Source organism: Aedes albopictus, chromosome 3 (genome assembly GCF_035046485.1).
Source record: "Aedes albopictus strain Foshan chromosome 3, AalbF5, whole genome shotgun sequence".
Lineage (NCBI taxonomy): Eukaryota > Metazoa > Arthropoda > Insecta > Diptera > Culicidae > Aedes > Aedes albopictus.
The window spans coordinates 97162847-97439297 of NC_085138.1; the positions used below are offsets into that span (position 1 = coordinate 97162847).

The following is a 276451-nucleotide window of genomic DNA, read 5'->3' on the forward strand; positions in this document are numbered from 1 at the left end:
TGCATTTTTTGAATTTTTTTATTGCTATTTCAATATTTTTTTATTGTGAATTTTCTAAGTTATTATGGAAAAATCGGATTTATTAATGGAATATTCGAAGTTTTTTTGGTGGGAAAAATGGCTTTTTTTATTGCAACAGTTGATTTGTTCATTGCATTTTTGACGTTTTTAATTGCTCAAAAATCAATTATTTATGGAAACTTTTGACTTATTTATGCATTTTTTTTATTTGTTTATGGAACTTTTGTTATTTATTACTGCTTACACCACTGTTTCTTCACTGGGACTTTTCGAGTTATTTATGGCAAATTTTGTATTTATTATGGAACGTTTAATTGTCTGCCATTTGCGATTCCGTCTGCTGTGGTGACCTCTAGCTGTGACGATTAGGAGGGCTTTTTTTGAAAAGGGGGCGTCCATAAATGACGTAGCTTTTTTTAAGCGATTTTTAATACCCCTCCCCTCCTGTAGCATTTCATCACAAATTCGGATACCCCTCCCCCCTATAAATGACGTAGCTTGTTGAACACTCCCCCCTCGGCTCAACAAATTTTGAATTAAAAAAACGCAAAGAAAATCGAAACTTTGTTTTGATATCAATTCAGATCACCGACATCAAAGATGTCGGAGATTATCACCAAAGCTAATGACTCCATAAACCGCCCATCGTCCTGCTTGATGCCAAAGAACAGGAAGTTGAAGCTCCCAATATAGTTAATCTGTATTGCAATCTGTAAACTGTAATCTTTTAAGAATATCTAATTGGTTTCATTTGAATAAAATGCACCATGATATTGGGTCCCTCAGTGGTGCAGGACTTTCTTCTAAAATTCTTTCAGCATGTCATTCTAAAGTTCCTCAAGGAGCATCTATTGGGATTCCCATTTTTGAGAATTCCTTCCGTTTTAATTTCTCCAACACTTCCTTCAGATATCCCTCTAAGAATTCTGTCCTGTTGGAAAAATTCCTAACAAAGCTGCTAGAGCAACTCCTTAAGAAATTGTTGTAGGATTTCTTCGAGGAAGTCCTGTAGAAACCATATAAGGAACTCCTCGAATAATTTCATAATGCCAAAAATTAATTTTTTTCCTTTGCAGCCTTAGCGGTGTGCAGTATCTTATAGCAAGCAGCACACTATTGGTCGTGAGAAGCATTTGACCGATATTGATTTTTTTCTGCGTACGTTTCAAACCATTTTCTCAGATACAGTTTTTGCGTCCGATAGCTGCATGTATTATGAAAGGGAACCAGCATTTATGTCCATTATTTTTTTATTTACATTACCGTGATTGCAAAGAGAAATCATGCACTATATTTTTTCTTCGAATAAATAATTTATGCAAGTAAAATTTTTATTAATTACGAAATACTTTTTTCAACAGGCTTAGTAGAAAGCTACGTAGTATATCATAAACCCTTACCCCCCTATCGTCACAAAATCACAAACACCCCCCTCCACCCCAAAAAGCTACGTCATTTATGGACAACCTCAAAGAGGTTCTACGTTTGGACATGTTTTTGAAGGCGTCAAAATCGACGTCGATCAGCCGCTCTTAACATGGGGATCAGACGCTATAGTGAGCCACTCCTCCTAGAGACCAAATGCTCAGACTTGCAGAAGCAAACCTCAACCTCCTGTTTCCCTTTCAGTCTACGACCAAAGTTCCCACCAGGGTTGGTTACCCGATCTTTCCTAGGGCTGCTTGCAGCCCGGCCGGTGCTACGCGGAGGTTGGTAGGAGGAGGTTGCGAATGGTTTGCTAGATACAGATCTTTTGATCAATTTATCCGAAAATTGTTTGCTGAAATAGGGTAGCGAACTACTTGGGCAGCGGCCGGTATTTTGGGCACTCTTCGCTATATAACTTAGTCAAATCCAAACCAATTGACTTGAAATTTTGTAAACGGCTAGATATTATACGTATCTCATCGCGTTCCAAAAAATGTGTCAATTGGTTCGGAATTGGCTGAGTTATAGCAGAAAAGTGCCCAAAATAGGACCCCGATATGGTTCCACTTTTATTATTATTATCTTAATTAACGAGATTTTCAGCCCAGGGCTGGTTCATCTCGGCGATAGTTCCACTTCCCTATTGTGTAATTCTCAAGCTATTCATTTAATAAGTACTGTCCTATCCTCAGTTCGCATCGTACTCTTGTGCTGTGCGGACGTAAGCTCTCTCTGCTGCAGGAAGTTTTACTACCTAAAGCAATTCAACAATACTTATTAGCAGGGTTCGTAATTTTCGTTTCAGTGATACGAAATATGGCCATTTTCACGGCGGCAGGAGAGCTTATTTTCACTATTTTGCTTGAGGAACACTCTTCCCCTCCAGCACTTCTTTCGAGAGTAGCGATTCATGATAACTGAAAATCGCTTCAACCTGCAGATAATTTCTTTTCGTTCTGTTAAATTTTCTCTCATCCAATTTTCACGAAAATCTTTTCAAAGCAGATTAACAAAAATTGTGCCCGCGACGGGATTCGAACCTGGAACATTACTAAAAACATACGCGACACGCGCACTCTATCCACACCACCACGCCAACCACACAGAGAGTGTAGAAAATATAATGCATAAAACCAATCATCGTCGGCGTCATATGAGTCAAGAAAAGACAACATAATCGGCCGACAAAGGGCAAACGCAATTCTCGCACCTTTGGGAGTGAGTGAAAAAATGTTTTCGCTCTGCTCTTTGTGCGGGAGATTTCTCAAGCCAGATTTTCGCTGAAAATTGGCGTGAGGGAGAATTCTATTTTCGTGAGAATGAGCGAAAATTCCGACCGCTGCTTATTAGTACTACCCACCCACAATAGCACTTTTCAGCGCTAAATTTATACCTACTGATTCCTTTTCGATCCTTGCCTGGACCCGTGCCTTCGATTATTCGTTGGTCCCGTTTACGGAAGTAAAATTCCGTGAAACGGTGGTACCGTAAAACGGATTATCTTTGATAATGCGGGTAACTTTGATAGTGCGGCAGGCATTGTATAGTTTAACTTATAACTATGATTCCTTCAACCAGTTGAGAAAAAGGCAAACGTAAGCCAATTCTATACATATGAAAGTTCATCTTAGACGTATTTCCATTAAAATCTAGTTTATATACAACTTTTTAGACAAAAAATAAGAATTGTTGATATTTTAGCCATTTGTCAACACCTTCAAACAATCTGCTATACGACTTCGTTACAACTATTTTTTCAATGAATGGACTCTTATTCTCGATAGATTCATCATAGTAGATTCCAAATATGGTCTTGAATCTCTTAACGAAGTGTATTTTTAAGAAATGGAAGCAATTTTGTAAATTGGGATATAAATTTCCATACATTGATAAACGCCTAAAAGTATGCATTGCTCTAGTAATTTCATGTAGATAAACCTGTGTTGTTCAAAATTTGTTATTAAAACATTAAAAAACTACCCAAAAAAAGAAAACTCACCATGAATAGCATGTTATCATATGTTGATGTACCGTTAAGCATATATTATTACAAAGATAATGATTTTTGATAGCTAAATTCACTGTGTTTTCCGCTTAGTACTCCACGAACTCATTTTTATATGTAGAATTTAGTGAAAATCAATGTTTTGATCTTCAAAATCTATCTGATATATTCCACACGGCTACTCTCATCATGTTCATACTCCTAAGATTTCAATCTGCAATTATTTTTTAAGCTTTGATGTGTTTTCAGGGCATTATCAAAGTTACCCCAAAATGAAAATCTGATTCTCGCTCATATGAAAAACTAAAAGTTAACCAAAGTATTTCAGGTTATCAAATCTTTCAATTGAAATTGATAACTGATACCCCAGTACTTGTTTTAAAAATATAAAAGTGGGGGAAATACTGTTACATGGAAAATAATTGAGAAAATTCGCTGAAAAACTATCAAAGTTACCCCGTTTTACGGTAATCATACTTGGACACCGATTAGGGAAAAAACCTCCTGGAAGGTCGCATCATCGAACAAAAGGAAGGGTGAATCCTTGAATTCACCACTTCCTTCCAAAAAAGTCGGTTTCAAAACTGTCGCTAAACGCGGCAAAGTTAGAAGGAAAGGAGAACTTTCAGCTTCTCCGCTTCCTTCTACTAAAACAATTGTTTCAGATGAAAATTTCGTTGAATTGAGTAATCCTTATGAAACGCTGAACAATTTTTCGGAACAGGAAATTGAGGATGCCTCTAGCCCAGGTACTTCAATTTCTGATAAAAAACAACGGGTGCCGCCAATCGTGGTCAGCATCTGTGAATTTGCTGGTTTTAGGCAGGAGATCTTGAACTCCATAAGGGGAATCGAGGTTTCCTTCCAAATTGCCAGGAAAGGAGACTGCCGCGTATTGCCAGAAACCTTGCAAGATCGGGATCTTCTTCTCAAGTACCTTACTGAGAAGAAGCATATTTTTTCACATACGATGATAGGTCTGCACGCTTGTTCAAAGTCGTATTAAAGGGTCTCTCAAGTGATGATAAATCGCCTGATGAGATCAAAAGTGAACTCAACTTATTGCTTGGATTCACTCCAGTCCAAGTAATAAAAATGAAAAAGAGAACCCGCTCTGAGAATCCTCGGCAGGGTATTTCTCGAGAATTTTATTTAGTTCACTTCAACAAAAGTGATTTAAATAACTTGAAATATTTGGAAAAGGCGAAGAAAATATTTCTTGTCCAAGTGACATGGGAACATTTTCGTAAGCCTGGAGGAAATTTCCAGAACCCAACTCAGTGCCAGGGTTGGGGGCACGGAACGAAACATTGCCACATGGATGCTAAATGCATGATTTGTGGAGGTACTTCTCACGCTAAGGACGACTTTCCGGTAAGGGAAGATACCAGAGACTTTAAATGTACGAATTACGGTGGCAACCATAAGTCAAACTTTTTGCCCTATCCACAAAAAAGTTGTTGAATCACGTGCTCGGCAGATGAATGGGAACGTTAGTCGTACCCGAAACTCTGCAGGTAGAATTTCTAACAACACAAATTCTTCCATCAACGATCGGTTGAATAATTTTCATACCGCTCGTACCTATTCGCCGGAGGTAGTTAACCACCAAACAAACCTTCGAGCGAATAATCTACCCTCCAGCAGTGGAGTGAGTAATATTTCTAACTTTGTTCAAACGAATCGAGCTACCTATGCCCATGTGGCTGCGGGTAAGCAAAATTCAAATAATATCTATCACCAAACATCAAATTCGAAAAATGCACGTGATTCAGGCATGTCTACTTCCGATTTTGACTTTTTATCTGAACAATTGCAACAAATGATTGATGCAATGTTCAAAACTCAAACCATGGCTGAAGCAGTCCAGGTTGGAGTTAAATTTACAAATAAAATAGTAATTGGATTACGTTTTGGTAATGGATCCAAATAAATTTTTGAACATTTTAAATTGGAATGCTCGTTCTTTAAATGGCAAAGAAGATGAGCTATTCCATTTTTTAACAGTTAATAATGTGCATATTGCAGTTATTACTGAAACTTATTTATAACCTGGGTCTTCAATCAAACGAAACCCAAACTATTTTATTCATAGAAATGATCGCCTGGATGGAGCATGTGGTGGAGTTGCTATCATCATTCACAGGCGCGTCAAGCACCAAATTTTTTCATCATTTGAAACCAAAGTTTTTGAAACTTTGGGTGTTTCTGTTGAAACAAACTTTGGTAAACATACTTTCATTGCGGCCTACTTGCCTTTTCAATGCACTGGCCAGCAAATAGATTTTCTTAAATCTGATTTGCGAAAATTAACTCGCAACAGGACCAAATTTTTCATAATTGGTGATTTTAATGCGAAACACCGTTCGTGGAATAATCTTCAGTCCAATTCAAACGGCAGGATTTTATTGAATGAGTGCTCTTCAGGATATTTTTCTATTCAATATCCCGATAGCCCCACTTGTTTTTCTTCTGCTAGAAATCCCTCAACAATTGATTTGATCTTAACTGACTCAAGTTAGCATTGTAGCCAATTGGTTACTCATGCTGACTTTGATTCTGACCATCCTGTAACATTTCAAATTTCCCATGAAGCGATTTTTAATCCCATCAGCTCTACTTTCAATTATCACAGAGCTGACTGGGATACACATAAAACATACATCGATAGCCATTTAGATGTTAATATTTCATTGGAAACACTATTGATTGGATATTGACAATGCCCTCGAAACTTTGACTAGTACTATAGTCGAAGCTAGAAGCGCATCAATACCAAAGTGTGAAGTAAAATTCGACTCAGTTATTATTGACGATGATCTGAAACTTCTGATCCGTCTTAAAAAACGCGAGAAGACAATTCCAACGAACTCGAGATCCTGCTTTGAAAGTAATCTGGCAGGATCTTCAGAAGGAAATTAAAAAACGTTTCACCGAATTGAGAAACAAAAATTTTGCAAATAAAGTTTCTCAATTAAACCCCGGCTCTAAGCCGTTTTGGAAATTGACAAAATTTTTGAAAAAGCCTCAGAAGCTTTTTCCTGCGCTGAAAGAGGATAACAAAATATTATTGACTAATTCTGAAAAAGCACAAAAACTTGCCAAACAGTTTGAAAGTGCGCATAATTTCAGTATAGGTCTCACTAGTCCAATAGAACATCAGGTTACCCGCGAATTCGAAAACATTCTCAATCATGAGAACATTTTCGACAATTTATTGGGCACTGATTTGGACGAAGTGAGATCTATTATAAAGAAGTTTAAGAATATGAAAGCTCCGGGTGATGACGGAATTTTCTATATTCTCATCAAAAAACTTCCAGAAAGTTGCTTATCATTTTTAGTTAATATATTTAACAAATGTTTTCAGTTAGCATATTTTCCTGAAAAATGGAAAAATGCTAAAGTTGTTCCAATTTTGAAGCCTGACAAAAATCCTGCCGAAGCTTCTAGTTATCGTCCAATTAGCTTACTATCATCTATCAGTAAACTTTTTGAAAAGAGTAAGAATGGTGATTCATATTGATGAAAATTCTATTTTTGCCAATGAGCAGTTCGGATTCCGCCATGGACATTCGACTACTCATCAACTTTTACGGGTAACGAATTTCATTCGTTCCAATAAATCTGAAGGTTACTCCACTGGCGATGCACTTCTTGACATAGAAAAAGCATTCGATAGTGTTTGGCACGAAGGCTTGATCGTAAAATTGAAACATTCTAATTTTCCACTACAGTAAGGACCCGATTTTGTCAGCCCCTGGTAGCATTTTGGGCTGACAAAATCGGGTACCTGACAAAATCGGGACATTTTTTAAAATCATTTTTTTATTCATGAAAAATAATTCTGAGCACGTCAGAGACGGAGATAGGTGTGGTGTGGAGGGTCTGCTTTGGGTTCGTTCAAGTATTACGTTAAACGCCAATGAGGGGGGGGGGGGTCCAGCACTGTGTTACGCTTCATACAAAATTTTAAAATTTCTCTTTCAAAAATAGTTACGCGGTGGAAGGATAGCGGATAGGGTCTAAAATTGCCAAATTTTGCGTTACGTAATATTTGAACGAACCTTTTGTGGTAAAAAAATCGAAAGGGTGTTAAGAGCACAGAAAAAAATGGTATTTGGCAAAGTTAACATTCAGTGCTTTTTTACAGCAGAACTATTAAATCTTTAAAATCTTTTCCTTCTTGTCATAGCATCCCTACTGGAACACAGCCTTCTCCTAGCTTATAGCAATTGTGGTCTACAGAAGACGGTTGTTACTGGTTCTTCTTCTTCTTCTTCTTGGCGTAACGTCCTCATTAGGACAAAGCCTGCTTCTCAGCTTAGTGTTCTATGAGCACTTCCACAGTTATTAACTGAGAGCTTCCTCTGCCAATGACCATTTTGCATGTGTATATCGTGTGGCAGGCACGAAGATACTCTATGCCCAAGGAAGTCAAGGAAATTTCCTTTACGAAAAGATCCTGGACCGACCGGGAATCGAACCCATCACCCTCAGCATGGTCATGCTGAATACCCGTGCGTTTACCGCCTCGGCTTTATGGGTTGTTACTGGTTAGCGCAGTTTAAATCATAACATCTAACTTTAGCTGTCAACGAATGAAAATGAATCAACATCTGATTGACACGTGTAGACACTCATACTATCCGAATGGATCACTAAAATAACTAAAACGGTCTCTATGAAAAGAACAGATAGGGCCACCGTAGCCTTGTGTGTTTGACGTAACTTAACTGCTGTCACTTGGGTTACAGTCCATATACGGTGGCGCTTTTGTTTTGATGCGGTGAGTAGCGAAAAAGTTGGCTACAATAATCCATTGGCTACGTTTTCGCTGCCTTTCTACTTTATTTCCAGAGCCTTATTTCTAAAGAATCTCTTGAGAAATCTTTGAAGAAATGTTCGAGGAAATTTTTAGAGAATCTACCCGAGGATATACGGAACGTACACGCAGAACTCGATGTACACAGAGCAACGAGTAACTTTCACGCAGCGACCGAAAAGACAAAAGAATAGTCACGCAGATTTGTGTAACACCGGATCAGCACATTTTTTGTGTTGATCCAGTCGTACACAGATATGAGTGAAAAATCCTTTATCTTTTTGCTCGCTGCGTGAAAGTTACTCGTGCGCTGTGTTGTTTCATTTAAGGGTGTAACCCTCAAGACATTCCCGAAGGGATCCCATAAGTAGGTTTTGCAAAAACCTTTAGCTCCGGATAAAACCCTTAAGTAATTTCTTAAAGAATCGTTACTGCAATCTCCGTAGAAATCTCTAGAGGCATTTCTTTAGCATTTTCTGAAAAGTCATTGAAAGAATCCCTATTGTAATCTTTGAAGAAATCTCCTTGAGAAATCCATGGAATAATTCCTGGAAAAAATGTACTGGGGAAGTATCTGGAAAAGTTTAAGGAGAAACCATAGCAGAAATGAATTGTTAAATTCTAGCATGAATTCCAGAAGAGTTTCCTACAAAATTTTCCAAAGGAATTTCAGAAGCTATACCAAGGGATTTTCGTAAAGAAATACCAAGAGGTAACCCTGGAAAAATCTGAAGCGGGACCCCCGGGAAATCCATAGAAGATGCCCAATTGAGAAATCTAACAGAGGAATCATAGTGAAATCTCTAGAGGAATTCTTGTATGAGTAATTACTGAAGGCATTAATAGAGGAACATGTTACGAAATTCTTAGAAGGATCCCTGAAGAAATCCTAAGAGGGATTCTTGAAAAAATCACTAGGAAAATCGCTAGATTTATTCATCAGTAGGTTGGCTCCAGGGGCACGTTCTCTTCCATTTGGGAAATTTGAGCCATCCGTAGATTTATTCATGGACTAAAGTACGCAGTAATTCATATAGGATTTATTACAGAAGTATCTACAGAATTCTCTGAATACATCACTACAGGAGTTCCTGTAGAAATTACTGGTAAAGTCCTACAGGAATACCAGCAAGAATTTCTGAAGGAATCTCAACAGGAGTTCGTCAACCTGGGGGTATCATAGGAAGAATGCACGATTAAATTTAGGGAAATATCTGAAAAGGTTCTTATAGAAATTTCCAGAAAATTTCTTGGAGGAACTCCAGCAGAAGTTCCAGGCAGGGATGGAAACACTCAATTGCAAAGAGTTACACTCACTTGCTATTTTCTCAGCTCAGAAGCGTGAAATCAAAAAACGATGTATGGGCAACTTTTGCCTTGTGGTTTTATCTAAAAGTTTGCCCATTAGAGCAGGGGTCGAACACGCATACCAAAGTCGTAACAGAGTTGTGAAAGCGACTCTCCACGAGGTGAGTGTAATTTACATTCACCTTGTGGAGAGTTGCCTTCGCAGCTCTGTCACGACTTTGGTATGCGTGTGCGACCCCTACTCTATTCGGCAAACTTTTGGATAAAACCACAAGGAAAAAGTCGTCCATACATTGTTTTTTGATTGCGCGCTTCTGAGCTGAGAAAATAGCAAGTGAGTGTAACTCTTTGCAAGTGAGTGTTCCCATCCTTGGTTCCAGGACTATCCAAACAGATATGTATGGAGAAATGCCAGCAGGATGTCTTGAAAGAATCGCTAGGGAAATCCCTGGATAAATCCACGGAGCAATTGTAGGAGGAATTATTGGAGAAATCCTTGGAGAAACCCCAGGATAGATCGCTGTAGGAGTTCATGTAGAAAATTTTTGAGAAAACTGTCAGAATATCAGCAAAACTTTTGGAGGAACCCTAGCAGGAGTTCCAGAACAAGTCTCAAGAAAAGCTTCTGGAAAATCACAGGAGGAATGGCTGAGAAAATCTTAAAGAGATACACTTTAATGAATCGTTATAAAATTCCCGGAAGAATTCCTTCAAAAATTTCCGGCGGAATTCTTTGTGAAATACCAGCAAAAATTCTCACAAGAAACTACGCAAAAGTTCTTGAAGGAATCGCAGCAAGAATTTTTGGGGGAATCCCATCTCGAATTCCTTAAGGGTTTCTAATGAATACAATTCCCACAGCAATTTTTTAAGCAATCCAAGCAGGAAATCTACAATACAAATCTCATAATAAATCTAGACCAACATGTAGGATAGAGCGGAACAGCCATTATATATCTCAACTTCTTCCACCCCGTCTAGGCGTATTACAATTTATTTATACAAACTTATCCCGTTATCAGATAGAAAGGAGTCTGCTCTGTCTGTTACTGGTCAGAAGGAAGGGAGCAGCAAAAATTCGAAATGGTTGTTGCGCCCTTTTCAAATGTTAGGCTATCTGGATCAATCCAAACAAGTAAACCTAGAGGAATCCCAGAGATACCGGAAAGAAGTAAATGGATTGAGTTGTAATCACAACAACAGGCAGCGTTTATTGTTTGCTCTGCTCTAGAGAAAATTAAGAAGAATAGTCTTTAAGCGCATTAGTGGTAAGTGCAAGATGTGTATAAGGAAGGTGTTAGCGTATAAGCAGTAAAAGGATGCGGGGAGTGCGGCACACTGCGGGGGGATGGAGGTGATAGCCGGCCAGTCTGTTTATGTTGCAGAACGCTACAGAAGCGTTGCTACGCCGCATCGGCAACAACATTCTCAACACGGATAACCAATGTTGACATATTTCCATGGCACTCATAAAATGAGTAATATTCCCCCAGGTTCAAAATTTGCTCGTGCCCCCGCATTTTTGTTAATTATGAATACAATGGTGATTTCTTAACCAAAAGTGATTGCTTTGCCGAAAATATTGCAAAATATTTGCTTAAGTGAGTGTACGAGCTAATTTGCAATCCGTGTAAGTAGGAAACACTCTATGAGTGTCAGGGAGTTTGTTCAATTTTAGTGCTGAGAAAATTTAGCGTGAATAGTTTCTGTGGGGTTGCTACGTTGCTAGAGCTGAAAGTTTTTGTTTGTCATCTCACTAGTGAAAAAAATCAAACACAAACTTGCCAGCTGTCGTTAGGTTTTCCAATATGGCGGATGGTGCAATCTGACATATTGGATTACCTTCCTTTTACTTACCTTGGGTAAGTGCACGTGCAATCAGCAAAACCATGCTGAGGGTGACGAGTTTGATTGCCGGTTAGCTCAGAATCCATTTCATAATCGACATTTCCTTAACTACCTTGTATATCTTCATGACTACCACACGATTTATGTACAAATGCAAAATAAACATTGGCTGTGGGGGATCTCAGTTAAAAATTGTAAAAGTTCTCATAAAATACTAAGCTGAGGAGCAGGCTGTGTCCCAGTTGGAACGTTACGCCAAGAAGAGAGAGAGCTGGAATCTTTTAGCAATTTAAAACAATATTGGTTTAAAACATTGGCGAGGGTTGGATCCTAAAATTGCCTCAATGTGTTAGTTTGCAAAAAAAAAGTTTGGCCTTTTTCAAAAGTTACTCGAGTTTTGTTCATTGCGTAATTTTTCTGTGACGCCTAAAGACATCAACTGCATTAATAATGATTATAAAATGGAAATTCTGAATGAAATACAAATTAATTTTTTACTTCAAAAAAGGCTGAAAAACCGGGTCAAAAAGCTGACAAAATCGGGGGTAGACAAAATCGGGGGTAGACAAAATCGGGGGCTGACAAAATCGGGTCCTCACTGTATATATTATTAAAATTATTCAAAACTATTTATCAGATCGAACACTTCAGGTAAACTATCAAAATTCCAAGTCAGTTAGATTACCTGTAAGAGCTGGTGTTCCACAAAGCAGCATACTGGGACCAATCTTATACAATATTTTTACCTCCGACTTACCTGATTTGCCACAGGGATGTCAAAAATCGTCATTTGCAGATGACACAGGTATCTCAGCCAAGGGGCGAAGTTTGCGTGTCATTTGTAGTAGATTGCAAAAAAGTTTAGATATTTTTTCTTCTTATTTGCAAAAATGGAAGATTTCTCCAAATGCTTCAAAAACTCAACTTATCATATTCCCACATAAGCCAAGAGCTCTATATTTGAAACCCTCAAGTAGACATGTTGTCACTATGAGAGGAACTCCAATAAATTGGTCGGACGAAGTTAAGAATCTAGGGCTCTTACTAGATAAAAACTTAACTTTTAAAAACCACATAGAAAGTATTCAAACTAAGTGCAATAAATACATTAAGTGTTTATATCCACTTATTAATAGAAAATCAAAACTTTGTCGTAAAAACAAATTTTTGATTTATAAACAAATTTTCAGACCGGCCATGTTGTACGCTGTCCCAATATGGTCAAGCTGTTGCAATACCAGAAAGAAGCAACTTCAGAGGATTCAAAATAACACTTTAAAAATGATTCTGAAGTTGCCTCCCTGGTATAGCACTAATGAGTTGCATCAAATTTCTAATATTGAAACATTGGAATAGATGTCAACTAAAATCATAGCAAACTTTCGTCAAAAATCGTTGCAGTCTTCTATTGCTACGATTAGTTCTTTGTATAATAAGTTTAAGTTAGGTTAGGGTTAGGATAAATTTAAAAAAAATGTACTTCTGACACGCAGGTGAAAAATAAAGCCTGCAAAAAATCTTAACTGCTACAGCAAATGGAATGTAATATGTTATTAATTAGTATTGATAATAGCTTAAATTTATTTTACCAAATTAGGATGATAGTGTCTTATAATACACAGAACACCTAGATTAAGTTGAAGAATGTAAAAATTGATTGAGATACCAATAAATATTATAAAAAAAAAGTTCTGTCCTATATTAGGGACGTTGGCGAATGTGGGTCAATATTTCCCCCAACCAAACGTAACGTTCCCATTAAATAAGAATACTGATTTTTTTTAAACATTGAAGTCAAACCACAGACAAACAGACGTAACTCTTAGAGAAACTTCATCAACATTTTTTGCCCGGTGTCTTTTTCATGAGCACACTGCCACCTGTTGGTATAACCACGCGAGACACTGTCGGCCATGATGAATCTCGATTTGACGTTTATTTAACACGCACACTACTACACAAATCGCCTGTAATTTTCGTTTGCATCATTCAGCAACGTGTACACTTGCAAACGTCAAAGCGATCGAACACTAGCGCCTCTGGTGGAACGATCGCGCAAATCAAATGAAATTCGAATTGATCGTTAAATGCATGTGTCAAGCCGTTTTGAAGAGTGTTGCGTCTGTTTGTCTGTGGTCAAACTTTGAAATTTATAAATGCCGCGAAATCATTGAAAGAATCTAAATCTAGTGCTAAAGAATCCTTAGTTCACGCAATCATCTCATTGAATTTAATTTCGTTCATCCCTACTTTCTTTCGCTTGACTCACTCCGAAAAACATTCTCCGAGAACATCCCCCGTTTCTCTCGTGGAAAACCCGAACAAGCACGTGTTTCTGTTTTCCTCCGGCGGTTTCTCCGAAGAACCGACAATAACAATGATGCCGTCCGTACGCCCCTGACCTTCGATTGGAAAACGATTTAACCGTCGTCGTCGCGTACCGTCCCGCATGTCTCTCCGAATTTTCAGACCCACTGGGATCGGTTGCCGCAACATTTTTTCCCCAGTAGGCGGTTAGATACCGGGTGGCGGTATTCTGTAATTCCATCCCTGACCATGGATCTGCTCTTCGAAGTGCGAATCGCGCGCCGCCGCCCGTATCGATGGAAAGCGTGACTGGTGCTAACGGTCCCCTGCTGAGTAGTCACCGTGCGTGTAGCATTTGGAGCTGCTGCGATTCAGTCGGTTGCTGACGCTGGTGGAAAACGGTTTAGCTTTTCGCATTTTCCCGCGAGTTGATACCACAGTTAGTAGTATAAGAAGTATCTTGGCGCGTTGATCCGCCTTGAGTAGAATTACGGATTCCTAGGTGCGATTAGTGGTCGTTCAATCGGTGGTCGGTTGTGGCGCGTTCTGATGAGCTGTTGCCGGGTGCGTTTTGGTGGTGGTTTGTCTGGTGAAGGCGAGAGATAATGTTTCACCGTTGGAGTTAAGTGCAATCGTTGGTTCCACCACGCCATCGAGGCCAGGCGAAGAATATTGCTCCCCCCCAAAAGATTGTGTTTATCTTGCAATAAGGAAGAGATCACGCGGAGTGCGCGGGTTATATTCGGGAAAGTTTGTGGTGTTGAGCTGCCAGACCGGGATGTCGAACAGCGGAAGGCAATGTTTCGGGCGGGCCAGTAGTGTGGTGAATTAGATTTGGCGCGGAAATTGTTGAGGATTGGTGCGTTTCTGGTGCGTTGACTGGAGGTTAACTCGCAACAGGATCCGACCGCGACCGCCCGGTCCAGAGCAGTAAATTATTCGTTTATTTGCGTCGAGAACAAGCTTGCCGTCTTGTTGGAAAAAGGGATTGTGGCAAAAGTTTATAATTTAATCTCCAAGCTGGAAATTGGATTCCGACAGTGAGGAAGAGCGGGAGGCAATGCGATTGAGTTGAGTGTTGTGGAATTGTGATAGGTAAAACTCGAAATGGTTTTCCCACCTCAATTTGTGCAAATTTGAGTTTTATACGGATCGCCAGTGAGTTCGGATTAGGAAGTTTGCTGGAATAAGTGATTGTAAAGGTGAGTTATAATTCGTATTTATCTTGTCAAATTTGTTATACAAGAAATGATCAATCTGTTCACATTTCATGTAAAAAGTTTTTTTTTAATATTTTTTTTTTAAATTTGTGTTTGCTTTTTGTCATTCTGCCATTGAAGAAGAACATTTTTAAAACACCAAAAATACATTTAGAGCAGAGTTTTGCAAATTTACTGATAGAAAATATTGTTTATTTTTTTTAGTTTCTGATAAGTTTTACGAGACTGACTAGTAGTGAAAACTGATATCTAAATTATATATTGTAGGGATATAGCGCCCAAACATTGACATAAATGTCGCGAAAAGTGAGATGAAACTGTACACTGAGGCAAACAAACTTAGGAAGAACCCCTTATGATTTGGCGACACTACGATTACTGTTGAAAGCCATAAATTTCACTTATGATAAAGAGGGAAAAATTCAATATCCAGTCGCTTAACAAAATCATAAGTTTTCGCTTATGAATATCATCGGATAAAAACTATGATTATCGTGTATTTTCTCTTATTGAATTCAACTACTAATTCTTATGGAAATCGTTATTGTTATGAATTTCATGGCGCAAGTAAAATAATATTCGTATTCCAATTTTATTGATTATGGATGGATTAATTCTACTCTAAATCATGGCATGACATTGTATCATGGAATTACCCAGTTAGTAAAATTATCGATTTTTCTTGATCGATAATTTGAAACAAAAGGACAAGGAGCGCGTTCGACTCTTCTTTCATTTAAGTTTGCATAAGTGGCCAACATTCTGTGGCAACAAAATGACCGTCAAATTTGCTTCTTGTCACTTTTAATCAATCGTTAAGATCGATTAAGAACGACCGATCATGTTTCTTACGTAATCCCAGATTTGTTGTTGATTTAGGCGGAGAATTCTTGAAATTAGGAAATGAAGGCAATTTGACTTTCTATGTCCTCCAGTTTCGAAAACAGATCTTTGAGTAATGTGTGTTTGTCCAAGCAGCAGCTAATTGTAATCCATACCCTTACTGCAATGACTTTCATAGTTTTCAATTATGATTTTTTCACAACCATGACCCTTATGGCAATCATAAGTTGTAGGTATGAAACGCAAGCCCAACAGCTATAAAATAAATAAACGAGTGATGAAACAGAAAAATCATCCATTCATAAATTACAACTTATGAAAATCCTAAGTATTTTTGCCTCAGTGTATGGATATGGTCAAAATATTGCTCCGTTATTCAATGAAAATGAAAAACTAAAAACTGAAGAAATGCATTCAGTTTCATCCCAAGAGTGACCATTGACACAGAAAAAAAAATAGCAGTAAAAAACGTGACCCAAACAAACATTTTTGCTGTACAACAGTGGAACAAATCACTTTCACGCAAACTGTTGTTCAGCTAGTTCTGTTTCATGGAACCTTTCGTAAATATATTTTTTGGCTGACACAAAATTGACATACTGGAATCGGTCCGGTAGAGGCCGCAGTATTGTGTATACAAATCTAAACTGTTCCCTAAAGATGTTGTAGTAGAATTTTTGGTGGAGTGAGTTTGAAATATTTTTGGCTCTGTTTCCGAATTCATTTTTGTTTAAAATTTTGATACCGTCGATGGGGGTGACAATATTGGGCGCGACCAAGGACGGAGAGCGGCAGCCACAAACCGAGTATTGTGGCGTACTATTGTTGAATATGTCTTGTCTTAAATGTGATGTTGAACAAATAAATGTATGTACCGTACCCCTTTGCTTCTAACTTTTTGAAGATTTTTTGACTCTTTATCTGAACTCACTTATATTTAAGTTTAAAAAAAACTTGTTTTTGACATAACACATATTAAATATTTCCATCGAGTTTAAAACATGTGCGGTAAATGCGAGTCAAATTTGACCTTTCGACCCGTGAGGGGTGCGGATGTTCGAAGCTAATGTAAGTCATAATAACAATTCGGTAACATAAATACTTGAAACAAGTCAAAATGTGATGCAGCGCGTAAAATATTCGTAAAAATTCTATCTGAATTTTACTCAAATTAGAGTTGAATTTAGCATACTGAAAATAAGCTATAAATAACTTTCCATAGCTTTTGAAGTGAACGATTCTTATTCTAACAGGCTTCGAAAAACCTTGATATCCAAAAGTAACGACTTGATTTGAGTCTTTCGCTACTCGAACGTTCGCCCCACCTTACTTTAAGAATTTGATGAAAACCCTAGAAAAAATATGAAAAGAATGTCTTAAAGTGTTCTAGGGTAAGTGTACGAATTATGGCTATAGTACCAATTATTCGCCATAGTTGATTTTTACTCTTTAACGATGTAAATCTTTAAAGTGTGAAAATGAACTATGAATGAAGTGGAAAGCGTTTCAGAATCCCTCATCAATATACAAAATGCTTATAACACAATTTTTTCTAGATGCACCGAAACTGTGTCAAAAACATCAAATTACAAAACAGAAACTGCCCTTGGATGTCGTTTGACCTCTTCATATTGATTAAAATAAAAATAAATAAATATTTGAAGAGATTGAAACGTAATCCTTATGATCTCAATTTTAAACAGATGCTGGATTATGTTAGTAAAAAAGTGAAGCATGCCAAATATACCTGTAAAAAACAATATTTTGAAAATTTACTTAACACAACAAGTCACTCCAAAATGTGGAACAACATAAATAAAATATTTGGTCGATCTAAAGGAAAGCAAACAATTACGGTTAAAAATACTGACGGAGTTTCAGCAACAACGACTGAAGAGTCGTGTAATATTTCAAATACGTATTTTGCAACAGTAGGTAAAAACTTAGCGAAGAACATCCCCGAAACCGGAGATTCGAACCCTTGCGAGAAAATAACAACTGTAATTAACTCAATTTATCTACCTACAAATCCCAATGAGGTATTTCTGATAATCAAAGACTTAGATGCCAACAAAAGTTCTGAGGCCGACAATATTCCACCATCGCTAGCAATTGTTTGCAATTCTCACGGATTCTATCGGAAATGTTCAATACAATGGTTTCAACTGGCGTATATCCAGATTGCTTGAAACTGGCAAAGGTTATTCCAATTTTCAAATCAGGTGATGCAGATTGTGCATGTAATTATCGTCCAATTTCCATGTTATTAATATTCAACAAAATTTTTGAAAAACTTCTTGTTAACAGATTATCCTCATTTTTTGAAACAAATGTTCTGTATCCACTTCAATACGGCTTTAGAAAAGGATGCAGCACCACTACAGCTGTTGTGGAGTTAGTCGACTTTGTTACTAAACAAATTGAAGCCAAACATGTTGTTGGAGGTCTGTTCATAGATTTAAAGAAAGCTTTCGATACATTGGACCATAAAATTCTTTTAAAAAAGCTAGACTGCTAATGGAATTCGGGGTCTTCCGAACAGACTAATAGAAAGTTATTTGACAGGCCGAAAACAATTTGTTGCGATTGATGATGCAATACACGGTGTTCAATTAGTTCGGATACACCATATAACTTGAATTCATTTCCCATCTGTAATTCTGATTTTCAAAGTAAATGTATTTATTGAAAGGTCATATAACACTGATCAAATGCAGCATATGGTTTTTCTACTTTTTTTTATAAGCTTTAGATGTATCTAAAGTTTGTTCGTTCCGGCACGCTGGAATAATTTTCGAAAAGTTGCTCATGCTACAGAAGTCTAAAACGTTGACTTTTGAATTTACATCTCACTATACTAAATTAAAATAACTAAATTATTAGACAAAAGTTTTACACTGCTGATTCAGTGATGATATGGCGATAAATTTGCAAGTTTAGTCAAAATGTGCTTAAATCTACGAAAAAGGCATAAATACATTATATAAAGCCAATTTTGGTTGAAATTTGCCAAAATAGAGATGTAATCAAGTTTTGGAAAAGATAATTATGGGTTAAACTGAGATATAACGCAGCCTTGCTTTTTTACAAAACAAAAATAATTAAAACAGGTAAAGCGACAATTTTAGCAATTTTAACGATCAAGATAAAATGACTCCGTACTTCACCCAATCTGAATCTTTTGATTATTTTATATGGTCATAGGGCCCATATAGCCGAGGCGGTAAACGCACGGGTATTCAGCATGACCATGCTGAGGGTGACGGGTTCGATTCCCGGTCGGTACAGGATCTTTTCGTAAAGGAAATTTCCTTGACTTCCTTGGGCATAGAGTATCTTCGTGCCTGCCACACGATGTACGCATGCAAAATGGTCATTGGCAGAGGAAGCTCTCAGTTAATAACTGTGGAAGTGCTCATAGAACACTAAGCTGAGAAGCAGGTTTTGTCCCAATGAGGACGTTACGCCAAGAAGAGAGAAAGAGATATGGTCATAGTTGCTACCACTAATGCTGAGGACAACAACCTAATTTGATTTAACTTAACACCGTTACTCAATAAAAACTAGATGAAATACCAATGAAAGACGTGCGTGCCGGCCGAAGGAAACTTGAGACACATTTGCAATTATTGAAAAAGGATATAGGACAGTTTATTTCAAAACATATACTGTATTTGATCAGTATTATGTGAGCTTTCAATTAAAACATTCACTTGGCAAATCTGAATTACAGATGGGAAATAAATTCATGTTTATTGTGTATCCGAACTTATTGAACACCGTGTAAGTGAAACACTTGGAATTAACATTGGAGTGCCCCAAGGAAGCAACATAGGTTCACAGCTTTTTCTCATTTATATAAATAATATTGGCAAGCTTAAACTTAAGGGTATTCCCAGACATTACGCTGATGACTCAGCCATATTTCATGAAGTTGAACATGATCTTCGTGTCCTTTTTAATTATTTTTGTACGAATCTCCTCTCACTTAACCTTTCAAAAACAAAATTCATGCTATTTCATTCTTCAAGAAAAAAAAACATCACCAATAAATAGTCCTAAACTGCATCAAACTGTTTTCGAATTAGTTCATGAGTATAAATATTTGGGAATTGTTTTAGACTCAACATTATCATGGGTCAATCACATAGTGAACATTGAGAATAAAGTTTCAGTTCTCTGTGGTGTTATAAGGAAAGTTAAGGCATTTGTGTCGCAGGCTGCACTTCTAAAGTATTATTATGCTTGCATTCACTCTATGATGCAATATCTTAATATAGTTTGGGGGAATGCATGTAAATCCAAACTAGCTAGACTTCAAGTGTTGCAAAACCGTTGCTTAAAACATATTTTCAGTCTTCCTTGATTGTACCCCACAGTTAGATTGTATGAAAATCGAAATCATTCTATCCTTCCAATTCGCGGTCTGTGTGAGCTTCAAACTTGTATATTCGTTCATGATATTATAAATAATGAAAATGTACACAATAATTTACCTATTACATGAAATAAGAACGTACATAATACACGGCAAGCATATCATTTGATTTGCACTCGGGCAAAAACTAATCTTGGCTAAAAAAGAACGACGTTCATAGGACCACAAAAGTACAATTTATTGCCAAATGAATTAAAACTTATTAATAACAGAAACATCTTCAAAATTAAACTAAAACTGCACCTTAAAAGAAAAAGTAATGAATTCATTTAATATGATCAAATCTCCATAAACTTCCTTTTAACATTCTTTTTAGTATTATATCTTGTTTTGTCTCGTCTAAGTCCCTTCAAAGGATTTTAATTCCACTGGGACTTTTGTTGCTGCTCCTTCTACTATACCTTAAGTGTTATGTTATGAAAGTATGAATTGTTTGTGTGTATTAACATTATAAGGTGTCCACTGAGGTGTCGACTGAGCTTTTTGGTGTAGGGGTAGTTGGTGGGCAAAAAAAAAAATCAACGAGAAAAATTTTTGAACAACAGATTACGTTCACAAAAGATGGTTTCGCTCATTTAAACTCGACGTTTTGCACTAATTATGATAGAAATAAATTATTTTCCTTAAAATTTCGGCTTCTTTGCACGTTTTTTGCCATAGTGTACCAGTTATGGCTAATCCCATAAGGAATGCATGCGTATAGTGCGAAAAGGAACCGAAGTTAAATATGTATCCATAACTGGTACAGGGTTCCTATCATTGGCACACGCTGTAATAAATAGGTGTAAAATATTTTTCATCTTTTCAAAAACATTTTTTTTTAAATTTTGTTTAAAAGTGGTTTCTGCAGAAACGAAAAACATTTTCCACCAGGAAAAACATTCAAGAGATTCCTTGATCCTTCCTCTACATGCGTATGATAACTGATTTGAGAAAAAAATTCAAGGTCTTTTACGTTTAGTGGCCCTGCTGTTTGTGAATTTGGACTTGCTAATTTAGGACTTGATGACGGTATGGTGGCACCCCTCCAGGAGGTCGTTCTGGGATTTCTCAGGAATTCCATCCAAGATTCCTTCAAGAAGTCCTGCTGTTTTTCTAGAAAAATATGCTGGGGCTTCTCTAAAAGTTTCTTGTGTTACTTCCAAGGTGTTTTTGATGAGATTCTTCCGGGGGTTTATTTAGAATTCCTTCAAAAGTTACATCTAGCATTCTTCCAGCAGTTTCTGCTGAGATTCCTAAAGAGATTCCGTCTGAGATTCCTGCAAAAGCTCTTGCCAGGATTCTTCCAGGAAGTACTTCCGAGATTTTTGCAGAGATTTTTTCTGGGATTTCTTGAGAAATACCATCTGAGACTACTTCTGGAGTAACAGAATTCCTTCCAAGTTCCTTCCGAAATTTCTCGAAAAAATAATTCCGAGATTCCTCCAGCAATTCCTTTTAGGATTATTCCAGAAATTTTTCTTGATATTCCTCCAGGAATTTCTTGCGTGGTTTCTCCACAAGTTTATTGTAGAAGCCCTCAAGGATTTCATTCTGTGGGGGTTTTGGTGTCCCTCCAGAAATTCCCTCTAGAATCCGTTCTGAAATTCTCAGAAGGTTCCCAATTAGCACCTGCAACATCATCCAAAATGTGACATTCTATGCTTTGGCCCAGATGAGTTATTCTAAAAACACACGCAACTTCCATCTTGTCAGTTGAGTTGCATTTATGTAAACTCCGAATTTCTTAAAGTTGCGGCTTTGTTTCATAGGAATCACAAATTACCTCGTGTTTGACATTGATTCATGGAGGCGGAGCTTACATATTCCGCACAAGGGACAATATGGTCAGCGTGCATTTAGTGTGCAAATATGAAACATCTTACTCTGGTTTGTTTGTTCAATTTAGGTTTCAAATGTGTTGCGGAAAACTTGCGCAATTATGTGCTGGTGTTGCACTGGTGTTGCTGTTACTAGTTTGGTCGTGTTGCTTGGGTTCTTCCAGGAACACCTTTCAGGATTACTTCAAAGATTTCTATTGGGACTTCCGTGATTTCTCAAGGAAGGGGGGGGGGAGATTTCTTAAAAATTTCCGAGAATCCTGCTGGAATTCCATACTAGACTCTCCTAATAGTTTCTTTTGGAATGTTTTGTGAAGTTCAGAAGTATTACTGAAAAATATAACTGAGAATTCCACCAATTTAACCAGGGATTTTTCCGGAGTTTTTCCAGGAGTTCTCTCGGGGATTGCTTCAGGAACTCCTTTCAAAGTTTTTTACAGAAACTTTCTCCAAAATTCCGTCTGGGATTCCTTCCAGTAATTTCATGCGAGGTTCCTCCCGGAGTTCCTTCTGAGATTCTTTCAGAAAGAATCCTGAGATCCTTCTAGGAATCCTACAAGAACTTCTTCCAATATTCCTCCTCTCAATATTTCTCCCTGGGAATTTTTCAGTAACTACTTCTGGGATTGCTTCAAGAATTCCAGGAATTCTTTCTGGGCCTCGGTCAGGAATTGCATCTGAATTTCTTTAGGAACTTCTTCGTGGATTGCTTGGAGAACTTCTTCCGGGATTCCTTTGGGAACTCTTGCCGGGATTGTTCTGGGAAGTCCTTCTGAAATTCTTTCAGAAACTGCTACTGGAATTTTTTCAAGAACTTTTCCAGGATTCATCTAGGAATTCATTCTTTTTTGGTTTCCTCCAAGAGTTCCGTTTGGTATTCTTGTATTTTTATAGTCTGGAATTCATTCAGATGTTTCTAATGAACATCCTTCAAGAGTTTATTAGGGAGTGTTTTGAGAAATTTCTCCTGCAGTTTTTACTTATTACACTCATCAAGAAGTTTCTACATGATTTCTCAAGGAAATACTCCAGCAAATTTAGTATGGTACCTTTTAGGAATCTCAAAAAAGATTCTGAAGGAATCCTAAATAAGCCTTCGGAAGAATCTCAGCAAAAACTCCCTAAGAATTTCACCAGAAAATTCTGAAGAAGCCCAGGAACAAATTTGAATAGAAACCTTGTCTTGGAGCTTTTCCTGGATGGATGCCACCGCGATTTATTATTATTAATCAGCGCACTTTCCCATGCACGCGAACCTTATATGGTCGAGATTCTGCTGAACCGAACCACAGACCATTTAAAAAAAATGAGTTTCTTAACCATTGGGTTAAGCCTGCCATGTACAAATCTAGTAATTTTAACTGCTTTTCGTGGACTAAATTCGCAATTTCTGTCGGCCAGAGAAAATTAAATTGCATCCAACCAGACCGAATTAAATCACAAGGAAAATAAAATTTTCCATAAAAAAAAAATGAAAATATGTCAACAATAATTATAAAATCTAAAAACGTTTTGCCTTTCGCGTACCCCAAAGTGTACTGAAAGGCTATATGTTCACTCAAAAAACGAATTTTTGATAGAAGGCTCGGAGGGTCAAGTCACATATACCAATCAACTCAGTTCGACGAATTAAGATGATGTCTGTATGTGTGTATGCATATGCAAACGCGAATAACAAAATGATAACAAGTTCTGTTACCTGGTTATCATTCGTTTGATAATTGAGTTTGTTATTATTTAGTTTGAATTAAGATCCAATATAACAAAAATGATAACTCAGATTTACTTTTGAATACGAAAATGATAAGAAGTTTAGTTATCATTTAGTTCAAATTGTGTTATATAATATTTTGTTCAACATCAAATTCAGTTATCAACATGATAAAATACAGCTGATTGAGAACTGGTTTTGTTATCAATAAGACAACACTCAGTGCTATTTTACCGACAAAAATAGTAAAAATCTACTTTACCGACATCGTCACCTATTGAAAAAAGTTTCTTATAATTTACATCCAATGTTTTCAACTATTGCGCCCAGGTGGGTCTTAAACCCTGATCGCGTAATTGTCGGTTGCAACCAACGGGACTCATTGAGAGTGAAAGTAATAAAAGGCTACACTTTCTATTACAGTCGCATTGAAGGTGGAAAGTGGAATCTATTCTAAGAATCGAGCTCCATCAGGCTCTTAGTTTTTAAAAAAGCTTTGAAACATGCGTTTGAAAACACATAACATATTTTGTTATCATTTAGTATTTTTAAGTTATCACGATAGACCGAAACTATCGATAACTAAATTTGTTATCATCTGGTTATAATCAATTGAAAAAGTTGAAAACATAAATAACAAAATGATGACACCGATAATACAGTTTATTATCAAAGTGATATCACTTTGTTATCCGCTTTTGCTCGGGATGTGTGTGTGTGTGTATGTACAGTATGATCCATAAAAAATGCGAAAGTTTTGAAAACATTGTTCACCTGCTGCCAATCTATAAACCATGCATTTATCTATCGAATTATATAGTCGATACACTAATTTAACAATGACATAGAAACATTTCTAGAGTATTTAATATTAAACATTAAAAAAAAGTTGAATATAAGGATCTCAAAAACGTCCACGCGTCAGAGACAGTTTTTAAAGGCTGTTATTTTCGTAAAATTCATCTCAGTCACATTCAATTAAATTTTATTTCAAGAACAGCACTTCCATAGCTAGACCTTTTAATTCCGCCATATTTGCTTATTAGGAAAATTACAAGTGGTAGTCGGAATACGTGTATCTGTCAAAGGATAATCAAATAGGGTGGAACTAAAAAAAGTCGATACAAGAAAAAATCTGTCTGGATTGTTTCAGCAACACCCATGAACTGGGCCAGTTCATATTTCCACACTTGCCAATTTGCAAACACTCTTCAAATACCTAACTGACAGGTTATTGAAAGTCGTGCATTACAATCAAATCGGTTTATTCTACTGGTGCCAAGTGTTCGCGTGTGGTGCACTATGCAGATGAGTGGGTGGTTTGCACATTTGACTTTGCTATGCGTGTTGTTTTGTTTGTACCGTGGGTAGGAGGAAAATTGGTACAATTTTGAAATCGAAGCTAATAATTGTTGAAACTGTTAACGTTTCTTTATCGTCATTTACGATATACTGATGGATGAAATAATGGATTCTATAACATTTACCCGAAAACCATTTACCCGAAAGACATTTACCCGAAAACCATTTACCCGAATGTAACATATACCCGAATGCCAAATACCCGAATGCGACATTTACCCGAATGCGACATTTGCCCGAATGCGACACTTACCCGAATGCGACACTTACCCGAATAGTTTATTACTATGCACAAATTATGATTTTGAGAATAAAGTTCACTTATTTTGTTCTATTTAAAAACTGCATGTATTATTTTGTATTGTGGATCAGAAAAGCATTTTGATATTCCTCAAGAACCCATTTTATCAAATTTTCCCTGAAATGATCCGCGATAGGAATTCACAGGGCATATGCTTGAATAAAACTCATAACTGCAGCTTACATTTGTTATGTTAACGCTGTTAGCGTTCACTCTAGATATTTACCCTTCTTTGATTCATATGCTGTTCTTTTGATAAGAAAAGAACAGTTTATGATTTAAAGAAGGGGAAATCTCTGTTTGTAGCCCAAGGTGTCATTAGTTCGAAACGATTAGAAACAGCCCTCGGAAAATCAACATATCATTAGAAAATAATATTTGACAGAAAAGTTTGCAGATTATTCACCAAACAGAACATCCCATTATTAAAAGAAGGAAAAAAATCTTAGATGTAGACTTGGAATCCATCACTCAATCATGTAAGAGTGTAATTCAAAAGAACATCATATAATCGAAATAAGGACAAAACTTATATGCATCCCAACTAACAATAATGGTAGCTGAATAACAGCTTATTCAATCAAAATTTAAAAAATTAAGCTTATGATTGACTTATTCTTCTATTGTACAGCAACTATGTTTGTTCTGCAGTTAGTAGTTCGAACGCCAACAAAATATGCAGCAGTGCAACTCGAAAGAATAGCCTTTGAAGAGAAGAAGGAAAAATCTCCGAAGGATAGGTAATAGCTTGGCCACCAAACAACACCCCAAGCAACACACATGTTATATAAAAGTTACGACAGCGCAAGTTTTGGTTGTATAGAAGTTTATTTTACGTTATTTCAACACAATGTTAGAATTACGTCAAATAAACTTCTATACAACCAAAACTTGCGCTGCCGTAACTCTATTATAACATGTGTGTTGCTTGGGACAGTGATACTATGTCTGTTAAAGAAACTCTACCCCCTTACCCCGAATGCCATCATAACCTCGAATAGGACATTATTCCAAAAGCCATTTCCCCGAATGGGTCATCACCCCAATAGATATGTATAATAGTTCCCTAAAGGATATAGATAGAAAGATGGATTCACGGGTCTCCTATGGAGTTAGTAGTTCGTCCGCAACAAACTAAATAACATTTCAACTCCAACTCGCAAAAGTAGCCTCTTATGGAAAGAATGAATACATTATATGGAGAAATTACCAGTTTAGCCAGTACCAGCCGACCAACTCATCAACAGTTTACGGGTGGACAATGTAAATTCGAAAGAACAGCCTATTTTAAAAAGAAGGCAAATCTTAGAAGAAGTGGATAATACTTGCGGTATGGCTGCCAGTTTGTGATCGTGTATATAAGTAGCTAATTTTGCATTTTTTGGGCGACCTCCTGATTGATTCGGATTGACGTTCGGGCTAATTGGATGGAGCCGTAAAAGAACAGAATATCAACAAAAATCCTTTGATCAAAATAGCATTGTGACAGCCAGTTAGTCCTGTATGAGGGTGCTTGATGATCACTCAGATTATTAGGTCTAACCAAAGCCTGCTATATGATACCGGGCCATAACATATTTGTTATTGACAAATCATATGGGGATCAAGTACACATTTTTTTATTTTTCGGGTAAGTGTCGCATTCGGGTAAATGTCGTATTCGGGTACATGTCGCATTCGGGTAAATGTCGCATTCGGGTATTTGTCGCATTCGGGTAACTGACGTTCGGGTAAATGTCATTCGGGTAAATGTCTTTCGGGTAAATGGTTTTCGGGTAAATGTTATAGAACCGAAATAATGTCATAAGTTCTACGTATTTCATTGGGATTGGGATACAATATAAAAAAATCTCTTAGCACGGTTTGATTGGCTATCAAACGCTGGCTTTCCTTGTTCGAATCATGCCCAAACCACTCGATATTCAAGAGAGTCAATGTATATCTATAGAAATTGGAATTCCTCTTTGAAGCAAAACCTAAACCCACAAGCAATAATGCCGCTTCTATAAACAGGATTTCTTGAATGGACTAATCACTGATTGAAACCCTCATTTTCTCATACCTCCCTCCTTCGCGCTTGTCCACCGCACCTATATATGCTTGCTAGCCGAGATGATCCTCACTCGCGAGCGGTTTTCCTTTTGCACCACAGAGAGATCAGCGAGCTCGTTAGAGAGCTCTAGCTACATACCTATCTAGACGTTAACACATGTATGATAGAATGTTTTTCCACGCGAGTGTTTTCCCTTGTGCCATTTACTGTCGAGTGCGGCTAGTAGTGGCGAACAGCGCCAGCCAGCAGTGCCAGCGGTGGCAATTGAAGTTGTGGAGAGGATGCACGAGAAAAATAAACCACTCGTCATTGCGGGTTTGGGGGTGTGTGTGTGTGTGTGCGTGTGCTACACTTCATATGTGACCATGAATAGAACAAACCGAACAAATTGTTTTTGAATGATAACGGACCAAGTGATGAACGATGAGTTATGCATTGAGTGAAAAATTTATGTCAGAGTGTGATCACGTGCCGGTGTGCTCCCAGCTTACTTCCTTCGACTTGCTGAGTTGTCTGGCGGTGCACAGTGGTTGACACAATTTCGATTTTGGGTTGTCGGTCGGACGTCAGTTATACAAAATAAGGACTTCTAGGAGGATTCCTAGAAATTATCAATCCAATCTTGATGACAAATTTCAAGCGTCTTCTAGAAACTCAGGATAAATCTAACATGGAGAGATAACAGAGATAAAAGAAAGAAGGAAAAAGAGACAAAGGAAAAGGGATAGAAGAAGAAGAAGAAGAAGATTAGGAAGAAGAAGAAGAAGATTAGGAAGAAGAAGAAGACAATGAAGAAAAATAAAAGAGAGAATAAAAAAACGGAAAAAGAAGAAAAAGTTTTTTTTAACTTTTTAAATATATTAATTCTCTAATACACAACAACAACGGGGTATGGTTTGAGCATTTTTGTATTTTTTCTTGCCTGGGCAATCCAAACTTTTATATTTTTAGCTGAAATTTAGGACTGTTTTATATATCTCAAAATGGTTTTTGGTGTTTTTTAAAACTAACATTTTTTTAAATCATTAAAATATTGATGTTTTGGTCACCTTTCAGATGTCATTATTCCTTTTGTATTTATTCGCAACAATTAACGTATTTTAAATTTTTCCTCAATTCCTCAATCATTCTATTAAAGTAAAAGAGTTTAAGGGAGTTAAATACACACTTAAATAATGTTCCTAAAAGTTACACCGAAAATAAAATTCTTCGTGAAAAAAATAAAAATAAAAATATTTTAACATATATCACAAAATTTCAAAATGTTTTCATCTTAAAAAATCGGTATACCAAAATTCATCCAGACTTCCACAGATAAGATGAAGTTATGCTCTACATTCACATAAACTCGCACCACCGAGCGCAGAATCGGTAATATTGTGTCGATATTTTTAGAGACGTACGAGCTGGTGGATTGATTTTTACGGTGTTGTTAAACATTGCTTCCGACGCGTCGAACGCGACCAGAGTCAGCCAGTGACGGCCTTCATTTTTCACGATCCATCGAACTGACGAAAATGGTAATGGACTTGGAATTTGTGTGTGTTTTTTTTAAATTTTTCGCGATGCCATCGCAACGCAATGCAATGGGCATCTCGTTTCGTTTCTTTTGATTGCGGAAACAAACTGAACAAACTATGCGGTTTGCGGTCGCTTGCGATGGGGTTGTGTTTACTTTGCGGTCGGATGCACGAAATGTATTGTTGGTTTCGATGGAAATTCTGTACGGTCATTATGTGCTGAAGCGTGCAAATATTTACATTTTTGTGTGCACTTTGCCATCAAAGCAGCTTTGGTGGAGGCGCATGGTTGATCGTGTTGGTTGTAGTCACGGAACACGAAAAATTAGGCATTTTATGTGTCTCTGACAGATTTCGGGCTGCTGAATCCGAATTCGGGCTCAGATTTGCTCCAGCACGTCACAATTTTGAGCTATACCTCAATTTATTGGGCAAAATATGCGAGTTTGGGCTTTTTTTATGGCAAGCCATTAAACATGGAAATATTTTATTAAGCAATCAAAGGGTAAATGGGTCAATTAACATCTAAATTATCGACTCATGCAAAATACTTTGTTCTGCAAAATCGAATTTGATGTGAATTTAGCGGCCCAAAATCTTTCGGAGACACAAAAGTTTGCTCTTGAAACAGACTAATAGTTAATTCAGTAACACATTTTGAAAACAACGTATAATCAATGGTGTAGTATTGATTATACGTCGTTTTCAAAATTTGTTACTGAATTTTTGTTTCGTTGTGTAGTTTTTTTTTTAATTTCAATTGAATGCATCAACACATAACCAGTCTTCTAACCTGACTTATGGGCGTATTAAAAAAACCTAATTTTCTTCTTAGATTGAGATTGTGTCTTCGAAAATGTTTGAGGATATTTGAAGGACTTTTGAAAATACGCTGAGAGTAATATTCATCGCCAATCTATGTTAGATGTCAGATAATTTAAACTTTCCACAAACCTTATCTTCTCATTTTTTTTATTTGTCTGTAGAAAGCTGCAGTTTCATGCCTCAAAAGTTTCGGAGTAGCCCAGGTTGGTCAAATGCGTCTAACTATTTTTTTTTTCGAATTTTTATTTTTCATCAATTTTCGCAAATGAAAACATTTTTTGAGATTGTTTATACCAAAAATAGAATCTAAGTACAGGTTTCAATGCAAAAACTACGCATGATTTTTTTTCGAACATCCAACCATACTTTAGTTACACAGAGCTAAAAAAATCCCGATTCTTGCGTTGAACTGAAAATGGTTCATTGTAACAATATAGGCTTTTATGAACGGTAAGACGGTGTAAGACTTCGATTATAGAGGTTGATATGTAGAATAATTTGAAATTTCAGTTCATTTTCTGCGTGGAAGAGCTATCGAAAGCATCAAATAATCCTATACTACTGAGAATACTTGGAAGATTTTTTGACTAATACTGATGATTAGAAGAATTTTGGTAAAAGTCTTGAACGAGTTCTGGATACTTCAGGAAGATCTTTGATAAACTCAAATATACATTCAGTGAGGATTCTTGGAAGAATTCTAGGAAAAGTTTTAGCAAAACTTCCAAGAACGATTAATTCAGCCAATCCATAGAAAAATGATGTAGTGCAACTCCGATTGTCGTGAAACTTGGTGGGTTCGTAGTTCTTCGATTTTGTTTTCCTCCCCTGTTGGGGAAATTAAGCCCCTGCGTCCAATAAGCTGAACTTTTGTGGCATCTTCAAAAATAATCAGACCCGTATTTTTTAATTTCGTTATTGGGGTGTCCAATTTTCAGATAGGGTGGTCCTGAAAATAAAGGTTTTTTAAAACTAAATTTAAAAAAAAACATAACTTTTGAACCAGTTGATCGATTTAAAATATACTTAAAAATACGTTGAAGGGGTCAAATTCTGTTTTGGTTTGAAAAATATGCATTTTTTAAGTTTTTTTTTAAGTTTTTATGGTCTCGGGACGAGACCAAAGGAGTATCCTGGTTTTATATTTTTATCAAAATGTTCATGAAATTTGGCGTAACATATAAAAAAAAATCAAAGATGAATGTTTTTTAGTTTTTCAGATATGATTTTTTGAAAATAAAAGGCCAAATATTCCCATACACATTTTTTTTAATTTGATTATATTTTGCATCCTTATAAAACAATGGATACCAAAAACATCAAGAATCACTCAAAAAGCAATACAAGCTAAAAATCACCAGGAATCCCTAAATAAAGCCTTTGGAGAAATTTTGGTGAATACCTCGTGAAATCTAGCCAAATTCGTAAATAATGTTTCCCATGAATTCCTGAAAGATTTCTTCAAAGATACTCCTGAAGGAATTATACACGCAGAAAAATGAGGCTTGTTTAAAACAATAAAACGCATGGTTGATTTGAAAACTGAGCATTTACTTATTCCAAAGTTATATTTATTTGTTCTTACTCAGAGTTTATCGATCGAGACAAACAAATCTCATCACTTCATATTTCGTTAAAAACTTCATTTGTTTTAACAAAATGCGGACCACAAACATGGCCCGGAAGCATTCACACATCTTTAAAATTCTTACTCCACAACGCCACAACGAGGAAAGTGTAGCAAGTCCATCACCCCAACTTCCAAGTGCAGTTTTGGCCGTGATGGATAACGCGCAGGTACTCAAGACAGCATACACAAAAAGTTGGTCGGTTTCGCCTTTTCGCCTTTTTTTTAATTCGATCTCCTTTCCATCCGCTTGCCGAGTGTCTAAGAATAGATTTCCGAGCTGCCGCTGCAGCTGCCGTCACCAACACAATTACATTCAGGCTTTGTTAGTGGCAAAAATACAGTCGTTTAAAACAATCCGTTATTTTATATTAAAACTACCAAACTTTTTGTTCTAACAAACTGTCAGAAAATTCGGCAAATGAAAATATTTGTATTATCAAACAATGGAACAGTTCAGTTTAAACTAGAAATCAGTTTGTCGCTATAGTAAACTGATTGATTGATTCACAACGAGCTTTGCAATTTTTTCAATCCATTTTAAGGTTTTTGAATTTTAAACCTCCAGAAAAATCTTGAGAGAATCGCGCTACAATATTCGTTGGTCAGTCGGTTTTCTCGATAGGGCGATGGAAGTGCGAGTGAAAAATCCGGGTTCAGAATCGCGCTACAATATTCGTTGGTCAATCGGTTTCCACGGTAGGGCGATGGAAGTGCGAGTGAAAAATCCGGGTTCAGAATCGCGCTACAATATTCGTTGGTCAGTCGGTTTTTTCGGTAGAGCCATGCAAGCGATAGTGTGGAATGCGGAATCAGATTAGCTTGAGAATTTTCGAATGGCTGACAATTTTCAGGTAAGAGTGATGGAAGTGCGAGTGAAAAATCCGGGATCAGAATCGCGCTACAATATTCGTTGGTCAATCGGTTTCCACGGTAGGGCGATGGAAGTGCGAGTGAAAAATCCGGGTTCAGAATCGCGCTACAATATTCGTTGGTCAGTCGGTTTTCTCGATAGGGCGATGGAAGTGCGAGTGAAAAATCCGGGTTCAGAATCGCGCTACAATATTCGTTGGTCAGTCGGTTCCCACGGTAGGGCGATGGAAACGCGAGCACGAAATCCGGGATCAGTGGTCATCGTGATCAAATAAATCATAATCGTGATGAAGACCGCGACGTGTATTTCCATATAACTAGTGGATCATATCACCTAACAGAGGTGGCTCCTAGATCCACACCTTACCCTACCCTACTAACCACCATTCCTTCCCGTGACAACTGTGGGGATGCTGTGGATTCCACGGTTTCTAGTAGCAACGGTTGTCGAACTAACATTCCTTCCCTTTCCTGATGACCGTAAGGACGTGGCCAGCGCCGTTATTGACTTTAAATAGCTGAACTCTCGAATTGTGCACATTGAGAATGGTTAGCTAGTCCCAAGCTTTCACATTCATTGGCTCTCTGTGCAACTTCGATTGTTCTGGTCAATCACGGAGTAGCAACTACGATGTGTACGGTTATCTTTGCTTTTGCTTTGCTTTGCTTTAAACCTCCAGAAAAATCTTGAGTAATTCACGTTGAACACGAACCTGGACTTAAGCATTCATGGGAGAAATAAACAGGTTTGGGGAAGGTTGGAATTAAAATACTCGAGTGTTGACATGTTGATTAAGCTTCAAAATATCGTTCACAAAACCCCAAAATCAGCGCAACCACGCTCATTATGTGCCTGATCAGCGCGGATTTGATGCCATTCATTATCAAAGTCAAATACCAGCCAAATACGGGAGAGTTGCAACCAAGAAGCTTCAATAAGTCTGGCTAAACTTCTAAATTGTCGACCAGTGTAATTTTTTGATATTTTTATCCCAATTCGCTATGAACTCACGCGACTCGACGCTGGAAACGATGCGACATTACCTGCCAAACCCGTCGCCAACCAGCACAAATATGCAAATTTTAATTATGGTTGAGCATAGTTCAAATGCGGCTGGAACCAAATTCATATTAACAACAGCTGCTTCCACGCATCGCATCGTCACAACCAAAGCAAATGAGCGTGTCCAAGGGGAACGACCAGCCAGACCGGCGGCAGCCAGCCGCCAATAACGCCGCAGCCGCCGGTGTGCAATCCAAATGAATGAATATTTATCGCTTTCAATCCGTGCGGTGATAGTCAGTCCTTGGGCAGTCCTGCGGCAGCGGGAGCACTTGTTGCTTCGCCGGAATTCGGTTTCTCGGGATGGTGATGTACGTGCTGGGAAATTGATTGGCATTTTTGGCACTGGCGCCGTAATAACGCCGCTTCATGGATGCAATAGTGGATGGGATTTATTATCGGATATAAATTTGATTTGCATGGATTTGTTTTCTTTCTTGAATCACAGCTGGTAAAATTGGTTCTACGTGGACAGCATTTATATGAGCACATCCACGGTTAGTTATTCACTGAGAGCAAGCATAACACTCATCTTTTATGCGTTTGAATGTAGGGTAGTGGGCGTATTTTGGCCCGGGGCATGTATTTCGGTTCACCATGGTTTTTTTTTTATTACATTTATCATATAATCTCTACAAAATCTTAGCAAATGATTATTGGAAGTTCCAATAACCATTTGCCAAGATTAAATAGAGATTACTTATATGATAAGTTCAATAAAAATCCCAGGATGGGCCAAAATACATGCCCCGGGCCAAAATACGTCCACTACCCTATGAAGAGGATAGATTCATTTATGGAATTTGACATACTTTAGTTAATATGTTTTAGGAAATTTCGGATTGCAGTCAAACAAATTGCGTTGATTACCGATCATCACCGACGTTTCGGTCCGATTATTGGGCCATCTTCAGGGCCTAAATGTTTATTAAAATTGGTACAAACTAATATTAGACATACAAATTCACATCACACAAACTCACTCGATACATAATTTTGATTGATTTTGGAATCGTCGGATTGAAAAGGGTCATGTCGCCTGGTACACTTTTGGGTCATTCGTTTCGGTTGGGTTTGGAGGTTCCCTAGCTGGTGCACAGTTAATATGTTAATATGTGTTTAATTTATGTAGGCTGATGTAATTATTGTTCTCCTTTTGTTTCCAAGACCTTTTGGAATTTTATCAAAACTTCATCAAATTTTTTTTTAATTTTCAACGGAAATTCTTCTGAAACAGACGTGTGCATCGAGGCACATTTCACCGGAGGCAGCGTATATAATAATTTAAGACAGCGGCAGCGGCGACGCCGCACAATGGTCGGAAAAAGAAGAAGTTCGGCCAAAACTCTTTTTATGTGTTTAATCGAAGTTATAGGTTGTCTAGATATGTTATATAGTATTTTTAGTATTTAAAAAGGGGTATTCAAAAATTACGTAACTTCAATAATTTCAAAAACGGTAAAAATCAGTAAACCCCACATTTTTTGCGTTTTTCGTTGAAAAATCAATTTGAATTTAATTAAATGATCATCTTTCGATCAAATCCAATCAAGTTTGTTCAAACCGTGTGAAAAATGTGGGAAGATAAATTTTATTTCAGTCAAAAATGGAAAAATAACGTAAAATATATTAAAAAACATGATATTTTTAAGTAGCTCTAATTTGAAAAACAGCAAATTTCTGCAAAAAGTTTAAACGTTTTTATGCAGCCCTAAGCATGATGTTTAAGATGTACTATTCGAAATTGCGGCGACACGTGACGACACGAACCGTTTTTCAACTTAAAAATTACCAAAATCCCTAAGGTACAATATATGAAAATTTAAAATGTTTTGTGACATGTTAATTTTGCACCATACGTGCATTCAAACAGTCCAATAACAAGTTTTCATATGCTGGATAACATAAAACATATATTCCATTCTCAAAATATTATTATTTTACTTTTTCCGAATAATTCATTTTTCAATTTTATGACTTAGGCCACTTTGGCAGTGAAAATGTCATTGAAAAACAAAAGCTGGTATGCTTTTAATTAAGAATCATAAAACTACAATACATTATCTTTGTTATAAGGTGAAAAAAAGTTTAAAAATATCAATTCCGTTTTTTGAGAGTTTTGGCCGCCCCTTTGTATGGAGCCCGACCAATGTGCGCCGTACACCCTTTTAGGCGGCGGCGTAATCAGCGTGATTTCTTTTTTTATTCTATTCTCCTGAATTGCTACCGCTAGTCTTTTGAAAACGTGAACACGCGATAATTCAGGCCAAACATTTCAATAGGTCCTATCTGCATTTGAGAGGCTCTCTTTGTTCACTTTATTTTTCAATTACTGCAATGTAATGGTACACTTTTCAACAACTTTTGCAGTACAAATCAAAAGACGATTGTTTTGACCATCGTTCAATGCAAGGAGACAATCATAATACAAATAAACAGCTGAGATATTAACGAAAGAGAGGGAAACCAAAGAGGGCCGCTTTACTGCAGATAGGACCTGTACGGCCTGAATTTGTTATCTGTACCCAAAGAACAAATTTTGCCTTTTTTGTACGTAAGGAAATCTCCAAGAAATTTATAAAAGTTTCTGGAAGATAGAATTTCGCAAAGTCGTATGCCTGTTCTATGGATATTTCCAAAACTCATTATAGACAAGTGCATGGTAACATTAAAGCTGGGAACTTAAGGCTTCGAAATTCCAGCGTTCCATATACAGGTACGCCCCCAAGAAAATTACTTCTATATTGAATCTTATGCAAACTATTTTCCATATCTCCTTCCTTATTCTTTCCCGTCCTTTCCCATCAGGTAAGTGATGAGATAGGTTGTCAAGTGCGATGACACAAATCTCCCACTGGTAGGAGAACGTGCCACTAGAGCCGGAGTTCTGATACCTGATACCTAAACTATTTGGATGGTTTTTCCTAATCCGGACGATATTCTTAAGTAATTAAGTAAAATATCAATTCGAAGACCAGCAAATATATGGACTAAGGTGGCCCACACTTATATGAAAAACAAAAATTTCGAAAAATGCCAAGTCTTACCTCCTCAATCAGTTGTTTTGAACTCCAGAGATTCCATCTGAATGGGTCTCCAGTTAGCCTAATGGTTAAGGCTATGGATCGCCAATCCGGAGACGGTGGGTTCGATTCCCGTTCCGGTCGGGAAAATTTTCTCGACTCCCTGGGCATAGTGTATCATTGTGCTTGCCTCACAATATACAAATTCATGCAGTGGCAGGCAAAGGAAGCCCTTCAATTAATAACTGTGGAAATGCTCAAAGAACACTAAGTTGAAGCGAGGCAGGCCAAGTCCCAGTGGGGACGTAGAGCCAGAAAGAAGAAGAAGAAGAAGAAGAAGAAGAAGATTCCATCTGAAATTTATCCAAAAACTAGGGGTGGGTAATGTCTGAGACATAACCGCAATGTTGACGTAGGACAAAGGCGGGAATGAGGTTCCGACTTTTATATATTTAAATGTGCCCTTTCATTTCGCGCCCTTAATGCTAGAGCTAGGTAACTCGTTTTGGAAAGTGCGGATAAAAATGGCTGGTAAAACTCATCCTGGTATAAAACAAACTCTTTGTTGGTCTAAAATGTTGAATTAATATGTGTTTTCGGATTTTCAATTGACAAACTTGTGTTTATTGTGGTATACGTTCAGATATAAACAAATTTCTTGCGATTTCGCAAAACCAGTTACCTAGTTCTAGCATTAAGGGGACGATTTGAAGTCTTAAATCAGCTGATTTTTTCGGTTCATTGTTGTCCGACCTTCGTAAATAAATGCATAACGGACCTATCACATAAAAGGCCTATACAATGTATGCTGGCAAAATTCAAATCGGCGGAGTGATGTGTTGATTAAAGTTGTTATGTGATCCATTTCACTGAACGCATTCATAAGATGTTAATTAGTTTAACCTTCCGTGACTCGCGCGGCCATCACTTGAGGGTTGAGCATTATTTCATTTTGAAGATAAATGTTCAACCGTTGTTTGAAAGAATTTCGTCGAAAGGATAAAATGATTATAATATAGAAAGGCGTTAAGCCATAGCTTCCCAAACATCATATTGCGATCGCAACAATCATTAAAATAACTAAAATTGCCGCTATGAAATGAACAGATAGCGCCACCGTAGCCATGTCTATTTGACACAACTCAATTGCTGTTAACGAAATTTTAGATAATTTCGATTGGAATTTCGTGAAATATTCTAGATTTGGCAATAATTTGAATAATTTTCACTGATCCTGAAAAAAACTTTTAAATAACAGAAGATTTCGGCAAGATAATTGAAAATTATCCACACTGAATGCTGGAAGCCATTGAAAACGGTCACCGCTTACTGCCGTGAATGAGATTCCTGGTTCTATCAGCTAAATAGCCGAGAGTCGTCGCAGGATAGGTGCGCAGCTGCGGAGGTGACATCCACTCCATTTGTGTGACTGAACCAATGAAAATGACGGAAGAAAACAGTGGTCACTGCTTTTATTCCCCAAGATTAGCAGATTAGGCTCCTCCCATTTGGCTGGCTTTCCAGGTTATTTCATTTGCATGACCCGCCCCGAATGCTCCAGATGCATCCATCAACTAATCAACCGAGAAATGATAAAATTGCCATTGAACGGATAGAGTAACCAAAATATTGGATAATTTCGATCAGTTTAATTCCAAAAATGTTTAAACCTAATTTTAGTCCGGATAGAATAATGCGTTGTTAAATTCTGGGTGGAACCATTAGGCCATTAGTGACCGGCTACATCATTATTGCTGGGCCACCAAGTATTCAATCTTTCACTTTTTAATTGCACCACACTTTTCTCGTTCAATGGAATTAAATTAGCTGATTCACAAACTCTTAAGAAATAATTTACAGTGGTCCTGAACAAGCCCGTTTGATTAATTGACGACTTTAGAAACGAAATGGCATGAATTCACCATGTCACGCAATGCGTGTTGGTTTTCTCCGTGCTGAATGATAAACGCCACCGAAAACTGGACCGCCGCTTGCTGCCGTGGATTAGAATAATGACCAGTTTCACTATTGCTGGCAACGATGCTCTGTCTTTTGCTTTTTGGTTGCACTACATCTCGATCGATGTGGGAATTATCCAATTAACTCTTGAGGAATCATTTTCGATGGTCCTGAAAAGGACCGGTTTGAATAATGGACGATTTTGATGCATTCACCATGCCACGCAATGCGTGTTGGTTTTCCTTGCTGAGTGCGGAGAATACTGGACGCCGTCGAAAATTTGCCCACTGCTCCGCTGCCACGGATGCGATTCCAGGCGCCTTCATCAGCACGATAGCCGAGAGTAGTCGCTGGATTGTTGTGCTGCTGCCTTGCTGGAGGTGACATCCACCTCCAACCTCATTGACTGATCCAACGAAAATGACGAAAGAAAACAGAGAACACTGCTTTTATACCCCTAGATTAGCAGATGAAGCTCCTCCCATTTGGCTGCATTGCAGTTTATTCCGTTTGCATGACCCGCCCCGCATGCTCCAGACGCTTCAAACGATTAATCAACCAAGAAATGAGAAAATTTTCATCCACCTCCACCCTCCTTGATTGATCCAACGAAAATGACGTAAGAAAACAGAGGGCACAGCTTTTATACCTGTAGATTAGCAGATGAAGCTCCTCCCATTTGGCTGGCTTCCAGTTTATTTCGTTTGCATGCCCCGCCTACATGCACCCAGACGCTTCAAACGATTAATCAACCCAGAAACGAGTAAATTTTCATCGAAAAGAGCCCCAAGCATTCATTCTTTCACTTTTTGGTTGCATCACGGTTTTCCTGACCGATGGAATGAATCCTGTTTAAGGAATCTGGACGATTTAAGAAAGAAAACTACATTATTTCACCATTTCACGCAATGTGTGTTGGATTTCTCCGCTCTGAATGCCGGATACCGTCGAAAATTGCCCCATCGCTTGCTACCGTGGATAAGATTTAGTAACCGGCTCACTGTTGCTTAGGCACGAGTATTCAATCTGTACTATTTGGTTCCACTACATCTTTACTATTTGGTTTCTCGATCGATTGATGAAAATTATCCGCTCATGAGTTATCATTTTCGGTGGTTCTGATAAGGATCGTTTGGTTATGAATTCACCATGCCAAGCAATGCGTGTTGGTTTTCTCCGCGCTTAATGCTGGGCCACCGAAAACTGACCTGCTGCTTACTGCCGTGGATAAAATTAGTAGTCGATTTCACTCTTGCTGACAAACGGAGCTGTCTTCCACTTTTCGGTTACAACACTGTTCTCGATCGATGGAGGTATAATTATTCTTAACTCTTTTGGAAAGACTTTCTGTGGTCCTGAAAAGGACCGTTGGAATAATGGACAATTTTGATGATTTCACCATGCCACGCAATGCGTGTTGGTTTTCTCCGCGCTCAATGCTAGGTGCCTCCGAAAACTGGTCTGCCGCTTGCTGCTGTGTTCAGTGGATGAGATTCCTGGTACTAACAGCCGAGATTCGACGCAGTTGATGTGCAGCTGCCAGCTGTGGAAGTGACATTCACCTCCATCCTCCTTGATTGATCCAACGAAACTGACGAAAGAAAACAGAGGACAAAGCTTTTATACCCCTAGATTAGCAGATGAAGCTCCTCCCATTTGGCTGGCTCTCCAGTTTATTTCGTTTGCATGCCCCGCCTGCACGCACTCAGACGCACCAAAAGATTAATCAACCCAGAAATGAGTAAATTTTCTTTGAACGGATGAAGTTACCAAAATATTAATTCGAAAAATGTTAGAATTAAACAATGTTTCACTCAAAATGGTCTTAATAGGAAAATGCGTTGCTAAATTCCAGGTGGAATCATTAGTGACCGGCTTCGTAACTGTTGCTGAGCCATGAAGCATTCAATCTTTCACTTTTTGGTTGCACCACATTTTTCTCGATCGATGGAGGAAAATTATCCGAATCATAACTCTTATGGAAATAGTTTCGAAAATCCTGAAAAGGACCGGGACGTATGATGGGCAAATAATTTGCATTATTTCACTCCGCCACGCAATGCTTGTGGGATTTATCTGCGCTGAATGCTAGACGCCGTCGCGAATAGGCCCGCCGCTTGCTGCCGTAGCTGAGATTTATGACCGGCTTCACCGTAGCTGAACAACCACCAAGCATTCAATTTATCACTATTTGCTTTCACTTTCACTGGAGGAAATTTATCTAATTAACTCTCTAGGAATCATTTTCGATGGTCCTGAAAAGAACCGTTTGAATAATGGACGATTTTAGGAAGGAAATGAAATGAATTCACCATGCCACGCGCAGTATTCTCCGCGCTGAATGCTGGATGCCGTCGAAAACTGGCCCGCCGCTTGTTGCCCTGGATGCGATTCCTGGTGCTATCGATAGTCGAGCGTCGTCGCTGGGTTGATGTGCCGCTGCTCAGCTGGAGGTGACATTCACCTTTGTTGGTTGTTCCAACGAAATCAACGAACTGCGAACTGCTCTCTCCTCGACGGTGGTCGAAATGGAACTGACAATCAGCTCTCGCATGATCGCATTACTTCCTGCGTCGTAGCTCCACCGCACGATGTGCACCAATCAGAGAGCGTTGGTAGACTGAACGAGAAAATTTGTCCGCTACCCATATTTATAGATTTCAGCGATTTCAATGTCTGACTTTAAAACAACTTTTCAACTATTTATCAATGATTTTTAGGTTCACCAAATATTACAAATTGAACGCGGGAGTTTCATCTCTCGAATAACGGGATTTGTTTATCATTTCGTTCAGTGGGAAAGATACAGTGAGCGTTTAAAATCTTTCACTCAAACGTAACGCTCTTGGGTTCATAAATTTTGAAATGACACCGGGTATAGAAAACAGAGACGTAGTCCTACGTCAAAATATTTCAAAGAATACTGGAATTATTGTGGAACCATTTTTATGATTTTAGCAATCATTTCTCCAAAGATGCTTCCAGGAATTACTTTGAAATTTCTTTCATGATATTTTTATATTTTTTCAGGAATTCCTTTAGAAATTTCTACAGCCTTCCTACAATATACTCATACCGGCGTTTCTCCAGTTTTTTCCCTGCCATTCTTGAAAAAAAAAAAACAACTCTTGCAGAATATCTATAACAGATTGTAGCAAATCCTTCAGAAGTTTTATCAAACATTACTCCAGTTATTTTTCAGTTATATCTCAAAAGAATCTTGCTGGAAATTTTCCAGAAGTTCATCTAAATATTCATCCCGAAATATCCCCAGTGATTCAGGCAATTCAGATTTTTTTGCAGGAATGCTTTCTGAAGGTTTTTGAGCCCCCGATTCTCAAGAAGTTCCTAGACGACCCTTCAGCGGTTTTTTTTTACTAGTTCCTCAACTATTCCTCCAGGGACTGCACTATAAACTTCTCTTGGGATTCATTGAGACCTTTGACCAGGTATTTTCCAGAAATTTTGCCCTCGGGAGCCCTTGAAGAACTCTTCTAAGATTTTTTTGGGATTCTTTCAAAAATCTCTTCCGGATTTATTTATGTGCACTTCTCCAGGGATATCTCATCAAATTCTACATTGAATTACTGCAGAGCGCTCTCCAGATTTCTGGGCATTCCTTTGGAGATTCTGTCGATAATTAAAATTATTTTAGAAATATATTTTAAAGATTCTTTCAAGAATTTCCTCCCAGATTTGTTTCCAATTTCTGCTGGATTTCCTCCAAAAATTTTCCTAGCGATTATTTAAGAAAATGTTTCAGGGATTTCTTTCCGCTTGTCTTTTTATACATTTTGCAAGAAAGTCTTTTAAGAACTACTCCAGAAGTATCCCCAGCAGAGCATTCACCAAAACATTCGCTTCACTTCAATCAATTATTTTGGTATTCAGATATTATTCAGATTCATCCAGAAAATTTTCCGAGATTTACTTCAGAAATTCCTCAAGAAAGCCCTATAGAAATCTCATTCGGGTTTTTTCTTCGGAATCTCCTCCAGGATTTTTTTTTATTATTTCATTCAAAAGTTTCTCATAAATTACTTCTGAGAATTCCTCCAGAGTTATTTTAAGAGGTTCCTCCAGGTATTCCCTAGGGGTTCCTCCAGAAATTCTTACAAAGATTACTTCAGATTTTTTTCTCATAAAATTCTTCAAGGAATTCCCCCAGGGCCTTATTTCAAGGAGGTTCTTCTTCATAGATTACTTCGGAAATTGCTTCAGAGATCACTAATCTCTTTATGAAATTTCCATATTTTTTCCTTGGAATCTCCAGTTGTTCCTTTAGAAATTCCTTCAGGGAATCCTTGAAAAAATTCCCTAGAGGTGCCAGTTTTTTTTGTGAAATTTCAAAATAATACGTCTGTAAAACACGTGAAGTTATATCTAAATGAATTCCTGGGGAAGTATCCGAAAGAATTGAAAGAGACATTTCAAAATATTCCTGAAGGAGCCCTTAGAAGAATTTCCAAAATAATCACTGAAGATTTTTTAAATAATCTCTAGTTTAAATTGTGAAAAAAATAATTGAAATTTTTTTGATGAAATCCCTTGCCGATATTCATGGAAAAAAACCTTACACTATTGAAGGAGTCTTTGGAAATATTTCCGGAAAGAATTTCTGAAGAAGTTTCAGAAAGAATCCGTGGAGGAACTTTGGAAAGAATTCTTGAAAGATTTTTTGATTAAATTTACTGTCAAATTTCTGTACAAATCTCTGGAATCTATGAAAATCCCAGGAGACCTGAAGAACTCCAGGGAAATTCTCGAAGAAATCCTAGAAGGTGTTGCTGAGGAAATTCCTTGAGAAATTAATTCAAGAATTCCTTTAGGAATTCACAAGAAATTTGCAGAGGAATTTCTTGGAGCAATACCTTATCAAAACTCATGGATTTTCTAAAAGAATACTAGGAGAGAGTCGTGACAGTTTAAGGAAATCCTAGTAGAGAAAAACTCTAAAGCTTCTGTAGAGTATTATAGAAAAATATCATAAGAAACAACATCTCCAAAGACATTTCTGCAGCAATTTCTAGGGAAGATTTCAAGAGAAATTTCTAAAGGCATCTTTGGAAGAAATCATAGAAGAATTTCAAAGAAAATATATAGAGGAATATCCGGAGGAACATCCGGAGCAACTCCTAAAAAAATATCTGTATGAATTTCTGCAGGAATCTTTGGAGGAATACCTGCTTTAGCCATGATTGAAAAAACCTTGACTGAATTTTTGAAGGAACTAATTTGAGAGTTTCTTAAACAATCCTTACTTTATGAAGGGATTTCTGGATAAATTCTGAAGGAGGAATTTCTGGAGAAATATTTCCAAGAAATCTGTGAAAGAATTTCTGAAGGAAACTTGGGAGATATATCTAAACGAATCGTTGGTGAATTATTTTAACGCAGCCCTGATAAATACTTCTGTAAGAATAATTGAAAGATTTTCTGAGGAAATCCGTGAAGAAATTTAGGTAAGAATTCTAAACTCTTGGTTTTGAAAAAACGCTGTAAGAATGTCTGGAATCCATGGATGGTTTTCGGAAAGTATGCCCCAGAGAAATTTCAGAAATATCCATGGAGGAATTTCTTAAGTAAAGAAGGTTTTCAAGAAAAAAAAATGAAACTCTGGAAGGTCCTCTAGAAGAAGAAATTTCTGAAGATATTCATGGCAAAGTTTCTGAAGGAATCCATGCAAAATTATCTATAAGAAATCTAAAGAAGAATTCCTGAAAAAAATCTCGGTATTATATTGAATATTCAGTAGGATCGAGAATCTAGTTACCCGTCGTCGGATAGGTGATTCCAAGTATCAACTATTAAACTAACTGGAGTCGAACCGGAAAGCTACCGAGGGAATTGTAAGGAATTCACCAAGAATACAAGAATACAATCAATCCTCCAAGAATGTCAAACGTTTATTGTCATAAAAATCTTCCAAAGCGAGGCCCTTCAAAGTATTGAAGATAAGAAATGATGCTGATGATGAAATCATAAACAAATTTGTTGGGGAAATCAAACCACTGCGTCCAATAAGCAGAACTTTTGTGGCATGCCCCGTTTTGATATTCGCATCTAGCTAGCTAATTATCATGTGTCAAGTAATCAGCTACGTCGTCTCCCAGTCAGATGCAATGGAAATATTAAACCCCAATACCTTCGCAGGTTCTGCAGACCAGATCTCACTGGGTTGCAAGCAATCACTATTTAGAAATCTTTGCCTGCACGCGTACATATATCACTCTTAATCTGGCGAATATTTTTCAAGTGATACCTGTTCGGGCAGTGTCCAGTTACTAGGCCAGTGTATGTACATAGAGCTCGCTTGTTGAGCTCTAAGAGCTTTTTGGTTTTATAAGTACTTGGTGTTATACACTCCCGTTCAAAAGTTTGGGGTCACCCCCTCAAAAACATGTCATTTTTTAGGCCCATATCTCCGCCAATTTGCGTCCGATTTCAAAACCCTAGGTTTCATTCAAAAGATAATAAGTCAAAGAAACTTTGAACATGATTTAAAAGAAACTTTTTCAAAAAATTTTGTATGTAAACTTAACCCAAAGTTGCCAAATTTTCTAAAAAATGAATATAATCTTACGGCAGTGTCGCTGGAAGTTGGGTCGACCAAATTTTAAGATGAGAGCGGTAATATGACCCATTTTTTATTAGCTTTCAACTGCTTTTTACAGAACTTAGCTAAAAAATCGAGAAAAAAAAGTTTTTAAGTAAATTAATCCTTGATGTCATCGACCAAAAGTTTGGGGTCACCCCTCAAAATGCTGTATCGGCCAAAAGTTTGGGGTCACTATCATAAAACATGGAAAAGTGATTTGTTGATATCTTTGTCATCTTTCATTAAATTTTAATTCGTCTTGGCTTATTTGAAACAACATGAATGATACTTGCTGCATAGAAATTGAATCACACATATTTGTTGAAATTTACATACTAAAACTTAACGTAAAGTTGCCTCATTTTTTGAAGCGTGGTAAAATGTGCTAACTTTACATAACATTTTTATATACAAAAATCGTTAAATACGTTAAGTTGAAGACATCAAACGTAAATTAACCATCTAGCAGTTGCAGTTGCAAAAAAATTTGTTGTACGCAAAATTCACAAAAAAAAAAACGCAAAAAGGGTTAAATAAAAAATAACGCCTGAAATTTTTCAAAAACTGTTCCATCCAATATAATGTTACTAAGGAATAAAGGACGGACCGGTATTTTCTCACACACACAAAAAAGACTGGAATTATCACTAAGACTGGTACCCGATAGGTACCTCTTAGAAAAAAAAATACTAGATATGCCAATGTAGCAGATGCATGTAAATTTCAAGTAAATATGCCTTAAACCTGTAAAAAAAGTCGCCTGATTGGTTGATATTTGAGCAACTGCTCAGCGTTTAAGATGGTGGCTCCAAAGAGGAACGATGTCATCGATCATCATATTCTACATTGTGGGCTATTGCAATGATCGGTTCGTTACCAATTTACAGCAAAACGTGAAACGAGTTAAATAGTTTTTTTTTATTATTCTCTATCTAAAGATACTGGAAGTAAACCAATGAGGCAACCAGACAGATGATATTTAACAGTTGATTTTTTCAAAATTTAGGTTTTAAATATAAGGTACAACTAATGGATAAATATACCAAAAATCATCGCAATGTATCTGTAGATTTTCAGAAATATTCTACAAAATATTAACAAAAACACTATTTTCCATTATGATCGGCTGCATAGTCTCTCAGATTGCAATAAAATACTATACTTTATTTGCTATGCTCGCCGAGCTGGTATGGCCGTTCCTGGAAACAATAGACTCAACCATTCGCTCATTTTCCATTACAAAAGAGCAACTCCAGAATGAACGTTTCCCAGTTTCGGATTTTCGGAATGAGGAGTCACATGTACTTGAAAAACATGTTTTGTATTTGTCCGTTTACATGTGCAAATGTATACGCGGAAATGATAGATTGATTAAAGTCGTACGTGGAACGATGATGACTGAACGGATATTGAACGGCTTGTGTGCTCTAACGAGTCCGTCTGTCTGTCTGTCTGCCGGGCTTGTCGTACCCTTTTCTCAACCAGTGCCTAATATATTTTTATATTCCTTCGTATGCAAACCGGATTTCGGTCCTAATTCCATGTCAAACGTTTGTTGGGTAGAAATTTGATCTCGTCAGTCTTCCATCCATCAGACATTCAGCCGGCATTCCGAGCATCTCTTGCTCGGGGGAATAGACTTACAGAGCTGCTCAAATCCCCAGGGGTGATGGAAATCGAGAAAGCTCTGCCTGCTTTCATATGTAACTTGTCTGTCTCTATAAATTCACATTATACCAGTTCTGTGGAAATGGGATGGAAAGGAGTGAAGCAAGAGGGTGATAAGCTCTAAAAGACAAAATGGTCCGAAACCAGAACCGGGTAGGTTATACTATTTTGGGTTCTCGTGCAGCAATCGGTCTTCTCTCTGAGGAAATGGATTCGATCCTATTTTACTGAAGCTTTCATCGAAACTTGCAAATAAGGTATTCTTTTTCTAAAAAATACATGTTGACGTGAGACGAAACTAATCCGCATTTCAAATGAGACTGGAAAACAAGTTTAACTTTTAGAAAACGTAGAGCCGTATGAAAATTTCAATCCTTGTTTTCAATTGAAAACTTCTAGAAATTCCTCTGAATCAACAATTGAATGCAATTCAATTTCAGCAGATATTTCGTTGCTCAAGATAGAGATACAAGACGACGTCAAGCGATTTCCGCTTCTTGACGACACAAGCATCCTCCGGCTCAGACACAGGAGACAAACGATTTCCCGCAATTTCTGGGTATGGTGTGTCGTCAGTCCTCTTACCTGCCATACCTGTCGGCAATTGTTTCCGGATGAAACGAGCTCGAATGTTGAGACAGGAAACAGGAGTAAAGTAGGGCAAGGTGAAGGATTGATTGTAGACAGGGAATGAACTTGCTCGAACAGCTCCTATCAAACAACTCTCCATGTGCCTCTGAAAACCTCTATAAGTGTCGTCTGTTTGACTGGAGGGCGCATTAATAGCGGTTTTCAAAAGGTTGCGATGCAATTTTTGATTTTATTGGCAGTTTGATGGAATTGGCTAGAACAGAATAAAACTTCAGAAACTATATGATCTTAAGCTATTTTTTAACCGATTTTCCATTTGGGCATTAATTGGTATCGTGTTGGTCATTGCAATAGCCCGCATCATAGAATGTAGCAATCGGTGGCATCTTTCCTCTCTGGAGCCACCATCATGAATGCCTACGTATTTCTCGATGTCTACTATAGCAAGCTTCATCTTAGATTCTGAATACTCATGAAGCAATTCTAAAACCAAAATGGATTATTTAAGACGAAACTGGAAGCATTTCCTCATTTTTTTGGTTATTGATTTTTTAATTAACATCGAAGCAATATTTTCAAAAATGGTTTTCGTACACATGCAGAGCATGGATTATGATTATGGATTATGAATTGGGAAATGCTTCCAGTTTCTCCTTAATAATTAACTTTCGTTGGCTTTTTCGGTGGATGTAATACTACTCAAACTAGCAAGGCGTAAATAACAATAATAATAATAATAATAATAATAATAATAATAATAATAATAATAATAATAATAATAATAATAATAATAATAATAATAATAATAAATAATAAAAGAAAAGTGTGTGACGAGAGAAATTGAAAGAAAGTTTTAATTAACACAGAGAACAACAAGATCACATATATCACCGGATTTTTACGCGAACACAAGGTTGCAAGGTTGTCAAGGTATGCAACGTATCCTACCTCCCATATCCTTCCTGCTTTGGCTATCTGAGCAGGGTTCACCGTAGAGCAGCTTCTTTGGGAGCCCGTAGGCCCGACTTCCATTGGTAATGAAAATAGATCCCGTTACCCAGAAAATCCTACCTTCACTAGGAATCGGCCGGTCTTCGAGCAACCTTGAGGACGAACGCATAACCAACCCCGCTGGGAGCTTTCTTCTTCCTCAGAAATTAAATCTTTTATACATCAATCATCCCAAGGGCCAATATCGATTCAAAAACTTGAATTTCACCGAATCGCAGCTGTTGTACTGTAAAAACTTTAACAAAATTGGCTTCTTTTTATCTGAGGGATAAAATCAGCCCTTAATCCAACTAAGTATCAAACGAAGACAGCCAGCGGCCCGACAAGTGATAAGACGGGAGGCCGTCTCTGCCTCGACACCGACAAAGGATTCCAATGAAAAAGCAATCAATTTAGCGACATCTTTTCACCGACTGACTGGCATCGTCGTTCGTTTCACTTTTTTGTATTTGTTTTTCTAAGGCACCGCGCGTCGTCCTGGCACGTGGCTGTGGGGGTTGAGGATGAAACCTAGGTAAGACAAACATCTTTGGCGAAGTAATTTCCCATGGAGTTGAAAGCGTTAGATGTAAGTAATGGTTAAGTTCGATGGAGAACCGTTATTTTATTTACATTCGTTTACCCTAAACAGATGGATCTTTAACGGTGGAACAACAAGATGATTGAAAAACTGTGTATACAGTATTGAAGACGTACTTTTTTAAGAGGTATATTATGCTCAGCTCAAAGTCGACAAAATGGTCACTTACACCCCTTAGATTCTGGGCCCCTCATTTTTAATATTAGTTTTGTCCACGCCATCACAACGCACAGTGGACCAGGGCCCAGATTTACGAGGAAATTGGAAATCAAACTTTTTTTTTTGCAAGAATATCTATGTACATTCTTCGGAAAGGTTGTAGATGTATCGATTTTGAGCAAGTTTGCTGAAGACAGTTTTTATGTAGCTTTAAAATTAATCGAACTAGAGATATTTTTCTGAACAAGCTTAGGGTGGTTCACAAAAAAAAAACGGTTTTCTGGCTGTAACTTTTTCATTTTCAATTTCTCATCAAAGCCGCCCAAGAATCACCCAAAGAGTATTTGAAAACGCGTTTCGTGCGCGGAGACGACCGTTATCTCTTTTGGTTCAATAGTTCTGAGCGTTTTTCTTCAAAAATCAAAGTTTATTCAAAAGGCGATATTACGGGTTAGAGCAAAGATAAACAATATCTTTTTCCAGCATTCAAAAGAAGAAACATTGTTATAAAACATATCCAAAAATTAGAGTAGTGTTTTTTCCGTAACTCAAAAATAGTTGAATAGTGCCTATTTTTTTCTAAAAGAAATCGTCAATATCTATTGAACGGAATGGCGTAGCAACATTCTCCGCGCACGAGCGTTTTTAAAGTTCTTAAAGTGTTTCTTTGATGACCTTGATGAGAAATTTTAAACAAAAAATATAGAGCACCACCCTATGCAAACTATGGGAAAATGCTCCAAATTTGGTAAAAACAATATTTTTTGCATTTCTTTTTTATTTCAAAATTCTCATCAAAGTCGTCAAAGAACCACTTTTAGAGCTTTTAAAAACGCACATTTTTGTTTCACAGAATTTTGCTACGTCATTCCGTTCAAACGATATTGACGATTTTCCAGAAAAAAATGCCACTTTTCAACTATTTTTTCTTGAGTTACAGAAAAAACACTACTCTAATTTTTGGATATGTTTTATAACAATATTTCTTCTTTTGAATGCTGGAAAAATACATTGCCCCAACAAAGAGATAACGATCTTCTCCGCGCTTGAAACGACGCGGTTTCAAATGCTCTATAGATGATTCTTGGGTGGCTTTGATGAGAAACTGAAACTGAAAAAGTTACAGCCAGATCGGTCAATTTCAAAGCTACATTGAAACTGTCTTCAACAAACTTGCTTAAAATCGATACATCTACAACTTTGCCGAAGAATGTACATAGATAATCTGGCAAATAAAAAATATTGGTTTCCAATTTCTGCGAAAATGTGTTCATGTACATTAGAAATCGGTTCTTATTATTAGGAACAACTTTGTAGAACACCATATTTGTCTAAAAAATCATTTGAAAGCGCTGAGTGCATCGTAAATCTGGGTCCTGGACCACTGTCCAATGCAGCGAAGTAATCTTTCTCTGTGAAATACGATGTTTTGTTTGCATAAATGCCACGCACACATTTGCTTGCATCCGCTCTTGGACGAAGAAACCTAAATTGTTTACATTCGATCGACGAGAAAGAGTAATTCATTGTATTAATTGAGCAGCTTCTGCTGCATTCTGCAGCAGTTAAATGCAACTTTGGAGTGTCACAGAGCTTTTGTGGGGTGTGACTTAAACGTCAGTTCGATAAGTGAATCTGACGATGTGAAAATTGAACAGTGATGGACAACGTTTCTGCCAGCTGCTGCTTTGGTGCGGTTTGCTTCGTCATACGCAACAGGCTGCATCCATTTATTGCATAACGCTAAAATAAACATATTTTTTGTCGGCGATCATTATATGAAAGGTAAAAAGCTATAAAGAATACTAACTCAAACATTATCCACGCCTATTAATAAAAGCTGTGACGCATAAATGACATGCAATTTCTATTTAAATACCAACCTGTTTGGTACCTATCTCCTAATTTTTAATTAAATCGATCCCTTGTCTCACGCAATGAAAGACCCCAGTTCGGTGAAAAACATCTCACTTCGGCAGTGGCGCTTCTCTTTATTAGGTAGAAACAGCATAGTCACACGGTCCCGACCCGACGCAATGTGCTGCCCCTGCCAGCGATAGCATTTGTCCACGTCTTGATTATCAAATGTTCCCACCATGGCAAGAGACCGTAGTGTAATGTTGATGAGGGAATGGGGGAGCCATCTCACACTTGCCCTCTCCCCATTCGACCAGGAAAACCATGACAACATCGGTGGCACCATCTTTTGGAAATGGTCCAGCTCTGCGAGCTCTGCTCATTGTGTCCTCCTGCCCTGGGTCTAGAGTTGCTTCTGCTTGTAAACGCTTTCCCCCCCTCCCCAGCAATGCCCCCCAGTTTTGTGTGTGTCGAAAAGCCAAAAGACGATGTTTTGTTTCCGCCCGGGCGAGCCCGGCTCTGATCCGTGAAAACATCAACCAATTCCTTTGAATGGAAGCTATGGTCTCACAGCACAGCAGAAAGCAAAACCAAAAGTGGAAAAGTGGTCTTGGTGGAACCAAGAGGGTGGCTTTTGAACAGAATAACGGATGCGAGCTAAAGGTACCTTGACGGTATGGGGTTTCAATCGTTCTATCGTCCTGCTGATGTCTGATTTGTTTTTCAGAAGGAACGGATATCGGTTCGTTTATGGGCTAACCAATAGCACGACCAGAGTGAATCGAATGAAGTAGGACAAACATCTAAGGGACAAAGCAATCAAGATAGATCGCAAAGTCACCAATATCACGTTCAATGAAGGACTTGGATCTTTGAATACCGACGAAGAAGATTGCGTTTGGGGATGACATGTTGTATTGCCATCGGCTTAGACCAGCAGCATGGGATTTTAGGCCGGTTTCCTTCTGAAACCGAGCCGAGAGGTACTGGGGCCAAAAAATAAGGGTCTTATAAGCCTTTTGGAATCCCCTTTTTTAGGGTCTCTGTGAACTTTCTGGAAATCCCCTTAGCCTCACCTCAAATGCCTTAGAGCAAGGCCTGTTCTCGCAAACTAGATTTCCTCATTGAAGCCCAAACTTAATTAATGTACAAATATCCATCTTTTTATTCCTTTTTTATTTATGCTCATTTTTAATATATACACTCCTAGCCATGTGCATAAACAGAGGTTCCAGTGTAATTATCGCCTTATTTAAACGGCTGATATAGAAGAGTATGCTTGAGTGCCACGACCCAAGCAACACACATGTTATAATAGAGTTACGACAGCGCAAGTTTTGGTTGTATAGAAGTTTATTTTACGAAATTCTAACATTGTGTTGAAATAACGTAAAATAAACTTCTATACAACCAAAACTTGCGCTGTCGTAACTTTTATATAATATGTGTGTGTTCAGGACCGGGTATATTATGTAGAATCCAACTATTTGCTAGACCGACTACTGTCAATTTGTATAATTGCCACAAACACATATAACCCGAGTCAGCTGTCATTCTAACTGGATTTAAATACCCAATCAAGAAATACAGTCAGTCTGAGTCAGAAGCTCGAAGAGAGAAGAAGTTTGAATAAACCCTACAGTCGATCCTCAAATAGAGTACAGTGTAGTTTCATGATTAATAAAAAGTAGTGAAGTTAAGTAATTTTGTGTGGTTCCTGATCACCGAATCTTGTCACAAAGTGGCCCTGACACCTGCCGAAGTGCCTTTGAGTTCCTGCATGCAGTTTTTGGTGCGTCGATGACTGGTTGGCCGTTGGATGGTGAGTCGTCCCAGTGAAGTAGGGTCCTCCTGAAGCCACATCCTGCCACTCCCGAGCCATTGCCTCAACATAAAACTGGTGCCGTGACCAGGATTGTGGCAATTCCGTCCGTGAAGACGTCCCCGACCGTTTTCGCATTCCGTCCGCGGGACCACGCTGCCCGCTTGATTCGCCATCTTCGACGCCACGTACTGAACAAAAGCGATTGTTCCGTCCGTATTGTGGAACCTTCTCGACGCCATAGTAGCCATCCGGCTATTGAATATACCGCCATCATCGCCAAGCCTGAATAGGGACAAAGAGGACCTATTTTGATCCCTAGTGACGCCATCCACCATCGTAATACCAGCCGGCCTTGTGCCTCGGATTCCTGGATCTGTTCCTGCTTTTTTGAAATTTCAAGGCCTGTTGAGCTCAGGCAGAAGGTAATTGCCTGTCCAACATTATCCCCCGCTATTTGCTGGTGCTTTTTAGATTTTTTTTGCTTCGCATGTGCATGCCGATTCGGTGCTGATCTTCATCAACGGTGAAAGTGGACGTTGGCCATCGCCTAGCTAGGCCATCGCACCGAGCTACGAAGAATTCCGTGCCTGTGTCTCCTAATCCTACGAACTCATACCGTGTGTGGCCATCTAGTGTGCTTCCCTCGAATCCAACGCCAGCGTGTACAGCAGTGAAGCTTGTGACTGACTGTGTATGCCGAATCCTTCCTGTGAGTTTCCCGAAGTGTCGACCTTACGCTCTGGTGGACAGCCCGACGACCACGCCGTGGTCCGTAGTGCCAACCGACGGCCTATTTCTACGTTGCATGCTGTGTTCCTGCGGATTGAAATTGTACAAGGCATATTGACTGCCTTGGTCAGGTGAGCACCTTTCCAAGTGTTTTATTTCCTGTGCGCCAGTGCTTCCTGGTCTTTTTGTTCGTCAGGTTCTTCGTCCCACGTCAAACCATCCGCAGCATGCCCGACGAACGCCGAAAGCAGATTTTGGCCTCCCGTCGCACTACCCTGCTTGCCTCGCTAGGACGTGCTGAGCAGTTTATGGCGCAGTACCAGGAGGACCGGGACAAGCTCGAGGTCGAATTGCGGTTGGAGAATTTGGACGTGATTTGGCAGGGGTTGGAGGACGTGCAGGCTGAGTTGGAGGAAATGGAGGAAGGTAACGAAGGCATGGTGAGGAATCTGTCCTATCGCTCTAACTTTGAACCGTTGCTCTTTAAAATAAAAGCTTTCCTACGCTCTAAACTTCCTGCTCCTATTAATGTGAATGGAAATCTTCCTCCACCCACTACCACCGGGGCTCCTTCCACTCTAAAGGGTCTGAAACTGCCTACTATCTCGTTGCCTGAATTCTCGGGGGACTACAAAGACTGGCTAGCCTTTCACGACACGTTTCTGGCACTAATACACACAAACACGGATGTGGCGGACATCCAAAAATTCCATTATCTAAGGGCTGCTATCAAAGGTGAAGCAGCTCAACTAATTGAGTCAATTGGGATTAGCGCGGCAAATTATCCATTGGCTTGGGACGCTCTCGTCAGCCGTTACGCAAATGAGTACCTCCTACGAAAACGCCACCTCCAAGCACTGTTGGACTGTCCGAAGATGAAGAGAGAGTCTGCATCCGCCTTGCATGCCATAGTTGATGACTTCGAGCGGCATGTGAAAATATTAGGTCAGCTGGGCGAACCTGTGGATAGCTGGAGTACCATGCTGGAGCACATCCTTTGTACGCGATTGCATGATGATACCCTGAAGGCCTGGGAGGATTATGCGTCCACTCTGAATGCTGTTACGTACAAACACCTCGTTGAATTCCTCCATCGTCGTATGCGAGTCCTCGAATCGATCTCGGTTAATCAGCACCATCAGTCCGCCACTCCACAGCCACAAGCTTCGTTTCCCAGAAAGCCATTTCCGATCAAGGTTTCTTCCCACGCAGCCGTTGAAGGTTCGTCGATGAAATGCTACGCCTGTGATCAACGCCATCCTCTGATAAAGTGCTACAAGTTCGAGAAGTTTCCGATTGCCGAAAAGATGAGTCTCCTCAATTCCAAACGACTTTGTCTCAACTGCTTCCGCAACGACCATCTCGCTCGGAATTGTGCTTCTAAGTACAGTTGCAAGGTTTGTCAAAAGCGTCACCACTCCCTGATCCACGCTGCCTACTCTGAGAGTTCCAATCGTCCCAATGTTGAACCATCGTCGTCAGGTGCTTCCAAGTCTTCCGTGCAAACCAACGTAGCCACTTCGGGTCCAGCTGAACTGCTGTCAGCGTCCACGTTGTCCAAGCCAGAAGAGAGCGTATGCAGTATCCCAATGCAAGGTTGTGGTAGAAACGTCTTCATGTTGACAGTGATTCTCAAGGTCGTCGACTGCTATGGTCAAGAGCATTTGGCACGTGCTCTATTGGATTGTGCATCCCAGCCGAACATAATCTCCGAGAACATGGCGCAGATCCTACGATTGCAACGCAGCAAAGTGAACGTTTTGATTCATGGAGTTGGAGAAAAGCCTCAGCACGCTCGCAATGCTGTCCGAACGCAGATTCGCTCACGAAAGGAAGATTTCGCTCTCGACGTTGATTTCCTGGTCCTAAAAAGCGTCATCCCTAAACTTCCTGCCCACGACGTGCCCATCGAAGATTGGAACCTGCCCCAAGACTTGTTCTATGCTGATCCAAACTTCAACCTGAGCTCCGGTATCGACATGATCATCGGGAACGAACATTTCTTCTCATGCTTCAAGTCTGCCGCCAGAATTCACTTGTCCGATTCCCTACCACTACTGGTAGACAGCGCCTTCGGTTGGATAGTCTCTGGTGCCGTCAATACCCCCAAGAACCGCCAAGAAGCATCCGCTTGCTCCATCACCACCATGTCCTTGGTATCGCTCGAAGAAAGTTTGGAGCGTTTCTGGGAGGTAGAGGAACTTCCGACCAGATCTGCTTATTCGATGGACGAGAAGAGATGCGAAGACCTCTATGCGTCAACAGTCAGTCGGAACCCTGAAGGACGATACATAGTACGACTACCACGGAAACAGAATTTTGATGAGCTTATTGGAGAATCGAGAGCTGCAGCACTGCGTCGTTTCGAGCTCCTCGAGCGCCGACTGGACCGAGATTCCCAGTTGAAAGAGGAGTACCATAAGTTCATGCGAGAATATTTGGAGTTAGGCCATATGCGATTGGTGTCCGACGAGGAGGTTGAAGGATCAAACCAATGTTTCCTTCCGCATCACCCAGTGCTAAAGGAGGCCAGCACGACAACAAAGGTCCGCGTCGTCTTTGATGCCTCCGCCAAGACGTCCTCCGGTCACTCGCTGAACGAAGCATTACTCGTAGGGCCGGTAGTGCAGGACGATATTCACGCCATTTGCCTTCGCTTCCGAACCTTCCCAGTAGCCGTGGTGAGTGATGTAGCGAAAATGTACCGCCAAGTTTTGCACCATCCAGACGACACACCGTTCCAACAAATCCTGTTTCGCTTCCATGATGCTGACCCAGTCCAAACCTACCGCCTTCTGACTGTAACGTACGGCATGGCACCCTCTTCCTTCCTAGCAACACGTACATTAGTTCAACTGGCCGACGATGAAGGAGATGCGTACCCCCTGGGAGGACCAGCAGTCAAAAAAGGATTTTACGTTGACGACTTTATTGGTGGTGCACAGTCGATTCCTGAAGCCATCCAGTTGAGGACCGAATTAGGAGACCTGATGGCGAAGGGCGGATTCTGTCTGAGGAAGTGGACCTCCAACAAGCTTGAAGTTCTACAGGGACTGGAGCCTGACCAAATCGGGACTCAATCCACAATACAATTCGGCAAGGATGAAACGATCAAGGCTTTGGGGATTAATTGGGAACCCGAGGCGGACATCTTCCGAGTTGAAACCGCATTACGACCTAGCCATGGACCGATCACGAAGAGAACCATTCTGTCCGGCATATCCCAGCTGTTCGATCCCCTGGGTATAGTATCACCCGTTGTCATCCGTGCAAAAATGTTGATGCAGCTCCTATGGTTGCAACCTTGTGGCTGGGACGATGCCGTTTCGGAATCGATTGCCGACAAATGGAACAGCTACGCCAAGCAATTACCGAAGCTGTCTGATTTCCACGTACCACGCTACGCTCTCCTCCCGAACGCTACAATCCAGCTCCACACCTTCTCTGATGCGTCTGAAGCGGCATACGGTGCATGCACGTACGCCCGATCCGTGGATTCCCAGGGCAACGTAGCCGTCCACCTACTAGCGTCAAAATCACGTGTCGCTCCACTGAAGCGTATTAGCCTTCCGCGGCTCGAACTATGTGCCGCCGACCTTGCAACGAAACTGCATACCAAAATCAGCGAGGCACTCCAGATCGACGTTTCCGCTTCCTATTTTTGGAGTGACTCCACCGTTACGCTCCAATGGATTCGCGCTCCTCCCAACAATTGGAAGACGTTTGTGGCCAACCGCGTTTCCGCCATCCAATCAGCTACCCACGGAGCACACTGGAACCATGTAGCTGGAAAGCAGAACCCCGCCGACCACGTATCTCGAGGTATGGAAATCGACGAGTTCATCCAATGCGAAGAATGGAAGCATGGACCAAAATGGCTTTCACTACCAGAAAAGCAATGGCCATGTGAACAAGTACCAGAATACCCAGATGATGGAAAGGAACGTAGAAAGGTCGTCGTGGCAGTAACCAGAAGCGAAGCGCTCGTCAACCCATACTTCGCTTCATTCTCCTCGCATTCCACAATGGTTCGCATTACCGCATACTGCCTACGATTTGTCCGCTACTGTCGTGAAAAACGCCGTACACTTCCCTCCTGTGTTCCGCTTCCCAACAACGCACTTTCACAAGAGGAACTCGCCGCTAGCCAGTCGATACTCATCAAGTTGACCCAGGCCGATGGTTTCAAAGAAGAGTTGAAGCACCTACGCAGTGACAATGCAGTTTCCAAAAAGTCGCCGATCCGCCGTCTAAGCCCCATACTAGACCCTGAAGGCATAATTAGAGTGGGAGGGAGATTAAATTTGTTAGAGCAACCCTACATTACCAAGCACCCTGTCCTCCTACCAAATCCTCACCCCTACACACGCCTTCTCGCCAAGCAATACCATCTTCAACTAATCCATGGTGGCGGCCGCCTTACACTAGCCGCTATGCGCGAAAAATTCTGGCCTATTCGAGGACGAAGGCTAATCCAGGGCGTAATACATGCCTGCTTCCGCTGCAACCGAGCGAGTCCCGTTCCAGCAACACAGCAGCTTGGCCAGCTTCCAATCCACCGCATTCGACCGAGCCGTCCGTTCAGCATCACCGGCGTCGACTTCGCTGGACCTGTTTATCTTCGGGCAATCCACAAGAGAGCACAACCAACGAAGGCCTACATCTGCATCTTTGTGTGCTTCAGCACGAAGGCTGTCCACATCGAACTGGTTGGGGACCTATCGACACCCGCGTTCCTGGCAGCGTTCCGGAGATTCGTGTCCCGCAGAGGTCGACCATCCGATGTCTATTCCGACAACGGAAAAAATTTTGAAGGCGCAAAAAATGAGCTGGAGGAAATCCATCGTCTGCTGCAGGAAAACACCGACAACATCCACACCTTTTGCGCCAACGAATCCATCAATTGGCACCTGTGTCCACCAAAGGCGCCTCACTTCGGTGGATTATGGGAGGCAGCCGTTAAGGTTGCCAAAACACATCTGTATCGCCAGCTGGGGAACTCTCGTCTGACATTCGAGGAGATGACGACGCTGCTGACCCAAATCGAAGCAGCAATGAACAGCCGACCACTGGTGCCCCTTTCCGAGGATCCGAACGACCTGGCGTGTCTAACTCCTGCACACTTTCTAATTGGATCAACGATGCACGCAGTCCCCGAGCCGGATCTCACGAAAGTTTCCCTCAGCATGCTCGACCGTCTCCAAGCAACACAACGAGCGTATCAGCAATTCTGGCACCATTGGCGAAGCGAGTATTTGCAAGAACTGCAGCTGTGCAACAAAATCAACAAGCCGAACGACGCTTTTCTTCCCGGCCGACTCGTAATCCTCGTCGATGAACAGCAGCATCCGGTGAAGTGGCCACTTGCTCGCATCGTCAATATTCATCCCGGCAACGATCAGCTTACGCGGGTGGTGACCTTGAAAACTTCCCGTGGTATTATCAAGCGGCCGATCACAAAAATTTGTCTGCTTCCTTCCCGCGACGATGATGATTGCGTTCCTGGAGTCAGCGAAGAATGAAATGATGCCAGAGCCGACTACGATGACAGCGTCGCCGACATCAACCGACCGAGGAGAAACGTCAACATAAAAGAGAAATTGAATGACAATTCGTTCTATTTAGTTAAGGCACATCTACACTTTGTTTACCTTTTCTTTCTCTTTAGTTATATTTTTATTGATAGCAAGTAGAATTCGTATGCAATATTCCCAGCACGGAGGAAGTTAGGCGTTCGACACTGTTAGGCATTTGTTAGATATGTTGCTCATCGAAAATTTCTGAGAGCATAAATCATAACCCCGAAATTATGCTCAGTGTTCGATTCTTTCGCGCATTGTTGACAGTTGCCTGAACGGCAGTTAAAAAATAACATTGTTGATTGTGGCAGCGTTCGTCGGTCGGGAAAATGATAAAAATTGCGCGTTTCAATTAGTTAAAACCGTAACAACCTGGTAAGAACCATTTCAGTCGTTCCGTCGTCCGACCCGTCAGCTCCTCGCCGCTGCTACTGGCCAATAAGTCCGGTTCGTTCTCGTCGTACCGTTGCCGGAACCAGTCATCTCCAAAACAGTGTCCGATTCCGTTAAGTTTGCCCTCATCGTGTCGGTGAGTCATTTTAATTATAATTTGATTTATTTTTCATTTAATTTTTATTTAATTTTAAATAAATTTTAATCAAATTTTAATAAAATTTTAATTAAATTTTCATTAAATTTTATTAAAATTTTAACAAAATTTTAATAAAATTTTAATAAAACTTTAATAAAATTTAAATAAAATTTTAATAAAATATTAATTAAACTTCAATTAAATTTTAATTAAATTTTCAATTTATTTTTTTAAATTTGAATAAAATTTTAATAAAACTTTAATAAAATTACAATTAAATTGTAATAAAATTTAAATAAAATTTTAATAAAACTTTAAAAAAAATTCTAATAAAATTTTTATAAAATTTAAAAAAAAAATTTTAATAAAATTTAAAAAAATTTAATTTACTTTTAATTTAATTTTAATAAAATTTTAATAAATTTAATTTTAATTAAATTTTAATTAAATTTAAACAAAAATTTAATAAAATTTGAAAAAAATTTTGATTTAATTTTAATTTAATTTTAATCCAATTTCAATAAAATTTTAACTAATTTTAAATTAAATTTTAATTAAATTTTAATTAAATTTTAATTTAATTTTAATTAAATTTTAATTTAATTTTAATTAAATTTTAATTAAACGTTGATTAAATTTTAATTTAATTTTAATTAAATTTTAATTAAATTTTAATTAAATTTCAATTTAATTTTAATTCAATTTTGTTTTATTTAATTTTAATTTAATGTTAATTTAATTTTAATTTCATTTTAATTTTATTTTAATTTTAATTTAATTTTAATTTAATTTTAATTTAATTTTAATTTAATTTTAATTTAATTTTAATTTAATTTTAATTTAATTTTAATTTAATTTTAATTTAATTTTAATTTAATTTTAATTTAATTTTAATTTAATTTTAATTTAATTTTAATTTAATTTTAATTTAATTTTAATTTAATTTTAATTTAATTTTAATTTAATTTTAATTTAATTTTAATTTAATTTTAATTTAATTTTAATTTAATTTTAATTTAATTTTAATTTAATTTTAATTTAATTTTAATTTAATTTTAATTTTAATTTAATTTTAATTTAATTTTAATTTAATTTTAATTTAATTTTAATTTAATTTTAATTTAATTTTAATTTAATTTTAATTTAATTTTAATTTAATTTTAATTTAATTTTAATTTAATTTTAATTTAATTTTAATTTAATTTTAATTTAATTTTAATTTAATTTTAATTTAATTTTAATTTAATTTTAATTTAATTTTAATTTAATTTTAATTTAATTTTAATTTAATTTTAATTTAATTTTAATTCAATCTTAATTTAATTTTAATTTAATTTTAATTTAATTTTAATTTAATTTTAATTTAATTTTAATTTAATTTTAATTTAATTTTAATTTAATTTTAATTTAATTTTAATTTAATTTTAATTTAATTTTAATTTAATTTTAATTTAATTTTAATTTAATTTTAATTTAATTTTAATTTAATTTTAATTTAATTTTAATTTAATTTTAATTTAATTTTAATTTAATTTTAATTTAATTTTATTTTAATTTTAATTTAATTTTAATTTAATTTTAATTTAATTTTAATTTAATTTTAATTTAATTTTAATTTAATTTTAATTTAATTTTAATTTAATTTTAATTTAATTTTAATTTAATTTTAATTCAATTTTAATTTAATTTTAATTTAATTTTAATTCAATTTTAATTTAATTTTAATTTAATTTTAATTTAATTTTAATTTAATTTTAATTTAATTTTAATTTAATTTTAATTTAATTTTAATTTAATTTTAATTTAATTTTAATTTAATTTTAATTTAATTTTAATTTAATTTTAATTTAATTTTAATTTAATTTTAATTTAATTTGAATTTAATTTGAATTTAATTTGAATTTAATTTTAATTTAATTTTAATTTAATTTTAATTCAATTTTAATTTAATTTTAATTTAATTTTAATTTAATTTTAATTTAATTTTAATTTAATTTTAATTTAATTTTAATTTAATTTTAATTTAATTTTTATTGTATTTTAATTGAATTTTAATTTAGTTTTAATATAAATTTAATTTAATTTAATTTTTATTTAATTCAAATTTAAATTCAAGTTGAAATTAAAGTTAAAATTGAAATTAAAATTAAAGTTAAAATTAAAATTGAAATTGAACAGGCTCCGAGTTTTTTTTATTGAATTTGTTTCGTCCAGCTTTCATTCGAGGCAAGAGTACGGTTGTAGTAGTGAACGGCGACAAAAGTTCACTACTACAATCATACTTCTTGCTCGGATGACAGCTGGAATGAAAATAAGCAGCATAAAATTTATGCCTAACATTTGTCTAACAGCCCATAGTAAAACATGTCTAACGTTAGTCTAATGTTAGACTAACAAACATGTTTCGAATTTGCAACATGTCTAACAAAGTGTGTCATATCTGTCTAATTTTAGACTAACATTAGCCAAAAGTGAGACAAAAAGTTAGCCTAACATGCTGGCCAGTTAGTCTCACATTAGGCTAATGTTAGGCTAACCCTCCGTACTGGGATTGTATTGAATAATTGAAATTTAGTATTTCAAGGTGGGGGCGATGTTCAGGACCGGGTATATTATGTAGAATCCAACTATTTGCTAGACCGACTACTGTCAATTTGTATAATTGCCACAAACACATATAACCCGAGTCAGCTGTCATTCTAACTGGATTTAAATACCCAATCAAGAAATACAGTCAGTCTGAGTCAGAAGCTCGAAGAGAGAAGAAGTTTGAATAAACCCTACAGTCGATCCTCAAATAGAGTACAGTGTAGTTTCATGATTAATAAAAAGTAGTGAAGTTAAGTAATTTTGTGTGGTTCCTGATCACCGAATCTTGTCACAAAGTGGCCCTGACACCTGCCGAAGTGCCTTTGAGTTCCTGCATGCAGTTTTTGGTGCGTCGATGACTGGTTGGCCGTTGGATGGTGAGTCGTCCCAGTGAAGTAGGGTCCTCCTGAAGCCACATCCTGCCACTCCCGAGCCATTGCCTCAACAGTGTGTTAATTGGGGATATTGCGTCCATTTATTTACAAAATTATAAATATTTTCAAACAAAAAAAAAGTTTGAAAGATTTGTGTCACTGAAGACATGGAAACTGTCACATTATTAAAATTAAAGTTAAGAAATCATTGTTATGAAACAAGCCTTGCTGGCAAACCAATAATAAATATCAAGATCCCACCATAGTTTCAAGATTCGGGAGGATGTTTGTTTTGAAAATTTTTGCATTGGAGCGGATCTGGTGTGATGGTTAAAGCACGTGGCTAGCACGCCGAGGAGCTGGGATCCTTCGGAAGGGAAGTAAAGCGTGGGTCCCGAGATCAACCAACCTAGGGCTAAAAATCTCGTTAATACGGGAAAAAATTGGAATTGTTACTTTGTGATCGGGATTTCATAAAATAGATTATATTTCAAGGGTTTAAGCAGCGTTTCTGGGCTTTTCGGGCGGTTCGGGGGCGTTATAGGGGTGTTCCTGGGGTTTCATGAGCATTCCAGCGATTTCAAGGGTTTTCAGGGAGCGCTTCTCAACATTACCGAAAAGATTTGTTGGTTACTATTCAAATTAACCCTCTAATACCCAAATTTTTGATTTTGATCTAGACATCATTTTTCGTCACCTTAAATCGATTTAAACATGTTTTGGATGATGATTCTTTTTAATTCTCGATTTCATGAATTTCGATTTTTGTTTATTCTAATTTTTATTTTTTAAGATCCCACACTTTTATATTTTTCCTGGAAGCCTATTTGGGGTACGGATTTTTTGAGACGGAAACATTTTGAGATTTTATTATTTTGCTGAAATATTTTTATTTTTATTTTTATTTTCATGGGAAATTTTGTGTTCCGTGTAAATAAAAGGAAAATAATTTTAGAGTGTATTCGACTCCCTTAAACTATTAAACTAGGATAGAACGTTTTGAGAAAAATTAAAAAATATGTTAATTGTAACGAATCAATACAAAATAGACAATCACTTCTGAAAGGTGACTAAAACGTCAATTTTTCAATGATTTAAAAAAATGTAAATACGTTTTAAAATACACCAAAAACCAAAAACTATACCCCGTCTAAAGGCGGGGTTGTGTATTAGAGGGTTGAATTGATGAATTTTCGCAACACTGGTTACAGGGAGTTTCAGAGCATTTTAGGGGCCATCAAATAGTTTTAGAAGGGTCAAGGAATCTCCAAAGAGTTTTGAGCGCTTCCAGAAAAGTTACAGCCAGTGGGTTTCAGGGGCATTCCATAGATGTCATGGACGGTCGTTCTACGCATAATTGTCCCAAGTTGTATGGAAATCACTATCTACATGAGACAATTATGCGTAGAACGACAAAAGGAGTCTCCGATACTTGCAGGAGCGTTCTAAGGGATTTCTGAGGCGTCCCCTCAATGCAATGGAAATCCCCTCAGAGTCCTCTTAAAATTCCCTGAAAGCCTTGATGCGCCTCTGATACATATCTGCACACTCACCGGAAGCTCATTGGAACCCCCGAAAACCACCTTAAAAACTTAAAAATGAAAATCCATCATATTTGTAATGGATACACTAAAATCAAAACTACCAGTGTAAACAACAGTTCAACAATTAGCAAGAATCTGTGAAGATTAGGATGTAACTAGCTTTAGGAAGTGTTCAACAATTGGGTCCCAACTTCTGTTACAAATATTTTATTTTTTTTTCTTGAAAATGGAATTATTGGAAATTTAAATTCAATGGAGAGTGTAAAAAATGACTGGATATAGATGATCACTGAAGGGGTTGAACATTCAGCACTTCATTTATGTTGGTTGTTTTTCAGTGTGTGTGGAAGTGTGCCGAACGTACTGGAGCTGGGCAGCATGTGCCCAGTGGGATATTTTCTTTGAATGGTTTTGCGCTGAATCATACCCTGTCAATTTTCGGGGAATGTTATCAACCTGATCGGTGTTTATCGGCAAAATTCCACCCAGAAAACTTGTCTAGAATCTATAGAAAAGGCTTTTGCAATCGTAAATAAGTTGGCAGGTTGATTCCATAACGTAAAGTTGGTTTTATTGTAGTGCCGAATTGTGCCGGGCTCTATGTACCGAGTGACTAACCCCTTGTGATCATTGGATATTTTCCTACTACTGTGGAATTATACACGGAAAATCAAATGAAATAGGAAACCATGTAGAATTGACGAATTACCCAAGTGCTATGCCGGATTAAGGAGGGGGGGGCAGGGCCCCGGCCCCCAACATTTCTGGAGCTACCCACTAAATTTCATTTCACAAAAAAAATGTGAAGCGAGATAAAAATGTTGTGTAAAAAACTCCCCTAGAGACTTTTGTCAAGAGAACTTCAGATTACTGTTTACTGTCAAGATGTATGTGATATATGTCGTGATTCCTTTGGGAAAACTGCAAGTATTTGTCCAGCTACTTATGAAATAAAAAAAAACGTTTTATCATTTATGGGCTTTGTGCAATTGACCAAAAAAAATTACCGAAAATCTTGAAGAAAGTCTTCGTCTGAATTCTAGACGTAAAAAACGAGGTAAATTTTTTTTCTAGAGGTAAAATTCCATAATCCAATAAATTGCAGAGTCAAAAAATACCTTCCAAACTAGTTTGTTTTTTTTTCTGTCTAAAGATTTAAAAACAATTTAAAATTTTAAGTTTTTCCGAAATTTAGAAATATTTTTGGAACTCATGAGTTTGATTTTACTTAGACAGATTACGACTTACTCAAATCGGAGGATACCAAAACTTTTTTTTGTATTTTTATTATTGTGTATTTTAACTTATGATAATTCTACACTAATACCAAAACTGTTGAAATTTTTTTTGAGGAAACCTAGCTTGTGTTTAGAGCAGAGCAGATTATTTTGATGAGTTTCAGTCCGAATTTTTGGAGTTGAGAGATTGAAATGCGAATGAATCCATGGCGATCTCCTGGCGATAAAATTCATAGATTCCTTTACCAAATTTCAGAAGAAAGTTGGAAGGGAAATTTCCATAGAAATTGTCCGGGATTTTCGCTAACAATTAGTTTAAGTAGTTTAATAGAAAGGTAAATCAGAAATTACAATATGAATTCCGCTAACATATTTGTAAGAATGATTCTTGTTTTTTGATTTTTTCCACGTTATATGGGCAAACATGTTTCCTCTATACATATTAAAGTCCCCCACAATAATATGCCCCTGGGCCCCCACATTTGTAAATGCGGCTCTGCCCAAGTGACATAAAAGTGCTTTTTTAATGCCTATCATAATCCATTATAAAACGCTTAAACATTAAAGAAAATACTTTCGGCCTTTCATAACCAACCATCTTTATTCTTGTACATTTCGGTCACGATACGAAGCCGAAGCGAGATGCATTGTGTTTCCGGAAGAACTAAACACACTTTCCTTGAGTAATACACACCATCAGCAGCTCCATTTCCCTACATTTAAATCCTTTCATGCGGCATTTTACTTCCGGGTCTATTGCTTCCGCTTGAAACATTTCAAGCTCTGCCGGGTCACATGCTGCCTGATTACACTAGTTTACAGCATTTTTGAACTCGGCAAACTGATGATCGTTCGAATCATGCCCTGAGTTTGAAAACGCGAAGGAAAAAAATTACAGTAGAGCGGAAATTTTTTCGACTTTCCATACAAGGTTGATGATTTAAAATCGATTTTTGTTCTATTTTTAAGCAAAGTCGCTCACTTCATGCATCACATTCTCCGTAACCAATGCTCCGATTGAGATGAATTTTTTACTGTAACTCGCCCACATATGATATGTCAAATAAACGTTGAGAAAGAATTTTTAAACTCTTTTTTTCTTATAGAAAAAAATATATTTCTTAATATATTCTTGGAAATTTAGTTAAATTTTAAGGAGATCGTCCCCAAAACTCGCCAATATCTTGAATTTCATCAATCTGACGCAAAACCTGCATTCAGATGATCGAATGGTATTATATTCAGCTTTGAATTTATGGAAAAAGATTTAAAATTGGTTGAACAAAACGCAAGATATTTGAATTTTATTAAATTCCATATTTTAAAAAGTTGTAAAACTCGATATTGAGTTAAAACTCAGAAACTGTTCTACTTAAAATTTTTTGAAGCACGGTTTCGAAATCAGCACTTAATTATGCTTCAAAAATTTTGGTCGTTGACAGAAGTTCACGACTTTCGTTTTATTTTGTAAACTAGTGTTACCGTTCACGCTCTTTTTTCGTCAAAACCTCGCTGAGCTTCTAGTTGAACCTATTGTTCCATCGAATCCGTTCCACATACCCGACGGTGCCCTTGGCTGCCCACCCGAACAAAGGCGTATAACAAAATAATAACAAGTTCTGTTACCTGGTTATCATTCGATTGATAATTGAGTTTGTTATCATTTAGGTTGAATTCAGAGCCAACATAACAGAAATTATAATTCAAATTCACTCTTCGAATACCAAAATGATAAGAATTTGGGTTATCATTGAATTCAACTTGATAACTAATTGTGTTATACAATATGTTGTTCAACGTTACATTTAGTATCAACATAAAAAAGTTTATTGATAACAGGTTTTGTTAACAATTATTTATCATTCAAAGCTATTTTATCAACCAAAATAGTAAAAATCTACTTTACCGACATCGTCAGCATTTGAAAAAAATTTCTTATGATTTACAATCCATGTTTCAACTATTGCGCCCAGTGGGTCTCGAACCCTGATCGAGTGATTGCCTGTCGCAGCCGATAGCCCCAATACCAACGGGACTCAGTGAGAGGTAGAGTGGTTGAAGGCTACGCTTTCGTACTGCAGTCGCATTGAAGGTGGAAAAAGCGGAATCTATTTTAAGATACAAGGCCCATCAGACTCTCAGTTTTTGGGATAGCTTTTAAATATGTGTTGAGAACTGATAACACATTTTGTTATAATTTAGTATTTTTATGTTATCGCGACAAACCAAAATTATCTATACCTAAATTTATTATCATCTGGTTATCATCAATTGGAAAAGATGATAACAAAAATAACAAAAGAATAACACCGATAACACAGTTTATTATCAAAATCATATCACCTTGTTATCCGCCTTTGCTCGTGTATCGTTTATGACTGCATTTATTATACTTTAGCAATTCTCTAGGGACAACATGGATTTGACTTCTAGCCGGCAACGCTGCAATACTTAGCGGGATGAAATACAACAACTTTTTTCACAAAAATGAACTGCAAAAAAATGCAAAAAAATATGAAAGTTAAACAGCACGTAAATTGAAGATCAACTGAAATTTGCGGCAGAAAAATGTAAATCACCATCATTTAACGTCAGCCGAGCAGCCCGCTGCTGGTCAGACGGCTTGTTTACAGATTTTAAAGCATATTCGCTTTAAATTTACATGCATCTGCTATAAATCATGCCAGCCACTCTCCGTCATCAGCTAAACGAACGGCTGCTCGCAGCTGTGGCGGTTTCCCCGTTGCCTCTCTCAGTACTCTCTGCAGCAGCCGGAGCATGTCGGGAATGCGTTCATTATGGTAGAAGCAGTTTAGCTTTGACTGTCTGCTATTCAACAAGCTGAGATAGCCGAGAGAGCTCGGGCGTGCTACTCACACCCCAGGGATCCGAGTTCAATTCTCGCTCGGAGCTCAATTTTTCTTTATATTTTCTAATAGATATTTGCAATGTAATTCTAAGATCGCACAAAAAATTCCATCATATATGACGGGGTCGTTTTGTTACATTCGATCCGTCATAATTTTACAGGTTTTTTTTCGAACTGTGCACCTATAATAGGTTAGCAAGCAGACAATTTTCGATGCACTCTATGAAAAGTTACAGCTTGTTGAACATTTTTGGAAGAGAAAAAAAAAGTTGCCTATCCCAAACATTTTGGCCATCCCCTGTATCTCAAAAAGCTTTCTGTTCAAAAGTACTTTAACACATGATATGATTTGCATTGTGAAGGATTTGGCCGACTTTTCGAAAAAACACCTACGATCAAATCATGTTTTTGCCATCTTATGTACCATAGTGTCATGTAGAAGGTGTGCCGGGAATTGAATGCAGCCTGTGCCCGAAATAGACGTGGACTAGACGGAAATTGAATTCAAGGGACAATTCAATCTGATTGTTTCAAGAAAATTATAGTTTATTTTCACAATATTTGTTTACGTAAAATGAAAACAAATCTTTTAATTAGTAATTAATACCAAATTGGCTACGAGACATTAGGCGAGGCGCAAAAATAAACTCAATCATTATTGGGTTTCTAATTAATGTTTAGACTACTGAATTATCATTTTATAGCAACATTTAACTCTAATCAAACTTATTTTGTTTACCTGTTGTGTATCCGGCACCCTTGTCATGAACCCAACCGAACTTGTTTACGCTAGCCGCTGCGAAATTCGACCGTGATAATAATGAATTTGGGCCGAGTCTAAATGGGTGCAAATGTCGCAATATCGATCGGTACTTATTTAGACGGGAATGAGATAAAAACTTTAATCTTTGATTTGAATTTTTAGTGTTCGTTTTGCAATACACTTTCCTCCAGCAATAATGAAAATCCGCTGTCCAACAATCAACCCTGAACCAAAGCATTCCAGACATATCTTACAATTGCAATCTACCACATTCCGCACAACTTTTCAACCGTTTGCAAGTGACACAAACTTATGCGCCTTCGGACTCCGCCCAGTCGTAGTCAGTTATCGCCTTGCATTGGGCCAGCAGTAGTAGTAGATAGTTAGTTGTTGCGGTTTTAATTAGAACAGAGTTTCGAAGGCTTGTGTTCCTGGGGCGGCGGACGACGAAAAGTGACGACGACATGGTATACCAACTGTCGCCATTCCCACCGAATTCCAACAGTAGGCAGGTCGACGGAAAGTTCCATCCGGTTCGGTGGCAAATCTTAATTGAGAATCTTTTTGGAAAAAGGGTTCTTTTCGGCGGTCGTTTCCGAGGGTTCGCGTATGGCTGGCATGGCACGCCATAGGACAGACTGTATTCTCGTGCGGTAAAGATAGCAGACTTCCGTGTCAGTAAATGTGAGACCACGTGTCGGTGGGGATGTAATTTTCGGGGAAATTAGGCCACTTTTTGCAGCAAGGTCAGTCACAATGTAGGTATATCAATATCAACAGCTGAAGCTTAGCTGGGTTGGTGAAAACAGAACTGGCACATATTTTCGAAGTTTATCTTGTCTTTGATTGAATCTGAAAAAAAAAAACTTCTCTAATTTTGGTTTTCAGATTTGAGATTTCAGTTAGTGCATGTGGAAGATAGTTGCCTAAGAAATTGTATTCAAGCAGCTACTTCGCAAGGTTCTAGACAAGTACTATTTTTACAATGTCGTTCATGATGGTTACATGATCCGGGTTTTAGTCATTTGAAGTGAGTTTTTTTCCAGGCTTAAGATGGATATATCCCACAAAACGGCTTCACTACAACCCACAGTTGTAAAGCACGAGATAACAAATTGTGTACTTTATTTTAGCTGGGGAATATTTCATCATCACATTCATCGTTGCGCTACGAACGAACGTGGTGCACTTGGCATTCCCCTTGTGTGCATAGCTGCCTCTGCCTTGTTGGAAAATGGAAAGCTTAAGCAGAGCAGAGTGTTGCAATAAGCTCAGGCTTGTGCTTCGTGGTAAAAGAATTTCCTTTGTGCACGCAGAGGTTGCTTGGAATGCGGCGTGCTGAATGGCTGGCTGGGTCGCTCGTCGTGTGCGAAAGCTAAGCTGCTCGTAGGAAGAGTTACTTACCCGCAATACACCGCAGTTACGGACCTACATACAACAATTGATGGAATGAATGTGGTTTTCTAGCTGTATCCTTTACTAACATCCGGAACCGAGCGAACAGAGATCTGCAGCGTTTAACTTTGAGATTAGAAGAACTCGAAGCTAGACGCGAACCGTGATCCAGTGGTGAAGAAGTTCTTTTTGATGAAAATTTTATGCGAATGGCCCCGAATGTGGAGTTGTGGCTTGTGTTTTGAAAGAGAACTTTGAAATATTTGGCATCTATTATGCTATGTGGGTCTCATAGCAACGAGCCTGGGAAACAATACACACCAACATTTGCCTTCTATCCTTAATCTTGTACATTTTATCTTCTCTCTTACTAAAGCATTTTCTGCTCATCTTCATTTTTCATTTCTTCTTATTTTTTTTCTTCATGACGATTTTGGTGATGTAGTGACTACCGCTTCTGATTAATATGCAGAAGGTCCTTGGTTCAATCCCTGGCTCGTCTCTTTCCTCCTACCGTCTACCCCCGTTGGTTTGAACGACTCCTCATGCAAACCAACGGGGTTCATTTTTAATTTGAATTTTTAGTCACCCTGTGGGCGTCGAAAAACATACTGCTGGCAACCTGATTTGCTGTTTTGTTTTGATTCTACGTTCCGTTTCACCCCGTTCCATGAGCAGCATGACGTTTGACCCATATTTAGTTTGAAAGATGTGCTGATTAGTGAGGGTCAGATTATAAAGTGCTCAGATTAGATGCGGACAAACCAACGCACAGTGGGAAAAATCGACCCAAAAAACGGATCTTTTAACGCCGCTGGTTTCGGTACGTGAAGTTGACCATTTCTGACGTTAAAAATTATGGGAAATCGATTGGTGCTAAATTCATTCACCGCACGGCACGGAAAGTGGTCCATTTTGCCCTTTTTTATACAAAAAGAGAATCAAAATGTACTTTCAAGCAACTAATACGACTGTAAATCGAATAAAATAGCTGCAGGTGTAATTAGAGGTCAATAGAAATCATAAACATACCTGAAAGATCCTTTTAAAAGCTTATTTTGCCCCATATGTCCCAACAACTTGTGGACAGTGAATCAAAATTCAACCGTCGCGCAACAATAACGACAATGTCGCAACCTGAATTTGTTGCGACATTCTACCCAATGCGACATAGGCTTGTCCCAACTTGAAAGGAATTTGATAAAGATCATGCAGCACGAGTTTAGAGATTTTTATGCCTTGCATTGTGATTTTCGAGCGGTAACTTCGAGTCGGTAAACATTGCAACGCTGCTGAAGATCATCAAAATGTTTCGATTTTGAGTTCGCAATAATTGATTATTCACGAGTTGAAAAGCACGCAACAAATTCAGCTTCCGTTTTGTCTGCAACAAAAATTTTCGGGATGGCGGGATACTCGTTACCAGTTCTGGAACACTACCGGTTCTCCCAAATATGGCCTGTGACTTTTTGCTGGCTAATTGTTCATTGGGCTATAGGAAAAGCCTCGATTTGATGTATCGCATGCATAGGTTCGGACTTTTGTAATTGACCACTTACGACGGCACACCCAAAATCGGTTCCCGGAATGGTCTGAGACTGTTTTCTTGCTAACCATCCGTCAGGTAACCTCATAAATCATTTGATATATCACATGTATTGGTTTTCGTGTACATTTGACCATTGGTAGACAATTAAACGTTCCGTAATAAATACAAAATTTCCCATAAATAATTCGAAAAGTCCCAGTGAAGAAAAGGGGTGTAAGCAGTAATAAATAACAAAAGTTCCATAAACAAATAAAAAAATGCATAAATAAATCTGTTCGCGCACATAAGAGCGTCTGTACTGATCTGTCGGTATTTGATTATTCACTGGAGTTCCGGAAATGATAATCACTGGATAGTACGCGGTCTGTCTGAATGCTTGGTTTTATTGGTCGGAATAATCGGGTCTGATTTACACGGAACTATGTTGGACTGTCTGATTTACTACACGAGTACTTAACTTAACACAGTAACTTGTATTTCGAGGACGGAACTATTACAACGGACGCGGGACTTGTAACACGATACGATATGGACGGATACTTCGATACAAAAACTATATTGATACTCTAATACTATTGGATTGATACTTGATACTTATGAGTTGATACTTGATACTAGATTCATACTAGAACATGGCAGTGGTTAAATACTGTTTGGCTGACTATTGAACCCTTTGGTGCATTGTACTGTGTGATGAATGCGCTTATGTACATGATCTATTATTACTGATGGTTACAATTGCTACATTGTTGCATTTTACTGAGGGTACAGACAAACTTTTCTAATGCGGATCAAAACCTAATTTCAAGCCTAAACAAAATCAAAAGTTTCCATAAATAATTGATTTTTGAGCAATTAAAAACGTCAAAAATGCAATGAATAAATCAACTGTTGCAATAAAAAAAAGCTATCTTTCCCACCAAATAACTTCGAATTTTCCATAAATAAATACAATAAATTTGAAAATTCACAATGAAAAAATATCGAAAAAGCAATAAAAATTTCAAAAAAATGCAATAAAAAAAATGACGAAATTATCCATGAAAAACAAATGTAGGAAAGTATGAGACAGGGAAATTCTGAATCGCACTTATATGACTGAAACGACTGAAAAGCTTGCGTAACTATGATTGCAATTTACCGAGCAATTGCTTGCTGTCCGAACTCGCTATCGCTCGTCGGACCTAAAAAAGGGATAACATCTATGTTTGCATTATACCGGGCAAATTATTGGATCTGTGGTTTGCCTAGAACTGAATCGATGCAGTTGCGGTGCATCGGATATCGGAAACTTCGGCGGCCTTCTGCCGCCTCAGTTCCTCCATCCTCTATGCGGCTTCGTCGCATGGACTACTTAATTTTTTGGCTCAAAATGCATTTACGTTTATTGCTCGTTTTTTGACATTTATTGATAATTTATTTTTTTGTTTATTGTACCTTTTGAATTATTTATTGCTTTTTCGATATTTTTGCCTTTCTCGTACACCAAGGTGTACCGAAAGGCTATATGTTCACTCCAAAAATGTAATTTTGATAGAACCCCCGGAGGGCCAAGTCTTATATACCAATCGACTCAGCTCGACGAGTTAAGATGATTACTGTGTGTATGTATGTGTGTGTATGTATGTGTGTGCGTGTGTATGTGTGTATGTGTACAAAAATGTCACCTCACTTTTGGATAGTAAATATCATCCGATTTCAACGCTTTTGTTTTCAATTGACGCGGAATATTGTCCCATTGTTTCCTATTGAAAATGGTTTGAATCGGTCCACCCGTTCCGGAGTTATGGCCATTTAGGTGTTCCGGACCGGTACCCCAGGAAGGGGCCAGATATGAAATTGCAACAAACCCATGCATGCAACCCATCTAACCACGGCATTTTCGATTATCTGACGAACGGTAAGCAGGAAAATAGTCGCAGATTATATCTGAACCGGTAGTGTTCCGGAACCGGTTCTGGGTGTCCCGCCGGAAGTGACCAAATATAAAAGTGAACCAAACCCATGCATGCGACACATGAAATCGCAGCTTTTTCTATAACCTGATGAACGATAAATAGGAAAATAGTGTAGACTATATCTGTACCGGTCACGCAACCGGAGATTGGCAGATTCTAATACAATGCGGTTTGAAACATATACAAATATTGTATTAAGGCTTTGCACATACAAAAAATGGTAGGTGGCAGTATACCAAAAATTGTATTGGCTTCCTAGAATCTGGAAAAGGAAAATTACGCATGTGTGCGTGTGCTCTGTCGCATTGGTTTCTCTTTATTTGTTCTATTTTTAGACTGGTCATGGCAGCAGCGGCGGCATCAATTACCAAAACATGTTAAAAAAAGAAATACGGGCGGCGGTGGAAATCGAACCAAGACACAATAATGGTATTTCACAGTACCCTGCGCTCTAACCAGCACGGCTACAACTGCACATGAATAGACGAGAGGCTGAAAACCATCATTAACAACACAAACATGGCTTGGTGATGGAAGTGATACAGCCACCACACTGCACAATGGGCCCAGAGCCGTATTTACGAAGACAAAACTGTTTTAGTTTTTAGACACATATTGTGTTTTAGAAAGTTTCTTTTTAATTGTTGATCCTATTCCCCGTTATTGCTATGTCAAAAATCTGATTAAACTGATTAAAAATCTGCTTTCTAATAATTTTATTTACAATTCCATGAAGGATGGTGATGGATCGTTTAATTGGAAATTCCACCAATAAGCAGCGCCAGAGATCAAGCAAATTTTAAATTTCATATATCTCAGGTCTCTCACCACTTAGAAACATAGTGTCTTCGGCAATGTTATTCAGTTAGTCAAGAGCTTACAGTTAATGGCCCACTTGTTTCGAAATTTCGTCACTAAGTGGTACTAGTTACACATTTGCAAAATCATTCAAATGATTGATTTTTTTTCGTGAAGTAATCAACAAGCTGTAAATTTTGTTTTCTTTGAACTTGTCTAAGTCAAGTCAAAGGTTTTTCAAAGAGCTATGTATTAGTCATAATTGTGCGACATTTCATTTCATTCGGTTCACTTAATCCAGAGATATAGCAATTTTACGAAGAACACTCAAATATGAAACATTTTACAAGAGTTGCTCCAACTTCATGTAAAGTTATCCAATCGAGTCCAAATTTGTATCGTTTATAGCTAACTAGTTGTGCAACTAGCAGGTAAAATTTGAGAATATTTGGTTTACCTTAGAAAATATTACAGCTTGCTGAATATATTCAAACTATTAAATAAAAGTTGCATGCTTCAATTAATTTGCAACTTGCGCCGCCTACTGGCAGAACCTTGAACCAATCAGCTAATCAACTGAGAAGCCTTAACCAAGCTAACAACACCGAAGACATCAACTTTCTAAGTGATCAGAGTCCTGAGATATATGGAACATAAGATTTGAATGCTCACTAGCGCCGCCTTGTGGTGGAATTTTGAAACAAACGGTCCATAATTTGTTAGTTCTTGACCAGCCAAATAATATTGCCGAAGACACCAACTCTCCAAGTAATTAGGATCATGAGATATTTGGTATAAACATTTCATCAGTGTTACGTCTGTTTGTCTCTGGCATGACAGATATCACAGACAGCAAGACGTAGCACTTGCAAAATTTCCATACCGTATATCTTAGCACCATGATCGCTTAAATATTCGGTGTATTTGGCAAAGTTGTTAGGTCAGCCAAGGTCTTACTTTTGATTGGCCGTATGATTCAAAATTCCACCACTAGGTAGCGCTGACGATAAATCAATTTTTATATTCCATATATCTCAGGACTCTGATCACTTAGAAAGTTGGTTTCTTCGGCAATGTTGTTTGGTTTATTAAGGCCTTTCAGTTGATTGTCTGATTGGTTGAAGATTCTGCCAGTAGACGGCGCTAGTTGAAAATTAGTAGAAGCATGCAACTTTTACTTATTATCTCGAAAATATTCGGCAAGCTGTAAGTTTTTATAAAGTGTAGCGAAAATTCTCAAATTTTATCTGCCAGTTGCACAACTAATTAGCTATGAATGATACAAATTTGAGCTCGATTGCATAGTTTTACATGAAGTTAGAGCGACTCTAGTAAAATGTTTCATATTTGAGTGCTCTTCGTTAAACTGATATATCTCATGATTAAGTGAACCGAATGAAATGAAATTTTGCACATTTATGACTAATATATAGCTCATTGAAAAAACATTGACTTGACTTAAATACGTTCAAAGAAAACAAAATTACAGCTTTTTGATTACTTTACGAAAAAAAATCGTTCATTTGCATAATTTTGGAAATGTGTAACTAGCGCTTCCTAGTGGCGAAATTTCGAAACAAGTGGACTATTAACTGTAAGTCCTTGACCTACCAAACAACATTGTCGAAGACACCTACTTTGTAAGTGACCAGAGTTCTGAAATATATGAAATTTAAAATTTGTTTGATCTCTAGCGCGGACTAGTGGTATATACAAAAGCATGCCAAGTTTGATAAATTGCCTGAAATTTTTTTAGCAAGTTGTTACCTTTTATGAAGTACACCAAAACTATTCAAATTTTAATTACTTGTTCCTCAACGAGTTAGATATAATTGGTACAAATTTGGTCTTGATTGATTAACTCTACACGAAATTAGAGCCCGTCTAGTAGAATACCTATTATTTGACTTCCGTTTATCAAATTACTGTACCTTAGGATTAAGCGAACCGAATTAAATTTTATTTTGAAAGTTTATGATTAATGTATTGGTCTTCATGTACAGTTGGACTCGACTAAAGTATGTCTAAAGGGAAAAGAAGTTGTAACTTATTGAAAACTTTTCAAAAAGTTCTAATCATTTGAATGTTTTTTTTTTTGCAAATTTGCTACAACTTTTTAGAACATTTTGAAATTGTATAGAGAATAATTAATCAGCAGGTTTTTGGATTAGCCACACTCGAGTGACCGTACTCATTTCACAATAATGCAAAAAAAAATGACAGAACTTGGCAGACACATTTTTGTTTTCGAAAATACGACTCTAAACCCATTGTGCAATGAAAAGCCCGCATCCAGCAGTGTGCTGTTTACTAGTGAAAAATTCCTAGTAGACAATAGGACACGAAGCTCAGCAGCGAAGCGAAAGTTATTTTTAGAAACAACCCGGTTCAACTTCTCGGGTATGAATAGCGGTGTTTGTGTGTAGTGGTATGGAACCTGTGAAACCGTGTAGCGCATCTTAGTACAACGAATAGATTATGATTAAACACATTTTCTGTACGTTTTTAATACATTAATGGGTAGAAAAGGCATATCTCAATTTTTGGTAGGTGTTTTTCGTGTAGTGTTGCAGAACCGGTTCCGGGTGTCTCACCGGAAATGGCCAAATATAAAAGTTAAACAAACCCATGCATGCGACACATCAAATCGCCGCTTTTTTATAATCTGAGGAACGGTAAGCAGGAAAATAGTCTCAGATCATATCTGAACCGGTAGCATCCCGGAACCGGTTCCTGGTGTCCCGCCGGAAGTGGTCTAATTCATACATGCGACACTTCAAATCATGGCCTTTTCGATAACTTGTACGATCAGCAAGAAAATAAGCTATGCCCACATTAGAAACTACTGATAGTGTTCCGGAATCGATTTGAGGTATCTCGCTGAAAGTAGCCGAATGTAAAAGAGAATTAAAAAAATATTCGCGACACATCAAATGGCTTTAGGGTATCCTGTTGAACGGTTACCAAGACAAAATATCTCAGATCATGCTTGGGAAAACTAGTAGTGTCCCGGAATCGGTTCCCGGTGTCCCTCTGGATGTGGTCAAATGTAGAAGGGAACCCAACTCCATGCATGCGCTTCATCAAACCGCGGTTTTTTCGATAAGCTGATGAAAGGTTTTCAAGAAAACCAACTCAGATTACGTTAGAGACCACCGATAGTATTCCACAACCGGTTTCAGGTGTCCCGCCGGAATTGGTCAAATGTAAAAATGAACCATGTAAATTTTCCGGAACCGGTTAAGAGTGTCCCACTGGAAGTGGACATACATAAAAGTGAATCAAACCCATGCATGCGGTACATCAAATCGCTTTTTTGTCAGTAACCTGATGCATGGATGATAAGAAAATAGGCACAGTCCACAGAAGTTACTACCGGTACCCAGCCAGCAATTTGGTTGCTATATCGAAATTGCAACTGAAATAGTCACACATATATAGCACCAAAGAAATCGTATTCAATGCACGAAACAGGCATATACATACTAAAGTGGAGGCCATATCGAAACATATATACGATTACTGCGATTCCATCCAACATAATTTACGATTTCTCGAAAAATTTCTACGATTTCGCCGATTTTATCCGTCTAAATATACGATTATGCACGATCTTATTACGATTGCGAGTACCAATATACGACTCAAGATTTTCAAATAAAAAAATACAATTGGTGTTCAGTGGGAATCGAACTTAGGTCCTTTGATTGAGAGCTGCGCGTCATCTCTATTGGCTATATTGCAAAGTTGAAAATAGAGAGTTCAAAGTGAATGGCATGAAACGAATAAAAATTAGCATGACACGGTGCGAGACTTGTGGCGGGAGCGTTATTGTTGTGCATTGTGTGGCACCAAAAGTGGTGCCGTGCAAGAGGCCCGGAATTCACATCGTTGTTCGAATCTATACATCACTTATTGTAAGTCATCTGCTAGTATGAAATTATTGCTACCATGGTTGAAATGTGTCAGCAACAACCAAAATACAAATTTGTGATGAATACCTTTTTTTCTTTTTCTCCATCATACAAATATGTAAACAAAACCATTCACGATTTTCGAGATTAAGATTCGACTATTACAAGTGCAGTAACAATCCTATGCGACTGTAAAAATGAATATACGATTTCTACGATTTCATTCACTTCGTATACGACGCAAGTGTGACGCAAACGATCAATATACAGCATTGTTATAGTTGTATACGATTTCACCGATTTTCATCATACCTTTAGGTAGCAAGCTCGATTTAGCAGATTCATATACGATGTGAAGCGACGGTTTCCACGATTCAAAGAAATCATATATATGATTCTAGCGAGTTTGCAGCTTGACACTAAGAATGTACGTTTTTTTCACGATTCTATCCGATTTTGTGCGATCCTACCGATAGTATCTCGCACCTTTTATGATCGGAGACGACTATATGAAACAAAATCGCAATTGAAATTTAATTTGTCATGAAATGCGATTTTGCGCAACCTTTGTCAACAAATATACATATTATTATACAATTCTGATTCAATATATGAAAATATACGATTTTTTCCACGCAATGATTTACGATATGTGGTTGGCTGGGTAGTGTTTTTAGTTCCGGGTAACCTGATTAACAGTTTTCATAAACTCAGATCACATTTGAATATACCGGTAGTGTTACGGAATCATTTCCGGGGGTCTCGTAAGCAATACAAAATATACTCAGATTACATAAGAGGCTACCGGTGGTGTTGCAGAAGCAGCGTTGGGTGTTTTAGCGAAATTACGAAAGTGAACTAAATGAATGCAAGCGATAGATATGTGTAAGAGAACCAAAAACCTAAAAAAACTAAAGCGATCTCATAAAATCACACCATTTTAGATTCCTGAGACGTAAATTTACAGTAGGATGGATCAACGTTGTATAAAAAAATGAAAATTTAAGCGCATCAGCCCGGAACATTCTTTTAAATCTTTATTTGCGTCTAAAATTACTACGCAAAATTTGGATGCGGCTGGAGGGCGAGCTCTGTAATGTGGTTGATATTTGAATGTGATATAGCATTGGCAATTCAAATTACTACATTACAAATTCTACATGAATTTTGCAACCAATGATAATAAAATATAGCATAAAATGTGCAGATAAAACTTTGTCAAAGTGTTCTGTGGAAAAAGTTTAATCCTGGCTAGTAATTGTCATCTTGGTATGAATCAGCCTCCAGTGAAGGTGGTCAAGCAGTCAACTGAAAGGACTGATACTTTCAGCTCTGCCCATACGTTGAATATAACGTCGGAATAAGTGTCCCAATTCGATGATGACCTTGATAAAATTCTTGATTTTCTAAATAACGTATTCTCATGATTCAGAAATTCGTAGGTGGTACAGTCCCAGATCGCTGTTATGAGCATTTCCCCCTTCTCGTCCATTACCAAAGCACAGAGATTTGGGGCTGATCACTGACTCTAAGGCAAGATTGATTGCGTCGACGGAAAGATCATGAGTACATATTCGACGAGAAAGGCACTATCACCACTAGGTGGATAAATCTGGGTTTTTTATAGTGAATTTTCTAATTTATTATGAAAAAATCGAATTTATTTATGGAAAATTCAAAGTTTTTTGGTGGGAAAATTTGCTTTTTTTTATTGCGAACAGTTGAATTATTCATTGCATTTTTGACGTTTTCAATTGCTCAAAAATCAATTATTTATGGAAACTTGTGTTATTTATTACTGCTTACACCCCTGATGCTTCACTGGGACTTTTAGAATTATTCATGAACAATGATCACTTTCTTATGAGTTATAAACGACTCTTTGACCATTTCCGGCGGGACATTCGGAATCGGTTCCGTTACACATTGATATGGTCTGAGACTAATTTGTTGCCAACAGTTCATCATGTTACTTAAAATTAGATCCCTAATGTTGTCTTAACCCACTTCCTTGATTAATGGTCACCAGGTTGTTGAAGAAGCCGTGATTTGATGTGTCGCATTCATGGGTTTAGTTCACTTCTACATGTGGTCACTTCCGGAGGGACACAACGAACCGGTTCCAGAACACTACCGGTTCAGATATAGTCTGAGACTATTTTCTTGCCAATTATTAATTATATTATCAAAAAAGCCGTGCTTCAATGTGTCGCATGCATGGGTTTGATTAACTATTCTATTTCGATAACTTCTGGCGGGACATCCGGACCGATTCCGGAGCACTACCGGTTCAGATATGGTCTGAGACTATTTTCTTGCTAACCGTTCATCAAGTTATCAAGCCACAGTTTGATGTGTCGTATGGAGGGGTTTGGTGCATTTTCATGTCTGGTCCCTTCCAGGCGTACCGGTCCGGAACACATAAATGGCCATAACTCCGGAACGGCTGGACCGATCCGAACCATTTTCAATAACTGTTGAAAAAACGATTTTATTGTTAAAAAAAAAAATACTTTTACTAATGAAATTGAATTCATGAGTTGTGCATAGGGGTGGGTTAAATCAATTGAAACACAGTTTAATTCTTCATGTTACTCAATGTTAATCCCATAGCTCAACAAATCACCCCCATCATCGCTGGTACCCCGCCGGGTACGAGTCAAATAACTATCATCCGCAAGAAATACAAGTATCATTTCCATCCTCGTTATCAACAGAGGATGCTCTCGGGAAGGATTACATCGCCGCCAACATAAAAAATGACAAAGACATTCCTCTCTTATTGTTCCGGATGGGGGCAAGCGGGAGGCACTGAGCAATCTATGTGTGACTCTGATCTGATGTAATCGGTCCGCAGAATCATAACCAGGCACCCAGAATGGACCTCTCATTTCTCAGCTTCAGGCCGGGTGCAAAGAAACTTTTGTCTTTTGTAACAATGCGGGTAGCGTTAGAAATGCTTGAAACGTGGTTGTGAACGCTACTTTATAGAAACAATGGAATGTTTCATTTTGATACTAGATACTAGCTGTTTGAGTACAATCGGAAAGTTGTAACTTTCACCCGATGAACCAAAGGCCTCGATTTTACTGTCGATTAGTCCTAATGGACCAACTGCCCTTGTCCGTCGATGGCAACGACGTGGGGATAATAAAATTAACTTGATGAGAAAAATAATTTTATGGGGACGCATGGTAACTGAAGTACCTATTCTGAACCAGCCAGAAGTGGGAGGATTCGTTTAATGAAAATTTATCTCGTATGCCTCGTTCGCATCGTATGGCTCAATAAATACAACGTTGCCCACATTACTGGAAATGCGTGAAAATCCCAGATTATCCACATTATTTCACTGAACACTGGCAGTAGACACAAGCAGATTTTTACTATCAACATGAGTGCGAGCCGGTATGACGATGATGGGGGTTGTGCTTTTAGTAGTATCGGATTTCCCATTTCTACCCCATCGCCTTGCTACAATAACGGAACGGTTCCCCCACCAAGCCGACATTGGCTCAGCGCAGTACCTTCTTCACACATATCGAGCCAGTCAGTAGGAGAGGAACTCGAAGCGATAAAGCAATAAAAATTGAATGGGTTTGAGATGGGCGCTTCAAAACGGTAGTAAAAATCGACAACGACGATGGTTGAACGAGCACTTCCGGACTTGCTTCCTGTCGATTGTCAAGTGGACTTACGCGCAGGCCAGACCCCACATATGATATCATCATAAGCTGACCTTTGTTTTCTCGATATAGGGCGATTGAGGGCTCGATAAACATACGTGGTAATATCCGCTCATGTTGTCAGACTGAAGACAGTTTATGTGTTTTGTCGATTACAAAGTATAGTTTATACCCTTTTGCGATGGGAGTCAATAAATAATAATAATGGCAGGATGCTTGTCGTCCTAAGTAATGCATATAAAAAGCGTATAGAAGAAACATCTTTGAATCTCAGTCCACCATTGCATCAGAACTTGAAGTACGACAAATCTACAAAAGTAAACTTCTAACAAGAGTGTACCTTTTGTTTTGGTCTTGCTCAATAAGGCTGACACAAATTTCGATTTTCTCTTATGTCACCCCCCTCGGATTTTTTTTTTGTCGGAATTCGGGTGGACACAAATAAATTATTTAAGAAATTAAAAAAAAATAATGTGAAATTAGAGTTGTCGAGAAAAATTCCTCACAAATCCGATGAGTTTGACGATTTTGCCTAATTGTTTGGGTAATTTTTCATCAAATTAATTTATTATTTATCATCCCCCCCTTGATGAGTCAACGAGCAAAGTAACAAAAGAAGAGAATGAGATTTGTTCTGGCCTAAAAAGCTTCATACAAAAAAGGTACCCACAAATTTTCACCATGAATATATCAGACCACGATCTTTTCAATGCAATAAAGCGATTGAAAATTCATTTGCTCCTTTTTGAAATAGGGTATTGGTTCCCTTATTAAGCATGTGGCTCCCATTTTCATCCCACGAAAAACAAAGGATTGAAGCGCTGTTTGTTTTGTTTCTAATTTTTGTATTTTTTGTTAGAAGTGAGCACCCATGAAAACAAAAAGAACGGAGTCAATCGGTGCCGTAATCGCTTGTTTTCGAATAGGATGAAAATGGGAGCATGAGATTACTGATGGCACACATACCACAAAAAATGGCACACAAAAAAAGTAAGGCTGATACAAATTTAATATTGACTTTTTGTCTCTCCCCCCCCCCCTTTAAAAATGTTTTGCTGGATTTTGCATTTTGTGGGGGCAGATAAAAAATATTTATGAAAATATCGGGCTTTAGTGAAAATTCTTTAACAAATCCAATGAGTTTTTAATATTTTTCGAATTACATGCTTTATTATTTTTATCCCCACCTCGATCAGCCAAAGAGTGGTCGAATAAAAAGTGAAATAAATATTCTGCCCGTTTATTTGTTTATCATGCATGCTCACTCGTGAAAACGGTAGAAGTTAATGCAATGAAATTATAAAGACATATTTGTTCAATTTGTGTGATACTCACTGTATGGCCGGTGGCTGACGATGATTTACGTGTCTATTCAATTATTATTGATTCTGAAGAGCTCGGTAAGCTTAAGGTAATATTATTATCTATTCGGCCTTAATGTAAGTTTTTTTTTTTTCAAAATTTGCTTCAATTGCTGTTGGCATTGTTCCCAATAATATTTAGGCAAACGGTTGTGCTGGTGACCAAACTGCACTTTTTGAAATATTTGCCTTCTTTTAAAAACAGGTTGTTCTTTCCAGTTTGCACTGTCCAACCGTGTACTGTTGCAGTGTTATTTGACGACCAAACTGTTGATATTCAGGGGGTGGCCAAAATGTTTAGGATAGGCAACTTTTTTTCTCCCACAAAAAAACAACATGCTGTAACTTCCCAAGCAACCAAAAGTTCGGATAAAATAGCATGTTTGGGCTTAATCAGCTATTCGAAGGTATATGAATAGCATTCTATTCAGCTCACTTTTTAAGTAATTAACCGAACTTCAGTTCACAAAAAGTACACTTGTGTCGCTGAAAGGAACGCTATTCAGCTTAAAAATAAACTTCGAAAAAATGAAAAAAAAAATGTTTAGTCCTCAAAAGTAATTTATTATTAAGAACCATTAGTTCATGTGGAATCCAAATTGACTAATACCTTGAAATAATGTTTGATGTTTTTTACTTACTGAGATTTGAACTCGGGATCTCCTCGTTGAAAGTCGGTGCCTAACCACTACTCCATGTATGTGTTGTTACGCACTGTGGGATTTTACTCAATGTGCTGATATCATATAGTAGAGCTCAATCAGGTTCGCGTGTGAACTTTCCCTGAACTTGGAATAGTTTTTGAAGTCGAAAGTTCGAAAGAAGTTCACGTGGAACTTCTTGTGAACTTACGCAGTTTGACATTTTCAGTTTGTTGTGGTTCGCAGTGCAAAGCAATAAATTAAGGCCAGTGTATCGGCTTCAAGAAAAAATTATAAGTTTTCAGCTTGGTTTTCAGTGAATACGATTGCGTCGATTACCGGTGCGCTGGAGTGACAAGTGAGACGGGTGTGAAAACATCCAGCAAAGCTGGAAAATTTTTGTGCGCAGCCGAAAAACCCCCGGCGGCATCCTGGGGGGAACAGTTTTCCGCTGCGGGAGCAGCCTTTGATCCACACAATACGGATCCTTTGCGTTGATTACAAGTAAGTACGTTCAAATATTATAGTGGAACAAAGTGTACTTGTGGAATTAACACAAGCTGTGGCTGCTGGGCTCGATTTCCGAGTGATTTAATTGAATGAGAAATTCTCCCCGGCCCCGCTGTCGCCGAAGTTCAAGTGAAGTTCACTTTTGGTACGGTTAATATTTATCCGAACTTTCAGTAGTAAGTTCAAAACAAGTTCGAAACAAGTTCGGAACGGATGATTTCAAGTTGTTGGAATATGTTCAAATGAACTATATTTGAATTTTAAAGGCACGCAAAAGTTCAACATGAGTTCGGTTAATATTTGATTGAACTCTGTTTTAAAGTTCAACATAAGTTCTTTTTGAACCTTTTTTCGACTTTAATGTCGTTTTGAAGAGAAGTCAAAAGCTTGTACATGTACTTCCAAGTTCATAAACAATACAAGAGTAACTTTTTGGAGAATGAAGTTCAACGAAACCTGGAATTGAACCGAACTTGAACTTCTGAGTTCGTTCTTCAAGTGGAATCCGAACTTTTGGTTGCTTGGGTTATCATAGAGTGCATCAAATAATCTCAAATTTTGACTGTTTGTCAACCTATTAAATGTGCATCATTGGTACAAATTTGGGCTCGATTGAATAATTTTTCGCGAAGTTAGAACCGTTCGGGTAAAACACTATTTTTTAGGCAACTCATTTTTGAGCTGTCATATCTCGGAAACCAGTGAACCGAATTGAATGAATTTTTTAACGTTTATCAACAATATATTAATACTTAATACAACGTTATAAAATGTAATAGTTTCTCACGGGTAATTAAGTTATACCGGGTTGAAATTTTTACCCGTATAGAGGAAAATAAGTCAAATTTACAATACCACACAAAAATTACTAAATGTGTTCTTCCTTTAATCTCAATAGGCTCCAATATATCTAATTAGAGATAACTTGAGAACAGAAGTGGAAAATCTTTGTACATCAACACTAAAATTTATTGACATTGACTTAAAAAAATCACTCTTTTTCGAGAAAAATCCAAAAAGTGTCAATCCATGATAACTTTTTTCAACGTTAAAAAAGTATTAATGTTTTAATAGTATTTGAAGCATTTGTATATTGTTAGTGTACGTTCAAAATTTCATTCAATTCGGTTCACTGGTTTCCGAGATATGACAGCTCAAAAATGAGTTGTCTAATAAATAGTGTTTTACCCGAACGGTTCTAACTTTGCGAAAAATTTGTACCAATGATGCACATATAACAGGTTGATAAACAGTCAAAATTGACTGTTGAAAAGTTATAGCATGTTATAGCATGTTGAACTTTTTTGTGAGAGAAAAAAGTTGCCTATCCCAAACATTTTGGCCATCCCCTGTATCTATAGAAATTGTTCCTTCTTTTCACCAGAATTTGTTCTTTTAAGTTGAGTTTTTCAGTATTCACTGGCGACCAAACTAGCACCTTGATCTAATATTTTTCTTTTTTTAATATACTGTTTTTACTTCTTACTGTATATGAGATTTTTTCTTCTTCAATGTATAAGCTGTTCTTTCTAGTTACATCGTTACCGAATGGCGATCAATCTATTAATTCCATCTGGTGTCAAAATGGGTTGTACTTTCGACTTATATTGTTACATAGTTTTTTGGTAGCCATGTGATTTATAAGGACTTGTACATTTCTGTATAGAGGCTGTTCATAAACTACGTAGAGTTTTATGCGGAAGTGGGTCTATCCAAAGTCTACCCTGAATACAAATTTCCAAATTATTTTATGGACAAAAGTCTACAAGCGGGAGGGGGAGAGATCTGAGTTGACCAAAATTTGGTCTACGTGGTTTATGGTCCCATAGGAGATGTGCCCTTCTTTAATTTATAGGCTGTTATTTCTAGCTCAATATCCTTCAGAGGTTCCCAAACTTTTTGCTTTCGCGGCGCCTTTTGAAATTTTCGAAAATGTCGCGGCGCACCAACATTTTTTATAGAGAATTTTCATTACAATTTTAGAACAACTTTTAGTTCAAAAAATCAAATGCAAAACTATGAAGATTTTTCAGTAACATTTTTCTGAAGATCCAAATAAAATTTTGTTTCTCAATATGTTTGTTTTTCCAAAAAAATGCTTAAGGATTTCATAAATATTTGTTAAATTTCAAATGTCATATATTTTCGCACAAATTAAACAAATGTGACAGAAACTGCAAGCTGTTGATTTCCAATAAGGCCGGAACAAATCTCATTTTCTTCTTTTGTCACTTTGCTCATTGACTCGTCAAGGGGGGGGGATGATAAATAATAAATGTATTTGATGAAAAATTACCCAAACAATTAGGCAAAATCGTCAAACTCATCGGATTTTTTCAAAATGCCGGATTCCGACAAAAAATTTCCGAGGGGGGGGGGGGGGGGGTGACATAAGAGAAAATCGAAATTTGTGTCAGCCTTATTCAACCAAAACAGTAAAACTTTACAAACTTTGACAATTTACGGTGAATTGAAATGATGTCACACAATTTTATGAAAATCTTAGATTTTAGGAATTACAAAACATTGAAAGATGTTCAGGAATGTAATGTTAAAATATTCAGCCAACTTTGATACAAACATAGAATGTTCAGGACCATCAGGCTGATGGTTAATCATTTATTTCCATGTGTTTGAGCATTTTGTCTCGAGAGAAGCTTGAAGGGCATCTTCCACATGAAGTATGAATGACTATTTTGGAGCAACCATTGTAAAAGTTGATAAACTTTATAAAGAGTACATGTGCCGCACAAAATATATAAAAAATGTCTTAATCACGCGTTCTTCGAAGAACTTCGGAACGAATCTTAATGAGATCAAGCGTTACAAAGCTTTCCATCAAAATCTCAAAAATAATGAATTTTGAGATGTAACCTACTTGCAAAAAAACGACAATTTGCAGAAGTATTCTTTGATAGTGCCGTTAGTACAAAAATGTCGTCCCAAAAGCAGGAACATAAACATAAAAGCGGGAACATAAAGAACTGAAGAGAACTTTAATCAGATTTTTGTTATATTTAATTTTAATTTCAAGCTGTTGGTAGAATCAAAAACTCAACTTAAGTACCGTGAGGTCACCATTCACCGCTCGTTTCATACCATTTGAATATAAATTGTATGAATCGAGCGGTGAATGGCGACTTCACGGTATTATAAATCCAAGAAACTATTTTAGAATCTTTACGAAAGTTTCTCAAAACTCCGAAAATTGAAAGATTTGGTAAAAATCAAAATTTTTTAAGAGGATACCACAAAGTTCCATAGTATATTCGAAGTTTGGGATAAATTTTGGAAAAATGCCGTGAAGCAATATGTACTCCCAAGTTTTATTAAAAAATCTTTTTGTTTTGGCAAAGCCTGCGGCGCATCTGCAAAATGTTCACGGCGCACCACGGCGCCGCGGCGCACAGTTTGAGAAGTACAGAACTACATTTTTCCTCTCTTTAAGAATGTGTTGTTTCGACTTAAAAATGTTGAGATTTATTGAGTCTGCAAAAAAATTGCTATTAAGATTTTTCGGAAAATGTATTCCAGAGAATGGATTTCCGGAAAACAATTTTCTGGGAAATTCGTAATTCCACATGTCTTCCGGGAAATGTCATAGGTTTTGAAAAAAATGAGTGTTTTATCGCCTGTCTCCGGGATAGTCCTGATTTTTTATTTCATTTATTTATTGAAAGTGCGTAAAAAATGAGGAAGTGATAAAAAGGAAACCAATCTTTACCTGTATCCTTTATGAAAAACTTATTGAAACCATCATCAGAATAATCTTCCAAAAACATGCTTTCCGGATAAAGCCGTTCAGGGTAGTGGCGTTCGGGATAATGGCTCATTCGGGGTAATGGCTTTCAGGGTAGTGGCGTTCTGGGTATTGGCGTTCGGAGTAATGGGGTAAAACCGGTTAAATAAACATCAATCATATTTCCCCATACCTAACCTATGGCTCGTAGAAAAATCAAAGACTCCCCCTTCCCCTGAAATGCTTTGTCATTTATGAGCGCCCCCTAATAATTCTGGATGTGTTTGTGAATTGGCCAGTTTCTTCAGTAATTATACCAGGAATTCATTCAGGAATTTGTACAGTTAAAATTCACAAACTCAAGGACCCATTCAGGAATTTCCCTGGAATATTTTGGCGAAGATTCTTTCAAGAATTTCTTCCGAAAATTCAGTAGAACTGTGGAAGTGTTTTGTCCCAGTTGAGACGTTACGCCAAGATGAAGAAGAAGAAGAAGAAGAAGAAGAAGAAGAAGAAGAAGAAGAAGAGAAGAAGAATAAGAAGAAGAAGAAGAAGAAGAAGAAGAAGAAGAAGAAGAAGAAGAAGAAGAAGAAGAAGAAGAAGAAGAAGAAGAAGAAGAAGAAGAAGAAGAAGAAGAAGAAGAAGAAGAAGAAGAAGAAGAAGAAGAAGAAGAAGAAGAAGAAGAAGAAGAAGAAGAAGAAGAATGTTTTTAAAGTTCTCTCCAAGAATGTTTGAGTAGCCATAATAAGTCCATCATTTTGCGGGCATTTCAGACCTCGTTTGCCACTCTGTCACATTTTCTTGTATACTCCTTACATGGAGTGTAATACTTTTACTGACATCCTCCACCTTAAACGATGGTCGTCATATTTGAATGACCCTCAACAAAGATAGCGTTGGCATCAACAATAATATGCTTCCATATTTTTCCTAATCTCCTTGGAAACACATGGCTGATAGCTAAATCTGCAGGAAAACCCGGATGTTGCCAATTTTCAGAATCGAATATTTTGAAATTCTAAACTTTTGACTTTTGAAAAGCCTTCGACTTTCAGAGAAAATGTTCTGATACAACTGCTCAAAATTAGCGATCAAATAATTAAGTCACTATTAACTTTTACAGCTTATGCTTACGTAAGAACTTCACGACACACACGAGACACGACATGAGACAAGACATAACACTTATTGTTCTTACAATTGTCAAGAAAAGAATAAAATTACCTTTACGTCAACCGATTTCGGGCGTGATCTCGCCCATCTACAGGACAATGTCCGACTGACTGCGTTGATTTTCGTATGTTGTTTGTACACGTCCAAAAAGTCTCTGAAATAATTATGTATTTTACTAGAATCGCTGAAACATCATGTAGATTAGCCCAATCTTGACTAATAATGGACAACTAGTTGGTCAACTATTAGTGAAAATTTGAGAATTTTTGATGTGCGTTACGAAAAGTTACAGTCAATTAAATATATTTTAAAAAGTTTGCATGTCCCAATTATTTTGTTTATCCCCTGTATATCATTCTAAATTACAAAATATTTTGTAATATTTCTGTTTTTGAACCTAATAACACGTGTTTGTATGACTAAATCAATACTGTAGATATTTCAGCCAATCAAGTTACAGTGCTAGCAGGTTAGGTTATCAAAAATATGAGTAATTCTTTCTTTCAGGAATGTAGGTAAATAATTCATTTCTTCAGAAGTGATTTGAAAAACTTTTTTTTGAACTCCCACGAACATTAAAAAAAAATCTGTTCATAAATGTACTAGAACTGCTCTTAAATAAGTTTGCTTTTGAGACAAAACAAATGTTGCGCTATGTAATCATTTTTGGGTTCTCAACTGCTGAGTCTTTCCAAAGCAAAATTCAATTATTATTCGTCAATGAAAATTCAACGATTTCATCAATAATGCTCGATTTTTACCTGATACAGAATCAAGATTTTTATTTCAAAAACAGTTTTTATTTTTAAAATAATAAATAAATAATAATAAACGCTACTAGAGATAAAGTTTTTATCAAATGTTTTGAAGATTCCTTGAATGATAGTAATTTAATTCCCGTTGAAAAATTCTCCACTGAGATATTGTCTTTATTGACAACTTCATCCGCCTGGATACTCTTGAGAAAAACTAAATTCAGCGATCTTATGATGTTTTTGAATAAAGCAATTAGTACCAACACAGGCATCCATAATGATTACACTAGTTTACAGCATTTTTGAACTCGGTAAGCTGATGATCATATTTGGTGTAGAATCATGCCCTGAGTTTGAAAACGCGAAGGAAAAAAATTACTGTAGAGCGGAATTTTTTTCGACTTTCCATACAAGGTTGATGATTTGAAATCGACCTTTGTTCTATATTTAAGCAAAGTCGCTCACTTCAAACATCTCATTCTCCGTAATCGATGCTAAGATTTAGCTGACTTTTTTACTGTAACCCACCTATGATATGTTAAATAAACAATGAGAAAGAATTTTTAAAATGTTTTTTCTTATTGAAAAAAATACATTTGTCCAAATATTTTTGGAAATTTTGCTTAATTTTAAGGAGGTTGTCCCTAACACTCGCCAATATCTTGAATTTCATCAATCTGACCCAAAAAATGCATTCAGATGATCGAATGGTATCATATTCAGCTCCTAATTTATGGAAAAAAGATTTAAAATTGGTTGAACAAAACGCAAGATATTTGAATTTTAGTTAATCCCATATTTTCAAAAGTTGTAAAACTCAATATTGAGTTAAAACTCAAAAACTTTTCTACTTAAACTTTTTTGAAGCACTGTTTCGAAATCAGTACTAAATTGTGCTTCAAAAATTTTGGTCGTTGACAGAAGTTCACAACTTTCGTTTTATTTTGTAAACTAGTGTTATTGGCAACAACAATACTGATTCATTTTTACCGTTTGTACAAAGTACCGTACAAAGTTTGTCTGACACTTTTATTGGTGAGATTTTTAACCCGGGGCTAATTCATCTCGGGACCCACACTATTAGTTCCTTCCGAAAGAAGAACTAACACTAAGTTTATCGGGAGTGGAATTCGATCCAAGGTCTTCGGGGTGATAGTCACGAGTCTTATCCATCACGCCAGGTCTGCGCAGCATTGTCTGACAGTGTGTATGTGCTATATTATGAAATCGAATTATTTAATTAGATATAATAAATTAAATGTTGGAAAGAATTTTATCCTCGACTGCACAAGTTTCTTCTACCCGGTGCAATTAACTACGAAACACATCCTAATTGTTGTCATTTTCCCGAAAGCATCCGAGCTCACATCAATTAAACTACACACGTCCGGAAGCTGCTTTCGAAGAAAGCAGTCCGGGTGCCTGCCCCAATGCCAATAATCTGCAAACAGATGGTCGTAAAATTTTAACGACCAGAAGCCGGCAACAGGGCAGCGTCTAGTAGAGGACTCTATCACCCACATACGCTTCTTGTTCAATTCAAACAGAAACAGATATGTCCCTCCCCACCTTGCATTCCGTTGCGTTCCTTGGCTGACTAACTTCAGTCGGTTCCACGAACGAGCAGGCAACGTGCACCAAGAGCTAAGTTGCGGAAAACAGCTGGCCATCCGGTTTGAACCATCGATGCAGTAGTGGTCGAAATTGATAAATGTTTTTTTTTTACAAAAACAGTTCTTCATAAGATTTTGTCAAAACTCATTGATTGTTTATGACTTAATTTCCCGCAAGGAAAACATAGTCTAATAAATTACCGATTTATAGATAGTCTTTTGGACGCCACTGTACTTGATGCAATGACGGCACCCAAGACTGACGATGACGAGGGATGCGTTCGATAATGTAGCCGTATCCGGTGCCGCCACTTGCAATTCAATATGTTGACCTTGAGAGATGGCCAAGCGCTAGCTAGTCATCGTCCACTACTAAGCATGAGGTAATTGTGCTGCGAGCATAAGGCGGACTTTATTGAATGGGACAGGAAATGGCTCCGTTTGGTTGTTGCTCCTTCTATCGATAGACATTCTACTATGACGATGGGACCCATAATAAGTGATGGCCGGTTACCCTTCTCGCCAGGGGTAATTTCCGTCCCAATGGCGCCTCCAAGGAATCATGATCCAAAGATGATGAATGTCGCATCCGCATTGCAATGCGTGGGGGGATAACCAAAACTTGAAGACATGTTAATCTTATTGATTGTTCCGATACGAATGAAACAGGGTCGGCACAATAAACGCAGAATTGAGAAGATAATGATTTTTTTATATGATACACAATTTTCTGATAATAGTTATTATTGGAAAATGGGGAGAGAGCCGAAGAACGAACTACTTCGCTTGACGGTTGAAACGAAAAAGAAAGATTTTATTCACTGCATAGTACAATTCAAAAAGTCATGGCCTACTGCTATTAACATGTTGGGTTAGGGATATGCTCGATATGTCGCACTCTAACACTCCTCCTCGACCTTAGGCGGCAATAGCCCTAACTTTCCTGCTAACATTTTAATTCTACATTGTTGCAGCGGTTTTGTCAAGATATCTGCAAGCATGTTTTCAGTCGGACAATATTCTAAACTAATCTGTTTCTTCTCTTGCAGGTCCCTAACATAAAAGTATTTAGTGTCGATATGTTTGGATCGTTTTTCAATTCTATCACTACAAACTAACTTTATACAACTTTGGTTGTCTTCGTAGGTTGGTACTGGTGCCGATACATCCTCGCCGAAATCCGTTAGCAGCTTCTTCATCCAAGTGAGCTCCTGGCAAGCCTCTGCCAACGCCACGAACTCCGCTTCTGTGGAGGATAGCGCAACGCAGGTTTGCTTCCTGGATGCCCAACTTATGATACCGCCTCCGAGACGAATCAGGAAACCGGTGTTGGATTTCCGGTCACGGTGGTTGCCGGCCCAGTCAGCATCCGCAAACAGCTCCAAACCCGAGTTCGACGACCCAAGGTGCAACTTATGGTCGCATGTAGCCTTCAGGTACCTGAGAACTCTTTTGGCCTCCTGCCAATCCAACTGCGTGGGGCAGCTCGACTTCTGTGCCAGAATCGATGTGCTGACCGCTATGTCCGGACGTGAATGGACAGCCACGTACAACAGACCTCCAATCAGGCTGAGATACTGCGCGTTGCTCGGCAGCCGATTCTCCTCCTCCTTCTGCTGTAGGTAGGCTGGATCCAACGGTATCTTCGACGGTTTGGCATCCTTCAGACCGTGTCTCTCTACAAGCTTCGTGATGTAGCTGCGCTGGTTTAGCTTGAATCCGCCGGAATCTCGCTCGACTTCAATGCCAAGGAACTGTTTCACGTCCCCCAGATTGGCAACCTCGAACTTCTTCCGCAGCTCTCCGAAAATCGTGGCGAATTCTTCCTCGCTCCGAGTGGCAATCAGCATGTCGTCGACGTAGAGCAGGATATACGAGACCGATTTGCCTTTTCGCCGGACGTACAGACATGGATCCGCTTCTGAAGGCTTGAACCCCATTTCCCGGAGCACCTCGTCGATCCGCAGGTTCCATACACGAGCGGATTGCTTCAGCCCGTATATGCTTCTCCGCAACCGGCAAACTGTGTTGGGGTCTCCCGTGGAGTATCCTTCCGGCTGCTTCATGTAGATGGGCTCGTCCAGCTTTCCATGAAGGTACGCAGTCTTGACATCCACATGTTTCACCAGCATTCGGCGCCGGCTTGCGATGGTCAAGAGCGAACGAAATGTGGCCTGTTTGGCGACAGGAGCGAAAACCTCGTCAAAGTCGACGCCAAACTTCTGCGAGAATCCCTGGGCCACCAGCCTGGCCTTGTGACGGACGACGTTCCCCATGGTATCCTGCTTCGTCTTGAACAGCCACTTGCAACCTATGGCTTTGCGGTTCGGTGGCAACTCGACCAGTTCCCAGGTACCGTTCTCGATGTGCGATTGATACTCATCGTCCATCGCAGCTCTCCACAGGTCGCCTTGTTGACCATTTAACGCCTCGGATGGGGTACGTGGATCGTTGGTCTTCGTCCGGTTTGTGACGACGAATCCCTGCTGCAAGCGGCTTGCTTGAGCTTCAGGACCATCATCGTGCTCGGCGGTTGCCGTGCTGTCGTCAGGTTCGCCTGTAAGGAAGCGCTCCCTGCCGCTTCGCCTCAACGCCGGTGACTCGGGCGGATTTGAAGATGTGCGCGAAGGGAGCGCAGGAGTTGTCACAGTGTCATCTGGAATAGGACCCACGGTATCGCTGTATTCGCTGTCGGAATCGTCTTCGTCAAATGGTGTTGCCGTTGCTTGCTCGGTGCTACCTTGCACGGTAGGTTCCCTTTCGCAGGCAGCCGGTTCCCACGGGAATTCGCCTTCCAGGTCCAGTCGAATCGTTTTCCGTGCTTCTGTTGCCTTGACATTGCTAGCGGCCTGTGCCGCTCCTCCTTCACGGATGAAACTTACATCTCGTCGCTTGATTACTTGCTTCACTTTCGGGTCCCACAGGCGGTACGCTTTGGTGTCTTCATCGAACCCAGTGAGACTACATTCGTGCGCCTTTGCATCCCACTTCTTACGCTTCTGCTTCGGTATGTGGGCCATCACCGACGACCCAAAAACACGGACGTGTGCTAGACTCGGCTTCTTACCGCTCCACATTTCCTCCGGTGTCTTATCGTGCCCCTTCGTCGGAGAACGATTCACTAGGTACACAGCTGTTGCTGCCGCTTCTGCCCAAAAACTTTTCGGAAGGTTTGCTTCAAAGAGCATACACCGCGCACGCTCCACGATGGTGCGGTTTACACGCTCCGCCAGTCCGTTTTGCTCGGGCGTGTAGTCGACCGAGGTTTGGTGGCGGACTCCCAATCGCTTCAGATGGTCGCCCAAAAGCTTGTTGGTAAACTCTTTCCCGTTGTCTGTTCGTAGCACTTTTAATTTCTTACCAGTCTGTCTTTCAGCTGAGCGCCGGAAATCTTCGAAGGCCTTGAACACGCTTTCCGCCGACTTCTCGGCTAGGAAGTACACGCTGATTCTCCGCGACTTGTCATCGATGAAGGTGAGATAATACCGGCTACCACCCAACGAGTCCGTCTCCATGGGTCCACAGATGTCGGAGTGTACCAGTTCCAAAAGCTCCGTCGCTCTTGAACCGACATTGCTGAAAGGCAAACGAGAAAGCTTACCTAACGCGCAAATCCTGCAGTTCTCATCCTTCTTGGCTACGTCGCTGAATTCGAGGCCCGACACCAGGCCGCCCCTCAGGCGCTGCAGACTGTTAAAATTGATGTGACCCATCCTTCTGTGCCACAGATCGGCGGTGACCACCGGCGCGCATGCCAGTGCTTTTGTAGGCGGGAGTTGGTCCAGCTTGAATAGACCATTCGTTCTACTTCCGGTAGCAATGATGTGTCCCTCTGGATTTTTCACTGTGACACCGGCGGTGGTGAACGTGACGGTGTGCCCTCGTTGCACGATTTGATTCACGGATAGCAGGTTTGCCGACAGCTCCGGAATCACATGGACTTCGTGCACCTCGATCGGAGGGTCTTCTGGACAGCATTCAGGTCTCAGCTTCATGCTTCCCTTCGCAACAACTTCCATCGAACCTCGGTTGGCAGCGACCACCGTACCACCATGCCGCCGGACGTTTTCCAGCGAACTTTCCGTTTTTGAGAAATGGTTCGATGCACCGGAGTCGAAATACCAGTTGCCATCATCTTCGGAAATTGCAGAAAGGACTGTGCACCACGCATTACCATTCCTGGGCTCCTTCTGGGGACATTCTCGGGCGATGTGGCCGTACTTCTGGCACCGTCGGCACTTGGGTCCCTTACCTTGAGGCGCTGGGTCGGCTTGCTTCGGTTTTCGGCCGTGGTGTTTGTTGCTTGAAAACGCAGCACCCGCCGCTGACGACGACGACGACGACGACACACGAACTTCCTGCAGCAACTTCGTTTTGACGATGTCACCGGTAATTGCTGTTCCGGAATTCTCCAGTGCCATTATCATCGGCCGATACTCTTCTGGCAGGCCCGCCAGTAGGAGAGTGCCGATCCATTCCTCGCTGATGTCGAACCCGATGCCACGCAACTGGTGGGCGGTTGCTACGATCGTGTTGACGTACGTTTCCATGGACCCGTTGGTTGCTAGGGACGCCGTAATTAATTTTCGCAGCAAACCAACTTTTCGCGTGAGTCCCGTGTCTTCAAACGCCGATTCCAGCTTGGACCACGCTTCCTTGGCTGTTTTCGCTTCACGCACGTGGACGTAGTTGACTGGGTCAAGCAGCAGAATAATTTTCCCCCGCGCTCTTCTGTCCTTCAACGGGTCGACGGCAGGATCCGTTCCGTCCGCATTCGGTGTCGGCTTGACTGCTTCCCACAGGTCTTCCAGTTCGAGAAATGTCTGGACCGCAAACTTCCACGTGGGCCAATTTTCTCGCCCCACTAGACGCTCGATTGACGGCAGACTCGTTGAACTGTGCACTCCATGGTGCATCCGCTGAGCAGCAGCACCATCACCAACCTGCTGGGAATTTCCTGGCGCGTTCATCATTCGGACAAATTTCGCGATTTACTTTTCGAGAAAAAAAAAAATGGCTAAAACTCTGGCCCATAACCTATTGGAAAATGGGGAGAGAGCCGAAGAACGAACTACTTCGCTTGACGGTTGAAACGAAAAAGAAAGATTTTATTCACTGCATAGTACAATTCAAAAAGTCATGGCCTACTGCTATTAACATGTTGGGTTAGGGATATGCTCGATATGTCGCACTCTAACAGTTATTTATGTGATGAGTTGCAAAAAGTTGATTTTTTCAGCACGAGTCGTACATTTATCCAACGAGGCTTGCCGAATTGGATAAATACGAAGAGTGATGAAAAAATCGAGTTTTGCAACGAGTTCCGTACAAATTTTTTTGCAATTGCGTTGCTTTTTCCCCTACTTTTCACTCGCGGTAACAACCATATAAAGGCCTACTTTTCTTCACTAAAACAAAAGTGCCGAAAAGTACTACTTTTCGGCACTCTTTTGAGAACTGAAAAGTATAACTTTTCGGCACTTTTGCTTACCGTCACTTTTTATTAACTGTCACATTTTACGTAAGTGCAGCTGCTGCTTCTATATCCACTGAGCACTCATATCCAAATCAGGAATATTAAAATTCTGACTCGGGCTGCAGATCAGGTGTAGAAGCATTACCCGAAACTACCTTTCTCTTGCCCATACTGACTTTTTGATGACGGCGGGAGAATGAAAATCTATGACACCTACTACGCCATAGCCTACCTGATCAAACGTAAAAGCGCTGCCGTACATGAATGCTTCCACGTGTTGTCTCCTGATTCCATGTTTGTGTAGCTAGGAAGATTATCCTGAATGGGTGTTTTTCGCAATTGCAAAAAACTTTGTATGCAACTCGTTGCAAAACTCGATTTTTTCAGCACTCATCGTATTTATCAAACTCGGCAAGCCTCGTTGGATAAATGTACGACTCGTACTGAAAAAATCATCATTTTGCAACTTGTTGCATACATAACTATTATGCAATGATTTTTTCATAATGCAACTCATTTGAGTTGAACATTATACAACTATTTTTCATCATGCAACTTATTTCAATTGCATAATGAGTCAGTTTGGAAAAATGACCATTATGATACCAAAACGAGTTAGATAAAATAGAAATTATGATACTGAATTGCATAAAATATAAAACAGGGTAATCTTTTGGTCCCAGGGCCATAAACATATGGAGAAGCAAATATATTTATATAGTTACGGCATGAACCATCCACCTCAAACATCGAGCGCCCCGTCAGCAAGATCGTTCCGAGCTGCTTCGACGTGGCACGCAACGTCATCAATTTTGAGCCTCTACCGCCGGAAACGCATAGTCAGCAGTTAAGAGTAACAAAACCAATTCGCGGACTGTGTCCGCTGTTCAGTTTCATATTATCAAGTGTCGCGCCGGTTCGTTACCGTTGGTGTCCCATCAGTATACAATATAATTAATTACTTAATCAAAATACAAGAAGAATCAGTGAATAATTCATTAAGAATCTTTGAATTTAAAGTTAATAAGTTTTATCTTTTTTAAAACCCCGAACCGCCCGTCCGACACAAGCTTATATATTTAATGCACCTCAGCACAAATTGGCCCTTTGAACGTATTTTTCCTAAAAACTACAATTAAAATCAGTCAACTTATTTGAAATTATGTTTTTTGAAAATTTTCAATTGTATTGCATTTTTGGGTGTCTCTCACAAAAAAATTCAACATGCTATAACTTTTCATAGAGTGCATCAAAAAATCTCAAATTTTGACTGTTTGTCAAGCTATTATATGTGCATCATTGGTTCAAATTTGGGCTCGATTGATCAATGTTTCGCAAAGTTAGAATCGTTCGGGTAAAACACTATTTTTTAGACAACTCATTTTTGAGCTGTCATATCTCGGAAACCAGTGAATCGAATTGAATGGAAATTTGAACGAACACTAACAATATGTGAGTGCTTCACAAACTATTAAAACATATGTGCTTTTTAAACGTTGAAAAAAGTTATCATGGATTGACACTTTTTGGATTTTTCTCGAAAAAATGTAATTTTTTTACATCAATGTCAATAAATTTAAGTGTTGATATCCAAAGATTTTCCGCTTCTGTTCTCAAATTTTCTCCAATCAGATATATTAGAGCCTATTTAGGTTGAAGGAAGAACACATTTAGTAATTTTTGTGGGGTATTGTAAATTTGACTTATTTTCCTCAATATGGGTAAAAATTTCAACCCGGTGTTACTTAATTCGCCGTGAAAAAAATAGTACATTTTATTACGTCGTATTAAGTACCAATATATCGTTGATAAACGTTTAAAAAATCATTCAATTCGGTTCACTGGTTTCCGAGATATGACAGTTCAAAAATTAGTTGTCTAAAAATTTTACCCGAACGATTCTAACTTCTAACCCACGAAAAATTAATCAATCGAGCCCAAATTTGTACCAATGATGCACATATAACAGGTTGACAAACAGTCAAAATTTGAGATTTTTTGATGCACTCTATGAAAAGTTACAGCATGTTGAATTTTTTTGTGAGAGAAAAAAGTTGCCTATCCCAAACATTTTGGCCATCCCCTGTAGTTTCATGAGGATTCAAAATATAATAATATTTAAAGTAGTGTCAAGTATGGGGAAATATACTGGGAAAGTTAAAATAATTGGGACAGGAAAATTTGCACTATTCAAAAAAAAAAATGATCAACTGGCTGTAACTTTTTGAAAAGGGCAACAAATAATCTCAAATTTTCACTGTAAGTTCATCAACTAGTTGTGTGTTAGTGTCAGTATCTACAATCCGAATGCAATGAAATTTTGACCATTGATTACTAATATAATGAACATTGAAAACGTTTCACTTAATTTGAAATTATGAATAAGAAAAAGCTATAGCGATTTTATTTATTCTTTGTTTTTTTTTAGTGAATTTCGAAAAGTTACGGTTAGTTGAACATTTTTTGAAAGGTGAAAATTTTACGCCAATCATTTTGACTATCCCTTGCATTTAAAAATGAATTTCTGTCTGCTAGTCTGACCCTTGTAGACCCAGAAACTACTGAACCAATCGGCGTAATTTTTTTGCCTCTTTTACTGTATTTATATTGATTTTGAAGTCATCAATGGTACACGGTAAAAATTCCGCACGCTCGATGTAAGGGAAAAACCACTTAACTATTCAATGTCCTAATCAACAGATCAAAAATGCTTTTCCTTTGAGATCGCAATGCTGTCAGTGTTGATTTGAGGACCAAAACAATAGAAATACACTAGAACGCCAATGGCGCTGTACTCAGGTTTCCTATTTAATTATTTTAATAACTTTAGTTGCTATAATTGATTATTTTTATTTGCCCATCTTGTAGGGGACCTTTTGTTTTGGTAAACAAAATTTATTTGACACTTATAGTACCGCTACTGACGCTGTAAGGGCAAGGCAAACTAGATGTTAGACACACGAACAGTCACGACATTGGATTTCTGTGGCTGGTTATTCTAATACCAAAACAAACCCACCGGAGAAATCAACTGAAAATCCCTTCGATTTGCACTACTGTAAAAAGCAATACGATCCAAAGTGAAAAGCTGTTGATTTGGTGATGACTGTTTTGGGCATGAAAGTAAATATAGGTGACAGGTGGTAGAAAGCAGAGATGGCATGCTCCTCAGTGCGAAATGTGAGAAGAGAAAACATACACTCTACACACGACTTTCAACGAGAGCGAGGGTGAACTACGCAACTTTTTTCACACACAAACCAGCCGCTCACTCTCTGGCATCCATCAGCGGCACACTCAAAATGAGTGCTCAAACAAATGATAGAACAAGCATGTTTTTCAGTTTCTGCGTGCACATTTTGTGCGCACAGAAAATGTGCACACAAAAATTCGTTGAGTGCGCACTCAGTCGTGCTTCCAGTGCAATACTGTGTGTACCACAGGGAGTATGAAAGTACTATTACGCCGCCTAGTAGCAAATGCATTTGCTTGTCTAAGATATCACATAAATCACAGACAAATAGATGTTACACTAACGAAATTTCAATCTCATATATCTCATGATCCTGATTACTTAGAGAGTTGGTGTCTTCGACAAAGTTGTTTGGCTGGTCAAGGACTAACCGATTATAAAACTTAAGATTCAAAATTCCACCGCTAGGCGGTGCTAGTGAGTTAACATATTTTATTTTTCATATATATCAGGAAAATTTGCAAAAAATTGCAACTAGCGCCGTCTAGCTGCAGAAACTTGAACCAAACGGTAATTTTTCTGAAAGCCCATGATCTACCAAACAATATTGCCGAAGACACCATCTTTCTACAAAATCAGGATGCTGAGATATGCGAGATTTAAAATTTGTTTGCTCTCTAGCGCCGCCTAGCGGTGGAATTTTGAATCTCAAGTCTTATTATCGGTTAGTCCTTGACCAGCCAAACAACTTTGCCGAAGACACTAATTCTCTAAGTAATCAGGATCATGAGATATATGAGATTGAAATTTCGTTAGTGTCACATATCTATTTGTCTGTGATTTATGTGATATCTTAGACAAGCAGATGCAACACTGACCAAATTTTCATCCCATATATCTCAGGATCCTGATTACTTGGAGAGTTGGTTTCTTCGGCAAAGTAGTTCAGCTGGTCAAGGGCTTTCAGAATATGGGCCGTATGATTCGTGATTTCACCGCTAGGCGGCGCAAGAGAGCGTACAAATTTTACATTTCACATATCTCAGCATTCTGATTCTTTAGAAAGATGGTGTCTTCGGCAAAATTGTTTGGTTGATCAAGGGCTTTCAGAATAATTACCGTTTGGTTCAAGTTTCTGCAGCTAGGCGGCGCTAGTTGCATTTTTTTTGCAAATTTTCCTGATATATATGAAAAACAAAATTTGCTAACTCACTAGCACCGCCTAGCGGTGGAATTTTGAATCTTAAGTTTTATTATCGATTAGTCCTTGACCAGCCAAACAACTTTGCCGAAGACACCAACTCTCTAAGTAATCAGGATCATAAGATATATGAGATTGAAATTTCGTTGCAATTTTTTGCAAATTTTCCTGATATATTTGAAAAACAAAATTTGTTAGCTCACTAGCACAGCCTTTTGATGGAATTTGGAACCAAAATATCCATCAACTGTAAGTTCTTGACCAGCTTAAGACGTCTGCTTGTCTCTGATATCACAGGATTTGATGCCCCTTAGCGGGTTTTGGACTTACTGGCATGCTTTCGGTTCACGAAATGCTCAAACAAAACTGAACCCTTTGAACACTGCGTGTGCACTGAGTTCTGTTTTTTCTGCGTGCGCGCAGAAATTGCGCACTGGGATTATGACCTGCGGGCACTCATTGCTCTCACGCAGCACTCTAATCACCCGCACAAAAACTCTGCGTGAGAGAAATTATGTACATTTTATTGTGCGTTTTTTCTCTCGCTCTTTTGTAAGAAAAATGAAACTGAGAAGTTCAGTGAAAGATGAGCGAAAATGGGCACAGTTTCTGCGTGACATGCCATCCCTGGTAGAAAGTGCTTCGCTTCGATTCACATCTCTCTAACAGATGTGAAGTAGCGTAGTGGTAAAACAGCTGATCGTGACTCTGAAGGACCTGGTATCGAATCTGGCTGCGCCTGAACACTTTTTTTTAAATTTTAGTTTTGAAATCAAAACATTGTCAAACGAATTGATGTGATGTTCCATTAAAATTGAAGAGGCATTGGATGTTCTTTGACGAATGATATGTAATTGATAACAAACTGATTGTACAGTAGTGCGAATTCATGTGTCAATCAGTTCATATCACAGTGCAGATTTTTTACCGTGTATCTTGAATAGACCACGAACTTGGCAGCACCGACAAAATCAATATTTTCTATTTTCTTGTCGTGACTAGATTCGAGAACCTTTCCTTTTTATTTTATAATTAACCTCATCGTACCTAGCCTGTAAATTTCCACATCTTCCTAATTTGAATAGGTTTTTTCGTACAGCTTCGTTTATTTCGCGGTATTTTTTCTCCGGATAATAAACATAGTCCATCTTCGTCCATTGATTCGGAGTCACATTTATCCCAGCTATGCTCTCGTTAAAGCGCGTTCGGTGTTGACCTTTTTGATACTTGATTCTTTTGGCAATTCCTTAGTTTTTGTCGTTTTCGAACTTCTTGCGCCCTGCTCTACCGATGATTACTCTCTTGTCAAAGGTTAGACGACAGGACGTGCAAATGCGTAAATTTGTTTTCAATGTAGATATTGGAGCATAACCAGTCGCTTTCAGTTTTTCTATGGTGCTGTAGGGCAGATTTCGTTACTCTTTTGAACACTTTTTTCCTACAAACGGCCTACAACAGTTGAGCAAGCGACTACTCATATTAATATTAATTAAAAAAAGATTAAAAGATTAGATTAAAAAAAACCAAATCACTTTTAAGTGACTAGTTTGGAGTCGTTTGCTTGACTGAAGAAAAAATTTACAATAAAATCTTTAATGCCTAACCATAGTGGTAGTATTTTTTTGCTCTTTCGTGAGCATTGTCATGGTATGTACCTATCATGCATTCGTTCTGTTGAAGTTATTCGCTCCCTTCCGATCGTAAAGTTTATTCTCTGAGGGCCGATTTCTTCACCCGGGCTTAAATTTTAAACCAGGCTTAGCGAAATTTTAAGCCGGGCTTAACTTTTTTTCGATTTCTTCACCTCGGCTTAACCACTAAATCCGGTTTACTAAAGCTACGGTTTACGTTAAGTGTGGCTTATTTTAAGCGGTGCTCTGAGGTGGCTTAGCAGCGCTAAGCCAGGCTTAGGCCGCAAATTGCAGAGTTTGGGTTTCTTCACCTGCTTCATGGATACATTTTTGAACAGCAGAAATTATATTTATTAAAACATGTACACTTAGGAACGATGCAATTGTAAAACGTTTGGATACGGATGAAGGCGTAGATAAAGAAAATGATTATCTACAGCCGGCGCGTCGTCAATGTAAAATATTCGACATCGATTTTTGGAACAATCAAGTTTTTACATTAAATTGAAAGTCTTCAAAAAGGCACCGTGTTGAAGGTTTTGGAAATTTTTCATCCTGATTTGGAAGTCGGAAGTACATTAGCATTGAAGTTTCTATTTATTTCGTCCGGTCCTTCCATAATATCAGGTCACAATAAACATATTTTTGCCTCTTATGGTTCAAGAGATATTATTTTTTTAACAAACAAATCCTAAGACAATCAAAAAAAAAATCTTCTAATAACTTGTTATACACTGATTTCTTACAAAAACTTAGTTCAAAGCACGTTTAGCCCATCGAATATTCAACATTTTGACTCATTATAAATATAAAAAGTATTATTCGTGTTGTACTTCTAAATCTTACTTTGAATACTAATAAGGTGACGTTGGATATTTTCGGCAGGTTTGTTCTCTTCGTCGTGTGGGTTTTTGTCGGCCAAATACCTGAAACATGGCCATATCATTCAGCTTATTTTGGAAGGATTTGAGGCCAGCTTTGAGTTCAATAGGTTTCATAAAACCTTATTATTATTATTATTATTGACTCTTTATTATGGGGATTTTCAGCCCGAGGCTGGTTCATCCCCGATCTTCATAAAACCTCCCATGACGAGAACAAAACTGTCAAAAATTCCTCTATCTAAAAATGACGCAGGTGGATTTTAAATATCCTTTTGCAACTCAGCACTATGAACTTTGATTTATATCACAACGGACTAGTTTTTGGTACTATACATTTGCAATTCAATGATTCATGCAACTGATTTCGGCTGTAGCTGATCAAAATTTAGTGTCTAGCATGATGAACATGTCCGTTCCCACCGATCCACCGCAAAGCACGATGGTACTGATGGAGATGATCATATTCTAGTGATTCGTTTTTCATTGCAAAAAAGTTTTGCTGCTCGTTGCAATACTTGATCTTTTGATCCCATTTTTGCATGATTAATATTAATTACCTTTTTCGAAGATATTCGATGACATTTAATCTAGATAGGACGAAATTACATTTTCTGCAATGTGGCACTCCAACTTTGTACAATGAAAGGCAAATTCGAACACCAAATGTTGTGGAACGATCATGTGGAGTTGGTACTAAATCGAAGATCTTCGATACTAGCGTTGGGTAAAATTTCAACAGTCTAGGTTATCATTGTTAATTTCTTTCTGCATCCGAAAACATTGCCGAGCGATTCTGCTTTTCCTGCTAATTTTTTTGTTGTTGTTACTCCATACTATATATAACGGGCATTTCAAAATATCGGCGGCTTAAAATGACGTTTCCATTGGAAAGTCACTGGAATGATATGGGAAACTTTGTTAAGCTTGGCTTAGCGTAAGCCGTCGCCTTCATTTGCTAAGCCGGTGTGAAGAAATGCAAATATTTAAACCTGGCTTAAGAATTTGGCTTAACTTTAAGTGTGGTTTAAGATAAACCAGGCTTACGTCGTTAAGTCGGATAGGTGAAGAAATCGGCCCTGAGTGTCGATTTCTTCATCTATCCGGCTTAACGACGTAAGCGTGGTTTATCTTAAACCACACTTAAAGTTAAGCCAAATTCTAAAGCCAGGTTTAAATATTTGCATTTCTTCAAGTTTGTTTGTTAAAAAAATAATATCTCTTGAACCATAAGAGGCAAAAATATGTTTTTTGTGACCTGAAATTATGGAAGGACCGGACGAAATAAATAGAAACTTCAACGCTAATGTACTTTCGACTTCCAAATCAGGATGAAAAATTTCCAAAACCATAAACACGGTGCCTTTTTGAAGACTTTCAATTTAATGTAAAAACTTGATTGCTCCAAAAATCGATGTCGAATATTTTATATTGACGATGCGCCGGCTGTAGATAATCATTTTCTTTATCATCGCCTTCATCCGTATCCAAACGTTTAACAATTTCATCGTTCATAAGTGTACATGTTTTAATAAAAATAATTTCCGCTGTTCAAAAATGTATCCATGAAGCAGGTGAAGAAACCTAAACTCTGCAATTTTCCGCCTAGGCCTGGCGTAGCACTGCTAAGCCACCTCAGAGCACCGCTTAAAGTAAGCCACACATAACGTAAACCGTAGCTTTAGTAAACCGGGTTTAGTGGTTGAGCCGAGGTGAAGAAATCGAAAAAAAGTTAAGCTCGGCTTAAAATTTTGCTAAGCCTGGTTTAAAATTTAAGCCCAGATGAAGAAATCGGCCCTGAGAGGTATTTTTTTTTGCAGGTAAACTAGACGTATACGTGTATGCAAAACTTTCACTTTGAAGCTTTTGTCTTGAAAATAAGATATCTTATTTGTTTCTTACTATCAACAGGTTTTCAACACTATTAAGAGAATTTTTCGCCAGTCACGTACAATAAAAATTATGGCACTATCAATACTTTTAATCACAACACTGGGTCGCGTCGAAGTTTCCAATAGACGCTATACCTACTAATTATGAATAATTAAATTAGAATATCATGAAAACAACTTGTTTAATTCATGCGGGAGCCCTCATAATAAAATCAACTTCTAACTGCAATTCTCGAAATAATTTACACTCCTGGTGTAATGGTTAAAGCATGTGACTATCACGCCGAGGACTTGAGATCGAATCCCACCGCCGACAAACTCGCAAAATGTGAGTTCTTCCTTCGGAAGGCAAGTAAAGCGTGGGTCTCGTGATGAACTATAGCCTAGGGCTAAAAATCTCATTAATACAGAAAAAAATAATTTACACGAAAAAATTTTTTTTTTACTTAACGTAAAAATTGTGAAATGTTTGAAATGTCATAACTTTTTTGTTTATTAGTTTACCAATACCAAATTTTTATGGTAGATAGCTAATATAATGGACTGATTTAAAAAATACGTTGGAAATGTATGGAGAAAACGTGCCTTAATTTACAAAACGGCAGATAAATTTTGAAAGAAGAAAAAGACATCTCAAATTTTTTGATATGTTATGTATAAATGTCTCAGCTTTCAATTGATGCAAAGATTTTGGAAATCAGTGGTTGCCTTCATGGTGAAAAAAATGTTTTGGTATAAAAATCCAAGATGGCGGCCAAAATCAATATGGCCGATCCAATTTTTTATTATTGTAAATAGTAGCTCTTTATTTCCTCTTTTCAACAACAATTCGTTTTGAGGTGGTTTTTGGAGAAACTTTCGAGTTATATCGGTTTAAGTGAGTCACCATTTGACCAAAATCGTGGGGTCTACAAAAATTGTTGTGGCTCAAACTAACGGGGGGTCCATCAATTTGATTAACCAAATGCATTTTTCTCACTTTTTTAGTGAGGGCTTTCAGAAAATCGGCACCTTAATCATTTTTGCAGACAAGATGTAAATGGTGTGCCGGTCTCAGCGAGAATTACCCATAATTCAAAATTCATATGCAATTTTTTTTTTACGTTTTCTACAATGTTGGACCACAATGACTGTACTCTTTTATATTTTTTAACGAAAGTGTATTTATTTTTACATTAAATTTAACAAAATAGAACTGTTCTTTAAATCGTTTTTGAGCTGCATTTTTTTTAAATTTATAGTTTTGTGCTTGTATGAGTGTTGAATGACCATGCGTCTCCATCGCGTTGAAAATGCCGTTAATTTTTATTTTATTCGTATATGTACAGCCATCCCGAGCAAAGTCTGATAGCAAATTGAAAACTAATTTTGATGTTGTGATATTGCAAATTTTGATAACTCAGGTTGTTGTCGTTTTGGTCGTTTTAACGGTTAAAACATCAAAAATGAGAGCATAAAAATGTTCCTGTGACAGCAAATTGAAAACCATTCCTACTATCGATGATAGCAAATTGATAACTGTTTTTGTTATCAGCGCAAAAAAAAAAAATGAAAAATCGTTAAATGTAGAGTTTTTTGTTTGATATCAAATCCTAAATGCAATAAAACAATTGCACTAATGATATATGCCTAGAATTACTTTATATAGTTTACTAAAGAATTTAAAAACTATTGTAACACTAAATATTTACATTAATTTAAAATGACAGCAAACCGAAAGCAAAATTTGAAATCAAATAAAGTAAAGATAAAATGATATCAAAATGTGATATCAATTTGTTGCTGAATACAAATCATGTTTTCGATTTGCTGTAATTTTGTTGTTGGACTTTGCTCGGGATTGGCTACTGGTTGAACTCCAGTTAGTAAATAAATACCAGCGAATTCACCTGCTGCTGAGTGATAATCCTTTAAAAAATGCTTCGGGCATTCCTTCAGAAGTTCCTTCTTATTTCTTCCATAAACTCCTTCTGCTTGTCCTTCGGTAATTTCTTCTCAGATTCCTCCTAGAGTTCTTTCTAAGATTCATTCAGGAGCACCTTCTGGAATTTCTCCAGGAGTGCCTTCAGAGATTGATCCGAGAGTTCTTTCTAAGATTTCTCCCCAGGTTCCTTCGAGAGACTCCCAGGGGGTCCTGCTCAAATAACCCTTGCAGTTTCTTCCTGGATTCGTCAAAAAGTTCCTTAGGATTTCCTTTTTTGAGAGTTCCTCCAGCAGTTAATTCTGGTAGTGCTTCAAAAGTTTCTTCTGTAATTTTTCAAGAAGTTGTCTCTAAGATTCCTCAAGGAGTTTCTTAGAGTCTTTCTCGGATTCTTTAACCCGTTTCGGTCCTAGTTGGGAATTTAATTTCAAAAAATCACTGTGACTTCATTTTCCAACCAATTTTTACCAAATTTTGAACGAAGATCGCGCTACATCTCTAGTTGTATGGAAAAATATTAAAATTATATTTTGGTCCTTGGGGTCTGAGTTATTGAAAGGGTTATATGGGTCAAATCGGGTCAAAAATGGACCAACTTCCTTTTAACCCATGATTACTTGTAAAAAACACATGCAATATGATTGCAAACATGTTCAATTATCTTTTTATTATTACAGACGCATAGTTTGAGTAAATTGGGGTTGTCTGGTTTTGGTTCCGGATGTTCCGGGGCGCGTTTGGGGTGCGTTAGGAGGACACTTTTCACACGTTCCCTACACCTGACGTTTTTGCTCGCATAATTCTAAAAACAGGCTTGTCATGATTCATTCTTCATAATTTTGTATACTAAGTATGTTGAAGGAATATTCAAAGATTTTTTTTTGACATATTGGCCGCCATCCCGGATGTTCCGGGAACCTGGAACCACCCGGGGAAGTGGCCATTTTTCAAACAGTTATGAAACATGGCTTGCGACATATAAATCTTCATGATTTTGCAAAATAAGTATGGTAGAGGAGAATTTAGACGTTTTTGGGCATATTGGCCACAATTCCGGATGTTCCGGGAACCTGGAACCACCCGGGGAAGTGGCCATTTTCCAAACAGTTATGAAACATGGTTTGCGACATATCAATCTTCATGATGTTGCAAAACAAGTATGTTAGGGGGTCATTCAAATATGACGTCCATCGTTTAGGGGGGAGGGGGGGTCTGAAAAAGTGTGACACTCCATGTATAAGGTATACAAAATAGCGAGACAGAGGGGGGAGGGGGGGTCTGAAATTCCCGAAAAATTATGGACGTCATATTTGAATCGGCCCTAGAGGAGAATTCAGAGGTTTTTGGACATAAGGACTGTTCATTAAAGAAAGTGGACATCTGTTTACCAATAGTTTAGAGTTAAAACTAAACAAAAAAATGTGAATTTTTGCGCTGTGTGTAAAAACATTGTTCACTTCGGCAATACACTCAAAGAAAACGGAAAAAGTAAGAAATTTCGAGCGATAGGTCGTATTAGCTTTGCGACTAGCAGATAAATTCTGCACAAATGGTGTTCCAAAAAGTTGTCGTTTCGAGAATTGGCTTACTAATAAACTTCCGGGACCGCAATTTTTTAACGCTAAGCAGGGGACAGTTGTGCCGGATGATGTAGGGTACATCAGAACTGAAAAATTTGGGAAAAAGTTTTAGTGTGGCAATTCAGTTGTTCATGTGGCTTAAAGAGTTCTTCGTATTTCACAACGGGAACAATCAACGGTGAAATTAACAGAAAGGAATGCATCAAAAAACGACTTCTACTTAAAGCCTGTATCCGCAATAATCGGGACACAAAAGTACGGCAGTAACTCTGTACTGAGTCAATGAAAATTGGCCAAAAATTAACTGAGAACTCTTTGATGTATGTATATTATTTGTGCAAAATTTCATAAAAATCGATGCACTACTTTTAACTGTGGATGAGAAACAAACAGACGATGTTTTTAAGATTTTGTACAATCATCACCAATTTTCATTCGCATACTAGATGGTTCTTTTCCGCTACAATTCAAAGTTCTGTGAGGATAATTATGAAACTTTGTGAGCAGTTATGATACTTATAGAGACACTTTCTTGCAAAATTTCATCAACTTTTATCAATTGGATTGAAAGTTACTGGTGTTGATAGGGGATAGTGTTAGTGAAAATATTTCATGTTTTTTATGTGCGATGTTTGCCCATTCATAACTTTTGAATATCTCTGTCAATTTTCATGAAATTTTCACAGAAGGTAGTTGATTATGTGTTATTATGCCTGCAAAATTTTGATGATTATTGGTGTAGTACTTTCAACAATACAATCGAAACAATAAGGGGTGCTTACTAATTGTTGTCTGAGGGGCTAAAATCACGGTCAGCCCCAATATATGTTTCGACTATAAAATTGTTGATAGCGCATCGATTTTTTTGAAATTTTGCCTATGTAAGTAAAGTAGATTGAGAGGTTTGTGTTCAAAATTTCAGTAATTTTCTTTATCAAATTCAAAAGTTACAGCACTGACAAGCTAAACCAGGGACTGTACAAAATTCAATTGCTCGCGTTCTACTGTTTCATTGCTACAACAAAAGGTACTTCACTGATTCACATGAAATTTTGCAGGTGAAATGAACACATCTTAAGATATTATCAGGCAAAATTTGAGCAATTTCAATGTATCTATTGCAGAGTTACAGCCATATTTCTGTGTCCCGATTATTGCGGATACAGGCTTTATCTACCGAAAACATACGGATCCTCTTTTGTTTTAGGTGGATCTGGCATCCGCTTATTACGCTTCTTCTACACTAGAGATGCTCAATACGGAAAATGTCGATTTTGTCGAAAAATAGAAAAACCCACAAAACTTCTCTGAACAGCATCCTGTGGAAAGATACTGGACAATAATTTAGCGGCATCTTAAGGGCTTGTTCACAAATGTCATAACGCTGGAGGGGGTGGGTGGGTATCCTTCATGGTGTTACAGCCCGAACAAATAAAATTTTCCCCCATATAAATAGTGTTACGAAGGGGTGGGTGGGTGTCAGGAAAGGCCAATTTTGGCGTTATGAAATTTGTGAATGAACCCTAAGAAAGATGGAAGAGAAGCAAGCTCTGTTGATTGGCTCAAAAAAATTTGGCCTGCGGCACAACGAAAAGTTACGGAGAAAGTTGTGCAGAATCTAATGGAAGGTGTCAAGAGGAAAGTCCGAGCGTTCTTCCGAAAAGCGAAGAAAATGTTCAAACTCAAATTTAGGCCACATGTATGTTGATTGTCATTTATAAAAAATAAACTTATGAATTTGTTCGAAAATACATATTTTCTATTGAAAAACAGGTGTCCACTTTCTTTAATGAACAGTCCTTATTAGCCACAATTCCGGATGTTCCGGGAACCTGCAACCACCCGGGAAGTGGCCATTTTCCAAATTGTTATGAAACATGGATTGCGACATATCAATATTCATGATTTTGCAAATTATGTAGGTTAGAGGAGAATTCAGATGGCTGTGGACATATTGGATAATACTCCGTATGATCTGGGAACTTGCAGCCATCCAAGGAAGTGGCCATTTTCCCGGAACGTCCAGGTATGGTTGCCAATATGTCCAAAAACCTCTGAACTCCACTCTTACATACTTGTTTGGCAAAATCATGAAGATTGATATGTCGCAAGCCAAACACTTAGAAAAAATGACGGATTACAGTAAAATTTTACCGTAATCTCAACAGCTGAACGTACGGTAAAAAGTTCGGTCATTTTTCAAATCATTTTTGTGAATCTCAAGAAAATGCATCTGTAAAAATTACCGGAACGTTCGGTACTTTTTACAAATTTACCAGAAAAATCGTAGAACGTTCGGTATGTTTGTTTAGCAATGAACTGTCAGCATCACAGAACGTACGGTAAATTTTACAAATGATCCATTAATATTATCGACCTTCGGTAGTTTTTTACAACTTTACGGCGATTTAATGCGAGCACAAAAAACCTCTATTTTCATGAAAATGTCGATCATGGGATTGAATACACGAGCTTCTGATCAGGAACCACACTTGCTACCACTGTACAAGAGTCTTGCATGGAAATGATGCGTAAATTCTAAAAGAACTGATGCGCAAAGCTGCCGGCGATGATGTCAAACGCATTTTACAGTAGTACGGTAAAAAAGTTCCATCACCGGTCTGTTTGGTAAAATATTCACAGATCTCCTGTAAATTTGTCTGATTTCACCGGTTCTTCGGTGATTTCTTGGAATTCACCGATTTTCTCCTGTAATTTCATCGATTTCGCCGTAATACTGTAGTTTGCTTGTTTACTGAGCAGTTTCGGTGATTTTTTTCACCGAATACTGTAATTTATTCTAAGTTTGCATGCTTCATAATTGTTATGGAAATGATCACATATGTCCAAAAATCTTCGAATTCAACTCTAACATACTTGTTTTGCAAAATCACGAAGACTGATATGTCGCAAGCCATGTTGCATAACTGTTTGGGGAAATGGCCACTTCCCTGGGTGGTTCCAGATTCCCGGAACATCCAAGTGGTGGCCAATATGTCCGAAAACCTCTGAATTCTCCTCTAACATATTTGTTTTGCAAAATCATGAAGATTGATATGTCGCAAGCCTTGTTTCATAACTGTTTGGGAAATGGCCACTTCCCCGATTAGTTCCAGGTTCCCGGAACATTCGGGATGGTGGCCAAGATGTCCAAAGACCTTTGAATTCTACTCTAACATACTTGTTTGGCAAAATCATGAAGATTGATATGTTGCAAGCCATGTTTCATAACTGTTTGGAAAATGGCCACTTCCCCGGGTGGTTCCAGGTTCTCGGAACATACGGAATTGTGGCCAATATGTCCAAAAACCTCTAAATCCTCCTCTAACATACTTTTGCAAAATCATGAAGATTGATATGTCGCATGCCTTGTTTCATAATTGTTTGGAAAATGGCCACTTCCCCGGGTGGTTCCAGGTTCCCGGAACATCCGGAATTGTGGCCAATGTGCCCAAAACGTCTAAATTCTCCTCTACCATACTTGTTTTGCAAAATCATGGAAATTGATATGTCGCAAGCCATGTTTCATAACTGTTTGGAAAATGGCCACTTCCCCGGGTGGTTCCAGGTTCCCGGAACATCCGGAATTGTGGCCAATATGTCCAAAAACGTCTAAATTCTCCTCTAACATATTTGTTTTGCAAAATCATGAAGATTGATATGTCGCAAGCCATGTTTCATAACTGTTTGGAAAATGGCCACGTCCCCGGGTGGTCCCAGGTTCCCGGAACATCCGGAATTGTGGCCAATATGTCCAAAAACTTCTGAATTCTACTCTAGCCATGACTCTAGCACACTTGCTTTGCAAAATCATGAAGATTAATATGTCGCAATCCATGTTTCATAACAATTTGGAAAATGGCCACTTCCCGGGTGGTTGCAGGTTCTCGGAACATCCGCAATTGTGGCCAATATGTCCAAAAACCTCTGAATTCTTCTCTAACATAATTGTTTTGCAAAATCATGAAGAATGATATGTCGCAAGCCATGTTTCATAACAATTTGGAAAATGGTCACTTCCTCGGGTGGTTCCAGGTTCCCGGAACATCCGGAATTGTGGCCAATATGTCCAAAAACTTCTGAATTCTACTCTAGCCATGACTCTTGCACACTTGCTTTGCAAAATCATGAAGATTGATATGTCGCAATCCATGTTTCATAACAATTTGGAAAATGGCCACTTCCCGGGTGGTTGCAGGTTCCCGGAACATCCGCAATTGTGGCCAATATGTCCAAAAACCTCTGAATTCTCCTCTAACATAATTGTTTTGCAAAATCATGAAGATTGATATGTCGCAAGCCATGTTTCATAACTGTTTGGAAAATGGCCACTTCCCCGGGTGCTCCCAGGTTCCCGGAACATCCGGAATTGTGGCCAATATGTCCAAAAACTTCTGAATTCTACTCTAGCCATGACTCTAGCACACTTGCTTTGCAAAATTATGAAGATTGATATGTCGCAATCCATGTTTCATAACAATTTGGAAAATGGCCACTTCCCGGGTGGTTGCAGGTTCCCGGAACATCCGCAATTGTGGCCAATATGTCCAAAAACGTCTAAATTCTCCTCTAACATAATTGTTTTGCAAAATCATGAAGATTGATATGTCGCAAGCCATGTTTCATAACTGTTTGGAAAATGGCCACTTCCCCGGGTGCTCCCAGGTTCCCGGAACATCCGGAATTGTGGCCAATATGTCCAAAAACTTCTGAATTCTACTCTAGCCATGACTCTAGCACACTTGCTTTGCAAAATTATGAAGATTGATATGTCGCAATCCATGTTTCATAACAATTTGGAAAATGGCCACTTCCCGGGTGGTTGCAGGTTCCCGGAACATCCGCAATTGTGGCCAATATGTCCAAAAACCTCTGAATTCTCCTCTAACATAATTGTTTTGCAAAATCATGAAGATTGATATGTCGCAAGCCATGTTTCATAACAATTTGGAAAATGGCCACTTCCCCGGGTGGTTCCAGGTTCCCGGAACATCCGGGATGGCGGCCAATATGTCAAAAAAAACCTTTGAATATTCCTTCAACATACTTAGTATACAAAATTATGAAGAATGAATCATGACAAGCCTGTTTTTAGAATTATGCGAGCAAAAACGTCAGGTGTAGGGAACGTGTGAAAAGTGTCCTCCTAACGCACCCCAAACGCGCCCCGGAACATCCGGAACCAAAACCAGACAACCCCAATTTACTCAAACTATGCGTCTGTAATAATAAAAAGATAATTGAACATGTTTGCAATCATATTGCATGTGTTTTTTACAAGTAATCATGGGTTAAAAGGAAGTTGGACCATTTTTGACCCGATTTGACCCATATAACCCTTTCAATAACTCAGACCCCAAGGACCAAAATACCATTTTAATATTTTTCCATACAACTAGAGATGTAGCGCGATCTTCGTTCAAAATTTGGTAAAAATCGGTTGGAAAATGAAGTCACAGTGATTTTTTGAAATTAAATTCCCAACTAGGACCGAAACGGGTTAAGAAGCTACTTCGAGGATTTCCTCAGGAGTTCTTTTACGAATACTCCTTCTCTCCTTGAGTGTCTTCTGGGATTCCTCCAAGATTTTCCGTAATTGCCCAGAAGTTGCTTCAAGGATTCATTCTGGGAATTTCAATCGTGATATTGGTATACATACCGTCAAGGCGCCATTCACCGTGGGGGCTCCATTCACCGTGTGCCTTCGAATATTTTTCCATTATTTCCATATTATGATTGAATGATATGACAATTTCCCTTCCATTTCACCAATACAATATTGTATTGGTGAAATTGAAGGGAAATTGTCATCTCATTCAATCATAATATGGGAATAATGAAAAAATATTCGGCAAAAGTATAAAGGCACACGGTGAATGGCGCCTTGACGGTATATTGATTTACGTGCGGGGTAGGCTGAACGAGGCAACAATGCCAACGAAGCATCGCAATATCCTATTAGACCGTTACAAATATTTATTTCACTTTTTGTCCCACTACTCTTTGGCTGGTTGAGGAGGGGATAAAAATAATAAAGCATTTAATCTGAAAAAATATTAAAAACTCATCGGATTTGTTAAAGAATTTTTGTCAAAACCCGATATTTTGATAAATATTTTTTTATCTGTCCCCTCAAAATGCCAAATCCAGCCAACATTTTTTGAATTGAAATTGTATCCGTCATATATTAGGATCTAATAGTAAAAAAATATATACTTTTGCTCGTTTAGATCGCAACAGGCTGTATAACGCATTATAGCCAAAATGCCCGACTGGTCGAAACTGATGCTTGTACCCTCGATGATTTTTTTGCCCGAAATGACCTGAAAGCAGGCTGAGATCTCATCGTGCTCTCTTACTCTAGAGCAGTATGAATCTGCATTAAACTTAGGGAAAAGTTTGCAAGTTAAAATATTACATTCAACACAAAAATTAAACTTTCAATACAACCACACCTAACCAACAGAAAAGAAAGTTTTATGGATGAAACCATCCACAACAATTTAATACGTACTTAAATTAGTGAAAAAGTTATATAAATGGAACCCTTAACATATAACTTACTATATACAGACTCTTCTGTCCTTTAGAAGACCTTTGAAGTTGGTTCAGCTAGACCTACTGCAATACATCAGGAACATAACGAAACTGTACCTAGGCTACAATATTGAAAAATATGGCATTATAAGCAGAACTTCTTGATGGTCTTCTAAGGAAAGTTCTGCCGCTTACAAACGAAAACTCATATGGGGATTTTTTTTATTATCATACAAATTGGTATAAAGGTTCTCAGAATGTATTAATTTTTTTTTTCATAAGTAGGGTTCATATATATATGAACAAAAACTAAATTGAAAAAAAAAAACATGGTCGCCTAATTTTCCGGAAAACTCCAGTAGAAAACAAACATTTTTCACAGACCACCTACTTTGAAAAGTCATAACTCAAGAACGAAGCATCGTAGACGCAATTAAAAAAAAATACAAAATAAAAATTGTTTTCCACAAAATTTTCCACTGTTGAGGAAAATTGGTTGGAAAAGTCGGAAAACTATTTTCGAAATCCGGAAAAAATCCTAAAAAAATATTTTTGAAAGGAAATTTTATAAGCTATATTCTGTAAAATTTTTAAGATATAGTTTTTCTCTGTTCTTGAGCTATGACCAATTTTGTGGAAATTGTCCATATGAGCCGTGGAACAGTGGAAAATTTTGTGGAAAACGATTTTCATTTTGTATTTTTTTAATTGCTGATAAAATTTGCTTACGATTTCACGAAAAAAAAAACATTGTGATTTTTTTTAAACAAACGGCTCATATAGCACATCTGGACAATTTCCACAAAATTGGTCATAACTCAGGAACGGAACTATTATCCGGACTTGGATAATAGTTTTTCCGACTATTCCAACCGATTTTCCTCAATAGTGATAAATATTGTGGAAAACAATTTTTATTTTGTATTTTTTTAAATTGCTGAGAAAATTTGCTTATGATTTCACAAAAAAATGTGTCTACGCTTCGTTCTTGAGTTATGATTTTTCAAAGTAGGTGGTGCCTATGAAAAATGTTTGTTTTCCACTGAAGTTTTCCGGAAAATTTGGCAACCCTGATTTATTTCAATTGCGTTTCTGTTCATTTACGTATATGTACCCTACTTATGAAAAACAATTCATTAAATTCTGAGAACCTTCGTACCAATTTGTACGATAATTAAAAAAACAATACTTGGCATTAGTTGTTGATATATGAAGACAGGTTCGATGATTGATTACGATGTGCTGGGTATACTCTTAGGAGTATTTCTTGGCTTTTCATTTCGATTGTGAGATCGAAAACACTTCATGTTCTCTTATTCCAACGCTTCAATTCGATTCCATTTCATTTTCTAGGAAATCGAATGACGTTGGAAAGATTGAAAAATCTGTATGACGATAAAACGACCAAAAATTCGTATCCTTGAAAAAGATCCGATACGGACCGAAGCGTCGGAGAAAGAGAAAATTAAATATGTTTTTTCTCTCAGAATCAGACTTGAAAGCCAAGAAATACTTCAAAGAATATTAAGAGGGGGTATGTCTTAAAATTCATTGTTCATGCATCCATGCTGCAAACTTGTGCCCATATTTTCTTGAACATCTTATATTTACAACTAGCAGTCCCGGCAAACGTCGTATTGCCTGATATCCGGTTCCATGAAGAAATGCCCCTTAAAAGTGAATTTCTGATTTTCCTGTTTTTATTGCTTTATGCTTTCCCGTTTTTCCTGTTTATGCTTGTTTGATATGCTATACGAAGTTTTACTTTTGCTTGATATTTTATTTGATTTTCTTGTTTTCTTCTTCTTCTTCTTCTTCTTCTTCTTCTTCTTCCTTTTCTTCTTCTTCTTATTTATGGCTCTGCGTTCCCACTGGAACTTGGTACTCTTATTATTAGTTATTTGTTGAAGGGCTTTATTTGTCTGCCATTGCATGAATTTGTATATTGTGAGGCAAGTACAACGTTACACTATGCCCAGGGAGACGAGAAAATTTTCCCTGACCGGAACGGGAATCGAACCCGCCGTCTCCTGATTGGCGATCCATAGCCTTAACCACTAGGCTAACGGTAGACTCCCTATCTTTTTTGCTAGGTTTCTTAAAAAAATGGATCTTTAAAATATTTTACAGTATCTATTTCAACGGTAGTCTTGATTACAAATTTGGAAAAATAGTATTGAACGAGCTCACCACGCTACTCGGCAACAGCTTGGTCAAATACATCAATTATATTCTAGATGGGAAAATGTCAGGAAAAAATCATCGCAAAAATGTCATGACATTTTTCAGTTTCACCACTTCTTGTGCAAATTTCCGTTTGTTGTAATATGTCGGCAGTGAAATTAGTTGATAATCAAATAACATTTTCCAATCCGTCTTATATTCGAGCTTTTTTTTTCAACATCTTGATTCGACCCTTATTATACGGAACAACATAGTACCGAAGAGTCGCCCTAGGGTCGCAGAATTTCATTTTGAGCGAAACATGCGACGAGACAGCGAAGACGACGACGACGTCGTCGAGTAGGTATTTGTTTAGCCATTTCTTTTCATTAATTTTCCACAGGATTTGGCTAACAAAGACGCGTCGTCGGATGCTGCTAGGTACGGCACAGAAAACAGTGCTGACGACTACCGTAGGTGTACCAATGATCCGAAACGATAAATTTTCCGAGCGAATTTGGGAAGTTGGACTTGCGACTTTGATTGCGTGTAGCTTGGATTTCAAGCACTCCAAAGGGATTAGGTAACATGATTGTCCTTTGGCGAGTGGCGGCAACAGAAATAAACCAATTTTGCTTACCGGGGGTTTAGCATTCCAGTATAATTTTATTAGATGGAAGCAGTGTCTCTACTAATAAAATGGTGCCCTGTTGGCTATCTGTTTTCGTTCGTTTTGGGTTCTTAATGAATGTTCATTTGGAGCCGGCAGCCGGCAGCTTTGACGCCGCAGTGTCTAGCCGTCTTCGCCGTTAGACTAATTTATTGAGGCATTCTTTGCCAACTTTTCTTAACTAGATTGTTTAGTTATTAAGAAATATGAACTGATAGCATACTTTAACTTTAAAAGGTATTCAGGTATCTTAAAATGAATAACTATTTTGCTCTAACTTATCAAATTCATATGCTCGATGCCAAATTCAAATACTGTTGAAGCAAGAAAAAACTTCATTCATTTTTTTTACAAGAACTCAAATCCAAAAACATAGAAGGTAGAAGAAATAATAAAGCACATAAGAAATAAGGTGCAAAATAAAAGTTGGTAGAGAGAAAAGGCGATGCAAGCTAGAATACCCTATATGTGCAAAATTTCTAACCTTATAATTACATCACTTGAATTTATGTTTTCCCTTCCCGCTGCTGGTCGTGCTAAACGACCCTTCCAAAATATTATCCCCTCGAGTGGGAGTAAATCGAATAAATAAATCCTTCACGGTGGTAAATGAACAGCCCAAAAAGCTCCACTTATTCACCGGTATCTAGCATTTATCTTCATGAGTGCTCTTGGCGGCGAGTGCGATACCATCAGGACTGGAATCCTTAAGCGACAGCACCCGTCCTAACCTAACCCATCCTGACTGACAAGATGAAAATGAATGTCAACCACTTGTTGCTATAATATAAGAAGGTGCTAACAACACAGGAGGTGAATTGCAGTATTTTACAGAGGAAAAACGAGGACGAGAAACGGGTTCAACAGATTGGACGGTGTTAATGCGGCTCGTTTAACTTTGGCTGCACAGAGAATAGGCACATTCAGTTATACAGAAAAAAACGATAATTTGATACAATTCTTCCCCACCTAGCGTTATATTGGTAAAGTGTCTTTAATAAATATTAATAATAATAATAGCGTTATATAGTATATTTTGAATACCTTTAAAATTATGGACATAAAACAGATATTCTATGGAATGTCTGAATAATAATAAAATTCATGAACTCCTCTGAAGCTTCCTGAAGATCAATCTAGAAACATAGAACTTCAATACTTAGAACTCTTTCATAAGTCCTTCATGGATTCCTAATTTGGGTCTTTAGAAAATTCTTCAAGGATTTCTTTCGGAAAATTTTCGTTTGATTCCGTCAGAAAGTTCTCCAGGGATTCTTTTATAAAATCATCCATGCATTGCTACAGAGTTCAATGAGAACTTGCTCCGTGGACTTTTTTCGAAAATCTCTCGTGAGATTCTTTCAGAAAAATTTTCTAACGATTTTTTTCAGGAAATCAAAAGTTCTGAATTCATTCTTTAGAAAGGATTTCTTTAGAACATCAGTAAAAACCATCCATGGATATCTTCAGAAATTATTCCATGGAATGCAGTAAAATCCTCTAGATATATCTTAAGAGTTTCCTTATGCTATTTCTTGAAAAAAAAAATGATATTTTTAAGAAATTCTACCTTGGAAGACGGTATCACTTAAAATTCCCTTCAGAAAATTTGTCCCGGATTTCTTTTGAAACGTCTCCATGAATGGCTTGTGACACTCATCTTGTTTTTTTTAGAATTCAGAGAATCCTCCTGAAGTTTCGCCAATATTTCTAGAAAAGTTTCCTCAGAAGATCATCCAGGGATTCGTTCAGAAAACCGTACGAGAATTTGATGAGGAGATCATGAAGTGATCTGAAAATCTGTTCTGAGTTCAGCGTTTCTCAAGAAATTGTACCAAGGATGTCCTTAGAAAATACTTATGCCACAAACCCTTTCAGAAATTTTTCCAAAGTTTCCATAAAAATTTTAGTAATTTTCCTGGATATTCTTCATGAGAATTTGAACAATGAGTTTTGACAAACTCATTGTTAAAAATCTCATGAAGAATGTTTGACTCCTATAGGACAAAATTTATGGATTTCTTCCAAAAATCACTCCAAGGATTCGGTCTTGTCATCTACCAAGGTTTGGTTCAGAGACTTCTCCAGAGGTTTCTTTAGAAATACTTCCAAGAATTTTTAAGATATTTTTCCAGTGTCTTCTTTGATTCAAATTTCTCAGGAAAATTCCCATTACATTTTTCTGGAAGTCAAGGGTTTCCTCAAAAGGTCTTCCAGGTATTCTAAATTTTCCAGTAGATAATGGTTCAGGAATTTCTCCAAAGATTCTCTCAGCAAGTTCTGTAGAAATCATTCCAAAATGAATGTCTTGGCATTTTCAAGGAATATTTTGAAGAAGTTCTTCTATGAATACTTGCAGATGGTTGCCCAGGTTTTCCTGGTATTCTATCAAAGCTTTCTTCGAAAATTCATTTCTATTGTGTTTCTGCAGAATTTCCTTCAAAAATTTCTCTAGGTGGAACTTTGATGATTTTTGTCTACTAATCTCTTTAGAAATTGTTTTAGAAATTTCTCTTAAAATCCTCTAGGCATGTCTCCACAAGTTCAAAAAATCCTCAGAAATTTATTGAAGAATTCTTCAAGAATTCCACAAATACCATTTGTTTGCGATTTCCGATACCCGAGCTAGAATTTCTGGAAAAATTCCTGAAGAAATCTCCAGAAGAATCCCTGTAGAAATTTCAGGAAGCATTTTTGAATGAATGTTTGTGGAAATATCTTATGAAATCCCAGGGTAGTTCTCGAAAAAGCCCCAGTAGAAGTTTCTGTGGACATTCCTGGAGAAACTTCACGAGAAACCGTTGGCGAAATTTTAAAAAATGTCCTCAAGAATTCGTTTAGGATGATTTGGCTGGGCTGAGCTCCTTCTAAAACTCCGCCAGGGATTACTTTTGAAATTTTTCTGGTGATTTATTTAAAGAAGTCTTCGGAAATTTCACTAGAGTATCCTTAATAAAATCTTTCAAAGAATATCTTCCAGAGAGTCCTTCAGAAACTCATACAGCTATTTCTTCAAGAAGTCAACCAAATATTTGTTCAGAAATTGCTCAAGAAATTCTAACGAAAACCCCCGCAGGAATATGCCCCCAAATTTCTCCAGAGAATCAATTCAGGAAATGCTGCAGAAATTCCTCCAGATATTCCTGCACGAGTTGATACAAAAAGTATTATCACAGAATTTTGTTCAAAATTTTCTCTTAAAATTTATCCACGAATTTTTGAAGGATTTTTTTTCAAAAATATTGTCAATGAATTTCTACAGTAATTCTTTAGAAAAGTGTGTTTTTTAGTGATCTTTACTGAAACTTATCAAGGCATTTCTGCATAACAGAAACTTTTCCAAGAATTTCTGCAGGAACTTCTTTTGGGGTACATACACAGATATTGTTCCAGGAATAGCTCCAGGAAATCTTCTAAAAAATTTATCAAAGATTGTTGACGAAAGGTCAACAAGAAGGCGTAAAAGGAAACGTTTCCAAGATTTCAATCGGTTTATTGGAACAGGATTAAAATCTTCCTGTAAACGGTAATGTAAAGTTTGCTTAGCTACATATATCATTTTAGATTATAATTTGAAACTTACGTTTAGTATTCCTTATATTTTTTTACTCCTTCTTTGTATCCTACTTGTCGGGATTCTTTCCCTAACGCGATATGTATTCTCTGTAAGTTAGAATTTTTCGTTTGGTAGTTTTTGTTTTGTTTTATCTTTTTCTGTTAAAACCAAACCTGTTATGAGAGGAAGAATTTAAAGAGTATATCCTCAGTTCTCTGATTGCGCCGATCCGCAAAAAACTACATAGGAGAAAGTTGCAAATCAGTATGTGATATGTTGATGAGCTGGTTTGCCTTACCCACCAATTTACAATCAGTCTGATAAATTATTTGTTCCTATGGATCATTAGGCACAACGTGCAATTTGAGAAACTAAAGCTGGTTCACCTTAAAAGGCAATATGGGATTAGTCAACAGATATTCATGTTATAACTCCTTCCGTCATACCACTAGGATTATGAAAGTCTAAGTTTCAACAATTGGCAAACTCTGCTAATTTAGAATACAATAGAAAAACTTGAAAGAGAAACTAATCACTATAAAATGTTTGCTTTAGATTAATTTTGCAATTCATGCTGTGCGGTAGTGAGATGACGTTGAGGCGATGACGGAACAATCCGTCCTTAAGCAGATGACAGATCAATCCGTCCGAGAGCTGGATGCCATACGATTGACGTCTTTGCCTTATCGTTTGTTCGTTGTATCGTCTATACCGCTCTACACCGACGCGCCGACCGAGGGGTCGTAACACTCCCCCCCGGGTACGCCAGGTTCCTGGCTTACTAGCTGATCGCGTCGGACATCAAGAACCGCAAGTTTAGTTGCTGGACGTTCGTATATGCCCGTTTTGGTTTGCACGGTTGCTGAACGTACCTGCCCGTCCTTGCTTGTGTTGACCGATATAACTCGCCCTTTCGGCCAACAGTTGCGTGGTAGTTCCGGGTCGACAACTATCACTATATTGTCCACCTCGATCGGTTTTACTTTGCTGAACCACTTCGTTCGTCTGGTTATTTCCGGCAGATAGTCGCGCAACCACCTTTTCCAAAAAATGTTCGCTTCGATTTGCGACATACAGCATGATCGTCGTAGAACCGCTGCACTGTCATCAAATAGTGACAACGGCTTGAGGCCATTCGATGACCCCAACAGGAAATGGTTAGGAGTGAGGACTGGTGCCTCCGAATCTTCTACTGGAACGTATGTCAGAGGATGTGAATTGACGACGTTTTCTACCTCTGCTAACATATTACGGAGAACTTCATCCGTAGGGTTTCTTCCAGGCTGCATTGCGCGTAAGTTTTTTTCACCGTTTGTATCAGCCGCTCCCAGGCTCCGCCCATGTGTGGTGATGCTGGAGGAAGGAAAGTCCATTCTGTATCGGAGCTAACAATTTCTGCAATAACTTTATCTTGCTCCATCTCTTTAAGCGCAGCCCTGAGATCTTCGTTTGCCGCAGCCAATTCTTTGTTCGCCGCCGTAAAGTTTGTTCCACGGTCACTATGTATTCTAATTGGTACACCACGCCGTGCCATGAAATTCCGTAATGCCATCACGCAAGAACTGGCACTCAGCGAGTGCGCGATTTCAATATGTATTGCCCGTACCGTCAGACATGTTATTAGCACACCCCATCGCTTTTCTGTTCGCCGACCCACCACCACAGTCAAAGGCCCAAAGTAGTCCACGCCCACGAAAGAAAACGGTCTAGTGAAAGCAGCCAGTCTCGCTGACGGAAGATCGCCCATAATTGGAGGTCGTGGAACAGCCGAGTTGATTTTGCACCTCTGACATTCCGTCCTGACTCGTTGAAATAGTCGCCTAATCTTCGGGATTTTGAAAATTTGTCGCAGTTCGTTGATAACGGTAGTATGATTCTGGTGATGGAAACGCTCATGATAGTCCTTCACAATCAACCATGTTATGTGATGATCTTTAGGAAGAATTATCGGATGTTTTGCATCAGCTGACGCATAGTCGCATGCACTGACTCTTCCCTGCATTCTCATTAACTTTTGTGCGTCGATGAACGGATTAAAGCAGCGAATTGGGCTTGTTTTTGGCAGTGTAATGCGGCCCTCACTTATTGCAGAAATTTCATCCGGAAATGCTTCTGATTGAGCTAATCGGTAGAGATAGTTTGCGCCTTGTTGGAGCTCGTATGATGCAAGGGGTCCGATTTTCCGATGCTCCTTGTTCGCGTTACAACGGAAGTTGTGCATAGATCTTAGCACCGTAGCTGCCGTTCGTTGGAGGCGTGTCCAGGAAGAAAAATCTTGAACCTTGATTAAATCTTTAGGTTGATCGCGATGGTGGAAAACTTGTGCTCGAAGTTCTTCCTGTGTACTGTCCTGTATGAAAGGGTTTAAAGGCCATTTGTTGCTAGTTTCCCACAAGAAACTAGGCCCCTTGAACCATCTGCTGCTTGGTGACAAATCCGGTAGGCTGTTCCATTTAGTAGCGTCATCAGCGACGTTTTCTTTCGATCCTTTGTGTCCCCATTCTGCCATAGTAGTTGACTCTAGGATTTCACTTACGCGAAACGCCACAAACTGTGAATAGCGACGATGGTCCGACTGTATCCAACACAATACGTCCCGTGAATCACTCCAAAAGAAGCGCTGGTGGATTTTGAATGATAAGGCCTTAGTGATTGTATCTGCTAATCTGACTCCAATAACTGCGGCTTGCAGTTCCAATCTCGGAATGGAGACAAACTTGAGAGGAGCTACCCTAGTTTTAGCCCCAACAATGGCACATTCCACAGTGCCACCTTGTTCAAATCGTAGATAAACTACTGCGGCGTATCCAGAGAGGCTCGCATCGACGAAGGTATGCAACTGAATGTTAGTTTGCAAATTTAACTCCGTGCTTATACGGTAGCACCGAGGTATGCGGATATTTGGCACTTTTGGCAAGATTTCCAACCATTTATTCCACTTATCATGAAGGTTTTCCGGTATAACATCATCCCATCCTATTCCAGATCTCCACACTTCTTGGAATAACACCTTCAAGTATATGAGAACGTTGGATATTAGGCCGAGAGGGTCAAATACTGCCATTAAGGTCCTCAGAATCTCCCGCTTAGTTGGCTTACGAAGTCCCTCAAGCAACGTTGGGTCATGTTTCGACGACAGTTTGTAGGTGAATGTATCCGTAGCTGTGCACCACCACATTCCCAATACCTTCTCCGTACCGAGTTCAGCTCCGATGTTCAGGTTCTTTTCGTGCGACGTTTCGTTCGCCATGGCTTCCACTACTGCGGATGAGTTGGAAATCCAATTCCGCATGTCAAACCCGGCTTGAGCGTGGACATATTCGACATCCTTGGCGAGCTGGATGGCTTCCTCTTCTGTTTCCACGCTTACAAGCATGTCATCGACATAATGCTGTTTTGATATTGCTTCTGCTGCTGCTGGAAACTGATCCTCGTACTTACTAGCGTTGAGATTTTTCACATATTGTGCGCAGCTAGGTGAGCAGCTTGTACCGAAGGGCATGACCTGCGTCACGTACGTACTTGGATCACCAGATGAATCATCACACCACAGTATTCTAAGACAGTGCTGATCTTTCTTGGTCATGAGCATCTGTAAGTACATCTCACGCACATCACCACTGAGACCAATCCGAAATTCGCGAAAACGATAGAGTACGTAATCCAGAGGTGTAAGTAAGTCCGGCCCTTTGAGTAAAACAGAATTTAGTGACACCCCATTAGTTTTGGCAGCTGCGTCCCAAACTACCCTAACTTTCCCAGGCTTGTTAGCATTGAACACTGGGAATAAGGGAAGGTACCAGATACGCTCTTGTCTTGCTTTCAGCTCTTCGCTAGTCAATTTTCGAATATAACCTTTTTGCTTGTAGTCTTCGATTTTTGCTCGTAGAATGGCAGCTAATTCAGGTTCTCTTTTCATCCTGCCTTCCAAACAACGAAAACGCTGCAGCGCTGTCGGTTTGCTGTTCGGTAAACGCAAATCGTTGAATTTCCACAGCAGGCTAACTTCGTACCGTCCGCTTTCTGTTTGCGTTATCGATTGTAGTATTTCACGAGCTCTTTGGTCATCGCGCGATTCTAGAAGCTTCTCCGGTTTGTAGATCCCAAGTGCATCCAACCGGAAGTATTCACGAACGGCTTGTTGTATTGTTTCATCGGCTTCTTTGCTACAAGGACATATTTGAATACTGTGATGGCCTACAAATACATCATTTCCGGCGACACCACCGTAGACACTCCATCCAAGACGGGTTTTTGTTGCGATTGGTTCTTGGAACTTCCCTTCCCGTCCTTTGAGCTGGTAGATAAGGTTAGCGTTATCACTTCCGATCAAAATCCGAGGCTGGACGTCATGATATGACTCCAACGGTATTCCTCGCAAATGAGGGTACTGGTTCTTCAACTTCTGTGAATCTACGGTTTGGTGAAACAGATTCAGGCTAGCAATTGTATGAGCCACGGCAGAATATGTCCGTGATGCCTTTCCCGTTCCTGACATCTCAACATCCAATATTATCGATCCATCTTCCCTTCGACTATTGTTTCCAGTCCATTTTAAGCATAATGGTTCGGGTTTTCCATCTAGATTCAGCTCCTTTGCTAACGAAGCGTCGATCAAGGTAAGTGACGATCCGTCGTCTAGAAACGCATAGGTTCTGATCGATTTGTTCTTGCCGTGAAGCAGGATCGGAAGAACTCGAAACAATACGGTGGGTTTACGTTGTCGATGTACATTACATTCGCCTTCTGACAAATTCGGAAGAACTGCAATGGACTCTTCTTCTTTGGGCTTTGCCGCGTTCGCTCCATCACGCTCATAGTTGTGTAGCAGTTGATGGTGTTTGTAAGTGCATCCATTCTTCCCACACGTCTGCTGCAGTCTGCACGAACCTTTGTGTTTCCGTAGACATTTCCTGCAATGACCAAATTCTTTTACGACAGCCCACTTTGAGTTGTATCCAAGTTCGATGAATCGTTGACATTTATCTAATGACAGGCAACTACTTTTGCATACCACACATGTGGTAATTTGTGGATCCTTCCGCTCAAATCTCAACGGTTCTGAAGGTTCTGACTGTTTTTCTAACGAGCTTTCGGTTATCTCCTCGCTGTGGGTGTGCAGATGTCCGGGGTTACGATTTCCTTGCACTGCTTTTGGAACACTGCTCGGCAGGTTTGCTATAGGACAGACTGTTTCAGCTAAATCGTTCAACCAGTCCGCAAGTTCCTGTATGTTTACACGGGGCAAATTACGGCGATGTTTAGCCCATTCCACTTTGAACGCACACGGAAGCTTGTTCACTAGCTCATTTACCAGTGCTACGTTGTAGGAATATTCATCCAGTTGGCATGCCTCGATAGTAGCCCACAAATTTTGTACTGCTAAAGAAAACTCTACCAGAGTATCCAACTTCTCGGCTTTAGGCGGTGGCGTTGAATGAATTTTGGCGATCAGGTTTTGCACGATAACCTCCGGGTTACCATACAACATTTTGAGCGTTGACATTATTCCGGATATGTTGGACGGATGCATCAGTCTGCATTTAACAGCTTCAAGTGCTTTTCCTTTCAAACATTTCTGCAACCTAATTAGATTTTCCTCCTGCGTGTATCCGCACATCCTGGTCGTAGTAGTGAATGTAGATAGAAATAACGGCCATTCCTCTGGGATTCCATTGAATATCGGAAGATCGCGAGAAACGGCTTGCCGGGCGGCAATTTGGTTGCGGTTTAGGAAGGGCCCGTCCTCTCCCTCGAAACTCATCAGTCTAGGAGTTGAGTTCTGAGGCTGTGCATGATCGATGTTCGTTTGTACACTCTGGAGACCAGCAGCTCGTTCCCCGTTGTTTTGGATTTCCATCTGACGAAGTCTTGACGTCACGTTCTGAACGGAACTATGAAAACCAGAGTTGTTAGACCGAACTACATCGTGATTATCCGTTGCTTGAAGCTCGACGATGCTGTTGAACGGCGTTACGTATGGTCGTTGCTTGATCGGGTCCAGTTTGGGAATGACGTAGATTCTGCAGCCCTGAGATCCCAGCCGAATCCTTTCCTTGTAGCCAGTTAGATACTCTAGCTGCTGGCATATCTTCTTCAATATCGGTCACAGAGGCTTCATCGTTTATGATCTCCGTCATCAATTCGTGTCGTTTACGTAGATATTCGCGCTTGCTTGCTTCTTCTGTTTCTTGCTGTTTCCTATCCTCTTCCAGAATTTGCAACTTCAACTTCAACTGTCTTTGTTTGGCGGACCTTTGTGAACTTGTTCCGGAGTACTGGCTGTGGTTGTCCTCAGAGTCTTGATGTTGATTTCTCTGAGGCTGCTTCACGTACGCTGACGTCGGGATGTTCATGGTTCGTCCTTCGTGCAGAGTCCTGTTGAGCATGGCGTCGCTGGAACCGGTTGGAACTGTGCTGAATACAGATGGAATCACCTGGCTGAATCTTGATGGCACTGTGTTACACTGCTCGAAATTCTTTCCACTCGCGAATGAAACGTGCATATTTGACTGATGACTTGACGGAACTGGACATATCTCATATTGATATTGGGTGGGCTGATACGACGGCAATGAATAATAAGGCGGTATAAACGAGTTTGGTGGTATAAGCGAATGGGGTGGCATGAGCGAGTTTGGTGGCAAATATATATTTTGCGGCAAAGGCGGAAATAGTGAACCTGGTGACACAACTAGCGTGGACGGAACCGACACGTTCGGCACCGGATTTGGCTGTGTGTCTGACGATGCGGTAGTTGCGTGCACCAGCGGACTGATTGTGCTAGTACTTACGAACGTTTCTGATGTTGGAGCAACGATCGGCTGTTTTGGCCTGGCTCCATGCTTTCCTGTACAGGCGGCACATTGCCAGTCGTGGGCTCCTGTTTCAATAACTCCAACACACTCCTCGTGAAACTCGCAATCACATTTGATGCACCGGATCATTTGTGTGTTACTCGGTTGGGCACATACCTTGCAGTTTTTCGTGTGGACGATGGAACCACCAACAGATGCGGCCTGCGTTACTCGGGCCGCAGCGGCACTCCTGGTCTTGATCGGTGTCCGATTGATCATCGCTCTAGGGCTGATAAACGAAGATTTTAAATTGTTGACGAAAGGTCAACAAGAAGGCGTAAAAGGAAACGTTTCCAAGATTTCAATCGGTTTATTGGAACAGGATTAAAATCTTCCTGTAAACGGTAATGTAAAGTTTGCTTAGCTACATATATCATTTTAGATTATAATTTGAAACTTACGTTTAGTATTCCTTATATTTTTTTACTCCTTCTTTGTATCCTACTTGTCGGGATTCTTTCCCTAACGCGATATGTATTCTCTGTAAGTTAGAATTTTTCGTTTGGTAGTTTTTGTTTTGTTTTATCTTTTTCTGTTAAAACCAAACCTGTTATGAGAGGAAGAATTTAAAGAGTATATCCTCAGTTCTCTGATTGCGCCGATCCGCAAAAAACTACATAGGAGAAAGTTGCAAATCAGTATGTGATATGTTGATGAGCTGGTTTGCCTTACCCACCAATTTACAATCAGTCTGATAAATTATTTGTTCCTATGGATCATTAGGCACAACGTGCAATTTGAGAAACTAAAGCTGGTTCACCTTAAAAGGCAATATGGGATTAGTCAACAGATATTCATGTTATAACTCCTTCCGTCATACCACTAGGATTATGAAAGTCTAAGTTTCAACAATTGGCAAACTCTGCTAATTTAGAATACAATAGAAAAACTTGAAAGAGAAACTAATCACTATAAAATGTTTGCTTTAGATTAATTTTGCAATTCATGCTGTGCGGTAGTGAGATGACGTTGAGGCGATGACGGAACAATCCGTCCTTAAGCAGATGACAGATCAATCCGTCCGAGAGCTGGATGCCATACGATTGACGTCTTTGCCTTATCGTTTGTTCGTTGTATCGTCTATACCGCTCTACACCGACGCGCCGACCGAGGGGTCGTAACAAAGATTTTTTTCAAAAATTTCTCAATAAACCTTTCTAGGTCTTTCGCCAACGGTTTCTCGTGAAGTTTCTCCAGGAAAATCCACAGAGATTTCTACTGAGACTTTTTCAAGAACTACCCTGGGATTTCATAAGATTTTTTTTCCGAATTTCTCCGAAGATCTTTCTTGAGAAATCGACTTTTGATCTTATATTTTGAGATTATGGCTTTCAGTCTTTGAAGAAAAACTCAAAAATGGATTGTTGAGTTTCATGAAAACTTAACAATCCGTTTTTGAGTTTTTCTTCCAAGACTGAAAGCCATAACCTCAAAACATTTCTCCAAAAATTCATTCAAAAATGCTTTCTGAAATTTCTACAGGGATTCTTCTCGAGATTTCCTCAAAAATTTTCATAGAAATTCTTGCTCGGTTTCCTTCTAAAGTTCCAGGATTCTATCCGAAGTTTTTCCACAAAATTGCAAAAAATGCTGGAAGAATACTTGAGAGAATCCCTGGTGATACCTTTGGAGTTCCCCAGAAGTAATTCTTAAAAATTTCCTGGAAGAATTTTCCAAAGTTATCTCTGCAGGAATGAAGGCCTGAGATAATGCCTGAAAATACCATCTTATTCCTTAGAAAAAAATCATAAGAAACTTCTGAAGGAATTCTTGAAGTAATTGGAAGAAAACATTGTTGAAGATATATCGCAAACAAATGGTATTTATGGAATTCGTGAAGAAATTCTTCAATACATTTCTGAGGATTTGAAAAATAGTGGAGATGTCTCTGGAGGATTTTTTATAGCAATTTTAAATACAATTTCTAAAGAGATTAATTCATAAAAATCTCCGAAGTACCACCAGAAGAAATTTCTAATGGAAACAAAATGAAGAAGCACTGAACAAATTTCTGAAAAAAAATGAATTTTTGAAGGAATCTTTGAAAAAATACCTGAATAAACTGGGGAACTCGCAGCAAGTATTTGTGAGAGAATTTCTTCAATTCGTCAAGACATACATTTTGGAATCATTTCTACAAGAATTGCTGAAAGAATCTTTGGACAGCTTTCTGAACCCTCACCTCACTGGAACATATTTCTGCAAGAATCCCTATTATTATTATTTCTTTATTATAGAGATTTTCAGCCCTAGGCTGGTTCATCTCTTGCAAGAATCTCTGCAGAAAAGTCTGAAGAATCACAATAAGCAATCCTCGCTGGAAGAATACCTGGACGAACTTCTGGAGAAACCCTTGACTTCCGAAAGAATCTAATGAAAATTTTCCAGTGGAATTTCCTAATAAGTGCCTGAAAGAATCCCTGAGTATATGAAGTAACCTCTGAAGAAACTCCAACAATAATTGTTTAATTTGTATCTTGGAAAATTAGAATTTCTAAAGAAAAACCATAGAGGAATTGCATATTTTGAAGAAAAGAAATTTATTGAAATTCCTGGAGACTATGGCGGAGAAATTTATAGAACAATTCCAGGAGAAATCCCAAAGAATAATTCGTGGAGGAAATTCTGATAAAATTCCTAGAGGAATACTTTTAGAAATGTTTGAAGGATACATGCACAAATTTCTGTAGCTATCCTTGCAGGAATATCTTAAAGAATTGGTAAAGGAATCTCAGGAAAAATTTCCTGAGAATACCGTGAACTTATTTCAAGATGAATCTTTTGAGAAATTTCTTGATGAACTTGTGAAAAAAAAACCAAAGGAAATTTTCTAGAAGAATTCTTTAAAGAATTGAACAATCCCTGGAGAAATGTCCTTCAGGAATTCCTGCAGAAATTCCTACAAAGGTTGTCTTTGAAGTAGCTCCGGCGAATCCGTCGTTTTCCCATACAAACTTCAAGCGTTTTGAGCGCCCCCTTGGGCTCAACCGATTTTGCTCAAATTTTGAACGTAGCTTCTGGGAGTCCAAAACAACTGATTGAGGAAGTAAGACTTGGCATTTTTAGAAGTTTTTGTTTTCCATATAAGTTTGGACCACCCTAATGTAGAATAAATTCTTAAAAAAAATCCTGGAAAGATTCCTGGACAAAAATCTCTGAGACAATTTCTTAAAAAATCTGAGAATGCATTTCTGGAATAATACTAGGGGAAATACTTGAAGGAATGCCCTGAGATATGTCTGAAGGAATTCCGAAAAGAATTATATAAGAAACTTCTGCAGGAATTTTGGAAATTATTCAATGGAAAAACTCCTGGTGGAGTTTCATAGGTTATTTATGAAGTGATTTTCGTAGAATTCTTGGAGATATCTCAGGAAAAATGCTTATTGAGAGGAAATCGAATTGAATTGGTTGATAATCAAAGACCTAGAACAGGTTTTCAAGGAATTATTGAGGAAATTACCGATAAAATGTTTTTTTTTTTTGAAGAAATCCCATAAAGAATAACTGAAAGAATAACTGAATAAATAACCCTGAAAGATCAACGGCTAAATGTTTGCAAAAATTTCTGAAGAATGGTGTGAACAAATCGTTGAGTGAGTAACTTTTTGAGAAATCCCTGGAGAAACTTCTACAAGTATGTTGAGGAATTTCTGAAGGAATGGTTTATGGAGGACTTTTAGAATAAATGCCTGAGCAATGTATTTCCGAGTCAGTCAATCCGTGGTTTCTCTTGAGTACCGTTTTATATTCCAAAGGATCGAGTCCTGTATATTTCTCGCATTGTAACGATAAGAAAAGACCTGTCAATGCATATATTGTTCAAGGAAAAACTCAAAAACATTTAACGAACCATTTTAGTACCCTTCTATCCAAGGATGGGAACACTCACTTGCAAAGAGTTACACTCACTTGCTATTTACTCGGCTCAGAAGCGTGTAATCAAGAAACGATGTTTAGACGACTTCTGCCTTGTGGTTTTGTCTAAAACTTTGCCGAATAGAGTAGGGGTCGCACACACATACCGAAGTCGTGAGGGAGCTGCAAAGGCAACTCTCCACGAGTTGAATGTAAATTACACTCACCTCGTGGAGAGTCGCTTTCACAGCTCTGTCACGCCTTTGGGACTCGTGTGCGACCTCTACTCTATTCGACAAAATTTTAAACAAAACCACAAGGCAGAAGTCGTCCATACATCGTTTCTTGATTGCACGCTTCTGAGCTGAGAAAATAGCAAGTGAGTGTAATTCTTTGAAAGTGAGTGTTCCCATCCCTGCTTCTATCCATTATTCATGGATTTGCCCGGAAAGCACTTCTAGCCACGATGGTGATGATGAAAAAGAAAATGAATGCTTTGAAATGAAACCCTTTCTGTAAAATCTTTCTTCCCACACACACACATGTGCTCTGAATAATCAAAAGAACTCCTATGCGTTCCGTAAATAGACAAATCGATTTCGCTTGAAGCACCGAAGAGTTCCGTGAAATCTGTCGCTCCAGAAGAAAAAACCAAACGCTTTTTTCCATTCATGAGAACCAACCACCTTAACGAACCACAAGGTTCAAGAATCCATAAACTGTATGTATATCAATGTTGCGAGTTCCAACCGACGGTCGTCGATGGTAGAGATTTTTGCCATCAACCACCCCCCATTCACACCTACACAAGCTGGGTTGGTACAGACTACGCACACAACACAACCCCTTACGGCCCTCTGGCAACAAGTGTCGGTTGGTCGGTTGGTGGGGCTTTGATTTTTGGGTGCTTTTCGGTTCCAGTTGAACAGGCAAATTTGATGAAGTTTTAACGTACCGCCGCCACGCCGTAGCAACCACAGATTCATCGTTCACGGCTCGTGTGTGGGTGGAAGGGTGGTTCAGAAGTGTACATTTAATATTCTAGGTAGGTACGTTGGACGTAAAAGTACGCTTGAAGGGAAAAGTTAAACATTCGTTCCTAACTTTTGACAACCGTGGGAGTGGGGTTTCCACTGATTTGCATCATTTCCCATTATACGGTCAATTTTAGGTGTGTGGGCTGATGAGGTCTAAATTGTGGCATTTATTGGGTTCATCAGTTTAAGTACATATCATGAAGGTGCAGACTACTTCCACCGTTGCTAATGTTTATATGGAACCGATCAAATTGATTGAATCAATAGAAAACCAAATCAATGGACTACCCGCTTTGCGCGCAGCCACAGTTGATCAGCAGGCGAAATGCATCTAAACTTGAATTACTTGAAATACAAAGCTTTTCCCGAAAAAAATATTTAGTAGGCTTAATAGTGGTCACCATTGTGCACAACCACTACCAAATATTTTTTCGAATAATGTGTTCCACTTTGAAGAATTTGCCTTTAGATGGTATTCGCTATACAATATTTTTGCGATTTACTTTTAGCGATTTTTCGCGTATAGAAGCTAGCGCCACATTGGTCGATGCGGAGAGTAGGAAAACAGCCGATGTAGTTAATTCATTGTATTCACGTATCCCCAGATCAAAGCGTGATTTTTTTTCAGGGCCAGGATCGCAATCTAGTAGATCAAAAACGCTCTTCAAAAAGGTCCTTCGAAAAAGTTGTTTGTTGTTCCACGGTCTACTGTTTTCGGGCTATTATAAATGTTATTGATCTTTTTATGTAGTGGAGTATACACTCCCGTTCAAAAGTTTGGGGTCACCCTCTCAAAAACATGTCATTTTTTTAGGCCCATATCTCCGCCAATTTGCGTCCGATTTCAAAACCCTAGGTTTCATTCAAAAGATAATAAGTCAAAGAAACTTTGAAAATGATTTAAAATAAACTTTTTCAAAAAATTTTGTATGTATACTGAACCCAAAGTTGCCAAATTTTCTAAAAAATGAATATAAACTTACGGCAGTGTCGCTGGAAGTTGGGTCGACCAAATTTTAAGATAAGAGCGGTAATATGACCCATTTTCTATTAGCTTTCAACTGCTTTTTACAGAACTCAGCTAAAAAATCTAGAAAAAAAGTTATTAAGTAAATTAATCCTTGATGTCATCGACCAAAAGTTTGGGGTCACTTTCGTAAAACATGGAAAAGTGATTTGGTGATATTTTCGTCATCTATAGTTCAATTTTAATTATTTTTGGCTCATTTCAAAGATAATTAACTAAATTTACGTTTGATGTCTTCAACTTAACGTATTTCACGATTTTTGTATATAAAAATGTTATGTAAAGTTAGCACATTTTACCACGCTTCAAAAAATGAGGCAACTTTACGTTAAGTTTTAGTATGTAAATTTCAACAAATATGTGTGGTTCAATGTCTATGCCGTAACTATCATTCATTTTGTTTCAAATAAGCCAAGAAGAATTAAAATTGAATGAAAGATGACAAAGATATCAACAAATCACTTTTCCATGTTTTACGATAGTGACCCCAAACTTTTGGCCGATACAGCATTTTGAGGGGTGACCCTAAACTTTTGGTCGATGACATCAAGGATTAATTTACTTAATAACTTTTTTTCTAGATTTTTTAGCTAAGTTCTGTAAAAAGCAGTTGAAAGCTAATAGAAAACGGGTCATTTTACCGCTCTCATCTTAAAATTTGGTCGACCCAACTTCTAGTGACACTGCCGTAAGTTTATATTCATTTTTTAGAAAATTTGGCAACTTTGGGTTAAGTTTACATACCAAATTTTTTGAAAAAGTTTCTTTTAAATCATGTTCAAAGTTTCTTTCACTTATTATCTTTTGAATGAAACCTAGGGTTTCGAAATCGGACACAAATTGGCGGAGATATGGGCCTAAAAAAATGACATGTTTTTGAGGGGGTGACCCCAAACTTTTGAACGGGAGTGTATGTTCAGAATATAATACATCTGTCAATAATCGAAGTTGCTCAGAGAACCATTGAATTATGCTTAAGACTAGCTACACACTCTCAATGTGCATAATTCGAGGGCTCAATATTTGAAAATCAATAACGGAGCCGGCCACGTCCTTACGGTCGTCGGTAGAGAGAAAGGAATGTTAGTTCGTTCATGGCGGTCGTCCTGCAAAGGGTTTCTTTATCCCGACGTCGAATACTCCTCTATACACAACGGTGCTTCCAAACTCCTCGATCGTTACAGTACCGCTACGCTAAGACAGATCAATCAAGTGACTAATGAAAACAATCGCTGTTTGGATTTGTGTTTCGTTAGCGCTCAAGAGGAAGCTCCAGTTATTATCGAAGCTCCGTCACTTTTGGTCAAGGATGTCTATCACCACAAAGCGTTAGTTATCACACTCCATGATCACCAGATTAGCTTGGCGCAATCGATCAGTCTGGTTTTTTACGATTTTCTTAAAGCCGACCATCAGAGCATTACCGAATACCTGGCAGCTATTGACTGGAATGATGTTCTCGATGAACATGACGTGGACATTGCAGCGCGGACTCTCTCGCACATTCTGGGACATATCGTCGATAGGCATGTGCCTAAAAAGATTCGCGCCATCAATAGCCATCCATGGATAACTCGCGATCTGCGCAGGATGAAGACAACGAAACGAGCTGCACTTAAGGTGAAACATCAAGAAATCCCATTGCAATTTTGCATACAAACTTTAGAGGCACAAATCTGACGAACGAAGCATCGAACCAAGCTGTACTTGATTTTCCTGGTTTTGCTCACTGCAAAAAGAGGCTGCTTTTCCAAATTGAGCGCATTTGTTTAGGTACGATTTTTTTAGATTTGTGCTCTTGAAAACGTGAGTAGGGGTCTAAGTCGGCCATTGTTGCAGCCATATTGGTATTCTTTGAAGTTTCTCCTTAAGCGTTATTCGAAATACCGGACCTTCTCTCTCCGTGAGCACTATACCAGATTGAACTCGACGTACAAGATCGCTAGTCGTCTGTGTTTCAATCGATATTAGCGCAAAATTCAGCAAAATCTAAAGTCCAAACCGCAGGAGTTTTGGAGGTTCGTGAATGAGAATAGGAAAGAATCTGGTCTTCCTACGGCGATGACTTTGGGCGAAATGTGACATCCACACCAGACACTATTTGCCAGCTTTTTGCAGAAAAATTCTTCAGCATTTTCTGCAATGAAACTCTTCCGGCAGCGAGTGTTGCTGAGACAGCAAATAATGTTCCTTTGGTAGAGGACACTTGGGCCAACTTTGTTGTCGATGCGACAATGATTTGCGATGCGGCTGCGCGGTTAAAAACATCCACGAAACCCGGGCCGGATGGAATTCCTTCTGATTTTCTGGAAAAGGACATTGAAAGTATTACTTGCAAGGATCGACTGAAATTCTTAACTTTGAACTTTTAGTGGCTACGCAGTCTTTATTCTTGAAACGGGTTCCCCCTGATGAAGGCACCATCCCTAAGTGCCGAAACGTTGGGTAGATAATAAACCCGTTTCAAGAATAAAGACTGCGTAGCCACTAAAAGATCAAAGGACATTAGAAGTTTGCTGATTCCCATACTGCACGTGTTTAATCTCTCGTTATCCAATGGAGTGTTCCCATCAATTTTGAAGACGTCTACGATGTTTCCTGTGTACAAGAAAGGCGACCGGCAAAATGTCAACAACTATCGGGGTATTTCGTGTCTATGCGCGATCTCTAAACTGTTTGAATAAGTTTTGATGGACCCACTGCTGTCTCATTGTAAACAATACCTGAACGAAACGCAACACGGAATCATCCAAAACAAACGTCATCGGCATTCGAAACTAACGAAACATATTTATAACTGACTTTGTTTCAACATCGATTTGCTCACAATTTATTTATGAGACGATTGTTTGTTGTACCTTAGTTATAAATTGATTCCGTATTAAAATATTGTTATAACCCGAATGGATGTTTTATATTGACTCCACCTCTTGCGCTTTTTCAGTTGTAGTTTAGTCGTTAATAAGGTGATCGGTTCACGTACCATAATTTCCAACATAGCTGCATATAAAGTTTAGAAACTTGTTTATAGCCATGTGTGTTGCTTGGGCGAATCGTATTTGAACTACAGAGAAAATGCCGGGTCGACCAATAGCAAGCTGAGCTGCCCCCCTTCCCATTCGGGAGATACAGTCTAACGGGTAAAGCCTGTATCCGCCATAATCGGGACACAGAAATACAGCTGTAACTCTGCAATAGAAACATTTAAATTTCTCAAATTTGCCCTTACAACATCTTGTGATGGGGGTGGAAGCTCAGGTAAAATATTATCTCCTGGGCGCCCACTAAAAACACCACCCTCGGTGAAGACTGGCGCTTGAGCCTAGCTATTTAGCACTGTAGTTGGAGGAAATGCCAATGCAGAACCCGTAGCTTCCGGGAAGGTAAGCCCAGCTCCCTGGGTTAGTGGGTTGGTGTCAGGCCCTGCGAGCCAGCTGTAAAAAAGACTAGCTCCGGAAAATCAACAAGAGAAGAATGCGAACCTATACCAACACGCTAAAACTGCTCAGCACTAAAATGTGTGAGACCTACTCATAAATGCATAATTTCCATACCACTCATAAAATGTGTAAGAGTTGCACATTCACAAAATCTGCTCGTACACTATTCTAGATGCGAAATGGCTATATTTTTTGGTTCGCCAAGGTCACTAGTAAACCTAGCTAGATTGCCAAACAAACAAAATTACAACCTTAACGATTTTGTGGACGCAGGAGCAAATTTTTGAATGTCTAACTTTTACACATTTTATGAGTGGTATGGAAATTATGCGTTTATGAGTAGGTCTTACACATTTTAGTGCTGGGCGATTTTACTGTGAATGGCGACGACCACAACGACGAAAAGGGACTTGCGATAGGAAGCTCGGTATGTGGAACTGCAGATCTTTCAACTTCATCGGGAGCACCTGCATACTCGCCGATCTACTGAAGGACCGCGGGTTCGGAATCGTAGCCCTGCGGGAGGTGTGTTGGACAGGATCTATGGTGCGAACGTTTAGAGGTAATCATACCCTAGGATAGGATGCGTCAAGTAGTCAGCCGATTTGAGACCATTTTGCTGTTAAACGAAGACCAGTCGCAGATTGGTTGAAATTGATATCCGTTTGCTGCGATCAGAACGCTTTGTTATTGGTTTGCCCGTGTTGCTAGTTTGTAGGTTTATCATGTGATACCAATATTTAAAATCATTGTATTTTTCTATACCAGTTTTATCGACTTAAAATGTCAGCATTCCAATGTAAATCAACCTGAAGTGGCTGCTATGTCTGTACCTCGATAAATATCCTTGATTTGATGCAAAATCAGCTGAACTTTTGATGTATTCACACGGACTTCATGAGTGTGTGTTTCTTGCGCTCGTGTTTCTGCTTCATTATTAGTCCACCGTTTATCGTCTTATAAATTGCAAATCGGCCTAATTAATCGCAATAAGTACATCGAACGTTAGCTAAAGTGCTTTTTGCGCGAATTCTATTCGGTCTATCCAATAAAACGTATAATAGAGTGATAATCTGCAACTTAAATCGGCTAATATTATATGTCCAAGTAGAAGATGCATTCTAATACAGACCCAAGTAATTTGTCCACATGCAAACAGTGCTCAGAGGTGATCGCATATGGTGCTGATTGTATTGCTTGTGAAGGCTTTTGCAAAAATGTTTTCCACGCTGATTGTGTAAAATTGAAGCGCGAAGAAATAATTACCTACCGACAATCTTTGAATTTTTGGTGGTTGTGTGATCATTGTATCGGGCCGATGCGAAAACACAGGAATAATCGCTTCATTTTCAATGAAAAAATGCCTACTGCTGAACCAACGACACCGAAATGTGCTGATATTTCCCGCATCGATGGTGAATTAGCTGTGTTAAGGTGAAACGGGACACCGTGTTATTTTTCCTATCTTGCCTCTCTTTCTAACAATTTGCCTCGCGATTTTGAAGATGGTAATCTCGAGTTCTATCGCACTGAAGATGCTGAAAAACATTCAGCATATGCACTGCAAGTGAGCATACACAGTGATAGGTTTTTGTTGCAAAATATGAAGTAGAATCTGAGATTACCATCTTAGTAGCAACAGAGCAATGGCGGATATTTCCCCGACCGTCCCGTCCGCCCTTAAAGGAGCGAATTGTTTCCCTACATCAGTCGCTTGCACAAGTTACTACGTCCCGTGTCGAAACCAGTGAAGTCGAGGAGTCAAAAGCCAGTCGTTCGCTTGCACAGTCATCTCTATTGTCGCTACCTGAAATTGAACAAAGCCCCAAACCCGCTGTAGGCTGCTGCAACCGCGTGGCTCAAGAGCGGTATCCAAATGATAGATTTTGGATATTTATGACGCGGGTTAAAAACAACGTAACAGAGCAGCAAATTATGAAGCTTGTCGCTGATTCTCTAGGAACTGAAGATGCCGTAGTCAAGAAACTAGTTCCTCCGTGGAAGGATACGTCATCGATGCCATACGTGTCATTCAAAGTCGGAGTCAACGAACGATTTAAACGGATCGCGCTTCTGCCTGCTACTTGGCCGACTGGACTGTGCTTCAGAGAATTCCGCGATTATATTTGGGAACCGCTGTGATTGCGCTGTGATGTATTGTATTGAAATGTATTGAAATGTTGGTCTTTTCTAGTGCTAGTTATCATCAATGTATTCAGAATCTGAGTCATAATGTTAATTTGTTCATTTATGTCTGTTGAATGATATTTGTAAAGTATATATTAAGTTAAGATGTTCAATTAGACCTTGGAAGTCCGTTGAACTAGAGAATAAATAAATAAATAAATAAAAAAAAATAAATAAATAAATAAAGAAATAAATAAATAAATAAATAAATAAATAAATAAATAAATGAAAGAACCTTTCGTTTGAATTCAATTTTGCCTGAAAGGTATGTTATTCTAGTTGCATTTAATGATTTACGATGCGAAATATTCATCTATATTTCAATCGATAAATTTAAATTGTTTGAAAGATTTGGAATGAAGAAAAGTGGCAGCACTGGATTTCCATCGTCGAAGAAATCGAACGAAAACATAACAAGGCAGGCGAATTTCTGTTGTCATATCCTATCCTAGATCATACCATCTACCAGCGGCAACACACGTGATCTGGGAACAGCTTTTTTAGTGATGGGCGACATGCAGAGGCGCGTGATCGGTTGGTGGCCGATCGACGAAAGAATATGCAGGTTGAGGATCAAGGGCGATGCTTCAACCTCAGCATAATAAACGTGCACAGCCCTCACTCCAGAGCACTGATGATGACACGGACGCATATTACGCGCAGCACGAACGCGAGTACGACCGCTGCCCAAACCACGACGTCATGATCATCATAGAGGACCTAAAGGAATCCAGGTCGACGATTGGAAAGTTCAGCGCCCACCAGCTGACGAACGAAAATGGCCTACGCTTCATCGATTTCGCCGCCTCCAAGAACATGGCCATTCGTAGCACTTTCTTTCAGCACAGCCTCCCGTATCGTTACTCCTGGAAATCACCACAACAAACGGAATCGCACTGACTGATGGAAGGCACTTCTCCGACATTATCGACGTCAGGACCTATCGTGGCGCTAATATCGACTCTGATCACTACCTGGTGATGGTTAAACTGCGCCCAAAATTCTCCATTATTAACAACGTACATTACCGGCGGCCGCCCCGGTACGATCTAGAGCGACTGAAGCAACCGGATGTCGCCACCGCATACGCGCAGAATCTCGAGGCAGCGTTGCCGGACGAGGGTGTGCTCGATGTGGCCCCTCTAGAGGACTGCTGGAGTACAGTCAAAGCAGCCATAAACAACGCAGCCGAGAGCACTATCGGGTACGTAGAACGGAGTCGACGAAACGATTGGTTCGACGAGGAGTGCAGAGCGGTTCAGGAGGAGAAGGATGCAGCGCGGGCGGTAATGCTGCAGCATGGAACCCGACAGAATGTGGAGCGATACAGACAGAAGCGGAAGCAGCAGACCCGTCTCTTCCGGGAGAAAAAGCGCCGCCTGGAAGAAGCGGAGTGCGAGGAAATGGAACTGCTGTGCCGTTCACAGGAAACACGCAAGTTCTACCAGAAGCTCAACGCATCCCGCAAAGGCTACGTGCCGCAAGCCGAAATATGCAGGGATAAGGACGGGAGCCTCCTGACGGACAAACGTGAGGTGATCGAAAGGTGGAAGCAGCACTTCGACGAGCACCTGAATGGCGAAGAGAATGTAGGCACGGAGGACCAAGCCAGCGGAGGAAATGACTATGTTAGTGCAGCAGAGGACGGGAACGAACCAACTCCCACGCTGAGGGAAGTTAAGGATGCCATCCACCAGCTCAAAACCAACAAAGCGGCTGGTAAGGACGGTATCGCAACAGAACTCATCAAGATGGGCCCGGAATAGTTGGCCACCTGTCTGCACCAGTTAGTAGTCAAGATCTGGGAAACCGAACAGCTACCGGAGGAGTGGAAGGAAGGGATAATCTGTCCCATCCACAAGAAAGGCGACAAGTTAATGTGTGAGAACTTTCGAGCGATCACCATTTTGAATGCCGCCTACAAAGTGCTATCCCAGATCATCTTCCGTCGTCTTTCACCTAAAGTAAATGAGTTCGTGGGAAGTTACCAAGCCGGTTTCATCGATGGCCGGTCGATAACGGTCCAGATCTTCACCGTACGGCAAATCCTCCAGAAATACCGTGAATACCAGGTCCCAACGCACCACCTGTTCATCGACTTCAAAGCGGCATACGACTGTATCGACCGCACAGAGCTATGGAAAATTATGGACGAGAACAGCTTTCCCGGGAAGCTGACTAGAGTGTTAAGAGCAACGATGGACGGTGTGCAGAACAGCATAAGGATTTCGGGTGAACTATCCAGTTCATTCGAATACCGACGGGGACTACGACAAGGTGATGGACTTTCCTGCCTACTATTCAACATGGCCCTTGAAGGTGTTATGCAACGAGCCGGGCTCAACAGCCGGGGTACGATCTTCACGAAATCCGGCCAATTTGTTTGTTTTGCGGATGACATGGATATTATTGCCAGAACATTTGGAACGGTGGCAGAACAGTACACCCGCCTGAAACGTGAAGCAGCAAAGGTCGGACTGGTGGTGAATGCGGCTAAGACAAAATACATGCTGGTAGGTGGGACTGAGCGAGACAGGACAAGCCTTGGCAGCAATGTTACGATAGACGGGGATACTTTCGAGGTGGTAGAAGAATTCGTCTACCTCGGTTCCTTGCTAACGGCGGACAATAACGTGAGCCGTGAAATACGAAGGCGCATCATCAGTGGGAGTCGTGCCTACTATGGGCTCCAGAAGAAACTGCGGTCAAAAAAGATTCACCCCCGCACCAAATGTACCATGTACAAGACGTTAATAAGACCGGTGCACAGTGGCTGATTTCGTCATTTTAGCGCGCTTAATTAATAACTTTTTTACTATGAAGTTTAGCGTCATGGTGTCTTCGGGAAAGTTTTTCACTATAATAAGGAGCTTCTTTTGAGCTTCTGTGAAAAATGATCAATCCTCCTAAAAGTGAGATAGAAAATTTATTTTTCGAATTTTTCAAGATACGAGGTTGGTGTCTTCACAAAAGTTGTAGAAAATGTTGTTTGGAGCAACTTTGCTGAAGACACCAAGTTTGTAACTCCGTTACTTTTCAAGATACGTTACGTTTTCTTTCATCGACCCCTTAAAAAAGGTTTTGGCGCAATAACTTTCTAAAAATTGATTCTACAATTTTCTCATGTTCTACAAAGTTATAGATAATGGTAAAACACACAACTTTGCCGAACATGACATCTCGCTAATTCCAAAATTAAAATAGTTATAACGGTTTTTATAGTTTTTTGGGCCATATTTCAAGTATATATAGCTTAGCTATAGGCAAATATATGCAAATTTCCTTTTACGCATGTGAAAGTACATGTAATTGCCTCTCTTAGAAAGCCAAAATCATCAAACTGTAAGATGGTTTTTGTATAGGAACTTACATCCATTTATGTTACTCTTATATGGGATTCATATATATTTTCAACATATTTATTTGACAGTTCATGTCAGCTTGCATTTTTATTGTTATTGTAAGTGTGTGTTAATATAAAGAAAGGTTTGTTGTGTATTCTGGATCATTCATGAAGTACGTTACATAAAAACTCACCAACTACTTCTATTTTCTTACGTACTCACAATGCTCCACGTAGTACACGAAAAAAAAACGCATAAATTGAAACTTCTTTCGTCGGATCACGATTTAACAGCAGCTTTCTTTGAAGTGTAATAAGATTTATAATTTACTATAACCAATATAGACATAGATATGTACTAGTGAGAGCGTTGACAGAATATGTCACGCGCATGTTTGGAATTTTTTAAGAAATGGCACTTCATTCGCTCTATACGTGGACTACGTGGAGCACTTGAGTTAGTAAGACAAAAGAATTAGATGGTAAGTATTTATGTAACGTACTTCACGAATGATCCAAAATGCACCACAAACCTTCCTTTATATAAACACACACTTACAATAACAATAAAAATGCAAGCTGACATGAAATGTCAAATAAATATGTTGAAAATATGTATAAATCCCATATAAGAGTAACATAAATGGATGTAAGTTTCTATACAAAAACCATCTTACAGTTTCTTACAGTTTGATGATTTTGGCTTTCTAAGAGAGGCAATTACATGTACTTTCACATGCGTAAAAGGAAATTTGCATATATTTGCCTATAGCTAAGCTATACATGCTTGAAATATGGCCCAAAAAACTATAAAAACCGTTATAACTATTTTATTTTTGGAATTAGCGGGATGTCATGTTCGGCAAAGTTGTGTGTTCTACCATTATCTATAACTTTGTAGAACATGGGAAAATTGTAGAATCAATTATTAGAAAGTTATTGCGCAAAAACCTTTTTTAAGGGGTCGGTGAAAGAAAACGTAACGTATCTTGAAAAGTAACGGAGTTACAAACTTGGTGTCTTCGGCAAAGTTGCTCCAAACAACATTTTCCACAACTTTTGTCAAGACACCAACCTTGTATCTTTAAAAATTCAAAAAATAAATTTTCTATCTCACTTTTAGGGGGATTGATCATTTTTCACAGAAGCTCAAAAGAAGCTCCTTATTATAGTGAAAAACTTTCCCGAAGACACCATGACGCTAAACTTCATAGTAAAAAAGTTATTCATTAAGCGCGCTAAAATGACGAAATCAGCCACTGTGCGGTGGTTCTCTACGGACACGAGACATGGACGATGCTCGAGGAGGACCTGCAAGCACTCGGAGTTTTCGAGCGACGGGTGCTAAGAACGATCTTTGGCGGCGTGCAGGAGAACGGTGTGTGGCGGAGAAGGATGAACCACGAGCTCGCTGCACTTTACGGCGAATCCAGCATCCAGAAGGTGGCCAAAGCCGGAAGGACACGGTGGGCAGGGCATGTTGCAAGAATGCAGGACAACAACCCTGCAAAGTTGGTGTTTGCTAACCATCCGGTTGGTACAAGAAGGCGTGGAGCGCAGAGAGCACGATGGGCGGACCAGGTGGAGCGTGATCTGGCGAGTGTTGGGCGTGACCGAGGTTGGAGAGCTGCAGCTGCAAATCGAGTATTATGGCGGCAAATTGTTGATTCAGTATTATCATGAATTTGATGTTAACTAAATAAATGAAAATGAACAACAGTTCATAGCGAAAATAACTACTGAACAGCTGTAGATGTCAAATACCAAACTCTAGGATAGTTTGCACTACCTCGAATATCTTAAAAGTATACAATCATATCTGCTAGTCTTCCAGTTGGTCCAGTAGCCTTGGTTACTTTTATCGATACGCTGTAAAATAAATATACTCATAACAGTAGTCATTGTAGAGCTGAAGTTTTCCAAAGTAGTATGGTTGATCTGGAATGTCTCAAAATTAATAAAATTGATAAAAAAGGAATTCGAAATTCGAATACGTATGAATGTAAGTCATATTCAGAATCAGCATTTAACGCTACTACTGTAACAAATCATTTTGTTGCTCCAAACTTCTTGGTGCACAGTATGTTCTAGGATGTCAATAATATCTTAAACCCAATTATACATATTCATCCTTAACCCTCAAATGGATACCTGGGGTCTATTGGACCCCAGAACCACTTTGAAGTTGTCGCAAACAAGTTTGGATTGACATATCGGCCCCATTTTTACAGTACCTTCAAACTACACCGCGATGAGTAATTTGTGCAAAAATACCATTAGTTTCATGGCGTACTATGAATTATTCTCCATGTCAAAGTTGAACCGGGCGATTTTGTACCCCTGGGGTCCATTGGACCCCACGGCACAAATGATTGTATCTATTGATCTTGACTTCCTATAATAATGCTGTCTTCGACAAAATTGTTCTGCAGACCAAGGGCATTCTTATGATAAATTAATTGAATCGAATTTAGTCCAGCAGATGGCGCTAGTGTGTATTCAAATTACGGATTGAAAGCTTGAATATCTTGATATTCTAAATGCATAGAATGTTCGCAAAAGTGTTTAATACATAAAAATCTTTTTTTTTATTTCTTTATAATCTCCATGATTATAAAAATATGCTAATGTTTTTCTACAAGCTGGCGCTAATAGATACATATTAGACACCCTGAACGACAAAAGTCCTCAAAAAAGTATACTTCTTTTGAGGTGAATGTCTTGATGCTGATTGGCGAAAGTATAGCTTCAAAGATTACATATGGATAAGACTTTCGAATCACATTTCAAAAATGTAATATACATTTGTTAGGTACTTGATATCTCGATCGAGAGAAAATATTTAATAATAAGTTGATGACTTCGGCAGATTTATTTATATGAATGTAATTTTTCAATTTCAATTATCTCTGATTTGAAATCATCTCACTAGATGGCGCTCCTGAACAATCAATTTATTTCGCCGATATCTCAATCCAATGACAGGTTATAATTTTGGTATTTTCTGTAAAGATGTTTGTCTGACTACGCGTTACCCGTTGATGTAGTTATTAGTGATTAATACTCCTACCGGGTGGGGTATATTTTACTGATAATTTTGGCCCAATTAAAACATACAAAGTCAGTATCTTTGCAAAATCGCACAATTTATTGAGAACCAGCTTAACTAAAAAAAAAGAAAGCATGTTCGAAAACACCTCACTTGATTTCTTTCAAGATTTCTTCAGGTATTTTTCTACAAATTCCTTTAGAGATCCAGGTATTTCTTAGGGATTCTCTCACGAGGGTTTCATGATGTTCCAGTAATTGCATCAGGGGTTCTACAAAATTGTCACCAATAATTCCATCTATGTTTGCTCCAGGGATTTTCATACGGATACCTTCAGGATTTTTTCCGGAATTTCTGAAGAAACGCCTCCTGCGATTTTATTTTTCAAAAAATAATACAGGAGTTCTTTCAGTGATTCTTGCCAAGGTTCCTCTAGGGCTTCATCCAGGAAATCCACTTACGCTCCGGATTTTTTTTTCAGGAATTCCTCCAGGGACTCTTTTAGGAAATCCACCAGCGATTCAACTAAAAATTCATAGAAGAATACCTCGGAATTCCTCCCGGTATTCCTCCTGGAAATCCTCCCATGATGCAAGAATTTCCCCTGGAAGTCGTCCAGGAATTGCTTCCGGGATTCCACTAAGATATAAAATTTAATTGATTATGTTTGGCTACGCAGTCATTTATTGAACAAACGACGTTCTTTATTTGCCCGACGTTTCGACACAGAGGTTTCGTCGAAACGTCGGGCAAATAAAGAACGTCGTTTGTTTAATAAATGACTGCGTAGCCTAACAGAATCAATTCCACCAAACAGTCGATTTATCATCAGTTCAATAAAATTTAATTGCTAACTAGCACCACTATGTCTGGGTTGTGCGACGTCATAATCTATTGGTACACTTTAAATTTACTATGAAAAAATCTCTATAAATAATAAGCATCCCGATGTACGACAGATATAAACTATACATGCTCATGGGCGCCACCTAATGGCAGAGTTCCAAATCATATGGCTCGTCAACTGTGAAAGTTTAACCTACCAAACAACTCCAAAGACACCATATATTTCTAATAATCAGGATCCTTAGCTCATATAATATTTGTATGCTTTCTAGCGCCGCCTTGTGGTGAAGTATCAAATCAAACGGTTCATTATCTGTAATCCCTTGTCCAAGCAAACAACTTTGCCGAAGACTCCAACTCTAATAGTAGTCAGGATCTGAGGTTTGAGATATTATTTTTCAGTGTTACATCTGTTTGTCTGTGATGTTTCTTTGGGTTCATTCAAATAATACGTAAAGCTAAATTTGAAAATTTATGAACGCCTCTCTACCTCACGTAACAACTTTTGTATGGGAAATTTTGAAATATCGTATAAAGCGTAACACAGCGGTCGACTACCGCGATCCTTCTATCGTTACGTAATATTTGAACGACCCCTTTTTAGCCGCAGGACATGTACATATATGTCTACTCATCTACAGCAGTTCGATTTATCCTATTGTTTTGAGCGTCTTGTCCGTTTGCTAGGTACGTTTCATCATATTGATTGGGAACATTTTGGAATGCTCTCTAGCGCCACCTAGTGGTAATTTCCTGTACTAAATTATTTATCACTAGATAGGGCTTGACATGTCTAACATCTTTGCTGAAAACATCACCCTTTTGAAAAGTAACGATCACGGCCAAACATTTCAATAGATCTTATCTGCATTTAAGAGGCTCTCTTTGATCACTTTCTCTTTCAACTATTACAATGTAATGGTACATTTTTCAACTATTTTTGCAGTACAAATCAAAGGACGATTGTTTTGACCATCGTTCAATGCAAGGAGACAATCATAATACAAATAAACAGCTGAGATATTAACGTAAGAGAGGGAAACCAAAGAGAGTCTCTCTTCTGCAGATAGGTCCTTTAGACATGTTTGGCCTGATTTTATCTCCTTTGAGAAGTAAACATTCCATCTGGCATCTCAATTAAAGACGCTTCAGATTCAGACTCATTTGAATAGATTTCCAAAACCGCCAACTACACACCATTTTGATTCCCAGAAGCTTTGAAAGCTTCACCATACCATACCATACATGAAAGTCCATGAATCCTGATCAGCTATCCCGTTTCCATTTCCCAATTCCAAATTCAATGGGAAAACTTATCCGGTCTGGTTTTCCACTTTGAAGATGATGTTGATGTTGATGATGATGTTGACGATGACGATGCTGAAGATGACGCAAATCGCGAAGCCTTTCCATTAAAAGCCCGTCTCTTGCTGTCTGTCGTCGGTCGGATCGTCTGCAGGAAAAAAAACATGCAGAAAAGCATGTAATCTTGGCAAATGATAGAGTACCATCGCCGTCTGTCCAAAACAGGATGCTCCCTCTAACTGCCGAGTTTTTTCTTTTCTACTGGTATGACGGTGAGTGGGTGTCGGATGTCATACTAGTTAGTTGGCTTGGCTGGATAGGAAGGATGGGTCACATGATTTCCATATTCAAGAAGAGGTATTTCGCATCAGACAGCGCATATTTCTCAAACCACAAATACCTAGTGGTTGTAAAAGTGGAACGTAAAGATTGCGGTGAAACCGGAAATTGGCGCAGTTTGCCGGTGCTGGCTGGAATAGTTGGAGGCAAATATAATGAATTCGAGCGGTATTCAAATTTAAATTTGCGGTTGATGAAAAGGATTGGTTCAGTGAACCATTGTACTGTGACATTGGGTCGTTTTGTGTGTAATCTGAGCTGAATTGGTTGAAAGAGAGTTTAGAATGTATGGGAGGCAGTGCTCTATAACGTACTGTATCTTTTCTAGTTAATTTGATGATGTTCTCTGAAAGTATAAACGACAAGAATTCCCAGAATAACATTCAAGTATTGCCTCAGTATCGGCTTCACTGTATGGAAAAGCGAATTTAATGGGACACCCAAACATTTCAGTAATTCCACTGCCATAACTCAAGTCCATCTTCAATTTGTGTTTCCCGGAAGACGTTTGTCACATTCCTGTTTGAAAAATGGCCATTCCTAGCTTACCGTGCTTCTTTCCGGCGGTCCCCCACTGGCACTGTCGCCAATCGTCATCGTCCGTCGCCAGATGGTTATCGGTGCCAAGTTTAGCGTAGACGCGCGTGCCATTTCGTCGTTTAGCTCCGTTTTTCCTTTTCCACCGCACCCCGAAGGGAGAGTAAACACTTTTCCAAATTACCTGGACACGTGCCAGGGGAATCGCGCCTCCCCAGACTCCAATCGCAGTGTCGTGTCAGCATCAGTAACACTTTGTGTTTAACAACTGGTTTTTCTCTCTTTTCCATTTTCAGCAGCCCCTCGCGGTGAAACCCGGACAGGAAAGTTCCAGCGATGGAACTGTGGGGACTGTGGACGAACGAAACGGAACCCGTGACGGTGGACTTCCAGCACATTCTGGGCTTTCCGGTGGTGCCCTCGACGGTGGAGGATATTTTCGGCTCCAATCGGATACAGAAGTCGGTCCGGATGCTGGAATCGACCGAGGCGACGGCATTCGGTGATGTCTCGGTGGACCATGTGGACGAGTATGAACCGTATGCGGACCGATTGGAAACGTACATTGTGCCGGTGGTGTTTGCCATCATATTCATCGTGGGAATACTGGGCAACGGGACGTTGGTGATTATCTTCCTGCGGCATCGAGCCATGCGAAACATTCCGAATACGTAAGTTGTTGATGCTGGGATGGGGTTTTAATTTGAGAAACTGATTGATATTTCCATATTTCAATGCTATATTCCGTCATAAGGGTTCGTTCAAATATATCGTATCGCAAGGGGGGAGTGGTTCTAGCACTGTGTTACGCTTCATACAAATTTCAAATTTTCTCATACAAAAGTTGTTACGTCGGGGAGGGAGGGGATCTGGAAGCGTTACGTAATATTTGAATGAACCCTAACAAATTATACTATTGACTATATAACTATGCGGGGTTGGGAGGGTGCATCAGGGCATCATTGAAGTTGTAACTGTACGACGGGGTGGTTGCCAACCGGAGTGAGGTGAGAAGTAACTATAACATCCTTGTAGATGGGTTCTTCTATCCCAACAGTTGCAATGGATTTGACGCGCCCTTCTTATAACAAACCATCCCGTAGAAAGCCCGTGGATCATACTGTTGGAAGGAGATTCTTATAAACCCGCGGATTTCGCGTAAGTGTATCTACTTACGGGTCCGCCACACCCCCTTTTGGCCCTTCATACAGCGGTATGTTGAATTCAAAGTGGTAATGAAATTTAGTCTTTACTGTTAAGTGGAACTGCATGCAGAGCAAGACTCAAGCTAGGATGGTGGCTACCTACATACCTATAGCATACATAAGAATTTGGACTAATGCGGATCCGATACTTAGTTGTGAACCTGGGTGTTACTGTCTATAGCCTGTTTAACTTATTTCGTTATCTAAAATGAATCACAATACAGTTACAACAGAGGTTGTATTATAATGTCAATCTGAAGTTATATAAATGTTCATATGAAGTTGTGATTGTAAAAGAATCAAAACCAAATCGGTTGAAATAGAGGGCGCCTTAAACGACTTATACTAATCTTCTATTGATTCTTATGTAATTTTAACTTAATCTGTACACTAATATAATTAGAAATTAACATTATTATACGATTCCTGGTTTGCTGAGCAGAGAACCAATTCATGTGATGCTTGGGACTATCTAACAATTCTCAATGGGCACAATTCGAGAGTTCAACATTTGAAAATTAACAACGGTGCTGGCCACGTCCATACGGTAGTTCGCTAACCGTCGCTTCAAGTAACCGTGGAATCCACAGTAACCCCACAGGTGTCATAGGAAGGAGTATTTGTTAGTGATGTAGGGTAAGGTGTGTATCTTGTATTCACCTTTGGTATGTGTTATGATCCACTCTTTATATGAAAATACGCGTTATGCCGAAAAAAAAACGTGGGCATAATGTTTCCTTGCCAAATTTTATGCTGTTGATGATGATGATGATGATGATGATGATTGTGTACCCACCATCAGCGCAAGGATTACCTATGGCTGCAGAGTCATACCGGAAGGGAATGATCTACCTGATGGTTTGTTGTAGCAGGGTAAGCTAAATTCACTGGAAACCTTCAGAAGACAACACGATGGTTGTTATCTCGTGACAAAGTCTGGCCACCCCACGAACATTTGTCCAGAAACCAGTTCATTTAGCCTCCCAAAATTCCATGTATCATTTAATTGAAATATAATTAATTACATAGTTTACCAATTACCTGCTTTTACCTGAAATAATAAATATTGTTATGATATATAATTACAACTTTATTTAACCGAACAGCGCTGAAACAAACAGTTATTATATCAAAGTTATAGTTAAAATCAAGCGACAACACTGAAACAAATGGAGTATTAGTAGTGAAAATACAAAAATTAAACAAAACACAAAAAGTCAACCACCAAATTTTGATCTTGTAATTTTCCTGCATTTAAATTAATTGAGCTGGAGAATTGCGAAATCAAAAATTGATATGGTAGATCTTACGCCGTAACGCACCATCAGAAGGTGATCTACCCACGTTACGGGGAATTCCTTGCCAAATTTTGTGCTGTTTGAGCAAAACTTTGAGCAACTGCCCGAGCAAAGTTTCATAACAACCGGATAATATACAGAGTTATCCTGATATCAAAAATAATTAACTAAACTTGTTCTCATTTTGGCTGAATTAGCAAATGAAAACTTATTTTGTTATCGAAAAGAAATTTGCAACGGTTCATGGATAACTAAGTTATACTGTTGTCGTCCACGATGATGCCGCCAGTTTGACAGGTGTGGTAACATGAATTATCAAGTTGATAACTCAAAATTGTAAAATGAGTTATAGAGCGAGCACTAGTTATCAGTTTGCTACTGGTCAGTTAATGTTTTTTCTTCGGGTGTGTTGTTGTTTATTCCATTGCTCGCCTCTTCAACAACAAAGCAACTCGAAGTTTTGCTCAAACAGCATCAAATTAGGCATAGAATACCCACACTTTTCCCATCACTTCTTTGTAGAAACGGACAAACAAAAATTCAGCTTATTACTACAAATCTAGAACTTCACCGATAGTGTCCTATTGATGGTTTTTACAGCAGCTGGGCAAACGTGATGCACAAAAATAATATACATTTATTTTTTATTTCTTTACAAAATCTCTCATTTTTTCCATACATCATTATCATTATCATAAAAAAACACTTTATTAGCTCAGTAGAAAATCGTAGGAAATAAAAAAACATTTATTTTACAACACTATTTCACATTTATTGCCATAACTCCACCAAGAACGTTAATATCATTATGAAAATTGGAGTGCAATCAGTAAACATAACATAATATTCGGATGTAAAATATGTTCATCAAACAATAGTAAACATTATCTCTTATTTTGATGCAGACGTTAAAATCAGTGCATGGCTTAGAAAAATATAATAAAGTCAGTTTAGTCAGTTAATTGAGTTGGGTGAGTAGTAATTTACTACTAGTACTACTAGTACTACTAGTACTACTACTAGTAAATATGTATAGTTGATGTAACGTTAATAAATATTAACTGGTTAGAAACAATTTCAGCCACTATTTGGACATTTGTTGTAGGTATTTTAGCGATATTGTTCAATCTAAACATGGATTTCTTTGAAATTTCTTAGTATAAAACATCAAACCCAGATTTTTCGAGATTCCTCCTAAGGATTATTTCAAAAATTTGCCCAGAGGTGCAGAATGGGCTTCCAGTTAGCCTAGTGGTTAAGGCTATGGATCGCCAATCCGGAGACGGCGGGTTCGATTCCCGTTCCGGTTGGTAAAATTTTCTCGATTCCCTGGACGTGCCTCACAATATACAAATTCATGCAATGGTAGGCAAAGAAAGCCCTTAAATTAATAACTGTGGAAGTGCTCAAAGAACACTAAGTTGAAGCGAGGCAGGCCAAGCCCAGTGAGGACGTAGAGCCAGAAAGAAGAAGAAGAAGGTGCAGGCCCCTGGATTCAAGCTCTGAACTTAGTTTTGATGAACATTTTTATTTTATAATAAGGGTCTCTGGGGGTACCGTGCTGCGTCAGCACAAATTCATGTGGATGCCGGAGTGTTGGTGGGACTTGGTTGGCAGAAGGTTCACACATTGGTGCGCTATAGAATTGTGTGTTTTCATTATTCTGAAGATGTGCGGCACAGTTCGCTTGATTGTATAACTTGTAGGCGTTATCTAATATGATTGAGGCACTGCGCTGTGAAAGTTTGGAAGGAAGGGAAACGTTTAGCAATAGCTATGAACATGGGAATACATGTACATGAGTTGTATATATAGAGAGGTGGGAGAAAGTATATAGAAAGATACAAAGTAGGAGGAAAGGGACGGACAAGGGATTGAACCCAAGACCTTTTTAATATTTGTAATTTATTTTTAAAACTGGAACCCAAGACTTGCTTTGAAGGAATCGAGCATAACCACGAATGTCAGGATAGTCTTTGACGCGTCATGCAACACTTCATCCAGATACTCGGCGCTACAGTTGTGTTTCCAAATATTTTTTTTTTGAAGTAGGGGGTTTGTGCTCACAGAACTTCCTCACATATACATTACCTGGACCATATGCTTAGATCCGTTGGGTTAACTTTGAAGTAATGGGCGAAGAATCTGGCATCACTGCTATCGTTGTGTTTCAACTTGTATTTTGTCTCGAGTTTTACCTGGATTTTTTTGTGTCGTTTGTAAAAAAAAATCACAGTTTTACCTTCGTATCTGTCGCGAACGTTTTTGGAATCGAATACATATATGCTGCACCGTGTTTACAAGTCCGCTGTGATAAACTCCTACTAAACGTGATTTGGATTGTTTTCATTGCTCGGCTTGCCATATCGAAAACGTTTTGCCTCTTCAGGCTCATTCATCCAACTAACACGACGTCTACCGGCGGATACCGTAAACTTCCATCGCAAGCTTATCAATTTTGCGAGCTTTCATCTGCTCGAACAAGCAATCGCAGTCGCAGCGCTATATACATTCACGCCTTGGACCCACATATACCGTGTAAGCAATCCACACACGACAGTTTGGATTCGTAGCCAACGTGAGTTTAGACTGGTCCAGAAATAAAACCTGCGACATGGCTGCTGCTTGCGACCGTTGTGCCAAGGCAATCAAACGTACTGATGAAGTAGTAACGTGCATGGGTTTCTGTGCACATATCGTTCATTTGCGTTGCTTGAATACTGACAATAGTCTCACTAAAACTTTGTCCGATATGCCGAATCTACATTGGATGTGCGACGAATGCACTAAATTAATGAAAATCGCACGCTTCCGGAACACTGTTCGGAACACTGTTTCTTCCATCGGGAATGCAATTAGTGAGCTAACGAAGATTCAGGAGGCGGCGAATGCCGAACTAAAACGGACGTTGACCTTGCATAGCGAACAAATTGCTCAACTTTCAAATCGAATCAATTCTACAACCCCTTGCCTGCCTGCATCCGCTGTTCGCCGCGCAAAGAAGCGTCCCCGTACTGAAAACGTTCAACCGGCTGCTAAACCGTTGATTGGAGGAACCAAATCGACTGGCGATATTGGCATTGCAACCGTGCAACCACCAGCTGCTATGTTCTGGATTTACCTCTCCCGTCTGCACCCTAGTGTAAAATCGGATGCAGTGGAGACATTAACGAGAGATTGTTTGAATTGCGAGTCAGCGAAAGCGATACCACTTGTCAAACAAGGGACAGATGTAAATTCACTGAATTTCATCTCGTTTAAAGTGGGTGTCGATCCAAAATATCGAACAAAAGCTATCGATCCATCATCTTGGCCAAAAGGTATTCTCTTCCGAGAATTTGAAGACAATCGTGCCAAAAATTATTGGATGCCCGAACCAACTACTCCTTCAATCACCGTTACGCCGAGTACTACAGAAACTCCAATGGATGCTACGGCTTCCGAGGAAACAACAGAATACTGACCCCAGGGTGCACGCTGTAAAGTATCTTTGGGAGCCTCTAGTCATTCCAACACAGTCGAGCAATTCAATCGTAGTTCAAGCGCTCCAGTCTTCTGTTCCTGCCATCCAAGTCGCCCTGGCCCTGTGTTTGGAAACCGGCTAGAGGTCTCCCAGCCCATCACTCCAGGCAAGTACGAATCGCATAGAACCTGTCCCCGCTCTGTTGAAGTCTCCCATTGTAGGAGGTGCTTTGATTACGCTAATTCCACCAACTCGACACGAATGGAGTATTCCAATCATCCTCATCGCAACACCGAACATCCTGAGCATCGTTGGTCAACGGGGTGCCTGCAGCAAAGCCTTATGGAAGCCCCTGGGCCCTCCGCCGCAGTCCAGCCTGTTCCAGTTTCGTCAACTTGTTCATCCCGCTTAAGTCACCCCGTTCCTGCGTGTGGAGTCGGGCCAGGGGTCTTCCAGGCTTATCCTCCAGGTGAGCATTCTAGCTGCAGTGCATCTACCTCTCCTGATGAGTCTTTTATTCCCAGCAACAACTCCACATCGAATTCTGACCACTCGCTCTCAGTCTACTACCAAAATGTGCGCGGGCTGCGCACGAAAACAACTCAACTACGTTTGCAACTATCGAGTTGCGATTATGATGTACTGCTGCTTTCGGAAACATGGCTTCGCCCGGACATTGAGAACGCAGAGTTTGCCTCGGAGTATACTGTTTTCCGCTGTGACCGCAGCGCACTAACAAGCGAATTTTCGCGCGGTGGGGGTGTGCTCATAGCCGTTAGCAATCGTTTCAAATGCGAATCAGTTCCACTAACTAACAGCGAGAGGCTAGAGCAAATCGCAGTACGCATCAAGCTAAAAGATCGCTTCCTTTATGTAGTAGTGATATACCTTCCGCCACGTTCTTCTCTGGAGCTGTATAATACCCACGCAAGGTCAGTTCTCCAGACCATTGACCTTTTATCGGACAACGACATTTTATTGACGGTGGGGGACTACAATCTGTCAGAGCTTAACTGGCATTTTGATGTAGACATCAATGGATACGTTCCAACTAATGCATCTACCGAGCATGATTTTGCGCTGGTGGAGGATTTGTTTTCTGCGGGGCTACAGCAAATTAACAGTTGCGTTAATGCCAATGGGAGACTCTTAGATCTAGCATTTGCTAATCTACCCGAAAACCTTGATTTGTTGGAACCGTCGGTACCGCTATTGCCAGTTGATTCGCATCATCCGCCGTTTATTGTGCTTCTGGATGTTCGCTGTCATACACTGACAACACCATCTGATTCAGGAATGAGTTGCAATTTCGATTTTCGTAACTGCAACTTTGAGAACTTGGACAACGTTCTCTCTACGATTGAGTGGGATTTACTGCTAGGCTCCACGGTGGATGAGTTGCTCTCGAACTTTTATTTCAAACTACACGAAGTTTTTCAAGAACATGTACCTCGTAAGCGACCAGCGTCAAACTCGGTTTTTTTTTAAACCATGGTGGTCTCCAGACTTGCGAAATCTGCGAAATATTCTTCGGAAGCTACGAAATCGATATTTCAAGTCCAAGTCTGAGCTCGACAAAACTCAACTTCGGGAGATGGAGAATACGTACAAAAACCTCCTTCAATCCACGTACGAGAATTACATGTCCATGGTTCAGGCAAATGTGAAAAAGAACCCATCGCTCTTTTGGAACTTTGTGAAACGCCAACGGTCAGCCAACCGCATTCCCACCAACGTACGTTATGCTGGCTCTACTGCTGTTACAAATTCAGACGCAGCTGAATTATTTGCAGAATTCTTCGAAAGCGTGTTTACGAAAGTGTCTCCTGTGCCGCGTGCGGATAGGTTTCATGATGTGCCATCGTACGATATTTCGATCCCTGAACTGCAATTTTCTGTTGAGGATGTGCTAATCGCTCTCAAAGAACTAGACGTCAACAAAGGTCCTGGCGCCGATAATTTACCTCCACTACTGCTCAAAAAATGTGCATCTACGCTTGTACATCCAATCACGGCCATCTTTAATAAGTCGCTTCTGGAGCGGAAATTCCCAACTGCTTGGAAAACTGCGATAATTGTGCCGATTCATAAGTCTGGTAGCCAAAATGTTGTTGAAAACTATAGAGGGGTATCAATACTATGTTGTCTCAGTAAAGTTTTCGAAAAACTGGTTCATAAAATGATGTATCATGCTGCGTCATCAATCATCTCCGAGTTTCGACATGGTTTCGTAAAAAATCGATCAACTACTTCCAACCTGATGTGCTACGTCACGGCAGTTTCAAGAGCAATGGAGTCACATCAGCAAGTCGACGCAATATACGTCGATTTCGCAAAAGCGTTCGATACGGTGCCACACATGACGATCATTGATAAAATGGAGCATCTAGGATTCCCGATATGGCTCACAAGGTGGTTGTTTTCCTATCTTACGAATAGAGAGGCCTACGTAACAGTCAACGCAGCGCATTCCAGACCTCTCGAAATCTCGTCAGGTGTGCCGCAAGGTAGTGTGCTTGGCCCACTGATCTTTATAATATTTGTAAACGACTTGATCCTGAAGCTATCGTCGTTAAGGCTTGCATTTGCTGATGATCTTAAGATGTACCGCATTATCTCATCTGCTTTGGACTGTGTCATACTTCAAAATGACATTGACACTCTTATTGTCTGGTGCGGCGACAATGGCATGCGTATAAATAGCAGTAAGTGCAAGGCAATATCATTTTCACGCAGCCCTGCCCCACGGATGCATCACTATGCTATTGGTGCGGGCGAGTTAGAGCCAGTGGTGGAAAGCATCATGCGCTTGACGTGTTTTTTGGTTCGCATCAAACACAATCTTTGCTCACGCGCTCGCGAACCCAAAAAGAGAGAACGGTTCACGATTTCCCGAATCGACGCACCAACACAAAACAAATGTCGAACGAGCAGAATCGCAGTTGGTTCGCCAGAAGGATCACAATGTAGAGTACTTGGTTTGTTGCCATTTTTTGTACACTTAAAGGTAATTAGTTGGGTGTTTTATGATTATACTGGTCAGGTACCATACCAATAAATGATATCGACGGAAAAGTTTACCATTATTTGATTTAATTACAAAAATATCGGCCGCGAACCTCTAAAATAAAAAAAGCATCGCGCTTGCAAAAGATGCGATGCACTCGTTGGCGTTCGTGTCGTACGATCGTGAGCCACAAGCGTGCGAACACAATCGCACAGCAAAGGCTTGCGATGCGATGGCATTTTTTTGTAGCGCGTAAGCACACGTTCGCGATCCATTTCCACCACTGGTTAGAGCGTGTTAGTGAAATTTGTGACCTCGGAGTAACCATTGACTCCAAACTGCGCTTCAATAAGCATATAACCATCATAACCGCCAAAGCTTGGTCAACATTAGGCTTTATTCGGCGTCACGCGGCCGACTTCACTGATATACATGCCCTGAAGACTCTCTTTTGTGCCCTTGTACGAAGCATTCTGGAGTATGCTGCTCCCGTCTGGTCGCCCTACCACTTAACACAGAATCTACAGATGGAACGCGTGCAAAAATGTTTTGTGCGATTTGCCCTGAGGCACCTTCCTTGGAGAGACCCAGAAAACCTTCCATGCTATCCAGATCGCTGCAAGCTAATCGGCTTAGATATTCTTTCGGCGAGGCGTGTCAAACTGCAGCAACTTTTTATTTTTGACGTCATTTCGGGAAACATGGCCTGTCCGTCAATTCTAGCGGAAATTCCGTTATATGTTCCTCCCCGAGCACTTCGAAGTGTGCCTTTTCTCGCTATTCCTGCTCATAGTACCACGTACGGGCAAAACAACCCATTTACGTCATGTTTAAGAGTGTTTAACATTGTTAGTGTGTTGTTTGAATTTAATATGTCGAAAACTGTGTTCAAAAATAGGTTAAGAAATTTAGAATAATATGTTTTTTGTTTAGTTTAAGTTTTACAATCTGTGCGACTATGTCGAAGATGGAGTAAATAAATAAGAACATTCAGGAAGTGCTGCAGGATGTTTCGCCGGAAGATCTGATCCAACCGTTTCGTGGGGGCAGAATAATTAGAGTAAGGTGGGCAGAAGTTTAAGTGGGACAAAAGTACTTTTTGAAGTTTTAGAGCTCTATTAAAATTGTTTCTTTCGGAGGTGAAGGTTTTTCGAAACCTTTTTGAATAAGAGTTTTCAACACCAAAAATATAAAAAAACTGATTAAAATTTCAAAAAGATTATTAGAGTTCAGTATTTTATTATGGGGGTAACCACTAAGCATTTAAGCCGTACAGCAGCCCGTATCATGCATTTGAGATGCTTGCTACCCTCCATTCCTACAACTCCACCACCTTCAAGGGTGGGTCCAATGCACTCAACAGAGTCTATCGCATGCCGAAAGTAAAAACCGCTGATCGACAGCTAATTTTTGACTTACCTCTAGGAGATCATCGACAGAAGCCACCTCGCCTACGACGACCTATTAGTTAACTTTGTTAGCACTGGCTTGTAGGATGCAATCTGCTAGCGGTTCCTGAACAAAGCTGGAGGGATACCGCCGACAACCGTGTGGACCATTGAGAGTTGAGCCAGAGTAACTGCAACTGCTACAGTCTTGCGCAACGAAATGTTACAACCCGCCGGTCGCCATTGAAGTCGGCACACTCGTCATCATCAAGGAGAACTACATTTCGCAACCTGGTCACGGGGTTTATTCATCGTTTCCTGTCGACGAAGACGATCCAATCACTTCCACTGCATCCGAGATATACCCCGGATCTTCAGGACTCCAGTGCAGGGTCGAAGCGCGATGGTACCCAACGTCAACGTGAACAGCCTAGTTAAACATGGCTTACATATGTGCTTTTAAGTATTCTTTGTAAAAAACCTGAATTGTTTTGGAACATTCTGTTTCAATATGGTCGAAATGTTAAGGGTAGTATCAATTTGTAATTCTAAAATAACGAAGAGACCACCCAACCCTTTTATTCCTTTCATATGACCAAAAAGAGCGAGAGAATGAGTGTCCACAAAGGTAGCCAAAACGCTGTGAAAACAGCAAAAAAGTGTAAATATGGTAACTAAAAATTATTTTATGCAATTCAGTGTCAAAATTTCTTTTTCATACTATTCATTTCAGTATCATTATGATAAACTTTTCCGTACCGGTTCATAATGCAACTGAAATGAGTTGTATAATGAAAAATAGTTGCATAATGTTCATAATGCAACTCATTATGAACATTATGCAACTCAAATGAGTTGCCTTATGAAAAAATCATTGCATAAAATTTTGTATGGAACTCGTTGCAAAACTCGATTTTTTCAGCACTCTTCGTATTTATCCAACTCGGCAAGCCTCGTTGGATAAATGTGCGACTCGTGCTGAAAAAAAAAACAACTTTTTGCAACTCGTCACATAAATAACTATACTTCGAGACACGAAAAGGCGAATAATATCTTCTTGCCTACGGCAGACAGTTGAGTCCTCTGTGACTGCGCACAAAGTAATGCTGGGATGCTGGAGAGATAAAGCTATGTGGCAGAGGGTTCACGTTGCGTTGGTGCGTGGACGCCAGACGTAACCAACTCTTCAGGAATTTGTTTCAAAAATTAAAAAAAATATTATTGCTTTCGCCTTTTCTCCGGGACATCTTTCGGTGATCATGATGTCACTCGAACGTCGTAAGGCGAAATGTTAAGCATTTCCTAGTTTTCAGTTTTCGATTTTCCATTAAATAAAGAAGCACTATTTTCAAAATCAGTTCTTACACACATGTAGAGGAAGGATCAAGGCAGCTTTTGATGAAACTGAAAAACATTTTTTACCATCAAAACAAATCAGAAGGTGCCTCGATCCTTTCTCTACATGTGTATAAAATCCGATTTTAGAAATATTGCTCCGTTATTTAATAAAAAAAAACAAAACCAAAAGATTAGATGATGCATCTAGTTTCGCCTTAACTAAAAAAAAATATTGCAGATAAATGCTTTTTACTGATATTGGACGATTTCTTAAAAGATTAGAATAAATCTCGATTTTATATCATTTTGCATAAACTATGCAAATATTTATGAAAGTGATCCGTTCCGTACCGCGTGAATTGAAATACGTACAAATATTAAAAATAAATGCTTTTTTTAAAGATATCGTGATGAGTGTAGAATTAGCATTTAAGTTAAAATACACGTTAATAAAAATAAAAAAAGATATCGTGATCCCGCGTTCAAAGTTTTGCGATGGAATGGACAGTAAGGTGGCCCACACTTATATGAAAATCAAAAATTTCGAAAAATGCCAAGTCTTACCTTCTAAACCAGTTGTTTTGGACTCCCAGAAGCCACGTTTAAAATTTGAGCAAAATCGATTGAAAACTTGGCCAACTGTATGAAGAAATTTTAAGTTTCCGAATTTTGCCGCCAGGTGGCGCTGTAAGCGTTCAATAATCAAACCCTTTGGTATTATTGTAGGTGACTATATGCCAAACAACTTTGTCTAAAACCGCAAAGTGATCCAACGTCCGTGAAAAAAGCTATACCCTAGGTAAAGTGAGGATAAACTTTATTGTTTCCAATACATGTAATGGAATAATATCAATAATGAAATCTCAATACTTTGCCTCACTTTGCCTAGGGTATAACTTTTTTCACAGCCGTCAGATCACTTCGCAGTCTTCGACAACGTTCTTTGGCATATAGTCACCTACAGTAATACAAAAGGGTTTATTTATTGAACGCTTACGGCGCCACCTAGCGGCAAAATTCGAAAACTTAAAATTTCTGCATATATTTGGCCAAGCTTTCCCATACAAAGTTCAAGCGTTTTGAGCGCCCTCTTAGGCTCAATCGATTTTGCTCAAATTTCAAACGTAGCTTCACGGAGGCCAAAACAACTGAATTAGGAGGTAAGACTGGGCATTTTTCGATTTTTTTTGTTTTTCATATAAGTGTGGGCCACCCTAATGGACACTAATTTTCATTCTATATGGTTCATGCTCAATTTCATTTCTGAACCAATCTGCTATCTCTCCTTTTTCATGGTATGTACATGCTGGTTACATCAGTTCTTTATCATGTCATTACAACAGAACCAACAGTTGCTTATAACGGCGCTTAGAGTCGTCAGCTGTTTTCATGACGGCAGGCCTGATTTATTATATTTATTACAGAGCGCCCTAATACCGTATCGAGAGAAAAAAAGCCAATTTTTTGCTAAGACTTCTGGAGAAGCTTTTCTCGATGCCCATCGTGAAACAAGGCAAGTAACATCATGCCAGTAGTATCTCATCCCTGACGACTGGGAAAACCCAATATTGACACAGAGATAATTTTTCGGAATTTTTAATTATGAATTTCGTTCCACGCTTTTGCCTAAGCTTACGGGTTTCTTCTGTATTAATGCCCAGCCTTTTCGCTGCACCCACGAAGCAATAGAATCAAACATAAAGAAGGCGTGTTTCAGTTTTTCCAAATAGAAAAAAATGGAATTCTATGTAAATGATTGAACTTGAATTGGTACATGTATTACTGCAAGTGAACAGGAGATGGTCTTCATTATTAACTTGATTTACATCAGCCTCTGCATTATTGTAAACAAGCTGCAATAAACAAATAATTTTCAACTTTGCTTTTCGAAATCAACTTTTATTAACTGTCTTAGTGCAATATTTGCGTACGTAATGGGTACTCCCAAAATCTTCCAGAGTCAACCTTACTTCCCAAAAATGCAAAGCTCATCTCATTTTCCTCCGCTTCGCTGCCATCGTCGCAGACCGGAAATTTTAGACGCTTTCTTGCGGACGTTAAAGCCATTGCATTGGCTTCAAAGCTATTAATTCCCGCCCTTATCTACTGTGTCATTTGTTTCGGTTGGATAGCAAAGTGAATTATAGATGCTGTAATGGATTTTGGAAGCAGTCGCGTAAGTCGCCATTTGTTGGCGATTAACTTTCCCCGGCAAACATGGCTATTAGATGTTAGGGGCTTTGTATTTATTAGATTGTTTTATCGGTGATATAATTCCAATGTGTTTTTTGTGTAGATATACTACAGTTTGCTGTCTTACTACGCTTACTGATCAGCAACCTTTTTTGAACAGTTTTTAAGCTCTTGCCATTGAAAGAAGGGCTTACCTTTCGATAACGATTAATTTAACAGAATTATTATTATTATTAATATTTATTAAAGACACTTTACCACTTATGTGGCATTCGTGTCTGGAATTTAACGGAATGTTATCCCACCTTCATTCTATAGAATCCAGTAATTGACAGTATCTTGTTTACACGACTGAATAATGAGCTCTTCCGCATTCCTAAAATCCGAATCGGTGTACATTTTCCGATCAGAAGTAAATATCACACCCAAGCAACATCATCCAAAATCTGGCTTTCTGTGCCTTGGTCCAAATGAGTTTCACCAGTGAAGAGAATTGTTAGCCAAAAGAGGCACAAGCAACATAAAAGGCGCGATGATTACTCTTTATCCCTACTGGTAACAGATAATGACATGATCTCGAATTTTTTTGTTGCAGACAAAACGGAAGCTGAATTTGTTGCGTACTTTTCAATTAGTGAATAATTAATTATTACTAACCCAAAGTCAATACTGTTTGATGATAGACCATCAGCAGAGTTGCAGTGTTTACCGACTCGAAGTTACCGTTCGAAAATCGCAATGCAAGGCTTAAAAATCTCTACACTCGTGGTGTACGATGTTTATCCTATATTTTCAAGTTGGGACAAACTTATGTCGCATTGCGTGGATTGTAGCATCAAATACAGATTGCGACATTGTCTTTATTGTTGCGCGATGGTTGAAGATTGAATCACTGAGTTTCACTAAAAGCAAACGAAACTTCCATCTTGTCAGTTGAGTTGCATTTAAACTCCGAAATTCGTGAAGTTGCAGCTTTGTTTCATAGAAATCAGTGTTTGACACCGATTTGTGGAGGCGGAGCTTACATATTCCCCGCAAGTGATGATACAGTCAGCTTACATTAAATATGCTATGTAGCATGTAGGAAACATCTAACTCCGGTTTGTTTGTTCAGATTAGGTTTCAATTGTGTTGCGGAAAACTTGCACGTATTTCATTTTGACAGTTCTCTAACTTGTGACAAATGAGGTGCAAGAGAGTAACAAGTAACTTTAGTTGCTTTTATGTTGTGTTGAGCAGCGATTCTCTTACAGAGCACAGGGCTCTTGGTATAGTATGTAAAGTGAGGAGATAATACTTCTGACGTTCAGGGTTCGAGTCTGGACAAAATCTTTTTCCATTTTTTTTTAACTTTCCTCCTTATTTATGATGCATAACAGTTCAGAATCTGCGCTTTTTGGGTTTTCAAAGAAGACGCAATTGTTCTCTGTTGTCCGTAATACGGACAGTGAATAAGGTTGTTGTTACTGGCTTAGAAACAAGGCGTGCTGCTTGGGCAATTATACTAATCTTTGAGCTTGAGCTTGATTGAACGCCCGTGGTTGCTACTCCAGTATCGCCAGACCAGCTACACTCACACAAGGAACCAATGAGATATTTGCCGGGAACTAAGCAGGCATCTTCAGTGTGTGAGTGTTGGCGATCTTCAATTTTTAGGCGATAATAGCGCCTGCCACGTCAGGTTGCAGGTCAATGTGGGGAAAGGGAAAGCTATGATGATTGCAATCGTTTGTATCCACAAAAGATCGAATATACCTCTGCGTCTGCACAAATTCATGTAGATGTCGGAGTGTTGGTGGGATATGGTGGGCAATAGGATTACACATTCGTGCGTGGATGCCTGGCGTAAGGTAATAAATATATACTCTAATAAGAGTGTTGATTACTCTGAAGATAATGCAGCGCCTAGTGCGGCACAGTTTGCTTGTTTGCATAAATAATAGGCGTTATCTGATAGATTGTCACTGTGCTATGAAAATTGAAAGGAAGAGAAACGGATTTTTCAACCCGTTTCTGTTCTAGCGATGGCTATTGTAGTAGGCCGTAGTGTATAAGTTAAATCTAGGTAGGCATTGCTTAATACTAATGACAGAACTGCCGATCATTCTTAAATAAACCTTGGAGAAGAGAACATCGTTGTTTGATTACTTCCTACAACATCAGAAGTGGGATCGCCAATGGTCTTCAGATTCAACTCTTTCCTGGAAAATGCAATGAAGTGAAATCGAAAAAGCGGAATCCAATCTAGGGGTTGGAAATCTCGCCCGAGACGGAACTGCAAGAAATCTCGCGAAGTCTGAGGGACAGAAAGTTTTCAAGCCGATTCAAAACTGCGAATTCCATTCTAGGGGATGGAATATTCGCCAATGGAGAAGCTTTGAGAACAATCCACTGAAGAGAAGTGCAAGAGAAGAAGAGCAAATTAACTCATGGAAACACTTTCAAGCTTTTGAATAAAAAAAACAAGTTGTTGCTGAAGAAGTTGGAGCTAGAAGTTTCTTGGAACCTTTGGCACGGAGAAAGCTTTCAAGCAAATTTCAATGATGCTGCTATTTTCTGGACACGCTGAAGAGGACGTCAACCATTACCTGAAAATTCATCGAACAAAAAAAAAACTCAAAATTGATGGCGGTCTCGATGAGGGCATCGATATTGTCAGGATGGCCGAGCTGTAGTAGGCCGTAGTGTATAAGTTAAATCTAGGTAGGCATTGTTTAATACTAATGACAGAACTGCCGATCATTCCTAAATAGGGCACTGCATTGTTTAGATTTTGTATGGGATTTTGACGTTTCTTGGCCTTGTTGTTTACAAAATTTCTGTAAGAGTGAAAGAGAAGGAAAGAACTTCATGCAGTGCCCTATAAACCTTGGAGAAGAGAACATCGTTGTTTGATTACTTCCTACAGCTATGAACTTGTGAATATACATGAGTTGTATATGTAGAGAGGAGGAAGAAAGTATTTATTGTTAATTGTTTATTTATTGTTTCTCTTCATCTGATCTACTTGGATCTCAATGAAGTGTGGCTGGGAAAAGCCTTAACCAGGCATAAAAACCCGCATTTTTTGAAGTAGTACATGACAAACCATTACAATTAATTACATATACGGCACGACTTATCTAACTAATGCTAACATTATAAAAGAACAAAAAAAAAAATCTAACGAAACACATCAATGAAAGTCGAACAGTTCAAATACATTGTTAAAATTTAAAATCATAAACCTAATGGGATCATGTTGTCCGTATCGACTATTACGTGGATCCAAATGCAGGAAATTGCGGCGCCGTAGTGGTCGTTCTGGAACATATATTCGGAGCTCTGACAGTAAAGAAGGAGCATCAATCTCACCAGTAGAATAACTAGCCACAGAAGTCCAATGTCGCGACTGTTCGTGTGACTAACATCTAGTTTGCCACGCCCTTACAGCGTCAGCAGCGGTACTAGAAGTGTCAAGTTAATTTTGTGTACCATAACAAAAGGTCCTCTACAAGATGGACACTTAGAAATAGTAAATTATTGCATTTAAAGTTATTGAAATAATTAAATAGGAAAACTGACTACAGCGCCATTTTAGTTCTAGTGTATTTCTATTATCTCACCGTTCAAAAGTTTCCCAATGAAATTGGATTGCATTGACGATCTCCTACTCGCTAAAGTTTCCAAGCCTAACAGCATACACCGGTGCTCATACGGCGGAAGATGAACAGCGTCACGCCAAGGTAGACTCCGGAGCGCTAATCGCACAAATTTTCGTTGCACAGCCTCGAAACGGTCGATCCAATTCTGACTATATGGGCACCAAACTACTACTGCTGATTCCAGAATGGAACGAACTAAAGCGCAGTATAGCGATTTAAGGCATAAAGGATCACGAAAGCCATCAGCGATCTTAAACATGAAGCCCAGCTGTTTATTTGCTCTAGAAAGCACATCATCGTAGTGAGGCCTAAAAGTCATCTCCGTATCCAAGATCCTTAATTTCATTTCTACGTTCCAGCGTTTCACCTGATAAGGAGTAGTCAAATAGAATTGGATTCCTTTTTCTGCAAAACGTTATAGCAATGTATTTTCCCACGCAGAGTTCTAAACCATTACGCCTGCTCCAGCATTCAAAAGAGCTTAACGCTGCCTGTAATGCCACACAGTCTTCAATGCAGGTGATCACGATGAAAATCTTCACGTCGTCCGCATAGAAAATGCGTTCGCCACGGGGCAGTACATACGCTACGTCGTTGATGAACAGCGAAAATAAAAGCGGTCCGAGGTTGCTCCCCTGTGGTACTCCAGAGGGAATGGTAATAGACTCCGAATGATTCAAGCCGATACGCACTTTCATAGACCGACCAGACAGATACGAGTTAAACCATCGGACAAAACCATCTGACATTCCAAGTTTTCTGAGCTTGTTGAGCAGTATGCAATGGTTCACACGATCAAACGCTGATTTGAAATCCGTATATATCACATCCACTTGTTTTCCAGCATCCATTGAACGAATACAGAGTGAAGTGAATTCGACGAGATTAGTAGCCACTGATCGTTTCGGGAAAAAGCCATGTTGAGCCGTGGAAATGTAGTTCTTGCAAGATTCGAAAAGCATGTTTTTCACGATAATCTCAAATACTTTCGAGCATGCAGTTAAAGATGTTATCCCTCTATAGTTGGCTATATTCCGCTTGTCGCCCTTCTTGAAGACAGGTGAAAGGAAGGAAGTCTTCCAACTGGTCGGAAAGATTCCTTGCTGTAGTGAGCGGTTGAACAGCTTCATCAGCGGCGTTAAAAAGGCAGCGGAACACCTTTTCAATAAAGATGACGGGATGCCATCAGGTCCGGGTGATGTAGAGTATTTCAGCTTACGGATAGCCCCGATAACGTGTTCGTCATTAACATCAAATACACCGAAATCGATTACGTCCGATGGAGTATCACGAATTGCTTCAGCGACCAGTGCAGGTGTAACATCGACACTCGAGAAGGCAGCCTTGAAGTGTTGCGCAAAGAGGTTACATTTCTCAGCAGCAGTCTCCACAGAAGAATCCCCATAGTGCATTACAGTCGGTAGTCCATCTTCCTTGCGCTTAGACTTCACAAAGGACCAAAAACGTTTCGGGTGTAGTCGGAGATTCCTCTGAACGCGGTCAACATATCGAGCGTATGAAAGACGATTGTAGCTAGTGTACTTGTTACTGGCAACCACGAAGCAACGTTTCAGCTGTGTAGAACGGTTACGCCAATATTTCCGAAGTGCTGACCTTCTTCGCCGCTTCAACTTACGAAGATATCGGTTTGTCCAGGGTGGCTTCAACGGAGGACGCTGAAGTGGAACACACCGCTCAATAATCCGACGAACTTCATTGCTGAACAATTCCACCATGTCATCCAGGTCCCGTTCCGAGTCCAAAAAGCGCCAATCAATAGATAAGAGGTCGTTGGTGAGCATTTCATAATCAGCACGACGGAAATCGAAAGACGCACCGTCAGAAACTTGCTCGTACTCCACCGGTAGAGACATCGCAACATCAATTTCTATCGCTGGGTGCGCGGTATCGGTTACAACGAGCGATTCGACAGCTTCGGAAAGGAGACAGACTGGCAGCGCCGTGTCGTTCACCAGAACCAAATCAAGAATACCACCGTTTGCATTTTTTATCGAATTGATTTGCGACAAGTTATGGAAGCAAAAACCATCGTACAGCACACTACCAGCGCTCGTGAGATTCGAGCTTCTGGTATCAATTTTAAGACCGCCGTCCTCAGAGGGTAACCAAAGCATCTCGGAATGATTGTAGTCACCACAGAGCAGGGCGAAATCATTTTGGCTTAATCCGGACATAACAGATTCGATTGAATCCATGTGCTGCTGAAGTAGGGATACATCGTTTTTGAGATCAGGAGGTAAATAAAGTACTCCAACACTGACAGCAAACCCACGAAGAAGGACCTTCACCCAAAGCTGCTCCAAACAACTACTAACCGGCGAAGGGTCAACACAAGAATTAAATCTTGTTGAAACAGCCACCAGAACACCACCACCAAGGGGTTGGCCATTCAGCACACTTCGTTTGTGCCATTATTTTTGAGCGTGTGCCAATGTGTGCCAAAACTGTGCCGGATAATTTTCAATGTGTGCCCAAGTGTGCCGAACGTGCCGAAGGTGTGCCGTACGTGCCCAGTGGGGTTTTTTCTTTGAATGTTTTTGCGCTAATGAAGCACCCTGTCAATTTTTGTCGAATGTTGTTGATCTGATTGGTGTTTACAAACAAAATCCAACCCAGCATACTTGATAAAAATGTAAATAAACGGTTTTTTTTTCAATCGTGAGTATTTTGACAGGTTGATTCTATAGAGCAACGTTAAATTTTATTGTTGTGCCCATGTGTGCCGAATTGTGCCGGCATGTGTGCCGAGATGTGCCGGCATGTGTGCCGAGATGTGCCGGGCACAATGTGCCGAGTGACCAACCCCTTGACCACCACCTCTCGTTTTCCTACTGTTAAGCCTACTGCGATCAGTTCTGTAAACTGTGTATGCATTCCCAAATAGCTGAGTTGATAATATAACGTTATCGAGCCAAGTTTCTGTTAACACTATGATGTCATAATCAACCTCCACGACTGCTAAGAAGAACGTATCGATTTTCGAACGAAGCCCTCTGGTATTTTGATAATAAACTCGTAGTTGTAGTGGTCCACAGCTAGATTCAGCGTTCGTCAATCTATGATGCTCGGCAGACACCATATGTGCAGAACAAGAAGCACGTTCATCATCCTGGCAATGATGCCCATGGTCAGCTGGAGTCAATGAACTAGGAGCGGGAAACGTTACAGGAAGCGCACTGTTCAAATGCAGGTTGTACTTGCCTGATAATCGGTGTCGGAAGACCTCATCTCCAGTCTCAAACACAGGACCGGGACGACTGCTGGTCGCTGGCTGGAATGGCACGACTGTGTTGAGCGGATTAGAGGCTTCCTTAGAGCTTGAGGCAAGTGTGCGTCCCGGTGGTTGGCTACGGAGTGGTGAGGGCCGTGATGAACTGCAAACGTGGCAACTGGAATCAGCGAGGCGACTGGAAGCGGGAGGTTTTTCAGGTAGCGAACTGTTCAAAATTGAAGCATACTTGCCTGGAAACGGGTTCCGGAAGACCTCATCTCCTATCTCAAACACAGGACCGGGACGACTGCTGGTCGCTGGCTGGAATGGCAGGACTGTGTTGAGCGGATGAGAGGCTTCCTTAGAGCTTGAGGCAAGTGTGCGTCCCGGTGGTTGGCTACGGAGTGGTGAGGACCGTGATGAATTGCGAACGAGGCGACTGGAGTAAGCGTGGCGACTGGAAGCGGGAGGTATTTCAGGTAGCGAACTGTTATTAATGGAATCATACTTGCCTGAGAACGGAATTCGGAAGACCCCATCTCCTATCTCAAACACAGGACCGGGACGACTGTTGGTCGCTGGCTGGGGTGGCACGACTGTGTTGAGCGGATTAGAGGCTTCCTTGGGGCTTGAGGCAAGTGTGCGTCCCGGTGATGAACGGTAGTGGCGGTCAGGGGTTGCAGTAGGTTGAATGTTGTTTATTCCAACGTTGCGTTTTCCGCTTCCATCCGACTGCTCATCGGATCGTTGGTTTCCGGGGGAGGTCTTGGCCGCCAAAAATTTCCACCCGTACTATCGTTAGAAAATTCTCGAAAAACAAGACCTTTTGGCCACGTAGATGTAGACAGCGCTTTAGTTTTTAATCCTGCATCAATTCCAATTTTGAATGACACGAAGGATAGGGTACTGATATCTTTTCCCTTGGCAACCAAGCGAATAACTTGGACATCCGTCGTGCCGAGTCGGTGACATGCAAGAGCATTTATCTGCTCAACGGAAACGTCTCGTGCAACACGCGACAGATACAACCAGAACTTGGGCTGTGGGGCCGGAACAGTCTGTATTTCCGTTGATGGGGACAGTGTGCTACCAGTTCCCTGCAGAAGTACGGGCTTTTGTGGCGGAGCAGCATTGGTCACGCTAAAAAGTCGCCGTGCTCTAGTGTACCGATTGTCTAATCTAACACGCTGCGATGTTTTTGGAGTTAGCGAATTAGAGTTGATCAGAGTAGCAAAATTAGTACGTATTTCATTTTTCAGCTCATGCAAAATTTCTGATTTGAGGTTTTGTAGGTACGCGGCACGAATCAAGACAATCCAACTGTGGATCAACTATAGGCAAACGAACGAGTACGGTGGTACGGTGGCGAGTGAAGTGTAGCTAGGGAACAGTTTATTTAGCGAAGAGATCCAATGATCTTTGTAGTTCGACGATCGGGTTTGAACTGTAAGATATAAAGTAGGAGAAAGGGACGGGCTAGGGATTGAACCCAGGGCCTTCCGCATACGAATCAGAAGGGATAGCCACTAGACCACCAAGCCCGTTGATCTCTGAAGGAATTTTCAATGAAATCTCTGGAGAAGCTTCAAATGATATCTCTGGAGGAATTTCCGAGCAGTTTCAGAAAAAAAAAACGGTTTAAATCTATGGGGGAATATTTGGAAAAAAAAAAATCCCGCCGGAATCGCTGGACGAATTTCTGACGGAATCTCTGTTAAAAAAAAGCCAAAGGAGGAATCTCTCAAGCTAATCTCTGGTAGATTTCCACTGAAAAACTCTACAGGGATTCATAACAAAATCTTTAAATACCGTAGATCAGGGGTTTTCAGACCTTTTCATTCGCGGTGCACTGTTACGAAACAAATTGCTTTGCGGTGCACCTGTTCATTCTTGGCAAAGAATGTAATTTTAAATTTGTCGTATTTTTTAATGGATGCACTCGTCACTTGTACGAGTGACATACATAGTTGTTTTATTTTGAATAATTTATTGCTGGGGAAACTTGATTAAGATTTTGATCAGGTTCAATTGAAATTCGTCCCAAATTTATGGCCATTTTTGGTGGATTCCCATCGAAAACTGACGAAGTCCTGTGTTGACCCATGAATAACTTCTACCCAAGTAGCTCATTTTCATCTTGTATCGACTTTTCAAATCCTAAATGGCAGTCAAAGAAAGCTATTCAATAAATAACTGTGGAAATGCTCAAAGAACACTAAGTTGAAGAGAGGCAGGCCAAGATTCAATGGGGTCGTAGAACCATAAAGAAGAAGGAGAAGAATCTGCCAAATAGCTACTGTTAAGGCTTCAAAATCTTGTCGAATGTTTGAAATAGAAAGTATACCCCAAAGAATTATTTCTATAATACAAGGCTGATGATATCGGCAGGACAAGGACAAGGTCCTTAGGGCATCCTCCTAAAATAAATAATGCACCTCAGAAGAAAATACATATTATCAGAATACCAAGTCACCCACCAATGCCCGTATAATCGATAAAGACTGTGTCATCGCCGTTAAACAACGCTAACATGTAACAAAACCGAATCCTAACCTATGTGTAGGCATAAAGCAGGGTACTTCTCATAAGGCCATGCATGACGTAATAATGTCAATTCTCATAACCTAACCTGTACAATCCAAATGATAATCCATAGCATTGAGTATGAAAGATATATTTCCAAGACAAAGGAAGAAACATAACTTAGTTATTATCAATATTAAATTGGATCCATTTGCATGGGTCACATCTCATCAGATTGACAGAGGCCCCTTGCCCTTGGATAGGATCAGCCCAACAGTAGCATCCTTGTTCTATGGGGAGGGGGGACATCTGATGTGTATCATAAATCAAAGGAGTTCGACATGGACTCTGATCTGGCACACATGTAGACATAACTGATACACCCAACCCACCCAGCCAGTCAGTGGGCTGGCAATCTCTTCACAGCACCATACCCACCTACTTGAGATAAATGCATTTCCCAGCTTTCTTTTAGTCCTTTCTATCCCGAAGCGCTGGCGCTGCGCTGCTGCTTAGCTCAGATCTGTGCATAAAGGAATATAATTTGACATGGAAGAAGTTGTCGTTGTGTTCCGAGCAACGCAACGGGGTAACCGGAAGCGATTCGATATGCAGCAACCGAGGAATGGATACTGCTTGTTGGCTCTCAAAGAACGTAAAGCGATTATTCCAACCAAGTTAATCCAAATTATCCACCGGATGACGACTATACTGGGAACGAGCGAGGGAGGGAGAGACCTGATGGGTAGGGCTGTCCCCAGTTTCTGCTTCTCCTGAGCAAACGGTAATCAGCAACGGAGTGGGGAGAAACAATACAGAAGCCGTATGCTGGATAATAGGATTATTCTTCTTTGTTTTCAGGCAAAGCTTGCCTTTGGGTTTTATTAGAAGTTTGGCTTGCCATGGCCAGACATCAAATCGTGTTTTTGACTTACTTTTATTAACAAATTAAAACAATAGCAATATTTCGATACCTCCGAAATGAAGAGCAACTTCCTCGAGGACTTCATCAAAAGATGATAATATTGGTGTGGTATAAAAATACTTCATAACAACAAGTTTAATGGATTGACCTCTCAATTTATTCTAAATCAGCGGTTTTCAGATCATGGCAAGACTAGCGGACAAATTATCTTGATTTTCATCTGGAATGAAGTTTGAAACTGAAGGAATCCTCAGTGTATTCCCTTCTAGGTAATCGCAAACAATAGTTGAAGAAATGTATTCAAATTCTCGTCAGTAATATTGAAACGATCTTCTTAAGAATTTACCAAGATTATCTGCAACATCCTAAATTATTCAAGAAATCTTCAATGCTTCTTCCAGAGTTTTGCTGAAAATCTTCGAGGGAATCTGAAAATTTGCTTAAATTTTTGTAAAATAATCTACTTTAGGGTTCGTCTGGAAATAAAAAAAAAGAATCTACCAAAAATCATTCCGGTAATAGAATTTTCTGAACAGCGTTGTCATGGTAAAATCAGAGCAAGTGATCCAAAGTTCACAAATGTTAGTGCTTTTATGCTGGTACGCCTCCATGAACATGATTTCGGCATAACCCCATTTGAACATTTTTTGAGTTGGTTTTTTAAACTCAAAGTTGGCCTCAAATCATTCCCAATCAAGCTGAATTATAATACGGCCAAGTTTTAAGATGTTTGCGCATTTGGCCGACAAAAATCCCTTATGACGAAGAGAGCAAACCTGCCGACAGTGCTGAAAATGTCATTTCGATATATCTAAATTCAACTACGTACAGCTCATGCTAGAAACTGAACCTGAGAATATGGAATATAAAAAAATTGTGCGGCTAGACCAGTTCTACAAGAAAGCCACGGACAAACCGCCCTTTTTCGAATAGTTAAAGCAAATGTCACGGGCTACCATGAATATCATTGTCATTTTTCAAAGAAAAAGCGTGACGTTTAACTTAAATATTCGAAAAAGAGCGGTTTTCCGTGACTTTCTTGCTGAAGTCTGGTCTAGTCTTACAAGTTTTTCATATACCATATTCTCCGGTTCAGCTTCTAGAATGAGCTGTAGGTGGTTGAATTTAGAAATGTCGAAATGAAATTTTCAGCAATGCCTATCGATAATTATTTCTAAAAAAAACCTTTAATACAATTATTATGAATCACTCTTGGAAAGTTTTCATAAATATATAAATTTATAAATCAATCACAGATAAATTTCAGAAAGAATTCCTTAAGATATATCTGGAAGATTTTCTGGAAGAATTCCTGGAGAAATGTCTGAAGGCATACAAAGAAAATTCCTAAAGTAATCAAAGGAGGATTTTCTGAAGCAATTCCTATGGGAACGCTTAATGAAACTCCTCGAGAAACCCCCGGTGGAATGCCTAGCAGAGCCTCGTGAGATATTTTTAGAAGAATTGGTGAAGAAATTCCTTAATACAGTTTCTGGAACGGTTTTTTTTTCAAAGGAATTCCTGGGGGAATTTGTGGAGAAATTTCAGGAGGTATGTTTAGAGAAAATCAAGGAGGAATTTCTGAGAAGAAAGAGAAAGGAATTTCTGAAGGAAGCTATGTATGAGATTGTGTGGAAACAGTAATCCACAATGTGTGGAAACCGCAATCTCTGGAAGAACCGCTGAAGGGAACCCTTGAATTCCTGGAGGATAATGTGTTTCTAAAGAAATCCCTGGATATATTTCTCGAAGAATTGAATTTTGGAAGATTTTATGAAGGAAATCTGTTCCCAAGGGGAAACTAATTTTCCAAAGCAGCTGATTGATTATCATATTTATAAACTAAACTTGGTACTTGCAATAGGTGGTTTCCTCCCCTACTTCTCCAATTTAACATGTGTCGATATTTGGTAACTTTACCAGTGTACGAAACGGACCTTTCTCCCCTATTTTGTTTGCCGGTTTCTGGCGCTTATTGATTCATTTCATACCGTTGCCACAAGATTTCGAAGCGTTTCACCACTGATCTTCTAACTAACTGTAGTCTGCAAATAGTGCGGTACATTAAAATAAATATTCTGCCAGACAATGATTTGTCATACTGGCACTATTTTTCACTCAATCTTAATTTTAATTTTTGTTTATTTCTCACTCTTTCTCTACTCTTTACCTATTACTACTACTGCGTTCGAACTGTCATGTTGCTTTATGCAGCGACAAGCAGTATTCACAACTAGGCCTGTTCAATGTCTCTCTTAGACTTAACAAAATTTATGAGTACATTTTGAAGGAGTCCGTGGAAGATATTTTGAAAAAATCCTTTGAGAAGTTTTTAAAGGTATCAATGAATTTATTTCAGAAGGAATTCATGAGAGGTTTTCTAAGCGCATTTTTGCAGAAACTTCTAAAGTTATCCTTAAAGGAGTCTCAAGGAATCCCTAAGACAATTTATAAAGCATAGTTTGGAAAATTTTTTGAATGAATTGTTTATATATGATTTTTCAGAAAGATCTATGCAGCAATTTCGGAAACAACCCATGAAAGACTCTCAAGCGGCTCTAGAAGAAATGCTCCTCCAAAAATTTTGATGAAATTATTCAAGGGTTTTCGAGAGTATTTTTTGAACAAATCTCAGGGAGAATGTCTCACGGAAGTCTAACAGGAGTAATTCATGGGAATCTGTTGGAATTTCTGAACCTCTTGAGACAAATTTCAAAATAAATCTCGAAAGGTTTTCGAAAGACATTTCTGAGAGAATTTATGGTGAATCCATGTAATATTTTCCAATGAAACCCATCACAAAAATTCCGGAGAAATCTCTAGATGATGCTTTTGAAGGAATGCATTTGAAATTTAAATGTTTTTTTTTTTAATTTCTGACAAAACCTCAAGGATTTTCTAAAGCAATTACTGGAATAAAATTCAAAACCTTTTAAAGGATATCAAAAAAGACGTGGAAACATTCCTTGAACCATTTCTGGAGGAATCAGTGGAGAATTTTGAAAATAAATCTATAAGTTTTTCTGCAAAACTCGCGGAAGAATTTCTGATGAAATTTCTGATAGATTTAAAAAGACAATCGTTGGAGTAATGCCTCAACAAAAATATAGAAAGCCTCGCACGAATGTCACAAAGAATCCTTGAATAAATTTGTGATAAGCTTCACGGTGAAAATGCTGAACCAATGCATGCATGATTTCCTAGAAAATCTTTGTTAAAACTTTTGAGAAATTCCATATGAAAATTCGCGAATCAGCCCATGGAAGATTTTGTAAAGCAATCGTAAAGCTCCAAAAGATTTCAGAGTCTTGGTAAGATTCCCAATGAAATATTTCGAGAAATTTTTAGGTAGATTTCTGCAGGAAGCACTAGATGAACTACAGAAAATATTCCTGGAGGAATCTGTTTTTTTTTTTTTTTTTAATTCGGAACAAAGGGAATCTAAGGGGTACTTACTGCTATAACTCAGTCAATTGTTAACCCATTGACTTCAATTTTTGTATATGGATATATGCTGAGTGTGCCATATTCCAAAAATTAAGTCTGAATAAATAAATTGAGAATAAATTGCTTCAAAATTTTGCTAGATTTTCTAAAAAAACCTTTATGAAATTTCTGGAGAAATGCTTAGTGGAACGTTTTCGAACGAATCCATGAAATACTTTTTGAAAGATTCCGTGACGGAATTCTTTAAATCACCGAAGGAAATTCTGGGAGATTTTCCAAAAGAATAGTAGAGTAATTCTCGCTGAGACCGGCCCACTATTTACACCTTGTCTTTGAAAATGCTTAAAGTGGCAATTTTCTGAAATTTCTCGCCGAAAAAGTAAGGAAAATGCATTTAGTTACTCAGATTGAGTGATCCCTCGTTAGTTAGAGCCACAACAATTTTTGAGAACCCCTCGATTTTGGTCAAATGGTGGCTCATTTGAACTGTTATAACTTGAAAGTTTGTTCGTAAAATCCCCCAACTCTGTTGACTCTGTTGAAAAGTGGAATAATAGAGCTACTATTAACAGTTAAAAAAAGTTGGGTCGACCATATTGATTTTGGCCGCCATCTTGGACTTTTATACCAAAACTTTTTTTCACCATGTTGGCAACTACCGATTTTCAAAATTTTTGCATCAATTGAATGCTGAGGCACTCATACACAACATATCAAAAAATCGGCCGTTGACGCATGGGCAAAAAGTGTCAACTTCTCACTGTCAGCCCCCAAGTCATGCATTCTGCACGTCTGTATGAAACGCAGACACAGGTGGCGTATTGAAATTGACAACGAGTGCATCCCGGAGGTAAACATCGCCAGAATCCTCGGAGTTTGGATCAATCGACGCGGAGACTTCTCTGCTCACGGTGCAAAAACTGTAGACGCTCTGCAAAATGTATCCAGTACCTGAAGGCCATTGCAGGATAATCCAGAGATAATCGAAGAACTCTTTGGCGGATTGCCGATGTCATTTGTATGTCAAAAATCGTCTGCGGGATCGAGCTATTCGGCCTCGGACTATGCAAGGCATTCCAAACGACCTTCAACAAAATCGTAAGAATTACCTTCGGAGCTAACCAGTCATCTCCTGTCACCGGCCTTGTAGTTGAAGCAGGAGAACTACCTTTCAACCTTCGTATGTCCGACATAGCATCCAATGAGGTACAGATACAGGTAGTGCAGATAAACATTGCAAACCACTAGTTGTCTCTTGACGTCACTAATTGAGTTGCATTTGATCAGCGGTAGAACAAAAGAGACAACTAGTGGTTTGCAATGTTTATCTGCGCCATCTGTATCTGTACCTCATTGCCTAGCATTGCCAAGCTACGCCGTAAACCCAGTCGGCCATGGTATGACCACTCTAACATGGATAATATAGACATCAATAACCATTTGTGTCTAAAATCACCAGAAAACCTTAATTGGAAGCACCAAAAACCGGAAGTTTCCAATTTTCATTGGGAAATCGAAAGATTTTCCGTGGGTTTGGCGGCCTAGACTCTAGAAGGATGTTTTATGCGTACATATTTTGACATCATTCACCTATAATAATGATCAAATCACATTCAGGAATGATTTCATGAGTTGGGCCATCCTACCCAATTTTGACATTTTGGAGTGTGTTCCCCTACGCATCATTGACGACGGATAAGGTCCACAGCAGTTCGGCGCAAGATGAGGTTAAAAAGACAATCAATGAGCTGAGAAACAGACAAAAACTACTAGAAAGGACGAAGAAGAACTACCAGTTAGCTGGCTTACAAGGAATAACTTTTCTCAATTCGACGTACAAGATCATGTCAAGTATGCTGTTCAACAGATTGAGACCGCTAGAAGCGTCCTTCGTCGGTGAATACCAAGCTGGTTTTCATAAGGATCAATCAACAACAGATCAAATGTTTATTCTGTAACAAATCATAGATGAACTTCAGGAGTACACTTTTCACACGCATCAACTATTTATTGAACGATTTCGATGAGATATGGCAGATATTTAACCCTTCAGCGCGCGCGCTGTTGTAAAAAGTACAACACTACCAAAAAACCTCGCTTTTCGTATACAGCGCAAGCGCGGTGCAGTTTCGGTAACGCTTGATGGCGCGCGTCCTGGAAGGTTAACAGTAGAACATGGTGTTCCGACAAAACTGATAAGACTATTGTTTGTAAGGTACTCCGAGGCAAAGTGAAACGCGAAGTCATGAAATAGATTTCAATAAAATTTGGAAATTTATCCTTCGCTAAAAGATTGTTTAAATCAAAAACTATGTGTTATGAGAATCAAAATGTTTATCATCATTAAAACACATCATGTAAACCCGCTGTTTCATCTCACCCTACCCGTTTCAACTTGCCCCGGTGTACCTTATTGCTGGATGGATCGGATTCAAATGTACGCATAGCGGATTAGATTTTGACGTCTCTCGTAGCCTCAGTTCGCCTTTAGACGAGCTGGCCTGCACCGACAGCGTAACCATCATCACCACGCGGTTGCACATGTTACTAGGTTTTACGGGTGTTGCGTCTTTGCACAGACAAACACGAGAAAACCGTTCGTAGGTGGAAATCACAGGGAATTTAGCGGACTGTATCACTAAGCTACCCGGGACTTTCGAATCCGGAAATGAAAAAGCACTGGTGATTCACTTAACTAAACAAATTGACTATATTATACGAAAAATAACAGAGTTTGTCTGAACGCCGCGCGGTCCACTTGGAGAATGAGATTGAGCCGCTTCGAAGATGCTGGGTTTGCGCGCGAGTTTTTCATCGTCCCTTTCGTTCTTCCGTTCGTTGCTGCGTTGCGTTCGATTGCGTCAAGTTGGCTGCGGCGATGTGGCAGTCCGCTGAACGCAAACTTTTCGCACATCGAGGTAGGCATTGGTTTACGATGTCAAAAAAGTTCATTTCAAACTTTGTTCGGGCGAAGATCGGACATGCACCCCCGGCTGAATACCGAAGGTTTCAAGATACAGATGGAATTTGGTTTCCCTGAAGAGAAGATGTTTTCCTCCGGGTTGAAGACTCAAGCAACAAGGTAATCTGGAACATCGGATGAAGCACTGGGAATCTCGCTATCACGCTGCAGGTTCTCATTATCCTTGGTGGACAGCGGTGCAAGCTTCGAAATTGAGCGTTTGAAGATTCCGGTTGCAGACTTTACATCAGCGACTCGTACAAGAGAATCGCTTCCGGGGTAGGTCTTAACGATTTTACCATATTTCCAGCATTGCGGGGGCACGTTATCCTCGATGGTTAGTACCACCATTCCTGGAACAATATTCGGCGCCGTCTTCGTCCACTTTCCTCGGGCTTGTAAGGTGGATAGGTATTCCTTCGACCAGGACTGCCAGAACCGGTCTCGAAGCAGGTTGAGGTATTGCCACCTTGACAATCGGTTCTCCTTGTTGTCCAGATACGATGGCTTTGGAACTGGCTCGGTAACACGCCCCAACTGGAGATGAGCTGGTGTGATCGGCATAGGATCGTTTGGATCGGAGGACATCGCGTAGAGAGGACGTGAGTTGAGGATGGATTCTATATGACAAAGGACTGTGGCGAACTCCTCAAAAGTCAGGGTGGCATTCTGCAGCGTACGCTTGAGGTGAGTTTTCACACTTTTTACTGCAGCTTCCATCAAACCAGCGAAGTTCGGGGCCCTTGGTGGAATGAATCGCCATTCGATCTCACGTGGAAGCAGAAAATCGTTGATCCTGTTGTGCGTCACTTCATTCTGGAACTGCCTGTAGAGCTCGTGTAATTCATTGGAGGCACCACTAAAGTTGGTGGCGTTATCGGAGAGGATCATTTTGGCCAATCCACGACGACTCACGAAACGGTCAAGAGCTGCTAAGAACGCCTCGGTTGTCAGACTGGACACCAGCTCCAAGTGTACGTTCTTCGTCACAAGACATACAAAGACGGCTATGTATCCCTTGATAATCTTGGGGCGATATCGTCCTTCCTTTACCATTACAGGCCCTGCGTAATCCACTCCAGAATATTCGAACGCCATCGCCGGAGTCACTCGAAAATCAGGCAGGTTTCCCATCAGCTGGTGGATCTTTCGGGGCTGCGTTCGGTAGCATGGGATGCAGGAACGCGTAACCTTTCGGACGGTTGAGCGGCCATTTAGTATCCACAACTTCTGTCGGACGATAGCCAATAGACCGGCGGGTCCAACATGACGATTCTCTTCATGCAGCGTACGGATGATTCGTTCGGTGATTGGATGATGGTTCGGAAGTATCATTTGGTGTCGAGCGTCAAATGGAAGGGTTGAATTCTGCAATCGTCCCCCGACACGTAAGATACCATTTTCGACGATAGGGCAGAGTGGAGCAAGTCTCTTGGATGGCTCGCCGGAGAGTACACGTTGTATTTCGTCGGGAAACTCCATACGCTGAATAACCAGTACAATTCTTTCCAGTGACGCTTGCATTTCGGGAACGGTTAACTGCTGCGAACGTTGACGATCCTGAAGTTTCTTCGATCTGCAGTTTCGAATGAATCGGAGAACATACGCTACAACCCTTTGTAGCTTACGGAAAGAACTGTATGTGCTGAAGACTGGTAGGATTTCGATCGTCGCCAAGTTGACGACCGCTACTGTTCTCATCTCTGGCAGCTCTTCATCAGGGATATCTTCGAAGGTGGCAGGTTGGTGGTCAGACTGTAGCAGATCTCGGCATCCTTTCCACCACAGCTGGTTCCCGCTCAATGCCAATGGAAACAGGCCTCTTGAAACGATGTCGGCTGGATTATCCTCTGAGCGGACGTACTCCCAAGTGAAGTCCGCTGTAGTTTGGTTGATCTCGACGATTCGGTTTCGAACAAAAATTTGTAGTTGGCCAGGAGATTTTTTCATCCAGGATAGTACAATCTGGCTATCAGAATACAGAACTATTCGTCGAATCGGTACCTTCAACGATGGAATCACCTTCAAAACCAAACGAGAAAGAAGTAGTGCTGCACACAATTCTAATTTGGGAATGGTCATCTCAGAGAGCGGCGCTACTCGTGACTTGCTGCACAACAGTTGACAGTCAATGCTAGAATCGGTCTTGACCGACCGGAGGTAGAGGCCGCAAATCCATGGATCTCGAACCATGCGACGTTGACAGGGATCACACACCTCGGAATTTTGATTGAATCCAATCCATTCAGCGAATCGCGTAGATGGAGCCACTGTTTCCGCATATCGTCAGGGAGAGGTTCAGTCCATGCCAGCTTTCTCTCCCATGTGCTCTGCATCAAAATCTTGAACAACACAATCACTGGAGCTACGAAACCTATCGGATCAAACAGCTTGGATATCTGCGACAGGACAAACTGCTTCGTTATAGGTTTTGTGGTGTCTTCATCGAATATATCGGCAGAGAATCGGAACTCGTCGTTGAACGGATCCCACAGCATACCGAGAGTTTTCACAGCGTCGTTGGAATTATCGATCTTGACTAACTTCTCCCTTTCTTCCTCAGGTATGCCTTCCAAAACCGCTGCCGAGTTCGAACACCACTTCCTGATGTCAAATCCTCCCCTGGCGAGCAACTTCTGCAGGTCTTCTCTCAAATGGATGGCTTCGGCTTCGGTGTCTGCCCCGGTTAAGGCGTCATCGATGTAGAAGTCAGAACGAACCACCTCCGGTGCTTCAGGGAGATCGGATTGTTCGTCCTCAGCGAGCTGCACCAGCGACCTGGTAGCCAGAAATGGAGCCGATGCGGTGCCGTATGTGACGGTAGCCAGCTCCAGGACGCGTATCGAATCGGTCGGATTGTTACGCCAGAAGATGCGTTGGAATCGAGTATCGCAAGGATCAACTCTAATTTGACGGTACATTTTTGAGAGATCACCGCTGATTGCAATGCGGTGCATTCTGAAGCCCAGTAAGGGTGCCGTTATAGTTACGCGTGAGAGTGGGAGTGCGCGTGTGCGAAGCCGCAAATAAGAATATCAACGATAGCAAATTCACGAAAATCCTATGGACGCGCACTTTCACTCTCACTTTGAAGCGGCACTATGTCATCGCCGTAAGATGCCGAAACAGTCACGCTGGATGGTTGGGCCGACCTGGAGTACGTCATTCAATGAGGTACCCTTCGATGACCTGGCAGTAGCATCAAACACTACTCGGAGCTTTGTTGATGAACACGATGGCTTGAACACCGCATGGTGCGGCAAATAATAGCACTGCTGCCCAACTGGATCACACCTTTCGTCCACCTCCTGGCAATGCCCGAGAGCCTCGTACTCAGTGATGAATTTTACATACTCCTGCTTCAACTGGATATCGCCTTCCAATCGCTTTTCGAGCATGTAGAACCGCTTCAGTGCCAATGCTCTGTTGTTACCGAGATCAGCAAGGGATTCTCGAAACGGTAGCTTTACAACAAATAGACCAGACATGTCTCGGTGGTGAGTGGCCGCGAAATGGGCCTCAATCTGCTGTTCCTCTATTGTATGCGGTGAAGCTTCAGCGACCTCTTCGATCGCCCAGAATTTCTGTATCAATTCGTCCAACTCCTTGGTAGTAACGGCGTGGGAGAAAGCAATTGGATTGGGGCTGACATCAACTGGTCCGGAAACCACCCAGCCGAACACGGTTTCTTGCAGAAGAGGATGCTCGTCGTCGATTTTAAGTTGGCCAGATTTCAAGAGGGAGAAGAAAAACTGGTTGCCGATCAGGAGATCTACACTGCTTGGAACGAAGAACTCCGGGTCAGCCAACACCACGTCGGCTGGCAAACGCCACAGCTTAGTGTCGATCGATCTCGTTGGAATGGTGCCGCTCACATGGGGCATAACAAGACAAGGAATATTCAAGCTGAACTTACCGTAGTTGGACGTGACAGTCACAACCATCCCTTGAGTGGTGGCCCGACGGCCGGTAACACCGAAGACCTCAGTGTTGGTTGGCCACGTTTTCTTACCCAGCTTATTGACCATGGCCTGGGAAATCAGGCACACTTGGGACGCGCAATCCAGAAGAGCACGGCAAGAATGCGAACGACCTTGATCGTCCAGAAGGTTGACTCTCGCCGTTAGCAGCAAAACCTCTTTTACGGCGGGAAAGGCTTTGGTTTGGGAAACATGATTAACCAATGCGTTGGAGCCTGTCGTTGTTTCGGTTGGTATCGGAGCTGGAACACTGGTACTGTTCACGTTGGCTTGCGATGGATCTGCCGGTGTCGGCTGTTCCGAGGTCGCTGATGGTTCTTGCGGGTGAAGCATCGTGTGGTGTCTTGCGGAACACTTCGAGCAGGTTCTCTCGGACTGGCAGTTGCTGCATCGGTGGCCCTTCCTAAGACAATTGAAGCAAATATTTGCTTCGCGTGCCTTGGCGATGCGTTCAGCAACGGTCAGATTGCGGAACATCGTACACTTGAATTTGGGATGCGGACCGTTGCACAACTCGCAAATAATTTCGTTTTGTGATGTGACGGCGTTGGAAGAACGCGATATCGATTTTGGAAGGGCACCTACCTTGAAGCTGGTTGGAGGCTTCTCAGCTGCTGATGAACTCGCTGTTTCACACCTCTCGAGGACGAGGCATCGTTGTTTGAGGCATGCAATCGTGTCGTCATACTTGGGCAGTTCACCATGGGTCAGAGAGGATTCCCAATGTTCACGCGTTTCCTTGTCGAGCGCTGCTGTTAAGATGTTGACGACGAATAGTTCTGACACTCCCAGAAGCTCCTGTTTCATGAACTTCAAATTCTCGACATGACGGCTGCAATCGTCGACCAACTCTCGGAGCTCTTTCGATGACTTCTTCGTCATTTTCTTGAGGTTAAGCAACCCCCGGATGTGGTTGTCGATGATCAGTCGCTCGTTTTCATATCTGTCCATGAGGGTTTGCTAGGCTTGATTATAATTATTATCCTGGAGCGTCTGGGAATCGACTACTCCAGCAGCACTACCGACCAGGGATTTCTCTAAGTGGTAGAGTTTGATGGCATCGCAATCTGTCGAACGGCGCATGAGATCTTGAAACATTGTTTTAAATCGCGGCCAGTTCTCATACTTCCCATCAAATGTGGGAAGCGGTGCCCGAAACGCTTGCTGCTGCACGATCACCTGCGGCGGTTCGGCTCCCTGCAACTGCCGGCCGGCTGGAACAACGGCCTGCATGGGCCAAGGGGCCAACGCATCCTTCAATCGTTCGATCATGAGGCTGGTTTCGTTGTATAGCTCTTCGAACTCCTCGTACTTTTCTTCGTGCATTCCCCTTACTGCCGGTGCACATACACTAAGAATCTCGTCCTGCACTAGGTTGTACTCACTGTAATGCATGTCCAGGCTTTTGGCAAAAACTCGAATCAGAGGCAATGATGCCTGCTGTTGGTCATCTTCCATCTTCTTCAAACTATTTCGGATGCGGGTAACTTTTGCCCACACCAGGCCGCGCTTATGGACCAAGTTTTCTTCTTTGGCCATGATTGTTTCCGAATGTTCACTTTCTTCTATCACTGATTCTTCTTTCACTGTTTCTTTGTCTGCTTCCTCTTCTTCTTTTTTCACTGTTAGTTCACTGTACGGTTTTCGGGTGGGCAATTCTTCTTCTTCTTCTTCTTCTTCACCGTTGAACAGCTTGCGCCACATCACCCATCGGAGTAGGGCCAAGCGACAGAATCGCTACCCTGGAATGAGCTGTCCGGGAACACAGACACGCTCGGACACAACAGAATCGGTTGATTCTCTACTGTGCTATATGGAGTTTGGCGATGTTCGCAAAGCTGCTAATCACTAGAATCCTTTGCCGGTTCACCGGCGGAACACTTTTTCTTCAGGACTTGGTTCGGGTTATTTCGTGTCGTTTCGTGGCGCACCAGAAACGCACACAGCACTTCGAGGCTAAGTTTTCCGACGCGCTTTCGTGTCGTTTCGTGGCGCACCAGAAACGCACACAGCACTTCGAGGCTAAGTTTTCCGACGCGCTTGGTCGGTAGGGATCACTTTCACTTCACAACACGAAGATGATGGAACAGCTTTTCCATCTCTTCCGGACCGCGAAACGTCTCACGAGGCACTTTTTCACTCCCGGACTCGACTTTCCAACATGGCGTCTACCCGGTTCGACTGGACCAAAATGTTGCGTCTTTGCACAGACCAATACGAGAAAACCGTTCGTAGGTGGAAATCACAGGGAATTTAGCGGACTGTATCACTAAGCTACCCGGGACTTTCGAATCCGGAAATGAAAAAGCACTGGTGATTCACTTAACTAAACAAATTGACTATATTATACGAAAAATAACAGAGTTTGTCTGAACGCCGCGCGGTCCACTTGGAGAATGAGATTGAGCCGCTTCGAAGATGCTGGGTTTGCGCGCGAGTTTTTCATCGTCCCTTTCGTTCTTCCGTTCGTTGCTGCGTTGCGTTCGATTGCGTCAAGTTGGCTGCGGCGATGTGGCAATCCGCTGAACGCAAACTTTTCGCACATCGAGGTAGGCATTGGTTTACGATGTCAAAAAAGTTCATTTCAAACTTTGTTCGGGCGAAGATCGGACAACGGGTGATGTCAATATCATCGAAATAGATCGTCGACGTCGAGTCGTGGAATACTGTAAATGAAGAAAGTCATGTTTTTTTTAAACTATGTACCGTAACTGAGACTTTACACACAAAAACTTCTCCATTGAATTAAATAAAAGCTAATGGTTTACTTTGCTGATTTCGTCTGATGTACTAAAAATCACCAATACCAACTTAATGAAAACGAATGGCCACTAATTGAGCTTAACAAATCTCATTTTCTGAACAAAGTTCTCCTTCACATTGAAATATCCAACGACAGATAATACCTTCTGTCCTAAAAAAACTTTCCTATTCTCCTCACTTTTTTACAGCTACATCTTCTCGCTAGCCCTGGCAGACCTGCTGGTAATCTTCGTGTGCGTTCCACTGGCATCGATAATCTACACCCTGGAATCGTGGCCCTGGGGTGTCACTCTGTGTCGCGTGACCGAATTCTTCCGCGAAATCAGCATCGGCGTGTCGGTGTTCACCCTGACGGCGCTGGCAGCCGATCGATACTGTGCCATTGTTAACCCACTGCGGAAGCTGCAGGTACGTACCGAAGTGCACGGCTCAACTACGAGAGTAGGGAGGGATTAAAAAATTTTCCACCTCCTTATCCCGGAGGATTTTCGCAATTTGAACTCTTTTTTTTTACTCATTTCTTGCAGACTCGTCCGGTCACGGTTATTGTGGCGGTGCTCATCTGGTTGTTGGCGATTGCTTTTGCCATTCCCTCGGCGGCCATCTCGGACGTGGTGGTGGTGAAAATCGAGTCCAACAAAACCATCGAATATTGCTCACCGTTCGGGCAGCCCAGTGATAATGCCGCTGCTTACACCAAGTAGGTATTGGGGTGGTCCGGAAACTGGTAATTAGTGTTCGGAAAATCATAATGTTTGTAAAAAGACATGTATTACAGAGATAACTATTACTTATGATGATCGAAAAAATCACTTCATTTCACAGGAACTTGTGTACATTTTGTAGAGAATAAAAAGATAATAATAATAATGGGTCACGCATGTTTCTGTATATTAACCCTCTAATACTCAACCCCGCCTTTCGACGGGGTATAGTTTGAGCATTTTTGTAGATTTTGTTTTGTGGATAACCTATTTTTCTATATTTTTGGCTGATACTTAGGACTGTTCTGTATAAAATGATTTTAGGTGTCTTTCAAAGCGTATTTACATTTTCAAAAAATCATTGAAAATTTGATGTTTTTGTCACCTTTTAGAAGTCATTGATTATTTTGTATTGAATCGCTACAAATAACATATTTTAAATTTCTCTCAAATCATTCTATCGTACTAGAATAGTTCAAGGGAATCGAATATACTCTAAAATGATTTTCCTTAAAATTACACGGAAAATAAAAATTTCCATGAAAATAAATAAATATATTTCAACAATTACCATAAAATCTCAAAATGTTTTCGTCTCAAAAAATCCGTATCCTTAATAGACTTCCAGGAAAAATATAAAAGTGTGGGGATGTTTAAAAATAAAAATTAGAAAAATCAAAAACTGAAATTCACAAAATCTAGAACTAAGAAGAATCATCTTCCAAAACATATTTGAATCGATTTTAGATGGAGAAGGATGATACCTATTCAGATTAAAATCAAAAATCAGAAGGTAAAAATAAAAAAAAAACGATTTTTGGAAAACGAAAAACATTTTCTACCAGAAAAAAAGCTGGAGATATCTTGATCCTTCCTCTAAATGTGAATGAAAACCGATTTTGAAATTAGGCTGATACAAATTTAATTTTGACTTTTTGTCTCCCCTTTTGACTTTTTGGCCAAAATGGCATTTTGAGGGGGCAGATAAAACAATATTTATCAAAATATCGAGTCTTGCTAAAAGTTCTTTAACAAATCCGATGAGTTTTTAATATTTTTCAGATTAAATGCTTTATTATTTTCATGCCCCCCTCGACCAGCCAAAGAGTGGTGGAACAAAAAAAAAAGAAATAAATATTTGTAACGGCCTTATTGCTTCGTTATTTAATAAAAAATAAAAAAAAAAACAAAAAATGAGAAAATGCATCCACTTTCGCCATAGGCGAATATTTGATTTTAAATAATATTATCCATGTATTATGGTATATTGAACATGCCTCCAACAAATTGGGTCATTTGAAATTATATGTATAGTTGTAAAATATAAAAAAAAGAATTGAAACGTTTTTGAAGATCTTCAAAACAAACTTGATAACTTCTTTATTTTTGGGTCCATATAAAGGCGTAATTTCATGAGTTGTTTCTGGACAACTCTCTTACCCAAATTTATGATTTAAAATCAATTTAAAATGTTTTGGAAGATGATACTTTTAATTCGTGATTTTGTGAATTTTGGGTTTCAGTTTTCTTCAGAAATTATGTTGGACTTCCAGAAAGTATTCCTGGAAAATATTCCTGGGATTTCAAGCAAATCCTTTAGGAGTTCTTTCGGAGATTGCTTAAGGAATTTTATCCGAAATTGATAAGAACTTCTGTCAGTATACCTCTTAAAACTTCTCTTATCCGGGATACGTCTCCAGGCAGGATCTCCTTCCGAAATTTTTTCAGCATTTACTTTTGGGATTGCTTCAAGAATTCCATCCGGAATTCCTACGCTAATTCCACTGGATACTGCTTCCGTGATTTCTCCAGGAACTACTTCCAGAAATTTTTTAGGAACTCCATCTGGAATTCCTCCGGGAATCCCTTTAGGGATCTTTTGGGAACTTCTTCTGGGCTTCTGTCAGAAATTTGTTCTGGAACTCTCTCGAAGATTCCCCCGGGATGGCTTTGGTAATTCTTTTCTAGAAGAAGTAATCCTGGAAGAACCCCTGAAATTAATTTCTCGAGGTATCTAAGAAAGAATCTTAGGAACAGTCCCGGGAATGCTTCCTGGAGAAATCCTGGCAAATGCTTTTGAAGGAATCTCAGAGGGGACCTTTTAAGGAATATCAGAAAAAAATCCTGGAAAACCCCAAGAGGGAACTTCTGACGGAATCTAAAATAAACCCCCCGGAAGAATCTCATCCAGAACTTCATGGCAATCCCAGAAGAAACACCTGGAACAACATTGTGGAGAAACCGCGAAGCATATTGTGGAGACATTCCGGATAGAATTCTTGTGGAATCTCTGAAGGACCTCCTGGAGCGGATACTTCCAAGAAATCCTTCGCGGCTTATTCCAGGACTTCTACAGAAATTTCTTCTGGGATTCCCAGGAAGTGGTTGATGTGATTCTTCCAGGCATTTATTAAGAATTCCATCAGGAGTTCCCTTTGGGAGTTTTCCTGGTTTTTCTTCGGAGATTCTTAAAAAGTATCCGTCTGGGAATCTTGCCAGGCCTCCTAGAGGAAGTTCTCCCGGGATTCTTTCATAGATTCTTTCTAGGATTTCTGTAGAAATACATTTTGGGACTACTTAAGGAGTTCCTAGATTTCTTTAAAATTTCTTCCGAAATTTCTCTACAAATTAATCTGGAGATTCCTACAGGAATTCTTTCCAGGATTACTCTGCAACTTTTCCTGAGATTTCCCCAGAATTTTTTTTTCCGTAGTTTTTCCACAAATTTATTATTGGATCCCTCTGGGATTTCCTTCTGCGATTTCTCAGAGAGCGCCATCTAAGATTCCTTTTTTGGGTTCCTGCAGAAATTCCCTCTGGGACCTTTCTGAGATTCCTCAAAGGTTCCATCTGAGATTCCTTCAGAAACTTCATCCAGGATTCCTTCAAAGATTCCTTCTGGGATTTCTTCTGAGATTTCTCAATGAGTTCCGTGAATCTTCCAGGAATATCATCCGAGATTCTCCCAGTAGTTTATTTTGGAATGTTTTTAGAAGTTTTGATGCGCTTCCAGAAAGTATTCCTGGAAATTCCAGCAATTTCACCCGAGATTTGGCAATTGCTTCAGGAATTCTTTCCGAGATTCCTTCAGAAACTTCTTGCAAAATTCCGTCAGGGACTCCTTCCATGCGAGATTCCTCCAGTAGTTCCAGAGATTTCTTCGGGAATTCTTTCTGATATCTTTCTACAAATCTCCGGGATTACTCCAGTAACTTCTCCCGAAATTCTTTCAGGAACTACTTCTGGATTCCTCGCAGAGATCCTGCCAAAAATGTTCTAAAGTTCTTCCAGAGATTTATCTTACTGGTTTTGGGATAGTTTTCCAACAGTTTCTCTCGGGATGTTTGCAGAAGTTTTTTTGTGGGATTTCTTCCAGAGAGTTTTCTAATATGTTTCTTGGGTTGACTAGCAGGCTTTCACCCGTAGTTCTTCCAGGGATTTCTCTTAGAGTTTCCCAGAGATCCTCCTTACTTCCACTTTTTTCCGAGATGTTCCAGTTTGTCTCGGATTTTCTTTCGAAGTTCCTCTCGAGATTTCTCCAATAAGTCTTTGTGGAGTTTTTCGTAAAATTTTACAGGGATTCCTTACTTTTCGGGAATTTCTTACAAAAAATCTCGTAAGTTATCCCAGGAGACATTCTGAGAAAACTCGTTGAAAAATCCTGCAAGATCTCCGGTACCAACTACTAACGAAATTTCGAAAAGAGCACCAAGAATTTCGGGACTATTTCTGATAGGGACTCCGTGAAGATCTCTGGGAACAATCCCGAGTGGTTTCAAAAGGAATACTAAGACAAATGATCTGAAAAAAATATGGAAAGAGTCTTGTGAGAAATCCTGGAGGGATTTCAAAAGATATTACCAAAGAAATTCCAGGAAGAAACCCTGGCGGAATTTCTGGAAAACATCATTGTAGCCGATTTTTTAGATCGATACACTAACACGACTTAATCGGAAACATTTTTGTTCATACCAACAATTTTTTTCTGGAGGGGGGCCCAGTGGGGGCCTGACTTGAGATCACTAATAAGCGGCATGGGCGCCCGATATGTGAATATGCAAATCGTCATCGCAATTTTTGGAATCGTAATGACTGTTTCAGATGTTCATAATCTCATAAGCTATATAAGCATAAACTATTTGTTCAGGAATTTTCCATAGCCTGATCTACAGTGTTGTTTTCGAGATTTACTTCAGCAATTTCTCCACATTTGTGTAAGGATTTCTCCAAATATTCCTTCCAAAATTTCGCAAGAGATTGCAGGAATAATTCCATCTGAAATTATTCGAAGAATTTCTACAGGAATATCTTACTGTAAGAAAAACGGCGAAAGAAGGAGAAGAAGTTGAAAAAGGCATGATATTCGAATTTAGTTGATCGGCATCTATTTTTTCCAAACATTCCCAGGCCCAAAATCAGTTTAAGGTCAAACTTTATTTCTACACTTACGATTTTTAATACGAAATGCTTAGGTAAAATGCGGTATTGAGAGATTCAGCGTTTTTTCGCAAACCTTTTTCTCAAAAATTTTATGCAAATTCCCTTTGGTACTAATTTTTTGCAGTAAATCCACAATATTTTGATCACTCCATATGAAGAAAACAAATGAAAAAGATAAAATTAAAAAAAAAAACATTTTTTTATATATTATTAGTTTTTCGGCCATATTGAAAATACACCCTTTTCATTACTTGATCAAGATGCTTCAAAATCTTCATTAACAATATATTTTGGACGAATCACCTACAGCCAACTAAGAAATCCTCGAAAATGTGATTACAATATTTTTGTCTGCCCGCGTGTATGGGAATCCCCCATAGTGCAGGGGTTCCTCCAGATATTTCTTCAGGAATGCCTCTACGCAGAGCCGTAGCGTGCGGTTGGCCAGGTTGGCCCCCGCCAAGGGCGACAGCCTCAGAGGGGCGCTAAAAAAGCCTAAGGCTAGAAGGAAACAAAATGATGCTATTGTTTTCTTGACTGTTATCAAGATTTCACCATTTTCAGTATCTATGATTGCTCATTTGTTTTTTTTTAGTGTTTTCATATTCTCAAAAAAATCAGGATTCTCTAGTTTATTTTGAACATTTACCATGTTCTTTTTTGAGAAACTACTTTAGGTTTTTATTTAGCAAATGCTTTCAAGTTCTGTTTCAATATCACTAGTTTACAGCAATTTTGAACTCGGTAAGCTGATGATCATTTTTGGTGTAGAATCATGCCCTGAGTTCGAAAACGCGAAGAAAAAAAAATTACAGTAGAGCGGAATTTTTTTCGACTTTCCATACAAGGTTGATGATTTGAAATCGATTTTTGTTCTATTTTTAAGCAAAGTCGCTCATTTAATTCATCTCATTCTCCGTAATCAATGCTCCGATTGAGCTGAATTTTTTATTGTATCTTGCCTACATATACTATGTCAAATAAACGTTGAGAAAAAAATTTTAAATTGTTTTTTTCTTATTGAAAAAAAAAAATACATTTCTGTGAATATTTTTGGAAATTTTGCTAAAATTTAGGGAGATCGTCCCTTAAACTCGCCAATATCTTGAATTTCATCAATCTGACGCAAAACCTGCATTCGGAGGATCGAAAGGAAATATATTCAGCTTTCAATTTGTGGAAAAAGTTTAAAAATTGGTTAAAAAAAACTAGGGGTGGGTAATGTCTGAGACATAACCGCATTGTTGACGTAGGACAAAGGCTGGAATGAGGTTCCGACTTTTATATATTGAAATGGGCCCTTTAATTTGAAGTCTTAAATCAGCAGATTTTTCGTGTCATTGTTGTCCGACCTTCGTAAATAAATGCATAACGAATTTATCACATAACGTCGGTTTCCTGCAATAGGGGCACAACTCAAAATATGTCATTTTTGAGATTTTGATGGCAAATGATGAAAAACTATGTAAAATTTCATCTCACAAAGACCCGTTCCAAAATTCGATGAGAAACGCGAGATTTGGGCATTTTCACCAATTTTCCGCAGTAAGGGCACAACTCAAAATCAGTCAATTTTTTCAATAGTCGTTGAAAAATAGTTGTCAAAAATTCATGAAACAGATAGTCCTTCAGCCCCTTTCAATGATACAACAATCAAAATTTGTTTACTTTTGTCAAATGATGAGAGAAATTAGTGAATTTGCAGGAGGTGCTTCATGATTGCCAATTTTCAAACGCTTATTCTGAAAATTCACATTTTTTGAGTTGTGCCCCTATTGCAGGAAACCGACGATAAAAGGCCTACACAATGTATGCTGGCAAAATTCAAATCGGCGGAGTGATGTGTTGATTAAAGTTGTTACCTATGTGATCCATTTCACTGAACGCATTCATAAGATGTTAATTAGTTAAACCTTCCGTAACTCGCGCGGTTGGCCATCACTTGAGGGTTGAGTATTATTTTATTTTGAAGATAAATGTTCAACCGTTGTTTGAAAGAATTTTCGTCGAAAGGAAAGAATGATTATAATATTGAAAGGCGTTAAGCCATAGCTTCCCAAACATCATATTGCGATCGCAACAATCATTAAAATAACTAAAATTGCCGCTATGAAATGAACAGATGGAGCCACCGTAGCCATGTGTATTTGACACAACTCAATTGCTAGATTCAACAATACGTTGTATAGTTACGCGAACAACAATTAGAGGCCGGCTATACTGTTGCTAAGTTTTCAGTCTGTCGCTTTTAATTATCCGATTCATAACTCTGGAGGAATAATTTTCACTGGTCCTGAAAAGAACCTTTTAAATAACAGGAGATTTCGGCAAGACAATTGAAAATTATCCGCACTGAATGCTGGAAGCCATCGAAAACTGCCATCGCTTACTGCCGTGGATGAGATTCCTGGTTCTTCTTCTTCTTCTTCTTGGCGTAACGTCCTCACTGGGACAAAGCCTGCTTCTCAGCTTAGTGTTCTATGAGCACTTCCAAAGTAATTAACTGAGAGCTTCCTCTGCCAATGACCATTTTGCATGTGCATATCGTGTGGCAGGCACGAAGATACTCTATGCCCAAGGAAGTCAAGGAAATTTCCTTTACGAAAAGATCCTGGACCGACCGGGAATCGAACCCGTTACCCTCAGCATGGTCATGCTGAATACCCGTGCGTTTACCGCCTCGGCTATATGGGCCCTGTTCCATATAGCCTGAGATTCCTGGTTCCAGATTCTAGAGATTCCTGGTTCTATCAGCTAAATAGCCGAGAGTCATCGCAGGATTGGTGCGCAGCTGCGAAGGTGACATCCATTCCCTTTGACTGATTCAACGAAAATGACGGAAGAAAACAGAGGTCACTGCTTTTATTCCCCTTGATTAGTAGATTAGGCTCCTCCCATTTGGCTGGCTTTCCAGTTTATTTCGTTTGCATGACCCGCCCCGAATGCTCCAGACGCATCAAGCAACTAACCAACCGAGAAATGAGCAAACCACCAGCGGGTAACCAAACGATCAACTTTTAAGCGCAAACCGACATTCGGTTCTTCAGATTTGTGCTCTAGAAAATTCTAGGTGTGGCTTCGTCATATATTCACCTTCGAACATTTTCGAAAAATGTTTAAACTTAATTTTAATTAAACAATGTTTCACGCAAAATAGTTCGGATAGAATAATGCGTTGTTAAATTCCGGGTGGAACCATTAGGCCATTAGTGACCGGTTTCATCATTATTGCTGGGCCACCAAGTATTCAATCTTTCACTTCTCAATTGCACCACACTTTTCTCGTTCGATGGAATGAAATTAGCTGATTCACAAACTCTTAAGGAATAATTAACGGTGGTCCTGAACAAGACCGTTTGATTAATTGACGATTTTAGGAACGAAATGGCATGAATTCACCATGTCACGCAATGCGTGTTGGTTTTCTCCGTGCTGAATGATAAACGCCACCGAAAACTGGACCGCCGTGGATTACAATAATGACCAGTTTCACTATTGCTGGCAACGATGCTCTGTCTTTTGCTTTTTGGTTGCACTACATCTCGATCGATGTTGGAAATTATCCAATTAACTCTTGAGGAATCATTTTCGATGGTCCTGAAAAGGACCGGTTTGAATAATGGACGATTTTGATGCATTCAAAATGCCATGCAATGCGTGTTGGTTTTCGCTGCGGAGTGCGGAGAATGCTGGACGCCGTCGAAAATTGGCCCACCGCCGCTGCCATGGATGCGATTCCAAGTGCTATCATCAGCACGATATCCGAGAGTAGTCGCTGGGTTGTTGTGCTGCTGCCTTGCTGGAGGTGACATCCACCTCCAACCTCCTTGACTGATCCAACGAAAATGACGAAAGAAAACAGAGAACACTGCTTTTATACCCCTAGATTGGCAGATGAAGCTCCTCCCATTCGGCTGGCTTTTCAGTTAATTTCGTTTGCATGACCCGCCCCTTATGCTCCAGACGCATCAAACGATTAATCAACCGAGAAATGAGAAAATTTCCATTGAACGGATAATGTAACCAAAATATTAGATGATTTAGATCATTTTAATTTGGAAAATGTTAGAATTGAAACATTTTTCACGCAAAATGGTCCGGATATGATAATGCGTTGCCAAAGTCCGGGTGGAACAGTTAGACGTCATAATTGTTGCTGGCTGAGTCACCAAGCATTCAAAATCATTCACTTTTCGGTTGTACTACACTTTTCCCGTTCGTTGGAATGGAATTATCCGATTCACAGCTCTTGAAAAATCATTTTCGATGGTCCTTAAATTAGGAGGAAAATTAAATTAATTCACTATGCCACTATGCGTGTTTGTTTTCTCCGCACTAAATGCTGAACGCCACCGAAAACTGGCCCGCCGCTTGCTGCCGTGCATGCGATTAATGACCGGCTTTGCCAAGGGCTTTGCTTTTGCTGAGAAACGCCGCTCTGTCCTTGCTTTGCACTAGGTTCACCTTTCTCGATCGAGGGTGGAAATTCATCCAATTAACTCTTGAGAAATCTTTTTCGATGGTCCTGAAAAGAACCGTTTGAATAATGGACGATTTTGATGAAAATGCCACGCAATTCGTGTTGGTTTTCTCCGCGCTCAACGCTAGACGCAATCGAAAACTGGCCCGCCGCTTGCTGTTGTGAATGAGATTCCTGGTGCTATCAGTACGATAGCCAAGTGTCGTCGCTGAGTCGATGTGCCGCTGCCCAGCTCGAGGTGTCACCTCGACGGTGGTCGAAATGGAACTGACGATCAGCTCTCGCATGATCGCATTCCTTCCTGCATCGTAGTTGCCCCCACGATGCGCACCAATCAGAGAGCGTTGGTAGACTGAACGAGAAAATTTGTCCGCTACCCATATTTATAGATTTCAGCGATTTCAATGTCTAACTTTAAAACAACTTTTCAACTATTTATCAATGATTTTTAGGTTCACCGAATATTACAAATTGAACGCGGGAGTTTCATCTCTCGGATAACGGGATTTGTTTATCATTTCGTTCAGTGGGAAAGATACAGTGAGCGCTTAAAATCTTTCACTCAAACGTAACGCTCTTGGTTTCATAAATTTTGAAATGACACCGGGTATAGAAAACAGAGACGTAGTCCTACGTCAAAAACGCAAGATATTTCAATTTCAGTAAATTACATCTATCTATATATATATAAAAATGCAGTGGCATACGTGGGACCGCGCATAACTTGCGAACGGAAGGTCCGATTCTAATCGTCTTAGTTTTGTTCTGTTAGTTTTCACCCAAGGAAGGTTTATGAGGCAAAAAACATGGAAAAATTGAGAGTTTTTAAAAATCGATCTTACATACGTTTTGTGACCGGGGACTTGGTCTTGGATGGAAACTTAAAACGTCAAAAAACGCAGTAGGCAAGACAAAGTTTGCCGGGGACAGCTAGTAATTTAAAAAATTGTAAAACTCGATAATGGGCTAAAACTAAAAAACTGTTTTACTTAAAAATTTCTGAAGCACGGTTTCGAAATCAGCGCTAAATTGTACTTAAAAAATTTCGGTCGTTGACAGAAGTTCACGACCTTCGTTTTATTTTGTAAACTTGTGTTTGCTTTTAAAGTTCTAGTGAAAGTTCTTTCTAAAAGTCCTTTTTTAAAAATCCTAAACATGTTCACAAGAGATTGTCTTGAAACTACTACTGATGATTTTCTAAACATTCATTTAAATATTTCTTTAGAAATTCAAGATTTAGGATATCCAGGCATTTATTCAGAAATTAGTCAAAGAATTATTTCTGATATTTCTCTAAGCGTTTTATTAGATAATCTTCCAAATATTCCTCGAAGAATTTCAGCAGATACTCCACAAATATTTCAGTGATAAACCTGTAAATTTTCTTCAAGGATACCTTCAGAAATTCCTTCACAGATTCCTTCCAAAAATCTTCATACTTCTATTTCTCCATACAACTATTCCACGTGGATGTCCATATGCACCGGATATTCCTGCAGAAATTTCTTCAGTGATTCCTGCATATTTTCATTCTGTAAATCCAGCAGGAATTCTTCCAGAGATTCCAAAAAAAAGCTTAAATGAAGATTTATTCAGGAGTTCCTCCTGGTAATTATCCATATCTATGGTTCGTCTATGATTATTGAAATTGTCTTACAGATCTTCTGGAAAATATTTTAGTAAAACCAATTGAAAACTAAATTCAGTTGAACAAAAATTTCAGAAAAGAAAAGAGTAAGATTTCTTGAAGAAATTCATGCATCATTTTTGTTAGGAATCTGAACTGTCATTCCTAATTATTATGCTGATCTTAGTGAGATTCTTGAAATGCAAAATGTGTTTGTACTTCTACTCGTATAAGAGAAATAAATTTTGGAAAATTTCTTGGCAACTCTCATAGTGTTTTTCCCAAAGAAAAACACTATAAAAAAATTTGCGTGAATTTGTGCCTTCGAACCACCGAAATCAATCTTTTCAAGAAATTTATAAAACAAAATTACTATAAAGTTATGCTAATTAACAATGTCCAATTGTCGTGGGGCGCCAATCTGGATGCTTGCCAAGGGCGCCATGGGACCACGCTACGGCTCTGCTCTACGGAATCCTCTATGGATTGTCCTACGAATTCCTGCAGGAATTCTTTTAGGAATACTTCAAAAATTCTCTAGGGAGTACTCAGTAAATTCGCAGGAGTACTCTAGGGATTTCTAATAGGGATTCCTTGATTCATTCATCCAGGATTTTATTCTGGGACTCGTACAGGAATACCTTTAAGAATTCCACCAGAAATCACCCTAGTGTTTTTTTTACAAATATATTTCGAAATGGATCCAGGAATTCTTTCTGAAATTACTGTGGTAATTTCTCCAGGAATTCCTTAAAAAATTCCTCCCGGAATTCCTCCCGGAGTTTCTCCAATAGTTATTCCAAGAATTACTCCAGGGATTCCTACATGTATTCCTCCTGCCTGAGGTTCCTCTAGGAATTCCTTCAAGGATTTCTTCCAGAAGTCCTCGAGAAAGTCCTCCAGAAACTCTTTCAAAAATTCCACCAGGGATTACTCCCGGAATTTATCCAGCAATTATTCCAGCAATTCCTCCAGGCATTCCTCTACAATTTCATCCAGGCATTTCTCCAGGAACTTCTCCAGGAATTACATCAAGAATTCCTTCAGGAATTTTTCCTGGAAGCCCTCAAGGAATTCATTCAGAAATTCGTTCAGGAATTTCTTCAGGGATTCCTCCAGGATTTCTTCCAGGATTACCTCCAGGAATTTTTCCTCCAGGGATTCCTCCATAGATCCCGGGTAGAGGAAAAGAGCTCAATAATAGCATATTTTGATATTGAAATCAAAATGTGATATTGGTTTGATTGATATAAGAGATAAAAGATCAGAAAATAATATCTGAAATTTACTCCTGGAACATCATCATCAGATTAAAATTCGATTTTGTAAGATCTAACCAATAGCAGCAAGCTATTCGTTTGATCTAGGAATATCAATTTTAGATATTGTTCAGATGTTCCAGGAACATTTTTCAGATATTATTATCAGATCTTTTATCTCTTATATCAATCAAACCAATATCACGTTTTGATCGTCAGTATTTCACCTTTACCCGGGATTCCTCCAGGAATCATTTAGAAATCCCACAAGGAATTCCTCAAGGAATTCACTAAGAATTCCTTCAGGGATTCCTAAGTTTTCTTGCAGAGATTCCTCCAGGAATTTCTCCAGGAATTTGTTTTTTTCCCTCCTGAAGTTCCTCTGGAAATACCTCTAGGATTTTTTCTAAGAATTTCTTCACAAATTTCTGCAGGAATTTCTCCAGGAGTTGATCCAGGAATTCCTTCGAAAATTCTTACAGAAATTACTCCTGAAATTTCTGCAGGAAATCCTCCAGGGAGTCCTTCAAAGATTCGTTCTGGAATTTCTTCAGGAATTCCTCCAGGAATTTTCGAAGGGATGCATCCGGGATTTTTTTCCTGGGTTTCCTTTTGGTATTATTTCACGTATTCCCCCAGAAATTTCACAAGGAATTCCTCCAGAAATTCCTTTAAGAATTTCTCTGGGAATTCTTCTAACAATTTCTCTAGGAATTTCTTCAAAAATGTCTGCAGGTATTCTTCTCAGAACTCCTCTACAGATTCTTCCAGGAATTCATTCAGTGAGTTCTCCAGGAATTCTTCCAGGAATTCTTCCAGGGATTTCTCCAGGAATTCTCCCTGGGGTTATGGCAGATTTTTTCCAAGAGTTCTTCCAGGAATTCCTCCTAGTATTCCGACAGGAATTTGTGCAGAAGTTTCTTCAGGCGTTCCTCCTGAGGTTCCTCCAGAAATTCAGAGATTTCTCCAGGGATTTTTCCAAAAATTTCACTAGGTATTCTTCTAAGATCTTCCTTAGAAATTTCGTTAAGGATTCCTCCAGGAGTTTCTCAAGGTTTCTTCAGAAATTTCTTCAGGATTTCCTACCAGAAATCCTCTAAGGAATCCTCTAGGAATTCATCCAGGGATTCTTTCAGGTTTCTTCCAGGTTTTGCTCCAGGAATTTCTCCACGGTTTCCTCCAGCTATTCTTACAGGAATTCCTCCAGGAATTCCTTAAGAAATTCTTCCATGGGTTCTTCCAGCTCACGGGATTTCTCTAAGAATTATAAATACTTCACCAGGAATTCATCTAAGAATTTATCCAAAGGTTGTTCCAGAGATGCCTTTCACCAAGAAATCTTTCATTTATTCCTTCAGAAATTCATCCAGAATTTCCTCCAGTGATTTCTCCAAGAATACCTCAGGGGATTTCTTCAAGATTTCGTCCAGAAATTCCTCCAAGTATTTATTTAGAAATTTATCTAGGAATTCATCTAGCGATTTCTTAAGAAAGTTTTCCAGCGGTGTCTGCCATATTTGCTCTAAGAATTCCTCCAGGGATTCCTCCAGGTATACTTTCAAAAAATTCCTTCAGGATTTACTCCAGGCATACTTGAAAAAAATCCCTCTAGGTATTTCTCCAGGAATTCCTTCAGGAATATCTCCAGGAGTTCTTTCGCGGATTGCTCCAGGAGTTCCCGTAGTGATTCCTTCAGATTTTCTCTTGGGTTCTTTTCAAAAAATTTTTCAGGGGTTCAGTCAGATATTTTAGAAATCCTGAAGTTTTTTTTGAACTCCTTGAAGGATTTTGTATTAGTTTGTATTGGAATTTGTATTGGAATTTTTTAAGAGGGATACAGGAGTCAGGAAACTCTTCAAGAAGTCATAAAGGAATTCTTTTACAATTATCTTCCAGAAACTAAAGGAATTCATGCACAGATGTATTCAGGAATTCATATGTAAATTCCTTCAAGGATACCCCCTGCTGCTCCTACAAAAGAGTCCTGCGATTCGTTCGAATATATCGTGTGGTTCTTTCAGAGTCACTGGTATCAGGTATCAGAAGGCCGGCTCCAGAGGCACATTATCCTCCATTTGGGACATTTGTGCCATCGCCAAAATAATAGTCTATTTCATCATCTACCTGAGGGAAAAGGAAGGAAATAAGGATAGGGATGGGGATAAGAACAGGTAGGGAAATAGGAAAAGTACCCTGTAAGAGGATACTAACGCACAAGCGTACCACAACGGGTTCAAACAGCGCCCTGAAAAGGGCACTGTAATAACGCATAAAGCGAAAGAGAGCCTATAGCTCTTTACCACAGCGGGTTAAGAACAACAGAATATCCTGAAGATTCAGGTTTCTGAAGTCAGTTTCACATAATAAGTGTTTACCGAATACTCGGAAACGCAGTTGCGCGAAAACTGGACAGTTACATATCAAATGATACGAAGTTCCATAATCGGATTCACAGCTATCACATGCAAATGAATCAGCTTGCTGAATATTCGCCATGTGATAGCTGAGTCGGCAGTGGCCAGTCAATGCTTTGACCAGAATGCTGCAATTCTGCTTTGACAGATTTGTAAGATACTTCGCTACCCTTGGCGATGGCTCAGTACAATACATTTTGGTTTGACGACATGACTCCAAACTATTCCAGTATTGTCTGTGTTGAGTAGCAGCCCAGGTGTGAATCTTTACCCAACACTTCGATATCGGAATAGCTGGTTCAGGGCCAATGAAGTCATGTGATGCTCCAGTGTGAGCTAACTCATCAGCCAATTCATTTCCAGCGATGGAAGAATGACCAGGTACCCATACAAGGTGAACAGCGTTTGCTGAATTCAGCTGCTCGATTTGAGTTCGACAAGCGATAACTATCTTCGACCTGGAGTTGGCTGAAGCAAGTGCTTTAATAGCAGCCTGGCTATCTGAACAGAAGAGTATTACCTTGCCCATTACGTGCTGCTGAAGTGCTGATTGCACTCCGCACATAAGAGCAAAGATTTCGGCCTGAAAAACGGTGCAGTGTCTACCAAGTGAGTAAGACTGATACAGCCTTAGCTCACGAGAATAAACACCAGCACCTGCTCGACCTTCGAGAAGGGAGCCACCAGTGTAACATACGATGCCGTCTGAAATACTTCTTTCCAGATATCCAGATGTCCACTTTTCCCGGGAAGGGAATTTCGTGGAAAATGTCCTATATGGAAAAGATCACTTGGAGCAAGGACAATTTGGTCCCAATTCACCAAAAGTGGAAACAACGAGGTGTGTGTTGATATGCGGTTCACAGGAGTTTCCTCTAGTAGACCGAGTACCCGTAGACGGTAAGTGCAAGAAAGTGCTTCTTGTTTGAGATAAATGTGTAGTGGAGCAACGTCAAAGAGAACTTTGAGCGCTGCCGTGGGAGTTGAAGAGAACGCTCCAGACATCGCCATTAAGTACATCCTTTGGAGATGGCCTAACTTTGATTGGACCGTTCTCATTTTGCCCTTTTTTGCCACCACACCAGACATCCATAGGCCAATTTTGGCCGAACAACATTTGTGTAGATCCATTTGATATACTTGGGTTTTAGGCATTGCCCGAAGGCCATGCAAGCTTTCTTGATTCTGAACTGAATGTGAGGTGTCCAGGAAAGCTTGGAATCAACGTACTTTACCTGTTCAGTCACATCGATTTCAGAATCAAAGAGACGCAAAGGTCAAACGCCATTACGGTTTCGCCTTTCCGTAAAAAGAACAATAGATGTTTTACTCGGATTAACCAAAAGGCCATATTGGCGACACCAACCCTCAACTACCTGAAGGGCGCTTTGCATCAGGTCGAAAAGGGTGGTGATACACATACCAACTAACAATGCTAGGTAGTCGTCGGCAAAGTAGGAAAACCGCTATTATTGAGTTGCTTCAATAGCGTATCTGCTACGAGATTCCACAAAAGCGGTAACAAGACTCCCCCTTGGGGGCATCCACAAACACTCAATTTCCTAATCCCTGCTAGACGCAATGCCGAGAAGAGATATCGGTTTTTGAGCATTTGGTGAATCATTGGAGATATACCATGACTCCGTGCGGCTTCCAATATGGCATCGAAAGGCACGTTGTCAAAGGCACCCTCGATATCCAAGAAAACACCCAAACAAGATTGCTTTTGAGCGAATGCTTTCTCGATATCGTAAACAACCTTGTGTAAAAGAGTCACAGTGGACTTACCAGATTGGTAGGCATGTTGGTTCACATGAAGAGGCACGTTGGCCAGATGAACATCACGGATGTGATGATCCAATTTGCGTGCAAAGACAAATTGAATGATTAATAACTGAAAAAAAACTCTAGTTAGTCATAAAAGACATTATCTTAGACATTTTCAAAAAGTCTTTGGATAAGTTTCCATAATGTTCTTCTGGAGAAAAAATTGAAGGAAATTATTGTCGTAACGTCGGAACTAGGACAACGCTTGAATTTCAGCTTAAAGTTTTATTGAGAACTTTTGAGGGTATTATAACTTCCTCAATGATTTTTTGAATTTGTGCATTGTTTGACAGACGCACAAATACTCAATGTCCCAGAAAGTCAAGGAAGTCAAGGTGTTTCAATGAATACACTTGCGGTTACGCTTCAGTTATAAGGGCCCTTTCTTATTATGTGACATCTATTTTCTGTAGGGGTTTAGAAGCTTCAGCAGGAATTCCCTTGCAAATTCTACCAGAATTTTTTCCACGTGATACTTGCATTCCACAAGGAAGCACTTAACAATATTTTGCAGTAATGCTGCTAGAAAATTCAGAGGTTTTTTGGGATCCCCTTCGAAAAATTTCTTTGAATACTGTCATTTAGATTTCATATCTTGACGTTTAAAAAAATGTACAAATATGATATAGCCAAAGTTATATAAGTAGCAATGTACTCTGCTTATATCATATTTCCAAGCAAAACTAATAGAGTTAATCACATAGACTATTTTGGGCAATGATCTAGTAAAGTGTGACAAGTTGAGAATGCATAGTCTCCAATAACTATCAATTTAAATATGTACATATAACAGCTCATTCGTTACTTGGGTATTTGCATGTTTTAAATGCAGCTTCACGGGTTTTGCGAACACTGATTGTGATTACTATGGGCGCCACCCTAGCAGATATCCATCGCCCATCTACGGACTCCTTCAATCCTTATCCGGTTCATTAACACTTATTTGCCCGTTCGTTTCATTCTCCTTCCCCCTATCGCCGCACAGATACAAAACCATCGTCAATTCGGTCATTTACTACTTCCTTCCGCTGGCCATCATCGGCATCCTGTACATCCTGATGGCGTACCGACTGCACGCCAGCGCCCGGGACATGCCGGGGGAGAACGCTGGGCCCCAGAGCCGTTCGCAGGCGCGCGCCCGGAGGCACGTGGCCCGAATGGTGATTACCTTCGTGGTGGTTTTCATCATCTGCTTCCTGCCGCACCACGTGTTCCAGCTGTGGTTCCACCTGAATCCGAACTCGCTGTACGAGTATGACGACTTCTGGCACATCCTGCGGATAACCGGCTTCTGTTTGAGGTAGGTAGGTGGGAAGGTAATTGGCACTGATGGGTAATTGGAGATTTGAGGGTGGAGCGGATTTGCTGGTTGGTGGAGGTTCAATTAGAAGTGAATCACGGCAGCTCGGGGAGGTGTTATTGCTTGAGTAAGAAATAAGATTACAGTTATTGAGCCGTTTTAGCACCGTCTTTTTGGGATAATAAATTTATGGAGAAGTTGGCTGATTATTTCTCCATCTTGATTAATTGAATTGCAAATTGAGGGGAGGCGTGCCACTGGGTATAATCTTTGGTGTAACTGGAATTTGAAATTAATGATGTGTGATTTACGAACATTTGATGGCATTCGTAATTCAATGACAGATATTATGTGAATTTGAATATTTCAATGCTAAATATATAGAAAAATATAGAAAACACAAATACATTTTACATACATAGGATTACTTAGGTCGAACATCCATTTATTTTAGGAAGGCCTCATGAAACTTTTATTTTGGGAGGATCTACCAATGAAACTTTTGGGATGATTCCTGGAAAAAAATTGAGAATAGCCAAAGAACTTTCGGGTGGATATCCCGGAGGAACTTCAAGAATTATCACCAGAGGAATATCTGGAAGAATCCTCGAATTGAATTTCCTGAACAATTCATGGCAGAATTTCTGGTGAAACTTCAGAAAAAAATCACGGTAAAACGTCTGAATTCTTGCTGTAATTTTTATACAAATTTTCGGATATTCTTCCTAATAGGATTTCCGAAGCAACTTGTGGAACAATTCTTAGGAAAACTTCCATAAAAAAAATTCCGCAGAAACTTCCGAGAGAATTTCCGAAGAAGATTGTGGAAGAGATCAAGAAAAAGCTTCAGGAAAAAAATCCAAAGGAACTCTTGAAAGAATCCCCAGAGGAACTTCTGGAAAGGTTTCCGAAGCAAGTATAAAACTAATTTCGGCTTAAACTTTGTCAAAGTCATCAGTGGAACATTTTTAACAATATCCAGTGGAGGTTGTGGAGATATTCCTAGTGAACTCCTAGAGAAATTCCCGGAGGAACAGCTAAACAAATTTTCAGCGCAAACTTCAGAGAAATTCCTAGTGGAACTCCTACAGAATAAATTAGTGGCCGATCTATTCTAATATAATTCTCGGAAGTATTCCTGGAGGTATTCCAGGACAAATTTCTGGAGTAAATCCATGAAAAATTCTCAGTGGAACTCCTAGAGAAAAGGATAGCACACTTCTTAGAGAAATTCCCGATGAATCTTTCACAGAAATTGCCTACAGCAATGTCCTATGGAACTCCTCGAGGAATTCTCGGTTAAACTCCTAAAAGAATACCTAGATGAACTCTTCGTGGAATTCCTAGTTTAACTTCCAGAGAAAATCCCAGCAAAACTCCTGGAGAGAATACCATTGAAACTCCTAGAGATATTGCCATTAGTGTAACTAATAAAGTCATTCTCAATGAAAATTTGAGAGGAATTAGCACCTGGAGGAATTCCTGATCTAACTCCTCGCTGAATTTACGGAGAAACTCGTGGAGAAATTATCAAAGACTTGGTTTTTTTTACCCTTGCTGTTTCGTTTCAATGGTCTATGACATCTTTCTCAAGGGTTTGAAAAATCGTTGAAACGTCGTCGGCACGCCGAAGACTGCAAGGCCGAAAAAGCCCGAAGCCCAAGAATCAACAGTCGCTCCACAGAAATGATCAAATTAACTCTTGAAGGAATTCTCGGAGGAGCTCCTGGAGGAATTTTACGTTGCTATACTTCTATAAAAAAATAGGAAAAAACTCTGCATACATTTCTGGTGGAATGCTCGGAGGAAGTCTTGGAAGAAATCCCAGTTGAACTTGTTGAGAAATTCCCGGAGCAACTCCTGGAAGCACTCCTGAAAGAAGTAGTGGAGGAGCTCTTGAAGGAAACCCCGATGGAGTACCTGGAGGAATTCCTGTATAAATTGTCAGAGGGATTCTTGAAGTTTCTCCTATAGGAATTTCCTGAAGAACATCTGGAACACCCGTAGAAACTCCTGGAGCAATTCCCGGAATTACTCCTGGAGTAGTTTCTGGAGGACCGACTTGAGCAATACCCCGAGGAACTCCTGCAGCCATTCAAGGAGTAACTTCTGAAGCAATTCCCGGAGGAAGTTCTGAAGCCATTCGCGAAGGAACTTCTGGAGCAATTACCGGAGGAACTTCTGGAGTGATTCCCAGAAGAACTCCTAGAGCTATTCCCGGAGGAAAAAGCCATTGCCGGAGCCATTGCCGGAGAAGCTTCTGATGCGAATTCCATTGGAACTCCTGAAGCAATTCCCGGTGGAACTCCTGGAGCAATTCCCGGAGGAACGCCTATTGCAATGCCCGGAGAAACTCCTGGAGCAAACCCTGGAGGATCTCTTGGAGCCATTCCTGGCGAAACCCCTGAAACAATTCCCGACGGAGCTCTTGTAATAATTCCCGGAGGAACTCCTGGAGTCATTCCCGAAAGAACTACTGGAGCAATTCTGAGAGGAATTCCCGTGGAACCTCCTGGAGCAATTCCCGGAAGAACTCCTGAACCGATTCCGGGAGGAACTTCTGGAGGAATTCCGATAGAACCTCCTGGAGCAATTCTCGGAGAGACTCCTTCTGAAGCCATTCAAGGAAGAACTCCTGAACTTCCGAAGGGACTTCTGAGGCGATTCCCGGAAGAACTCCTAGTGCAATTCCCGGAGAAACTCTCGGAGCAATTCCCGGAGGAAATTCTGGAAGAATTTCCGTAGAAGCTCCTGGAGCGATTCCCGGAAGAAAGGAATTCCCGGTGGAACTCTTGGAGCCATTCCCGGAGAAATTTCTGGAACAATCCCCGGTGTAGCTTCTGGAATCATTTCCAAAAAAAAAAAAACACTTGAAGTAACTCCCGAAAGAACTGTTGGAGCAGTTCTGGAACTTCCTGGAGCAGTTCCTGGGGGAACTTCTGAGCCAATTCTGGGAGGAACTTTTGGAGAAGTTCTCGTAGAACCTCCTGGAGCAATTCAAGGAGGAACTCCTGAAGTAATTCCCAGAGGAACTGCTAGAGCAATTACCGGAGGAACTTCTGAAGGCATTCCCGAAGCAATTTCCGGAGGATTTCTTGGAGTAATTCCTGGCGGAATTCCTGAAGCGATTCCCGACAGAACTGCAGAAGCAATTCCCAGAGGAACTCCTGGAGGAAATCCCTAAGAAACTCCTAGAGCAATTCTCGGGGGAACCTTACAGTTATTTACCGGAGGATCTCCTAGAGTAATTCCGGATGGAAATCCTGGAAGAATTCCCGTAGAACCTCCTGGCGCGATTCCCAGAAGAACTACTTGAGCCATTCCCGGTGGAACTCATGGAGCCATTCACGGAGTAATTCCTGGAGCAATTCCCGGTGGAACTCCTGAAGTTATTTCCGAGGGAACCCTTGAAGCAACTCTCGAAAGAACTACTGGAGGAATTCCTGAACCAATTCCGAAAGGATCTTCTGGAGGAATTCCCGTAGAACCTCCTGGAGCAACTTCCGGAGGGACTCCTGAAGCCATTCAAGGAAGAACTCCTGAAGTAATTTCCTGAGGAAGTTCTGAAACAATTACCGGAGGAACTTCTTGAGCGATTCCTGGAAGAACTCCTAGAGCAATTCCCGGAGGAACTCCTGGAGGAATTCCTTTAGGACATACTGGAAGAATTCCTGACGGAGCTCTTAGAGTAATTCCCGAAGGAACTTGTGGAGGAAATCCCTAAGGAATTTCTAGAGCAATTATTGGGAGAACTCTTAGAGCATTTCCCCGAGGGAGTCCTAGAGCAATTTCGGGAGAAAATTCTTGAGGAATTTCCGTAGAACCTTCTGGAGCGATACCTGGAAGAACTACTGGAGCAATTCCCGCTGGAACTCTTGGAGTCATTCACGAAAAAACACTTAAAGTAACTCTCGAAATAACTGATGGAGCAACTCCGGGAGAAACTCCTGGAAGAGTTCCCGTCGAACTTCTTAGAGCCATTACCTGAGCAACTCCTGCACCAATCCCAGAAGGAACATCTGGAGGAGTTCCCGTAGAACCTGCTGGAGCAATTCAAGGAGGAACTCCTATAGTAATTCCCGGAGGAACTTCTGGAGCAATTACCGGAGCAACTTCTAGAGCTATTCCCGGAAGAACTCCTGAAGCAATTCCCGGAGGATCTTTTGGAGATTCCCGGCGGAACTGATGAAGCAATTCCCGGAGGAACTCCTGGAGGGATTCTTTTAGAACATACAGGTGGAAATCCCTAAGAAAGTCCAAGAGAAATTCTCGGGGGACTCTTAGAGCAATTCCCCGAGGAGCTCCTAGAGCGATTCCGAGAGGAAATCCTGGAGGGATTTACATAGAACCTCCTGGAGCGATTCCCGGAAGAACTACTGGAGCAATTCCCGGAGGAACTCTTGGAGCCAGTCCCGGAGTAATTCCTGGAGCAATTCCCGCTGGAACTCCTGAAGTCATTCCCGAAAAAAAAAAAACAATTGAAGCAATTCCGAAAGAACTGTTGAAGCTATTCTGGGAGGAACTCCTGGAGGAATTCCCGTCGAATTTCATGGACCAATTTCCGGAGGAACTCCGGAACCCCTGAAGTTCCCGTAGAACCTCCTGACGCAATTAAGTAATGCCTGAAGGAACTTCTAGAGCGATTCCTGGATACCCGGAGGAATTCCCGGAGGAATCGCCGGAATGGCCGGAAGAATTCCGCCGGAATGGCCGGAGGAATCTTCGGAGGAATTCCCGGAGAAATTACCGGAGGAATTTTAGGAGAAATTCTCGAAGGAATCTCCGGAGGCATTCCCGGAAGGGAATCCGGAGGAATTTCTGAAGAAATCTTCGAAGGAATCCCCGGAGGAATTCCTGGAGGAATCTCCGGAGGAATTCCTGGAGGAATCTCCGGAGGAATTCCCGGAGGAATCTCCGGAGGAATTCCCGGAGGAATCTCCGGAGGAATTCCCGGAGAAATCTCCGGAGGAATTCCCGGAGGAATCTCCGGAGGAATTCCCGGAGGAATCTTCGGAGGAATTCCCGGAGGAATCTCCGGAGGAATTCCCGGAGGAATCTCCGGAGGAATTCCCGGAGGAATCTCCGGAGGAATTCCCGGAGGAATCTCCGGAGGAATTCCCGGAGGAATCTCCGGAGGAATTCCCGGAGGAATCTCCGGAGGAATTCCCGGAGGAATCTCCGGAGGAATTCCCGGAGGAATCTCCGGAGGAATTCCCGGAGGAATCTCCGGAGGAATTCCCGGAGGAATCTCCGGAGGAATTCCCGGAGGAATCTCCGGAGGAATTCCCGGAGGAATCTCCGGAGGAATTCCCGGAGGAATCTCCGGAGGAATTCCCGGAGGAATCTCCGGAAGAATACCCGGAGGAATCTCCGGAGGAATTCCCGGAGGAATCTCCGGAGGAATTCCCGGAGGAATCTCCGGAGGAATTCCCGGAGGAATCTCCGGAGGAATTCCCGGAGGAATCTCCGGAGGAATTCCCGGAGGAATCTCCGGAGGAATTCCCGGAGGAATTCCCGGAGGAATCTCCGGAGGAATTCCCGGAGGAATCTCCGGAGGAATTTCCGGAGGAATCTCCGGAGGAATTCCCGGAGGAATCTCCGGAGGAATTCCCGGAGGAATCTCCGGAGGAATTCCCGAAGGAATCTCCGGAGGAATTCCCGGAGGAATCTCCGGAGGAATTCCCGGAGGAATCTCCGGAGGAATTCCCGGAGGAATCTCCGGAGGAATTCCCGGAGGAATCTCCGGAGGAATTCCCGGAGGAATCTCCGGAGGAATTCCCGGAGGAATCTCCGGAGGAATTCCCGGAGGAATCTCCGGAGGAATTCCCGGAGGAATCTCCGGAGGAATTCCCGGAGGAATCTCCGGAGGAATTCCCGGAGGAATCTCCGGAGGAATTCCCGGAGGAATCTCCGGAGGAATTCCCGGAGGAATCTCCGGAGGAATTCCCGGAGGAATCTCCGGAGGAATTCCCGGAGGAATCTCCGGAGGAATTCCCGGAGGAATCTCCGGAGGAATTCCCGGAGGAATCTCCGGAGGAATTCCCGGAGGAATCTCCGGAGGAATTCCCGGAGGAATCTCCGGAGGAATTCCCGGAGGAACCTCCGGAGGAATTCCCGGAGGAATCTCCGGAGGAATTCCCGGAGGAATCTCCGGAGGAATTCCCGGAGGAATCTCCGGAGGAATTCCCGAAGGAATCTCCGGAGGAATTCCCGGAGGAATCTCCGGAGGAATTCCCGGAGGAATCTCCGGAGGAATTCCCGGAGGAATCTCCGGAGGAATTCCCGGAGGAATCTCCAGAGGAATTCCCGGAGGAATCTCCGGAGGAATTCCCGGAGGAATCTCCGGAGGAATTCCTGGAGGAATCTCCGGAGGAATTCCTGGAGGAATCTCCGGAGGAATTCCTGGAGGAATCTCCGGAGGAATTCCTGGAGGAATCTCCGGAGGAATTCCTGGAGGAATCTCCGGAGGAATTCCTGGAGGAATCTCCGGAGGAATTCCTGGAGGAATCTCCGGAGGAATTCCTGGAGGAATCTCCGGAGGAATTCCCGTATTAATCTCCAGAGGAATTCCCGGAGGAATCTCCGGAGGAATTCCCGGAGGAATCTCCGGAGGAATTCCCGGAGGAATCTCCGGAGGAATTCCCGGAGGAATCTCCGGAGGAATTCCCGGAGGAATCTCCGGAGGAATTCCCGGAGGAATCTCCGGAGGAATTCCCGGAGGAATCTCCGGAAGAATTCCCGGAGGAATCTCCGGAGGAATTCCCGGAGGAATCTCCGGAGGAATTCCCGGAGGAATCTCCGGAGGAATTCCCGGAGGAATCTCCGGAGGAATTCCCGGAGGAATCTCCGGAGGAATTCCCGGAGGAATCTCCGGAGGAATTCCCGGAGGAATCTCCGGAGGAATTCCCGGAGGAATCTCCGGAGGAATTCCCGGAGGAATCTCCGGAGGAATTCCCGGAGGAATCTCCGGAGGAATTCCCGGAGGAATCTCCGGAGGAATTCCCGGAGGAATCTCCGGAGGAATTCCCGGAGGAATCTCCGGAGGAATTCCCGGAGGAATCTCCGGAGGAATTCCCGGAGGAATCTCCGGAGGAATTCCCGGAGGAATCTCCGGAGGAATTCCCGGAGGAATCTCCGGAGGAATTCCCGGAGGAATCTCCGGAGGAATTCCCGGAGGAATCTCCGGAGGAATTCCCGGAGGAATCTCCGGAGGAATTCCCGGAGGAATCTCCGGAGGAATTCCCGGAGGAATCTCCGGAGGAATTCCCGGAGGAATCTCCAGAGGAATTCCCGGAGGAATCTCCGGAGGAATTCCCGGAGGAATCTCCGGAGGAATTCCCGGAGGAATCTCCGGAGGAATTCCCGGAGGAATCACCGGAGGAATTCCCGGAGGAATCTCCGGAGGAATTCCCGGAGGAATCTCCGGAGGAATTCCCGGAGGAATCTCCGGAGGAATTCCCGGAGGAATCTCCGGAGGAATTCCCGGAGGAATCTCCGGAGGAATTCCCGGAGGAATCTCCGGAGGAATTCCCGGAGGAATCTCCGGAGGAATTCCCGGAGGAATCTCCGGAGGAATTCCCGGAGGAATCTCCGGAGGAATTCCCGGAGGAATCTCCGGAGGAATTCCCGGAGGAATCTCCGGAGGAATTCCCGGAGGAATCTCCGGAGGAATTCCCGGAGGAATCTCCGGAGGAATTCCCGGAGGAATCTCCGGAGGAATTCCCGGAGGAATCTCCGGAGGAATTCCCGGAGGAATCTCCGGAGGAATTCCCGGAGGAATCTCCGGAGGAATTCCCGGAGGAATCTCCGGAGGAATTCCCGGAGGAATCTCCGGAGGAATTCCCGGAGGAATCTCCGGAGGAATTCCCGGAGGAATCTCCAGAGGAATTCCCGGAGGAATCTCCGGAGGAATTCCCGGAGGAATCTCCGGAGGAATTCCCGGAGGAATCTCCAGAGGAATTCCCGGAGGAATCTCCGGAGGAATTCCCGGAGGAATCTCCGGAGGAATTCCCGGAGGAATCTCCGGAGGAATTCCCGGAGGAATCTCCGGAGGAATTCCCGGAGGAATCTCCGGAGGAATTCCCGGAGGAATCTCCGGAGGAATTCCCGGAGGAATCTCCGGAGGAATTCCCGGAGGAATCTCCGGAGGAATTCCCGGAGGAATCTCCGGAGGAATTCCCGGAGGAATCTCCGGAGGAATTCCCGGAGGAATCTCCGGAGGAATTCCCGGAGGAATCTCCGGAGGAATTCCCGGAGGAATCTCCGGAGGAATTCCCGGAGGAATCTCCGGAGGAATTCCCGGAGGAATCTCCGGAGGAATTCCCGGAGGAATCTCCGGAGGAATTCCCGGAGGAATCTCCGGAGGAATTCCCGGAGGAATCTCCGGAGGAATTCCCGGAGGAATCTCCGGAGGAATTCCCGGAGGAATCTCCGGAGGAATTCCCGGAGGAATCTCCGGAGGAATTCCCGGAGGAATCTCCGGAGGAATTCCCGGAGGAATCTCCGGAGGAATTCCCGGAGGAATCTCCGGAGGAATTCCCGGAGGAATCTCCGGAGGAATTCCCGGAGGAATCTCCGGAGGAATTCCCGGAGGAATCTCCGGAGGAATTCCCGGAGGAATCTCCGGAGGAATTCCCGGAGGAATCTCCGGAGGAATTCCCGGAGGAATCTCCGGAGGAATTCCCGGAGGAATCTCCGGAGGAATTCCCGGAGGAATCTCCGGAGGAATTCCCGGAGGAATCTCCGGAGGAATTCCCGGAGGAATCTCCGGAGGAATTCCCGGAGGAATCTCCGGAGGAATTCCCGGAGGAATCTCCGGAGGAATTCCCGGAGGAATCTCCGGAGGAATTCCCGGAGGAATCTCCGGAGGAATTCCCGGAGGAATCTCCGGAGGAATTCCCGGAGGAATCTCCGGAGGAATTCCCGGAGGAATCTCCGGAGGAATTCCCGGAGGAATCTCCGGAGGAATTCCCGGAGGAATTTCCGGAGGAATTCCCGGAGGAATTCCCGGAGGAATTTCCGGAGGAATTCCCGGAGGAATCTCCGGAGGAATTCCCGGAGGAATTTCCGGAGGAATTCCCGGAGGAATCTCCGGAGGCATACCCGGAGGAATCTCCGGAGGCATTCCTGGAGGAATCTCCGGAGGCATTCCTGGAGGAATCTCCGGAGGCATTCCTGGAGGAATCTCCGGAGGCATTCCTGGAGGAATCTCCGGAGGCATTCCTGGAGGAATCTCCGGAGGCATTTCTGGAGGAATCTCCGGAGGCATTCCTGGAGGAATCTCCGGAGGCATTCCCGGAGGAATCTCCGGAGGAATTCCCGGAGGAATCCCCGGAGGAATTCCCGGAGGAATATCCGGAGGAATTCCCGGAGGAATCTCCGGAGGAATTCCCGGAGGAATCTCCGGAGGAATTCCCGGAGGAATCTCCGGAGGAATTCCCGGAGGAATCTCCGGAGGAATTCCCGGAGGAATCTCCGGAGGAATTCCCGGAGGAATTTCCGGAGGAATTCCCGGAGGAATTCCCGGAGGAATTTCCGGAGGAATTCCCGGAGGAATCTCCGGAGGAATTCCCGGAGGAATTTCCGGAGGAATTCCCGGAGGAATCTCCGGAGGCATACCCGGAGGAATCTCCGGAGGCATTCCTGGAGGAATCTCCGGAGGCATTCCTGGAGGAATCTCCGGAGGCATTCCCGGAGGAATCTCCGGAGGCATTCCTGGAGGAATCTCCGGAGGCATTCCTGGAGGAATCTCCGGAGGCATTTCTGGAGGAATCTCCGGAGGCATTCCTGGAGGAATCTCCGGAGGCATTCCCGGAGGAATCTCCGGAGGAATTCCCGGAGGAATCTCCGGAGGAATTCCCGGAGGAATTTCCGGAGGAATTCCCGGAGGAATTCCCGGAGGAATTTCCGGAGGAATTCCCGGAGGAATCTCCGGAGGAATTCCCGGAGGAATTTCCGGAGGAATTCCCGGAGGAATCTCCGGAGGCATACCCGGAGGAATCTCCGGAGGCATTCCTGGAGGAATCTCCGGAGGCATTCCTGGAGGAATCTCCGGAGGCATTCCCGGAGGAATCTCCGGAGGCATTCCTGGAGGAATCTCCGGAGGCATTCCTGGAGGAATCTCCGGAGGCATTTCTGGAGGAATCTCCGGAGGCATTCCTGGAGGAATCTCCGGAGGCATTCCCGGAGGAATCTCCGGAGGAATTCCCGGAGGAATCCCCGGAGGAATTCCCGGAGGAATATCCGGAGGAATTCCTGGAGGAATCTCCGGAGGAATTCCTGGAGGAATCTTCGAACAAATTACTCATGAATCTATGGGAGAATTCCTAGAGAAATCTCCGGAGAAATTCCCGGAGGAATGTCCGGAGGAATCTCTGGAGGAATTCTTGGAAAAATTCCCAGAAGAATTTGGAACTCCTTCCGGGGAACTCCTACAAGCATTCACGGGGAACTCCTGCAGAAATTCTCGAAAATCCCCATGTCAAATTCCCGATGAACTCCTGGAAGAATTTTCGGGTTACTCCTGGGTAACTCCTGGATATACTCCCGGCGAACTCCTGAAAGAATTAACGGGGAGCTTCTGGGGGCATTCCCGGGGAACTCCCGGAAGTTTTATCGGGGATTTCCTGGAGGAATCACCGAGGAATTTCTGGATGATTTCCTGGGAAATCCCTGGAGGAATTTCCGGAACACGCCTTAAAGGAATTTCCAGGAAACTCCCGATGAAACTCCTGGAGGAATTCCCTAAGAAACTCCTGGAGCGATTCCCGGAGGAGTTTCCGTAGCCATACTCAAAGGGGCCTCTGGAATATTTCCCGAAGAAATCCTGGAGCAGTTTCCGGAGGGATTCCTGGAGCAATTCTCGGCGGAATTCCTGGAGAAATTCCTGAAGCAATTTTTGGAGAATCTTCTGAAGCAACTCCCGGAAGAACTTTTAGAGCAATTGTCGGAGGAACACCTTGAGGAATTCACATTGGAACTACCAGAGGAATTCTCGATACTTCTCCTTGAAGAATTTTCGAAATTCTTCTAGTGAAATCCTCGGAGGAACTTTTGCAGGTCCTCCCAATAGGACTAGTTTAAATGTTTTCAGTCAAATTCCTAGAGAAATTCCCATTGGAAATTTTAGATGCATTTGCTATGATGCTTTTGGATGAATTCCCAGTGAAACATCTAAAAGAATCATCGACGAAATTCCTGGAGGATTTCACGCATAAATTTGGACCAAAAAATATTGCGAAATATTTACGAGTGACAATGTGGCACTTACAAATCCTAAGCGTTGAAAATTATAGCCATTAATTACTGGGATTAGGAATGAGTACTCAACAAATATATATATGTTAACATCCTTTCCATATTTGGGGCACTAGAGTCACTAGTAACTTTCCATTACTTCACTTTACGCTACAGTGAGTCAATCAAAACATTTTTTACGCATCAATTATTCCAACCATGCGCATCCCCATATGCACTAATTCCGCACATTTTCCATTTATTTTCTCCGCCTCCGGCAGTTTTCTCAACTCGTGCATCAACCCGGTGGCCCTGTACTGCGTTTCCGGCGTTTTTCGGCAGCACTTCCACCGGTACCTGTGCTGCCGGCAGATGTCCGTCCAGCGGCGCATCGGCATGTCCTCGGTTGGCAATGCTTGCGAAACGAGTTTTGTGTCGACGATCCGCCGGTCCCAGCACAACCACAGCATCCGGAAGTCGCTCTCGGTTCACTCGGTCCAGAGCACCAAGAGGTGAGACAGCGTACGGCTGATGGTGTACTTTCAGGACGGCCGCTCCGCTGCCGCTGCCGGTGGTGGTAAACGAGGTGCCACCATGCGGAAGTAATCGGTGAAGTCAGGTGGGAAAAGCTTCGGTAAATGGATGGGGGGAAGTGCTAGCGAACGTTGGGGCGAATTGTGATTTCACGTGCACAGGAGGCAAAAAATAGCTCAAATTTAGGGACCGGATCGTTCAATTCGCGTTAGGGAAATGTAATTAGAATCATCTCAATGGGTAACGAAAATTGTATCGTAAGATCGAAGACGAGATAAGAATCTGTTTAGCATAATACATAATCGTGAAACGGCTTTTGAAGTTATTTATTTTCAGATGGTTTAACAATGTTCTGTAAATAAGGAATAATAAGTTCTAAGGTGCTTCATTTACCATTATCTTTCGATATCAATTAGTACCTACTGGTAGGAATATCGTTTCTGACATTCCCAAAATTAAAGGCGAACCATTAGACTCTCGTATGTCATTTGATCCCGATGATCACTAGTATTCAATTCAAACAAACGTCATGCAAGGAGCACAATACCAGGGGTTTCTTTATGAATTCTTTCAATGACACCTTCAGAAATTCCTCCAGGTATTTCTTCACTTTTCCATTGATTCTTCCAGGAATTTCTCCTACGTACATTCTTCCATGGGAATCTTGAAGGGTTCCGATAGTGAGTGTCCAGGGTTTGTTCCAAGAAATGCTTCAGGACTTCCTCCCACGATTCCTTCAGAAATTTTTACAGATACTTTTCTACTTCTGCAAGGGTACATCGACGAATTCCTCCAGATTTTTTTCCATACCTTTCTCCAGTGATTCCATCTTTAGTAGTTCCCGACTAGAAAATTATATCAGGTTTGTATCATATTGTGTTATGATGTTATAATATTTTTCTCTATCGTATTATGTTATAAACTAGATGCAGGATGTAACAAAAAGTACACTGGTCTAATCAAGATTATAACCTATTTTGTTATAATCATATCAAATTTATAACAAAATATGATATGAATTTCAGCCTCAGCATTACTGGTTTCTATCAAAATTTGATGTAATTTTGTTACATTATTTCCCAAATGTAGAAGACTCAAAACAGAATTATAATACAATGAGTTATGAAACAACATTTATAACATAATGTGATATAATTGAGTTATAGTATTTTTAAAACACTAAGGATGTTGATCATGATTATATAACAATGAGTTATAAATATCATGATTTGTGATTACGTTATATTTTTGATACAATTTTCTAGTCGGGTTCCTTCAGTGATTGATTCAGTGCTCTTTTCGAAGATTTCTCCAGAAATTTCTCTAGGGATTCCCAAAGGAATGTCAACAGAGATTATTTTAGGAATTTCTGCAAGTGTTCCTTCAGAGGTTTCTTAAGTTTCCATATATTCAAGAATTCCACTATAGATTCATCCAATAATTCAATTTGGAGTAATTCGAAGTATTTCGGAAAATTTTACCAGAGATTGAAAAAAAAAAATCCAGGAATTCCCTAAAATATTGTACAAAACATTCTTTTGGGAGTCGATCCAAAGATTTCAACAATAATATGTCCAGAAAAAATGCAGACATGAATTCCTTCATTTTATTCTAGGTAGGTATTCCTACAGAAATTCTTCCACAAATTTGTTAAGAAAACTTTCCTGGGATTTCCTAAGGAATTCCTTATGGGATTTCTCCAGGAATTTCTCCCGGGATTCACTCGGGAATTTCTTCTGTGTTTCTTTCAGGAACAACTCCAGGGATTATTTCTACAAATTCCTCCAAGGATCCCCTAGGAACTCTTTTTAAAATTCCTTCAGGAAATCCTCTTGGAATTTTTTCAAGAACTTCTCCTGTTAGAATAATTAATCCACGAACTCTTCTGAGGGTTCCTTTAAAATTTCTCCCAAGAATTCTATATGTGTTTTCATCAGGAATTATTCCTGGTCTTCCTTAAGAGATTTCTTCTGAAATTTTTCCAAGAATTCTTCAAGAGATTCCTGTAGGAAATTCCTGCAGGAATTGCTCTAAAAATTCCTCCAGAAATTCCGCCAGAAATTCCTCTAGTAATTCCTCTAGAGATTTCTGCTGGAGCTTCTCCGGAGATTTCTAAATGATTTTCTACAGGCATTCCTCTAGGATATCCTACAGGGATTGCTCCATGAATTCCTCCATGCATTCCTTCAGGACTTCCTCCAGGACTTCCTTCAGACATTTCTCCAAACATTCCTCCAGGAATTGCTTCAGGGGTTCTTCCAAGAATTCCACCAGGAATTCCCATACGAACTCCCTACAAGAATTTACCCAGGAATTGTTCAAGGGATTCTTCCAAGGATTTTTCCAGCAATTCCCACAGGAATTCTTTCAGCGATTCCTCTGAAAATTCCTCCAGATATTCCTCCAGGAATTCCCCAGGAGTTCTTCCAAGAGTTTCTGCTGGGATTTCTGCAGGATTTTTCCTGGGATTCCTCCAGGAATTCACAAAAGAATTTCTCTAGAGTCTCCCCGAAAAATTCCTACAGAAATTACCCCAGGAATTTTACCAGAAATTGAAATAGGAATTTCTTCATAAATTCTGTAAGAAATTCATCCAGAAATTTCTCCACGAAGTCTTTCAGGGATTACTTCATAAATTCTTCCAGGATTTTTTTCTTAGAATACCTTCTGGAATATTCCAGGGAGTCCTCCAGGAATTCTTCTAGATTTTCCAAATGAAATTGCTGCAGGAATCCCGCTAAGAATTCCTCCAGGAACTTATTCCGAGACTTTCCCAGGGATTTATCAACGATTTTTTTCAAGAATTCCCCCAGGAATTCCTCCAGAAATTCTTCAAGCAATTTCTCAAGGGTTTTTTTTCAGAAATATCTCCACGAGTTTCTCTTGAGATAACTCAGTAATTGTTTCAAGAGTTCCTATTGAGATTCCTCCAGGAATTTTCCCAGGAGTTTATCCAGGAACTCCTCCAGGATATTCTCTAATTCCTGGAAATTCTACAGGAATTCCTCCAGGAATTTCTCCTGCAATTCCCATAGAGATTCCTACAGAAAATCATCACGGATTTATTTTTCTGGAATCCCGTTGGAAATTCCTTCCGATGTTCTTTCATTAATTTTTCCCGGGATCCCTCCTTCAATTTCTCCTGGGATTCCTATAGCGATTACTTCTGGGATTCTTTCTTGAACTATTCTCTAGACTACGTCCGAGATTCATAAATTTTCAGGGTTTCGTTCAGAGATTTCTTACGGGATTCTTTCATTAGTTCTGAGATGATTCTTTGATATTTTTTCCGCGATTTCTTTCAGAAATTTCTTTCAAGTACTTCTCCAGTATTCCATCAGGAATTCCTCTCTAGATTTTTCCCGAGATTCTTTTTTGGATTTCTTTCGGCATTGTTTATCCCGGTCGTTTTTCTGGGATCTATTCATTAATCTTTCTCGGGGTTTTAAGAGATTCTCAAAAAAAAATCTTCGGGGATTTCTCCGAGATTCTGTCAAGAATTCCTCCAGGAATTCTTTCTGCAATCCACTCATTGATTCATCCCGGAATCGCCCCCAGCATTTGTTCAGGGATAGATCTCGACATTTCATCAGGGTTTCGTTCATTTGTTTATTCCGGGATCCCTCCCAAGATTCCTTCCGGGACTCATGCATGGATTTCTAGCTGTCCCGGCAAACGTCGTTCTGCCTGCCTACTATGTTATTGACATGTAGCTCTTCAGAAAAACGCTCCGCAAGCCGCAAAGTGGAGTTTCGAACTTTCTCGTTTTCGGTGCGTTCCCGGTTGATTTTCCCAATTGTTTTTTCGTACGAACACGTCGGAGCCCTGTACGAATGAAATACTGAAAGAATGGTGTAGATCCGTTGGCCCATTCCCGAGCATATTCGTGACATACAAACACCATTCCATTTTTATTTATAGTGATTCGCCTAGGATATTCATTCAAAATTACTCCTGTTAATTTTATATCTGTTTTCAAAGATTACTCTAAGATTCTTAAGCATTCGTTCCGGGATATCTGCCGGGATACTTTCAGAGATTTTCTTGGTCTTCCGGCATGGATTCTTTGTGGGCTTCTCTCAGAAATTCTCTCCAGGAGTCCATCCATGAGTCCTCTGAGGATTCTTTCATTGATTATTCTCTGGTTTTCATTAAGGATCTGGGATTTAGGGATTTTTCATGGGATTCCTTACGGCTTTTAGGTTTTCCTTTCGATTTTATATAGGAATTTCTATAGAAAAATCTTAAACGATTTTTTCATTGATTCTACACGAATATCCTTTGAGGATTTCTTAAAAAAAAAACAGGAAAACGCGGGCACCATCTTCAGCCAAAGGCTGTACAGACTGAACGAAACTTAACACTTGACAACGGCAAACGAAGCATACACCTCAAGCATCGCATCTCAAGAAAGTTTCATCATCCGGAGTCGAACCCTCACCCCATATCATGGTACATGTAACCTGATAAACGCCTAAAAGTTTGCAATGCATGGTCCTTGTAATTTCATGTAGTTTCGACTGCAGTGTTCAACATTTCTCAAATTTATTTTTTAAACAAATCAAATAAAGAGTGCTCACTATGTGTAGCATAAACAAAGGTTGAAATACGGTAGAAGTTAGATTTGACGCAGATAATTATTTCTTATAAAGTAATTGAGTTTTTCCTTCAATACCCCACAAACTCTCTTTACGTACTCACCAAACGTAAACTTTTCAGAAATGTTGCATGTTTCAAAAAGAAAATCGTGTTAAGTACTGTTTCTTTTAATTTGTATCCTTTGACAGATACGTATTTCGACCTCAATTATAAGGTCGTCTTCAGTGTTTCGTAGTTAAAGGTATGCCACTTAAACGCCCAGGTTCATCATCATTTCCCGTTTTGATATTAAATTTCAACCAGATATACTCTACACAGCTTCTCCACTTATGTTTGTACTACTCCATGATTTTTATTCGTGAATAATATGTGGGTTTTATGGTGTTATTCTGGGCACTATCAAAGTTACATCGAAAAGATAATGTGTCATTCGGCTACATGAAAAATGATAAACCAATAAAATTAATTTTATTCGATCTACCAATTGCAATTTGGAATTACGTACAAAAGTCTGAAAAACATAACGCTGGCTGGGGGAAAAACATTCCCTGTAGCAATCCATGAAGGAATCCCAGGAGGATTTACTGAAGGAATTCTAAGAGAAATATCTGGTAGAGTTCTCTCTGAAAACTTGGTAGGAATCCCCAAAATAATCACAGAAGAAATCCCGAGAGGAATTGCTGTATAAATCCTGAGCGAGGATCCCGGCTCGTAGAAAGAATTCCATTTGGATTCTCTGAATGTGTTTCGACAGAACACTTTGAAAGTATACTAAAATTAATCTGTGAAGTAATTCCAGCAAAAATCCATGAAAGAATGCAAATTAAAATTTCTGAAAGATTCCTTTTAGGTTTTTCTTAAGTAATTCTGGCAAAAATCTCGGTAGCAATATCAATGCAGGAATGCCGGGAATAAACCTGGGAAGGAATGCCTGAAGAAATCCTGGAAAGAATTCCTGAAGATATCTCAAAAAAAAAAACCTCAGCTCATTTAATCTCATCTCAATTCTTCACCTTTTTCTCTAGTCTTTTACCTTACTATATTATTTGTCCTCCATTCCAACCATCTATCATAACCTTTAACCCTACCATCTGGCCTACCCTCTAAACTATCCTCTACCATAAGCACTGCCCTATCCTTTACCATACCCTCTAGTCTATATTGGGCTTAATTGTACCGTCTATCCTACTCTCTACCCTAACCTTTTTCCTACCATCAACCCTACTCTCTATCCTACCCTCTTCCCTATCGTCTACCCTAACTTTCTACTCCACTCCCTCTACTCTATCCTTCACCCAAACCCTCTACCCGACCGTCTGCTCCACCGTTTACCGTACCCGCTACCCTATCATGTACCATGACCCTCTACCGTATGCGTGATAATGTTTGCATCATCGTTAAATAACGTTGCAGTTTTACTTGTAAATACAATGTATTGGTTTTATTTGCAGGCATTTAAGCTATAACTCATAGTAGGCTGTGAATAAAAAGTGTTGTTTTCCTTAGTTTAACACTTGCATAATGACTAAGTGGCAACCTAGCTCGTGATTTGTTCACGCGCAAATGTCGAAAAGTGTCCGTGGTAGTGTCAAAGTCAAGATTAACAATGTTTGAGTTTATTTTTTTTTTTATTTTGACAATGCTTAATGGTGTAGACATTGACACACAAACAGAATTTAATATGACTATTGATTCTGGAATTTGGTATGGATCGATAGTTCTTCGGAAATCGAAAAAAAAACCGATGTTGCTTTGGGCAAATTCAAGACTTTCTTATATGGCGTATATATGGATGCCATTGGTAATAATGTAAGTTTTTTTTTCTATGGTCGAATTATCATAAAGGCCACCGTAATTTTCCTTTTCGATATGCCATGCCGTTAAGGACGGACTTGTTAGAATCCTAAAATGGCCGCCACAATGGCCGACTTTGGCACCTACTCACGATTTCGAGGGCACAAATCTATTCGTAAACAAAACCAGTATATCTAAGCTTCTTATTTTAAGCTTATTACAAGTGAGCATGAGCAGAATAATTAACTTCCCTGTTGTTTGAAGCTTGCTTCTTGAGATTTGTGCGTCTAAAGTTCTGATGCACTGTTGAAGCGGGATTTCAAGACGTTTGTCCTTAAGTCGCTGATTTTGCGTTTCTTTGCCATTTTTCTCATTGAGCGCAAATAATTCACCCAAATCTTCTTTTTGTGGCAGCGATAGCCTTCTTAATCCATGCTAACCTTGGACGACCAGTGGACACCTTCGGGAATAGTTGCCCTTGCTTTTTTTGGTCTAAGACCGTTTTACGGTTCTCCTGAACACTCCTGAAATGTCTTTTTTAACATTTGCGCGTGGACAAGTCCCGACTATTGCTGCCACCCCTTCATTGTGCAAATTTTGAACTTAAGAAATTTGATTTTTTTACCCGCAACCTACTGTGATATGAGTTAGAGCTTACGTACATGCAATAAAAACCAAGACATTGTGTGTGCAGGTGATATGGGTACCTTATTTGTACGATGGTGCAAACATTGGTTGAAAATTGAGACTGCACAAGCCCTTCAAAGTTTGTATGGGAATTAGTATGGGAAAACGATGTTTTTCATTCAATCGACCATAGCATTTCCCCAAGTGCCCTAGAGGACTAGTTGACTCTTGGTACTCCTAGGCTACCCTATCAACTACAACTTTGCCGAAGACCGCATTCAAATCGGATGCCTCATTAATTAGTTATCGATTTGTATGCAACTGGACAAACTTTAGCAATGATCCTCCAGCTTCCCAGCAGGCAACATTGCTGCATATGGTGCCAAAGATAGCACACTGAAATCATGGCTACTATGTTTCTCTGCAAAATGCAGTGATGCCCGACGATTAGTTTAACCATCATGAGTAAAGATTTCGATTCTGGATAAAAATCAGGAACTAATTAATGAGGCATGCGATTTGTATGCGGTCTTCGGCAAAGTTGTAGCTGATAGAGTAGCCTAGAAATACCAAGGGTCAACTAACGCTCTAGGGCACTTGGGAAAATACTACGGTCGATTGAATGAAAAACATCGTTTTCCCATACTAATTCCCATACAAACTTTGAAGGGCTTGTGCAGTCTCAATTTTCAACCAAATGAACTCAAATTTTGGGAGAAGGCATAGAATCTGGTTACGAATCGAATAAGCGGTGTGGAGCAAAACCGATTTTTGAACCACGCTAATACCCATATTGCATGGTATCATAGCTCAAACTATCATTCCGTAGCAGCCATCTTGGATATGGTCCGCCATCTTGGATTTCAAAATGGCGTTAAATATCGATTTTTGACTTCTATTCATCAAACCCGATCGATAGATACCCATATAGCATAGTATCCGAAGCAGCCTTGCCGTAAAAAGCATATATTCTGGAGTTCTGACCGCCATCTTGGAACCTGAGCCGCCATCTTGAATTACAATACCCATTCTGTATCTCTGGATCCTAAGGAATGTGTATGCCAAATTTGATTGTAATTTCTTGACGCATTCCAGAGTTATGCCTAAAGCCTGAATCAGCAGTAATCGGGACACAGAAGTACGGATGTAGCTCTGTAATAAATCGGTAAAATGGGCCAAATAATTGACTGAGAACTCTTTGGGGCTGTCCATAAACCACGTGGTCATTTGGGGGGGGGGGGGGGGGGGGGGTCGACCATTGACCATTTTATATGGACAAATAAAAAAAATTGTATGGACAAATGACCACGCGGGGGGGGGGGGGGGGGGGTTGAAAAGTCCCAAAAAAATGACCACGTGGTTTATGGACAGCCCCTTTGGTGTATGTTTATTTTTTGTGCCAAATTTCATAAAAATCGATGCATTATTTTTAACTGTGGATGTAAAACAAACAGATATGGTTTTAAGCATTATGTACAATCATGACCAGTTTTCATTCGCATAATAGATGGTTCTTTTACGCTACAATTCAAAGTTCTGTGATGATAATTATAAAATTTCGTTATCAGTTATGATACTTTAAGAGACACTTTCTTGCAAAATTTCATCAAATTTGATCAATTGGTTTGAAAGCTACTAGTGTTGATAGGGGTGAGTGTCAGTTAAATTTTTTCGTGTTTTTCATTTGCAATTTTTGCCTATTCATAACTTTTGAATATCTCTGTCAATTTTCAAGAAATTTTCACAGATGGTAGTTGATTATATGTATATTATACGTGCAAGATTTGATGATTATAGGTAGAGTACTTTCAATAGTGCAATCGAAACAATAAGGGGTGCTCACTAAATGCTGTATAAGGGGCTAGAATCACAGTTTGTCCCATAACATTTTTCGACTATAAAATTGTTGGTAGTGCATCGATTTTTTTGAAATTTTGCTTATGCAAGAAACGTATATTGAGAGGTTTGTGTTCGAGATATCAGCTATTTCCTTTGCCAAATGGAAAAGTTACAGCACTGAGAAGCAATACTAGGTACTTTACAGAATTTAATTGCGCACGTTCTACTGTTTCATTGCTGTAACAAAAAGTACTGCACCGATTTACATGAAATTTTGCAGGTGAAATAAACACATCCTTAAATGTCCTCAGACCAAATTTGAGCAATTTTAGTGTATCCATTGCAGAGTTTCAGCCTTTTTTCTGTGTCCTGATTATTGCGGATACAAGCTCTATGTTCCGGCATACATATATACATACTAGAGTGGGTCAACGTTGTATGGAGAATCTTTAAACTTGATCGTATCAACCCGGAACAAAGCTTTTTCAATCTATATTGGCGACCAAAACAACTGTGCAAAATTTGGGAGCGATTGGTTGCGTCCCCGTATTCCGCATTGCGATTGAAATTTGTATGAAAGTTAGTATGGGAAAACGTACTTTTTTGCATTTTACTCATAAGTTGAATTATTTTGTCTAATACCATGTAACTAATGAAGTTAAAGTATAGCCTAGGATATGTCGGAGAACTTTGCCGAAGACCGCAAAGTGATACGACGCCTGTGAAGAAAGTTCTTCGCCTGGTAACTTAGGCCAAAAATTGAGATTTTATTATTGATGTTATTCCTTTACATGTTAAATGTTAAGCACCACCGAGCAATCTGTACGTTATAACTTTTTTCACAAGTGTCGGATCACTTTGCGGTCTTCAGCAAAGTTTTTCGGAATATCCTAGGCTATACTTGTACGTCATTAGTTAGATCGTTTTAGACGAAAAATTTCAATTTATGAGAAAAATGCGAAAAAGTAACTTTTCCCATACTAAATCCCATACAAAATTCAATCGCAATGCGGAATACGAGGACGCAACCAATCACTCCCAAATTTTGCACAGTTGTTTTGGACGCTAAAAGGAATCGAAAAAGCCTTGTTCCAAAAAATCGACTTTGTTGACCCAGTCTAATACATACGTACATACATATAAACATCCCAAGTAACACAGCTAGTATTATAGCAGTTTAAAATTCACAATTCATACATAGTTGGTTGTTTTTTTCCTGTATTATTGACTTAATATCGAACACTTATACAAGCAAAACAGCGCAAAAAATGGCGGCTTATAGAACATCTTACAGGTTCTATAAGATGTATCCTAATACACTAATAGTACTCCACAGGTACGTTTTGATCCATACTTTAATATTGTTTAGTTGAAATCGAGTTATTTGTCAATAAGAATACTAGAATATAACACATATAACACAATCTCATTCATAAGTTGGAATTAGGCTGTTTTACAGTAATACAAATCTGTAGAAAACGTTTATGCCACTATCTATCGAAAATGTTGTAATTGGGATGTTTGAAAGCTATATAACTTCAGGATTCCATATGTAATACCAATCTCTTAAGAGACCCGACTGTAAAGCGTGACAACCTCCAGAGAAAAAAAATATGAAAAGAAAAATAAAAAAATTTTCTGAATAAATGAAATTTCCTGTTTCAATATGGTAACTACTTTCCAAGTGATAGAGTCGATGATATATTTTGATATTTGGGTGTTTGATCATAAAATGAGATATAGTATGTGGTGTCAATACTGCTTCACTTGCGCTTTAAGATTTATTGTGAAACTTATGATTTCAGTTATTCATAATTCAAGCGCCATTTAGCGGAATTGAAAAATGTGGCAAAAATCAGCCATTTGATACTGGTTTACTGATATTTTTTTCAATCCACTCAAAAATAAATATGGCAGACTATCCACGAAACTTACAGTGCTGTTCAAAATATTTTGAAAACAATTTAAAATTTATTTCTTTATTCAAATCGAACCCTTGACCACTGATTATTGCCCATGAACGAGTATTAATTAACATTAACGTTTATTTATTAACAATTATCAACAAATCAAGTAAAATAAGATTTAGTTTTTGTTTCAAATTTGATTTGTTTTCTGATGCTTTTATACGGTACTGTAAAATGAATCATTTTTGGAATGGAATAAAGAGGAACAGAAAACACAAATCTTTTGTTTTGATACAACAGAAGTTTAAGTTACTTCTGATTTACATCTTTCGAGCAATTCTACAACTTGCACATTTGTAACATTTATAATACGCTTGATTTACATACGTTCAACACATTCGTTTATTTGTTTGTTTTCTGACAACGCTAAAACAACTTCATTATAACTGTTCTGTTGATCTGTCAAAGTGTCAAATAAAAATCAACAGTAATCGCCAATTCTGCTGATGGAGGCTCATATTTGTCTTCAATTTTCAGTAAAATCTAATAAGCAAAACGAACGATTCACGATTATTTACCTGACTAGACCATGTCCGGAGAAACCCGTGATTGGACGGTTCGTGAGTTATGTACAGCACAGCAGATTATAACAGAATGATGGTGATTATGGTTGGCGGATTTGACGGATTTGAAGTGGCTGTTAATTTGCAATGGACCGGAATTTCAGAGGAACTGCCCGAATGCTTCCCATATTGGAAAATGTTGACACCGTGTTTGAACAGAAACGTTGATCACAGCCGCTGCTTCCAGAAGAACTTGGAGAGGAGAATGATGGGTTATTCCGAGGACGTCGGCTGTGTATCGACCTGGTGATTCCGTTCAAATTCAACAGATACGCTGTCCTTCTCGAGGCTAGTTTTTCATACCCCTAGCTTACTAAACTAAATAAACCAGTTTCTTAGATAGTTTTTGCTTTTGGCAGCTTTGTCCCCAGATAATCCAGTAGCTCGCATCATCAACAGAGTAAATATTATTTTCGAATTGATTGCTGCCAAGACTCAACAAAGATGGGTGTTGAGTATATGCATTATCTGCGTATTTTTTCACCATTTATAGCTAATAATATTCTTAATTATTAGGAAGCAGCTAACAAAAATAGAGCTTGCAAAAAACATTTGATGTTTACTAATGCTTTTATAAGACGTTTGTAGAGCATCATTCAAAATTTTAATTTTGAAAGATGTTTACTGTGTTACTTGGGATACAAATAGACAATCATACACACATATAAACATACGAGCATATAAACATACAATTATACATACATCGACTTTTGTATGTATTGATTAACAACTCTGCCGAAGAAATGAACTATAAATTATTAACTATTGTCATGATTACATGGAAATATTTTTTTTTTTTTCGAATTGCAATCGAAGCTCATAGATCGTGACAATATGTATTGTTTGTAGCATCGTTTACGCCACCTAGTGAACCAGTCACAAACTATACTGTCCACTATGAGCAAGGTATGGGTGTGGAGAACATTTTCTCTGAAGAAAGTATTCTAAAATTTTGCATAATTCTTGAGATATTCACATCAAAAGGACTGTCCAATTTATGGAACGCTGGGCGAATATGGGTTAAATTAAGGGTTCCTTAACTCTATGATATATATTTACAAATTCAAACTATTTACAAATATGTACATTTATCAGCGTACTGATCAATCGAGTTTGTTATTATTTAGGTTGAATTAAGAGCCAACATAACAAAAATGATAACTCAAATTTACTCTTCGAATAAAAAGTGATAAGAAGTTAATTTATCATTGAGTACTAGTTGATACCTAACTGTGTTATTCAATATTCAATATTTCAACAACTGATTGATAACAGCATTTGCTATCAATTTGCTGTCATTCAAAACTATTTTATCGACCAAAATAGTAAAAACCTTAACCGACAGCGTCAGCAATTGAAAAAAGTTTCTTATAACTAAAAAATCATGCTTTCAACTATTGGGCCCAGCCGATAGCCCATATACCAACGGGACTATATGAGAGGGAAATTGGTTGAAGGCTTTCGTACTGCAGTTGCATTGAAGGTGGAAAGTGGAATCTATTTCTAGATTAGAGGTTCATCATACTCTCAGCTTTGGGAAAGCTTTGAAATATGCGCTAGGAAACTGATAACATTTTTTGTTATTATTTAGTATTTTTATGTTATCTCGATGAACCAGAATTATCGGTAACTAAATTTGTTATAATCTGGCTATCATCAAATAGAAAAGATGATAACAAAAATAACAAAATAATAACATCGATAACATAGTTTGTTATCAAAGTGATATCACTTTGTTATAGAGCGATTCCACGAACAAGTGGGAAATTTTTCCAGTTTTTTTTTGTATTTTTTGATTTGCATGAAACCTTGCATACAAGTTTTTGGGGAACAAAAACGCCGTTTTGCATACTTGGTTCGCCATTTTGAATCTAGCCTTACTTATGAGAAGGGCCTATGAAAAATGCACATGATATCTTCAAAAAATTGTATCTCGAAAACGGTTTGTCCGATCGGTTTGGTGTCTTCGGCAAAGTTTTAGACAATTGTTGGTGCTATATGAAGAAAATATGCACGGTAAAAAAAAATGTTTGGTTTTTGTGATTTGAACTAAAATATAGATTTTCCCTCAAAAGTGACATGTCAATATTTTTTTTATTATCCTTATGTTATAGCTGACTGAAAATGCTATCTAGTACACAGTGGGTTGTTCTAATCTAATCTAATCTAATCTAATCTAATACAAACGCAGCCAGTACGAGAAAGCATCCTGGAAAGTAATCAGGTTAGATTAGGCCCAATTATTTTTCTTGTCAATATTGAGGCTTGCAGCATATCAAAGATATGATACAAGCGTCAAAACGGCCAGGCCTACTGCGTTGTATTTGACGCAAAGATGATTCTTGGAATTGTCTCGAGTTTGAACGATTGTTTACCTTCGAAGCAATTCTAGAATCTACAGGGGAGGAAGGATGCGTGGACATACCGTACCAAACGCTCCGCATATGTATTTGATTATGGTTGAAAGAATATAAGCAGGTTTAAAGAATATAACCGAATAGTATATGATGATAATGAGTATTGGAAAGCTCTCACCCATTTCGTTTGTTTGGTCCGAAGTTAATCATCAGAGCTCCTCGCGAGACCGCAAGACAGGACACCAATAGCAAAATATGCTCGTTCAGCATTCTTCATAGTTTGTTTAGTTCACTTGTTCTCATATTGTCAAGACTTCACACTACATCAATTTGCATATCATATAGCAGCTAGAATTTTGCAATATTACTCTTTCTTTGTAAAACAAACAAGTTTTCCGAATGACTGCGTCTCTCGAATGATATCGGCACACGATAATATACTTGGTGGGTGAAACACGAGAACTACGAGCGACGAAATCCGGCACTTCGACTTGCAGTAATCACTTAAATACTTTTCTAAAACACGCCCCGCCCGGTTCTGGACGCGAAACTACTGCATTTTGGGGATAGTGTAGTGCCGGCGCTACGCCATGAGCGAAATCGCAAAAAAATTCACCAAATTTTGCGGTTATCTCCTGCAGCGAACAATGACGCATTAAATTCGTTCTTTCGATGCGCGCGCCATTATTTTCATAATAAAAAACTTCAATTTGCACTTTTCACAATAAAATATTCACTGGAGTTGAAATTTTCAAAACGGTAGTTTTGGAACGCGAAAAAGCGTGACAAGCAGAGAAAACCCACCCGTTCGCGACCCTAGTACACAGTGGGTTGTTCTGGAGAAAAACAGGTTACAATGAAAAAAAAATGTTTTAAAAAATTACGGTTTTCAAAAAAAGCTATTAAGTAAAGTCAAACAAGTTTGTCGCCCTAATTTCATGAAAGTACATCAAATTTGCAAGAAAAAAGTACTTCGGTAACATTTTTCTAAGATGCACCGTTTAGAAGATATTACTAATTTAATATTGAGTTTTTTGATAACCTAATAAGTTTTAGCCCTTTTCGGATGTACTCCGTGTTTCTTCAGTTTCAAAAGTATTTTTTTTTTTCGGAAAGATTGGAAAATTTTGAGTTAAAATGACACTGACAGCTTAAAGATTTGAGAGAAATTCTCTGCCTTAAAAGTATTTTGAAAAACAAGTTACAAAATCCCACTATCAGGAACAATGATTTCTTCCAGTGGTTTTTGGTGTATTGTGTTGAAAATGTGCATTCAACTCTTGCATATCGCAAGCTCCTCAATTAGCAAGATTCAAAAGAGCGAATAAGGCTTATTTTTCAGCGGTGGTATTTGTGCGCATTAAAAAATAACATTATATTTTGTACATCAGTTTATTTTTATTCCTGTATTTTTATCAAATTATTGTTTACACAACTTTCTTAACAATATCGAATATTTTGGCATCATTGTCAGGACAGTTTGAATAAAGCTTTGCCTTTATTGTATTTTCTGATAGAGGAAGAAATGAGTGGAATTTTTGAGTTCCTTGAATTGTTTTTGCATTATTATATTGATTATTTACCTGCAAAGACATATTTTCGTATTCTTCTGTAGTAGAATAACAAAATGACAACTTTGTAAGTTCTTCTTCTTTTCGTTTGTTTGTCCAATTAAACAACTCTCTTGCAGTCTTTATCGGGTGTTCGCGTTCTTTGGCTAAACTTGCTCTGGTAGCCATGCGTTTTATCGTACCTCCAATAGCATCGCATGGATCTTTTCCGTGCGATGTTGCGAAGAAATGCCATTCAGCGTCAATACCATACTTTGACTTAAACTTACAAAGGCTAGAAAAGTTTTTTCGGTTTTTATACTGTGAAGCACCATCTGACATAAAATATTTTTTTTCATGTTTTTATTTTGATCAATTTGTAAAAAGTTCATCATTTTATCAATAAACAAATTAACAGCGAATGAATCATGTCTTAGTTCTTCTGAAATTATATTGAAGCTGAAATGTTTAATTTGCATATTTTCAGTATAATATATTACGAAAGGATGGATTGTGGCCTGTTGCACGTTCCAATGGTGTGATTGAACTTCATCCTGCAAAACGAAGCTGTAATTTTCAGAAAAGTCACAAATAGCTAAAAATTCACCATCTTGCAAGTTTTGTTTTGTAGTTTTTGTAGGCTGCCTTTGTCTCCAACATTCGCAACACAAGCAATCAAACTACTGTACGGAACAAAAATGTCGAATGAATGCGCTTGACCACGATTGCGTCTTCGGGAGATGGTTCGGTTTTTGTTATTCCTGTCTCTCCCATAAAGAGAGCTATTTTGGATAAATGTATGTGTCGTAATCGATTTATCACACACGAATAAACTAATATTATACCAATCTTAATCAAAATTGGCTGAAATCTTACGAAAAGCTGGAATTAGACTAATGTCATCGTGTCAGACGACGTTGATTTGATCCACTTTTTTGTTTATTGATCTTTGTTCTGCCGCTTGTGTTGTGTGTAAGAGGTAGCGGTCGCGCTCGAATGAAACAAAGCAAGCTGACACCCGACCGCGACAACGAAACGAAGGTAGTGAAAAGTGTCGAATGTTTACAAGCCTGTGCCAGCTTGGCCATGGTGGACTAAGGACTGTTCATTTTATAAAGAGGACACCTTATTTGTGTGATATCTTTTTTATTTTTCAATAAAATCATTACCAGTTTTTTGCATAAACTTCCATAGCTATTCTACAGTGTAGGAAAAATATAACATTATACAAATTGTCATTAGTGATGGAACTGGAGCGGTTTTCGTTAAAACTCAGTAAAAACCAATTTCTCAAAATTCTACATAACTTTCCACATACAAAATTTTTAAATTTTTATGAACTTTTCAATGTCTTGGGATCTAATACTATTCTACTAAAGGTAGAACGTAATAGTTGGTCAATAATAATGCACCAAGCATTATACAGCTTGATATAGTAAGTTGCCTTGTTATCAATGAAATTGATAAAACATACTTATTTAAGTCCAGTGATGCAATAACACTACGGATTCAGTTCAAAATTTGTCCAGTATAGAAGAGAATCGCATTCTAAATTATACCGAAGAAAAATATGCTTTAAAGTACATTCTTCATCATAAAATTAATCCTTAATTATGGCCATTGTGAAAAATTTCATATTTTTTTGCCCCATAAATGCAAGTTTTCGATTCTAGAGAAGCTTTTTATTATTTATTTTCAGCAAGGCTTGATCCTATGTGATTATATACCTTATTTGAAAATGACTACATGTAAAGTTTTATTTTCGACATCATTGTTATGTTGTATTTGCAATGGGTTACATCGTTATTTAGAAGAACCTTCAAAGAACGAAACTGTTTTTCCTCCGGTAACTGCCATGAAGCACAGTAACCAAGCCAACAATGCTATCAAGAAGCGGTTTTCTGCATTTGAAATTGCATTATTAGTACTTTCGGCTAGATCCATTGAAAACATTCAAAATTCAATATTCTCATATTTTTTGTTTAACAAATAAATTTTGTTCTTGTTCATGTTGACCAACTTGTAACTTTAATATCTCAACAACTAATATTCCGATTAGGTCTATATTTTGCCAGAATATGTATCACTCATACTGCTGCAGTATGGCAAACACTTTTATGAAATTAAAAACGATACACCGATGTTTTACAGTAATTTTGTGTTTATCTTTAGTTTTTGGGGATCGAAAAATTGACCTCTCCTAACACTTTGCCACATTTCTATGAAGTCCAACAATTTTAACCCAATTTAATTATAGGTATTATCTGCTAACATAATGTACTGAACAACCAACCAAGGCTGCTCAAATTTGAACTACGCGTTTTCTTTTTATAGCCTTGCAAAGTTGTCCTCTTTATAAAATGAACAGTCCTTAGTTCCAACAAAGACCATGTTTACAATCACCAACTGTACGTAGTTCAGCTAACTGGTATCTAATTACCTGTATCTAATACCTATTAGCACGTTTTCAGCACAAGGCACCAAAAACCACTGGAAGAAATCATTGTTCCTGATAGTTGGATTTTGGAACTTGTTTCAAAATACTTTTAATGCAGAGATTTTCAGTCAAATCTTTAAGCTGTCAGTGTCATTTTAACTCAAAATTTTCCAATCTTTCCGAAAAAAATACTTTTGAAACTGGTGAAACACGGAGTACATCCGAAAAGGGCTAAAACTTATTAGGTTATCAAAAAAATCAATATTAAATGAGTAATATCTTCTAAACGGTGCATCTTAGAAAAATGTTACCGAAGAACTTTTTTCTTGCAAATTTGATGTACTTTCATAAAATTAGGGCGACAAACCTTTTTTGACTTTACTTAATAGCTTTTTTTGAAAACCGTAATTTTTTAAAACATATTTTTTTCATTGTAACCTATTTTTCTCCAGAACAACTCACTGTGCACTAGATAGCATTTTTAGTCAGCTATAACATAAGGATAATTAAAAAAATATTGACATGTCACTTTTGAGGGAAAATCTATATTTTAGTTCAAATCACAAAAACCAAACATTTTTTTTACCGTGCATATTTTCTCCATATAGCACCAACAATTGTCTAAAACTTCGCCGAAGACGCCAAACCGATCGGACAAACCGTTTTAGAGAAACAATTTTTTGAAGATATCATGTGCATTTTTCATAGGCCCTTCTCATAAGTAAGGTTAGATTCAAAATGGCGAACCAAGTATGCAAAACGGCGTTTTTCTCCCCCAAAAACCTGTATGCAAGGTTTCATCCAAATAAACATATATGAAAATTACTCGTTGCTGCAATGATATGGAACCGCTCTATACGCTTTTGCTCGGGCATGTTTTCAACTATTGCGCACAGCGGGTCTCGAACCCTTATCGAGTGATAACCGGTCGCAGCCGATATCCTCTTAACCAACGCAACCGGACTCAGCTACCAGCTGATGGAGGAGCATAATCAGAGGGGTCTTCCAATGCATTCTCAGAAGAGTTTGTCGAAATAAAAATTTAACGTTGTAATTTTTTTTGAAAAATTCTGGTTTAAAAGTTCAGCATTAAACTTTTCAATGCGTGATTTATACAGGGTGTTAGACTCCTGAGTGCAAACTTTTTAAAGGGTGATAGAGGACCATAAATGGAGAAAAAAATTGTTCTACGCATATGGTCAAATCTCAACCGTTACGTAGTTATTGAACTTCCCATGTTTATGACTCTTATTGCCTTAACTGGCAATAACTTGAAAATGGTCAAACTTATCGAAGTTTTTTTACCCCTATTCGAAAGATTATTGAATTTTCTAACAAATGGCTTCTTTGAATCGATTGGTTTAGTTAAATAACTAAGTTTTCTAGAGCAAAATAGCTAAAAATAGTGTATTTTGATTGGTTTTTGTCAATTATCTTTGAAACATGCGTAATAAATTAAAATTCTTTCTTTGGCAAAGTTGTGGCCTTTGTTACACTCTACAATTCGTTCTTTGACACCAAACTTCTAGCTCTTATCGTTTTCTTGCAATTTTGATTTAAATGTTCGGCACAATGCGCAGAAAAGTGCTTTCCATGACAGTTGCAAATTTATGATCTGAAATGCGATGTTAAAATCGAATTTGCAACAAAACGATAAGAGATAGAAGTTTAGTGTCGAAGAACGAATTGTAGAGTGTAACAAAGGCCACAACTTTGCCAAAGAAAGAATTTTAATTTATTACGCATGTTTCAAAGATAATTGACAAAAACCAATAAAAATACACTATTTTAAGCTATTTTGCTCTAGACAACTTAGTTATTTAACTAAACCAATCGATTCAAAGATGCCATTTGTTAGAAAATTCAATAATCTTTCGAATAAGGGTAAAAAAACTTCGATAAGTTTGAACATTTTCAAGTTATTGCCAGTTAAGGCAATAAGAGTCATAAACATGGGAAGTTCAATAACTACGTAACGGTTGAGATTTGACCATATGCGTAGAACAATTTTTTGCTCCATTTATGGGCCTCTATCACCCTTTAAAAAGTTTGCACTCAGGAACCTAACACCCTGTATATTATTAACGGAGAATCATTGTAAAGGTCGTTTAACATAATAAGCGCATAAACTTAGATGTTTATAATTTTACAAGAACGCATGGAAACGCCCCTTGAATTGAACGGCGATTTCCAAACAGCTCAAACAAATTCCCTTGGAATTCATCTTCGATGTAAATTCACAATAGCATCGTCAGCATGTGCAGCATAAAAGAAATGTCAGATTGGATCAAAACAAACTAAACCAACTGAGAGAGAGAATCTCACACACGTGTTGCTCCAACGTTAGATATGTCAAAGCAATGTGTCAGTTTTGCTGATGTCTCGCTCTTCAATCGAACGACGATTTGAACGGCGATACCAAAAACGCCGGTTTTGATTTGTCGTGTTCAGTTAGCAAATCCACGTACAATACCAGTAGTTCAGCATTCGCTAAAAGAGAGCCTATAGAGCTTACCTACTTTTTAATCTATGACTGCTAAAGTCAACATCGTGGATATATAATGAGGCGGCAATCAGCAGCTCAAAATTGGTAAAAGAAGGGTATTGGTACTTTACTGTTTATAGCAAATCATTCATCTTTTAGATCTTAATCTAATTTACTGGGAAATAATGGTAAATGAAGCTTTTCGAGGGCAAGCCTACCAGGATACCAAAGAATTAAAATCAACAACAAATAAATCTTTGTAGCAAACTCTGTAGATTTTCCATTCATGACCGTCAACCTACAATCCAGAATCTCATTTATTTATATTTTTATGGTTATGCACTAGTTGAGACACTAGTAATGACGAAAAATCAAAAGCATGTTCCTCACTCTCCAACCGAGTCGCGTCGTACAAAAATGGAACCATAATTACACCAAGCCAATGAATCGAAAAGCTGCTGAAATTTAATTCATCTTAAGCCTCATCGTTGCCGATGCATATATGTACTTGTTCCTGATGAAAAACAGCTTTCAGTTGCCTAGGGTGCTCATTACCACCCACCCGTCCAACCAGGATGGAACCCTTTAGCTCGTTCCTATTTTTATTGTTGATGTCGCCGCCGCCGCGTGCTGGCTGCTGTGCTCGGTACGATGGGCATTTTTTCGATAATGCTGCCGGAAATTGAGTTTCATCGAAGCGAATTTTTGCATGTACAAACAACACAACAAAAAATCAAATTAAAATTATAGGGTGCGAATTGCGGGACAAACAGAACAAAAGAAAAAAAGACAACATCAACACGTTGCGAAGGAATCGAACAGTATTTTCATATTATAGAAACACAAGTTTAATCACTCGTATAGCGTTTATATATTGATCATGTAGTAGTCTATCGATAGAAGTTTGGAAGCTGACGATACCGAAATGATATTTAACCTTCCTTTTGCATCACGTTGGCAGCAGCTCGCTTACGTAGTGTACGGGTTGGGTCAAAAATGACCCTAATGCCAAAGGAGGGTTAAGATGAAATCAAATACTTTGTTAACTTGGATATTTGTACTTTTAGGTTTAAGAAATAATGAAGAAAATCAAACTAGAATGTTCCGTGAACGAAATGTAAAAATGACAAGTGAATTTTACTTCTCATAGAATGGAAAGAAAGCCTAAAGCTTAGCTTGGGAAAGGGATGGGTACGTGAGCAGCAGGGTAGACTTCAAAAAATGCCTTGGTCCATCGCCAGCTTTTGAAGTAAATAACTTCAACCTAAGTCTCCCAGCTCCTCTGAATACAATTCAATTGTATTCATATTATAATTATTCTTATATTATTGCTTATACATGTTATTACTTATGTATTACCACAGACATAACACTTATGAAATTTCCATCGACCACGCTTTCAACGAACAATTTAAATTTTCATAGTTGTGGCTTTCACAACCAGAGGCGCGCGCATCGTTTTTCTATGCGTTTGACGTTTCACACTAGCGCCTTCTGTTGGCGATATTGCACAACACAGTGATTCGTGCAACTTTTCCACCAGGTGATGGTAGTGTGAACCGGGCGATGGATTTCCATGGTGTTACGTCTGTATATCTGTGGTATTACTCTAATTATGGTACTTAACAAGAATTTACTGTACTGTACTTCTACATAAATGGTAGTTCGAGTGTATAAGCGATCATCCCACAACCTACACGATGTATGCTACATCGTTCCCAACGAAACTGCCAGCACTGCCTCGTCCACGCATATAATTTCGTTTCAGTGCTGGGCCAGCTGTTCCCCGAATCAGCAATTGAAGAGGAATCGAACAAAAACAACTGCTGCCCAATGCAGCATGCTACTGGCTCCTATCCTTATTAACCTGAATAGGGCCAGCAGATGGAAAAGAAATGCAACGGAAGAGAGAAGAGCAAAAAAAAAACGAGAAAGAGCCAAACAAAATGTGCTGCGCAAGCTGATCGTAAAAACCCGGTCTGCTCCTAGGTGAGGTACGATCGCGATCAAGATCACCACCGCACCACCCCGCCGGTTCCTACCGAACCGAACTACTGGAAGCGTCCTCATCAAAGAGCAATCAAACATTATCGAACACCCGGCGCGTTCGTCCTGAGTCAGATGGTGTTCAAGCTCGAACATGAACCGCTCAGAATGATGTCGACTTCCTCGGAGAAGTGAGTTTCATGAATCAACCCAAGTCCCTTATGAATCTCTTGAGGTTCGCTTACCTAGTATGTAACATACAGGCGCATACAGCAAACGACAAGTAAACAAAAACGATTCGAGCAGCTGCCGGTTTTTTCATGTCCTTCTTTTTTGCAAAAGTTAGGACCCCGTTTGGACCCCCTGTCCCTACCCTCATTGTCTCATATATCATTGTGCTTGTCGACCACATCAATTAAAACTATCGTCGTCGTCGTAGTCGTCAGCGAGAGATCGGGCGCGTGTGGCTGGCAGCAGGCCGATTGCGTTTCCCCTTTGAGGTTCGTTGATGTTATGCGCTTATGCTTCTTAGGCATAACTTGGTTGGGTTGAAAGGGTATAACTTCATTCACGAAAGCATTTTTATGGACACTTAACACTTATGTAGTTTTAATTGTCTGGATAACAGCATTTTTTCGTTTCTTTTGGCCAAAATTTTCACAACCGAGCAATCAGCAAATTTTGCCGAGATCTAAGCAATTTCGGCAGTTCAATGCTGAGATTCCCGAGCAAAGTCTGATAGCAAATTGAAAACTAATTTTGATGTTGTGATATTGCAAATTTTGATAACTCAGGTTGTTTTCGTTCTGGTCGTTTTAACGGTTAAAACATCAAAAATGAGAGCAGAAAAATGTTCCTGTGACAGCAAATTGAAAACCATTCCTGCTATCGATGATAGCAAATTGATAGCTGTTTTTGTTATCAGCGCAAGAAAAATGAAAAATCGTTAAATGTAGAGTTCTTCGGTTGATATCAAATCCTAAGTGCAATAATACAATTGCACTAATGATATATTCCTAGAATTACTTCACATAGTTTACTGAATGATTTAAAAACTATTGTAACACTAAATATTTACATTAATTCAAAATGACAGCAAACCGAAAGCAACATTTGAAATCAAATTAAGTAAAGATAAAATGGTATCAAAATGTGATATCAATTTGTTGCTGAATACAAATCATGTCTCCGATTTGCTGTAATTTTGTTGTTGGACTTTGCTCGGCGCTCGGGTTGGGCCAACGTTTTGCCGAGATATCAGATACACTCAATTCTGTTTTTACGCGATGGATGCTGTAGTATAAGAAAGCGATGCGATGAACAAATGTAATAAAACTTGAAAACATCTGTGTTGAAATTTATTTGGGAAAGAATGCATTCCGATAAAAGTAAAATTTTGATTCCACGGATTCTACTCGAAAAAAAAGGGAGGATTTAACTTTGCAAGATCGCCTTCCCATCTTGGCTTCCCCTTTCTCGTTTGTGATTGGTGATTGATTGTTCGCTCAAGGTATAAAATACGATGTCATTTCTGAGCAAGCTCATTCTTAGTGCTCAAGCCCTTCAAAGTTTATATGGGAATTACTATAAAAAAATGACGTTTTTCATTCAAATAACCGTAGTATTTCCCCTTAGTTGACCCCTGGTACTTCTAGCACAGAACAGATGTGTATCTTCGAACAAAATTGAAGTTTCGTGGTGGAAGTCCTGAAATTGTCACTTGGAGAACTAGATCGGAATGAATGTCAATGGAGAAATAAAAAATCATCAAAGCGCGCTACGCCCGCCTCCCGATGCTCGCTGTAGGCTTAAGCTTGACTTCCACCACCAGATTCGTTAGTGTTTAGCTATCAAACGAGCAGCGTTTTTCGTGACGAAGATTCACCCCCATGCTTCTAGGCTACTCTATTAGCTACAACTTTGCCGAAGACCACATTCAATTCGGACGCCTCATTAATTAGTTATCGATTTTTATCCAACTGGAGAAACTTTAACAGTGATCCTCCAGCTTCTCAGCAGGCAACATTGCTGCACATGGCGCTAAGAAATCATGGCTACTATATGTTTCCGTCGAATAGTGTAATCATCATGGTCGAAGATTTTCATTCTGGATAAAAATCGATAACTAATTAATGAGGCGTCCGATTTGAATGTGGTCTTCGGCAAAGTTGCAGCTGATAGAGTAGCCTAGAAGTACCAAGCGGCAACTAACACTCTAGGGCACTTGAAGAAATGATACGGACAATTGAAGGAAAAACGTCATTTTTCCACAGTAATTCCACAGACAAACAGACGTAACTCTTAGAGAAAATTCATCAAAAACTTTTGCCCAGGTCATTTCATGAGCACACTACCACCTGTTGGTAGAACCGCGCGAGACACTGTCGGCCATGATGGATTTCAATTTGATGTTTGCTAACACGTACACTACTACACAAATCGCCTGTAATTTTCGGTTGCATCATTCAGCAACGTGTACACTGGCAAACGACAAAGCGATCGAAAACTAGCGCCTCTGGTGGAACGATCGCGCAAATCAAATGAAATTTGAATTGATCGTTAAATGCATGTGCCAAGCCGTTTTAAAGAGTGTTACGTCTGTTTGTCTGTGGTAATTCCCATACAAACTTTTAAGGGCTTGTGCAATGCACTCTCAATTTTTAACCAAATCAGCCCATTCTTTTGGAGAAGGCTTAGAATCTAGTTACAAATCAAATAAGCGGTGTGCAGCAAACATGATTTTTTGAACCACGCTACCGCATACTCGCCGATATACTGAAAACCACAGGGTCGGAATCGTAGCAGTGCAGGAAGTGTGTTGGACAGGATGCACCATAGCTGACGAACGAAAATTGCCTACGCCTCATCGACTTCGCCGCCTCCAAGAACATGGCCATTCGTAGCAACTTCTTCCAGCACAGCCTCCCGTATCGTTACACCTGGAGATCACCACAACAAACGGAATCGCAAATCGACCACGTTCTGATTGATGGACGGTACTTCTCAGACATTACCGACTTCAGGACCTATCGTGGCGCTAATATCGACTCTGACCACTACCTGGTGATGGTTAAACCACTTAAACTGTGCCCAAAACCCTCCGTTATTAACAATGTACAGTACCGGCGGCCGCACCGGTACGATCTAGAGCGACTGAAGCTACCGGATGGTGTGCTCGATGTGGCCTCGATGCTGGGGTACCTTCAAAGCAGCCATCAACAACGCAGCCGAAAGCATTATTGGGTACGTAATACGGAGTCGACGAAACGATTGGTTCGACGAAGAATGATAAGACTGATAAGAACAACGATGAACGGTGTGCAAAACAGCGTTAGGATTTCGGGTGAACTATCCAATTCTTTCGAATCTCGAAGGGGACTGCGACAAGGTGATGAACTCTCCTGCCTAATATTCAACATCGTCCTGGAAGGTGTTATGCGACGAGCCGCGCTCAACAGCCAGGGTACCTTCTCCACGATATCCGACTAATTTGTCTGCTTTGCGGATGACATAGATATTATTGCTAGAACATTTGGAACGTTGGCAGAACTGTACACCCGCCTGAAACGTGAAACAGCAAAGGTCGGACTGGTGGTGAATGCGGCTAAGACAAAGTATATGCTGGAAGGTGTGACTAAGCGAGACAGGACAAGCGTTGACAGCAATGTTACGATGGACGGGGATACCTTCGAGGTGGTAGAATAATTCGTCTCCTTCGGTTCCTTGCTAACGGCTGACAATAACATGAGCCGTGAAATTCGGAGGCGCATCATCAGAGGAAGTCGTGCCTACTACGGGCTCCAGAGGAAACTGCGGCCAAAAAAGATTCACCCCGCACCAAATGTACCATGTACAAAACGCTAATAAGACCGGTGGTCCTCTACGGACACGAGACATGGACGATGCTCGAGGAAGACCTGCAAGCACTCGGAGTTTTCGAGCGACACGTGCCAAGGACGATCTTCGGCGGCGTGCAGGAAAAAGGTGTGTGGCGGCGAAGGATGAACCATGAGCTCGCTGTACTCTATGGTGAATCCAATATCCTGAAATTGATAAAATAACGACCGTCTTTGATAATTTGATAGCGATTGCTGGCGTATTTTCGGTCCTCGGGTTGCTTATAAAATAACTGTTTTAATTAAAGCCGACGTTTCGAGCGTTTATTCACTCATCTTCAGGGCAAACTACAATTTACATACAAAGTTTGAGTAGTCAAGTCATTTGTTATACAAAAAAATTACTCACATCAAAAGTTGTTTTTAGGTCAAGTGGGTTTGGACATGGACTGATGGAACGGCTAACAACATTACACTGTAATTATACATACAAATTTTGGACATAATGACTTGATTCGTTTTTACAATAATTAAAACATTGGACGGAGCACAAACTTACACAGCTTTCACCTAGGCACATCTAAACAGGTTTGAATTAAAATGTCTATGAGTGGAGACGTCAAACGAAAAGATGGAACACAAAGGACGGAAACATTAACAGAAACAGAGAATCACAGCGTGCTGTGACGATGCACGGTGTGTTGAAACAGGATTATTATCGCACTTTCATGAACCTAAAATATTTTTTCGTTATGAGTTAGCCTTAGCTGCATATATTAAGATTCTGGAGGTTAAAAAATCTTTCATCGGGGAAAATTAAAATAAATTCGATTTTAGTAGTTTACCGCTTTTCCCATATGATATGGTAGTACGCAAATCTGATGAACCTAAACTCCGCTAGAAAAAGTCCCCTTTCTAATAATAAATTTGAAACCATTTAGAGAAAAACGAATGCAAAAATCTTTACAACGAGTTCAAATTTATTTGGCGTTCGTTTCATGTGTCCAGCCCACTACAGTCTGCCGAAAGTCATTAATCGTAAAAGTCTACATTCCTTCCATTTGTCTGGCACATAGATTGCAATGGAGGTAAACAAATTCTTCCCATTAGTGCGACTCATACATTTGAGGAAGCACCATACACCTGTGGCTCGTACCATTTGTAGCACATACTCTTCATGTGCTATTTCGCCTGAAATGGCGGGTATTAGTTGCACATACTTTGCATGTCAAACCACATCCACATTAGGATATTTGCCAAAAATTATGAGTCGACTATACTGAGCGTGCGTTACTTATTTGTAAAAGGTCTGCCTCTGATCTGTTGAGGACTTTTGTCCATACAAAATCTTAAAATTTTCAAAGGCATATTTCCTTTTTTTTTTTTTTGTAAAACGATACCTTTAGGGTTAAATGGGCTGTTGAGTCTCAAATAACAAAAAATTGACACAAAATACAAACGATTGGTGCTGTCATATTATGTTATTACATTCATAAATTATTATTAAACATTTGGTTTAAAATAAGATACACCAGGGCGAATTGAAACGGGTAAGGTAAGAAGAAACAGCGATATTATCTAGTCATGATAAGCAATTTGAATGTCATGACATTTTTGAATCAAACAATCATTTGGTCAAGGATAATTATACAAATTGTATTACAACCTTTTTCAAAACCTCATAAGTTTTTATTAAGAATTTACCATACCGAAGGCAATGCATGCTTAATATATGTCAAAGTGGATGACATCTTATAGTGCAGGTATTCTTCGATATAACGTACAAAAAATTCTCTTAGTACGTTATATCGAAGCAGAGAAAAAATTAATATTTTTTATACTAGTGTTGATGTATTTGACGTGAAATAAACCCATAATAATGAATTTGGTGAAATTCATAAAACCAATAATGAAGAACTTGAGTTTTCACGAAAAACTTATTTCGTTTATGTCACGCTCTGCAAGGACAAGTGACATTTGTCCCCATACTGAATCTGTTGTCAAACTCACTTTACAAAAATGAAGGGATTTTACTTGGGAAAAAGAAACTTTATTTTATGCAGTTATAACATTTAAACCATTAAAACGCACGAAGTTTCTATCAAGATCAAAATGTCTTATAAAATAAAACTACAGATAACCCAGACAAACATAGAAAAAACACTGCACGAAACTACTATTAATGAAATACATCAGATTACTTGCAAACTGCTATGTTTCTAATATATTTTAGCCTTATACAGGTATTCTTCGATATAACGTACCCTCGATATAGCGAATTCGATATAACGTACATTTTGCTTCGATATAACGTACACAAAGTTTTCCCCCACATTGCGCTAATTTTTTGTAACAAGGCTAATGCTGCAACACAGCATTGATTTGATTGATTTTGCAGTTTATCTGATGATTATTCCTGGGAAAAATAAAAATTTTAAATGTTGTACGTGGAAACTATCCATTAGAGTTGAATTAAAAAGTCACCCGTACACTCGATACCTTCCAACCATCTTCTATGTATTATAACTATTTAGCAATCAAAATATATCTAATGATTCTGAAAAGAAGCATGAAATAACTAATAAAAGTTCTTAAAAAGTTGTATTGAAACCTCAAATTGCGTCAATCTTGCCTCACTTTACACATCACTGTTTGTTGTTTTTTTTTAATATTTTATGACATTTCCAGAACATTGATGTTTTCTTAATATTGTTGTACATCTTATATTTTTATTTTATCTGCAAGTTTACTTAAATTTGTTCTTATAATAAATAACAATGAACATATCTAACACTAACATATCTAAAACTAAGTAAAAAGAAAATAGAGTTAAGGACTGTTCCTATTAATTGCACTACGATTTTGCATTCTTTGACAGATACGTATATCAACCTCAACTGTTAGGTCATCTTCAGTGTCTCGTACTTAATCCGATATTTTTTTTACGTACGGAATACACGCTAACACGCCCAGGTTCATCATCATCAAATCTAAAACTGTTTCAATCAAACATTGATTGATTTCACGATAAAAAAAAAATGATTAAATATGCTTACCTTAAAGCACGTCGAGGGCGTGTATCGAAAGAGTAATTTCTACCGAAAGGGCTGATTTCTTCACCTCGGATTAACCAGTAAACCAGGCTTACCCATATAGTTAAACCTGGTTTAACGCCTAAGCAAGGATGAAGAAATCGTCCCTATGTGTCCAACATGCGAACAATCGTAACATGGTTTGGCATGCAAAGTATGTGCAACTAATACCCGCCATTCCCGGCAAATCAGCACATGAAAAGTATGTGCTGTAAATGATACGAGTCACAGGTGTATGGTGCTTCCTCAAATGTATGAGTCGCACTAATGGGAAGTATTTGTTTAACTCCATTACAAATACCTATGTGCCAGATAAATGGAAGGAATGCAGACTTTTATGATTAATTACTTTCGGCAGACTGTAGTGGGCTGGACACATGAAACGAACGCCAAACAAATTTGAACTCGTTGTAAAGACTTCTGCATTCGTTTCTCTCTAGATGGTTTCGAATTTATTATTAGAAAGGGGACTTTTTCTGGCGGAGATTAGGTTCATCAGATTTTTGTAATACCATATTATATGAGAAAGGTGGTAAACTACTAAAGTCGAATTTATTTTAATTTTCCCCGATGAAAGATTTTTTAACCTCCAGAATCTTAATATATACAGCTAAGGCTAACTTATAACGAAAAAATATTTTAGGTTCATGAAAGTGCGATAATAATCCTGTTTCAACACACCGTGCGATGTTCTGCTATCTTTCTCCGTTCGTGGTTGAGTGCAGAAGACCCGAGTAAACAACACTTAATGTCGAATTCGTTTTTGAACCTGGGTTGGAACTGGATCGGCGGAAAATGTGTAAACAAACAACGTCAAACAAACTCTAGTACAAGCGAAAACGAAGTCGGGTTGGGGTTGAAACTGTGATCTGATCCAGTTCCAACCCAGGTTGGAACTGAATCAAAAACGAAAACGACATAAGTTACTTGTGTCGGTTCTATAGTTAACCGTTTTGGTGTCACAAAAAATGTGACACATTTCAAGAACTTGAAGTGCGTTCAAACGATTGTCCTGTTCTAGAATTTTAGTACCAGGTAAATCGAATCGGTGTTCGTTTTCAATCACATGGACCATCAACGCCGTCTTTTTGAATTCTTCCTCCCTCTCCGTCGCTCTGTTCGGGTCGGAAGATTTCAAATCTGCGTATCGGTTAATGAGAGACCGATGCCCAGAGAGACGGTTTTTCAACTGTTGCGTAGTCGCAATGAGCGCTTGCACGCTGACGTCATCATTATCTCCTTCTCTTTCTTTCCTTCGGCGTCGGTCCATAAAGCCGTCCTTGCCCTCAAAAAAAATTTGAGGGCAATGTTTACAAATCGTATGGGAATTCGATGAGGTTATGTTTTTGATGCAAGCCTCTATCGGCGCAGGGAATGCGGTAAATCATATTTCTCCTCTCCAACTGCGGCGTTGCATCTTTGAGTTTCGAAAACAACAGTCTGTTTGTTTTGACGCATTTGAAGCCCAGTTGAACGTTGGGGAAGTTTCTATTGATGACTTTTGCGAGAGCCGGCGTGAGCAGACATACTACACCGCTCGATCGACCACGACAAATACAATGTGCAAAATTCATATGAATTCTGCACATTCATAAACAATATCAACCTGCCTCCAGGCTATGTATTGGTCTCGTTCGATGTGGTACGCTGCTGTATTCCACGGGACGTTGCGATAGAAGCGGTGCGAAAGAACTGGAGTATGATCGAGAAAAACACCACAATAAAGAATGTCGAAATGTTCATAGAACTAATTAAATTCAATCTCTCCTCCAGTTATTTTGTCCACCGTGGCAACTTCTACTGTCAAAAGTCGGGAACGGCAATGGGTAACCCATTGTCTCCGGCTCTTGCAGATTTAGTGATGGAAGATTGCTAGATCACGTGCTTGAAGGGATTGATATTCCTATTCCATTTTTGAAAAAGTACGTCGACGATTTGATCACCGCTCTCCCAATCGACATGATTGAACATGTGAGAAATGCGCTCAACGAGTTCAACTCACACATTCAATTCACGTGTGAAATGGAAAATAATAATCAGCTGCCGTACCTTGACATGCTGCTGATACGCACAGCGCAGCAAAAAATCGTCATCGACTAGTACAAAAACCCTGTAGCATCGGGGCGCATTTTGAATTATTTCTAGACCAACATTTGAAAAGGGCGTAACAGCCATTTCGAATTTCTGCTTCTCCCGTTCCTCCTAGGCTTACCTCCCATTATTCACGAAATCTTTTACCAGTAACAGATAGATCTGACTCCCCTCTATCTGTTAACGGGAAAAGTTTGCATAAAAATATTGAAATACGCCCAGGAGGGACGGAACAAGTGAGAATTTGCAATGGTTGTTCCGCCCTTTTCAAATGTTAGTCTAGATTTTTCATTTCACCCTCTCACACAAAAACTAAACACGGCCACTGGCTTTATTGGGAGAGTGTTCAAGTTGTCGACGTGCAGATCAGAAAATGAGAAAAAAGAGTTGGTCCGGGATTATCTGCTTAACAACAACTACTCAAGTTCATTGATAAATCGGTTGATAAACCGATATATCAACAAGAACACAAACACACATGAGAGCAACAACAGTACACATCCCGAACCAAAAGTGTATCGATCTCTTCACCACGTAGAGAAGCTCACGCCGGCTCTCGCAAAAGTCATCAATAGAAACTTCCCCAACGTTCAACTGGGCTTCAAATGCGTCAAAACAAACAGACTGTTGTTTTCGAAGCTCAAAGATGCAACGCCGCAGTTGGAGAAGAGAAATGTGATTTACCGCATTCCCTGCGCCGATTGCGACTACGCAACAGTTGAAAAACCGTCTCTCTGGGCATCGGTCTCTCATTAACCGATACGCAGATTTGAAATCTTCCGACCCGAACAGAGCGACGGAGAGGGAGGAAGAATTCAAAAAGACGGCGTTGATGGTCCATGTGATTGAAAACGAACACCGATTCGATTTACCTGGTACTAAAGTTCTAGAACAGGACAATCGTTTGAACGCACTTCAAGTTCTTGAAATGTGAGCATGAGCATGAGCATAGATGACCGCACAATTCGTAGTTGCTACTCCGTGATTGACCAGAGCAATCGAAATTGCACAAAGAACCAATGAATAGGGCTTAGGACTAGCTTACTATTCTCAATGTACACAGGTCGAGAGCTCCCAACTTTAATAGGGTCAATAACGGCGCCGGCCACGTCCTTACGGTCATCGAGGATGGGAGGGAATGTTAGTAAGACAAACGTTGTTATAAAGACCGCGAATCGCTGCATCTCCACGTTTGTCTCAGGAAGGATTTTTTTTTATTAGTAGGGTAAGGTACATTGTCCCATTTGGGAGAACACCACAACTGCGAGGCAGTCTAAGCGTTTTATAAAGCCAAACGTTGCAAACACTCGCAAAATTCTGGAACTTTCCAAAAAAGATATTAGTACTTTAACTGGCCTCTTAACAGGTCATTGTCCGAGCCGGTATCATCTGAAGGTTATTGGAAAACTTCAAGATGATGTATGTCGCTTGTGCGGCATAGATACAGAAGACTCGGAACACTTGTTATGCCGTTGTCCGGCAGTTATAACTAAAAGAATTAGGTTCTTCGACAAAGGGCTAATAGAACCCTTTGATGTCTGGAGGACAAACCCAAATACGGTGGTCCAATTCATTCGAAGTGTGGCACCGTGTTGGGATATCGCTTCTGGTCAAAGTCTGATTATTACCAATACCAATGGTGATACGTCGACTTGACAAAGCTAAATAAAAATGGGGCATATGTCACAATAGATCTATCAACTGGTCGCAGTGACTTAGATACCCAACAAGGAATAAAAAAAAAAAGGTACATTGTCAGTCCGGGAGTCACCTATGGTTGGTGATATGATTTGACAATGGATCAATATACACAAACCGCCGTTAAGAACCGACCACTTTTCGACGCAAAAACTAGCCAAAAAGAAAATTCTATCGCGCGTCTCCACTCCACTAGGGAGCTGTAGTAGTATCACTGTACATCAAGACTAAGTAGACTTAGATTAAGTATTGTAAGTAGGCCTTGACTTTGTTAGGAGAAAATAAATGACATTCTGTCAAATACCGCCAAACAGTACGGTTGTTTAATTCCTGGATTACTACAACTCAGAAGTGGGATAAGTTCCTAAAGCCCGAAAATTTGTTTTCTCGATGGATGGACCAAGAATTTCAAGGACTCAGGAGAATAAAATTCAATTTCCGGGAGAATCGGCTGCAGGTATCGTTGCGAGAAGCACAGTGAATGCTGCAGTTATTCCGAGGTTGCAAGTTCCTGAAGAGATTCATTCCGCTGCAAACAGTCAATCAGCTATTCAATCAGCTGGTGTGACCCTTTTTCCGAGTGTTCCTGTAACCAGTGGAAGTCAAGAGCAGCAACAGAGAATCAATTTTTGTGAAGCAACAAATAGAAGATATCAGCTGAACGAAATTTTGACCCTGTTGCCAACGTTTAGTGGAGGAAACGATGAAAATGTCTCTCAGTTTATAACCGCTGTAGAAGTTTCGAAGGAAGTGCTGAATGTGGAAGACGAGATTATGAAGATACTTTTATTGAAGCAACTTGAAGGCAAGGCGAGGTTGTGGATATTTTCCTGCTCCAACGTCATCGCTAAGAATTATAAAGAAATCCTTGAAGATCTGCGGAGAATGTTTGGTGTGGTGGAAAGTTGTATCGAGTTGCGGAGAAAACTGGACAGCATCAAATGGAATGGACAACAATCGTTTTTGGATTACTGCCAGTCAAAAATAGTGATTGCCCAGAAGCTCAAAATGCCGGAGAACGAGTTGGTGCAATACATTATCGAAGGGATTTTAAGTAATGAAATCAAAAACCAAGCAAGGATGCAAAATTTTCAAACTGTTCCTGAAATTATTCAAGCTTTTCGAATGATCAAGTTTAGCTCAAGAAGAAGACTGATAAGGTGTTTTAAATGCAATCAACTAGGACATGTAGCGGTCAACTGTTCAAAAATTGTCAAGGAGAATCAAAGGCCCTTTGATGAACTCAAATTTGGTCAATCAACGCGAGCTAGTCATGAAGATTCAAGTATTTATACACTGACGCAAAATTCTGACGAAAATTTTAAACCAAAAATCTTGACACAAATAGAAAAGGAGGAAGGACGAGACGGATTAGTAGACTTTGCATATTGATCATTATGGACCGATTAAATTACCATCTTCAAATAGATTGAAATATATTTTAGTAATTGTTGATGCTTTCACAAAATTTACAAAATTCTTTGCCACAAAAACAACTAACAGTGAAGAAGTAATTCGTCATCTAACCCAATATATGCAATTTTATAGTAAACCCAAAAGAATAATAACTGACAGAGGAACGTGTTTTACATCCAATAAATTTGAGGAATTTAATAGAAATAATTGTATAGACCATATAAAAACGGCAGTTAGAACACCAGAATCAAACGGGCAAGCTGAAAGGATTAATAAAACACTAACTCCCATGTTGGCTAAGATGTGCAATGAAAATTCATTAAACTGGGATAAGCAACTGCCTAAAATAGAACATGTTTTTAATAACACTTTCAATAGGTCTATTGGTAACTATCCCAGTGTTTTATTATTTGGTACACAGCAAAGGTCTTCAGATGTAGAAAAATACAATATTGAGACATTTATTCAAAATAATCAACCAGAAAGGGAAAATTTAAATTTAGAAGTTATTAGAGAAAACTCTAGGCTGAAAAATTTAGAAGTTCAAAAATACAATAAAGCAATCACAGATAAAAAGCGAATAAAATGTCCTGATTATAAAGAAGGAGATTTTGTGGTTCTGAAAACTATTGCGTCACATAAATTGTCTCCGAAATTTGCAGGTCCTTATCAAATAAAAAAAGTTTTGCCAAATGAAAGATTTGTAGTTACTGACATTGAAGGTTTGCAAGTTTCAAGTGTTCCTTTTAATTCGGTTTGTTCTCCTCAAAATATGAGGAAATGGGTACATAATGATGTAGATAATGATGTAGATCGATGAGGACATCGCGTTAATCAGGATGGCCGAAATGTAGTAGTATCACTGTACATCAAGACTAAGTAGACTTAGATTAAGTATTGTAAGTAGGCCTTGACTTTGTTAGGAGAAAATAAATGACATTCTGTCAAATACCGCCAAACAGTACGGTTGTTTAATTCCTGGATTACTACAGGAGCAGAAACCTTAAGTCTATTTCACACAGAAATACACTGAACGCGACTCACTTGTCGGCGCCCGGATTTTTCTCGACCGGCGAGCCCGAACCAACACTTTTCACTCTTTTGTGTAAATGCAAAAAATGAAAGAAAATATGTATTATCAACTTTAAGTGTATTGGGAACTAGCGCCGACGGGAAGCGAAAAATTCGGAACCGACTCGATCCACGACGCGTCCACCGCACACTCCAGCATTTCGACTATGCCTCCAAAAACACACTGAACTGCCCCGTACGAAGATGAGCACTGTGAATTCAAGTTCTTGAAATGTGTCACATTTTTTGTGACACCAAAACGGTTAACTATAGAACCGACACAAGTAACTTAAGTGTTGTTTACTCGGGTCTTCTGCACTCAATCACGAGCGGAGAAAGATAGCAGAACATCGTCACAGCACGCTGTGATTCTCTGTTTCTGTTAATGTTTCCGTCCTTTGTGTTCCATCTTTTCGTTTGACGTCTCCACTCATAGACATTTTAATTCAAACCTGTTTAGATGTGCCTAGGTGAAAGCTGTGTAAGTTTGTGCTCCGTCCAATGTTTTAATTATTGTAAAAACGAATCAAGTCATTATGTCCAAAATTTGTATGTATAATTACAGTGTAATGTTGTTAGCCGTTCCATCAGTCCATGTCCAAACCCACTTGACCTAAAAACAACTTTTGATGTGAGTAATTTTTTTGTATAACAAATGACTTGACTACTCAAACTTTGTATGTAAATTGTAGTTTGCCCTGAAGATGAGTGAATAAACGCTCGAAACGTCGGCTTTAATTAAAACAGTTGTTTTATAAGCAACCCGAGGACCGAAAATACGCCAGCAATCGCTATCGAAATATCCTGAAAGTAGCTGAAAAGCTGGACGGATACGGTGGGCAGGACATGCTGCAAGAATGCTGGATTGCAACCCCTGCAAAATTGGTGTTTGCTAACCATCCGGTTGGTACAAGGAGGCGTGGAGCGCAGAGAGCACGATGGACGGACCAGATGGGGCGTGATCTGGCGAGCGTTGTGCGTGTACGACTTTGGAGAGCGGCAGCTACAAATAGAGTATTATGGCGGCAAATTGTTGATACAGTGTTATCATGAATTTGATGAATTTCGTGACTCAGTACTGATGGTTACTAAATGTCAACAATGCTTAATGCCTTTTCTCTAAAAGTTAAAGTGAGTCATCTTCAGGTGTTTTTTCAGTTTGAAGTGCTGAGTTTCGGAGGTATTTCAGCGTGTTTCAGAGGATTTCCAGCGAGTTTCTGGGGTATTACATGGGGGTTAAGGGGCACTGTAAGAGGTTTAAGGGTTACAATGACGTTCAGGGCGTGAAACTCACTGCAACGCCCTTGGAACCCGCTGAAAATTCCCTGGAAAATGTCCTCGATTTGCTGGGCAAAAGCGTCTCTGAGAATCCACTGAAAAACTTTACTGGACTTTACTGGACTTCCATGGAACCACATGCAACGTTTCTGATACTCACTTCTTTTAAATTCCTCCCTGGGTGTCGTTGCCTTAGTTTCTGTCATTATGTACCCAAGTAACCATGAAGCTCTAAATGCAGCTCTAATTCCACTTTTTAGCGATTTATATTGTTAGGGGGCGCAACTTTCTCGGAAACGAAGAAACCTCTCGATAACAGCTTACGATTACAGCAGCTTCGAGACTGCAACGAATTTCAATTTATTTCACTGGTTCATTACGATTATTAATGAAAACTTACATCATAGTCTCATAACTAGGTTTCTCGAGACGCGACTCTCCTAACGGTCGAAATCGGTAATTACAGTTACTAGCTACATCTGATTATACAGCGGAAAAAATCTGACTGCTTACAATTGAATGCTATTAAAAACTAAGGAGAACTCGGAACTCACTAGACTTTACACTGAAGCAAATTAAACAAGCTTTAATTTCCAACATATATATTGTTCGTGCAGTTGAAAATCGGAATTTTTGACACGCGAAAGTCGATTTTTCTCCTAAACCGTGTGTCGGACGTACGTCGGGCACAGTGCGCTGGATAGAGGGCCAGGTCCGCTGTCCAGCGCACTACGTCCGACGTTAGGTTTCACGTATGGATTTTGAGAAAATTCGATTGTCGGGTGTGGGGAAACTTCGGGTTTCAACCGCGACGACAATAGTAGGTGATTTAAAGTTTTTCTGCCATATAGACACCATTAATGTAGTATTAAAGTCGAAAGTGGCGCTACCCGAGCAAAGTCTGACAGCAAATCGAAAACTAATTTTGATGCTGTGATATTGCAAATTATGATTACTCAGGTTGATGTCGTTTTGGTCGTTTTAACGGTTAAAACATCAAAAATGAGAGCAGAAAAATGTTCCTGTGAGAGCAAGTTGAAAACAATTCCTGCTATCAGTGATGGCAAATTGATTACTGTTTTTGCTATCAGTGCAAAAAAAATGGAAAAATCGTTAAATTTAGAGTTTTTCGAATAATATGGAAACCTAAATGCAATACGTTAATAGCAATGATGGTATATTATTAGATGCTTTATAAAAGGTCGCCTAGAAGTTTTGAAATTACTTGGAAACTTAAACATTTGTAATAATTTTAAATGACAGCAAAACGATATCAAAATTTGAAATCGAAATTAATCAAGACAATCTGATATCAAAATATGATATCACTTTGCTGCTTACAAATCGTGTTTTCGATTTGCTATCATTTTGTTGTTAGACTTTGCTTGAGTACTATTGTGGATATAAAGCTTCCCAAACAAGCTTTTCTTTAGCAACTGCTAAAGTGTATGTAATGCTTGTGCCGTATAGAAGTCTTTAATCAGTCATAGCTAATGCAATGAAGTCTTACAAAATGTACATTTATGGCATCAATGCCGTATAACAAAGCAGATATAATGTTAAATTTATATGATTGAAAAACTGAACATAGTCAGTGTAAAAATAAAAAAAAAAAACGCCTTCTAAAAATAGATTGCTATTATTTGGCTAAGTGTACTATCTCAACCAGGGTGCTGGATGGTCCAATATTATAAGTGCGGTATCCAACCCTAATGAAAACGACATTCCACCATGTCATCAACACGATCTTCACAAGTTGATTCATATCGCACCCTGATGAAGATCCTAACCACAGGATCGAAACGTAATCAATATTTTGGAATCAACGCTTTTTCTGTAATTGAAAGCTGAAAAACACTAAGTTTCCGTAAATCCAGTCAGACCCCGTAAGAAATCTGTTAGGTTGATTAGTTGGATTGTTCTCCTTGCCGCCTCTGTCGTGAGTTCTGGTTCCTGTTGAGCTACTGCCTACTGCCACATAGTAAGAGGTTGTAGGGTAAAGCTGTGCGCCGGTTGCTATGCGTGCGCTGCATGTACTGCACTGCTCTTTGAACCGGCGCACCAATGCGGATGGAAGAGAATGAAAACTGAGTATAGGGCATATGTTTACTTCCGATCCGGTTCAGTTGGATGGAGCAACATAATCGACATGCAGGATGCCTGGTTTTAATTATGCTCACTGAGCTCAGTTCGGTGAGCATGTGCAAAAGGATATTAGCATATGCATGTTCGAAATAAAGAGCAGAACGCGATCGCAGCTTTATTTCATTGAATGATTCAGGTATACTAACACCATGCATGAAGTATTCCAATCAGTTTTGGTCTTCGGTAACATTCATCATTGAGATTTCGCTTTGTTCCTCTCAATCATCATGATTTCGCCATTTCGCTGTTGAGCCGTCGCGTCGTCGTTGTATGAATATCAAGTTTGTGAAGTACATCAATCACTCACTCCAGGGAAAGACGACGACAGTTCCACGACTGAACCATACGCAGACGATTTCTTGTGCCCACGTCCTCTATTGCCGCCATGCCAGTTCCGGGATCCAAACAAATCGAATCGGATTTCATCATCTCGGAGCGAGGGCACTTGGAATAGGAAATTTCGTTCTCTTTCGGCTATAGTCTGCTTTTCCTCGCCAGGGTTTAGAAAGCCGATATAGGACTGTTTAGGGTGAAGACAGCAGGATGATCCGGTTGCTACAAACTGATGACAATGGAGTAAGGATCGTCGTATGCCGCTGGGGATTTCATTTAACGGATCATTAATCCAATAGAATCCCACCCCAACGCGAAGGTTCAGGAAATCGACCGAGCCGGAATCCCCTCAGATTTGCTGTCGGTCGGTGAAATCCGGTGGGGCAGATTTGCTGAAATGAATTGATTGGTTTTCTGGGATATGTGTTTGTGCCACTTTAAAGCGGTTTTGATTGATGTTGTTGTTTTCCTGGATTATTGCTCGAGACGGAGCAGAGCTTTCCGGAAGCCACGTTGTCGAGGCACACAAGCAGTCAAAGGGGGTGGCCTCAAGTCGTTTTTATTAATGTGTTCTGTACGATTATCGGATTACCAACAAGTAGGTAGAAGGCACTTCCTGTATCGCGCATAGAGCATCTTCTCTAGCTTATGTGTGGCACGTGGTGCAGCCGTCTCCATTCGGAGCGAATCCGAACCGAAAGTGCAGCTCGTTGAACGTGTAAACATCCTTTTTATTTGGATACATTTTCTGCACATTTTCCCCAACTGAACCGTACCGCACGAAAATGGCAAGTTACTTAATGGTGTTTGTGTTCGTACGGACTGATGGTACAAGTAATGCCGTGCCGGGTATAGGACGAAGCAACATGAAATAGTCATAACATTTTAGTACGCCACTGGCTGTTTGAAACCGACTGGATGAGGAGCGCCGCGGCGGGAGAAGTGCAAAGCTGAAAAACCACTGAATTATATAAAAATGCAGCAGATGGAGAATCAGCGTGCATTTGGCTTACCAGCAGCTGCTATCTTGAAATAAGGACGATTATTTTGGTAAATTCAAGCTTTCAATTTGTGCTTGAGATTTTAAACTCGTGTTCTACTAATTATTATAAAAAAACCTAATTAATCCACCTAGCGGTGATGGCGCCTTTCTCGTGTCTTCGAAAACACATTTCAACAAAACTCACAAAACTCAGTGACACATTGATGAATATCGTACTTTCATACGTTAAACAAAAATCCATTACATGGCACCAGAAATCATATCGTCTATATAGCTTTGGTGTTTGAGCCTCAAACTTTTAAGGACATTGTAACGTTTCGGCATATCTGTAGGCATGAAATTAGCAATTCGTTTGAAAATTCTCGTTTCCGATACGTTTTTAGTTAATATAGTTGAGAACCACTTATATAAGCAATGAAAGCTTTAAATTGAATTGCTATAAAAGCTTCGTTCGAACGGAGTACTAAAATTACCTAAAGCTCAATAAAGTTTAGTACTAAGATAATTCGTGGATTAGACGTAGGTGGCCTGTGAAATATGAATTAAATCAACTGTGGGACTTGTCTAAAGATTTACATTAGTTAGTATTGGTGAAGTTTATTAGAAAATTGCAAGTAAGAGGATCGCTCAGCCATCTTCTATAAAATAGATTTTTACAAAAGACGTCGGCTAGAGTACAGAAGCCAGTCACTTTGTGCTAAATTTTATTCTTTTCTAAAGTTAAGTTTCCCGAAGGTTATACCACAAGTGGCAGACGCTCTGCGCTCTTGTGCATTTTTTTTTTTCAATTTTACAAAGCGTCCAACCGACGCTTTTTTGTCCGGACCTAGAGTCCGTTGACCTTTTTTCCATCCGCCATTTTGTTACGCTTGGCATACCGGTGGCAACAGCTCTCGACGGCCCGCCTGTTCAGGCAGTCAAACGAGGCAGAGCTGAAAGACATCCGGCCTGCTGGCGTGTCGGTTCACGTCACGAACTGGCAGTGCTTCGGAACAGCCGACGCCCTCTCCTCGCAACTTTAGATCGGCCAAAGTCATCGAGCGCGCCCCGAACGAAGTCGGCCTACTGAAGCTTCAGGCCCCCCTGGCTACACCACTGCGGCGGCCAGATCATCGCACGCCGTGAACGTGCCCCCCGGCTGGCGAACCGCCAGCATGGTCATCAGCATAAACCCTGCGCAGGTTAGTGAATCGTGGCCACGATGAACACACAACATACAACACACACACACACAAACACATACACTATATAAAACGAAAAAATAATGAATATACATAAAATGAATTTAAGCTAAATTTACCTATTCTACGTTCATTTATGCTACCTGAGCCCTGTGGTATAACTAGTCCGCCCGGGTGAACTTTCTACCTTGCTTCTACTTTGAGCACGTGTGACCTGATATCTAGATGATCGTTTGCGTTCCAGTTTATTTGATTCTGAATTTCAAGGCCGTTAGGAGTGACTATTGAGAAACCGTTCGAACACCCCGAGAATTGCGCTCATGCTAATACAGTCTAGTCGGGCAACCTTACAACACACGACCAGTGGTCTCTCTTCATTGAGAGTGGCGCTTAAGCCACTGCGTTTGCAGTAGTTCTCAAACGGAATTTTACGAACGGTTACAACATATATGAGCGAATCCAAAGATGGCCGTCACAATGCCTGCCTTGCAAATACCGAAAGGACGGATCTCGTCATCTAAACAACAAACAGAGCTGAAAAAGCAATGAGTAGCCTTGCTCACTCCTCATAAAAATTGAGTAGCATTTTCGTTTTCGGGCGTTTTGTGGATGACGAGATCGGTGCTCTCAAAAATGCGAGTCAAAAATGCACCTGGACACTCTCCCATTTCACCTTGAGAAAAAGCCGCTATGTTGAATTTTGAGCCGCAATTTTTGATTTAAGTCCGCCATCCTGAATATTCTGGTCTTTATTTTTGTACTCCACACTTCTTCCCCTTACCAGATATACCCATGTTGCATGGTTTTAGAGCCCAGAACTCCATTGAACAGCCACCACCTTGAATTTGAAGCCGCCACCATGGTGTTTGATCCACCATTTTACATATTGAGGTCGCCATTTTTGGACTCCAGACATCTTCTCTATACCAAATATACCCATATTACATGCATTTAGGGTCTAAAACTGCTTTAAACAGTCGCCGTCTTGAATTCGGAGCCACCATTTTGGATTTTAGATCGCCCTCTTGGAAATTGTGGTCTCCATTTTTGAACTCCGGATATCTTCCTTATACCAAATATACCCATTTTTCATAGTTTTAGGGCCTAAAACTACATTAAACAGCATCCATCTTGAATTTGGAACCGCCATCTTGAATTTAAGACCGCCATATTGTATATTCAGGTCACCATTTTTGGACTCCAGATATCTTCTTCATACAAAATATACCCATATTGCATGGTTTAGGGCCTAAAACTCCGTTATACAGCCGCCATCTTGAAATTGGAGCTGTCGTCTTGGATTTTAATATCTCGATGATTTTGTGGCTATATCGGTCTCTTTCTACTCATAGTATAAGGGAGTAGATATCACCCGACTGCCTATGTATTGTTCTGTTTACATAGACTGTCGGGTGCCTGAAACTTTTGCCAGTCTTGGTAAGGTGGTATGAACTACCAACCAAGCCGATCTGTTTAAAAGCACAGGTCGCACGGCAGAAGTTTCACGCATTCGATGTATTCGTTCAATACATGGCCTACTTGCCGAATTTCACCTTCTATAAAATTTTCACACTTGTTCGCTATCTAGCGAATTCTATCATATCCTCTCCTCCTCTTCTTGGCGTAACGTCCTCACTGGGACAAAGCCTGCTTCTCAGCTTAGTGTTCTATGAGCACTTCCACAGTTTTCAACTGAGAGCTTCCTCTGCCAATGACCATTTTGCATGTGTATATCGTGTGGCAGGCACGAAGATACTCTATGCCCAAGGAAGTCAAGGAAATTTCCTTTACGAAAAGATCCTGGACCGACCGGGAATCGAACCCGTCACCCTCAGCATGGTCATGCTGAATACCCGTGCGTTTACCGCCTCGGCTATATGGGCCCGAATTCTATCATATCTATCATTTCATTATCCACTTTGATCTCTACTCCCTTGTACTATGAGTAGAAAGAGACCGATATAGCCACAAAATCATCAAGTTATTAATAGAATACGGTCGATAAATCAGTATATGTCTTGGATTTTAGACCGCCGTCTCGGATATTCAGGTCGCCATTTTTGGACTCCGAACATCTTCTCTATACAACATATACCCATATTACATGGTTTTAGTGCCTAAAACTCCATTAAACAGCCGTCATCTTGAAATTCGAGCCGCCATCTTGGATTTCGACCCGTCATCTTGGATACTATTGCCGTCATTTTTGGACTTTTTGCCCATCCAAAATAAACCCATATTGCATGGTTTAGGGCCTAAAACTCCGTTATGCAGCCGCCATGTTGAAATTAGAACTGACATCTTGGTTTTTAGACCGCCTTTTTTGATATTCTGGTCGCCATTTTTGGACTCTAGATATCTTCAATATACAAAATATAACCTTATTGCATGGTTTTAGGGCCTAAAACTCCGTTATCGGCCGCCATCGAAAATTCGTTTTTTTGGGTGAATATATATCATTTCAGTACACTTTGCTGTACGAGAAAGGCAAAAACATTAAGAACTCATTGGGGAAGATGATGTATAATAAGTTTTGTTCCAGTGGTATGGTGTATTGGCTCTCGATCAAACGGTTTATTGCACTTTTTTCTCCACCCACGTGGATACAGTGGTTCGTCGACTTGTTGTTGTTGCTGGTTGTAGAATCCAAAAAAAAACACTTCAACGCGGGTTTTACCTGCAAAAACGGTTGTTACGGCGCACACAAAAAGCGCTGGCAAGTCCAGCAGCGGCCGAAAATATGCGCCACAATGAAGTGAGACATTGTGGCATCGGGCATTAAGATTCTGCACCGAAATCCGGATTTTTCGGCAATCCACGACAAGCTTTGGTCTAGTGGCTACCGCTTCTGATTCATATAAAAGAAAGTAGAGCTTGCAATACGTGTGCCTGTTTTAGCTGTTGCTCTGATTATAAATCGTGATATAGATTGTTTATTCACCGCTAAAAATCAATCCGCGCATCGTTGATCCTGCAAGTTTGGTCGCTCTTGCTTTAGTGCATAGTACAGTTAGTGTCAGTGCCACTAGAAGCCTATAAAAGTGAATTTAATTTCATCGTCATTTTCAATCTACAATGGCGAAAGACAGAAAATGCAAGAAATGTTCTCAGAACATTGACGGTCTCGTTGATCTTTACACTGTATGTGAAGGTGAATGTGCGAGTTGTTTTCATGCTGAATGTGTTAGTCTGAAGGAAGGAGATTTTGATACTCTCGCGAGATCACAAAATATTTTGTGGATGTGTGACCCTGTATGAACGCATTTCGGAGAACGAGAGATGGCATTCAATCTACCTCAACCTCGGAGAGCACAAACACTGTGGAGCAAGAAGTCAAGCAGCTGAAGAATACGGTGAATGAAATTCTAGACACTCTATCCAAAATCGTACCTACGGCTTGCCCGAACCCACCAAAAATATTGCACTCAACTCCGATCTCGACACACACGCTTTTGAACGGAACGAATGGATGTGATAGCCGTGATAGCAATCATGAAAGCCGACACCGAGGATGGGACAATAGTACATCGAACGACGACTACTTTGCATTGTTCTTATCGAATATTAGTCCGAGTGTTTCTGATTGCGATGTCCATCGAATGGTATCCCGCGCTCTAGACATTCCTGACCCCGAACGCTTGGATGTAATAAATCTAACAAGAAATGTTAATGATCGGAGATTGCTGGATTTTGTTTCTTTCAAGGTGATCGTTAGCAATAAATGGAAAGAACGAGCGCTTGATCCATCGACGTGGCCTGTTAACATAAAGTTCCGAGAATTTGTTAGTAGGCAAAATAATACTTGGCGACCCTAATTGTAATAGTTCATTGATATGTAGAGTTGATATGTTCGTTCGTTAATATACTTGGAATATTTGTAAATTGTCGATGTGTAAGTTATAAACTGTATTAAGTCGTTAATAAGTTGTGATAAAAGTTGATATGTGAATTATTCTGTTAATTACTTTGTAAAAATGTTTATGAATTTGTATGTTGTTAAATTAGTTTTAAGATATTCAATAAGACAATGATTGTCAGTTGAATCTTATAAAATAAACAAATAAACAAATATGCAGAAGGTCCTGGGTTCAATCCCTGGCTCGTCCCTTCTCTCTCTCTCTCTCTCTCTCTCTCTCTCTCTCTCTCTCTCTCTCTCTCTCTCTCTCTCTCTCTCTCTCTCTCTCTCTCTCTCTCTCTCTCTCTCTCTCTCTCTCTCTCTCTCTCTCTCTCCTACATATACATCTCATGTATATTCGTATGTTCGTAGCGATTGCTAGAACCAGAAACGGATTGAAAAAAGCCGTTTTCCCTTCCTTCCAACTTTCATCACAGCACAGTGTCAATCTATCATATAACTGGGGAACTGCGGGCAAAACGCCTTCACGCGATTTCATATCATATTGTGGAGGTTTTCGTTAGATTCAAGCAAACTAGAACTCAAACTGAGCAGGTTAAGCCCAAGAACGGCTGCTATTGTCGAAAGAAAGGCGTGAAAAACGACGATTTTCCACATTTGCATACGATCACCACCAGATGCATATATCTGATGAATTAAGAAATCGAAAAACTATAGGGAATTTGTTTTATATTTTTGCTCACTTACACAAAGGAACAAAACAAAACAAAAAAGACAACATTGGGTTCATCGCTACTCGAATGTTTAAGATAAGTGATTTTGAAACACGAGTAGATGTTGAACTCGGACATTATGGATGTCATTTTTCGTGAATTTCATGCCTAAAATACGGTCATAGTCAAATCACATTTAAAACGCAAAATAAAAAAACACCCTCTCCAAAATTTGTTAAAATGCAGTTTTTGTCATACTAGATCCGGTGGTGGGAGAAAATTAAAGATTCACTTGCGCCTTTTTCAAATGTTACGCTAGAAAAATTGGCTTAAAAAAGTGCAAAAACACTTATATCTTTTGATAGAAACATCGTACAGCTTTGATGTCTTCTGACGAAATGTGTATTTTGGCAATATGTACAATTGCTCTGAACATAGTAGGCTTGAAAAAATGATAGTTTTTGACATATGACAAAAAAAACCGATTTCGGACTTTTAATTTCTTCAATAAGTTATATCTCCTCAGATTGAAGAGATAGAAAAAACTGCTCTTCGAAAAAGTTGTCGGGGTTTTTACCTTCTTCAACTTTGCAGAACATTTTATTTCGATATCTTTTGAAATAAAAAAGTTAGGTGCTGAAATATGAAGTATTTTAAGATTTGGCGTTTAGGACACTTTTGCATATAACGCGGCTTGGACTCACGAGCAAATGTCTAGAAGACATGAAGACTCTATCTTGGATGGTTTTTGAGTTATTAATTTTTTCCACTTAATGTTGGTCCTCGGACCATTGTGCAATGGAAACGCATTATATGGCCTAGTAGAAAAATTTTCGATTGATGATATTTGTCCCCGAGCTAGAGCAGAAATCGAACAAACAATCCGATGCTACCGAAATTTTCAAACGCCTGACACCGCTAGGAAAAAAAAATGCGAACACTTAGTATCAACTTGCAAAAAAAGTCATAACTGGAAAATTCCGCGGAACTTTTACGAAAATTTCGTTTCGTTTCGAAAAATACCGAGTAAATTCCGATTTCGTATCGATCTTGCAAAACATTTTTGAATTTCGTTTCGTTTCGTACCGCATCGTATAAAAAAATTACGTACCGTTTCGTTTCGTATCGTTTTGATAAAATCCCATACCGCATACCCTTTATGATACTAGTCCAACAATTCTAAGTATCCACACAATAATCTCTACTCAGCTGGTGATTTCAACTCGGGTCTGAAGTATCATTTTTTTTCTTTGTTTTATTCAGAAATTTTCTGCCGTGGGCAGGTTCATCCCAAAGCCGATGCATCATAGAGTGCATAATGAGTTTTGAAAGAAAATGACTTAACTTAAAATTGTTAACACGGAAAGAAATTCTATATAGTATTCTAATTAGCCAAATTAGCCAAAACATTAACATCGCTTCGAAATTCAGGATGATGATTATAGTTCATATTAATGTCCTCCAATTGACTTGAATATAAATATGTTATGAAAAAAGTAACAATAATATCTGGTAATAAATTGGAAAAAAAAGTTATGGGATGCTTTTAAGACAGACCAATTTACAAAAAAAATTAAAAATAAACTTCTATAACTTTTAATCTGATAAACAATTTCAGATTAAGCCAATTGTATTTTAAAGAGCATATGGGTCATGAAAACTCAAAATTTCATTGCATTCGGTTCATTGAATCCGGAGATATAACAGTTCAAAGTTGGCTATCAGATGATAACCATGTCTTTTGCTAGAATATTTGCTAATTTTATGTAGAATAGGCTGATCTTTTCCAAATTTGATCATGAATGAACATCTAGTTGACAAACTCACAGTAAAAATTTGAAAATTTTAAATGCATTTTTAGAAAAGTTACAGCTAGTTGACCATTATTTGAAAAGTGAAAATTTTGCCTGTCCCAATCATTTTGTCTATCCCCTGTACATTTGAAAGAAGGCTTTATTTTTAGATACACTTTTGTTGAAGAATATATTTGTCTAAAAATCTCTGAAAGTGGGTGCTGGACCACTGTGTGGTACACTTATATGTAAAGATGTCAGGATGTCACAGCATTCTAAAAAAAACATAAAACAACTGCGGATGTTTTCTTACGCTTTATTTTTGGTCATAGATTCATATACTTTGGTATCTTACAAAGCTAATCGATTAAACTCTGCTTAAATCTACACATCTGACTAGAAACATCCCCGTAGTGATTCGCGAATCACTTCAGGTACTTTATGGATCCTGATATAAACTCCCCTCTTGACTAGATTCACTTTCACCCTTCCCCTCCCCAACACATCTCTCCTCAACAGGACAAATTCTGCTCACACCTGCCGACCAGTCGGTTCCGCAAGTTCACCATCATCGGACTGTCGGCGGGGACGCCTTCACGTTCCAGGAAAGCCATAGTTTCCCGTACGCAAACCGCAAATCCCAATGCTTCCGCCTGGTGGCCCACCACAACTGCTCCTTGTGGATCGTGAAATTCCTCATCGGTACCGGAACTGTCCGTGTCTTCTGCATACGGATCGTTCTCCAGGAAGTCGATCTCATCCTGGAGCTCTTGGATCCGCTGCAGCGCTTGGATGAGGAAGTCCGCTCTAGCCGGAGAGGCAGGTGGCGTCGCCGTCGACGAGAGGTGTTCACCCGTACTATCTCCGGACTGTCGTCGTTGGTTCACTCTTTGGTTCGTTGTTGATTCGGTTGTTCGATTTGGTCGTTTAGCGGTGGTGGCACTGTGGGAAGACTCGTCCTCCCCTTCGCCACCGTTTGGTTCCAGCTCACTATGTCTACGTTTGGCTTTGGCTCGGGGGCCACCACTTCCGGGGCGGCGGCACTCTGCGAGATCATCGTTCTGCGAACAGTTCTTTGGAACAGTTTTTGGCATATTTGGTACACTTAACACTTAACAATTTGGCTTCCAGCTGGATCTTTGGGTTACAATTTGGTCACATGGTCGTAGACTACGCACAGGAAACCTTCTCGGAATCGATCAACGTTTCAGTTCAAAGCACTCAGTTCTAGTTTTTTTTTTTCTCGATCATAACTCAACTCAACTCCACGGAAAGAAGGATGCGCACGTGTTGCCTCGCGGACGGCACTACCTGAAGTGATCGGTACGATGCCGGCTGCAGCGAATCAAACCTGCCGTTCCGTCGAGTCGAAGTCGGCAATCTGGTGGCGTGTGCCAGGCGTCCTCCCTTCATTTAGGCTTTTTTTTTAATTTCCCTTCACGAGCCACGAGCATAAGAGGAAGGACGGGAATATGTGTATACATATAAATATGAAACCCAACATGCAACGATTCGATCGGATACAAGGTGCTACGATGCGTGGCGTACGATAATGGGAATACGGCATATGCATAGGGGGAAGAGCCGTAGAAAATGAATGGTGAAAAAATCGAGCATATGTTTCGTTGTCCCTTATTGCTTGCCTGGTGCCATCCAGGAGCAGGAACGAGCATAATAAGGGTGGCTGGGAAAAATGGAAAGAGTTGCCAGATTGAGAGATTGAGTTCGATATTTAATTATATTTACATGATTTATGCTTTAAGTAACATCATAATGTAGTAAAATTGTCGTTGTACATCGAATGTTTTTTTCTTATTTCCTTTTCTTCATGACGACAAAACAATTGAGAAAAATCGCAATCCTAATAATCATAAACCTTGGGTAGTTAACTGTCTTGTCCTATTTTCAAATGGACGAAGTAATTTAATCCATTCAGTATATTTTTTAAGTGGGAAAGCCTTGATTGATAAATGTACGACTGAAAAATCAATTAACAATTTCTAATTATCAGTGCTAAATATGATTACTCAATATTTAGAATACTGAGAATACTTAGAAAGGGATGTTTCCGTAAAACTTTTTCATCACTTCAAAAACGAATAGATGCAAAGCCGTTTGTTTTGCATTCGAAACCTAACCATGTCTGAACGAATAACTGAAGGTATTTCAGGAAAATGCTAATGGAACTCCAGAAGCAAATCCTCAAGCTAATATCCAATGATTTTCTATAATAAATCCGAATTATCCAATACTATTCCTCAATAACAATTTTTCATAGAAAGAATTAAAAAAAATATTTTGAATCTATATATATAAATATATATATAAATGCAGTGGCATACGTGGGACCGCGCATAACTTGCGAATGGATGGTCCGATTTGGGTCATCTAAGCTTTGTTCTGTTAGTTTTCACCCAAGCACAGTGGCTGATTTCGTCATTTTAGCGCGCTTAATGAATAACTTTTTTACTATGAAGTTTAGCGTCATGGTGTCTTCGGGAAAGTTTTTCACTATAATAAGGAGCTTCTTTTGAGCTTCTGTGAAAAATGATCAATCCCCCTAAAAGTGAGATAGAAAATTTATTTTTTGAATTTTTAAAGATACAAGGTTGGTGTCTTCACAAAAGTTGTGGAAAATGTTGTTTGGAGCAACTTTGCCGAAGACACCAAGTTTGTAACTCCGTTACTTTTCAAGATACGTTACGTTTTCTTTCACCGACCCCTTAAAAAAGGTTTTTGCGCAATAACTTTCTAATAATTGATTCTACAATTTTCCCATGTTCTACAAAGTTATAGATAATGGTAGAACACACAACTTTGCCGAACATGACATCCCGCTAATTCCAAAAATAAAATAGTTATAACGGTTTTTATAGTTTTTTGGGCCATATTTCAAGCATGTATAGCTTAGCTATAGGCAAATATATGCAAATTTCCTTTTACGCATGTGAAAGTACATGTAATTGCCTCTCTTAGAAAGCCAAAATCATCAAACTGTAAGAAACTGTAAGATGGTTTTTGTATAGAAACTTACATCCATTTATGTTACTCTTATATGGGATTTATACATATTTTCAACATATTTATTTGACATTTCATGTCAGCTTGCATTTTTATTGTTATTGTAAGTGTGTGTTTATATAAAGGAAGGTTTGTGGTGCATTTTGGATCATTCGTGAAGTACGTTACATAAATACTTACCATCTAATTCTTTTGTCTTACTAACTCAAGTGCTCCACGTAGTCCACGTATAGAGCGAATGAAGTGCCATTTCTTAAAAAATTCCAAACATGCGCGTGACATATTCTGTCAACGCTCTCACTAGTACATATCTATGTCTATATTGGTTATAGTAAATTATAAATCTTATTACACTTCAAAGAAAGCTGCTGTTAAATCGTGATCCGACGAAAGAAGTTTCAATTTATGCGTTTTTTTTTTCGTGTACTACGTGGAGCATTGTGAGTACGTAAGAAAATAGAAGTAGTTGGTGAGTTTTTATGTAACGTACTTCATGAATGATCCAGAATACACAACAAACCTTTCTTTATATTAACACACACTTACAATAACAATAAAAATGCAAGCTGACATGAACTGTCAAATAAATATGTTGAAAATATATATGAATCCCATATAAGAGTAACATAAATGGATGTAAGTTCCTATACAAAAACCATCTTACAGTTTGATGATTTTGGCTTTCTAAGAGAGGCAATTACATGTACTTTCACATGCGTAAAAGGAAATTTGCATATATTTGCCTATAGCTAAGCTATATATACTTGAAATATGGCCCAAAAAACTATAAAAACCGTTATAACTATTTTAATTTTGGAATTAGCGAGATGTCATGTTCGGCAAAGTTGTGTGTTTTACCATTATCTATAACTTTGTAGAACATGAGAAAATTGTAGAATCAATTTTTAGAAAGTTATTGCGCCAAAACCTTTTTTAAGGGGTCGATGAAAGAAAACGTAACGTATCTTGAAAAGTAACGGAGTTACAAACTTGGTGTCTTCAGCAAAGTTGCTCCAAACAACATTTTCTACAACTTTTGTGAAGACACCAACCTCGTATCTTGAAAAATTCGAAAAATAAATTTTCTATCTCACTTTTAGGAGGATTGATCATTTTTCACAGAAGCTCAAAAGAAGCTCCTTATTATAGTGAAAAACTTTCCCGAAGACACCATGACGCTAAACTTCATAGTAAAAAAGTTATTAATTAAGCGCGCTAAAATGACGAAATCAGCCACTGTGCCAAGGAAGGTTTATGAGGCAAAAAACATGGGCAAATTGAAATTTTGAAAATCGGGTTTCCATTGAACGGGGACTTGGGCTTGGTTATGGACTTGAAACGTCAAAAAAGCAGTAGGCAAGACAAAGTTTGCCGGGTTCAGCTAGTTTTTAATATTTTTTAATATTTTTGTATTTTACTATGGACCACTAGACATTTTTCAAGGGTATTGGTTTTCGAAATATTGTGTTTACATTGACGGCAGAACTTTTTAGATGTTGCTGATAAAAGGTACTATTTTTTTGAATTTTCAACCATGAATGTTTTATCTGATTACTATTAGCCAGGGAGCGGTCGCGTCTTGTACTGAGTACACGCACCATGAAAAAAGCACGCTTGTGGTACATAGCGTGAGTGTGGTGACACTGAAGGTGGCCGAGGGCGTGACTGCTCGAGGGTTAATATGCGCCATTACCCTAAAAATTTAAAATATCTTATGAAGAAGCTAACATATTTGTGTGGCTTCGTGGCCGTGTGGCTAGTGTCACCAAGCATATAGTCGCATCGTGCTAGAAGTGCGGATTCGATTCCCGCCGCAGCTGTCAGGAATAGTTTTCGGTTGTGCCAATGGGCGTTGCATGCTGGTCCGTTGTCTAGTGTCGTGCTTCCTTCAAAGAGCGAATAGCTCACTGGAAGCATTGAACGTGTCCTTGTCTCTACGCTTTAATGAATGAACAATATTCCAAAAGTTTGGAAAACATTGTATTGCTAGCTGTTTTTTTTTAATTTTTGCTGCCAAAGCTTATTTTTACATTTATAAATTGTAAGAGAGGTACATGCTCACAGATATCTAAGAAATACACAGTGATGGCATGACTTGAAGAACCACTGGACGAATCCGCCAAGTAATCCCATAAAAATCCTGAAAAATCCGTAGAGGAGTTCTTGGATGCGTCCTTAGTGGAATTTTTGAAAAAAATAAAAATACTACACCAACACCATCACACATTTTTAAACATCACGACCAAGTTTTGAAAAGGGTGTATTTTCAATATGGTCAAATAACTGATAATATATAAAAATTTTGAATTTGTTTTATTTTTTAAATTTTTATTGTGTTTTTTTTGTGCTTAGAATGATCAACACTATTGTGTAGTTACTTTCAAAAATTAATTCCAAGGGAATTTGCTTAGAATGTTTGAGAATCGTCGTTTAATCTCAAGGGGTGCGCCCGGGCGGTCTCGTGCGTGAAAAATGCTGAATCTCCCAAGACCGCAATTTACCGCAGCATTTCGCATACAAAATCATTAGAGTAGACCTAAAGCTTGACCATAAACTGATTTTGAGCCTGGGAATGTTTGGGGAAAAAAAGATGCCGATTATCAAAATTTGAATCTCATGCCTTTTTCAACTTCTTCTTCTTCTTGTACCTTTTTTTTATACAATGGTTCAATTATTTCACAAAACCACGTGTTTGTTGGAAAGCTTGCTTCATTATCTTACCAATGATGTATTGAAACCAATAGATAATGATGATAATAATTAGAAAATATCGATTTGAAATTATGTGTTGTTTTTTTGCGAAAACTACATTTTTTAGCTTTACTCAACTTTGATACAGGTATGTTCCGTTTTTGTCACTATCCGTTTTTATCACTATCCGTTTTTGTCACTCCGATTTCGTCAACATTTCATTCCGTTTTTGTCAACACTAAAGTTTTTGTCAAATTTGTTCCCTCGAACACGAGTTATTTATAGTTTAACATTAATCTTGATATAATGCATTCATAAGTGAATTTGAAGCAACCACCAATGATGACAAAGAAGACGTATACGCCTCAATAACTTTGAACACATTTCAAATTCAGCTGTAGATAATGTTAATTCTCACGCATAATTTTACCTCTTATTTGAACATGAGAAAAATTAAACCAATTCGATAGAAAAATTACTCTAGCTCTACGTACCAACTGGAACATGGCCTGCCTCTTCAAGTGTTCTTCGAGAACATAAACAGTTCGGGGTTTTGCCCGTCATTGCCTGATTTTTTACACTATAATCTTTATTACAAGATTTTTTTTTAAGTGCAATAAATTCCACGCGGTTTTTTACACGATTTTCTTGAAATTACGCGATGTGCTGTATTCTTCTCTTCTGGTCATTATTTCTTTTCGACGGGTCTCAAATTTCAACCAGAGATCTCTCTTGTCATCCTTGATACCCTGTCCAAGTTCTCCCGTCCGAAACTGTTATATTTACTAGGTAAACTGGAGATTCCTATAGAATTTTATCCGGGATTTCATCTTTCGATTGCTCTAAAAATGAAATCTTGGTTTACTTCAGTAATTTTAATTAGCGATTCTACCTTGTGTTCCTCCAGATTATTTAATGGATTTCTTCTGAGATATCATTAGGAAATATTTCAGAAGTTTCTTTAGGTGAATTAGGAGTTAAGTCTTCCAGACATAAGTTTCTCTAGGAAAGAGGAGTCTAGGAGTTTGACAATCGATCTGGGGATTTCTTCAGCAACTACTGAAGGGTTCCCAGAAGAATCTAAGGATTCCCAAAAATCCTAAAGAAATCCCATCAATTCTGAACTTATACAGGATTCCTAGAAGGAATTTCTCAAGGTTTCCCACTAGGAAATTCTGGAGGATTCTCAGGAATAACTCCCCGGAGATTTCTACACAGACTCGCCGCTATCTTGGATTTCATCAATCTGAAGCAAAACTTGCATACAGATGATTATATTCAGCTTTTAATTTATGGAAAAAGATATAAAATTGGTTGATCAAAACGCAAGAAATTTGAATTTTAGTAAATTCTATATTTAAAGAAAATGTAAAACTCGATATTAAGCTAAAACTCAAAAACTGTTCTACTTAATTTTTTTTGAAGCACGGTTTCGAAATCAGCGCTAAATTGTGCTTCAAAAATTATGGTCGTTGACAGAAGTTCACGACTTTCGTTTTATTTTGTAAACTAGTGTTTTTATATTATTTTTTTTAACGAGATTATCAGCCCAAGGCTGGTTCATCTACTAATCATGGGGAAATAACAAAGATGAAAGATAAAATTCTCTTGGAAGTATTCATAATAAAAGTTCCAGTAGGTGTAGGTGTTTCTACTGTGCATAAATACCAAAACAAAGTCCTGTAGGAATCCTTATAAGAAATTTTTGGATGGAGGACATTCCAGGGAAAAATATCATAAGAAACACTTTAGAGAATCCAAGAAAGAACTTCTGATGAAATTCTAGAAAAAATGTTGAAGGGATCCCAGAAATAAATTTTGCAGGAACCCCAGAATGAACCCTTGGAGAAATATAATAAACATGTTCTGGAGGGATTTCAAAAAGTAATCTTGGAAGAATTCCCGCAGGAAATTCTGAAGAAACGGAGATACTCCTATATTTCAAAAGTAAAATCTTGGTGAATCTCTCAAGCAACTCGAGTAGGATTAACTTCAACTGGATGTCTAGGTAAAATCCCAAAATGATTTTCTTAGCCCACGTTGTGCATTAGGACCATTCTAGACCCAAGCTGTACACTACGTTAGCGAGCTGTTCCCATTATAATGCATAAGGAAGGTTAATAAATTCCGTTTCCTGGTTGAATATTTGAAGGGATCCCCAAAGAAACTCCAGGAGAAATAAAAAAAAGACATCTAGGTTGATCCGAGAAGGAATTTCGGAAGAAATCATAAGGGGGAAAACTTTCTTTAAAAATTCTTATCGAATCCAAAAGATAAACAAGCGGCATGTTACAGGGTAACCTAGAAGAATTCTGGAGGAACTTCTTAGGGAATCAAATATTCTGGAGAAGTTACAAGTGCTTGCTTGGAAAAATTCCTGGAGATTTCCTAAAAGAATCCTAGACGAAACTTTTATAGGAATCTGTGAAGATTATACTCGTGGTCGGCTCGTGGAGAAATGCCTTCCGGAAGGAAGTAAACATTCCCTTTTTTTAGGATATCGAAATTATGTTCTTGTAGAATAATTATTCCTGGAAGTATGTCATATTTTGAACGTCGATCCGGGTACTGGAACTGTAGTATGTGTCATTCTTGCGTGCAACGAAAATAAATTTCCAAAAATGTGGTCACAAATATGGTGAAAACCTCTTGTCGGCGTCATAGTCAGAAAACTGTAATTTGAATTGTTTGAATTGGTTGCAGATGTGCTAAAATTAATGTCTTTAACAATTAAATTTCATAGTAAACACCATATTTTTACTTTTGGAGTGTATTCTACAGTAAAACTTCCAATCCATATTAAAATGTTGCAAAATATTTTGTCAAAGAAAATTATTCCGTTTTTATCACTATTCCGTTTTTGTCAACTGAAAATCACGGACCGTGTTGATAAAAACGGAACATCAGCTTGAAACTTGAAATTCTAGATTTCTCTTAGTTTATATGTTTATTATCGATAGAAAATTTTAGAACAAGCATTAGTGGAAGTCACTTTTCTGATTTTTGTCCGCCTGATATCCTATAGTGCATCAGTGCAATCCTTCGAAAAATTTATGAAGGAACCACCGACGTAGTTCCTAGAATTTTTCAAGAAATATGCGGAGCAATTCATGGAAAAAATATCTGATAGAATATCCGAAGGAAATCCTGGAAGCATCGCATAAGGAAATTTTGTAGGAATCCCGGAACGCGTAGAAATTACTAGAGGAATTACAGCAGGAATGACTAGTTTTAAGTTCAAGAGAGATTAAAGGAGGAATCCACGAAAACAACAGAAATTTATTAAAGAATCTTTGGAGAAATGCCGCAAAGTTTTGCAAAAGGAATTTCTGAAGGAATCTTTGGATTATTTCATGCAGGAATTACTGGACGAATACATGCAGAAGTTTCTGGAGGAGACTCAGCATTTTTGGAGGAACCACGGGACGAATTCCCGAAAAACTTCCCATACAAAATCTCTGGACGAATTTCTTTAGCAGTCCTTAGTGAAATCCTTGGAGTAACCACGGAAGATTCTGGAGGAATTTGAGGGCGTAAAAATATCATATTAAAGTAATTTCTAAAAAAATCATAGCAGGAATAACTGGAAGAATTCCAGAAGACTTCTCTATAAGTTTCAAAGAAAAAATCCTTGAAGAATCTTTTGTCTTGGACAATTACTGGAGAATCATTTCAGGAATCCTATCAACATCTTCTGGGTGAACCTTAGCTGATGAATAAAGTTCTTAAAGACCATACATGATTGTAAATAAAGTAAAGTTTTTATGACCAACCTTAACCTAGAGTTGAAGTTCCAGAAATGTTGAAAACATTCCTGAAGAAATTGAATAATAAATGCATGGAAAAATTAAAGAACATGTACTTTTGAAGACTATTCAGTTTTTTGTTTTGTTTTCATGAACGTTAGATTGTTTCCAAGCTGTTGAACAAAGATATTACTGCGATTAACGTTCAGTACAAACCACATTGTATGGAAATGTATAAACTTAAAAAAAAATAAAAAAAAAAATGCGGGTATTGTGTAGTAGTAATGTATTATATTTAAAACAAAACTCCAGATGAACGCTGTTCATTCAATGTTTCTGAAAAGTATCTATAGTACTGCACAGAATATAGCACGCATTGACCGTAGACCAATTTTCGAACACAATGTTCAAGTTTGGAGCTGTGAGTCTCAGCTCCTGGAGCACCAACTAATCCTTTACTTTCACTTGACAGTAACGAAAACTTGAAATTTGATGGAGTGGTGTGATGGTTAGAACACTCGACTATCATGGTCACGCAGAACCACCATTTTCAGAAAAAAAAATGCATTTTTTTCATTTTTAATCATAAAAAATATTTTTAGTAAACAGTTTGTTCCGACAAATTGTGCGGTTCGATTGGCTGAATATATTTGCAGAGAACATATATATTTAAACAGTTACATTCCCAAATCATTTCAAAATCAAGAAATCTGTTTTGTTTGTACATAACTCCGTGAATTGTTTCACATTTTAACGGCAATGGCCATTGCCAATTGTTCGTTTAAAGTTAAATCAATTTACACAGTCATGTACCCACCAAACATTAACAGGACAGTTACAGTTACACAAAACACAAGCCCAGAACGATCAAGTTGATTTCCCCTGAAGATGACACAAATCCCGTGTCGAACTGTTGGGCAGTTAATAAACTTCGTTTCAATATTAAAAGACTGCGTAACCGTTTCTAAGACAAATAACATCAATATAATGCAATTTTTGCATAACAAGTTTCGTGCCTTATCCCGTTCATGCTTTGGCATATTTCCTTTGATTGTCACAACATATCTGTCACCAAATGCATTGTAACAAGACAGCACCTTATTCAAAGGTTTATGAGTGCTGAGGGTATTTGTAGAAGTTATTAAAATTTATTTTTTTGAAGCCTGTCTAGTTGTTTGTATTCTTCCATGTTATAAAACAAAGCTGTTGTTGCGGTTAACGTCCAGTTCCAACCAACATTCATAAAAATGTGAATGTTTTGTGTGTTTTTTAAACATTGTTTATTTAATGTTTCAGATATTTATCTACTATATCATAGAATTAAGTATGCATTGGACGATTTTCATGCAAAAACTTTAAAAAAGTTGTAGTCTTATATTATAAAAAAAACTTTAAAAATCATCTCATAAAAGGTAGCTTTGATATTTTTTATGTTCTTGTTGTGGTGTATATCTAGTGCAGTTGAATACGCTGTGGTTCAAGATGGAGAAATGAAGGACAAAAGTTATAATTTATTTAAAAAGTTGGATTTTTGAAAATTGTTGAAATGTGTTTCAAAACTCTCACTGCCACATCACTAAAGCCTTCAGTA

At 39.5% G+C, this 276451-nt stretch overlaps 4 protein-coding genes and 1 long non-coding RNA gene across 6 annotated transcripts; 3 read left to right on the forward strand and 2 right to left on the reverse strand.

Moving 5' to 3' along the window:
- The first annotated feature begins 14111 nt into the window (after positions 1-14111).
- On the forward strand, positions 14112-218449 carry LOC115267628 (neuropeptide CCHamide-2 receptor-like). 2 transcript variants are annotated; one of them, XM_062855480.1, is made up of 6 exons: positions 14112-14944; positions 150801-151175; positions 188061-188280; positions 188400-188572; positions 205609-205923; positions 217440-218449. In XM_062855480.1, exons 2-6 carry the CDS (start codon positions 150841-150843, stop codon positions 217672-217674), a joined length of 1278 nt encoding a protein of 425 aa, XP_062711464.1. In that variant the 5' UTR covers positions 14112-14944; positions 150801-150840; the 3' UTR covers positions 217675-218449. The 2 variants fall into 2 exon arrangements, with proteins under 2 accessions (XP_062711464.1, XP_062711465.1); XM_062855481.1 differs by having other exon boundaries at positions 150804-151175.
- Positions 53626-58920, forward strand: LOC134290289 (uncharacterized). Its single transcript, XM_062857390.1, has one exon. It carries the CDS (start codon positions 53626-53628, stop codon positions 58918-58920), a length of 5295 nt encoding a protein of 1764 aa, XP_062713374.1.
- LOC134290290 (uncharacterized) lies at positions 123396-129755 on the reverse strand. Its single transcript, XM_062857391.1, has 3 exons — positions 128754-129755; positions 123925-128710; positions 123396-123871 (listed from the first exon to the last, which is right to left on the reverse strand). Exons 1-3 carry the CDS (start codon positions 129753-129755, stop codon positions 123396-123398), a joined length of 6264 nt encoding a protein of 2087 aa, XP_062713375.1.
- LOC134289534 (uncharacterized) lies at positions 170879-172036 on the forward strand. Its single transcript, XR_009998553.1, has 2 exons — positions 170879-171912; positions 171956-172036. It is a non-coding gene; the product is annotated as an uncharacterized LOC134289534 (long non-coding RNA).
- A 47148-nt stretch (positions 218450-265597) lies between the features above and the next one.
- On the reverse strand, positions 265598-266801 carry LOC115269864 (uncharacterized). Its single transcript, XM_029878683.2, has one exon. It carries the CDS (start codon positions 266494-266496, stop codon positions 265915-265917), a length of 582 nt encoding a protein of 193 aa, XP_029734543.1. The 5' UTR covers positions 266497-266801; the 3' UTR covers positions 265598-265914.
- Between the last annotated feature and the right edge of the window lie 9650 nt (positions 266802-276451).

Bases quoted from the DNA above. Each gene is read 5' to 3' on its own strand.
- LOC134290289 (XM_062857390.1), top strand. From the start codon at position 53,626: ATGCCCGACGAACGCCGAAAGCAGATTTTGGCCTCCCGTCGCACTACC.
- LOC134290290 (XM_062857391.1), bottom strand. From the start codon at position 129,755: ATGATCAATCGGACACCGATCAAGACCAGGAGTGCCGCTGCGGCCCGA. The intron at 128,711-128,753 runs GTATCTAACTGG...CTGGGATCTCAG, and splicing joins AAGATATGCCAGCAGCTAGA to GGCTGCAGAATCTACGTCAT. The intron at 123,872-123,924 runs GTTAGCAGAGGT...CATACGTTCCAG, and splicing joins GATGAAGTTCTCCGTAATAT to TAGAAGATTCGGAGGCACCA.
- LOC115267628 (XM_062855480.1), top strand. From the start codon at position 150,841: ATGGAACTGTGGGGACTGTGGACGAACGAAACGGAACCCGTGACGGTG. The intron at 188,281-188,399 runs GTACGTACCGAA...CATTTCTTGCAG, and splicing joins ACCCACTGCGGAAGCTGCAG to ACTCGTCCGGTCACGGTTAT. The intron at 205,924-217,439 runs GTAGGTAGGTGG...CGCCTCCGGCAG, and splicing joins ATAACCGGCTTCTGTTTGAG to TTTTCTCAACTCGTGCATCA.
- LOC115269864 (XM_029878683.2), bottom strand. From the start codon at position 266,496: ATGCCAAAAACTGTTCCAAAGAACTGTTCGCAGAACGATGATCTCGCA.